The sequence below is a fragment of the Lontra canadensis genome, unplaced genomic scaffold (assembly GCF_010015895.1).
Source record: "Lontra canadensis isolate GAN:19392208 unplaced genomic scaffold, GSC_riverotter_1.0 scaffold291, whole genome shotgun sequence".
NCBI lineage: Eukaryota > Metazoa > Chordata > Mammalia > Carnivora > Mustelidae > Lontra > Lontra canadensis.
This window is the reverse complement of record NW_022631285.1, coordinates 1-203,708: the sequence shown is the minus strand read 5'-3', so window position 1 is coordinate 203,708 and position 203,708 is coordinate 1. Positions and strand designations below refer to the sequence as shown.

The 203,708-nt window shown below is 42.2% G+C and overlaps 3 protein-coding genes and 1 non-coding gene across 9 annotated transcripts; 2 read left to right on the top strand and 2 right to left on the bottom strand.

Moving 5' to 3' along the window:
• The first annotated feature begins 17,124 nt into the window (after positions 1-17,124).
• Positions 17,125-39,613, top strand: LOC116862659 (feline leukemia virus subgroup C receptor-related protein 2). Its single transcript, XM_032850013.1, has 9 exons — positions 17,125-17,260; positions 19,972-20,112; positions 28,706-28,773; positions 30,342-30,445; positions 33,483-33,593; positions 34,697-34,802; positions 34,953-35,064; positions 35,649-35,704; positions 39,432-39,613. The coding sequence occupies exons 1-9, from the start codon at positions 17,206-17,208 to the stop codon at positions 39,516-39,518; spliced, it is 840 nt and encodes a 279-aa protein (XP_032705904.1). The 5' UTR covers positions 17,125-17,205; the 3' UTR covers positions 39,519-39,613.
• Positions 39,614-42,133: 2,520 nt separating this feature from the next.
• On the bottom strand, positions 42,134-51,305 carry LOC116862658 (probable ergosterol biosynthetic protein 28). Its single transcript, XM_032850012.1, has 5 exons — positions 51,197-51,305; positions 48,453-48,616; positions 45,731-45,821; positions 43,008-43,126; positions 42,134-42,879 (listed from the first exon to the last, which is right to left on the bottom strand). Exons 2-5 carry the CDS (start codon positions 48,583-48,585, stop codon positions 42,800-42,802), a joined length of 423 nt encoding a protein of 140 aa, XP_032705903.1. The 5' UTR covers positions 48,586-48,616; positions 51,197-51,305; the 3' UTR covers positions 42,134-42,799.
• A 364-nt stretch (positions 51,306-51,669) lies between these two features.
• LOC116862657 (tubulin polyglutamylase TTLL5-like) lies at positions 51,670-196,887 on the top strand. 6 transcript variants are annotated; one of them, XM_032850007.1, is made up of 30 exons: positions 51,670-51,842; positions 53,158-53,326; positions 58,849-58,955; positions 70,612-70,694; positions 72,046-72,152; positions 79,194-79,324; positions 83,859-83,941; positions 91,059-91,128; positions 91,527-91,611; positions 102,670-102,771; positions 104,523-104,614; positions 105,394-105,501; positions 115,829-115,910; positions 117,475-117,536; positions 118,917-119,011; positions 121,217-121,258; positions 129,661-129,774; positions 130,056-130,147; positions 136,790-136,852; positions 142,135-142,173; positions 149,181-149,338; positions 150,343-150,649; positions 154,909-155,029; positions 157,712-157,858; positions 158,971-159,074; positions 161,904-162,031; positions 165,361-165,444; positions 166,051-166,452; positions 174,938-175,122; positions 196,409-196,885. In XM_032850007.1, the coding sequence occupies exons 2-30, from the start codon at positions 53,253-53,255 to the stop codon at positions 196,616-196,618; spliced, it is 3,477 nt and encodes a 1,158-aa protein (XP_032705898.1). In that variant the 5' UTR covers positions 51,670-51,842; positions 53,158-53,252; the 3' UTR covers positions 196,619-196,885. The 6 variants fall into 6 exon arrangements, with proteins under 6 accessions (XP_032705898.1, XP_032705897.1, XP_032705902.1 ...); XM_032850006.1 differs by having other exon boundaries at positions 174,935-175,122; positions 196,409-196,884; XM_032850011.1 differs by lacking the exon at positions 105,394-105,501 and having other exon boundaries at positions 196,409-196,887.
• On the bottom strand, positions 60,593-60,782 carry LOC116862661. Its single transcript, XR_004381674.1, has one exon. It is a non-coding gene; the product is annotated as a U2 spliceosomal RNA (small nuclear RNA).
• Positions 196,888-203,708: the final 6,821 nt, after the last annotated feature.

Below are 203,708 nucleotides of genomic sequence, written 5' to 3'. Positions count from 1 at the left end.
TATACATTGAGGGTTCCCATGACCCCTACTCAGGTTCTATGATTGGCGAGAATGGCTCACAGAACGCAGGTAAACATTTTGTTTACTAGTAAGGTAACTCTACTCGTTATTATAAAGGATACAACTCAGGAACGGCCAAGTGGAAGAGATGTGGGGGTCTCTCTGGGCCTGTCACCCTGTCTCCCCACCCTGATGTCATGTGTTTTGACCAGAAAGCTCACCGAATTTTCTTGCTTATGTGTTTTTATAGAGCTCAATTTCTAGCTCCCCTTCCCTCTTCAGAGGTCAGGGGAGGATGAGGCTGAAAGTTCCCAAACTTGAATCACGTAATTTTCTGGAGATTAGCCTATCCTAAGGCCATCGACAGGCCGTGCTCTGAGTCACTTCAGCAGCATAAAATCAGGTGTGATGGAAAAGGGATTCTTATGAGTAACAAAAGACACTCCTACACTCACGAGATGCCAACAGCTTTCAGAACTCTGTATCAGGAACCGGGGACAAAGAGCAAATATGTTTTGATGATACCACAGGTACAAAGAGTACTCAAATTCAGAGAGACAGAAAGTAGGATGGCAGTTGCCAGGGACTAGGGGAGGAAAGAACGGGGAGTTACTGTTTGATGAGTATAGAGTTTCAGTTTGGGAAGATGAAGAATGTTCTGGAGATGGGTAGAAGTGACAGTTGCATAGCAATATACTTCATGCCACTAAACCATATAGTTAAAAATGGTTAAAATGGTAAGTTTCATACTATGTGTATTTTACAAAAAAAAAAAATCCATTGCTTGTGAGGTGTTTCCTTCTGGCTGGGTGCCTGCTCACCTCCTGTCTTCAACTCATTAGTGTCTGTGCTTGGAGGAGAGCATTCTGGGCCCTCTGTGTGCTTGCTGAGTTCACTGGGACACTGGGATACTTTGTTTCCTGATGGTTTGTGTTTTCCCCTCTTCCTTATCTTTTCTCCTGTCCTTCCCTCCCTCTCCCCGCCCCTCTCCCCCTTTTTCAGCTACACGGGAAACTTATCAGAGGGCTGGAAATTTGACTAATAAACCTCTCCCATATCTCAGAGCAGGGCTCTGGGTGTAACAGGTGCTGACAGATGGACAGACAGATTAATACACAGGAATTAAGGTGACTACCTAGTTGAGAGCTCAGGTCATTGGAGGAAGGAACTGTCATACCTGGATTTGTCTTTCTGATGTGATTCAGTCTTGTTCCTTCAGTGGAAAGAGCTATGCAGTCCTTACTGTGTGCCTTGAACCATGCCAGACCCAGGGTGGTTGAGAACACCATCGTTAGCTCTGCTGTGTTTGTTCAGACAAGTCCATTAGGTTTTCTACGTTTTGATTTCTTCTTTTGTAAGCGGGAGAAAATAGTGGCTATTGCAGTAGGTAAAGGAGAGGATTAAGTGAGACATAATGGAAGGCTCTCAGCTGGCAGAATTTGTCTGATAAAAAGGTGCTAAATGAAGAACAGATGTTATCAGTACTACCATCAATAAACACAATTGCTCCTTTGCACAGGGGGCTCCTGATCTAGAAGGAGAGGCCAACACTGAAAGGCTCATAATACCACCATGTATGTTCATGGGACCTTACAGGTCACAGCACATGGGAGGACATTATCCCAGTATGAGCATAATGGGGAGCAACCAGGACAGCTTCCCTGAGGAGGTGATCTTATTAGCTGATTTTTCATAGTGGAGTGACCAGGGGTTGGGTGATTAGGGAGGGCGGGCCATTCTGGGAAGTGTCCAGGCAGTATCACAATGGGGACTTGTCCCACTTGAAAGCCACTCAACTGGACAGCTATATGTAGGGGCTCGGAGGTGGTGTTTCTTTCCCAGCATGTGGTGATGACACCTGTTGTCTGTGATGAAGACTTTCGAGTCTCTGGGATAACACAGATGCTGTGTTATCATCAGTCCTTCATCTCACAAACCTAAGGTTAGGTGGACACAGCTGGTTTCTACTGCCTGGTTCTTGATCTTTTTCCAGCAATGCTGTTAACAGGATATCCTTTCCTTGACTTAGACTACACCCCCCATCCCCAACATCAAACAGCCCCGAGTGGATCTCAGGATAAGGGCTGGAACCCCATCAAGCGTGATAAAAAACTGTGTGGTTCACGTGACAGCCAGTGTCTCCTCTTCTTTCTTTGTTCTCTGTCTCCTGACTTCTACCCAGTACCATTCCTGAAGTGAACCCAATGGAGCATCTTTCTTCTCTTGGTTCTGAAGGACTTTTTTCTTTACTGAGTGGTTCCGAGGGGGGAAGCCTTCCTGCAGGCTCCAGTTGTCCACCTTGATTCTTCTGCTTTCTGACCTCATTGCAGGCATCTTTCCTTTTCTATGCTGTGCAAAAACATGAGCTCAGCTTCTCAGCACCATGCGGTTCAAGACGAGGCCTTGCTCGGGCATGCGGGCAGATGATAGAAGTGCCATCGGGGTGCTGCAGGGGAGATGGGAGGTGCACTGGGCTCTCATTGCCTGCCATCTTCTTGCAATCTGTGTGTCTCAGAACCTCATAATGGAGCAGTGTTGCTTTGGAGCCTGATTCCTTCTCTAGAGCGGAGGTGAACACAAGTCCCTTTCTTTTGATTGGACAGCTTTTGATTGGACAGCTCTGCTGGCTCCCGAGAGGCTTGTGTGGGGGGTGAGAGGACACAATGATGGATCCAATTTAGGAGTTGGGTTTTTTTCCCCTCCTTTTTCCCCTCTCCTCTTCCTTGGAAATACGTGCTTTCTGCCCCAAATTACTGTGTTGGCATGGCTGGGTCTCCTCTGATGGCTCTGGCGACCGCTCTCTGTACACGAGGCCAACTGTGGTGTCCATCTATTCCGAGAAGTGGGAGGGGCCCATTCCAATGGGCTGTTTGTTCGGGGTGGTGGCTGCCCCGTGAAGCAATCTGTGCCTCCTCAGACCTTTGCCCTGGGCTTCTAGTTCAAGTGCTGGGCATGTCTGTGGAACCACTCAGTGAGCTCACTCGGAGGACCGTTTCCTTTCTCCCGAGGAGCTTGGCAGGCATACAGATCCCTCTCTCTCCCCCCACCCCTATCTAGGACGCACAGGGAAGATAGCCCTGGAGAACAGTCTCTTGACTTCTTGCACTGAGGGCAGCCGAGAGCCACTGCGAAGGGAGGGCCCTGCGTCTCCAGCACCAGAAGCACCTGAGGGGGTGGGGGGGGTGTGTTAAAATGCAGATTCCTAGGCACCAAGCAGACCCAGGGAATCAGTGTCTCGGGGTGGGGCTTGGGAATCTGTGTTTTTGATCCTCTGTTAGGGATTCTGACACTCTCTGAAGTTTGAGAACTCCTGGGATGAAAGAGCCGTGGAGCCCGGACCCGGCGCTGCTTGCCGCTGTGTTTGGGGCATCCCGCAGGACACCAGCCCTCCTCGGGCATCAGCCTTGTGATCTGTAGCAGGAAAGTCTGCCTCCCAGGGTTGTTACCAGAATTAGGTGAGGGAGCGGGTGAAGGCTCTCGGAATCAAAGAAGCCCTCCGTAAATGGTTCCTGATCCCACACCCGCCTGCTCCCTCCGTACCACACTCTGCAGCGTCTTTCGATTTCAGTCACTTTCCTTCATCTCTGCTGCCATCCCTGAAGTTTAGGCTGTCAGATGCCCCTCCCCAGGTCCATACGTGGGGGAACTGAAGCAGCCCACACCCCATGTCCACTCTCTCAGCCTCTCAGCGGTGAGCTGGTTGGGGCCAGCCATCATCACCCTCCTGCAGAGAGGTCACCCTCCCCCCCCAACTGCTTGCTTGTAACACACCGACCAGAAGAGGCCACGCCTGGCACATAGCAGCGACTGAGGCTTTCTGGATGGAAAGGGGGATGTCTGGTGCTCTGGCTTTTTTACGCTTTAGCCATGGGACCTTATCTTCTCATCACCGAGGGAAGATTTCCAGAGCATTTTCTGTGATTATTGTCTCATACCCTGTCAGCTGTAGCCTCAGGAGGAGAGGAGTGGGGGTGAGGGAAGAATGTGGCTTGACTCAATTCTCTGACTAATCTTTTCCACCTTTTCTCTGTAACTAGGCCCCAGGAGAAAATCCCCTCCACTTAGAGCCTCAGTTCCCGAAGCCTTGGAAGCAGGTGGTCAGGAAAGGCAGCAGGTGGTGATAAAGCCTCCCTTCCGGGCTGCCTGAGGGGGGCAAGGCGGGGAAAGATCAAGGCTCTCCGGTTTCTGGAGCAGCTTCCTGGAAACCCTCCCCACCCCTATGTCCTGAGTGTCATTGGAGTATCACTGTCCCTGTCCCAAGGGATAGTCTCAGCCCCTGGCCTGCCGTGTGGCCTTGAGGCAGGCATCTCAACAGCCCTCCCTGTTGGTGGAGCAAAACCGTCCTTGCCAGTGTTTGCTTCTCAGGCTGTTGTGGGGGGTGGGGGGGGAGATGAAGTCGTGTTCCCAGAGCCCAGATCACTGGCCAGAGGTTTGTTTCGAGGGACCGAAGGAAACATTGACGTTCTCTCCTCCCATCGGACTGCTTTCTGATTCCCTATCCAGAAAGAACTTTGATAAGAGGTGCTGGGTAAATGTGTTTGCCATTTTATGATGACCCAAACACGTTCCTCAGTTCTACCACAAACGCCCTGCAAAGGAGTCCATCAGGCCCTGGGTCATCTGGAGTCTCAGACCACGTCTCCCAGGCACATGTGGCTGGTTGGTGCCTTGTCGCGGCTCAGCGAGGTTCTGTGGGAAGACAGCAGGGCCGGGAACGGGACCATCAGAAGTCCCAATATTTACTTCACTGCTCTGAACTCTGCAAGTTGCTTAAATTCAGTTAGGGAATGAGGAACACAGCATGTGCCTCCCAGGGCAGTGTCATTTCACCTGGACTTTGGGCATCCTGCTGTTGACCTTGACCTCACCGGGTTGCCTTGCTGCTCAGGTTATATGTTGTGCAAACCTAGGCTCTTAAGTGCCTTTAAGGAAAAAATGACTCTGGACTTGCTCAGTGACACTCAAGGAATAAAACGTTGGACATGCGTGAAGCGCATGTCCCGTTGCCTTTGTGAAGTGCGGTGTTGGAATGCACTTGGCTCGAGGATGGCAGCCTCTGTCTGCAGAGCTTGGCGTTCTTGCCCTTTAGAATCTCCTCTTCGTTTCCGAAAGCTCTCTGGTCATTCTGGCTGTAGGAGCCTATCCCAGAGCTTCTGGGTTCTGGAGACTTCCTGCTAATTTGAGCCTCTTGGCCTGACCCATTCTGCAGCTCCAGGAATCCTGCAGAACATTCTGATTCTTTTTGGTGGCCAGAAGGGGCTTTTGCCAAGCACAAAGCAGCTTTTCAATCTATATGTGCCCTGGACGGCTCCTTTCTTCAGTGAAGGTGGGTATCCATCGTGGCACAGCACAGAGCCAATTTGGTCTTCACGGAGGACATGGGGCCCAGAGTGAGGAGCTTTCTTTTGAGGGCATGGTGATGTTGGCCTTACCCTATTTCCACCCAGGCCCTTTACAGTTAGTGGCAGTGATAAGTGCTAACAGACAGGGACTGGTGGGGCTTGGGCTGTCCTTGTGAGGATATTGTCTTTTTTCTTTCCAGAGTTCCTTCCTTCTCAGAGAAGAGGCTACCCCATTATCTGCCCCAGGAATGGCTAGTCCTGCATTCTCATGCTGCTCCCCCAAAACCCATGGCCTTTCGAAGGGTGCTCCTGCCCTGGGCCACATCTCTGTCCCATGCAAATAACCCACACAGTCCCCTGGCCATCCTCTTTGTCTTCTTGAATCCTGCTTGTTCCAGATTTCATTCCCTCCAGCCAGCCTCCCCACATCCCCCCGGTTGATAGCAGGTAATGTGACTAATGGGAGCCAGGGAATGAAGGCTCTCATCCTCTTGGCCAGTCCATCTCAGGAAGGACAGCCTCGGGTTAGAGGTCACACACTGTGCTTCTAGAACTCAGTGCTCTCAGGAGCTATGGTTTGTTTCTTTTTTGTTTTTGTTTTGTTTTGTTGTTTTGAGACCGTGCAGCCCAACTGTCATTTTTGTATTGCACAAATGTTTAGTGAGCATGTACTTTGTTCTGAGCAGCAGTCTGAGTGCTAAGCATGAAGCAATGAATGGGAAAGAAAAGGTCCCTGAGTTCACATTTAAGAGAGGAGAGATGAAACTGTAAGGCAGCGAGTAATGGAATGATGAATGGTGGAAATATCAGGTCAAGGAGGAGGGGAGGTATCTTCAGAGCAGGATTTTGGGAGATGTTCTTGTGTAAGTAGGTCCCTGAGTATCTCCCTAGATCACAGAGCCAGATCGGATGATGCTGCTTCCTTGGGGCAGGGTTAGCTATGGGTGGCAGATTTCTCCTCGGGATCACGAGGCAGGGTTAGTTAACTTGTGCAGTTGACTTCACAAGCTGGAAAAAGCAGCTTTGGAACCACCCTGTCTGTTTCTGGTGGCACACCCTGCAGGAAGAGGAACTGGGTCTTTCCATGGCAACCCACAAAACAATAATTCTTCCAGGGCTTGCCCCGTGAGTAATCACCTGGGTCCGAACTTCACCCTTGAAATCAGAAGGGGAGGATGGTCACTCAGAAAGTCCAATCAGACTTTTGAAGAAATGTGGGAGGGATAGAAACATTTATTGTCACATGAACTCCTTTTAGGGATAACAGCATGTGACACTGCATGTGTCTGGGCTGTTTCCGCCATTTGTACCCAGGACAGCAGGACTGATCCATTGGCTACTATGTACGGGCTTCTGGGGCAGAGTTGGTGCAAAGTCCCAAAGTCTTTGAATAGAGCTAAGCACGTTGCCTACTTCCAGGGCGGAAAACTGGGAGTTAGTGAGGTCTGTGCTCCGCTGCTTTGGCCGGCCTGGTGGTTCGAAAGATGCCCCCTCGTTTTTCCTCTTTTGCAACAGAGTCATGGGGAAGTTCTGTGAGCCTGTGGTCATCGGCCCTCAGCAGTGTCAGCAGAGGGACCTTTGAGTAGTGAAGCCAGCAGCGCCACGGGCTCTTAGTGAAAAGGGAGGCAGAGGAGGCTTCACATCTGTGTTCATATAGACCTAGACTGACCCCTTTGCAGATGTCACCAGGAGGACAATTTCAAGAGGAACCCCAACCCTGAAAAGGAGGAGAGCCTCCTGAGTGGATGACTTAAGCAGGAACAGATAGGAGGTTCAGCTAAAAAAGAAAAAGAAAGAAAGAAAGAAAGAAAGCCCTTTGTAAAAAAAAAAAAAAAAAATTCCCTGTAGAACTCAGACCCCTCCCCTAAACCTAGCCTCTTCTCTGTTTACAGCCTAGGGCACCTCTGCTCTTCAGCTACCTTGCACCCCCCCCCCCAAAGATGAGAAGGAAACCCAGCTCCAAGGCTGTAGGTCAAGATCAAGGTATATTCGATAGCTTATAAGCTTGGTGATACAAGCGCTTGGTCTCCTCCCTTTCTTTTTAGTATACCATTTTGTGCTCAATCAGTACTGAATGTAGGTTTGACGGTGGGAAGTCCCATATCCCAGTGGCTTCCATCTCGGATCTTCAGAGCCCAAATCTGAGGTCTTCTCTAGGTCATTCCTCCTCACTTCTGCTTTCTTGTGGTGGTAAGCTCTCGGAATGGACCTAATTGCTGCTATACCCAACCTGTCAGCTGTAGATACTTGAGTTAGGTCTGAGCTGCACAATTCTGAGTTATCTCTTTACTTAGAAGCTGTTTCCCAAGCACCTTCTCTCCCCTTGGCATTATGCCTGGTGCCATGTGGGGAAGAGTCACAGAAGGCAATGTAAATCAGTGACCCTGAACTCAAGGTGCTAACCATCTATCTGGGGAGACAACACCACCCTACGTGGAGAAAAATCCAAAAAGCATCCCATAAGAATAAGAAATTGCGTAAGGTCTAACTAAGTAGTAAACAAAACAGACAATGGCTGGAGGTACCTCTCATCTCCAACAGCTAGACCTAGAGGGAGGGGCTTGATTTACGGAATGGAGCCTACAAGACTGGGGGCGTTTGAAGACACTCACTTCTGTGACAATCACCCTGCATATTGGATTTGGAGTCAGTCTTGCTGTTAGAAGCTGAGTGGCCTTGGGCAAGTCAGAGATGTTTTGTCATCTATAAAAACCGAGTTCGACACAACGATGTCAACTTCAGGTGGTTGCCATGGGGATTAAATGAAATAACGTGAAAAAATCACTTAGCGCACGGCCTAGCACGTAGTAGGTGCTCGTTATGCATCAAAGCTCTTCCTTTCAATTTCGCTAACAGCCAAGACCTGATCATTTAACCCAAGTCTTAGGGTACAGACTCTAGTCCAGATGGCCTGAGCTTGAAGTCTGGCCTTATCACATTATTATATGACCTTGGCTAAACTACTCAAATGTCATTTCCTCAAATTTTTTCCTCCTGAATGCTCAATTTTTAAATTATTTTTTAAAAGATTTTATTTATTTTATTTGACAGAAAGAGAAAAAAAAGAGAGAGAGCGCACAAGTAGTCAGAGGGGCAGGCGGAGGGGGAGGGAGAAGTAGGCTCTCTGCTGAGCAGGGAGCCCAACACGGGGCTTGATCCTAGCACCCTCGGATCATGACCTGAGCCAAGACAGGTGCTTAACTGACTGAGCCACCCAGGTGCCCCTGAACGCTCAATTTTAAAATAGGGATTAAAAGATTGTGCTTGTATGTGTGTATGTGGCTTAGTAGGGCCACGGTGACTCGGGCATGTGAGCTCCACGTATCAGCTGCTATTAGTTCTTTCCCTGAGAAGCAGGCCGTCCTAATTTCTCTAGCTGCTGCTTCCTGCATTTCCCTAACCTCTTTTCCCCTAAAGGACTGAAGAAGCCCAACAGTGTCCAGGTGGTAGAAGCCCCCAGCACAGTTGTAGATTTGAGGACAGACGCTGTGAATGGGGCGGGAGCCCTAAGGAAGTCTTGGGTTGACTAGCTGTGACCACTGTGACCTTGCTTCCTCAGTTCTTAGAGACCTCTGCTTAGCCTTCTAAATCCATAAACCCCCTTGGTGAGTGATTTCCTCCTAAATCAATGGGATTGTTTTTGTTCCTGAAGGTCTGCTCCCTCCTTAATCCTGAGTTGGTCTTTTCAAAAGAAGCCAAAGGCTTGGATTTGGGAATTTCAAAAATACAGTCATATGAGTGGGCTTTGCAGGCACATTATTGCTTACCATGGCATTTCCTAGGAGCTGCCTGGCATTCCTAGGTGGCCTGAGGCTCACTTCTATAATTCAGCTGGTGTTCAGCTTTCGTGTTTCAATGTCCCGGCACCCACCCCATTCTCCTTGTTTTTTTCTGGGGCATCCGCAGACTCAGTGCCAGGATGCCCCTTCTGCGCCTCCCCCATAGATCCAAAGATGGCTTTCCTGCCCAGTGCCTTTCCTCTGGCCTAGTACCTTACATTTGGGACCCTGGAGCCCCTGTTTGCATCATTTTACCCAGACGTAGGTGTAAAAACAGATGTTTAAGTGACATACTGGAATGTGCTAATGTGTGTTTCCATAGAAGCATTTTTGCCGTGTTTAAATGCCCACACCAGCACATACCAGGGATGGCCAATGAGTGTTGAAGTCACTCCTGAGTTGCACCTAATTCCCCACGTGTATGTGGTCCCAGGAGACAAAGCGTGAGTGGCGCCGTGCTGTTCATGCCGAAGACACCGTGTCAAGCCACGCAGCCCCAGAAGTGTGTGGGCATAATTAGGTATGGGATGGAAATCAGGCTTACTGCATTTTTAGCACGTTTTGGTGTCCATAAATTCTGCATGGACTCAAATGACCTTTTGTGTAGTAACATTTCCTAACATTGGTCTGTGTAGTTGAATTTTTTTTTGAAGATTTTATTTATTTATTTGACAGAGAGAGAGACAGAGACAGAGAACAAGCAGGGGGAGCAGCAGAGGGAGAGGGAGAAATGGGTTCTCTGCTGAGCAGGGAACCCAACACAGGGCTCGATCCCAGGACGCCAGGATCATGTCCTGAGCCGAAGGCAGGTGCTTAACCGACTGAACCACTCAGGCACCCCTGTGTAATTTAACTTTTCCTCAACTGTGGTACTCTGTGAACCTTAGCTTTGGGTTAATTTTTAGGGTGTAAGACCATTGCCAGTGTACATAGAGACGTGTAGGTTCGCACGTGTATCTCGTCACTCATGATATAAAAATACCCTCCTGGGGGTGGTGTTGGGCCGTGTGCTTTAAGATTGTTCACGTGGGTTGATGGGCTTTAAGCATGTGAAAATCTAGATTGAACCCCAATGTATCTTTCACGTGGCTCTGATTTTAAAAGGGCCTTCAATCACATTTTTGTTTTGTTTGGCTTGGCTTGGCTTGGTTTGGTTTTAAATAGCAAACTTTCTCTGAGAACTTGGTCTGCATTTCAATTTCCGGCAATGTCTTTCCCCAGGTCTAGGCTCGTGGCTAATCTGGAAGGGGAGTGAGGTGTTCCTGACATGCCAATGAACTGAAGCCTCTTCATTCAACACCCGTTTATTGAGCGAGCCCCTGCTCTGTTTGCCAGGCACCAGACTAGAGTCAGAAAAATGGCAGAAGACCAAGGGATTAGAGGAGTTCAGGGCAAGGAGATCTCTCCTCGCTAGGATAATCAAAGAAAACCCAGTAAAGGAGCTGATGTTGAGATGGGCTCTGAAACATTGAAAGAGGGAGCCCTTTCCAAGCAGGGAAGCTGCTTGCATAAAGGTAGAAACTAGACCACGAAGAGACTGGAATCGTGACTCGTCCAAGTCCAATCTGGCTGGAGTACCAGGGACACAGCAGGAAGTGGGTGGAGAAGGGCCTGGAAAGACAGTTGAAAGTAGGTGAAGAAAGCCAAGAACAGCAGTCTGAGGGGTTTGGACTTCCTTCCTCCCTCTGAGAGGCCTGATTCCTTGGAGGGGACCCCCCCCAGGGGCTTGGTGGCCAGCCCTGCACTGAGGAACGTGTGCCTGAGTGTGTGGCATAGGGCGGTAGAGGAGAGCCCATGGTTACCCGCTCAGATCGGGCTCCAGGGAGGGCTTGGGAGGCTCGAGGACAGAGTGAGTGTGAGAGGGCAGGGTCAGGGGTGACTGAGAGAACAGAGAAAGAGCCGCAAGAAGGAAGGAGTTGGAGAGGGAAGACGAGGAGAACCGGGGAGGACAGTTTGACTGCCCTAAACAGACCATGCCTTCAAGGCCTGGTAGCTTCTCATGGTCGCCATTACTGTGAGAGGGCATAAGGGGAGAGCCGTGGCTGTAGCCTTCCCTTGGTGTGAAGCTTCCTGCTGCACAGTCCACTGAAAGGAGCTCATGTAGACCCCAGAACAACCGCGAGAGCTAGACAGTGTAACTAGATAATGGTATCTTCCTTTTGTGCATTACAAAACAGGCACAAGGAGGTAAATCCACTTCCCACAGTCAGACATGTAATAGCAGATAGAGCTGGGATTTGAACTCTGATCTCTCTGATCCAGAGCCTGAGTCCCTAACCACTATATTAGAGTGATGATGTCTTCCAGGACTGTTGAGATTGAAAGGAGGAAAGGTGGGGGTTTGTTTGTTTGTTTGTTTAAAGATCTTATTTATTTGAGAGAGAGAGAGAGAGCATGAGAGGGGGAAGGTCAGAGGGAGAAGTAGACCCTGCGCGGAGCAGGAATCCCAATGCGGGACTCGATCCTGGGACTCTGGGATCATGACCTGAGCTGAAGGCAGTTGCTCAACCAACGAGCCACCCAGGCAACCCGAGGGGTTTGTTTTTAAATATATGCAACATAGGTGTGAATTCTTTGGGAGTAAGTGAGCCCATTAGGTCAAAAGCAGACCATGTTTGAAGTAAGACAAAGACTTATCTTTGTTTTAAAGGGCTCTGTGGCAGGGAAAGCTGTCCACCAAGTTAGGGGACATTTTGTACCCATGACACCAGGGTGTCAGCTCCTGGGAGCCCAGAAATCCCAGAGACTGCCTGGTCCTGACCTGGTGACTGGGCCCAGGGGAAAAGAATGAGGCAATGTCTCAGAAATGGCCCAACCCTGGCGCGGAGTGGGCTCATCTCTGTCTGGATGGCAGGTATGCCCCAGGGAGGAGTGGGCAGAAGAGGGAGTTGGGCAAGTGAGAACTTGTTTGCTGAGGTGGTAGCCTTCTATCAAGAAGAGCAGTGTCCACCTTACCAATGGCCCAAGGACAGGAGGATGAGGTGCCTAGGAGCCTAGCAAAGGATTCAGATGGGGACCAGTGGTCTGTCCCTGGGATATTAGGACCAAAGACCTGACCATGGTGTTGGCACAGAGCTCCGTGCCTTTCTTGGAAGGCTCAGGGTCCTCGTTTGATGGCTTGGGTATCTTCATGGCCACACGACATTTAGGAGGACAGCTCTGTGCCACGATTCTGACTCAGTGGTGACTCCAGGGCTTTGCTAAATGCCCCATTATGGTCAGCGATGGGGATAGTGGTTCTGTGGATCTTAGAGCCAACATAACACATGCTTGGTCCCATGCAAAGGGATTAAATTTGGAAATCTTACCCTCTTAGAGGCAGCCTGGTGGTTTTCCAGGTTTCTTTTTGCTCTGCCAAATGCAGAGTAAGCAAGAACGACAAGGAGTGCCTTACACACAGTATGGCTTTTTCCTGTTCCCCAATCCCCTCAGGCGGCGCTGGTGTGGTTTTGACTGTGACACTTGCTCTGGAAGTACTCATGACTACTGATGCTGCAAGAGCATTTAGACATCACCCTTGGGTTTGCAGAAAGGGCAAAAAGAAAACAGGGTGTGAGCACTGAGTACCCCAGCCTGCCTGTTTTTCATGCTTGTGCTCATCACGTTTTTGTTAAATGCCTTCTTTGGGGTGAAGTGAACCAGAGTGATGAGACTGAACAGCTGTGTGTTCCAACTTAAGGTCTCCCGCTTCCAGCTGTGTGACCTGGGGCAAGTCACTTTTCTGTACCTCCCTTTCATTGACTATAAAACTGGGACAGCGGGACACCCACACCTCTCTTTCTGGGGTTGTTTCGAGGATTGAGATCCTCCACTCCGTGCATTTTACTGATCAGTATCACGTGCTAGGCTCTAGAGACCAATGGGAGCCCTGCCCTCCTGGTACTTACAGTCTGGTTGGGGAGACAGATGGTAATTGAATAATCATGCAAGTATAAAACTACCTGGGTGGGGCCTGACTTCAAATGAGACACTAGAGAAAGCTTCCCTGACCAAGTGTGGCTTGACCTCAGGCCTGAAGGATGTCTGCATTGACTTGGTGAACCGGAGGAGGGAGGGCATTCTAGTATGGTCAGAGGCAGCTGGTGCAAAATCCCTGTGGGTTCTTGGACATGAAGGTGCTTTGGACATTTTTTTAAAGAAGATTTTATGTATTTATTAGAGAAAGCATGCATATGAGCGGGAGCTGACTCCCTCTTGAGCAGGACGTGGCACCCAGACACCCGACTTTGGATGTTTGAAAGATGGAAAGGAGGCCAGTGGGGCAGGGTTTCAGGGAGCAAATAGTTGGCCTGGGCAGATGACCCCCAGTGCAGAACTTTGTGGGTGTGCTTAGGTTTTTGCCTAATTTAAAAGCAAGGGGAAGTCACTGCAAGGTTTTAGGTAGAGGAAAGACATAATCCAATCATATTTTGCCAGTATCACGGGCTGCAGAGTGGAAAATGTCTGCGAGCAGAGCCACGCGGAAGCTGTTAGGACACCATGACCAAACTGTCACCCAAGTTCCCTGGATGGGTGACAAGGATTGCCTACATATGAACATACAGGTACTCAGGATGAATCCCAGACCTGCGGGATCACAGTGGGGTCAAGGCTGGTGGCCTTTTCAGGCAACGTGGGCAATCTTGCTATTGGTACTGTAGAAATGACGAGAACCTAATTCCACTTGAAAAGCAATTTTTTTAAAAGATTTTATTTATTTATTTGACAGAGATCACAAGGAGAGAGGCAGGCAGAGAGAGAGGGAAGCAGGCTCCCCACAGAGCAGAGAGCCCGACGCGGGGCTCAATTCCAGGACCCTGAGATCATGACCTGAGCCGAAGGCAGAGGCTTAACCCACTGAGCCATCCGGGCGCACCTGAAAAGCAAATTTTAAAGCTTAAGTTCCTGTAGAGCCAAGACTGGATGGTTTGACTGTGTATTGTGTTTTTTGCCCATGACTAATAATTTGTTGAGGATGATAAAACTAGGACAAACGCTAGGACATAAACCAATCAAACCAGTTAGCAATTATTTTTAATCATTTTCATTCACGGCCCGGGTCTTGTTTTTGTAATGCAGGAAAGGAGCCGGCACACCCTCTTGGGGTGGCATTCTCCCATCTCTTTGAGTTAATCTTGTACTGACTTGGGCTGCAGGTCTCTGATTTTTACCCTTGAGGTGTCCTAGAAAATTCATGACAGAACTTGAATGGGTGAGAACCTAGTTGGTGGCATGACTAGTGTCATGCCAACTTGTCACAGGAGATGGGAGGTGAGCCCAGGTTCTGGAGTCAGAACTGGTATAGGAGGGCCAGCTCTTCTGCTAGCTGCCCATGTGACCTTAGGCAGGGTGTGGACCATCAGTGTTTCTCATTTTTGTCTTTATTGTAAAATTTCTTGGGTTAAATGAAAAAGATAAATGCTGTTAGATACACAGTACATAGTAGATGCTCAAGAAATGGCCAGCCATCCTACCTTCTCCCTACCTCCTCCCCTGTAAACCTTTTTATATTCCCCTTACCCCTCTGAATCCAATGTGGTTTGTAGAAAGAACAGGGACCCTCATGGGCAGACCTGTGCGATACCACCAGCTTTGCGTAGAGAAGATTTTTCCACCAGTGTTCATCCATCCATCTGTCCAGCTAGCCAACATGACTGAACACCTGCCAGGGGACAGACTGAGGAATTGGGAGCAGAGCAGAGCCTGTAAACTCTCACTGAACACAGATCTCAAGAAGAAGGAACAGATACATCTTGAAAAAAAAACAGAAGAGGCAGCAGCAGTTAACTGTCCAATCTGGATGTTTTTGTTTTCCACGCTGACCACGGAAGTACCTCCAAAGTCAACTTCCTTCTGAAGAAAGGGTACCTTGTGGCAGTGTTGCTCTCTGGCTGGATCACCACAGGCCCCTACAGCTGACTGCCTCAGCCTGCTGTCTGGAGAAGGCTTCCATGTGGAATAGCACTCATTCAGGCCTCGTGTGTAGACAGAATGGAGTGTGGTCTCTGAGGAATCAGAGTCTGGTCTGGTGTAGAACCAGCTGGGAGGACTTCTTTCTCAAAGCAGAAGATTACTGAGTATTAGGTTTTCCTGTATCAAGGTCCTTTGGGGAATGAAAGAATCCTAGACCCTTGGATAATATCCCATATCTGCCCTCATTCTTTTTTTTTAATTTAATTTAATTTTTTCAGTGTTCCAAGATTCATTGTTTATGCACCACACCCAGTGCTCCATGCATTACGTGTCCTCCTTAATACCTAGGGATGTTTTGGGGTTCGGTTGAACGCCTAGATCTCCAACACCGAAGTAGTGGGAGACCAGATAGAACCTGCAGGGGGCCCTGTTTTCCAACTGTGCCCGTTGTATTTGTCCCTTTGTCTTTGGCTGGTTTTAACCCCTTAAATTCTTGGAGATCAACCCTTAAGCTAGACTTAACTCTGGCAAATCGTCGTGACCAAGGATCAGAGAAGACTCCAAGGACATGAAATATCTTCTCTTCTGGAGAAGTCTGCTCACTTGGCCCTTTCTCAGGACTCTTAGCGCTGGAGAGACTTGTCAGGCCCAGTGGGGGAGGCCCTGGCCAGAGAAGCTAGGAGATCTGTTTTCTTATCTCAAATCTGCTAGAACTCTTATGACCCTGTGTGACTCACCTCCTGGAGCTTACCTTCAATTAACTTCCACTTGACCCTCTATTAATCAGGCTGTACTAGACTATGACAAAGGAACTTTCAAAACAATAACATCCTATGATTTCAACCCACAATAACCCCATTTGTGTTATTCTTTTGTATCTTTGTTTTAAAGTCCCTGCCCCCCCCTAGATTATAAAGTTACTTGAAAGCGAGAATTGTGCCATATCCATCGTGGTACCTTGGTAAAATATCTAGCAGAGTACTTTTCACACAACAGATGGTTTAAAGATCTGTTTGATTTATTGATTATATATTGGCAAATTTGGAAGAACCCTATACTGTGCCTATCGATGATGACTTTTGCCACTGTTCCAGAGCTGAGAATCACCATCCCGAGTGGTTGTAACCGACAGGCTGGAAAAGCAATCAAGGTGGTCAACAGACAGGTGTAATAGACATTGTTATAGTGTGGCATGAAACTAACTCGCCCTCTATCCCGCAGTTCCTTTCAAGTGCAGTAAAGAAAAGTGGGACCTTAAAAGATTAACTCATCTTCCTTCACTTTGGGAATTTGAGGCTTGCCTGAGTTCTTAGGCTGTTTTCCGATTTCTGCCTTGGTATGTATGTGTGGCGGAAGGGCTTTCGGGAGTTACGTCACAGTAAGCCATTACTGAATTGAGGCATTTTGGAACTTGGTAATGCCCAAGTCATGTTATCTGTCAGGTCCTGGGAATTTGAACTGTGAGGCAGGTATGAGATGTTTTAATTCGCTGGTGTGTGTGCGTGCATGTTTATAACCAGTTTTCATGTCCCCGTGTCCTGTGTGCGTACCTTTACGTGGTGACATGTGACTTCACACTGTAGATGCTTTGTAAATTATGAGTTATTTACACAATGAACTTATTTTTTCACATGTGTGAGTAGGATAACAATTTTAGGCTTTCATTTCCTACTGAATGCAAGGGGTTGTAAGGTATAGAATTTTTCTGTCAGCCAGTCTCAAAGCTCCAGGTTAATGGATTCAGTGAGATGAAAAATTCAGTGGAAAAAAAAATCAACATTGTTTTACTCTACTATAGAGCACATTGTTCATTAGTCTGCAGCTAGAGAAGAGCCAGCCTGCCTTGAGAACCCCAACTCTAATGTTTTCCAATAGGTATCAATAGTTAGGGTGATCAGGGGTGAGTTTCAATCAATAAAAAGAGTTGAGCTGTCAATGAAATGAAAGATCTCTCTGGTGTTTTGAGAGGGGGGAACCAATCCCTGTTGGGGTTTTAAGGAGGCCTGGAAGTTAGGGTTTATGTTTCTTATCAGGAGTCTCTTTAAGTTTATGCTATCATCTCTTGGCTGTTGGAAACTGTGATTGATTGTCTCTGTCTTCTATAGCTTGGAATTGCAATTGGATTCTTGGTCCCTCCTGTTTTGGTACCCAACATCGAAGACCGGGACAAGCTTGCCTACCACATCAGCATCATGTTTTACATAATAGCAGGCGTGGCTACTCTGCTTTTCATCCTTGTCATCATCGGTAAGGTCATTGGTAGAATGATGGGGGGCCATGAGGCAGGGAGGTTCTGCTGACTTGGGTGGGGACCTTGTGAACATGACCTTAGAATACCACGGACATTTACAGAAAGTAGATGCCAGGCTGCTAGTCGAGGTCTTCAAATGTCTTAGCCAATAGAGTGCTAGCTGATCTTGTGTACTTTGTTAGCTGCTCAGTAAGGATTTAATTGTAATCAACCGGTTCCCCAATAAAACCTCACCAGAATTAACGGGCAGACTGTTGATCCCTGTGATGAAACCCCACTGAGTGCTTACGATATATATCCAGGCACTGTGCTAAGCATGCCTGATCTCCTTGAATCTTGAGGGAAATTCCCATCATCAATCCCATCAACCCCTCTTTCCAACAAAGAGGAAAATGAGACTTAAGGGGAGTTAAGTAAATTATTCAAGATTAGATGGGTAGTAAGTGGCAGAGATCGTCTAATCCTGTGTAACTCCATACTCTAAATTTCTGGAACAAAACTAAAACAGAAATGACCCACAAACACTAATATTCTTGTAGATTCATCTGAGTATACGTGGGGACCACATTTTTTGAGGCTTTTTGTTTTTTAAACCATAAGAGGAATACATGTTGGTAATGGAACAATCTGGACAATATGAAAAAGCATAAAGAAAAGAATAGCCAGGGTGCCTGGCTGGCTCAATTGGTAGAGCATGCGACTCTTGATTGAGCTCAGGGTCGTGAGTTCGAGCCCCATGTTGGCGGTAGAGGTTACTTCAATAAATAAATAAAATAAATAATTAAAATAAAAAGAAATAACCATTAACTTAGACTGTACCAGTTAATCCCCACCACCAACCTCAGACAACCACTATTAATTTTATGTGCATGTACATTTGATCGTTGAGATATTGGTTAATATATTTATATATTCTCTTCTATCATCTGAATGTGTTGTGATAAATTCAGAAATAGCATAGTAGAGGCTTTTTAATTTTCAGTTAGTCATTCGCCTTTGAAGGTTAACCAGCTTTCTTCCTAACATTCCATCTCACGTGGTAAAGGTCTCATTCTTCCCTGCCATCCCCACCTCCTGTTTTATGATCGTGCACCCCGTTCCACTGTTCTCACTGAGTCACTCTCTCCCCCTGGGCTCCAAGATGAGAAAGTCTGATGGCTTTTCGAAGCTGGCAGGATATGTTGGGTGGAGGACTTGCTGATTCTGGGAAGGGGAGAAGCTACGGGAGTGTGGATGGCAGCAGGAAAGAACAGTCCACCCAGGGTCCCTCTTACTCAACCAGACCTTAAGTTTCAGCTTGTAACGTGCCCAGCTTCAAATGCCTGTGCTCATAGCGGATGAGCGCGTGGTTCTTTGCTTTTGAAATCCTGAAGGTAAGACATTTCTACGTTTTGACATTTTATTATCAAGCCAGAGAGTGGCTAATTGAGTAAAGAACTGAAAAATCTGATCTGAATTCTGGTTTGTAGTTTCTCCAGGCCCTTGGAGAAATGGAATAGAGATAGCCTCTTGACTTGCTTTCTTTCTCCTCATGCAAAGGGAGGTGAATGGACAAGACAGTGGATGAATGGTTTCCAACACCAGGAAGTAATCCAGGAGTATTTCTGGAGAAGGAAGAAGCAGGGCTCTGAAGTTAGGGCTCTGAAGGTTTTCTGCGGCGGAGGGGGTGGTTGATCTTCGAGAGTAAACCTCACGTCCAGAGCTTCCTCTAACTAGAGACAGTCTACTGACCTTTCAGGAGCGTTCTCATGGCATGTGGAGAAGCTACATGGAGCTTGCCTGGACCCAACTTGGGGTGGGGAAGCAATTTAACCAAACAAATGGTTACACTTGTTTGCCCCCAGAACCTGAACAGCGATCAGTGCCATCAAATGGATTGTACCAGCTGTGCTGGAAATCAAATACAAAATGAATGGTTTTCGTGCTATCTCTCCCCAGTCCTTCCTACCCCTCCTGCAGGGGTATGTGTTAATTCTCTTGTCTCTTCACGAGGCAGACATTAGAGTCAGAATTTGACAAACTAGGAATTGACTTGAGGTTTTTTCCAACAGAAGATCTTTCCACTTATTCAGGGAATATTCCTTGGCCGCCATGTGCCAGGCTCTCTGCTAAGCAGGGGCGACACAGTTCCTTCCCCCTTGGGAGGAGCTCTGGTGCTAAGCCATTCACTGGGCTCACTAACCCCAAACTTTCTCACTTTCTCTCTCTCCATGTGTTACTACTATGTTATTTTCAGTGTGCTGTGATATGTTATTTGCTGATTGATTATGGGACTCCTTGACCCTCGAACGCTGCCTGGGAGGCCCAGGGAGTGCAGCCATCTGGAGGCCATGAAGAAAAAGCCACAGGTGGTGAGAAACAGCTTCAGGAAAGAGGGACTGATGGATTTAATTGAAGAATTAATATTTCCTTTTTGAGTCTTTTTTTTTAAAGATTTTATTTATTTATTTGACAGACAGTGAGAGAGAGCGTGAGAGAGGAGAAGGTCAGAGGAAGAAGCAGACTCCCCATGGAGCAGAGAGCCCGATGCAGGACTCGATCCCAAGACTCTGGGATCATGACCCGAGCCGAAGGCAGTCGCTTAACTAACTGAGCCACCCAGGCGCCCTCCTTTTTGAGTCTTAACCTTTTCTCTTGTCCGTGTGTTAGCTCTGCAGGGGTGGGGCCATGGGGATTTGCAGTGATATCTCTGTTTCTTTCCTTTCAGTATTCAAGGAGAAGCCTAAACATCCCCCGAGCAGGGCACAATCTCTGAGCTATGCCTTGGCGTCCTCTGATGCATCGTACTTAAGTTCCATTGTCCGGCTCTTCAAAAACCTCAACTTTGTCCTGCTTGTCATCACCTATGGTAAGGTGCATGTGTGTCCAGGAGTGTGTTTAAATTGGTTACGTAAGACCTCATGTGTCTGTGTGTCTTACTCTTTCCAAATCCCTAGTGTGTATATAAAGCTATTGCTCAGGACCAACCCAGAAGAGTCAGTTGTGCCTCAGGGCCTTTGCATGTTCTGTGAAGTTCACTTAGAAAAGCATTCCCTCCCAAATCAAGTTGTCTTGACAAATGCCTGCTGATCCTTCAGGTCTTACCTGAGTATCACTGCTATAAAGGTGACCTTTACCTGTTTTATTACGCTGTTCCTGGTGCATCTTAACACTTACCATTTAAAAAGAAAATTCCAGGTCTCTTTTCCCCCTAGACTACGAATGTCCCAAGGGTAGGGATTTATGGCTTTTCATCTTTATAGTTCCTTAGGAGTGGCCAGCCTGGATTGGACACTCTAACAGTTATTTAGTGAATGAATGAATGAATGAATGAATGCATTCATGAGTCTTGTCACATAAACCGGTCCCCAACCAATCCTCTGTCATTTTGTAACACTGACTCTTTTTTTACCTGAATACAAGACAGTATCCCTCTTTTAGTTCCCTTTTTGGCTTTTGGAAGATACAGTTGAATATGCATTAAAATTCTTTAAAAGATTTTATTTTATTTATTTTAGAGAGGGAGAGAGAGAGAGAGAGAAAGAGAGAGAAAGTACATGAGTGGGGAGAAGAGCAGAGGGAGAGGGAGAGGGGAGAAAACTCCCTGCTGCACAGCAAGCCCAACATGGTGCTTGATCCCATGACCCCCAGATCATGACCTAAGCTGAAACTAAGAGTCAGACACAACCAGCTGAGACACCCAGGTACCCTTACTAGTTAGTTTGTTAAAAATCAAGAGTCAACAGTTGTGTAACATGCTTAGTAACCATTAGAAGAAAAGAAACAAGGTTGGTTTGACATAATTTATGCTTAGTGAAACCCCAGTTGGCTTTAACCTTGTTTTTTTTATAACAATAGCATTTGCTATGTGCCAAGACTTCCAATGTATGATTTTATTTATTTAACTCTCATCATGCCCATGTGAGGTCGGTACCATAGTTTTCCCTATTTAACAGAGGAAAAAACTTAAACTCAAGACAGGCTAAGTAACTAGCTCGAGAAGACACAGCTTTGCATTGGCAGAGGCAGAATTCAAATACAGGTTTATCTAACTCCAAAGCCTACACAATTAATGCCTATACCCCTTTTTGAATTATGCCAGAGTTTCATGTTAATTATTAGAGTGTTTATCTGCGGAGGCATGAGAGAAGAGGTAGTATCACACACAGGAGAGTGGCACGCCTATTTTTCAGGCACTCACAAAAATAAGTGATCTCTCACCTGGAAAAGTGTTGGATGAACAGATTAGTCTTCAAGGTCTCAAGTCTCCATTTCTCATTTCTCCAGCTTTTCCGTTCTGAGAATGTCTCTGCCTTCACCCACAACATGCAGACAGACTTTCCAATACTTAAGATGTCCAATTAAACAAGTTACGTGAGTTGTCCATAAGTAGGAGGCACTCAAGTGTAGATGGGACCAATCACTTAGTGGGGATATTTAGAGAATATCAGGCTATATAGATGGATAGTAAAGCCACATGACCTTTGGGATCCCTTTCAGATTTAGGATTGCATGGTTCCAAGAACTTTCACTTTTCCATGAGTTAAATATCTCAAGTGCATTGACTTTTGAACACCATAAATCTTATTGCATCTGACATTAGGGTATTTTAGGCCTACCTTGGCATTCTAGGGCAGATGAGTGCTTAATAAAGTTTTTTTTTTTTTTTATGGGTGAGAATGATGATAGTGGTGATAAGTGGGCAATGATCCCAGTGTATAGGCAGGGAAGCAAAGCAACTCTTCCCTTCAGCTCTTGCATGGCTGGTTGCTTATATGGTCTTTCATTTGGCAGTGTGGTTTTAACACTGTACTTCTGCACATTCATCTATTTGGTTAAATGATAACACAGGAAATAGGGAAGCACTTCTGGAATGGTGGAGTGAGGACCTTGGATAATCTATTTTTCCATAAAGCAACAAGTACACTGACAAACATTGTCAAAATCAAATTTCCAGAACTCTTAAACAAAGGTTTGCAACAATCCAAGGGGCATTTATTCAAGGAAAAAAAAATGACTGAATACCGGCAAGAACAGTGAGCTTTGTGTTTTAACTTGCCCTATTCCAATCCGCCTCTCCCAGTCTCTGTGGTAACCTTGACAACCAGCAGCCTAGCAGCCATGGTAGTTGTGAGAATCAGCAGCCTCACAGCCACTTGATGGGGCAAAAACAATTCTGGAGCTCCCCCCAAAACCCCATTCCTAGGTCATTATTTGATATCTGACAGTTCCCTAGAAGAGCCCCATTCAGAGGACTTGCTTTTATTTAACCTGACTCAGAGCTTGCTCTGTGGGAAAAGCACTATTTCTAGGGCATTTATTGAAAATCATCACTGTTTAGCATCATAACTGCCTAAGGTAGTAATAACCAGTTTAGGTAAACAGGAAGCTGGCCAAAAATCTTGAAACAAAAATCTAGAGAATGAGATGGTCATAGGAGCTTTGAAAAGCTCTGACATATTCTTAGGAATCTAGATAGAAGTCCACATGCATATGAGCCCTAAACTCTCACCTCTGGCTGACCTTGAGGCTCTGGGCAAGGAGGAAGTGAAGGCTAAGGCAGGGTTGACACCTGCCTGCTGGAGCATTGAAGGAGAGCCTCAGACCCCATACAGAGGAGGTCCTTGGCAAAGGTGGGGACTTACTGGTTTAAGGTGTTTAAAGAAATATCTGTCTAATCATTACCTCACCACTAAACTGGTGTAGAAGAAACCAGCAGCTGCACATGACAAAGAATACAAACTTTACAAAATTAGTCCAGGAAAGTCACCAAGCAAACAGCAACAATAGCAACAAATCCCAGGGAGGGAGGAGAATCTCATTTCCAGAGCTGACATGGTATTTAAAATGTCCAGCTTTACCAAAAGATTATGAGACATGCAAAGAAATAGGAAAGAATGACTCATACACAAGAGGAAAAAAGCACTTAATAGAAACTGTTCCTAAGGAACATATGGACATAATAAACCTATGGACATAATAAAGATTATAAATCAACAATATAAATAATGTTCAAAGAACTAAAGAAACCATGCCTAAAAAATGAAAAAAAAAAGGTGGAGAATAATGTCTTACCAAATAGAGAATATCAGTAAAGACAGGAATAAAAAAGAACCAAATAGAAATTCTGGAATTGAAAGTACACTAACTAAAATGAAAAACTCACTGGAGGGCTCAAAATCGGATATGAACTGGCAGCAGAAAGAATCATTGAACTTGAAGATAGATCACATAAAATTATCCTGTCTGAGGAACAGAAAAAATAAAGAAGAAAAATGAGCAGAGCCCTAAGACCTGTGGGAAACCATCATGCAAACCAACATACGCATAATGGGAGTCCTAGAAGGTGAGGAGAGAAAGGGTGAAAGTAAATTGTCATTTAAATTGGGATACTGCTACCCAGAAAAACAATTTGCTTCTGAGTCTCTAGGAGCATTTGACTCCATTGCAGAGATAGAATTTATTAATTTTTTTTTTCTGTCAAAGACCTGGGGTTATTCCAGTGAGAGAGAGTTAAACTAATCTGGATGTTTGCATATATTTAATTATAGTTAGAAAACTGCAAGCCTTTTTCCATGATAGAAAATTGGACTTGGTGACTAAACTTTGTACCAACAAGGATACGATTATTAGGCTTAATAACAGATTTGGATAGAATTTTATTGAGCTATTAATGTATGTCAGGCCCTCTGTTAAGTGCTTTACATAGATTATCACATTTAATCTTCAGAACAATCCCATGACATCGGTTCTCAACTCCATTCCATTTTATATATGAAGACGCTGAGGCTCCGTTTAGTTCCTTGCCCACAACTGGACAGCTAGCAAGCAACAGAGCTTGGATTTAAACTTCTGTCTGACTGATGCCGAAGCCTATCTTCCTCACCACCATGCCATTTTTGTGTCCTTATGGAGAAAGGAACATCTAGAGACAAAGCCAGAGCTCTTTTAGCCCCACTTGTCTCAGTGGTCCTTGGGTTTACTTAGGGGAGGTATTTCCTTCTTCAGGTTCAATCCTCTAAACTAGCTGCCTAGGAGTTGCCTTCTCCTAAGATGCAGATCAGTTCTGGGGTTTTCAAAGCAGGATCAACTTATATTGACCAGCCATCTTTGGGATTTGGAAACGATGGGGTCTTGACTTTAGCGTCTTTCTAAGGCTTAGAGGTCATGTAAAGGCAGTGTTTGGGACTCAGTCCACCTAAGAATCACTGCTCTCCTACAAATGGAATCTTTGCTCCAAATTACAAACAAAACAAAACCCTCTATAAATTCACCTAGGTGGTTTGAAGCTCTCCCGAGTGTCCCACCACTCATCCTGTAGTTTCAGGTTGGGCTTTGAAAAATGAAATGGTTCATACTTTTTATATTGTACGTATGATGTTCATATTTTCCTCTGCATTACATGCACTTAAGAGCATGTGGCTTGAATCAAGCTGATGACAGCATTTCATGGGCACATTTGCTGGATGTGGGTGAACATGTCTTGGAGTAAGAGCCTTGAATGCTGGAGTGGTGAATTCAGAGTTGGCACGTAAGGAACAAGGAGTCTGGGTTTTAATGTCTGCTCTGCCAAATTACTGAATGTACCTCCTTTACCCATCCTGTGCCTATGAAATAAAAATCTCTGAAAATAAGAATCAAATTTGGTTCCCACTGGAGTGCTCTGAATGGCGATGAAAGCTTCTAACGCAGTCGCAGAGAGATACTGCGTGAATGCCCATTGCTGTTGTGTTGGCGAACTTGATTTCCCACGTTCTTTCATTGGTCTGAACTGCATTTCACCAGATAGGGAGTAGCTCCCATGTTGCTGGTGGGATGTCCAGTACTGTCTTTCTCATGGCTTTCCAAGTCTTCCCCAAGCTGCTGAGTCTGCTACCCAGAGTAGAGCCTGGTGAGGGCTTTGGAGGAATTTCAGGGGGCTTTTTCTTGTAGGCCTCTGGTCATACCGTTAGAGATAGGTTTGAGAGATATAATAAAGACTCTCCAACTAAATTGAATGTCAGTAAACAGCACATTCTTTTCAGCATAAACATGTCCCATGGAGTATTGGGGACATATTTATGCTGAAAAAGTATTACCTGGGGACGCCTGGGTGGCTCAGTTGGTTAAGCAGCTGCCTTCGGCTCGGGTCATGATCCCAGCGTCCTGGGATTGAGTCCCGCATCAGGCTCCTTGCTCTGCGGGGAGCCTGCTTCTCCCTCTGCCTCTGCCTGCCATTCTGTCTGCCTGTGCTCGCTCTCTCTCCCTCTCTCTGACAAATAAATAAAATCTTAAAAAAAAAAAAGTATTACCTGAAATTCAAATTATAACTGGATAGGTTGTTTTTGTTTTTTTTTTTCCTAAATCTGGCAGCCCAGCTTAGAGAGGAGGGGGCCGAGATGGGTTTTGTGTTTGATATTGCTGAAATCACAGGAATAAAAAAACTGCCTTTTCCTCTAGTAAAATATACCCCCCATCCCCTTCTCCAGGTTTGGCAATGCAGGAAGACCCAGGGCTGGAACCATATTCTCTATAGGTATGCCAGAGTCTGGGGGCCCAGTGGGTCTTAGGATTTGTATAAGCAGAGTTGGGCAGTGGTGTGGCATCAGAGAATAACCTTTCCTTGGCTACCTTCTCCTTGAGTCCCTAGGCCCTGCTTTCACATGGCCCCCTCTTCTGTCCTATCATCAATGGCACAACAATTGCCACATTGAAAAAAATCACTGAAAAGGCTTCTCTTCTAAAGAATGTCCTCAAAGGGAACACTTTTCCATGTTGTCCCCCAGCCTTGCCTTCAGCTACCCTTCTGAATAATCTTCCAGTGCTGGACATCCAAACTCACATCCAAACACGGGAAGATTATCACCTTCCCTTGGGGCTTTCAAGGGCTTTACTACTGCCCACAACCCTATGGGTTTCGGGAGGGTGATTGCGCTTCCTCTCAGATCCTGCTTGAGAGTAGGCATAATATCCTTCTTGTGATTCCCTGCAGCTTTGCTGAGGTGAGGCTGGACCTTTAAAACGAGGGTTTACTACAAGTCCAGGAAGGAGCCAAGGGAAAGGAACACAGAGTATCCAGAACCCAGAGATAGAATCTGGGATCAGTGTTTCCCAAGCTTGCCTGATGACAGAATCGCCTGGGGTGCTTGGCTGAGTGTGTGCCTGAATTTCCCTGCCTTTCTTCTAGAAATTCAGTTTCAGAAAGTCTGGGTGAGGGCCTGGGAATCTGCTCTTAAAAGGCATTCCAGGTGATTCTGGTTTGCAGCAGCATTGAGCAGCTCTAACGTAGGGTCATTCTCATGGTCTTGAAAACCCTTCTCATACCATTTGCCGCCATGTTAACCTGGGAGCCTGGGCCTAGTCTTGGATCTTCCAGATTCCCAAGGTCATTTATTTATGAACTCTACTGAGTCTAAGAAATGGCTAGGGTTGTTGTTGTTGTTGTTAAGTGGGCTCTATACCCAGCATGGAGCCCAGTGCATGGCTTGAACTCAAGACCCTCAGATCAAGACCTGAGCTGAGATCAAGTCAGACACTTCATCGACTTAGCTACCCAGGCACCCCTGTTGTTATTATTATTATTATTATTATTTTAGATTTTACTTATTTATTTAATTTTTTAAAATATTTTATTTATTTATTTGATAGAGAGATCACAAGCAGGCAGAGAGGGAGGGGGGAAGCAGGCTCCCTGCTGAGCAGAGAGCCCGATGCAGGACTCGATCCCAGGACCCTGGGATCAGGACTTGAGCTGAAGGCAGAGGCTTAACCCACTGAGCCACCCAGGTGCCCCTTGCTTATTTATTTAAGATAGAGACAGAGAGAGAGTATGTGAGTGAGCAATGGGGGAGGGGTGAGAGGGGGAGGGACAGGGGCAAGGGGACTTCCCACTGAGCACGGAGCCCAACACAGGGCTCGATCTCGTGACCCAGAGATAGTGACCTGAGCCAGAATCATGATTCTGATGCTCAACTGACTGAGCCACCCAGGTGCCTGTTGTTATTTTTAAATTACAGATTCCTAGCTCTATTTCAGGAAAATCAGATTTAGTAGATCCAGGGTGGGGCCCAGGAATCTGCATTTTAAAACTCTTTTGCACTTAACTTTGTGTCTCATTTCTCTGGGAACCTGATAAAGGGAGTAAGTGAACTGCATTTAGGCAACATCGCATATGATAAAAATGACCTCAGTTTTAAAAATGACTGTCTGGATTGGGGGACCTTTTCATATCTGCTAGGAGGCCATTCTTTGTGCTTCTCTGAGTGTGCTGACTCTTTTCACTGGCCTGTCCTCTCTGGGGCCCTGAAGCTATGCCTCTGGAGATGCCACCAGCAATAGTGGCTCCTGCGAGGTGTTAAACCAGGGTGGCTGCCATGCCCACATTTCCCTGCACCTGTGCTATCACTGTGAGGCCAAAGAGGATGGGTTCTGGATGGCTCCATGGTCTAGGCTTCATGGAAGAGGAACCCCTGAGGCTGCCCTGCTCGTGAGCTGTGTCCTGTTACTTAGAGTCTTCCAGGGCATCTAATGTCAAGTGTACCAGTGATGGTCTTGTGAGCCTCAAAATTAGTTAAAATTAAGACCCCTGGTGAGCATTAAAAAGTGACTTTCTGTATTTGTTTTAAAACTGGGTGCATTTTCCTCATCTATAAAATGGGGATGATAATATTAGCTACCTTGCTATAAGGATTGTAAGATACCTAAATGGTATCTAGTACATAAAAATGTGCTACTGCCACCTTCCTCCCCACCTGCTTCCCCACTCTCCTCCTCACCCTCCTCCTCTCCATCCTCCTCCTCACCATTATCTTCCTCACTACCATCATCATCATTATCTTCATCGCCATTGGGTCAGTTTCAGTCTCATCAAAGCTACTATAGCTTTGCACAAATGGCCTCGTGGATTCTTACGGTATATTCTAGGTGTTCCTTTTATCCGTTGGATGAATTGATGAGTTAGGAGAGTCAGCTCAGTGCTCTTTAGGGTGCTTTCTGGTTTCAAATATGAGATTTTGTGTGACATTGGGCCAAAAAGAAAGCTGAAGGAAAAATGGGGACAGAAAAGAGAGAAATGACCCACAGAAGGAGTGATGTCAAGGGTCAGAGGCCTGGAGCAGTCTGGGGCGGGGACAGGTCATCAGGAGGAGATGGAAGGTGTCCAGTGGTTCTGCTGACCCTGTAGGTCAATAGGTCAATGCTTGAGAGGAATGTAGATGGTTCTGACCTGGGAGTAATGTTTCTAGCGCCTGTGTTTCCAGGGCAGGGTTAAAGGGATCCGCAGGCAGTGGTGTGGGCTAAGAAATGGTTAAAATAGTTACTTTGGGTTGTTTTGGAGTCTTGAGTAGCCTCCTACTTTCTGGGGACACCACTCATAATGGCAGTGAAGCTGAGGACTTCTGACCTCCCTACCTGCCAGGGGGAGACGTTAGCAGTGGTCCAGCAGAGGCTGCCCCTAATGCTGTGTGTCTCCCTCCTTCTTTCAGGTCTCAATGCTGGTGCTTTTTATGCCTTGTCCACACTGCTGAATCGCATGGTGATCTTGCACTACCCGGTAAGGTAGTCCCCTGAGCACGCTGAAGAGAGCTCTCAAGCTCTGTCCATCCCGGCAGGAGCTGGGGCAGTGGTTAACTCTAGTACCCCTAGCACCCTGCCCTCGCCATTCCAGACAGTGTCGTATGGTGCTGTGCTTACGGGATTTGGAGGGAGACGGCCCTGGTTCTCAGCCCCAGCTCTGGTGGCTCTAAATTGTGTGGCAGGCTGGTTAGCCTCTCTGAACTCTCATTCTCCTTTCTGCAAAAGAAACACAATTACTTATTGAAAGATTATTTTTTAGCATTAGAAACTAATACTATGTATGTGTGCCCATATGTATATATTCATATGTTCTATGTATGTAAAGTACATGGCATGGCGACAAGCTGTACAGTAGGTAAACCTACAGACATACAGATCATGTATGAAAGATTTAATTTGTAAAATAGGGGCAGAGTTTAATTTTGAACTCTTGGTTGCCCAACTGAAAGCATTTCTCCTTCTTTTTTTTTTTTTTAAGATTTTATTTATTTGTCAAAGAGAGAAGAGGAAGAGTGCACATGAGCAGGGAGAGGGGCAGAGGCAGAGAGAGAAGCAGGCTCCCCGCTGAGCAAGGAGCCAGACTATGGGACTCGATCCCAGGACCTTGGAAACACGCTCTGAGCCAAAGGCAGACACTTAACTGACTGAGCCACCCAGGCATCCCTGAAAGCATTTCTTAAATGTTTGTGGAACCAGCAAGGGCTGGATCCTAGGAGTGGGATAGTGTGTGTCCTGGAGTCCGGAATCCTAGGTCCAACCCCCTTTTGAAAGGAGAGGGGTCTCGGGGCACCTGGGTGGCTCAGTGGGTTAAGCCTCTGCCTTCGGGTCAGGTCATGATCTCAGGGTCCTGGGATCAAGCCCCTCATCAGGCTCTCTGCTCAGCAGGGAGCCTGCTTCCCCCTCTCTCTCTGCTTACTTGTGATCTCTCTCTGTCAAATAAATAAATAAAATCTTTAAAAAAAGGACAGGGGTTTCACACTTGCAGAGCTGGTAGGCCACTGTGGCTAACGTGTTCCCATTTTGGAGTTTGACAGGTCTGAGTTCAGATCCTAGCTCTGTTCTTAATAAATGCCTCATGACCTTCCCGCTAGCAGGTTCATCTCACTGTGCCTTGCTTTTTTTTTTTTTTTTCCATCTATAAAGCACAGACTATTGATTTCTAACCTCACAGTGGGGAATTTTGAGAAGCAAACGAGATTATATAACTGTCATATTCCTATTCTTTTTGGCACTAATAGTTCAAAAATTAAAAGAAAAACAACTAAGCACAGAATATTTGGATATATGTATTTCAGTCTCCCTGTTTGTGAAATGGGGATAATGACAAATAAGATAAAAGGGCTGCCGTAAAGATTAAATTTAAAAAGATCTACTTCAGAGTGGCTCTGGGACAGTTCGGTCACCTTGTCCTGGTACGTTCAGAGAATCAGCTCAAATGGAGCCTGAGTTACTTGCCTTTCTTTCCCCTGTCACCTCCTGCTGACTGTGCTCTGTCTGGTGTCTTGTCCCATGCCTGGGTGATCACGGGGGCTGTGGTTTTCCCAGGGGGAAGAAGTGAATGCTGGAAGAATCGGCCTGACCATCGTCATTGCAGGAATGCTTGGGGCAGTGATCTCAGGCATCTGGCTGGATAGGTCCAAAACCTACAAGTAAGTGTCCTCCTCTTGGACTGACAGTTGGGGACCCTTGTTTTGAAATGACACATCCCTCAGCAATTTGGCTCCAGAGGGTTGGGTGTGAGAGCTGGGGGTCTCAGTGGTCGAGCGGTTCACATTTATCTTCTCTAAGCCTCAGTTTCTCCATTTATTAAATGAGGGAAATAGTACCCATTCCATGGGGGATCTGATAAGATCAGAGACGGAGGACATGAGGCCTAGCCCAGTACTCTTTCCCCATCCTCCCATGTAGTTTGCGAAAGGGGCAGATGAGGGAGAAATGAAAACAAAGGTAGAAAAATGCCAGCAGTTGCAAAGTTAATGGAAATCCCAAAGAATGGCGATGAGGAAGTGATGCCCTGCCCTGTTCCCCTGGCTCCCAGGGGTTAAGCAAGGTGGCTGGGCTTCCTCTGGATTACATCGTATCATCTTGCTACTGCTTATACCTCCTTCGTAAATACCGTGATGGGCTTGGGGCCTGAATGCCCAGTGTGTTTCCAGGAGCCCCGAGCAGCCTTTCTAAGATTTTAGTGTATGCCAGGCTCATCCAGGATGCTTATTAAAAATAGATTCCTGGGCCCCATCCTCATGGCTGCCAGGTCAGTGGGGGAAACCGCCTTTGTAAAAAGCAGCCCACCCAGTGCCTCAAGCCAATAGCCAGGCTTAGAGGAAAGGCTCTGGAGAATGGAGACCTGACACCCTTCCCTTCTTGTTGCTCCTTTCCAGTGCTGTGTATACACTAGGTGCTCCATTAATGCGGGTCAGCTGGGGAGCTGCCAGGGTTGTCCTACCCTGGGGCAGGGTGGCTGCTTTGTCGAGGCCTCCAAAGCGCCCCGTGTCTGGAGGCGACAGACAGTGGCAGACCTGTTCTCTGTCACACAAACCCGCTTCTGTGAGGCTCTGGTCAGACCAGGTCTGACTCTGGCTGCCCCAGACAAAGGGCAGTTGAGGTCATCCCTGGGGATGTGGCCGCCTGGCTGAATGCGACGTGAAGCCTGGCTTGGCTTAATGACTGCTGGGGGAGCTTGGTTGCCGCCTCGTCTCTGCCATCTGTCAGTGGCTTGCTTCAGCCCGGCCCGAGGGCAGTGAGGACTGGCCACTCCCCAAAACCAGTGAACAGCAGTGTCCCTCTTCCCAGGGCTCGATCTGTAGCAGGAGAAGGAAGGGATTGGAATGGTGGTGGGGCTGGGATGTGCAGCCAGATGACTGAGAAGAACTAGAAAATACAGGGAAAGGGCTGAGGGCACACTTGAGGATGTAGACACCACTGTTTGTTAGTGTCCCTAATGTCCAGCTCCTGCCATCAGTGTGAGATCCTCTTCACCCTGTGCTATGACCCAGGCAGAGAAAGATGCTCTGTGATCGGGGCATTTTGGTGCCCCATTCTCTTCCCTCTGAGGTTCCCAGATTTGACCCATTTGACATGGTGGCTCGAAATTGGGTGGGTCACATCCCGTTATTTGAGGCTGGGACTACTTATAGTTTTTCTAAATGGGTCAGTGGTTTAAAATGAAGCTGTAGTTAAGCAAACTCAGCAAGAGGGGAGCTTGTATGGCCGGCAGAAGAAATGGGTATCCATGAAGTTGTTGTGGCGTGGGTGGGACCAGACACAGGTGCAGGGTGGAGAATGTGGAGCCCGTCTGCCCTCCACAGCTGCTGTGAAGCCCTGAGTGGGAGGGGCATCCTTTGCAGGCTCTGGCCTTGAGCGTTTCCAAAGAGGCAACCACGTAGTGTGTCTAAGTGTGTTAACGTATCAGGTCCTGTGTCCAGCAGTAGAAAGAGCAGCATAGGTTTCAGATCCCAGGGCTGGGTCCAAATCCCAGCTCTGCATTTACTCAATGGGTGACTCTGAATTAACCTAAGGGGTCTGTGCCTCAGTTTCCTCATTTGCAAAATTAGGGGTAGTCGTACGTTTCTTGTGGGGCTTTTGTCAGGCTCGAGTGAGAAAATAAATGCACGTGAAGCACTTAACAGAATTCCTGGCATCCAATAAATGCGGGGTTAGTTTGATAGAACCAAAGTATACATCTACTGGTGCCCCCACCTTGTTTCTGGTTTCAGGGGGGATGAGTGAGGGTTTTTGGCTTTCAGTGTCTGAGTGCTCATTTCGTGGGAAGGTGGGCAGGGGAATGGCGGAGCCCGCAGCCTGCCATCACTAGGGCAGGGGGAGGAACATAGGTCCGGTGGCAGGGGTGGGGCTGCGGCAGAGTCACGAGTGGGCAACGTGGGAGGAGAAATGTAGGGAGGGGCGCATGCAGGGCGAACCCCAGACGGGAAGCAGCAGACGGCTGATGGTCCTTCTGAGAGGACTGGCAAAGGGGAATGTCATGGGGAGTGGGCAAAGCTTTTGCACTTGGGCTTTGGACTCAAGCACTTAGTTCAGGGCTGGAGAATGTTCTTGCTTAGCTTCAGGCTGTCTGGAGCGGAGCAGTTCGGGTTTGACGAAAAATCTGCGCTGCCCCTGCGCTATTGGCAAGAGGAAGCTCCAGATGACAGAGAATCTAAAAACTCAGCTCACTGCCCGCCACGGCCATGGGGTCTTAGGGCAAAGCAGACCAGAAGGAGGAGGTGGCTTCTGAGCTAGTCCTGCATGCCACTGCTGCCTGACTGGAGCTGATGTTTGTTCTGTAGTTTTTTTGGTTTTTTGTTTGTTTGTTTTTTGGTGGAGGACGAGGAAAGGAGAGGGTTGTGTCCTTCTTGCTTGGGGTGCAGCGTGATATTGTTGAGAGGGTTCTGTGGGAGTCAAACACACACATGTAACAAGAGGGCCTCATCCTCTCCTGGGCTTCCCCTTTGTAGCACTGGCCACAGTGTATTTAAATAACTATTTGTGTGATCATTGGTTCAGTGTCCATCAACTTTATGGACAGAATGTTCTGTGAGAACTGATGTCCCAGCACACAGCAGAGGGCTTGACACATAGCAAGTGCCCAAATGATACTTGTATAATGAATGAATGAATGAATGAATGAATGAATGGTCCTGTTATAGTCAGAAGCCAATGAGTCAACTTCTTTGTCTCTGCTTTTAGAGAGACAACCCTGGTGGTCTACATCATGACGGTAGTGGGCATGGTGGTGTACACACTGACCTTGAACCTGGGATACCTGTGGGTAGTGTTCATCACCGCTGGCACAATGGGGTAAGTCTGACCTCTGACTTGTCTAGCAGGAAAGTGGCATCCTGTGGCTCCTAGTGCTGCCAGCATCCTTGGAAGCAACACTCGTCCCTTTGTTGCCTTCTCATTGATCTCTGGAGATGTGGAAATCGTGGTCAGAGGTCTTGTTTACTTGCAACACTTCAAAAGGCTGCCTGGGGCTTCCATACTATTGGGATGGAGTCTGTCTTTCACAGAACTCAGGGAGGCTAGGAAATGTTTCGAGTCTCTTATAGCTCTGCCTGGGACAGTGGGGTGGGCAGAAAAAGTGCACAGGGCTAGGAATCAGGAAGTCAGGTCTTGGTCCCAGTTCCGCTGCTGACCTTTAGATGATAGGTGTATCACCTAACTGCCCTGAGCCTCAGTTTCCACATCTGTAAATGAAGATGAGAGTGGCCTGTCTTGTAGGGTTGTTGCAAGGAGTGAGAGAGAAATAAGTGTGAAAGTAGCCCAAAGTGTGCTACAGATGTAAGAAATTAGAGTTGGAACTTTCTGGACCTGTTGTATGAGAAAACACAGGAAACAGCACACCTTCTGTGGGGGCCTCTTCTTAGCTGCACATCCCCGTTATTTTCCTGTGGGTGCTACATGAGTATGTGTATGAGAACGGGGAAGACCGAAACAGAGATACACAGATAGTCAGTCCTTCTCAGCTGGTGAACCTCTAGAGGGAAAAAGGAGGACACTGAGATCCTCCTTCCAGGTCCCAGAGAGCAGGGAGATGCTGTTTAGTGTCCAGGGAGTTCCCACTGCCAGCACAGGGCCTGTGGACCGATGATGCAGAATTTCTCAGCTGAGGGCTGAACACCGCAGGCATCCCCATCCCTTCTCCCAATGCTGACAGTAACTGATGGTTGGGCATAGAAGAAGCAGCGGACACCCAGGGGGCTCCTGAACATGAAGCCTCCATAGGAACTTCTTCCTGACCTGCAGGGGTATCTCTTTCCTTGGTCACCAGAGGGATGGCCTGGAATATCTTGGTACTAGAAACAAAGCAGGAAAAGGAGTTCTAAGTGGGTGAGGTGGGCTCCCTATCCTCCTTGTTCTTGAAGTTCTCCACCATCTTGTTTCTATGATCTGGCCTTCAGCTTCTTCATGACGGGCTACCTCCCGCTGGGATTTGAGTTTGCTGTGGAGTTGACATACCCAGAATCGGAAGGCATATCGTCTGGCCTCCTGAATGTATCTGCCCAGGTAGGACTCTTATTTGGTGGTGGCCCCAAAACAGTGGCTCTTTTTTCCCTACTTGACTGGGCTGCCGCTGGCATTGTATCATGACAGCTCGGTGCTCCCATGGGCTGGTTGGCCAGGCCCTTGTTTCCAGTCTTCTTTGTGCCTTTCCAGGTGTTCGGGATCATCTTCACCATCTCCCAGGGCCAAATTATTGACAACTACGGAACCATGCCTGGGAACATCTTTCTCTGTGTGTTCCTCACCCTTGGAGCAGCCCTCACTGGTGAGTTGGGGCCTTAAGACAAGATGGTGCTTAGGCCGCTCCTGAGCTTAGGCTGTTGATGATTTGAGACCTCAGTGTTTTGATTGATCATCCAGATTGTGGGTACACTTGCAGAGGGGCAGAGGGGAAGGCTTATTAAGAAATGTGTTTGGGGGGCAGTAGCATGTGTTGGTGGAATGAGCCTAGAATTTGGTGCCAAAAGACCCTTGTTTGCATCCAAGACCATGACACTGACCTCCATAGCTTTTTGACCTTGGACAAGTGGACCAACTTCTAGAAGGCTCACTTTCTTAAACTATAAAATGGGAGTTGTTGTAAGGACTAGCGCAACATGTGCAAACTCCCTGGCAAATATCACGGGTATATAAATGAAGGCCTAGGTCATCATTGGCTTCTGCCTGTCAGGCATATCGGTGATCCCCAGGCTCTGTCAAGTTGGTGGGGGGAACTCCATCTCCCTGGGATATCTATAGGTCTGAGATACCTGTGACCCTTCGGAAAGTGAGGACTCCCTCTCGGGTGAACTTCATCATTGGTCTGTTGTTAATTCTGTGTTTTGGTGTTTCTCAATCTCTTGACCTCAGCGTTCATTAAGGCAGATCTCCGGAGGCAGAAAGCAAACAAAGAAACTCCTGAGAATGTGAGTATGTGGAAGCTTGCTGGGCTGAGAGCGGGGTCCCAGGTTTTGTTTGAGGCTGTGGCAGCATGGGTGAGCCCGGGGGGCTCCCATTGTGGGAGGCTCCCACTCTGGAGGCCATGAGATCAGCTCAACTCACATAAACATGGCACCCAAGAGCTTCCTGGGTGAGTGTTTGGCCTGGCTGTTGTGCTGCTGTTTCCTGGCCTCTTCTGCTTTCTTCCCTTCTTCTGGCCTCCCTGCTGTGGTCCCCAGAGTATGTCACTGTTGTCACAGTCTGCTGAGCAGCAACCCCTCCTTGGATCCTGAGACAAGTCCCGAGACCCCGGCTCCACTGTTTTCGCCCAGGGTTCAGTGGCTGGAGAGGAAAGGTGGGAGCCTACCTTGAATGTGGTGGTGGTGGCCCCAAGTCAGTGGTTCTCCTTGCATGTTCCAGCCCCTTAGACAGTGCAGTAGAGCTAGAGGGGCTGGTGCCAGTGCATTTCCAACAGGGCTCACAAAGGGCAAGTCAGGGAGTAGGCAATGATGGTGGTAGATGGGGGAGGACCAGGAGTATGATTTAGAACACAAGAGGGTATCCCACCTGCTTTAATCAGCTAGGGACTATTTCAACCAAAATGTTGGGTTGAATCAAATCAGCCAGGATGAAAACAATTTCAAATGTGAGGAGGAAAAGTGGGATATTAAAAACAAACAAACCACCCAAAACCCATTACAGAGGTAATACATGTTCTTTGTAGGAAAATTTAAAAAATACAGAAAGGTATACAAAATTTAAAATCATCTGTAATATTATCACCTAGAGATGAAATGCTGGTTTTTTTTTGCAATACTTACATGTCTATATCTACATATAATATGTATGTATATCTATATCTATATTTGTTGTATATATGGATATGTAAATTTTTTTAAACAAAGATGGAATCTTCTGCTTTTTTACTTGTGAACACCTTATCAGGTCATTATAACATGCTTCTCATTTCTACACAGTGTTTTAATGAGTGCATATGGATAAACCATGATTTAACAGTCTTGCTGTCTGTGGACATTAAGGTTGTTCTCAATCATTGTTATAAACAATATCATGACTAAAGTCCTGGAAGCTGAACCTTTGTGCATGTTCCCAAGCACACTATTTCCTTGAGAAATGGATCAGTGCTCATGCACATTTTTAAGATCTTGGTACATATTGCTGAACTGTTGTCGAAAAAGGTCCTATCAACACTATCAGAGTATATTGCTCTAGAAGTGTAGGAGTGCCAACACGGAGGCCTTATCATTTTGGAAAAGCTTGCCAGTTGGTGAGGCAAAAATGGTATCCGAAAGAGTATATTTAGTATTGTAAGGACATATGTGGGCAGATGGATGACAAGCTTTCATTGATTATTTGTCTTCTGATATCACACTCTGGAGTTGGTGGGCCAGTGGGTAGCATGTGGAGGGCAGAGCCTAGCGCAGGAAACTCAGTGGGGAGGCAGGGAAGGCCTTGGAGCCGAAATGCTGCTCTCTAGACTGGCGCGAGGACCCTGGCATTACCTCCATGAGGATGGGCTTTCACCTGGCCCCACTACAAGGAGGCATCAGGGTTTGAAATATAGAGTGAGCCTGGGAACAAGATGCCCTATAATAAAACAGGAGAGATTTCTTGTGAGAAGGTTTCAATTTGGAATGTGACATCTTGTGTCAGGGGATAGGAGGTTTTGCTGTTTACTTTGTAATCTGTGTTTGCGTTGGCAGATGTAGGCAAACAGGAAGAAAGAAAAGGTCACCTATAACCCTAATACCTGGAGATTAACATTGCGGCCCATCATTCAGGGTTGTTTTGTGGGAGTCTTCGGGAGCAGATTGGGGTCCTAGCCTGCTTTTTGCTTAACAGTAGTTTGGCAAACTTTCCGTATCTGCGTAGATATATTTCCATTTCCTCTTGTTTAATATTTAGGTTATTGCGATATTTCACCATTCTCGCAGCCGTATCTTGGTGCACAGGGACCGGGTTTGTTAGTCAAGGTTGGAGCTGTTGGCTTGGTCATCTTCTGTATGGAGTATAGGAAATAGCACTGAGTAGGAGTAAGGAGACAAATCCGGGGACGGTACTCCAAAGTCTGTGTCCCTGGATAACTCACCATGTGCCTTTGAACCTCCCTTACACCTGGGGAAGACTATTGTTCAGGGAAGGTCAGAATCATGGTGTGCTGACACCCTGGGAAGGCAGGGCTGTCACAGAGCCTCCCCCCTCTGGATCCCACCATTATGCACGCCATGGCAGTCCGCATAAGAGAGACCCGGCCACCGGCACACAAATTCATGATCAGTGCCAGCTGAAGACAGGGCACCCAACATTTGTGGCCAGAGCTGCTCTTTCTAATCAGTGAGATACACAGTTTTGGTTAAAAGAAAGAAAGAAAGAAAGAAAGAGAGAGAGAGAGAGAGAGAAAGAAAGAAAGAAAGAAAAAGAGAAAGAAAGAAAAGAAAAGAAAAGAAAAGGAAAGAAAAGAAAAAAGAAAAAGTACGAACGAACGTCTAGCTTGGGGCTAATGGCTATTTGAGATGATGAGAATCTTGGTTTGGGTTTCCGTTTTTCTTCCAGTTGGTAGTTCTCCTCTAGAGACAGCGGCTGTACTTCTGCCCCCACTAATCTCTGTTTCTGGTTGTGATTTCAAAGTGCTGGCTTTGGAGGGGGCAGGCATGCGTGGGCGTGCACGTGTGCGTGAGCGAGAGGCGAGAGGCTGCTTGATTGACGTAAGCAGGCGGCTGGTGGCCTGAGTGGAAGCTACTCATGGCTGAGGCTGAGCTGCTGGCAAGGAACCGGCAAGAGAATGAGTAGGTTGGGTTTCTACAGCTGTTGTCCCAGCTGCGGACTAGGCCTGAGACAGTCCCTGGGGGAGAAGCACCATGTGTCCAGTTGGCACTGGGCCTGTAGATGTCCCTTGAGCTCTCGAGTGGTGATGGTGCAGTGCTGTGCCCGTGCCAGGGCTTTCCCGCCGACGGATGAGTGCTTGAGGTAAGAAGCAGGGCACAACATACACCTAGGGACCCCAGAGGATCATTTCCAGGCCATACTTAATTCCAGACCCACCTGAACAAGTGTGAGCCACAGGACTCTGCTAATCCTGGGCCATCTTTCCCCAACAAAGTCAAAGCCAGACTGATCCAAAGTCTTCTTCTCTAGGTATAAGGTATATATACATAATTTTAGCCACTGAGTTTATATCCTGCCTTTACAAAAATTCTCTCTTGCCTCCATTCCCTGCACACTATAATAACATTCCTCATGCTGGCGGCCGCCTCCAAAGGAAGGTAGTCAGAATTTCTGTGGGGGTTGTAGAGCTGACACTTTGGAGAACTACTCAGTGGTCAGTCCAGGTGAGTTTTAGTCAGTCAGAATGGGGAGGGAGGGTGGGCTCTGCTTCTCTCGCAGGCCCCAGAGGGAGCCTGAACCATGGTACCCGGAGCGGGACCATTTGTGGTGGCCGTGGTGTCACAGAGAGCTGGCCTTTCTGGCTTTTCTTTGATGACACAGTGAGGGTGTGTGTGTGTGTTTAGAGAGCACACTGACAGAGGCTGGGTGCTGCTTTTCTACTTCCCTTTGTTTGCTCCTGGGGCTGCTGAGGGGCCTCTGGCTCTTGGTTTTCCCACTGATGACATCCCTGACAGGCCGCTGTTGCAGCCAAGGGTGCAGTCCTTTTCCTCTTCACCCAAAGGGCTGCCTCCTTCTTGTGCCTTGCAGAAGCTCCCGGAGGAGGAGGAGGAGGAGGAGGAGGAGGAGAGTAACACCAGCAAAGCGCCCACCACTATGTCTGAGGAGCAGCTCTGAGAGGAAAAGGTGGTGGCGACTCAGGGAACCAGACAGCACTCCCCACCTCTTCCATCAGCACCTACCGCCGACACATAGGCCTTTGCCGCAGCAGCTTTTGGCGGGAACCGGCTGGAATACTGGGGGCTTGGACGGCAGGACCTCTGCCATCTGGAACCCACTCAAGAGCTTGCATGGTCTAGCTGGGGAAGATGGCACCTTCTACTGGGTGCCCGCTCCATCCCCGCCCCCCTCGCAGGCTGTGGGAGCTGGTGCTGGGAGAGACTGCTGGAGAGCCGTGGTGCCTCGTCTTCCCCCTTCCCCTCCAGCCCGCCAGGAGAGGGCCTGCAAAATTATCACGGAAAGAAAGCTTATTCAGGATATTAACTTTTTTTTTAGAATCATAAGACCCTTAGAAGCCCAGTTCTAAGGAGAGGCGGCTGCTCCAGAGAGGGGGTAATTTTGGGGTCATCACATTGTGGCTAATGTTCTGTGGGAGAGAAAGCACCATCAGAAAAACATCAGAATGAACCCATCAGGACTCGGCCTAGCTTCTCCTGCCCTAAGGCTGGGGTCTGTTTCCAGACCCTCTCCTAAGAGCTGATCAAACCCAACATCAATAAACTTGACAGAAACTTTGCTGTGGCCGTGAAGGAGAAGCCTGTCTGGGAGGGTGACCTGCCTAGCAGCGTGAGGCCGCTTGTGAAAGTCCAGCCTTTGGGAACTGTGGTAGCTAGATTTGGGGACAGGATGGTTCTTTTCTACAAGATCTGTGCCCAGGGACTTCTTTGTGTGTGTGTTGTCGTCACCGCTGATGCCTTGAGAAACTGTCATCAGCCTTAGTGCTTCCTTTCTCTGAAGGGAGGGAAACCCCAGCCACCTTCCTGTAATCTTTCCTGAAAACTTTGTTTCATTCCACCCTGAGAAATCCACAGCTTCTGAGAGAGGAGAGGAAAGGGGCAGAAGGAAAAGGAATTGAGTTGGCTTGAATTAAGTGCCTTCTGCCTCTGGAGGGGATCGTATTCGCACATCCAACCCCTCTCACCGTCCCCTTCCAGCAATCACCTTTTAATAGATGTTGTGAATGTAGAGGGATTCCCCCTTTTTTTTCTTTCTCAAGGGATTCCCTCTAAACCAACCCAGGGAGACCTCCTCGCCTGCCCAGCCTGCTATCTGGCTCTCCTCATGGGCTGGGGTAGTGTCCCCCCAAAATAAGACATTTGAATCATTTCTCCTGCGCTGAGCAGCTGTGATCATGTCCATGGTGCTGCTGGGCTGTGGCCACTGCCTGGTCTGGGCATCTGGGGGCAGCCTGGGTTGGCAGGGGGGCTGCTGCCTGAGGGGAGCCGTGTGTGTGTGTGTGTGTGTGTGTGTACAAACATTCCAGATGTGCTGTAAGAGAAATTCACACTTCTGCTAGGGGAGTGTTGGGGGGTGGAAGAGAGGTGGAGAGGAAGCATGTCTTGCTTTTTAATAAGGAGAAATGTGTTTACTCTCCAGCTCCTTAAAACTTTTTAACAAAACGTTTACCAGATTGGTCATTCCTTTAAAAGCGTAATTTGTATTTTCTACTTATAATGCCAGATATTTTAAGACAATAAAAGATTCTCCAAGTGGCCTGCCATGTCATTAGATGGAGCAGAGGTGTCTTGTGGTAGCCGAGATTCCAGCTCATTTGTGGGGCCTGGGCCCACGGGACGGGATGGGAGGGGCCTGGGGCTAGAGCAGCAGTTCCCAGGGCCCACTGCAGAGGTGGATCCTCTGTTCACACAGATGTGACCCTCCCCACGGCGCCTACTGTTTCAAGACAAGGCTGGAAGACTGAATGTGGGCCTATGTGGTACCTTGTACCTCACCGGCCTGCGCGTGACCCTGCCTGCCTTCTGGGCTGTGTACACATGTGAACGGTCCACACACGGGGGCGCCGCTCAGAGCCCGCGGTTGTTTCTGGCTCTTCCTCAAAGTGTGGCTGAAGTGTTTGCTATACGACTGCACCATCTGGCCCTGGCCAGAGTCCATGCTTTTGGCCTCTGCAGTTGTGTCACCATTTTTCCTTCTGAACTATCCGACCTACTGCCACTTCTCCCTTCCCGGGCGGGTGGGCCTTACGCTGTGGCTAGGACATGCTGCTCTCAGTTTTCTGTACGTTTCTTAGTGAATGCACGGTGCCTGTGGCATTCTGGCACCATTATCTGTTAGCAGTTCTCAGCTGGAGAGAGACTCGACGAATTTTACTTTAAATCATCTTGAAAGGGAGCCAAGATGGCTGTTAAAGAATGATAAAATTCATGATGCATTCTATTCTAAATCATCTCTTCAGATCCTTTGGGTCTTGTCTTGGCTTATCTGGAATTATGTTTCTATGACGTATGCTTAAAGCATCCAAATCCAGACCATGCATGCTTTCATTCACTTTCTAAGGTGAGCAACACGTCATCTACACTCACATGCTAACACCGTAAGATCACTGCTTTTCTTCCTACCTCTTGACAATAGTTGGTGGGTCCCTGGGTCCTTGAACTGTCCTACCAGTTAGGGTGTATTTGATCAGCAAAAAGCTTTGATTCTCCTACACTCTGGCTCGGAGAGGGGCAGGAGTGCTCCTGGCTTAGGGGAGATCAAAGTACAAGGACTGATCCAAGCAGAGGATTTTTCTATTTATTACAAAATTTGTTACACAAATAGAGCTGACCAGAAGGTCTAAAAACAGCCCAGACTCTTCCAACCCTGATCCACTTGTAGACACAAGTATACGAGCCATGCTTACTCACAGGGGAGCCCTTCTTAGAAGAACTGCCTGTTCCTCGGATGGTTCAGAGTCTTGGGGCCAGCAGCAGAGAGGAGCCCAACCTCGGGGGGCGACCTCCTGAAGCAGCCCTTGGTGGCAGCTGCTCTGGGTAGCGCAGCAGCTGTAAGTTTCATAGTTCACGTGTTCCCACCACACAAGTCAGAGGAAGGGATGAAAATAAAGGGAAAAAGCAGAAGGCTGGAAAAGGGATCCTGGAAGAGACTGTAGGTAGGGGAAGGGCACATAGTGGGTTTCTGAGGTGCTGGACATCTCTTGATCTGGGTGAAGGGACAGAGTATGCAATCATTTAAAAGGATTCTTTCAATTGTATGTACACATTATATTTTCTGTGTGAAGGTTGTAGCTTAAAAATTTTGAAGTGTAAGAAAAACCCCAAACCTAAAAGGCTAGGAGTGGTAAGAGGGCTCAGGATGGAGCAGAAAGAAGAGGATGGAGGATGAAGGAAGGGGACGCAAGGTGGAAGACGAAGTCTCAGAGGTGGTTAACGCCGGCCTCAGTTTCTCTTCTTCTGTCTGGATACTGGTTCGACTTCTAGGTACCGGAGGCCAACTAGCATACCCAGGATTGAGAAACCTTAAGTAAGAGAAAAGAAAGGTGGCGGACATCAGCACAGCACTTTCTTATCCTCTTGTATGTCTGCTCTCCCACCCCAGGCCCTAGGGTACAGTTCCCATAGGAGGTCTGGGGGGGCAGGTGCTTACTTGCCACCATCAGGGGGGCCAAGACGCCAATCGTGGGAGCTGCGGTCCCAAAGACAAACAACTCGGACAGGAAGTGCCCCAGGGCGAGGAGGAAGGTCCAGAGTGTGATGTGGTACAGCCTACAAAGGAGCAGACAGAAATGGGAACAGGAGGCCTGCTTGTTCCGTGCACGGGACAAGCAATGGTCCGATTCCCACTCCCCCCAACGTCAATCCAGACTTGGGCCCAAGAAAGACCCATCTGCTCCACTACACTAATTTACCCTCTACTAGGGCAAAAGTGAAGGCTTCAAGGGCGAGACTGAGAGGAGAATGGTCCTGGCATCCAGAGTGGGTTTCTAAGTCACAGCAAGGTGGTGAAGCCAGCCAGAGCAACGCAGAGTCTGGGTTACGGCACTCCTAGCAGTAGAGACAGCTGGGGAGCAATCACGCTTACACATTCTACTTAATCAGACTGGCTTGGCTCTGTAGTCCAAGCCTACTTGGTAGGTGTTGGACCAGGAGCTGGTCAGTGCTCAGAGGATGGACGCCACAGAATGAAGGGCCTGAGTGCAGCATGAGCCGTGAGGACCTCTCTGGGGCTTTTAGATGCTCTTGCCATGCGGGCTGTTGTTATTTTGGGTCTTAGCCTGGGAACATGATCAGGTGGAGGACACAGTGATAACTCATGGGAAGAGAATGTGTTTCTCAGTTTTGACAAAGAGGTGGAGGGGAGAAAGGCTATAGGATGACTGACCACTTCGATTGGAGATCTCTTTTTTTTTGACAATGACATTTTTAAGATTATGAAATATTGCAAAGGTACAAAAAAGCGTTGATGACAGAATACGATAATTAACCCATTTGCAACCAGTACCCAGCTCCATCCAATCAGGATGTTTTGGCATTTTTGCTCCAGATACTTTTTTCTAAGAAATGAAATGTCACAGATATCAGTTAAAGCATTCTGTGTATCCTTATCCCACCCAGACCCCATTCCCCTGCCTTCCCCTCCCCAGAAGGAACGGATATGTTAAATTTCAATTTTATCATTCCTGTGCATGTTTTTATACATTTAGTAAATATGTGTATATGGGTGTTGATTTTGAATTTCTGTTTAGGGAGGAAATAGAATCAGAATGTATTATCAGAAAGAGCATGTACTAAAGTCCCAGGTTACAAAAGGCTAGAAACAGAAGTCCGCATTGATGGCTATCCTGTGTCAGGACAAGGGGAAATGAATGGGATTATTTAATTCTTTCGCCCTCCTAGTCACCCTGCCCTCAGATCTACTAGTCTCATTGTATACATAAAGAGACCAAGAGGCAGAGGTCAACAGCTGATCCCCTGAACAACATGGGTCCACTTATATGTGGATTTTTAAAAAAACACATCGTAGTACAGTACGGTAAATGCATTTTCTGTTCCTTATGATTTTCTGAGTAACATTTCCTTTGCTCTAGCTTACTTGATTTTAAGGATACAGTACCTAACACATAAGACACACAAAATATGTCTTAATCAACTTTCTTATCAGTAAGGCTTCTGGTGGGTAGCAGGCTGTTAGTAGCTAAGTTTGGGGGGAGTCAAATCTATACAGTGGATTTTCGCTGTAATGAACTTTTACAGCTCCAAAAGGAGTTACTAACACAATGGAGACAAGGGCCCATTTTCTTGTTTTCATGCCTGGGCCCCAGGCTGTTTCCACTGCTACTTTCACTGGGAACCATAATGCTTCCCAAAACACATGTCAGTCTAGAATGAGTCAAACCATAGTTTCAAGTTCAAAAAAAATTTAAAAAACTTGGAGAGATCAGAGAATTAACAGCCCTGCTTCAAATCCCACTTGAGTCAGTCTTCCTTAGTTCAAATTAATTGCATCTCTAACATGTAGATCTGCAGACTCAGGAATGAAAATCATTACCCCCCAGGGCTGCTGGGAGACTTAATCAAGGTTATGCAGGTGAAAGCTCCAGGCATCATCAGGAGTGCTCAGTAAATATCATTACCCTCTTTTCCCAAATGCTGAGAACTTAGATATGGCAAAAAAATATTTTGGTGTGAAGTTGACATTTTGGTGGCCTCGGCCAGGGATCTGAGCAAACTTCCCCCTTTTGACTGTGGTGAGGATGGTTGGAAAGGAAGTTCAAGCCCCCTCCAGTGGTCAGCACCGGTTATAGCGTGATTCAGACGAGAGGCTGTGGTTGTCTGCAAAATGTTTCAGCCTGGTCTGAGTACCCTAGAGAGGCAGAATATAGGAATCCTGGGTTCACTTTCACCCTCACCTATGGACGGGGCACAAGCATGCAGCAGTCTCCTCGTGGGTTCCTTTTTTCGGGGACTGGAGTTTCTGTTCATTCCTATTTCTTAAGGAGGAATGTGAGAATAAGGTCTATGTGGGTGGCTGTTCTAAAAAGAGTGCACTACTCTCCTTCTTTAGTAGAAGAAAGGCTGATTCTTTAGCGAAGAAGTAGAGGGGTGTGATGCAGGCCACTGGATCATGACACGGCCTGTTGCTGTCCACTTCCAAAGAATTTTCAAACTGTAAAGACCTGTGAGGTCTATTATGGTTTCTTTTTTTTTTTTTTTAAGGCCTGGAAAGAATAGAACCATTAACTTTTCATTATCCACTTTCTCGGCTAATGTATGAAAATTAACAGGTCTCCAAGGGGAGGCCCACACTGGGTATGCCTAGCACCTGATTTCCAACGACAGGATGCTAAAACTCTTCCTTCCCTTACGTACGTCTTGTTGTGGATGTCGATGGCACAGAGGCAGCGAATCACTGATGACAGCAGTGTCCAGATCCCAAAAGTCCGAGCCTGGAGGCCATTCACTGTAGAGCAGAGAAAACCAAGAGTGTCGAGAGGGGAGTGTCAGGGTTCCCTCCAAACTCCTCTTACTTAACTGGTGATTCATGGGAGGCAGGCTGCTGAGCCTGAACTCCCTTCAGCCGGACAGAGGGGAGGCTCTGGGGCTGCACATGGTAACGAGAAGGAATGGAAGGAATTCCACAGTGAGAACTGTGCAGCTCCTCTTCAGATGTCTACAGTTGGGCGGGGGCATTCCAAGAGTAAGAACCCAACAAAGAGCCCACACTTAGGCTGTAACTCCTGACTGTAGCAGTTTCCACCTCTGTCCTGAAAACCACTCTGGTGCAGGTGACGTCCAGCCCGACTGGATCAGGATAGGTCTGAGGGAATGTTGCACACAGTGGGGCATCAGGACAAGATGCCTAGGAGGTCAGTAAGCCTTCAAGGCTGATGCAAGAGGGAGCTCAGAAATCCTGCAACATATTTAGATGCTCAATCTGGCCTTGAAGAGACCTAAGTCTTCTCCTGAAGCCAGATCTATATTATTTGAACAAAGCCCACACTGGGCAGGTTTCCTGTGCACTTGGTACTGGAACAAAGTGCTGCTTCCTTGGTGTTTGCTGAGGCCACCCTACTCTGGGTGACTTTATTCTGGTATTGCTGTATGAAATATCTTGTCCTGAAAGTAGGGATCACAGTCTACCACAGCAGGTTCTTAACTCTGGGCGTTTCTGAGAGTCAACTAAAGAAGTTTTATGAAATTACCAAGACCTGGGTAGCAGACCAATTAAATCATACTCTTTGGAGGTAGGCCCTGGGAGTAAGTATTTTCTAAAAAGACTTTCTTTCTGGGTGACTGTAGAATTCTTTATCTAATATATTCTGTGGCAGGGGATGCCATGAAAGTAAAGATACTTCCTTTGCTGGTCTATTGAGCAAGAGAAATTTCAAGGGACAAGACTGATAACCAAAGGTCTACTTCTTTTCTTTTCTTTTTTTTTTTAAACACATTTATTTATTTTTGAGAGAGTGCGTGCATGTACAAGTGGGGGGAGGGGCAGAGGGAGAAGCAGGCTCTGAGCCTGATGTGGGACTCCATCCCAGGTCCCTGGGATCGTGACCTGGGCTGAAGGCAGATGCTTAACTGACTGAGCCACTCAGGCACCCTGAAAGGTTTATTAATGTTTACTTGGGCCTTCAGGATTTTCCATCCTTTGGAAAACCACACAGTGATACCAATTCCTACAACACTGAAGACCTTCAGATGGTAGTAAGGTGAGAAAAAAAATTCCACATGCCAACCAAATATCTAGTGGTTGGCCCTGGAAGGCTACATTCTTTATAAACCAATTTGATAGCTCTTCTGATGAAAACACTGAGGAAAGAGTTCTAACTAGACCCAGAGCCCGAATCTGGGTCTAGTTAGTGAGATACAAAAGTGGAGTATTTCACCAACCCCAGGCAGGTTAGGCATCAGGCAAAATTCTGTGGGATGCTCCAGAACACTGTTTGCATCAGCTGAGTATTATGAGAGCCCCCTGATTGGGGGGGGGGGTGGCAGTCTCTACTTCTGGGCTGGAGGCAGACAACTCCTCCCAGCCCACCATGCTCCCTACCTCCCAATAGTTCTTCAACTCGACTATACACCCTTGAGTGAATCGCATAACCCCTGGGTTTTTCTGTCAACTTTAAACTTAAAGGACTAGACCGGATAATCCCTAAAATCCTGTGGATCTACAAAGGGTTCCTGGACATCAGAGAGCAGCATTTGAGGGGGACACGGTGGAAATGTCCTACCTACGTTCCCAGGTACTTTACTCCAATTGAGCTTTGTTCAAAGGGAGGCTTAGCCTACTTTGATCTATTCTGTATGGAGATCTTGCAGAAACATGAGCTAGGTCACAGCCCGAATCTGGGTTAGCTATAAATGTGACACAGAGTTGTCAGCTGCGTGAAATGGTGCTGCAGCTCAAACACCATTATCCCACACATCAGTGCAAGGAAGCACAAGCTGAAATGTGAAAATACGCTCAGCAGGGAGGTTCAAGAAACTGGGAAAGGCCACCAGAGGCCTTCTAAGTTCCACTCTGGGAGACCAGCTCAGTGGAATTTTGGATAGCTTCTTGGGGCCTCTTCACAGTTTAAGAAGTCCTTAGGTCAGTAACTCCCCATCTGGAACACAGAATAAACTATATGTGGCACAACCTAGCTTCTGAAGAGGAATGAAATAATATGAAAAGGTTTTTTATAGCTTTCTAGTGGGGCACCCCAGTGTCACCAAATAACTCTCTTCTCACTGCCCTTGTAATACTTTTTGTATTGCCTGTAATATGCAAAGGACAGTATAAAATAGATGAAAAGATATTCAGACAAGCTTGGGAGGAAAAAGGGCCAAGTGCTATCCACGAAGGCCATTATTCTAATGGCCACCAAAGGTTAGATTAGCCAGCATCGGAATCACCTGGGAAGTTATGAAAAATTAGGGCCCGACTCGGGGTGGAAGTTTCAGGAGCTAAGTCTAGACAAGAAAATGGACACCTGTGCTGTGTGTGTGTTTGTTTTTGAACGTCCTAGCTTGTTCTTAGGCACAGACCAGCCTGGAAACCACAGTTTGGGACCACTCCCATGAAGAATTCCATTCTCCAATTTCTTACCGAGATCCGGCTTGCCTGTGTAGAGCTTTTCATAGAGAAAGGTGTGGTCTCGGAAACTTTGCAGGGTGTTTCCTACAGCTATGATGGACACCATAACCAGCCAGCTTCGTAACACGTTCAAGAAACGGCTCATGACTTCCCTCCAACCCTACAGGGCTTTTTGCCTTGGGAACAAAGGCAAAAAAACAGGAGACAGCAGTTAGCTTACTCAACCATAAGCTCCCTGGCTTGGGTAGTTAACTTGTGCCCCACTCCCGGAGGCTACACGAAGCTTATCTTGGGAATCACTTCGTTAGTTCCTTTCCCAGTCCCTGAAGTTGCCCACACCCTGTTATCTTCCTGTACTATTCTTACTTCACAAGGTTCGCAAGCTGCCTGGACATCTACCCTAAACCCAAGGGTGCTAACCTTTACCAAGAGTGACAAAGGCTAAATGCAGGGCCTAGAAATGGTAAGCCAAGCAAAAATAACGGAGAAAAAAGGGAACAAAGAGAAGGTGTACAGATATGACTATCAGGTAATAAAATGGCCTTCTGTGTAAGAGTCATAGAAACCGGTCTTGTTATTTATTTACTCTCACTGCTCGTGGTGAATGAACAGGATACTTTGCAGTAAATGGCACAGTACTTACTTTTGTCTAAGCAACTTCTCCACAGTGTTAGCCTAAATCAGAACCCTTTTCTCTTGGCTGGAATCAGTCTTTTAATATCTTTACTTCTAGCCCAGTTTTTTTGTTTGTTTGTTTGTTTGTTTTATGTAATTCCCTTGTAATCCAAGTGGCTCACTTAGATCTACCAACAGATACCTGCCTGGCTATTGATGACAGAACCTTCGAAGCTCACAAAAGCCACACACATTTGAGTGGTATCTATGGAGTGAAGGCAATATGTACACTCTTGGGTATTCTCTACTCTGGTTCTCAGGTAATTCGTGCTCCATAAGCTAGAATGATATAAAAGTTAAATGAACTGCTGTGACTTGAGAACTAGCATGAAAATTATGTGGAGGAGGACCAACAATGTTGGTGTTGCGTTGCAAGAGAAATTAAGATAGCTAACAGGTAGTGGGCACTTGTATGTGTCACGCACTGTGCAAGCACCTAACATAAAGTATCTCATTTAATCTCTAAACAAGGTGGATAGGCACTATCACTATTTCCATTTCACAGATGAGGGCTGGCACAGAGAAATAAGTGATTTGCTTGAGGTTACACAGCTAACAACATGGCAGAGCTAAGAATCCTGCTCTGCAATACTGCCTGAGAATATTTTGATGAAGTTTCTATTTTTAAGGAAGGCAAGCACACTGTATCCACTTCTGTCTTGAAGTTGTATACAAAATATAATTACATTATTTACTTTTTGTTTAATAAAAAAAGCTTAGATAAACCCTTGAAGAGCAATGATTTCAATCAACTTGATTTATTTTTTAAAAGATTTTACTTATTCATTTGAGAGGGAGAGGGAGAAGCAGGTTCCCCACCGAGCAGAGAGCCCGATGTGGGGCTCAATCCCAGGACTCTGAGATCATGACCTGAGCCAAAGGCAGGCATTTAACCAACTGAGCCATTCAGGGGCCCCTTAATCAACTTGATTTAAATAAAACTCATGTAGATAAAGAATCCAATAATACAACTACTTCTTCTCATCTTCACTGTAGTGTTGTAGTCTGTGTTTTTTGGGTTTTGAGGTTTTTGTTTGTTTGTTTGTTTGTTTGTTTCTTTTTTTGGCTGTCTTTTGTTTTTTCCAAAGTTTATCTGTTGTCAGGTTGACTTCTTGGGCCTGAAGTGGTGATAAACCATCAGGCTTCCTTTGACACTCTGAAAGAAGTTTCAGTATGGTCTTATGCTACCCAGCTGAAATAAATGTGAAAGTCAGCCATGACCTAAGACAATGTGAAGCACTAAAAAGAAAGAACAAACAAAAAAGAGCTCTAGAGGAGGAAGCAAAATCCCTCAGGGAATGGTAGATTGCAGCAATGGATGTTATTGAAGTCCAGGGAGAATAGAGTTTTACTGGCAATCAGAAGCGGTCAGGGCATGGGCCAAGATCCCCTGATCCTCCTTATTTTTCCCCATTTCTCAACAGGTGACTCAGGCTTTGTCCTCCCAGGGTCAGAAAAGCCATGTGGATGGCTCCCCTCTTTGAGAGAACTTACGCCCATTTCACGGAAGCTCTTAGAAATCCCAACAGATAGCTGATGAGGGCAAAGCCAGAGCACTCTTCGGAACTGCTCTACCAAATCCCTCAACCCCATTTCCCTAAAGCTTTAGGGCCTCCTAAAGTATCTAACATCTGTTCTCAAATTTTGTCCTGGCCTGGTCCAGCAAAGATGTGGTGTTAAAACTAGTCAGGAGGAGGTTCCCATCGTTCCACAATCATTTTGTAGCTGTACGACCCTAGGTGAGAAATCTGCAAAACGGAGCTTTAAAAATACCTATCACAAGGGTTACTGTGGGAATTACAAGAGAAAGTGGAAAGGTTCCTTGCTTGCCCTGCGCTAGGCTCCGAGTGGCTGGTCATTCGTTCATTCATTCTTTGGTTCCCCGAACCTACCAAGCCTTCTTCATCTTCATAGTCCCAGCTCCCCCTTGTCAAGGTCTCTTGAACTCCTTGGTCCCCCCAAAAAGGTTGCTATCAGCGATCTTCCATCCATCTCACCTCCATTTTTCCAGACTCTCCCTATGCGCTCAATTAGATGCCGCAAAAACGCCTCCCTCCCTCTTCTCCCAACACTCTCGGTACCTGGTGACCGGACCCCCAGCACAGCAGCGGCAGCACCAGCAGGAGCAGCGGCAGCAGCAGCAGTGAGAACAGCAGCAGCAAAGCCCTGAAGCACATCTAGCGAGGAGTCCACCTGAGCCATTTGTCCTCGCCCCCGCCCACAGCCCGGCTCCAGGATTGGGTTGTTTCCGTCAGTCCTCGCTCTGATTGGCTGCTCCGGTTTTGCTCGAGCAGGAGATGGGGCGTGAATCCCTTTACTGCCAATCAGTGGTTGCCGCTGCCCAAGCTTCACCCAGGTACCGCCGCTCACGCAGCGAACCCTCCTGCTGAGCGTGGCGGAAGAACTCCGGGGCTGGAGTCTACCCATTAGGAGTGGAGGGAAAGAGAGCAGAAAAAAAGAAGTCTAGACTTCTACCGAGAGCAAAGCTCTGCGCCCGCGCAGCGCGGCGGTGACGACATTCCTTCGCGCCCGAAGCCGAGCGTTGTCAGCGCGGGGAGGCGGGCGCCTGCGCAGTGGCTCCGAGCGGGCGGTTGCTTGTTGGTTGTTGTAGTAACGGGGGAAGCAGCCGTCGGCGGCTGCAGTGAGCCGGGCTGGGGAAGGAGGAGGGTGGTAGGCGCAGAGCGCGGTCCCCGCCGGCCCTCCCGGAGCCATGGGAAGATGAGACAGGTAAACGCCTGCGCCTGCGCGCTCCCCTACGCGAGGGAGGTGAGCTCCCGAGCCTGGGCGGGCGCCGGCGGCTACACTTCCCTCTCGGAGCCCGGGAGTAGCTGTTGGCTTCCGGGCGCACTGGGCTGAATCGCTGCGGTGGAGTCATCCCTGTCCTTCCCTTGGGGAGCATCTGAGGATCTACCCGGGATTGGGGTGAGCCGGGGGTGGGGCCGAGGGGCTGATCCTTTAGGACGAAGACGATTCTTGGGCGAGTGTCCTTAATCTTCTTCCGATCTCCGTGTCTCTACTCTGCTGGCAGCCTGGGACAGGTTTGTCATCTCTTCCTCGCTTGGAGGTTTTGCTTGTTTTGTTTTAATTTAAAGGACTTTCCAACATTTTGGGAAAGATCTAGAAATCCCGTCGGGAGTCCTCGGAAGAACGCGTTTGAAGTTATTAGATACTGCCCATTCCGCTGAAGATCTGTAGGGATCGTCATCGGGATCGGCGGTTTTTTGGTCCCGATTACGGTCTTACCATATTTTGAATGTATAACAAAATAAGATTTGCAGAGATAGACATCAGATCGTTATCTCTGAGTAACAGGATTATGGTCATTTAAACTTGTTCATTTTCTTTATCTGTAACTTCGATTTCATCCTTAAACACACAACACACTTGTACTTTTTACATATGCAAAAATATTTTAAGTTAGAAATATCCTATTCTAATGTCTATTTGAGATTCAAATCAGAGTTTGTGATTTTTAGTAAGGGAGAATAATTTTTGAGAGTGGAAGGACGAGTTTTTGTTTGTTTTTTGTTTTTTTCCCCAGCTACTTAATCACTTTGATTGAGGAGAATATATTAATCTTTTAGTTTAGTGGTTGAATTTATTTTAGTGAAATATGAAGGCATTTCAGCTGTGTGCTTGTCCTAGTGTCTAAAGAAATATTCAAGGGTAGTAAATCTTGAGTTTTTATTTTTAACCCAAGTCAAGCTTTTCTAGCAAGGAGTCTATGTTTTAGTCAGTCAGCCACCTATCTCAGACTTTCCTAGGAGCTAATTCTTGTTACGTTTAGTATATAAAAGAAAAATGAGAAACTTAATAACAGCTCTCAAACTTAACAAAAGCTCTTTAAATACATAGAGGACAGACAGTATGTTTGAAACAATCTTGATTTTTGTGGCATAAGTGAGGCATTGTGATAGAAGGTAAGCTTCTTACCTAAATGGACGCCATTTAGGTAAACATTCGTATTTATTACTTGGAAGATCAATAGCAATAATCAAATAGAAAATGCCATTGTTTTTCAAATCATTTGGCTTTCTTGCAGGAATCAGTGCCACCTAAATTGTTTGATCCGGTGAATCTGCAAGAAAAGGTCTCTGAGGCCCCCATCTGCTGACTGCATGACAAACCCTAAAGGAAATGCCAGTCGTGATGGCCCGGGACCTGGAGGAAACAGCATCATCCTCAGAGGATGAGGAGGTGGTAAGCCAAGAGTAAGTAAGAGCGAGCCTGCGTTTGACCCTTTGCCTTTAGGGTAGAAAATAATTCTCTTTTACTTATACCTTCTTTCACGCGGTCTCCTTCCTTTGGTGTAGTCAGACTCTGGTTTTAGTTTCTATCCACAGTCTAATCCAGGATTTTATGAGTTGGTCTCCATTAGTTATCTGAAATGAGAGAAGGCTCTGTTTCTGGGCTCATGAATGAACATTGGCCCTAGGTACTGCTCTTCGCGAACTCTTGATTGGAGCTCCTAACGTAGGAGATTTAAATTTTGTAGATATGAAGGCAAAGGAGGTCTCCAAACCCTGTGAGACAGGTTACGTTATTTTCTCAGAAACCTTTACAATGATAGAATGATAGTCTATAGAGAGGTCAAGTAACTTATCAGAGGAACTGTGGGACAGTACATTAGAATTCTGTAACCTCTGCTGTGCCGTTGAACCACATTGCTTTCCCGAGTTGTTAGGAAAGAGTCAGGTTTCTTGACTGCTGGCTTCTTGTAACAATAAAAATGAATGATGGGAATAAGTGTAGCTTATCATTTGGCATAGATGATGGTGAGGGCCTTAACTGATGTGTCTCATTTAATCTGAAGATGTTATTATTTCCACTTTAGTAAACTCAGCCTTAAAGATCAAAGAACTTTTTCAAGGATGCAGAGTGTGTGATGAATTGAGAATCAGACCCAGTTTTCGTGGATTTTGAGGCACTTTACTCTTTTGCCTCTGTTAGCATTATTCCTTGACACAGAGGAAAAAGAGAGAGTCTGACTTAAGTTTAAGATTAGTTTTTCAGTTTCTCTGTGAGTCCTCTTGGATATGTGTGTGCTATGTAACTTGAAAAGTCGGGGTAATATCTCTCAGGCTGTTTTGTAGGAGTATGGTTAGGATCAGATAGAATGATATGTATGAAATGACTTTTTAAATGAAGATGTGCCATACAAATGTTAAGGGATTATTCCTACTGGCTTTAATTTTGAATTTAAAGTGCATTTCTTTCTATAAAGTAGAAGATAACATTTAATGTAACTAGAAGAAATTATTGAAGCATTCATAAAGCTTTAGGAAAGGTTTCTCATCACTGTGAGGTCATAGAAAATAAAAGAGATTTAGCATTATATTTGGGTCATTCTTATTCAGGATAATTAAATAGATAATTCCCTGTGGTCGCTTTATCTTCTTGTGACTTTTTGCTTTCTGTGTGCTGCGTCTTACCTATTTCACAAAATTTTTAACTTCTACAAGCATCAGTCTAATTTCAAGATCATTCTTTTACTTCATGGCTGTTTCTTTTATTAGTGGGCTAATGAGTTGGGTCTGATGAGTATTAGGTTGAACTCCATGAAACTGGTGTTTTGGTAGGTTAAAAATAGTCAAATATTGACAATTCCAGACGACAGTGTCAGATTTTCAACCTAATATTGCAGTGTGTACTCGGTAAATAGTTCAACTGAGTAACCCACCGACTGAATGAATAAATGGAGACTTTCTGCTTTAGATCATCCTAGAGCATGGGGTTCTAAAGGTTTTTGGTGTCATGTAGTCCTTATCAGAATAATATTTTTAGGTGCTTAACATAAAATACACATCATTGCAAGTAGTACCAATTACCTTGAAATGCAGTTATTAAAATTAAAAAAAACTTCAAACTTGTGATATTGTAATATGTGCTCTTTGCATTAAACAAGATTACTCATTTAAAACCTGGGAAAGTTAGATTTTATTTTGTAAAGACAGCAGCCTTAAGATTGTTTTGCTCAGTTTGCATAAGCTCATCACCCTGTGGGTAGTTGGGGTAGTCTTTTTTTTTTTTTTTTTTTTTTCCCCAATTTATCTATCCATTTTAGAATTGGGGTGGGGGAGAGAGTCTCAAGCAGTTTCTGTGTTAAGTGCAGAGCCTGGCTCAGGGCTTGAGCTCACCACCCTGAGACCGTGTCTTAAAACTGAAACCAGGAGTGGGATGCTCAACCAACTGTGCCATCCAGGTGCCCCGACCCTGTGGGGGTAGTTGTAAGTGGGGAATATTGGGAAGCATCATAGGTGTCTGGACCGCCACTGTGATGTGTCACCATTTAGCAGCTGAATGGTTGCTTGGGAGGAGAGCTGCCAAATTGTTGTCCAGCCTCATCATGCCAGATGAGGAAGATCGTGACCACAGGGGATCTGGTGGCAAGTGTAATAACTACCATAACTTAGAGGTAGTGGTAAATGTAAATGATATTTTGAGATATCTGCAACAGCTGTAATATGGTATAAAAAATGTATAATTTCAGATAGACTCAAAGACACAAATAATGCTTTGTGGCCTATATTCATAATTGAGAAATGGCTAAATTTCTAGTACAAGTAAGTGAACCTACAGGTGTAATTCCCTACCCCTTCCAAATTCATGGATTTTTTTTTTTTTGCTCTTCCTTTCAGACTCCTGGTGACTTTTGCCAGTTAACGTTCCATTGGCTCATGTCTTGTCTATCAGACACTTATTATATATATTAGGAATCTTAAGTTAATGTGATTTACACTTGGGATAATATGCTTACATTTTTAAAGTTTCAGAAGTTATAAGTCCTTAAATCATCTAAGGGTGTTGATGTGATCCAAAGATGTCTATCCGTGGGCATCTGCTAGATCTCCTCAGATCCCAAGGCTATGTTAAAGTGTTAATGGACTTTAGGGCTAGGATCTGTCCAGGAAATCCTTGTTTTGCACGACATTATTTCAAATACTAAGTTTAAAGGGGCCCTTTTTCTATATTTAGCTAACAGATCCCAAATACAAATTTATATATAGATGTGGAAGGATGTGATATAAGGTTTCTTCGGGCACTAAAAAAATAATTTCAATTCCTATCATAAAAGCCAGCTTTAATAGTAGTTCATGAACATATACATGGGGGATAAAAATATCTTCAACAAATATACAAAGTATATTTGTATACAAAGTATACAGTGAACACTACAGGAGTTCAGAGACAGAAGGCATCATCACTGTGGGCTGGAGGAGCTGGGGGAAGGCCCCACATGGATAGTGAGATGTCTTGGGCGTAAATGTGGGATCAGATGGACAGAAGCAGGGAAGGCATTTCCAGTGAGGGCATTGGTATGAATTAGGCCTCGAAGCTTCGAGTAATGTAGGCTAGGCCCCAGGAGTGAATAATATATATGCCTCATGAAATTCCTTCTTAAGAACCAAAATGTTAAGCATTCAATAAAGTGAACCTTACAACTGTTCTACTTTGGTAATTAAGCATCCAAGTTTGGTGTTCATTCATGCCTGTACGAGCATATTTTCTTAATATATACCAGTTTCTGGTGTGAACGAAAATTGGAAGTCCCAATTTTCAGTTTCCTCACCATTTTGAATCTTTTGCCTTTAGCACCACCTGGTGGGAGCGTGCTTTTAAGGATAACAGCATCTGCTCAGAGTGTGTTTTGGTTGACTGTACTGAATTCATAATGTGTCTACCACATCTTTTATCTTTTCATAGGTTGCAAGTGCAAGGATTTCTCTGACAGGGATTTGGCTTTCCACAAATAGCATAGCTGGGGCCTTGGCTCCTCTCAGCCGTATATCTGTTTATTGTGTTCCTGACCCTTGTCAGGCGTTTTAACTTGAAGCAGTAATCCATTGTTTGTAAATGGGAGGGCACAGTGGTGCCAGTTTGTAGCTAATGCTAGATTGACAGGAACTTTGGATAATTTCCAGAGTTTCTGTCCAAGACTTTGCAGTTTAGGCTGCCTATTTTTTCTCTATCCTCTGACTTAGAAATAGAGCGGAAAAATTATAGTTGGAAGAGATCCTAGGAATCATCTGGCCCCCTGCCCACATTTTACAGGTGTTTAAGATTAAAAAGCAAGCAAACCATGAAAAAAAAATCCTTCTTTCTAAAAAAAGTGCCTGTGATAAATACCTTTTCTCACAAATGGGCGCTATTACTCAAGTCAAAAAGCAGGAACAGAGAAAACAGGCAGTGAACTAGGTATGGTGTTCTTTGCTTTTCCTCACTAAAACACTTTGGCAGCTCATCCCAAGTCCCAAGGCCGCCTCACTTCTCAGACTGGTAGGTAGCCTGGCAGCCTGTGCATTCAAAATGGGGAACTTTTTAAACTTGGGTTGGGAAGGTCTGACTTGACCCTGAGATTTGTAGTATGACCTTTTTTAAAGGATGTGGTCATGTGAGTGTTTGAGAGCAGCCCAAATTTTGGCTAAGTGGATCTTATTCTGCCTTAAGGAACTGATTAGTGTACGTTCCCAAAAGGGTAGGTTTTGAGGTGTTGTGTGTATAAAACATCACTTAAATGTGATCAGGGAGATGGGAGGGTGTTAGAGCGCAGTCAGGCACTTGGGTTCAGATATCTGTTCCCTTACTTATCCAGCTCTCTGATCCTGAGCAAATCACTTATCCTCCCCGAGACACCTTTTTTTTCAGTTCATAGTGTGGACAAGAGGATTAAGTAAGACAACATGTGAAAGCTCTTACTTTAATTCCTGGCGCACAGTAGTGGCTCAGGTCATTTCTTTCCCTTCTGGCTCCCTAGCACTAAGGAGGTTGAAGATTTTCCCAATCTGTGAGTAAATACCTATCTAAGATTGATTAAACAGATTTCCTGAGGCTACAGTAAGAGCATAAAGTCGGAGGTCCTTTTCTGGAGAGTATTTTCTGGAAAAATATTGTTCTATTTAGTATAGGCCTGCTTTAAAATAATGTGGTTTTAATTGGAGCGCTTGTATTAATTTTGGGTTCCTAGCTCAGAATCATAGGATGGGTTATCAAATTGTCCTAAAAAGGGACTATAGGGCATAAAAAGGTATATAAATTATTGTAGATGCTACATATTAGAATTCTTTATATATGCTAGGGATTAAAATAAAAATTGTCCTAAATAATAAAAGGAATTTAAAAATTTCATTTTAAAGATTTTTTTTCCCACGGTCTCCCATAAAAGGGAATTTATTAACTCATATTTAGGAAAGACTTGATTCTGTAATGCCACATTTGCCTCTCAGGATCTCATTTTTCTCATTCTTCCAGTGGGGTTCCCAGTGACTTCCTCCTTTACCTGTAGCTCCAGGCTTTCCTCTCAAGGTCATAAGATGACAATTGCACTTACATACCTCATTCTCTTATACCATCCAGGGGAAGAGGCCATCTCTCCTGTCACTGCTACAGAAGAGAAAAAAGATCTCTTTATCAGAGGGTCTCACAGTGTACCTTCTGGCACTCACTGGCTGCATTTGGTTTATGTGCTCATTCCGGATCCACTAACTAGAACTGAGGGGTGGAAGGCCCTGATCGGCTGAGGCCAATCGAAGGCCATCCCCGGAGCAAGGATGGAGTTAATCATAACTAGACCCCATGGCTAAGAATGGGAGCTGAATGGTTTCCCATAGGACATTTGGGATTCTTGTTCCAAGAGGAGGGAAAGTTGTTAAGCGGCAAACCATGGTGATTTGCTTCAGTCATTAATTCAGATTTTGAGCTGTCACTTAATAAAAGCCTTTCGTTATGGCTGTAGGGATCATCCGTGTATCATGTGGACCGGAGGCTGCAGGAGAATTCCAGTTTTGGTGTTCCACGCTGAGGCTATTTTGACAAAGGACAACAATATTCGAGTAATTGGAGGTAGGTATGGCCTCCCCAATGGCGGGCAGGGCTGGGCCTGGCCCTGGTAACCTCGTCTTAAAGAAGTTGGTATCATATGTAAATAGGAAAAGGGCCTAGGTCATGAGAAAAAAAACAAATCTCGTGATTTTTTTTTTTTTTATATACTTTGGGATTATTTGGAATTTCTTAAATTTTCTGCATCTGAAATTGCTTTCCTTCTTTGAACTTTTTCTTCAGAATTGTGTGCCTGTGTTACTGTTATTTTTCGTGGTAACAGACACAGAACAAAATGTGCCCTTTTAAGCATTTTAGAGTGTACACTTCACTGGCGTTTAGTACAGTCTCTGTGTTGTACAACCCACACCACTGTCTAGTTCCAGAACATTTTCATCATCCTAAAGTCAACCCCATTTCCATTAAGCAGTCACTCCCTATGGTTCCTTACCCCAGCTCGTAGTAAACTGCTCATCTCCTTTCTGTCTCTTTCGATTTGCCTATTCTGGATATTTCTTACAAATGTACTCCTACAATATGTAGTCTTTTGTGTCTGGCTTTTTTCACTTAACAGAATGTTTGCAAGGTTCATCTGTGTTGTAGCATGTATCAGTACCTCGTTACTCTCATGGAGGGCCATGTTTTGTTTATCCATTCTTCAGTTGATCGGTTGGTGGTTGTTTCCACCTTTTGGCTATTGTGAATAGTGCTGCTCTGAAGATGCACGTATGTGTTTTTGTTTGAACTGTTTTCAATTCTTTTGGGTCTATGCCTAGGAATGGAATTGCTAGGTCTTATGGTAATTCTATGTTTAACTTATTAAAGGGCTGCCAAAGGATATTCTGTAGTGACTGCACAATCCTACATTCCCACCAACAATGTAGGAGAGTTCCATTTTCTCCACATCCTCACGGACATTTGTTATTTTCTGTTTTTTAGATTATAGCTTGACTAGTGGGTGTGAAGTGGTATCTTACTGTGGTTTTGATGTTCATTTCCCTGATGACTAATGACACCGAGCATCTTTTCATGTACTTCTTGGTCCTTTGCATATCTTATTTAGAGAAATGTCTGTTCAAGGCCTTTGCCTTTTTTTTTTTTTTTTAAGTTGGCTCCATACCCAGTGTGGATCCCAATGTGGGTTTGAACTCATGATCCTGAGATCAAAACCTGAGTGAACCGAGATCAAGAGTAAATGAAGCAAGATGGGATTGGGAGGGAGATAAACCATAAGTGACTCTTAATCTCACAAAACAAACTGAGGGTTGCTGGGGGGAGGGGGTTGGGGGGGTTTATTATGGACATTGGGGAGGGTATGTGCTATGGTGAGTGCGGTGAAGTGTGTAAACCTGGCGATTCACAGACTTGTACCCCTGGGGGAAAAATATATGTTTATAAAAAATAAAAATAAAGTACTCATCTAAAAAAAAAAAAAAAGAGTTGGATGCTTAAGCAGCTGAGCCACCCCCCCCCCCCCCCCCCCCCCCGCCTTTGCCTCTTTTTGAATTGGGTTGCTTCACTTCTTGTTGTTGAGTTAGAAGAGTTCTTTATATATTCTAGATACTAGACCCTTATCAGATATTTGATTTCCAAATTCTTTTTCCTATTCTCTGGTTTGTCTTTTTATCTCTCTTTTTCTTTTTTTTTTTTTTCCAATTTGGTGGGGATGCACCATTCCTGAAGTACTGCAATACCAGGTTGTTGCGTGGAGTAGACCCAGCAAGCTCCTATTCCATCTCTTGGCTCCAAAAATCCATTTAATATATTGTCCTTGGATAGAGGACTTATCAGATATTAAACTGATAAGAACAGATACTACATATGATCTTAGCCAAAAGGCCAAGAAGCGATATGTCTTTTTATATCTTGATAGTGTTCTCTCATGAGCAAAAGTTTTTCATTTTGATGACGTGCAGTTTATCTATTTTTTCTTTTGTTGCTTATGCTTTTGGTGTCACATCTAAGGGAACCATTGCCTAATCCAAGGTCATAATCCCTATGCTTTCTGCTAAGAGCTTTATAGTTTAAGTGCTTACATTTGGAGCTAAATGGTCTTTGATCCATTTTGAGTTAATTTTCCTATATAGTATGAAACAAGGGTCCACCTTCATCTTTTGCATGTGAATATCCATTTGTCCCACTGTGATTAGTTGCAGAGACTGTTCTTTCCCTATTGAATAGTCTCGGCACTGTCATTGGAAATCAGCTGACTATGGATGTATGGGTTTATTTCTAGACTCTTAATATTCCATTTATCTTAACTTTATGCCAGTGCCACATTGTTTTGATTACTTTGTCTTTGTACTAAATTTTAAAATTGGGTTGTGTGAGTACTTTAACTTTATTCTCCTTTTTCAAGATTTTTTGGGTTATTCAGGATCCCTTGCAATTCCGTATTAATTTTAAGATCAGCTTTTCCATTTGTGCAAAAAGGCTGTTGGGATTGTGATGGGGAGCATATTGCCATCTTCGTATGAAGTCTTCTAGTCTGTAAACATGGGATGTCTTGTCATTTATTTAGGTCATCTTTAATTTCTTTAGCAATGTTTTCAGTGTACAAATTTTAGAGTTCCTTGGTTAACTTTATTCCTAAATATTTTATTCTCTTTGATGCTATCATAAATGGAATTATTTTTTCAGTTCCATTTTGGATTGTTCATTGCCAGTGTGCATAAGTACAACCGATTTTTATAAGTTGATCTTGGATTCTGAAACCTCGCTGAACTCATTTATTAGCTCTGTGTGTGTGTGTGTGTATTCTTTAGCATTGTCTGTATATAAGATCATGTCATCTGCACATAGAGATTTTACTTCTTCCTTTCCAACCTGGATGTCTTTTGTTTCTTTTTCTTGCCTAATTGCTCTGGCTAGAATTTCAAGTACAATGTCAAATAGACATTATAAAAGTGGGTATCTTTCTCTTTCTTGTTTTTGATCTGAGGGGGAAAGCTTTCAGTCTTTCACCATTCAATATATTAGCTGTGGATTTTCATGAATGCCCTTTATCATGTTCAGGAATTTTCCTTCTATTCCTTTATTTGGTGGTGGTGTTTTTTTTTTGTTTTTTTTTGTTTTTTTTTTTTTATCATGCAGGGGTATTGGATTTTGTTAAATGCTTTCTCTGCATTAATTTAGATTTTTTTTTTCTTCGTTCTATTAAGGTGGCGTATTACATTGATTGACTTTTGTATGTTGAACCATACATACATTCCTGAGATAAATCCCACTTGGTCATGGTATAATCCTTTAAATATGCTGCTTGATTTGGTTTGCTGTTATTTTGTTGAGGATATTTGCATCTGTACTCATAAGGGATTTTGATCTGTAGTTTTCTTGTGATAGCTATCTGGATTTGGTATCAGAGTAATGCTGGCCATATAATGTGTTCCCTCCTCTTCTTTGGAAGAACTTGAGAAGGATTGGTGTTGATTTTTTAACTGTTTGATAGAATTCACCAGTGAATCCATATAGTCTGGGCTTTTCTTTATTGGGAGGTTTTTGATTACTGATTCAAGCTCTACTTGCTACGTGTCTATTCATATTTTATATTTTGTATTGATGCAGTTTTGGTAGTTTGTGTGTTTTTAGTTTTTGTGTTTATCTAATTTGTTGGCATACAGTTATTCTTAGTATCTTTTTATTTGTTTTTTTTCATAGTATTCTTTTTTTTTTTTAAAGATTTTATTTATTTATTTGACAAACAGAAATCACAAGTAGGCAGAGAGGCAGGCAGAGAGAGAGGAGGAAGCAGGCTTCCTGCTGAGCAGAGAGCCCAATGCGGGGCTTGATCCCAGGACCCTGAGATCATGACCTGAGCCGAAGGCAGAGGCTTTAACCCACTGAGCCACCCAGGCACCCCTTCATAGTATTCTTTTGTAATCCTTTTTATTTCTGTAAGATCAGTTGTAATGTCCCCATTCACTTCTGATTTTAGTAATTTGAATCTTTCCCCTTTTTTTCTTAGTCTAAAGGTTTGTCAATTTTGATAATTTTAAAGAGACAACGTTTACTTTTGCTTATTTTCTCTATTGTTCTATTCTCAATTTCATTTATCTCTACTCCTCTTTGATATTAAGCAGTGCTCTGAATTCTGGGGTTAGCCTGTAGCTGTCTTCAGAGGTTATAGAACTCTGAACACTGTCAGAACTGGATCAGAACTGTTGTGTGATACAGTGGAAAGAGTCTTACATGGGTTGTCAGTCACTGGTTCAAATCCCGCTTTGGCATTTACTAGCTGTAAGTCTGGGGCAAATCACTTAAACTCTCTCAACCTGTTTTAGTATTAGTTAGGTGGAGATAATAGCTACCTTATAGGCATTGTTTATGAAGAATTAATGAGATCATTCAATATTTGGCACATAGTAGGCGCTCACAATTTGTGCTATTTACTTGTTGAATAGGATCTGTTCTACTTTGATATGACTTTAAAGTCTGTTCTTGCCCCACAATAAGCCAGGAGTTCAGAGGACAGTGAACACCTGCTTCTGGGATTTGAGCCCTCCCTCCCCAAAGGGTCCTGTTCTAATCCCTTTAGCAAGTTGCTAGGTTACCACTTAAAGGGATAGGTTCACTCATATTTTCTGAATTTGGAGGAACTGATGATTTTGCTAACATTTGCAAAGAAACTCCCTCTCAATATGATTGGAGTCAAACATCAAAGGTAGGTAAAACAACAGAAGTAAATAATCTCCCCCAAACATACATGTTTTAGTCTGCTTTTCACATAAATGAATCTCTGTATTCTGTGGCAATAAACAGGCCCTTTTTTTTTTAGAATAGCTAGCATTTATTGGAAATCAGTATTCATCAGTGTTGTCATCTAGTTTTTCAAGCAATTCCTGTGTTTTTAGAACTTAAATGTCTTTTTCTTTCCCTTGACACAATCTTGTGATTAAAGAAAAAGCCACTGTACTTTTTTTTCAAACTTTGTTTTCAGATTTTCTGTATCTTTCCCATTCTTTGTGGTTTCATGATTTTCTAAACCTCCTTTATGAAAAGAACAATTTTTAAAAAAGATTTATTTACTTTAGAGAGAGAAGAAGAGAGAGTGAAAACAAGAGGCAGGGGCAGAGGGAAAGAGAGAGAGAGAATCTTCAGCAGACTCCCCACTGAGCACAGAGCCTGACGTGGGGCTGTGTCCTAGGAACCAGAGATCATGACCTGAGCTGGAATCAGACACTTCACCAACTGAGCCACACAAGCACCCCTGAAAAGAACGACTTAGAATGAGTATTTCTAGTTACTGCCTCAGATTTCTGAATTGTTAAATACTCTGGGTCTTTTTTTTTTCCCCCTCCTCTCTTAAATAGCTGACATAGATCTGCTCAGATCATAATCCTGTGTTTAAATCCCCTTGAGAAGTGTTTCTGGGGCATTAGGTACCTTCTGCTGATCTTAGAGTGTTAGATGCCAGCCTTGTTTTTTCTGTTATCTGCTAAATGTTCCATTGAATTTACTTTTAATATTTTTGGTACAGTATGATTTCGTATACTTTATTTGGGAAATATTCCAGAAATAGATTTTTTTCCTTACTTAGCTCCATGGTTTTTTTCAAAATTGCGTATACTTTGAACATGTAAACGAGATTGCATTTTAGAGGCAAGAGAGATATTTTCAGTTTAAGGTAATCTGTTCCTAGAAAGAAACATCTTTTTATAATTTGCTTCTGAATGTGTCAATTGCATAAGTTTGCATTTGTGTAGGCTAGCACTGCCCAATAGAAATATGATATAAGCTAGGTATATACAAGTTTTCCAGTGGCCTTATTAAAAAATGTAAAGAGAAATAGGGGCGCCTGGGTGGCTCAGTTGGTTAAGCGTCTGCCTTCAGCTCAGGTCATGATCCTGGGATCAAGTTCTACATCGGGCTCCTTGCTCAGCAGGAAGCCTGCTTCTCCCTCTGCCTGCCGCTCCCCTTGCTTGTGCTCTGACAAATATATAAAGTCTTAAAAAAGAAAAAAAGAGCAATAAGTAAAATTAGTATTAATAATATATTTTATTTAATCCAAAGTGTCACTTCCACATTTACTCAGTATAGAAAATTTCATTAAGATGTTTGACATTTAGGGGCTCCTGGTTGGTTCAGTCAGTTAAGTATCTGCCTTTGGCTCAGGTCATGATTCCGGAATCCTGAATTGAGCCCCACACAGAGCTCCCTGCTCAGTGGGGAGCCTGCTTGTCTTCTCCCTCTGCCCTTTTCCCCCAATGCTCTCATTCTTGCTGTCTCTCTCACATAAATAAATAAAATCTTTAAAAAAAAGATACTTGACTTCTAGTGTATATTTTACACTGTAAGTATACAATCTCAATGTGGTACAAAATTTTCATCAGAAGTTTTTATCAGTATTTAGACTTTATAAACATTATAGATGAAAAAGTAAATTCTTATGTTCAGGTTGTTCCAAACAAGTTTTCCAATAACTGAATTAAGTGTCCGTTTTCACATTTAAATTTAAATTAACAAAGTTAAATAAAATTTAAAATTCAGTTCCTTGGTTACACTAGTTACATTTCTTCTTCTACTTTTTTCTTTTTCTTTTTTTTTTTTTTAGAGAAAGAGAGAAAGGGAGGCAGCGAGGGAGGGACAGAGGGAAAATCTCAGGGAGGCTCCACACCTAGCACTGAGCCCCATGTGAGGCTGATCTGACAACCTTGAGATTATGATCTGAGCCAAAGTCAAGAGTCGGACTCTGAACTGACTGAGCCACTCAGGTGCCCCACACTACTTACCTTCCAGGTGCTCAGTAATTATATGTGGCTCTCAACTACCATCTTCAACAGTGCAGGTCTAGACCTCATTTTCTGACACAGGCAAAGCTATACTCTCTTGTCATTAGAAGGGTTATTCTTATATTCTAAAAGTTAAAAAAAAAAAAAAAGAAAAGAAAATTCTGTTTTATCTTCATTCTAGTTTCCCAGGCTATTTTTGTCCAGACCTCTTAGGGCATTCATCACTCCCTAGGTGCTTCTGTGCTGACAGATTATTGGTTCCTTGTTTTAGTTCACCCTGCTGCTGCTGGTCCTGGAATTTGCCAGGAGTCCTGGTGCTTTAGGTCGCCTTCTGATGCACATGGGAGTGGTTGGAGAGGAGGAAATTCTGTAATCTCCTGGAATCGATGCAGTGTGTGTCCGGAGGCTCAGATAGCAGATGTTTGGCAGTTTGCTAGCAAGACCGTTCCATGCCCTGCTTCTTGTTTTTATATGGAAGGAGATATGGATAAGGTGGTTATTTCTTGGGCAGTGGGACCACTCAGTTTATAGTCGCAAAGCCTCCATTTAACTCTTGCCGTGGGAGCAGAGCCCAGGGTTGCCAGGTCTTTCAAGTGAAGCCCAGAAATCGAGATTTTTATATGAATTCTTTCAATTTTAAAAGATTAGTGACTAATTCGGTTTTAAATTTAAAACACCACAAAGAATGAACAAACCATGTCTGCAGGCTAGATTTGGGCCTTGGGTCACTAGTTTATAACTGGTTATCAGCATTGCTGGACACAGAACATGAATGTGCATTAAAATCCCCAGCAATCACACTTGCCTTATGTCATTCCACCCTGGTTTTCTTGCACTCCCCTTTTGAAACATGCACAGGGTATCAGAGTTGGGTTATAGCTAGTTGGTATGGATTAGAAGTAGTTGATCACTGCTTGCTTGGGTCATTGAGTGCAGTGATAATTGCATTTTTCTTCTATGTTAGGAAAAGCAGGAGAAAAAGTATTAATAGCATTTTTATTTTTAAAATTGCTATGTAAAATGCATAATTTATGCATGACACTATATATTATGGCTCTTTTACCACATATTTACTTTTTTAAGATGATTTTTACTGTTTAAAAAAAATTTTTACTATGAGCGCTGGGTGTTACATGCAACTAACTGATGAATCGTTGAACACTATACCTGAGACTAATGATGTACGATATGTTGGCTAATTTAAATTAAAAAAAAAAATTTTTACTACACAGCAACAAATGTTCTAAAAGTTTTACGCATGGTTATTGATGCAGTGCTTACTCCTACCCCATGAGGTAAGTACCTTTATTATCAACCCCATTTGAGAAGGGGGGAAATTGACCATAGAGAAATAACTTATTCACAATTACAGGCAGGAAGTGGTAGAGCCAGGATTTGAGCTCTTGGCAGTTCCACTCCAGAGATATATTGTTTCTCTTATCATCTCCCTTTCCTCCCCAGTCCCCGGATAATCATTCTCTGATTTTCTGCTTGCCTTAGTGACTCCCTTCCCTATGGCCTGGCACTGCGAGGTGAGCATTGCTGAGCAGGCGTGGAATCAGGTACACTTCTGGTCTCCAGCACGGATGATGCTTTTGGCTTTTGCATGTGCAGAAATGGAGATGTCAGTGGTCGTGGTTATCATGATGAAGAGTCCTGATTTCCTTTCACTTTCTAAACATTCACTCTAAAAAGATTAAAAACCCTTAGACAAGCTGTAAGGATAGTACATTCATTGAATGTGTGTATACTGTTGCCATGCGCTCACCACCTGGTAATGTTCTGTCATATTTCTTGTCTCTCTCTGAACCATTTGAGAATTAGTTCAGATACTTCATAATTTAACACCTTATTCAGCAGTGTGTCCCTAAGCTCAGGTGCACCCTGCGCATAACCACAGTACCACGGTGACGCTCAGGAAATCCGCCATTGGTGAGATACTCTGGCATACAGTGCTTATGCGCATTACCCCGTTTGTCCCCCTTTTGATCTTTATAGCTGTTATTATTTTTCCAGAATCCAGGACTAAATCAAAGATTATATTTAGTTTTCATATTTCTCTTCTAATCCCCCAGACTTGGGGCGTGTGTGTGTGTGTGCGTGCCTTTCATGGCATTGACATGTTTAGAGATTTCCCAACTAGCTGCTTTGCAGATGTCCTTAAGTTTGAGAATGTCTGATTGTTTCTGTGTGTTTAGACTCAGGTTTAAAAATTTTGTAAGACTATCACTTAGTGCAGTTGTGTCCTCCTCAGTGTATCACATTAGGAAGGATGTGATGTCATTGTACTGTATTACTGGTGATGGCAGATTTCATCATTTGGTTGAGATATTGTTCACCAGGTTGGCTCATTGGAAGGGTGCCTTTCTTCTTTGTTACAAGCATTCTCTGGAGTGATGTTTTGAGATGCATGGATATCCTCTTTCCCAATAGTCTCTCACCCATGGGTATCCATTGGTTTTGGTCTGAACTACTTCCTCTTATGGTTTTTGTAAAATGCTGATTTTCTCTTTCTTTCCTTTTGTATTTATTAGCTGGATTTTCTGTAAAGAAGAGCTTTCCCTTCCATGGGAGGCAGAATAATGGTCCTTCCAAAGATCTCTACCTTCTAGTCCCCAGAACCCGACATGGCAATGGAAAATTGAGGTTGTAGGTGGAATTAAGGTTGCTAATCAGCTGACCTTAATTACAAGGGCCCTTTAAGTAAGAGGAGGCAGGGCACCTCAGTGGGTGGCTCATCAGTTAAGCGCCTGCCTTTGGCTCAGGTCATGATCCCAGGATTCTGGGATCAAGTCCTGCTTCGGGCTCCCTGCTCAGTGGGGAGTCTGCTTCTCCCTCTGCTGGCCGCTAGTGCGCAAGTGCTCTCTCTCTCTCTGTCAAATAAATAAAATCTTAAAAAAAAAAAAAGTAGGAGGAGGCTAGATGCTATATGAGAAGGACTAGACCTGCCATTGCTGGCTTTGAAAATAGAGGAAGTAAACTATAAGCCGTGGATCGGGGGCAGCCTCTAAAAGCTGAAAAAGGAGTAGAAATGGACCCATCCAGAGCCTATAGAAAAGAATGCAGCCCCAGTCTTGCCTTGTTGACAGTCGTATCAGACATATTGGTTAAGCTGCCAAGTGTGGTAGTTTATTTTAGCAGTGATAGAAAACCAGGAAACTTTACCTTCTTATCAGTGTGGACTCATTGGTAAGGGAATTGTAGTCTATCTCTGTCATATTCATATCTGTGTTGAAATTGTCTTAAATTTGGCCACTGGCATCCTTGTAACATATCCATTTTTGAGTACTTTTCCTCTTTCTTGGCAGAACAAGATATCTCAGGCCTGTCTTGTGCTTTCCCTCCCCACCTTGGAGTCACAAGACAAACTCTTAAGCAGGGCACTGTTTCTTACCTTCTACTCTGCGCCGGAACCAACACCGAGGACTCTAAACTGTTTTTCTTATGATAGTATTGCAAAGGCAACGTAATAGTGATTAATCACTGGGGAAACCCTGTAACTGGGCTTTAGAAGTTTGCCACAAGAATGAGAAGTATGGAGTGTCTGGCCTTTTCATTCTATTTTCTTCCTGTGTCTGCTTTGCATGGTGTTCCTGCCAGGGCTGGGCAAGTAGCAGCAGGGATTTATGGAGATTTTCACATAAATTCATGAAAAGGTGTGTGTCTCTTTCTAGAGGCTGAATTTTGTTCTAAGGCCTGTTCATAAGTTTCTGTATTATTCTCATTCAGAAAGTGTTCAATATGTAGTCCTTTAAAAAAGTTGTTCTGCACATGGGGTACCTGGCCAGTGGAGCCTGTGACTCTCAGGGTCATGAGTTTGAGCCCCACACTGGGCATAGAGATTACTTCATTAAAAAAAAAAAATTTGTTCAGTAGAATTTTTGGCTAATTTTCTCAATTTGAAGGGATGCATAGAAAGATTGCCTTTAAGGGGCCAGAATAAATGTTAGTCTTTGGGGATATGTAGAAATCTCACATGATTACAGACTTTTGTCTTAGGGAGCAGTGACTATGCTTGTAGAGCCTGGCAGGAAACTGTGGTGGGGACTGTGCTGAACTAGAGTGCCGGAGTCTGTGCTGAAGAGAGCACTGGTGTTTCCCTGTTGACTCTTGTCCTGGCAAAGAGAGCTACCCCAGGAATGCCGGGGTTTTCAAGACGGGCCCAGAAATCTAGATTTTTACACAAATCCCTCTAGTTTCAAAAGGTTGGTAATTCAGTTTTATTGAGAAGTTAACACACAGGGAGAAATTAACAAACTCTATCTGTAGATTGGATCACCAGTTTGCAATCTCTGGCCTAAGATACACTGGTAAGCAGCATCACAGCACACAGAGGGCTGTCCAGAGCAGGGGTTCTTAGCCTTCTTCTGCAGTGGACCAAATGTGTAAGGGGTGGGGAAGCCGGTAGGTCTGTTGTCAGAATAATGTGTTTTAAGTGTATAAAGAAATCTATAGGATTATAAACAGAATCAATTGTATTGACATGGAATTACCAAAATATTTCTTAGAAGCTAAATTTGTGACATATATGCATTTTTATTTGTGCATTAAATAACATGATCTTGTGGAAGGTCTGTTCATTAACGGTAACTTCTAAATACTGTGAGAAGTGATATTGTGAGATAACCGTAACAACTGTAAAATAATATTAAAACACCTAGTATATGTAGGAGGCAGGGTCACAGGAGTTTGCTACCACTGCTCTCTTTTATGCCTACATTCATAACTGTAGGTCATGTAAAATGTAGACTAGCAGTGGAAACGAAGATGTTATAACCCCCAGTGAACCTCACGTTAAGAACCCTTAGTCCAAAATGATCTGCAGCCCACTCATCATAGCATGAGGGGAGCAGTATATATTCTTGAGTATAATTAAGAATTAAGTCACACAGTTTAGTTTTGTCTCTACAATTAACTTTCTGGTTACCGAATTTGACTCTGTTTTTCTTTAGAACGTTATCATTTGTCTTACAAAATTGTGCGAACAGATAGTCGCCTGGTACGCAGCATTCTGACAGCCCATGGATTTCATGAGGTAAGTTCATTTTTACTATCTCACCTGATCTGCTCCAAAGCTGAAAATCCTAGCCCCCTGACTACCGGTTAAGAGGGCAGCTCTAGAAGGTTCATGGGACCTATGCTTAGTGATAATGCAGAGCCTGCACTGGATTTCCGAGTGGCTTTGTCAGTTTTTCTTGACATACATGGAAAACATTTTCACAAGATTTCTCTCTCTCTCTCTCTTCTTTCTCTTTTTTAAACAAACAAAAGCCCAAACATTTTGCTATGATTTTTTGGGTTGGGGTGGAGACAGACTTGCCCCTAAGGGATCCTCTGATACCTAATTAAGGTGCTTTGATTGCAAGCAACAGAAACAGAGTTTGCCTAACTTAAACCAAAAAGGATTTGTGGGTAAGGTATATACAGCATAGGTAGCAGAATCAGAGGAAGGGTTGAGAAGGTGGGCCTTTGGAAGGAGAGAGCCTAGGACAAATCCTGGGGATCTGGAAATAGGAATCAGGACTGTCTCCTCAAGGCACTGCTACAGAAGTGACTCAACTCCTTTCACTGTCCTTGTGCTCTTCTTCCCTGAAGAATCACATTCTGGAGATAATATGGCTGGTCCAGCTTGGGTCATGGATCTACACCTTGTAAGGGGGGAGGGTAGTGTGACTGGCAGTCTTTTGAAACTAAGTAGTATGTTATTCCCCCCCCAAAATTGGGAAAATTGGGATATTGATATCAAAGGGACAGACAAAAATGTTGGATAGTCTTACCCTGTAGATATTTCGATAAATTGATAAAAGTCTAGTTGCTAGCCCCTTACCTTAGGTTGAGGTTTGAAATAGAGTATTTGAGGAAGTTCTGTTACTAGTTCATATCCTGTCCTGTTGTTTTATCTCCAGGGCCTAACATGGTACATATCCCATCATAGGCGTCAAGTACATAATTGACAAATGAATTCTTAGGAATTAATGAATGGATGGCTGATAGTCTAAGTTGGTTTGTCACCACAAGGTTTTAGTTCTGATCAGTACTTTATATCCATCATCTGCAGGGATATGAGGACACCCTGAGAAGGGAGTTGTGGGGTTGAGCCCTCTTCTCATACTTTGATATGCAAGAATGTTAAGAGACGTAACAGACTTCTTTAGAAGGATTCATTTTTTCTACTTTCTGCATTTGAGATTTGCCCAACTATCCCATTCTTTAAACTTGATCGTCCCCGTGTTCTTTATACTCAGCTTTTATTTTATTAGGCTTATATACTAACTGGGTACCCACTGTGCTCTGTAGGTGAGAAATCTCTATGGCCTTTCTTGCCGTCTCTCTTTCTGGAGAGAGGCTATCTCTGATGTTTCCTTTATCTTTTTATCTGCCCTCAGGTTCACCCAAGCAGCACTGACTATAACCTAATGTGGACGGGATCTCACCTGAAGCCCTTCTTACTTCGCACACTCTCTGAAGCACAAAAGGTTAATCACTTTCCCAGGTAATGCTCTTGTAGCTACTTTGCTCCATTTAAAGGCGCCTGACATTGGGCATGTAGCCAGCAGAGATAATTAGTGTCCTTAAAAAAAGAAGTCTGTGATACAGGGCAGCAGTCTGCAGATCAAACTGAGGTGTTCACATCCATAAGCATGTATTGGACTATGTAGACATGGATGTTTCTGAAGGAAACTGTTTCTGGATTATAAATTCCATAGGTTCTCTTTCCTAAAATTACGCAGCTTGAGAGCCCTTCATATGGATGGGTTCTCCCTTCTCACCTCGTTTTTCCAGTGTTATTGTTTTCCCCTTTATTAACAGTGGCCCCGTTAGAATCTTCATATGGTGCAAACATTGTCCTTGGGTGCAGACAGTTTTCAGGATTCTAAACAAAAGTACAAAAAAACATGATGTTGAATTGAATTCTGACAAGGACAAATGACCAAGCAACAGAAACCATCACGATGGTGATTTCCATTTCCTTACTTTTAATGGAACTAAAGGAGGACATAGGTTGTTAGCTGGTAGACCATTAATTTGAATTTTTAATGATAGATCATCTTGTGACTTTCTGACACAGAACTAGGGAGGAGTTCAGAGAATTGAATGTCATTGCTGTAGAAAACTCCTTCCAATCACATTGTTAATGGCAGCCTAGGGAGGCAATGCTGCCTGGTGGCCAGAAGCATGAGCTCTGTAATCAGTTACCTGGGCCTAGATCCCAGCTCTGCTGAGTGATCACCAAACATGACCTCTCTGAACATCAGTTTCCTCATTGGTAAAAAGATGTTGCTAAAGACAGACTTTGTATAACTGTCATTAGGATTTAACCTATTAGGATCTAAGACGTTTAAAACAGTGCATGCCTGTCACATAGTAAACACTGTAGAAGTCTTAGCTACTGTTTTCGTGACCAGAGTTTCTTAGTGTTTTCATCCGCGAAAAAGAAAATAGGAATAAAACGGATGCTAAAGGGGAGCCTGGGTGGCTCAGTGGGTGAAAGCCTCTGCCTTCAGCTCAGGTCATGATTCCAAGGTCCTGGGATCGAGCCCCGCATCGGGCTCTCTGCTCAGTGGGGAGCCTGCTTCCCTTCCTTTCTCTCTGCCTGCCTTTCTGCCTACTTGTGATCTCTGTCTGTCAAATAAATAAATAAAATCTTTAAAAAAATAAATAAATAAACAAACGGATGCTGAAACCCTACCTTATTCTGGCAGTCATACTCAACCATGGAGAGATAGATAGATGACCTTATAGAGAAGAAGGAAACAAATCTCATTTAATGAAGAGACGGAAATCCAGTACAAAATTTTTTAATTTGGTCAGTAATTATGTTTTATATTATTTCCAGGACTTATGTCCTACAAAATATTCTTATGTACTTAGGCTAACAGGTCTCATTTTCAGTTATGTTCATAGGCTTTTCTCATTTTTATCTCATGAAATTTCTTTCTTGATTTTTCAGTTCTGTTGTCTTATATCTCGTCACTGTGTCTAAGTACCGGGCCAGTGTCAAATAGTTTCTTCATCGGGGATAAATGTGTGTTTTGAGTCTTCATAACAAGTTCCAGTTTTATTTGATGTCTCAGCTTCATTCGCAGAGAGTAATTTAAACTTTATTTTCTTCCTCACTGTCTGGAAGATGTGGATTTGGTATTCTAAATGTGTGACTGGATGATTGAAGTCAATCAGATGCATCTGTTTTAAATAGGCATTGAAAGAGTCCTTGAAATAGCCCACATTAGAGTCTGCATTCCAAATTCATGTGAGCAGTGTATTATTTATTTTAATAGTTTCTGAAATACTCCCGTTGGTATATAAGAATTCTATCTTAGTTTAGGCTCAGTCAGTATTCATAAATTCAATCCTATCTTCTCTTGAGTACTTCTTGAATGTATTATTCTTGCATGTTCGAGCACATTAATAATCCATTATCTGGGGGCACCTGGGTAGCTCAGTGGGTTAAAGCCTCTGCCTTCAGCTCGGGTCATGATCACGGGGTCCTGTGATCAAGCCCCGCATCGGGCTCTCTGCTCAGCGGGGAGCCTGCTTCCCCATCTCTCTCTGCCTGCTTCTCTGCCTACTGGTGATCTCTCTCTCTCTGTCAAATAAATAAACAAAATCTTTAATAATAAAAAATATATAATCCATTATCTAAATGCAATGTCCTTTGTGGCTTCTGCTGCTCTGTTTCTCATGTTTTCAATCCAAAGGCTTGAACTCATATGCAAGAGGAATTCGAGCACTAAAATGTTTCTAATGTTATTGTCAACTCTTTCTTAATACAGTTTTTTAACTTTTTAAGTAATTTTAGACTTCTAGAGAAGTTGCAAAAATATAGTTACTCAGTATGCTTTACCTTGTTCTTCCAACATTAACATCAGTTACAACTGTGGTATAATTATCAAAATGGAGACCCAAACATTGGTATAATATGCATTTTAATCAAAATTTATAATATTTATGGTGTTTTGATGAATCGTGTACTACAGTAGTTGCAGGGAGAGTCAATTTAGTGTAAGTGGTTTGTAGCCGAATGATTACAGGGAATTTGAAAATAATGCATATTAATTCACATGCATATTTTATTGTAGAGAAGGTATGCTATGATATAAAAGATCTGCAAGCATTAATATGTTCTGTGAGGCTAAGCCATTCTCTGGGGGAAATGGCATAGGAGAATTAAAAGCAAGAGTGATTGGGGGATAATTCCTGGGTGGGAGGATGAAGGAGGCTTCTGGGGGTGCTCACACAGGTGACCAAAATTCATCATGCTTTGCATTTGTGATTTGTAGACTTTTCTGCATATATATTACCTCCAGTAAGAAGTGTATTTTAAAAAGTGAAAAATGTACTGACAGAAAAGAGCTTTCTCTTTGATAATATTTTTAAAAGGTATGGTAGCTGTTGAATCCTGATGTTATTTAGGTTCCCTTGAATATACTGAAAAGGGTAGTATTAGGGTTTTATTTTAAAATAATATTTATCATTCATTGGCTCATTTGGGACAATTTAAGTTGTTTTTTTTTTTGGTTTTTTTTTTTTTTTTAAGATTTTACTTATTTGAAAGAGAGAGTGAGCAAGAGAGTGCACAAGCTGGGGAAGTATCAGAGGGAGAGGGAGGAGCTCAGTGTGGGACTTGGTCCCAGGACCCTGGAATCATGACCTGAGCTGAAGGCAGATGCTTAACTGACTGAGCTTCCCAGATACCCCTATTTAAGTTTTTGATGAAGAATCTTAGATGTCAACTAAAGGATACATAGTTTCCCAAAATTTTTATAGGGGGCATTAAGCAGAAGGATTTGGAGACCACTAGGATTGGGCATCTATAGGAAATGTATTCCTTTTTCTTGTCCTCTCCTCATTATTTCTAACTGATGATAAACATCACTAAGGATCCTTTTTAAAAATAGACAATCACACACACACAAAAATACATAATCATAGATCCCATTGCAGATTCGGGGACTCACCATATCCAGGGAAGGTGTATATTTAAAAAGTACCTTCTTCTGGGTGATGAATATCAAGGAGGCCACATGTTGTGACTAGCATTGGGTGTTATACACAGTGAATGAATCATTGATCTCTACATCAAAGGCTAATGATGTACTATATGTTGGCTAACTGAACAGAATAAAATAAATAAATAAATAAATAAATAAATAAATGCCTTCTAGGTGCTTAATCTTCCCAGGTAAATATATACCTAGAAAGCTATATATTTAAAAAGCACTAGGGTGATCTATATCTGGGAAGTTTTAGGAATTACTATTCCAGACTAAATCAGCATTATAGTGTGGACCATCTGTACCAAAATCACCTGGGACACTTGTATAAAATGCAGAATCCTTGGCTTTATTCCAGAATTGTGAGAGCTGGGGGCCAGGAATGGTAATTTTAGTAATTCACTAGTTACAGAATTTAGTAATTCACTTTCTAGGTGATTCTTACCTGAAATTTAAGGACCTCTTCTCTGCATTTATGAAGAGGACAGTGGGTTTGTGATACCTAGACTTGTCAAAGCTACCTTTGAATTTTAGAAATCATAGTGAAAAATTAGAATGGAGGAAGAGGCACAGTAAGTTTTTAGTGGTTACAGCAAAGATTCTTAGATGGTTTTTAATTAGTAGAAGAAACCGTGACTGGAAGCCGGTAGTGGAGCTCATGAGTCCAGCTGAGGCCAACTGAAGTAGCTGCTGTAGAACTCCAGAACGTACTCACTGATAGGTGGCATTTGCTGCTTGAAGTTTATAGGGGTCATTTTCTGCTTTTCTTTAACATTTTATCTTTTACATATCCATCTTCTAAGGATGTAAATTTGGTTGTCAGTGGGATCCTTTTTTTTTTTTTTTTTTTAAAGATTTTATTTATGTGAGAGAGAGACCGTGAGAGAGAACATGAGAAGGGAGAAGGTCAGAGGGAGAAGCAGACTCCCTGAGGAGCTGGGAGCCCGACACAGGACCCGATCCCAGGACTCCAGGATCATGACCTGAGCCGAAGGCAGCTGCCCAGCCAACTGAGCCACCCAGGCACCTGTCAGTGGGATTCTTAAAGTAGTGATCTAAGACTTTACTCCAGTAGGCCCACTGTAGTTTAAAATTAAGGTCTATCTTGGACGCTATGTAGGAGAAACATATCAGACCCTTGATTCTTGTTTTACTAATGATGATGCAAGTTCCGTGTAGTTATAGCAAAGGTTGGACAATTATTGCTGTTAAATATGGGTAAGGTAGCCATATCTTTTATTTTCCTGAATGGTACTATTTTCAAGTATGCCAACCTTTGCCCAGGCCATGTTTCTCAGAAGGTCAAATCCTCTAGATATCTTTGTAAAAATTTCCAGAATGCTTTGGGTTTAGAACTTGTTAGTTGGGGTACTAGTATTTTTTCATTATTTGGGTAATCTAGATTTTTTTTTTCTACTACTAAAGAATTGTGATTCAGTGAACATACAACATGTAGTGTTCCTAAATGTTTCATAATTATTTTTAGTAGTGAATAGTCACAGGCTGCTAATGAAGCTAGAATTTATTTGATGTATTTGGTTTGTGGACCTTGAAAATTTGAATATATTTATCAAAAGTCAAACTTAGAAACAGTCTTTTTTGCTTAAAACAGTCTTTTTTGCTTCTTTATATTTGAATTCTGTTTTAGAACAGATTTTATACTCATAAGACCCACTTGGCAAAAAGAATCGGATTTAAATCTGATTCTAAAACTAAAAAAATTCTAGAAGAAAACAGGAGAAAATCTTCATGTGCTTGGATTTAAATCATAAAGATTTCTTAGACATAACAGTAAATGCACAGTCCATAGGAGAAAGACATGGATAAATTGGATTTCCTCCAGATTTAAAATGTCTGCTCTTTGAAAGACATTGTTAAGAAAATGAAAAGATAAGCCACAGACTGGGAGAAGATATTTGCAGAACACGTATCTGATAAGGAATTTGTATCCATAGTGTATAGTGAACTCTCAAAACTCAATAATAAACAGCCCTCCTTTTTGCAAAATGGGCTAAAGATATTTGAACAGATGCTTCACTGAAGAAGATAGATGTGAAAGGACGTTCCACATCAGTAGTCACTAGTGGAATTAAAACCACTTGAGGTACTTCTGCCTACCTGTTGGAACGGCTGAAAACAAAACAGTAAAAACAGACAACACCAAGTGCCGATCAGGACTCAGTGCAATGGAAGGCGGAAACTTTGCCAGTGGGAAATGCAAAACGGTACAGCCGCTTTGGGTCATAGTTGCTTAGAAAGTTAAATGTATACTCATACATGTGTTAGTTCTAAAACATGTCCACAAATTCCTTGACATGGCCTTCAAAAAGTTGAGCTTAATTTCTCTGTTCTTGGGTGTAAGCCAGCCTTTGTGCCTTCTAATGGATAGAATATGGCAGAAGTGACAGCCTATTGCTTCTGAGGCTGTCATTAAAGACATTGCAGCTTCTTCCTTGTTCCCTTTCCCTCTTGAATCACCTGATCTGGGAGAAACCAGCTGTCATGTTACAAAGACAAGCCTTACAGAAGAATTCACATGGGAAGGGACTGAGGCTTCTTGTCAATGACCAGCCCCAGGTGAGAGAGCTATTTGTCACGTGGGTCCTTCAGTCCCAGTCAAGCCTCATGACCGCAGCTCTGGTCAGTGTCTTGACTGTAGCCTCATGAGAGACCCTTGGATATAACTACCCAGGCCTGCTACCCCAACACTCCTAACCCACAGAAACCAATAGAAAATGTTTATCATTGTTTTGAGCTATAATGTTGTGGCAATAATTTATAATGCAACAATAGATAACTAATAGAATTTACTAAACAATTTTACTGAACTTGGCAGTCTCATTCCTGGAGAGATTGGAATTTATGTCCATACAAAAACTTACATTCTTACAAAAGTCTGTGCGTAATGCTTTTAGTGATTTTATTCATAATCTTCAAAAACTGAAAAGAGCTTATATGTCCATCTACTGGCAAATGAATAAGCAAACTGCAGTCTTTCTGAGCAATGAATTACTCCTGAGCCCTAAAAAGGAGTGAGATCCTTATGCAGGCAACAGCGGGGATGAATCTCAGTCGTTGTCAGTCTCGGGGAAAGGAGCCAGTCTCAAAAGGACACATACATATGATTCCATGAACTTGACCTTCTGGAAGAGGCAAAACTAAGGGACAGGAAACAGATGACTATTTAATAGTGGCAGAAGGATTGGCTCCTAAGGGACCGGAGGTAACTTCTTGGGATGCTAGAACCATTCATAGTAGCGATTAAATAATTGTATATGTTTGTTCAAACTCATAGAATTATATACTAAAAAGGGCAAATCTTACTGTAGGTCAGTTATACCTCAGTGAAAAATCTGAACAAAAAAATCCAGTTCATGAAAATGATTACTAAACTTTGGGGTTGACGGAGTGGTCGATCTCATGTAATACTGTCCTCGGTACCCGTTCCAGCTCTGAACTACGAACTCTGTAGTATGTGGTAACACAGGAAGGCCTCGGAGTCAGACTTTACTGAAATGGAAAACTTTTATGATTTTTAGGTCCTATGAACTAACCCGGAAAGACCGACTCTACAAAAACATCATTCGAATGCAGCACACACACGGATTCAAGGCTTTTCACATCCTCCCTCAGACCTTCCTTCTGCCAGCCGAGTATGCGGAATTCTGTAGTAAGTGCTTGTCTGTGAATGCCCCCTTCCTCCCCCACCACCTCACCCCCGCAACTGAGCTCGGGGCAGACTTACCCCAAGGGCCACCTTGAGTTAGTAACTACTTAGGGCTTTTCAAATCCTTAAAACAGTGTGTCTCTTTAGTAAAACAGCTGGAGGGATGACTTTAAAACCGTTTTCGTTGTGGTTGTGTCCCTGTATGTTTATTTTTAGGAAGCCTGTTGCTCTCATTTCTAGAAGGATACATGGGTGTCACACCTGTGCCCCTGTCTGGTACAGAGCATTTCTTCACCAGCAAGAGTCAGTGCCTATGGAAGGGTGTATATACTTCTGCCTTTGAACTATATATGCTTCCTTTTTGTTGTCTGCTTTTTCTTGCCACTTAAGGAATATTCCTATCCCCTTGATTTCTCGACTTGTATGACTTATGAGGTACAAGTATCACGCATTGTTTAGTGTGAGGGTTTAGAGGTACCCTTTAGTCACACTCTGGTTGGAGTACCCTGACAGGTGTTAGCCCAATAGGGATCTAAATGTCCACTTTCTTGCCTGTAAAGCTCGCTAGGAGCATGTGGCTTGCTTCCCAGTCTCAATGGGGCCTTCCAATTCCTTTTGCCTTGAAGTCAGCTATCTTCCTCAGGTCCAAGTAGACGAAATGGGCTATTTCAGACTTTCCTCTCTGGGGGCAGAGCCCGAGTCAGGAGGCCTGGTGCATGGAAGAGGTGTGAGCACAGAGAAGGTGGGAGGCAGGTCTATTGTGAGAGTCTGAAAAGTAACAATAATAGAAGCTAACGTGGAACGAACATCTTGTTTCTATTAGGCCCTCTTCTGAGCGGCATTTCTACTCTGAGGTAGGTACCATTGTTTTTCGCAGTTTTACAGATGAAGAGACAAATGTACTGAGAGGTCAGGAGCTTTCCGTAAGTTGTGTAGTTTGCCAACGGTGGTTCAGACTCTGGTTCGGCTTCAGAGACCGTGTTCTTCACCACCAGGCCTTATTGCTTGAGGACCCAGGGCTGTGTGTACACATGTCAATTTCCCAGTACCACCAGTGAGAGAGGCCTCTTCCGTGAGAAGGGTCTAAGGACAGACACATAGATCCCTTTCTTCTCAGTACGTCCAGGAGAGAGACTAGGCCTGTCTTAGGAAGCACAGAGAGAGGAAGAGAAAGTTCTCTCTAGACTTCCTGACTTGTGATTTTCTTAACTTGTCGGACATAACAGTCTGATCTGGTTGCCCAGTGGGGGTGTTCGTCCTCTGGGATTTCCGTCATTGGGATCTCCCGCTTCACGTCGGTGAGGCCATTTCTCTGATAGCACTCCCTGTTCAAGCGGGGACCATTAACATTAGATATGTTCAGTGTTTGCCCGCAGAAGGCTCTGAAATGGCTCAGAAGAGACTAGTAATTAAATGAATCAAGTTCAAAATGACAGTGGATGCAAAGCTGAAAACTTACAGTTAAGAATTTTTGTTATGTGACTTTAGCCACATTACTTAAAACACTGTGTCTTAGCTGCCTCCTCTGCAAAATGGGATTATTACTAGTACTGACCTCATAGTATTGTTGCGATGTTTAAGTAGGTTAATACATGGAAGGCACTTGGAATGGTACCCAATAGGTGCTTAATAAATGTTCAGTATTACTCCTTATTTCGAGTTATGTTGAGATATATCGTTATGTAGTAAAGGTAAAAAATTATGCAATAAGCCCAACACGATAGCATAAAAATACTTCAGTTAATGTGTTAGCAGCATGTCCCAGATGTGAACTCCTCCTGTTAACTTCTACAGTAATTCCCTGTTGAAGTCTACAGGAATCTGAGATGAAAATTCCCTTTGTCCTCTCTCTGCTATTTCTTATTTTTCTGTTTACCCTTTGGAGGCAGGTTGGGGGGGTGGGGGTGTTCCTTCAGATGACTGGATAGACTTAGGGTTCCTCCATCAGTTCAAGCATGACCTGTCTTTTAGTAGGATTGCTTCTTTAGTGTATTATTCAAACTTGTGTGCATGCTACTTTTTAACAAAAATGAATTTAAAAGGTCAGCAGAACACATGGAATTAATATAGCCATAACTCAAAGCCACCACGCTTAGCCCCAGGGCAGTTACTGTAGGCAAATGGTGTTCCTCAGTCCCCCAAACAAATCACTTACTGACGTTATCACCAAACACCACAGCAGGGACTCACTGTGTTTGTGGGAAAGGGGAACAGGGACAACGTGATAGTAGAAGGGTCTTCTTGGTTTCAGTCTTGCCAGGATGCCAGTGATTCTTTACCAGTTGTCTAGAATCTATGACCTCTATGCTAAAATTCATTTGGCGGTGGGGAAAGGATCCAACACTGTAAGGTTAGTTGTGTTGCTAAGGTTACGTCTTAGGGGAGAAACCCACCTACTGGTACCACTTCCTCTTTCAAAGAGACGTTCCTCTTCTTCACGAAGTCTGTCTTAAGTTCTTCTCTTCCTTTGATGTCGTGTCCCCTTAGCATATTGTAACCCAGAAATTTCCATTTTCTCCATGATTTTTGTGTTCCTGTCCCTCTGCAGCTCACTTGAGTGTGGGCACTAGGAGAGTTTCGAGAAGGAAAGAGGCACAAACAGATTAGCCTTTAGAAAAATAACTGTGAAATGAATCGGAGGGCGCGAGGGGAAGAACATGGTGATGACTTGGAGGTTACGAAGGTAATCCAGACAAGAAGCGTAGTTGGATTGAGCTAGGTAGCTGGAGTAGAAGAGAGGGAGCAGAAAGAGTGGTAGAGTAAAGTGAACCAACTGTCTGTGAGTAGTGAGGCAAGGGCCAAAGATGGCTGCAGAGGGGTGACTGTGAGAAGCCAGGAGCCTCAGCACGTCTTTCACCAGGGAGCGTAACCAGGGCTGTAAAGGAAGAGCTATTAAAAGGGATGAAGAGTGTGAAATTTGGGTCCGGGTACGGATTTGAGAGGCCTACAGGTTTCCCTGGGGTGATTTGCTGGCAGCTGTAAAGCCAGAGTTGAGTTCTGGCCAAAGGTAATAGATCCTGGAAGTTGCAGGGATGGAAGAGGAGGTGATTATTAGAGAAAAAGAGAAGAAGCACCCCAGAGAGGAGAGTGAGCTTGAAGATATGAACAAGGGAATGGGTCCCAGAGGAGACAGGAGAGGGTTAAATCAAGAACAGACATGTGGAAGGAGGCTCCGCGTCACTCATCAGGGAAACGCAAACGCGAACCCCAATGAGGTGTCGCCTCACACCTGGCAGAATGTCTAGTATCAAAAAGACAGGAAATGACAAGTATTGGCGAGGTTGTAGAGAAAAGGGAGCCCCTTGTGTACTGTTGGTAGGAAAGTAAATTGGTGCAGCCACTATGGAAAACAGTGTGGAGGTTCTTGAAAAAATAAAAATAGGAATAGCATATGACCCAGCAATTCCAGCTCTCGGTATTTACAGGAAAAAGATGAAAACACTAATTCAAAAAGTTCTGTGCTTATTGCTGCATTATTTACAACAGCCAAATTCTGGAAGCAACCTCACTGTCCATTGATAGACGATGGATAAAGGTGTGATATATATACACGATAGAATATGACTCAGCCATGAAAAGAATGAAATCTTGCCATTCATGACAACATGGGTGGACCTAGACGGTATTACACTGAATGAAATACGTCAGAGAAAGACAAACACTGTATGATTTCACTTATATGTGGAATATTAAAAAACAAGACAAATAGATAAACAAAAATGAGAAGACTCCTCAATACAGAGAACACGCTGGTGGTTGTCAGAGGGGAGGCTGTGGGCGGGGGGGGAAGGGTGAAACGGGTGAAGGGGATTAAGAGGTACAAGCTTCCGGTTATGAAATAAATGAGTCACGGACATGAAAAGTACTGCGTAGGGAAGGCAGTCAGTATCGTAGTAACTGTCTGTGGGGACAGATGGTAACCATGCTCATTGTGCTGTTTCATTATGTATATAGATGTTGAATCACTGTATTGTACAAAAAAAAGTAAAGGGCACCTTTCGATCACTTGTAAATTATTGTCCTCTTGCACCACTTGCACACAGTTTGACTGACAGCGATTTTTTTCATCCAAGCCAAGAGAAATCACTTAAGGAATGCTATCATTTCAGGTGATCTAGTGTTTGACCCCCAGTGGCACTGTCTGCAGTGGGAGCCTCCGGAGGTCCTTGGGTTGACGGAGGCGAGAACCTCAGATTCCCGTAGGCCATTCGTGATAGTCATAGACCAGTATGAGAGAGCTGCCTTACTTTGTTTTCATCCTCTCATTCAAGAAGGAGGGGGAATGGTGGAAGTGATGTGTAGTTTTGCTGCCTCCTCCTTCTTCCTTTCCTTCCCCTCTCTGTTTTTGTGTTGATGTTTGAAGCCAGTTCAAAAATATAGGTATTTTAGCCTGGCCGCCCTCCACTTAGAAATATGGAAACTTCTTTGGGTGTCTGAGTGGATAAACCATTGTTGAAATTTAAAATAATAAACTCTTGTCCTTTCTTTCTCTCTGTTTCTCTCTGTCCCTCTTTTGATCTCCCAATATTTTGAGCAGATTCATATTCAAAGGACCGGGGACCTTGGATAGTAAAACCAGTGGCCTCTTCTAGGGGGCGGGGCGTCTACCTGATCAACAATGTAAGTATGCAGCAGGTGGCACCCTCTCTTCTTCCTCTTCTATTTCTTTCTTCTTCTTCTTCTTCTTTTTTTTTTTTTAAGTAAGTTTTATACCCCATGTGGGGCTTGAACTCATGATCCCAAGATCAGGAGTCACATGCTTCACCGGCCGAGCCAGCCAGGCTCCCCCTTACCCTATCTTCTTACTAGTTTTTTCTTGTTTCACCCTTTGTCTTAGCTACTAATATGATTTTCTTTTTTTTTCAATTAAGAGTAGGTGCTCCCTTCTGAAATCTGCATTCAGACGTGTGAGTCGAGGGTGGGTATGAGTTGGCTACTAGTCCCCTTACCTAAGCAGTAACCTCTTCCTGTTCCAGCAGTTACTCCGTGGCTAAAAAGTCAGTTGATCAAATGTTAGGGAAGAGAAGCCTTTGGTGTCCGCAGAAAAGAGGTTCCTTTTCTACCTGAAGCATATTGTCATATTAATTCCTCAGTACCAAGCATTAATTGGTAGCATATACATTTAGTTTCTTAGTGTGAGAATTGTGGGTTCCTGCCCTCGAGATCATTGAGGAAATTAACCTCAGTTTGGTATGGCATCCTTGATGCTGTTTCTGCATCTCCCTCCCTCCTCCTCATCCTCTTCTTTTTTTCAAAACTTGTCAGTATCTTGATTCTTTGCAAAATCCTTATTAAAAGTGGTTTGTAAGTTGAACAAATACAGAATAAATAAAGTAAAATCTCAACCCCAGGCTCACTTCCTAGAAGACTTTTAACAGTAGTTTATAACCTAATGGAGTTGATTTTATGTTTCTTTTCTTGGCTTTACGTTGTGTTTGTTAAGTCCCAGTTTGATGTGTATTGTATTCACATAACCTCCTGCCCTCCCTTCCACACTCCTGTTCTTTATTGTTTTTATATTTTGAAAGTTTATACAATTATACTATCTTCAGTAACTGTGATTCCATTTCTCTGCTTTATCTATAAGTTGAGTAAAAAGAATTAAACTCAATAGTAACCTCACAGCATTGGAATTATGAAAAAAATTTTCTAAGTTTTATTTGTTTAAGTAATCTCTACACCCAACGTGGGGCTTGAACTCACAATCCCAAGACCGGGAGTCATATGCTTCTCCCACTGAGCCAGCCAGACACCCCTGGAATCCTGAAATTGAATCAGTATTTCACTCTGGGTCTTTCCTCATTTTTACTCCTGGACATTTGGTCAGCCCTTTTAGTCTGGAAACTAGTGTTTTTCTTTGGTTTAGGGAAAATTATCCTTTTTTCTTTTGCCTTTGTTTCTGCTTCTAGACCTCATTTTTGAGGCATCCTGGGTCTTTCCTTTATGTCAACTTTCCTCTGGTATTAAATTCTGTTTTTCCCCATATTGATCTTTCTGGATCACCAGTTTGGACTTTATCCATTTTAGTATTCATTTTATCTACTATATTTCTCTGTTGGCTATCATATTTTATAGAAATCCTTACTTTCTGTTTGCCTTTTTTTTTTTTTTTAATTAAAAAAAGCCTGTTGTTGCTTAATGGATTAATGGGTGCGGTTTGCCTACTGGCCTTAGTGAGGATATCAGTTGAAAGTTTTTTGAAAGTTCTCTTTTGTTTCATGATTTTTCTTGGGATTGTCTTTTTTTACCCCCTGCTGTTGGGTTTTCTCAGTGTCAGTGACCTTGGGTGTATTTATGAACTTAAAGACTAGACTGACTGAAACTGACAGCTGGCCCCAGTTTTGGGTACTCTTGTTTAGGACTGATTCCCTGCAAAGTTTCTCCCTGGACAGAAGGCGAACTCAGTTTGGTGCAAGGACAAACGGTGTTGACTGACAGGCCGTGCCTCAGGTGGGTGTGAGTGAGGAGCATGCTTCTTCCTGCCGCCCCCTACCAAAACAGAACAGGCCTAACTGTGAATTACAGAGGAAGATTCTGGTGATTTCCCTTCTGGGCAGCACTATCTTTCCTGTCTTTTCCTCTCTGTGTCTGTTGTAGGGATAGAGCGGCCTCAAATTCCACTCTTCTGTCAAATCCCTCTGCCTACACAAGATGTCCTCCTCAGAGTATTATCATTAGGTTTTATCCTGAGGGCAAAGCTCTGGGTGTTGGAGGAAGCCCCCTGAATGAATTAAGAATTAATTATCTGATTTTCGTTCCTTGGCCCATTCCTGCTCCTCATGTTTGTTTCCTGCCAGCTTGGAGCTTCTCAGAGGCTCCTTGAGAAGATCATTCTCACCTCTGGTATTTTGCTTCCTTTGCTCTGTTTTCTCAACCTGATCCCATCTGCTTTCTGTCTCTGAGGGTTTCCTTCAACTTTTGGTCTCTTACTGGCTCCTTTAAATGTTTTCTAACTTTGTTATCATTTCGTTCTTTTAAAAATATCTTCTCTGTCCTTCCAGTGGGACTCTGGAAGGGAAGAAGGGGAGGTAGATATGTGTGTGTGTGTGGTCAAGTACTCTGTTTTCAAATTCCCCAATTTTCTTTTTATGTAGTCCGAGCTACTTCCTACATGTGCACAAACTAACTTTCTGAGAGGTCTTTCACATCGAAAAATCCTTACATTCAGTCTGGACTGAAAACTATTTGGTGACTACTGATGGCCGGACCTTACTGGGCCTCGTTCTGGTACAGGAGCTACTCCAGCCTGAGGCCTAGGCTATAAGTCCTGTTACCTGGCCCTGGGTCAGTCCCTCTGGAGGCCTTTTGCCCCTGAGTCTCTTGTGACAGGAGGCCCTGGCCATATGGCTTGGAGCTCTCTTTTCTTGTTTCTGTTCTGACCTTGGCATGAAGGCTCCTGTCTGACAGCTTTTCCTTCAGCTCCGTGCCAGGAGCTCCAGTGTTGTTTGAATCTCATAGACGGCACTCGTTTGGGTTTGGGTTTTAGCTGCCAAATGGAATTGCTATTGAAAGTCAACTGTGGTACAAGTTTGCTTTTTATTTTCTTAGACATGAGTCAAAAGGAATAGGATCTATTTCCAGCTCATCTGGGACGTTTTTCTTTTGGAATGCACTTTTGCTCTAGTGATTTGTTATTTTGAAACCAACATTATAAAGAATAGAAAAGTTAAACTTTACTTGGTGGGGCTGAGAACCCGGTGCCCTAACTCTTCCCTGGATGGAGTCTCATAGAGGGTGACAAGTCTTTAGAGAATGTGTTTGGCAGGCTTTCCTTCTCCCTCCCACTTCTCCCTGGGCTGAATCCCTAGAGACCCCCTGCATAGATCAAAGTACTTGGCAGGACCCTTTGCCTCCCTCCTCCCCCTCAGTGAAGCTTTGGAATGAGTCTGATTCTTTGAGGTATTTGGTGAAGGTGCCAGACAGAAGCCTGGGAAGATGCCAGCAGGCACCAGGGGAGCTGGCAACATGTGGACATAATGGGAAAATATTCCCGTTTCACTCCAAAAACTGGAATTTTATCACCTTTTACTCAGACCTACAAACCATGTAGTTAATACTCTTCTCTCTCTCCTTATACACAAGGCCTCACCATCCTGTCTTTTCCATACCTGGATCCTTTCCCATGGAATATGTGACCCATTAGCCAACTGGATGAAGTAACTCTTTCCAAGGCTGCTGCCTGCTTTCCTTTTAGATTTGGTGGGGGGGGGTGGGAGTGCTCAGGCGGAGGGTCTGTGAACAGAACTAACGGGAGTGGGTGAGGGACTTGGGGGGGGGGGGTGGAGTTAGGTGTGAAGGCCAAATGAAAACATCTTTCCTTGTCTTTACCACTGGAGAGGGCCTCTTATTGAAAATTCCCAATTATAGTCATAACCTCCTGGAAAATGTCTACAAATAGCAACTTTTACCATTACAAGAACAGGATAAAGGATAGAAAAGGCGTTACTTTTATGAAAGACCAAAGGGAGAAGCGTGAGCTCTTACAGACGGAAGTACCTTGGCCTCTCAGCTAACATGCATGGCTTCTTAAGATGTGCTCTTTACCTCTAGAAATACAGCACAGAGGAGCACAGTTGCGTTTGCCCCAGCTCCCTCAGTAACCATGACTAAATGCCATATTTTCCCAATTTAGTATATTCAAGTTAAGGAGGGAAAGATCTGGCATTTTCTGATTAAGGTACAAATTTGATTATGGAGGTCAAATTTCGTCATCCTCTTCTCACACATTAGCCACAGTAAATACAACATTAATGTTTTCTTTGAGATTTTGAAGTAGCAGGAGAATAGGTCACTCTATTTGCTTCCTATATTTGTGAATATAATTCTTTATAGTGCTCTTTCCATTTGTTTCTATTTGTTTATATGTTGTTATCTAAAGTGCTCTCTATTTTTTATCATGGTTCAAGAACTATTTAGGGAGTCCTGTGCCAGGTGCTGCCACTCCTTAAAACCTTTTGAGGAATAGGGATTATCTCTTAATACTAACACTGATACTAAGCTAATGTGTCTTCATTATGACTTAGTGCGCAGCTCTGAGTGGAATGGCACGTTGTGCGCCGTGATGAAGGCTGTTGAGTTACAGAACTTAGTGGAACCATAGAGTTACTATTGACTTTACACTGGTAGGTCTTGAGCATTTAATGTGTGCCTGTCATGGTACCTTCCAAATATAAACTCAGTTAGTCTTTAGAAGAACCCTAGGTAGTTACTGTTATTTCCTTAGTAAGTGGTAGAGTCAAGATTATAACTCAGGTCTAGCTGATTCCAGAGCATAACACTCTTAACCACTGTACCATTCTGCCTTACAATAACTTAACAGATACCATGAGCTTTAATCTCAAAGTCCAGTTAGAAAAATGGATATGTTTCCAGCTTTCCCAACAATTTAGATCTTGCTTTAGCATGCTTTAGAGGGCAATTTGAGCTTGGAATTGAAATCATTTGAAATGAGTTAGTTAGTTGGGGAATGATGAAAAGGAAACAGGCTTGAAAATACCAAAAAGCTTTCATTAGTTGCTTCTTAGTATGTAACATTATACAAAGAAACTATACCCAAACTATTTTTTTCTTTGATGAACTACAATTTAACTCCTGATGTAGGTAGAAATGAGAGGCTCAGACCACTGAACAAATATTAAAGTTAAATAATGTACGAGATAATGCATAACTCAAGGGATACATGTGTGTGATGAGGGAGGGGAGGGAGGAAGTGGGCAAGGACATTAGATGTGTCATGGAGTGATGGCCATCGCCAGTGTAGTCTCTGGTTCCGAGGAAAGTTGGATGGTCACGTATCTGCCGAAGCCTATAGGTGTTACTCAGTGGGAAGAGGTCTGCATTTGTTTAATTTTAGGTTTGGAACACAGCCTGAGGCTTGCTCCTTTGTACTATGATTCATCACTTCTTACATACTAAGCTGACTTAAAATGGAGATAGTGCTTGTGAGAAAGTGATCAAGAAATGTAAGGGAGTCCGGAAATGGTGTGGGCGATCAGGTCCATGAGTCTGAATCAGCACTGACCGTCGCCGGGTCCGTGTGATGCAACAGTGGGAGATGAGTGGGGAATCTCTTTATCTTAACTCTGGGGTTGCTCATCGTGGTTGTGTATGATGTTACAGGCCACAAAATTATCCTTATTTCATGGTAACTGTAGTATTTGGGGGTAGCAAATGCATTATTATAAAGAACGTCTTTTGAATTTGGGGGTTAGTATGTCAGGTCAGAACTTTGGGGAAAGATGTGAATCGTACTCTAAGAGTTAAGTCTCTGAGGCAGACTGGCTGGGTTCCAGTGCTCCTCTGTCACCATGTGACTTTGTCACCCTCTCTGACTCTTTCCTCATCTGTAATATTCGAATGGTGATATACCTACCTCAGAGGGTTGGGTGAGGACTGTAGGAAATAATATTTGTGAAGATTTAGAACAGAGCTGGACGTGTAGCAAATGTTCTGTGCATTTATTACATTTCTTTTCGTGCAAATGTTAATAGTTACTTCTGTTGCTTCTACTGCAGCCATTATCATTACAATTATGAATACAGCCACTTCCCTTTTCCAGTCCTTTTGTCCTGTATAGATTGTGGTGGCTTCCAGCTGACTTTTCTCTCTTCATCTAATCTCACTAAGAGTTGTGCTATTCCATGTATTTTAATCTTACTATTAAGAATCCACAATCATTTCCTCCTTCCCACCATGTTCAGGCTAAACTTCCTTTGTTGGGGGTTCAAATCCCTTTGCTGGTGGTGTCCCCTCACTCCTGATATGCTAACCAGACCTTTCATTATTCCTCAGGTCGGTCTTTTAGCCCCAGGTCAGTGGTCTGCGTCCTGTCTTTTCTACTAAACTTTGTTCCTGCCACCTTTCCATGGCAGCTTCCTTTCCTTTCCACCATGTGCTAGTAGCTTTCAACACTCGCTTCTGCACCTACTCTTCCAGAATAGACCTTCCTTCACTGATTCACGAAACTGGGCAGTGCTTGTACTGTGCAGTCCCATGTCTTGCGCTTGTAACTATGCTGCTTTGTGTTCTTTTAACTTGTACATTTTACTGTCCCCTTACCTAAATATTAAACCCTTTGGAAGGATGGATTAGGGTCTCTGAGGGCAGGGAGTCTCTCTGTCTTCACTGGATCCTCAGTGCCTTATGAGTATCAATCAGTCCTCATGATTCTTTATCGTATAACAACTCTTTTTTCATTGAAAAACTCTTTAAGATCTAGTTCAGGCTTTATAAAGTAGCATAGGAAATACAACTGAATGAATCAATGAAACATCTGTCCTGTTTCTCGAGGAAAATGCCAGGATCCATTGGGAAAAGATCTGTAAGTTCTCTAAACAACTTGATGAAAGCCTTTGCTTAAGAATAATGGTAATATTTTAAAATTTCCATCACACCTTACATTTTGGAGAAAGCACGTTTTTATTTATTTTTTAAGTAGCTTTTGTTTTCTTGGCATGTAACTTTTTAATACCATGTATATAAATCTTTAAAGCTGTTATTGCTCTCTTTATTATGTGAGAAGTGGTATGTAAATTTATTTTTCCCTCACTGTAATTGGATACCCATAGTGTTTATAAGTCTTGTGTTACCTGACCAGTTGAATGTAGGGGTAGGTTGGAAGAAAACTTTTCTTAAGAATTGTAGTTTTCTGCTTTATTGTTTCTGAAAGGTCAAGAACTCTGCTCCCTCATTGTGAGTTAGGATTTCTGTCCTTTTATTCTTTCTCTTTACTCAATAGCCGAACCAGATTTCCCTGGAGGAGAACATCCTGGTCTCCCGTTACATTAACAACCCCCTGCTCATAGACGGTGAGTTGAGATTGGGCCCTTGACGGGCTTGATCTTGCTAATTTTAAAGAATATTTTCACAGTCTTCTCTAGTAAGTCTTTATGAAGCTGGTATAATTCTTGGCAGCTGTGGCTCCAGAGATGAGGCTGGTGCCCTACCTACCTCATAGGATTATTTTGAAGGTGAAATGAGAGAATAGAAAAGAAAAAGTGCTTTGTAGTACATCTACTTGAGAGCTGCACAGTCTGTATATGTAAGCTCTCTTTCTCAATGGATGTGTATGATATATATATATATTTGTAGGAAATGAATAATGATTTATTCTTAAAGGGCAAGGTATGAAGGCAGTATGTGTTTTGTGGGGAGAGGAAGACTATTCTTTCTTTCATATTCCTTTATGAACCCCAATTTTTTCTAGATTTCAAGTTTGACGTGCGCCTCTACGTGCTTGTGACTTCCTATGATCCTCTTGTCATCTATCTCTATGAAGAGGGATTGGCTAGGTAAGAGACTTTTGGGGGGAAGGGGTGTTTATCAAAATGGCTCCATTTAACAAGTGTGTTAAGATCAGGCTGTTTCTGTCACATTCAACTCAGAAGATGAGAGTGTACCCAGATGGGCTTCAGATGGCAGAACATCAATCATGTTACTTTGCAGTCTCCCTTGCATCTCTGCACATAGGAACGTGCCTCTCTATAAAAACCCACACCTTTCCCAGCAGGGATCCAGGATCACTTTGTGTTTTCAGGCCACGGTGGTAGTTATGATGACCCTAGGGTCATACCTGAGATACCCTGAGATAATTTGTCACTTTTCTTCACAACCGATCTAGGAAGGAAAAAATCCAATATTGATATACCTGTTCTATAACAGACATTTATTTCAGTGCTCCCAACAACCTTGTAGTTGATGCAGTTTTGCAGTTGGGGAAACAGGCTTCTGGGAGTGAGGAGAGAACTTGGTCACTTTTCAGAGCTCTCCCAGCTGGATGGTAGTGGAGTGGGGCTTTGTACTGGTGGATATCACTCCAGAGCTCATAGCCTGAGCTGTTTCATGGCCTCTTGTTGCCCTTTTGTATTTTGGAGACATTAGCTGCTTTTTTTTCCCCCTACCTGTAAATAATATTCCTTACAGTGGTTGTATATACGTTTTAAGATAACAAAAGTGACTTACTTAAAAAATTAAACTCAAGTTATAATAATTTGAAGTTTTTTTTCCACAGCCAGAAAATTTTACCGGTGACATAGGCCTTTTAAATTGTTTAGAATAAGTATGTAATTTTGCTGTGCTTGTATTCTTTTCCCCTACAAAACTAATATATAAATCTCTTTACTAACTAGCTTGCCCTGAAGTTCCTTTTCTGCTTGGTGGCCTTTTAGGACCCAGCAGTTGAGGACTTACTTTGCGTCTGCAGTCAGCCATGGCAGGCTAAAAAGTATGGTCTGTATTTGTGTATTTTAGAAAATGCACTTGGAAGATGGGAAATATCACGGTTAAAAGAAGGCTACCTATCTAAGTTTAGGTGCTTTGACACAAATTATTGTCCTCTGAAAGCTGTTATTTTTTTTCTTTTTTCTTTTTTTTTTAAGAATTTATTTATTTATTTGACAGAGAGAGATCATAAGTAGGCAGAGAGGCAGGCAAAGAGAGAGAGAGAGGAGGAAGCAGGCTCCCCACTGAGCAGAGAGCCCGATGTGGGACTCGATCCCAGAACCCTGAGATCATGACCCGAGCCGAAGGCAGAGGCTTAACCCACTGAGCCACCCAGGTGCCCTGGAAGCTGTTATTTTAGAATGTTATTTTAATTCTGTCATGGACTCACGTTTTTGATGCATCCTGTGACTATAATCAGGGTGAGCGCCTTTAACCGGCTTGTAGCAGTTTAAGGTGAGCCTCCCCTTCCCCTCTAGGTGGCAGCGACAGCATTCAGAAACACGGTCATGGAAGATTCCTGAGTCTGAGTGTGAGGAACACTGGAGGCTACTGAAGCTCCGTGGTTCTAAACTCTTGTTCCTTGGAAAGGAGGGGGAAGCTAAAGTCTTTCTCAGTTCTTAGGGAAAGGGCTGATCCAGGCATCTGAGCACACCAGGCCTCCTAGCTCTAATCAGCTTTTCATAGGCAGACAGTTTTCTGTCCTGTTTGTAGACACACTTGCTCTCAGACTTTGAAGTAAAGGCTTAAAAGCTGAATCCCCATACTATGTAGATCAAAAAGAAGGGAAAAGATACCCTTTCCTCCTGCTCAGAAGTATAAGATGCTGAGGGGTTTCCATTTTCTAAGTCGAGGTACATGAGCTGACCCTCTTGTCCAGCGTGAGCTTCTCCACCTCCTTTCCTCCCTGCCTCCTCACCCCATCTTGCCTCCTGTGCCTTTTGCAGGAACTGATTATGTCCTGCCACAAAGTGAACTTCTTGAATAGGGAAAAGACCTCAAGGTTACACCCACTGTTTCTCAAGGATGCCGTACCAGCATCTTCTGCATATTATTCCGAAGACCTTGCACTCACGCTATCAGTAGCCCTCTCTCTTGATAAAATTGAGTGTAGCTTTCAGGCCTCACTGGTTCAGATATGAAATGAGAGTACTACAACATTGGTTATAGAACTTCCTACAGATATGCGAGTGCTGTGTCTACCGGGTGTGTGTGGGAAATCAGATCCTCTGAATTGAGTAACTGTCTTCCCTCACCCCCAGCAGGGACTGAGTGTGTGTATGTGTGGGTGCGTGTGTGTACTTTTTTTCCCCCACCAGAATTATTTGGAAGAGAGTTTTTTTTTTTTTTTTAAGATTTTATTTATTTATTTGACAGAGATCACAAGTAGGCAGAGAGGCAGGCAGAGAGAGAGGGGGAAGCAGGCTCCCTGCTGAGCCGAAGGCAGAGGCTTTAACCCACTGAGCCACCCAGGCGCCCCTGAAGACAGTTTTTAAAAAAAAAACTCAGACCAAATTGAACCAAATAATAATAGGACTGTTCAGGGCTTGGGCTCAGTTAATGTAAAAGTACAGGTACATCTCCAGGCTTCACACAAGCATGGTGAAGTATGGCCTGTGCCTGGCATTGGTGAGGCCTGCGAGGCTCCGCTGCCGTTCACAGCCACTTCCATGTGCCCGAGTTCCTGTGTCTTAACTCACTGTGTATCTTGGCATTCATCTGCTTCTTTTTAATCCTCAGAATCTGCTCAACTGTGTCATTACATTCAACAATAGTCCGTAGCGTCTCCAGATCTGCAGCCTCTGGTAATTTGGGGTCACGTGTGTTTTCTGTAGACATTGCTGAAGATAATCAGTTCGGGATGAGATTACTAGGCTGTTTTACTTTGAGGCTCAACAAGGAAAACCATAATTTTTCCTGAAGAGAAAGCATTGGCAGCAAATTTAATTGGCTTCCTCTTTAGAAAAGAAGGGCCTTCTCCTGTGTCACTCCTGTTTTGGGCCCCGAATTAATGCTTAGGAGACATAGAGATTAAGTGCATTTCCCAAGACTGTTTTGTAAACTAGATATTTTGTGTCAATTCTTGACCTTTTTAAACTTATTAAGAAAAAGACCAGAAATAGTTTCTTTTTAGATTAATAATTTCCAGTTGTCTTTGTTGTTTTATTAACACAGAAAAACTGTCATTGTTTTCCTATACATGGGCAAACTATGGAGATGTTTAGAAAAAAAACTGGGTTCCTCGTTATTTGGGCCCAGCATTTTTGCCCCAAAGGTTCACCCTGTTTTTGAGTTTGACAAGTGTGTTCCTGCTTTGCCCCAGCAGGGGACACTCAGTTTCCAGAAAGGGATACCATTCTCTACCAAAATGGTGTAGATTCTTTTTCTTGTCAGAGGTGGGATCCAAAAAGACTTTGTCCTGGATTTTACAGTTTTAAGTGGATCCAGTATGTGGTCTAAACGATTTGATGAGGCCTTTTTTGAGACAGAGCTAATAGGCACATTTTCACTACAATGGGAAAAATAAAAAGTCAAAATTGACTTGAAAACCAAGTGTGTTGTCAGACACCCAAAGGTAGGTCGCACTGGCAACTCGGGGGCAGCAAAGGTGCCCATCCACAGAACTGGATACTCCCATCCACACTGGAAGGTGGGAGGCGAGGGCAGTGAGAAGGTCCGTCAGGCCCTGCCTCTCTTCTGCCTTAGCCGCATTATTCAACAGGAATTCAGAAAAGACCCCAAAGCATTTGTAATGCCTTTCCCTTCTTCCCCATCCCCCAGTTCCTTCTTCAGTAGCCTTCCTTGCTAATTAACACTGGCTCCGCAGGGATATTTACCTTTTCTCTGCTGGATTCCTGTGGTTTTGAAAGAATTCAGGTACTCGTTGGTTGCCAAGGAATTCACATTACCTCACAGGCTGCACACTGTCCAGAATCTGCCACAGCATTGAGGGGGGTGGGGGGCTGTGGAGACAGCATCGAGGGCAAGAAAACCCTCTCCGGTGCTCATTGTCACCCTCGCTGGCAGGCCTCTGCTGTTTGTGAAGTTTGAGTCATTTCTGGCTCCGAAGACCAGGGATCAGGCTGGTAATCCCCTCCCAGACGGCTCCGTGGGGCGCTGCCTAGTCAGTGCAGCGCGCTGGCAGTCTCCCGCCTGCAGCTGGTTGACAGCAGATCAGAGAGCCCTTGGGCCTCTTGTTCTCGTCCATAAGATTTGTCTGGGTCAGGCCAGGATGAAACCCAGTGGCTCCTGGCATGGCCGCCGGAGGTGCTGTCTCTTCATTCTCCGGGCCTTTCTGGCTCGGAATGGCTACACCTGCCGCAAGATAATTCAGGTGCCCCAGCCAGGGGCTCCACGGGGCTGGCTTCCTCTTTCTTTTGTACTTTTGGACTGAAGGTTTGTTAGACGATGTGGACTCTCAAAGGGGAGGGGCTCACTGCCCTACTTCCAGATTATCTCTGACTCCTGCTATTCTGCTGTATCTGTGAAGAACAACATAGGTTTTGAATGGAGGAAGAGAGTTAAAAGGATTCCACTAAGTCTGTGCTTTCCTTCCTGTTTTGGTTCCACACTGGTGACGTTCCTGGGACAAGCAGCTCGTGTGCAGTTTCAGTTCATGCTTGTCCAGTAGCTTCTATGTGCCTAACACAGGATCCCTTCCCATGGACACTCAAGAGTTTTAGGCAGATCGTTACTGTTGTCCCCATTCTCATGGAGAAACATTAAGAAGCAAAAAGGAAATGTAGCTTTTGACTTCAGAATTCATTATCAGGGGGCACCTGGGTGGATCAGTGGGTTAAGCCTCTGCCTTCCGCTCAGGTCATGATCCCAGGGTCCTGGGATCGAGCCCCACATCAGGCTCTCTGCTCAGCCGGGAGCCTGCTTCCTCCCCTCTCTCTCTGCCTGCTTGTGATCTCTTTCTCTGTCAAATAAATAAATAAAATAGTAAAAAAAAAAAAATTCATTATCAGAACAAAGATTATGTATTTCAGTGTGGTTTATAAAAAGGCGTATACTTCTCCATCGGTGGGCTGTAAAATAGTAAACAGAGTTTCAGATTTGGCAAAGAAGTCCAGGCTACCCCCCTCTTGTATTTTTTATTTTTTTGGTTTAAAGGTCAAGGCTGTGAAATGCTGTCGTCAGAGCTTTTTCTAAATTTTGATTTCATTAAGAGGGAGGTTCAAGACTCAATTCATCACTTTGATTTCAGTATGTGCCAGCATAAGTATTTGCAAATGTGGTCCTGGAGTGGCTGGTGAATTACGTTTTTTAGGTTGTGGCTAATGAAGAGCTCGCGTTGAAGCTTGCAGACCTAGATGGGTTGAAATTTGATATGTGAAGTTCTAAATCAGGGGTCACAAACCTACAGACTCCCAAGGACATTCACTGAGAGGGAGCATGAGTGTGAGTAGGGGGAGGGGCAGAGGGAGAGAGAATCCCAAGCAGACTCTGCCTTGAGCAGAACTCGAGGCTCCATCTCATGTCCCTGAGATCACAACCTGAGCCAAAATCAAGAGTTGGACACTTAACTGATTGAGCCACCCAGGCACCCTGAGAATATCTAGATTTTTATTGAGAAGCTTACTTCTGTTTTTAGACTTTGAATTTTGAAACCATTTCAGACTTCTAGAAAAGCTGTAAAAGTAGCGCAAAGTTATGTTTTACCCTGCATGTAGAGATCCCATTCAGATTTTGCCATTTGTCCTAATAATGTTCTCTGTAACAAAAGCCTCTGAGCCCGGATCACGTGGTTTATTTAGTTGTCATGTCTCTTTGGTCCCCTTTGGTCTGGAACGGTCCCCTCCGTCTTCCCATGACTTTTATGACCTTAGCATTTGTGAAGATGACAGGCCAGTCATTTTTTAGGATGTTCTTCCATTGGAATTATCTGATATTTTTTCATGAGTAGACCCAGCTTATGTATTTTTGGCCAGAATACCACAGAAGCGATGCCATGTTGTTATTGCATTAAAACTGATGGCACGCAATAATGATTTATTGGTGTTTGGCCACTTGGTTAAGGTTATGTCTACTAGATCTGCCTGCTGTAAGATTACTTTGTTTTCCGCTCTCTCATTAATAAGTGTCTTCTGAGGAGATTTTGAGACTACGTAAAATCTCATCCCTCCTCTCACTTTAATTCAGTGATTTTACTATCCATTGATGTTTCTTGCCCGAGTTATTACTAGGACAGTTGCCGAATGACGACTTTCTGATTCCATTATTCCTTTTCCTTTTAGTATTTGGCATTTTATTCCAAGGAAGAGCTGTCTCTTCTTCCCGTTTATTTATTCATTTATTTATTTATACCAGTGGATACTCAAGGACTCCTCTATTTTATTTGATGGGTTATAATCCTTTATCATCAGGATTTATTTTGACATCATATTGTCTCAGATTTGGCCAGTGGGAGCCCCTGTAAACTGGCTTTTGTGTCCTCTCGTTTCTTTGAGCACAAGATGTTTCAGGCTTCTCTCATTCTTTCTGCAGCCCAGCTCTGGAATCAACCATTTTCTCAAAGGGGCACTAGTTGCTTATAATGGAGAACAGTATTTAGAAATCAAGATCCAAGAGCTAGATAATCTTATTGCTCTGGGATATCTCTGCTTTCAGGTCCTTGAAATGGGTAGACCAAGGAAATCTATGTTTGTGTATATATATATGTATATATATATACATGGACAGAGACACACATTGCCATTTATATTTATTTTTGTATCTGTTTCCATACGTTGAAAAACAGGAATTTATATGAATACCTCCAGTTCTTCAAAACTACAGAGTTCATTTGAGACTTTCTCTGTCCTTGTTTTTTATCTCTCTTCTCCAACAGTGAGAAATCTGACTCTCTTTATCTTCAACATATTTATTTACCCAATTCCCTTGTGTGTAGCCAATCTCTGGACCTCGTTGTCCACGGTCTCCCACAGATGCCCTTCTTGTGTGGACTCTGACCCTGTAGGGCCGCCATCCTGCACAGATAACCTCTGTGTACTGCATGTGGGCTGCCTTCCTATGCTGTCCTCCATCTTCCTCCGTATCAGTCATGGCTGCAGGAAGGAAGGTCTAGTTTTTAAACACTGGCCAAATCATCCAGGTTTTTTGTTTTGTTTTGTTTTTTTAAAAACAGTTTGTTTTAAATCAGAACTTGATTGGTAGGCTGGTAGAACCTCTAGTCTAGATAATACGAAGGAGATGTTGGGAACTGGTGACCAGAGATGAACATGGTCTTTTAATAGGGGCTTTAGTGAGAACCTTATCATTTTAGGAGGGAAGAGATGAGCATGCATACACCTATGTGGCCTTCTACATTCCCCATCAGGCTAAGCAAAATAGAGTATGGCTTTTGGCCCTTTTGGTAACTTTCCACCGAGCCTAAGTTTGTTTTTGTTTTTGTTTTCTCTAATTCTCACTTCTTACTGCTTTTTATGCTCTTTAGAAGCCACTCTATGACACCAATAATCTTGTCCTTGCTGGAGTTCAGAATATAAATTCCTCAGGGAAAAGGAAGATTAGGACGAAGAAACATTGTTAGAGATGCAGTCCGATTGAAAAAAGAAGTGTGGAAATGACAGATGAGTGGAGTACCAGGTTACTCAACTGGCAGGCTTTTGCCAATCTTTTCATGTTGTCGATCAAGTTAGATCAGATCATCATATCAAGGAGAGATGAAAAGCCTCTTTCTCTGAAGCAGAACCTTTTCCCTCCCTCTCCATTCTTTTGGGGGGAGAGGATGGCAGGAGGTATGTCACTGTGAGGTAATGTCTGGGTGAGGCAGGCAGGCCCCATGGGTCCTCTTTGCATTTCTTAAGAATTCAGAGAATGACTGTCTCCCATTTGATTGGGGAATGGCTATAGAAGGAAGATTGGGATGCATAGGTAGGGTTTACTTACCATGGAGTGACATGGTTAGAAGTTAGGTGATAACTACTGGAAGTTTCTGAAAAATCAGAGGTCCTTCTCACGCACAGACATAATGGACATCAGACCCTTGTCCCTTAGCCATACTTGCCTGGTCAGCATTTTCTCTTCGTCCACATCCTTCTTCCTGTCCTCATGTTTGTTTATTTTAATTTCGGGGTTTTTGGAGGTTGTTTTTCACTTTTCTTTCTTTGGCTTTCATATATATCCAGTACAGGGAATTAGGAAGCGGAGATAGTGGGTGGGTGAGAAGAAATAGAGAAGAGGAACATTTTTAAATGCTGCCCTTTAATGTGGTGGAAATTCATGTTGACTTCATAGTCTGAATAAGCATATGTAAATAATTTGTAAATCATATGAAAATAAACTTGTGGCCTTCCAGGATTTTTTTTCACACACTTGGATGTGCCTCTTGGGAAAACCACTTTAGCGAAGGGTGATATGGTTATGGCGGTATGTAAACAGGGGTTGATACTTACCATAACCATTCGACTCAAGTGTCCTTTTGTTGATGTTGCGCATCACTGGAAAGTTTTCTCTTTCCCTGGTTACTTCCTTCAGAGGCACGTATATTTTATACTTCGGTCTTCTTTTGGCAGTAGTCCAGGGTATCAAATTGCTGCTCTGTTTTCAGTGGGCTCCATGTTTAATCCCTCCGTCTTTTGCCTTCATTCCAAATTCAGGAATTAGTCTCCTACACGATGCTCATATTTAAGCTGTTCTTGCAGACCTAGGCTTTGTGTGCTGTTAACGCTGCCATTGTTATTTCTTAACATGAAATTTAAAGATCAGCTCTGGTATTTCTGCAGATGAGTTTTAAATCTATATAACCTTATGCTGACAGTTTTTTCTTTTTGCTTAATGTTGTCCATAGAATCCTATGGTGCCACGCACTGTATCCACACCCACGGGGTGTTTCTTGACCAGCTCATGCCCTGTCATCCACAGCATCCCACACACAATTTCCCAGGCATGGGTAACTCTGTTTTCATTTTTCACCCTTCCTATTGGTCTAAGGTTCTGTAAAAGTAGCAGCAACATGTGTTGCAGAGTCAGTGTAGGGGGTGGGGAATATTGATGAATTTATTCAAGTTCCATTCTTTGAACTTAATGTTACTTATGGAAATTCAGTGTGTTATTACAACAGCCAGATCTGCAGACAGCAATATGGAGGGTGAGAAAATAATTCAATTTAGGGAGAAATGATTATTTCAACACTGAACCAGATATATATGGGACAACAACATTGTGACTAAGAACATGAGTTTTAGAGTTGGGACAGCCTTGGTTTCAATTCTGGGGTGTGCTATTTATTTTTTTTTAAGTTTTTATTTAAATTCCAGTTAGTTAACATACAGTGTAATATGTGTTTCAGGTGTTACAGTATACGGATTCGACACTTCCAAGCAACACCTGTGCTCATCACAACTAGTACCCTCCTTAATCCCTCCCCATCCTTCACTGTGTAGAAGTTTTTTATTTTGATGTAGTCCCAATAATTCATTTTTGCTTTTGTTTCCCTTGCCTCAGGAGACATACCTAGAAAGAAGTTGCTATGGCCGATGTCAAAGAAGTTACTGCCTGTGTTCTCTTCCAGGATGATTTTTATGGTTTCAGGTCTCACGTTTAGGTCTTTAATCCATTTTGAATTTATTTTCATGTCTGATGGAAGAAAGTCTAGTTTCATTCTTTCACATGTGGCTGTCCAGTTTTCTCAGTACCATTTGTTAAAGAGGCTGTCTTTTTCCATTGGATATCCTTTCCTGCTTTGTCCAAGATAAGTTGCCCATAGAATTGTGGGTGCATTTCTGGGCTTTCTGTTCTGTCCTACTCATCTGTGTTTCTATTTTTTGTGCCAATACCAGTACCACCCTGTTTTGATGACTACAGCTTTGTCATGTAACTTTGAAGCTGGGAATTGTGATGCCTCCAGCTTTGCTGTGCTTTTTCAAGGTTGCTTTGGCTATTCTGGGTCTTTTGTGGTTCAGTACAAATTTTAGAATTATTTATTCTAGCTCTGCAAAAATGCTGTTGGGATTTTGATAGGGATTGTATTAAATGTGTAGATGGCTTTGGGTAATATAGACATTTTAACAATATTTGTTCTTCCAGTCTATGAGCATGGAATGTCTTTCCATTTCTTTGTGTCCTCTTCAATTTCTATCATAAGTGCTCTATAGTTTTCAGAGTACGGATCTTTTAGCTCTTTGATTAGGCTTATTCCTGGGTATCTTACTCTTTTTGTTGTAATTGTAAATGGGATTGGTTCCTTAGTTTCTCTTTATGCTGTTTCATTTTTGGTGTATAAAAATGCAATGCATTTCTGTATGTTGATTTTGTCCTGAGACTTTACTGAATTTATCAATTCTAGCAGGTTTTTGGTGGAGTCTTTTGTGTTTTCTATGTATAGTATCATGTCATTTGCAAATAGGAAAGTTTTACTTCTTCCTTGCCAATTTGGATGCATTTTATTTCTTTCTGTTGTGTGACTGCTGTGGCTAGGACTTCCATTACTGTGTTGAATAAAAGTGGTGAAAGTGGACATCCTTGTCTTGTTCCTGATCTTAGGAGAAAAGCTCTCCGTTTTTTTTCCCTTTGAAAATGATGTTAGTTGTGGGTTTTTTCATATATGACCTTTATTATGTTGAGGTGTATTCCCCCACTAAGCCTACTTTGTTGAGGGTTTTTATCAAGAGTGGATGTTGTAGGGGCGCCTGGGTGGCTCAGTTGTTAAGTGTCTGCCTTCGGCTTAGGTCATGATCCCAGGGTCCTAGGATTGGGCTCCACATCTGGCTCCCTGCTCAGCGGGATACCTGCTTCTTTTCCATCTCCTACTCCCCCTGCTTGTGTTACCTCTCTCACTGTGTCTCTCTGTCAAATACATAAAATCTTTTAAAAAAAAAGGAAGTGGATGTTGTACTTTGTTAGTGTAATTTTGGACAAGTTACTCAATTTTTCTAGGTTACCCTTTAGTTTTTATATCTACTCTAAAAATGAGATATAATATTATCTACTTCAGGACTTGCTTTAAGGAATGAATTAAATACTATATATGAAACACTTACACCATGGGAGTGGGCACTTACCAAGCACTCATTATTTGTTAATGATGTTAGCCTCCTTTTATGAATATCACATTGATCCTGAGTTCTAGACTGCATTTCCTTGAACCCCTGTTCCTGACATTTAACTTACGTCCTTTCTGTCAGGTTTGCAACTGTGAGATATGATCAAGGAGCCAAGAACATTCGGAACCAGTTTATGCACCTGACAAACTACAGTGTGAATAAGAAGAGTGGAGACTATGTCAGGTACCAGCTCCGTCTGAGCCAACATCCGCCTGCGGGTGTGGTGCTTGTGGAAAGTCAGCTCGCTGTCCTACATTTATCTTCATGGAACCTACGGGAAGCTGTCGTCATCTGGCACATTTAGCTCCCGCTTCTCCGTCGCTTGCCCTCCCTGTTAGAGTGTCGCCTTTCTGTACCAAAATATGCCTTCCCACATTTCGTCTTCACTGTCTTTCCTCACTTCACTTAACGGGTGGGAATTTAATAGGCATATGGAACTTTTTAGAAGTCAAGAAATGAGGTTATTTCAGCACTTGGCAAAATGTATCAAAAGCTTTAAAAATATTGGTACCCTTTGACCCAGCATTTCCATTTCTAGGAACTTAAGCTTAAGAAATAACAAGAGATGTGCACACAGTTTCAGAGAGAAGAACGTTCACGACTATACATTGTCAGGTGGAAAAAAACAGATTGCCTGACGCTACTTGCAGTTTAATTTCTTTTTTGAATATATAAGATAACTAAAGCTGTTTATGTTTGCCGAGGGGGAGAAGATAGAAACTAGAAGGATATATACTAAAATGTTAGCAGTGCTTAACTGTGGTGGACGGGATTATGGGCGGGTGACTTCTGTTTTCTTCACTGTGCTTTTATGTATTTGCTACATTTTTCTGAAGTAAATACTTGTATGATTGGGGGGAAAAAAGTTAGGAATAAATTAAATGAAGAAAGAAATGAGGCCATCTCAGAAAAAGATTCGGTGGAAGGGAGTGCCAGCGCAGCTGTGTGGAAATATTCCTTCTGCTCTGTTTTCTTTCATCCTGATAATTTTGCCAGAAAGTGGAAAAATAAAAAAGAAACCCAAACAGTTACTTTCTCCTCAGACTAAAAATAGGTGTCTAGAAGGTCCAAGGAAAGAAAGAAAAGAATCTGGAAGTGATGGCACAGTTGCCAGAGCTCTATAGATTTCATGGAGTGTCCTGTGACCAGTGTTGGGAATGGCTGAAGATACTGTATCCTTCACTCTGGAAGATGAGCAGACGCGCAGCTGGTGGGTGGTGGGGTGGTGGTAGAGAATGAGGGGGCAGCTGTGAGACATGGTCACACATTGCAAGACCCTTCCGGTGGTCATGGCAGTGTACTCCATTTGCTAGTCTGCTGCTCTGGCCGTGGGGTACTTCATCGCTTTCTTGTTGCCTCAGTGCCTTCTCCCTTCAGTGTTACCTCAGAAAGTACCAAAAAAAGACCTGTGTCTACCGCTAAAGAGGAGGGAGCTTGCTTCAGATGCTAATGCGGTTCTGTGCTGGATTAGCTCATTAAAATGCTACATGCTACACTACCGTAAGCTCATTAGCCCACAGACTCAATTCTGGTCTGAAAATGGCATTAGAAGTTGTTCTGTGGGCTCGTGGGACATTTACCTCAAAGACTAGGTTAGTATCCCTGAACGTTTCACTTTATTAATGTATCCACTCTTCCGTTGTTAACATTCTTCCAATACATTTCTTCCACCTTTTCATGATACATTATTGTTTGCTTAAAGAGGAATTTGCTGCCTTCTCCCCACCACCCCAATCAGGGAAGCCATATGCATTTTCATTTCAATGGTAGATAGGGCGTATATATGACAAAAAGGACCAAGAAAACTTGCTGAGTGGAGGCCAGCAAAGGGAATGTTTTCCTAATGATTAAAAGGACAAGTATTTGTAAAAAAGTCTGATCTCTACTGCCAGGCCTATTTGCGTGTGTGATCTTGATCTATTCCTTTGTTTCAGCTGTGATGATCCAGAGGTGGAGGATTATGGGAACAAATGGAGCATGAGTGCCATGCTTAGGTATCTGAAACAGGAAGGCAGAGATACAACTGGTGAGTACCAGGCCTTTTTCCTTGTTGACCTCTCTTCTCTATCTAGCCTGCCCTGGCCTCTCAGCATGAATCACGCTCTTTTAGTTCTGACTGTGTTGCTGAGACATCTGATGGGGTCACTCGTGGTGCTGTCAAGTTTTCCTATCCTGTCCAAGATGGAGAACAGGCTTTCCATGAGCCCTGAAATTCCTTTTCTTATTTCTAGTTTGGAAGGCACACTAAACCCTTAGCCTTTAGTGAGTTAATCCTTCTTGAGTGTTGAAGTGCAAACTGAAATACTTTCTCCATATTGGCCCGGGGTGCAAATTCGTCCATGTTAATCTCTCTCATTCATGTTGCTGAGTTGGAGAATGAGCAGTGTCAATATGAGCTCAGGGCTTGGCGTCAAAATGGACACTATTGCTGAGCCTCGAGCAGGGTGGGAAGTGCGCAAAAGGCTAACGCTCAGTCCACAAAGGGGAGAGTGATAGGAGAAGGCCGAGAAGGGGGGAGTAAGGCTTCTTTCCCATTCCATGTCTATCTTTTGTTGTAGCAGGCCACTCGAGCACAGTCCCCAGCACCTATTTTCTGGCCTGTGTCAACTTATTCATAGATAATGCCTTCTCCAAGAGAAGCACAACCACCACCTAGAGACTTTTTGGAACGAGCACACATGCTTTTATAAATCACATTGTGTTCTGGAATCCAGTCTTTCTACTCCATGCCTTATAGTGTTTCTTCCTACTTCTTCTTCTACTGCTCCTACTGCTGCTTTTTCTTCTTCTTCTTTTTTTTTGTAGCATTGATGGCCCATGTGGAAGACCTGATTATTAAGACTATCATCTCTGCTGAACTAGCTATTGCTACAGCCTGTAAAACCTTTGTTCCTCACCGCAGCAGTTGTTTTGGTAAGGAGATTCAAGAAGCTTAATATGTTTTATGAAAAGGGGCTTGGGAAGTTGGGATGGGATCCTGGGGTAGAGAGGCTTAGTGATTCTGTAGGAGTAAGAGGTGTGTGGTGGACTTTTCTTTCTAGGCTCACATAGCACATGAAGGTCCCACTGAGAGGCCAGTGGTGAGCTTACTTGGAGGTCCCCTGAGGACTCACTAGCTTTCTGTATGGGAGGCAGGGGTTGGAACCAAAGTATGGGTCTCTTTGTCAGAGAGCAATCAGAAAAAGCCAGCAATGGGCTGTACAGGAATCCAGCTCTAACAAATATATTCCAGAGCTCTTTGGCAGCCAGACTGGGAACCGTTCCAAGAAGCTCTGGCTGGTACCAGTATGTGCTTTCTCCCAGTTTCCAATGACTCCTCCTTTTTGTTTTAGTCTTCTTTCTAGTGGGTTTCTCCCCCTGGCTCCCTTTCTTCTCCTCCTCATCCTCCTTCCGTCTCCTTTTGTTCCACCCATGACTCCCCAATTGCACAGAGAAGGAGTAAGAAATAGTTCACAACTCCTAGATCAGGAAGCCTGTTGCCTACTGACCCACTGGCTGTGACTGGCACCAAGGGTGCCTGCGCATATTTGCTTTCTGTGTGGATATGAGCTCTTCAGTGATGGCCAGAGCCAGTGTCTGTAAAGTCCACGAGGCTTTCAGCAGGTGGTAGGCTTTGTTAGTAAAACACGCCGGGATCATTGCTGGGGGGGTATTTAAAGTAGTGCAGTAATGAGGATATACAGCATGGCTTGCTTGGGAGGCAGGGTAACAGGAAAGTAAAGAACATGGGCGTTAGAGCCTGAGGGAGTTAATTTAAAAGCCATTCGTTTAAAAGCCATTCTCTTACTAGTTTTCTCATTTTCAGCATGTTACTCCAGTCCTGTTTCCTCAGCTTTAAAATGGCAGTAATGATGGTACCTACCTCCCAAGGGTACTGTGGAGATGAGATGAGATTAGATATGCAAAGCAACTGGCCTAATGTCTGCTTCTCAATTTGTACTCAATAGAAATTATTTCTTTGTTATTTTTATAACTAGAATTAATAATTCTTGACCTCTTTCATGGATTATCATAATAGTCTGTACTTGAGGGACACTAAACAAAGGGAGTTGTTGAGACTCTGAAAAGAACATAGATTAACCAGGACCTGAAATTATATAGGAAAAGAAGAGGTTGTGACATCTTTTCTAGATGTAATTATGTTCATATCTTGTAAAACCCTCACATGGCTCCTTAGGCTTAACTAGTAAATAGAAACTTGACATGACTTCAAGGCTTCTAAGGACCTGACCCCAGCTGCATATTCTAGAAACTTCTAGAATTTTCTAGAAGTTTCTAGAATCTCCTCTTATATTTCATAATCCAACTACACCACTGAGCACTCCATGCCACTGTGCCTTGGTATAAATTCTGCTATCCTGTCTGCCTGGCACACTTCTGTTCATATTCTAAGACTCAGGTTCACCATTGCCTTTTCTAGGAACCCTTGCTTAACACAGTGCCCTGTTGTGTCTCCTTTCTCGCACTGTTTGATCCTTTGTTCTGTTGTGTTCTTTTCCTATCATATTGTGATGGTTTGCTTACACATGCACTTCCTTGGTAGTCTCTGAGCTTACTCTCTCAATTCTCAGTAACCACTGTGTGTCTCCTTCCCCTCTTACCATCTTTTTGTCAAACAGACCTTTCACTGTCTGCCTAGGCCTGCCAGGTCCTTCCCTTCCCTGTGTCTTTGCACCTGCTTTATCCTGTGTCTGATAAATTTTTCTCATGTTAACTTTACTTATTGATTACCAACATCTTTTCAAGATGAAGTCAAGTGTCAATTCTTTGGTGAATTTTTCCCTAAAATTTCCAGTCACAGTTAGCCCTCCCAGCCCCCAGCTTTCCATTCATAATCTGCAGTGGTACCTGATTGTCATCTGGTACCCATTTATGTGTCTCACTCCCCTCCTGGACTAGAGGCTCCTTGCAGAGAGGAGTGGTGTCTCCCTGGTTTCTGTTCCTGTTGTGCACAATAGCATTGTTTTTGCTCTTAGAGGATGTTCAAGAAGTGTTTGTTGAGTGAATCATTGGTACTTGCTTTTTTGCCCTTTGGTGGCCTGATAGTGGGCTTCTCAGTAGATCTGGTTTGGTAAGGGCCTAGAGCTCTTAGCATTATTCTAAACTGTTTGAGCAAGGGGTGATAGAACATATTTTCAACTTCAGAAACCTCACTAGATTAAAAACTTTTCCACATCTACTTGACTCTTATATGAGGGTAAATTTCCTGCCGTAAAAATCTTTGTTGTAGAAATAATCATAAGCTGTTCTGAAGGTTTCCTCTTCTATTTGTTTTATTACCTGATTGCCTTTTGGAAGCTTGAGAATTTCTGGAACTTAGTGGCAGTAGAGATTCCGATATGAAATAAGTAGTGACTTTCTCTGACTCAGTGAAATACCCCTAAGTCCATTTCATCATCCCTGGGTCCCCCTTCCCCCTCCCTCCTCTTCTTCAGCTTTAATAAAGTGAGTGCATCTGGAGTTTTTTAAGTTGTTGACTGTCTTGGCTTTTGTGGTTCTAATTCCACTTCCTGTCAGCCCTGGGATTTTGTGTGCTTCGTTAACCTCCCTCATCAGATATGATTCTGCATACGTGTGTATATTTATGTGAGTCTCTCTGGCTCCCACTGACTCCTGCAAACTTCCCCTGGGGTTTAAGTTACAAGGAATAAACTGGGTTTGTTTTTTTTTTTTTCTTCCTTTCTTTCTTACTTGTTTTAGAGTAAACAGGAATTGAGAGCTTCCCAGAATAATTTGGCTCACACAGAGCATTGGTGCTTTTAGTGGAAGCCAGTAGTCCAGTGATAGGGTCCACTACATTCTTTCAAGTCGTGGTTTCACACGTACACATTAAGGATCTTGACCAGGAGCAGCCCATTTCTATCTAAGCGTTTCTGTCCTTATGATTTCTTTCCCACTCTACCACCTGTAATGCCTGACGATTGCTTTTGGTACTGCCAGTATTCTGTTCATCTGTTTATCTATGCATTTAACTTATTTTCAGTCCCTGCTGAAAGGCATAGATTGTAAGTGTTGTTCTTCTCAAGCTGGATTTTACATGGATGATATCTACATACACCTGCATTGTATTATTGGTATTTAAATGTAGACCTAGGAACCTTTGCAAACAATCTAAGACTTAGCCGTGTAATGCCTTCTCATAGATTATACATCTGGAAAGGACCCCAGAGAATAATTAGTCCATAAAAAGAAGTTGAGACCTGAGAAACTGGAGCCCTTCCTGAGGTCCCAGAGCTCATGAATGGAAGAGCCCACATGAAGGAGACCCAGCCTGGAGGGCAGGGGCCCACAGGATGGTTGGCTGTCAGGTCATCTTAATCATTGGACTCTTGACTTACAGACTTTTTGATGCCTCTCCCAATAAAATAGATTTTTTGGCACTCTAATTTTTATTGCCTTCAAGGTTGTAAAAATATGGTACCATGTGAAATGTATGTGTAAACAGCAACCCTTTAAGTATGCTTAGGAAATTGGCACTGTGACATAACTGGCAACGAGAATGGCTTTTTTGACCAGTTGGAGAAAACCAGCCAAGAGCAACAGGATGTTAGCTGTCCTTTACAGATGCTGCTGCTGACAGCAGTTTTATCTCTGTGTGAGGACAGCTAAAGTAACAGGCTAGGAGCCTGGTCCTCTCCTGCTTGGGACTCCTCTGAGCCAGCTGCCATGCCACTTGTAGAGGCGATGTGGCTGGCTTTGTTTAGGTTAGAGGTCAATGACCTCTTTGCTCGGGATGATCCACGCTCAGTACACCTCTGTCTGTTGAATGAATGCTACTTCGGCCTTCCATTGCTCTTATCCTAGACCATTTCATAGGGTAAGCTGACATTCTCAGAGGGTGGGTGTCCATAAATATTTGTGGAAGGCACGAAAGTGGGCAGCATACATTCCCCAATTATGTAAACTGCTTGACCATCACCAATAGAAGTCAGCAAACAGTTCATTTTTCTTTCTTTCTTCTTTTCTAACAGTTCACTTTTCGAGAGAGTCTCCTTTCTGCTTTATTCTATGCTCCTCTTCAGGTGGGAAGGGAAGGAAAGTTCACTGTGGAAGGTTCGGGGGAGGAAGTACCTACTGTTGTCAAACACTTTTCATTGGTTATTCCCTTTCGCCCTCTTTTGAGAGTTTTGTTGGTATTTGTTACCGTTGGTTTTATAACAAAGACAAGGGATTCGGAAAGGTTAAATAATCTGTTCCTAGGTCATGCAGTTAACAAATGGCCAAGCCAAGTTTGGGAGCCAGGTCTCTCTGGCTCTTTCTCCACTCACATAAAGACAAGTTCTGATGAGTCTGACCACTTTGGGCACATCCCATATCCTGGATTCTTCTCCTGCCCTCCTGTAACTAGATCTCAGGAAAAATGATATCACTCTCTCTAGCCGATCAGGCCTGAAAAAGGCACTCTTTTGGCTCTCATCAACAGTACTGAGTCCTAGAAACGGCTTTCAAATCTACCTTTACATATGGTAGCCAGATACCATGTCGATGTATTGGACTAGTTAACAAATTGGCTCTGGGCTTTCTCTTTTATTTAGCTCATTTTCCTGTGGGATCTTGATTTGCTTTTTTCCAACTTCTCCTTCTGGACCCCAGATAAAGACTTCCTCCTTAGGTTTTCAACTCAAATCCAAAGCCAAGGTAAAAAGAATTTCTTTATACAATAGCATTTGACTGACAGTGCAGACTGGCTAATGTCAGCACTTTCCAATGACTCAGGATTGCAGCTGCAGCCAGGGCTTTGTTTCTGGAGAGGGTGAGTGGATTGATTCCACAATTAGTGGTGTGACATGTTTAGTAATCTTTTAGGCGTTGGATGTGTTATTATTTGCCCTATCAAATCTTTTTTTCCCTCCCTTCCTAGACCACCCTTTATCAAGTTTTTTAAAAAATATGTCTTAATATGTAAAAATCTTAATAAAAATGCCTCTTATTGTCTTTATGGTTACTAGCTTTATTATGAATATTTCGAGTCTTGTCCTAGGGTTACTTTGTGGGAGTAGCTACTTATTACTTGGTCTTTTTCAAAAATCATACAGTATTTTTTACTTAATTGGTTTTCTTTTAGCCTTTTCTTTTTCTTTCTTTTAGCATTTCTTGATTGCTTCCTCTTCCACCTTTTTATGGTGTAGGCTGCTTGTAGTATACAATGAATGAGGCATGGCTCTATCCTCCGGTGGTGGGGAGGAGCAGACATGAAATGATAAACGACAGTATAGAGAGTAGAGGGACTCGGGTACTCTTGGAATACACCAGAGCTACCGGCTATGCCTAGGGGAAGCCGGGGAAAGCCATTTATAACAGAGGGAATAGGATGTGTCCAGCACAGTGTTCAGACACAGTGTGACATTTTTTGAAGTAGGAAGCTCACTATGATGAGATAGAGCCTGCATGGGAAGGGGTGACAGGAGAGGAGATATGGAAGTAGATTGGATCCTGATTGTAGAGGACTGACATGTTTAAATTTATCCTGTAGATAACAGACAGCCACTGGAGTTTTTTGAGCCCGGAGAGCAGTAAGATTATTATTATTTGCTTTCATTTTTATCATGATATGACCCAAACTGGTAAGACGGAATTACAATAAAAGGAATACTGTACAACGTGACCAGAAGTAACTAAAATCCTGCAGGAGCCAACCTGACATCAAGTGTCTGTTGTTGGGGCAGTTCACAGTTTGTCTCTATCTGACAGATTGACATCTTAGAAATTCTGATAGCCATATGGAGCACGGACTGCAGCAGGGAGAGACTAGTCCTAGGGAAATGGATGGGGAGGTAAGAAGTATGTAGTGATAATATAGACTTAGCAATCCCACTTGTAGCTGTTTACCCAAGAAAAGTAATACACGTTCACACAAATACCTATACGTGAAGGTTTAGAGCAGCTTTATTCATAATCATCCAAAATCGGAAGCAACCCAGTTGTCCATGAACTGTTGAATGAACGAATAGGTTGTGGTATATCCATAACATGGAATAAAAGGAGTGGACTATACTGTTGAAACACAGTAACGTCAATAAATCTCAGAAGCACAATGCTGAATGAAAGCAGCTACTCTCAAAGGCTAATACCATATGATTTCCTTTATTTGACTTTCTGGAAAAGGCAGAGATCAGATCAATGATTGCTGGTGGGATGGGGAGTGAGAATTGACTATAAGGGGGCATGGGGAGTGTCTGATAGAATTGTCCTTTATCTTAATTGTGGTGATGGTTAAGTAACCATATACATTTGTGTAAACTCATCAGACTACAATTGAAAAGGGTTTTGTTGTATGTAAATTATACAATCATTTTATTGTCTCACTTTAAAACAAGAAACAATAACAGGTGGATGAATCTCAGAAAGGCTAAATGAAAGAGCCAGACTCAAGAGAGTACACACGGGATGCTCCCGTTTATAGGGCTTTCTGGAATGGACAAAATGAATCTATGGTGAAAGAAAGAAGAATAGTGATTATCTGGGGGTGTGATGAGGGGAAGCAAGGTATTTACCAGGAAGGGGCATGAGGGATCTTTCTGGAATATGGAAATGTTCTCTATGGGTTGAGATGAGTGTGGATTACATGGATGTATCCAATTATCATGCATGATCATATTGTACACTTAAGATCTGTCCCTTTCATTATATATGAATTATATGTCAAAAAGGAATTTATATGACTGGATTAAAGAGAAGTAGAGAAGAGATCTGGTGACATGTAGGATTTGGGACGTGGTGAAGAGAGTGTTTCTAGCTTTGGCGACTGGCAGATGGGGTTACCATTTTCCAAGGTGAAGAATAATGAGAATTCAAACAGGTTTGGGGGAAAGATTACAAGTTATGTTCTGTTGAGGTTGAGTACTCATGGGATATCCTAGTGAAGTTATCTAGAAGGCGATTGGAGTTATGGATTTGGTGTCCCAGAGACACTTGACTAAAGATAGAGATTTGATTGTCATCATCATCATATTAATTGCAGCCATGAGAATATATGAGATCACCCCAGAAGAGAAGTAGAATTGAGAAGGAAAGAGCCCCGAGGATGCCGCCCTGAGCAAACCTACCAGTGAATAGCTGGGCAGAAGAGAAGGTGTGAAAGGGGGAGGAGAATCAGAAGAGGGCAGTGGCCTGGAACCAAGGGAGAACAAAGTTCCAATAAGTAAGGGGTGGTCAACAGTTTCAGATGTTTGGGCTTCGCAGTAAGGTGGTCTTTGGTGATCCCAGTGAGAACAGTCAGTGACTGTTCTCTGACACTGACTTAGAGAATGGGAGCAAATCCCTACGGGCTGGGGAATGGAATAGGCTGTAAGAAGGTTAAAGCAGCTAAGTGTAGATCGCTTTTACAGGAAGCTGCATTCAAGAAGTAGGGAGAAAAGGGCACCGGTGTGAAGTAGAGGTGGTGCCAGGCTTCCCCTCACTTAGTCACGAGAATATTTTCAAGTTTGTTTTGATTTGGCTGGGGGCTGAAGGAAAACATCTCATGAAAGAAAATTTTCCTAAGGGAACATTGTTGAACAAGGTGGGAGCAACAGTTCTTTGAAAATACTTGCTCTTCTGTTGTGGTGAGGACAAGAGAGAGGAACAAAGAAAGTAGCTCTCAGAGCGGGAAAAACCTAGTTTGCCTGCACCCTTTAATGACAGGAACACTGCTATATCTCATCCTGGATTACCAAGTTTTCAAAATTCTAGACACTGGCAAAACACACAATATTGAAGGTGAAGTTTAATATTCTCAGTGCAACCTCCTTTTTACCTTTTAAAATCTTAAATGTCCATGAAAAAGACCAGTCATAAGTTAAAAGGGTCCTTATAAGGACTTTGTAGCCTGTCTAGGGCCCAAATTATTTTTCTTAAGCTGAGTTGATTATTTTAAGAGATAAACCTGATACAAATGCTACTTTTTCATACCATTTACCATTTCCCACCCCCCAGACCCCCTTCCAGTCCCAGCCTCTAAGGGGAGCTGGGCTTGGCTCTGGGTTGTAATGCTGTCCCAAACTTAGCCCAAACTTAGCTCTTAGATGGTAGTAGATCTAAGCCTTGTGCGCATACAGGTGCAGTCAGAGTCAAAACTGATTTGAGATTGTTAAGCCCTGACGGGTTTCATTCACCTGAGTAAACATGCAGTTGGTACTATAAAGGGCATTTTCTCTCTTTGGTTATTTTATTTTATTTTTTTCTTCCTAGAATGTTAGTTCTCAGACTTTCAACTGAGATACTTGGAATTTGCCTCTTAATTTGGGAAATAGTCCATGTGTTGGCTGTTTAATGCAAGGTGTTTAAATGATGGGGCTCATGGGTTGTCATTCTGATTTTAGCTTGTCTCCGTTTCTGGTTGTTTCCGCAAGTCTGGTCACTCTGTGCATCAGGCAGTATTCTTACCCTGTTCCTCATACTGTTATTATTAATAATATTACCACTTTATGAAACAGTTGAAGCCTGTATAATCCCACTTGTGTAAGGTTAACATGAGCTTGTAGATTTAGCAATTTAAGTTTTTCTTTTTAAATGCCTTATTGAGCACCATATCACAAAAGATTCTTCTTTCAGATTAAAAGGGGAATATTCTGTAGGATGACTGAAGATTAGGTAAAATATTTAAGAAGAATGTACTGGCCATAAAAATTATGAATTTGTTACCTACAAGAGATAGGAGCTTTCTTTTCTTTACATTTTGAAGTACCAATAATTGGTTCTTGTGTAGTTACATGAAGGAAAATCCCACCTCACACTCTCTTTTGGTTTGAGATTCATTTTGCAAGTTAAATTGAATCCTGAATAAGTACCATGGAAGCAGATTCATTCATGGCAACTTTTCCTGTGAGAAAAACTTGAATATGATTGTGTAATCAGTGTTGCATAAATAGGAATTTTGGGTTTAGCGTTACTGAGCATACAGGTACTGACAGGTGGTGATTAATAGAGAAAAATGAAAGGAGAAGAGAAATGATGTCCCCACGTGCCACAGTGAATAAATGGTAGAGTCATGAGAAGGAGCCAGGTTTCTAGATTTCCCTTCTAGGATTCTTGGTCCCATATCAGACTTCCTGTTCAAAAGACAGTCTTGGGCACCATCTTTCTAGAAACTGACACTTACTTTTCTGTGTTCTTGAGAGGATTAAGAAATGGGGAGAATCCTTCTTGAAGTAAAGACATTTGTTTCAAAATGAGTTTCCAGAAGATCCATGGTTGTGTTCTATAGGTGTGAGCTGTGGCCTGTGACCTCTGTTTGAACTGTGAGGAAGCTCATCTTTTCTCTTGGAAAGAAGATGTAGACAGTTTATTTGAGGGACATGGAGTGGGAAGTTTGAGAATGAGTGGGACTTCTGAAAGTCAGATGTATTTGATGTGTGTATCCCAAAGAGGACTGTGGAGAGGGTCTCGTTAATGATAAGAGTGAAGGTTGCCGGCTGAGGTTCCAAAGTTAGCGTCCTATTATCCCTGCATCCTGGGTGAAAAGCCAGCTCATGTTCTTGCTTTACTTTTTACAACAGTTGAGGAATTGGGGAAGAGAATCGGTAAAGAAACTGTGAAAAGGAAACCAGAAACCATGGAAATTTGGTCTCTGGCTCCTTCCCTTTTTCAGTGATATTAGTGGTGCAGGATGGCTTATCACAGTCCTGCTCTGTCTGGCATGGGTTCCCTCCTTTCTCTTCTTTCTATATTGGGCCATTGTACTTTATTTTCTGTCTCCAAAGGGAAATTGAAACCATAGGAGAGGGGAAGAATAAATATATTTTACACTTAAATATCTTCTTGACCTAGGCTGCAAAAACAAGATACTGGTTTAGGAAAATGTAGTGGAAGGGCCCAGGGAGATTCCTTCAGGAGATTTTTCTGTTTCGGAATATGGGGGGACAATCCAGAACAAACTCAAAGCAGCTTTGAAGCTTTGATGTTGGATGCCTTTGTGGCATTCCCATTCCCAACTTTTTTCTTTTTTCTTTTTTTCTTTACCCATATGCACAGCAAAATCGTGCTTGCCAACTTTTACAGGTCAGGTCACTTTCTGTGTAGAACTCAGGAATGTCAATAGAGTGGATGATAAAAGCAGTGGAATTTTATAACATTATCTCATGATCTCTAGAACCTGATTAATTTATTTTGAACTGGAAAGATTCTCTGCTTCTACTTCCACTCATTACTTATACTCCCCAAATTTCTATGCCTCTGGTGGGAGTTGATTGGCTTCAGTCTTTCAGATTTTTGTTCAGTTGTAACATCGAAAATGATCTTGTATGTTATATTGTATTTCTAGAACTCTATGGCTTTGATGTGCTCATAGATTCTACTCTGAAGCCATGGTTGTTGGAAGTAAATCTCTCCCCTTCTTTGGCCTGGTAAGTAGTCTGTTCCATCAACTGGAAAAGGACAAACCTTCAATGAATAGCACTAAAAAAACTTTTTAAAAAAAGTTGTTTCTCTTGGCGCTAGATTTTTTTTACCCTAGTTATTAGATAGAAATGACTAGAATTTCTAAATTTGAGGGATTTGCGACATATGGTTAACCTCCAGATGGTAACCGTGTATCCCTATCTTACTAGTCAATTTGTGATCTGATAACTGTCTTCTTGAGCGTCTAAGGGATGCTTCTTGTGTTCATTTTTATTTCCAGTTCTCTCTCTTTCTGTCTTTTAACTTTGTAGCTGTTCTGCCAAGGCTAAAGAAATACATGAGATATTATATTTCCTTTATTACTAAAGGTTTGTACAGGTTCAAATCCACATATACTGTAAGGTATAGAGCTGGGCCTAGGGTATTATATATATAATGTTTGGTCCTTTTACCCTTTCTGTATTCTGGTATGCATCTAAGATTAGAGTCTAAAAACTTCAAAACAATCTTAAAATTTTTAAACCCATCATTTAGAAGAAGGAAAGAAACATATTTTTTCAATACCAGAGAAGATTGTGCTTATATCTGCAGCTGTAGCCAGAGTTTCTATTAGCCATACACTTCTCTAAACAGCTAGAGAACCCTAGAGATTTATGCTACAGACCACCCAGCAGCTGCATGTTTAAGGATGAAAAATGTTGGCAAAATGCCAAGTCATCAAATAAAGACAGATTAACTACTTCGTGGGGTGGGAGTTCAGCTTCAACCCAGCAGTAAGGTATAGAACTAGATCTCACAGAGATGCTTCCGATGTTGGGCTACTCTTTTGTTAAGTCAGCTCTTAGCAAATTGCCCAGCCACGTACGTCCTCTGATGTTAGAGATCCCCGGAATGATGCACTGATCCAGCAGCCAAAGTAATCTGGTTCATGGAAGAACACCTCAACACCAAAGCCAACATGGCAGCCACTGGCACAGCGAGCGTCCAGCTTTCAGTTCATGTTTGTGTTTCCATGTGGGTTCCTGCTGCATCATCTGGTGATATTTTGGTATAAGTTGTATTTTTTTGCCTTCATTCGCAAGCCTAAAAGCTTAAAAGGATTGATTTAGAACAGAAAATGAAGCCTTAAAAAATGTACAAAGATGACCAGAGTTTCTTCTCTTGCATGTGAATGTGATTTGACTCTTGTAGCAGTAAAAAATAATTTGAAGGATGGACACACTCATAAAAGAGCATATTAAAGGTCTAAACCTCTAAAGTCTGCAGTGCTAATGATGCAGTGTTCTTGTACACAGTTTGAATTGCACAAGACCTTCTGGAATAAAAAGATTGCATGTCAGGGAATCAACTTTGGTGCTGGACCTGCCCTACAGAGGATGAGTTTAGCAGTGGGCTTTTATTTCAAGTATTTTTGCCCAGATTTCTTTTTCTTTTTCCATGGGTTTGGTATGCTTGATGTGTTGCCTTTCATCGACATTTGGAAGCTCTGCTATATTGAGGCCCATTAGGGGTACCTCTTCTGTTAATTTCTAACATTATCGATTGGCCTTTCTTTCTCTCTTCTATTAGCGATGCACCTCTGGACCTAAAGATTAAAGCCAGTATGATTTCAGATATGTTCACTGTTGTAGGTGAGTAGTGGTGTTTTCTGAAGACTCACATAAAAGTTAACCAGAGCATCCATTTTGTCGGGCTTTCTAGGTGTTGCCAATTGGCAGTTCTAAGCCATGCTGAGTGTTTTGTACTGAGAAATTATATTTTCAGGCAAGTGTTTATATGTTTTTACTCCCCCTGGCTCCATCCTGTCCTGAGGCTGAACCACAACTAGGGCTGAGAACTAATTCCTGGGGCACAGGAATTACAAGCCGAGAAAGAGCCTTAACCAAAGGTCTGGAGACAGTCTATTTTTTTCAGAGCTGGGAGAGTGTGACTGACTGAAGAAGCTTTGTTACAAAGGAGAGTGGCTCTGTTTCCACTAGGCAGTCTCCTCTCCGCTGGTGTCAACATGGTGCCACCACCCCCCCCCCCCAGTAGTTATAACTGAAGGAAGTCCAAGGAAGAAATCCCTTTTTTAGCAGATAAGCCAAAAACTTTGAAATGGAGATGGGCAATCGGATGGGTTTATTGTGGGTTTGTTGTCGTTTCCTAAGTACTCTACTAAGGCATGACAAAACACATTTGAAATGAACTAGTACTTGGTGGACCAGCAAATGCTGTAAAACTTAGCCACTCTAGTCTCCCTGGATGGGAGTCTGCTTCTTTTTAGGAAGCAGGTGAAGTGAGCACACACCTAACTGCTTAAGCCGTAAATAATCTAAGAAGCCCACTTTGCCAGGAGACCATCTTCAGCTGTTCTAGGAGTAGATTTTTTTTTTTTTAAGATTTTATTTATTTATTTGACAGAGATCACAAGTAGGCAGAGAGGCAGGCGGCGTGGCGGGGGTGGGATGGGGAGAAGCAAGCTCCCTGCTGAGCAGGGAGCCTGATGCCGGCTGCATCCCAGGACCTTGGGATCATGACCTGAGCCGAAGGCAGAGGCTTTCACCCACTGAGCCACCCAGGTGCCCCAGGAGTAGATCTTGTAACAGGACAGGACCCCTCACCTGCTCTTGGATTCTCCCAGTAAAAACAACATTATTTTCCAGTCACCCTCTAGGAGGCCACTTTAAAATAATTTGTTTTTATAAACAACTGTGTATTTTTAAATGGTGATTTACACTTTTTACTCTGAAATTCATCAAAAATCCACATCTCTTTTTGAATCAGAATCAGCTCCCTAGCAAGGAAGGTTGATTTATCTGCATATTTTCCATTCTCGTGCTGTCCAGTTTTGGTGGTTTGAAGTTCAAGTGGAGTGTGTGTCTGAGAGAGCCATGCCTCATCCTTCTGAGGATAGATCTCTAATATTTATGACTATGAAACTGACTTTGTATCTCTAAAGAAAAGGTACAGCTAAACCTGCTAATTTCTTAGAAAATGGTAGGTTTTAATGTTTGCCATTCCCCATTCAGGATTTGTGTGCCAGGATCCTGCCCAGAGGGCATCAACCCGGCCAATTTATCCCACCTTTGAGTCTTCCAGGCGAAACCCTTTCCAGAAACCTCAGGTAAGCAAATTCAGCAGCAGGGAGCCCAAAGAGGCTTACTGGAAAGTGGTAGCTGATGTAAATGAGTGAGCTGAAGCGCTACAGATATGACGTCACTGAGAGCAGGAGAATTTGGGGATCATTCCAGACAGGAGGCAGTTACATTCCGCTGTGGCTGATAGCATATGCTTTCATTGCTTTCAAGCTAACTTACTGTCTGCTTTTTGTTTTTCTTTTCTTTTGCCTTTTTTCATTATCTGTCCTTTTTTCTTTTTCTCTTTAAGAATCACCTGCTCTTTTCCCCAAATCGATATGCTCATAAACAAGGCACAGAGAGGGAGCCGACAAATTCCTAGTCGTTACTCTGCTACATTCTTTCTGATCTTCAGGCTAGCTTTGTGAAAAGATGCTTGTTGAAAGAACATCTTTTCTACAGGTGCTCAGTGATCATGAGGTGTTAACTGAGGTTCAGTGAGATCAACGCCTACAGAATCCTGTGTGTGTCTGAAACGTCACTTGATCAAGCGTCGCTCCCATCTTTGTGTCCTCTGCATCTGTGTTCCAGTTAAACCAATCAGCTCATTGTTGTGCCTGCTCGGTCCATCATCTAATCCATCCCTGCCTGTCTAGACCGGGCTAGTTTCTACTATGTTCTTTGCCTTTAACATTTCTTCTTAGCTAAAAGATCCACCTTCCTCCTCTCTTCCCATCTAGATTGATGACCTTGCCTGCTCAGAAGTCTTGAAATCATTTCCTATTAAATCCATCCCATTCTGGCATGACTCCAGTGCATGGTTTTGGCATTCATTGATTTGTTGCTTTGACATTGTCCAGTGTTCCTCTGCTAGACTGTAAGCTCTTTGAAGGCAGAAATAGCTGCTTCTTCCCCCTGCCTCCCCTTTCCCTTTCTTCTCCCATCCATTGATTCCTCCTCCACTTCTCCCTTCTCCTGTCACCACTCGTTCTGCGTTTTTTCCTTTAGCTTGCTGGTGTCATTTTGAGTAGCGCTATTTCTGTCTGCCAAGCTTGTCACTCTTACTTACACAGCTGTATTTCTAAGTTTTCATTAGAACAGGGTGTCCAAGCTCTACTGCCTAGAGGGGTTGCGGGCAGACAATGGGAATGGGTAAGAGGGCCGGGTACAGGACAGCTGGGAGGAAGGGATGCAGCTGTGCTGGACTGGAGCCTGTGCCCCATATTAAAAAGGGGCAGCTGTTTTCTGATGTGCTGTAACTGATCATTGCCGTGCATGAGTGTGGAACACATGTTGTCAGAACCTTCCTCCTATCAAGAGAAATGAGAAGTCTTATTTTAAAATATTGCCAACTGGTCCCGTTAAAGAAAAAATACTTTGCAGACCAAATGCAACGTGTCTTTGAGCTAGACGCACTCTGTGACCACCTGCTCTAGGATCGTCCCCTGTTAGCACTAGAGTTGCGACGTGGGACAGGGTGTACTGGATTTTAAGGGGTATTGTTATCTTGGATTAGAAAGAAAACCGGGCAGCAGCATTGTTCTTGATCAGTACATTATCACAGGTCAAAAGATTTTCTTTAATTTTTTAATAAGAAAAAGTAGAAGATTGCCCTAGGTGTACTAGCAAAACTGAATTTAGGCCATCACATTCCTCTGCAGGTAGTTTCCTGCAGTATCTGTGGCAGAGCCACAGGATTGTGTGTAAAGGATTGCAAATGTTTCTGTGCAGCTTTCACAAGAGTTCCTGCCAAATTTTACTCTAGGGGTTAGCTGTATGTCAATCTTGGATGAATTGGCTACTTTTCTTAGCCTGCCTCTCAGCGTTTATTGGCCGCTCTTTGCAAATCATAGAGAATCCGTCCACCATTTGATTTGCTAATTGGTAGGTCATGGCATGACTTCATCCATAAGGCACCTATAGGACACTTTTTTTTAAAGGGTTAAAAAACTGTAGATTAGTTCTATGTACTCTGGAACAAATTTATCAGGTGGAATAGTTGGCTTCAGGATGTATAGTAGGATTTTGCTTTCCTGCTTAGAAGACGAAACTGGGATAAATACACTGTAGGAGAAAGTGGTGTGAAGCATAATAATGTTCTGGTCTTACAAGCACAAAGTGTAGGGCTCTTGCTTTTGCTTTCTGCTTGGAGATCATCTTCTCCCTTGTGAGATCACAGACATCATAGAGTTGGAAAACCTCACTGTGGTAGGGGAAGATAAGGCTTTATTCCATTTTTCTATCTCTTGTAGCGTCCAGTGTCTGCACGGTGTCAGTCCTCAGATGCCAAACTGGTAAGTTCTGGATCACTTGGAGACTTCATTCAGATTCTTATTTCTAGTCCCCAAATGGAAGGCCTTTTAGCTTTGCTCTTTCACAGTCTGTGTTTGATGTACCTGCTTTTTGAACTTTAATAACATAGAGTTTAAGTGAAAATGAATGCACAGAGGTCTTTCCAGATATAGAACACAATAGGAGAGGTTGCAGGAATTTATGAATCCTCTTTTCCTGATAGTGATCGTGCTGTGAAGGAGGCAGTTGGATTTAAATGACGAACAGGATTTAGAGGCATATCTATCGCTTTGACCAGAATATTCCAGGAAGGAAATATAGTTCACAGACACCCTTTCTTTTCTTCAGATGTCTTATGAAAGGTACTATTGTCAGTAGCTTCATACTGAAAACATTTTCACATTGGGTATTGGGCTGCATTTGATTTTACATATTTCTTATACATCGTGATTTGCAGTTTTATGAATCGTGGAACCTTTGCCATAATAAGTGTCTGAGATGCTACCTTTAAAAATAAACTCAAGGGGCGTCTGGCTGGCTCAGTCGTTAAGCATCTGCCCTCGGCTCAGGTCATGATCCCAGGGTTCTGGGATCAAGCCCTGCATTGGGCTCCCTGCTCAGCAGGAGGCCTGCTTCTCCCTCTTCCACTCCCCCTGCTTGTGTTCCCTCTCTCTGTTTCTCTCTCTCTGTGTCAAATAAATAAAATCTTCAAAAACAATAAATGAAAAGAAAAAAACTAAAAATATATTTTTTAAGATTTTATTTATTTATTTGAGAGAGAATAAGAGAGTGAGCATGAGAGAGGAGAGGTCAGAGGGAGAAGCAGACTCCCCAAGGAGCTGGGAGCCCGATGCGGGACTTGATCTCGGAAGTCTGGGATCATGACCTGAGCCGAAGGCAGTTGCTCAACCAACTGAGCCACCCAGGCGCCCCAGAAACTAAAAATATTTTATCCCCAACTCCTAATGAACAGTATTTGTCCTCCTTCTGTCCTTGTTAGCATATTTGAGATTAACTGTCATTTTCTTCTATGAACATCTTTATTTTCTTTTAAACATCTCGTCGAAGTGACAGGGTAGCAGTGACGGTGCTGCTCCTGCTAGCTGATACTCCGAAATGAGGGCTGTAGATGTGTCAGACATAAGTGAGCCCCTGCAACTAGTAGTTCTTCAGCAAGAAGCTCCAGGATATTTATTTTGGCCTTGGTACTCTCTTGGTACTCTCTGATACAGTGACCGGACAGCTTGGGAGCTTGAGTCGTAACTCCTGCAGCTACTGTTTTTGACGAAGTGCTTTATGTGGTTTATATGAGTCCAAGAAGTGAAAAAAAGGCTTATTGGTTGTCTTGTCTAGCGTTTGGTCACTGGCTGATGTGGTTCCGTAGGTGTTTCGTTGGTAGAATTCAAAACGCTGTAATGTTTAGTGTTTTATGTTTAGCGAAAACCTAGGTGTGCTAGCTACTCTCTGTGCCAAACAGAAAACAAAACAAAAAAACAACCACAAAAAAGCCCCAGAGCTGTTGACTTCCAAGGGCTTACATTCTGAATACCTTTTAGGGATATCTACTCTTCAGGAGAACTTGAAAAAATCCTTAATTCATAGCCTTCTGAATTTGATTCCAAAGAAGTGTCTTTGCTGTGTAATTCTAATCTTAACTTCCCTTCACCCATTTTAATTTTCTCATGTCTGTCTAGCTCTGCTTGCCAGAATGGCCATAGACTGTGATAGCCTGTGGCCGAGCAAGGCCTCTCCCTCATGGCTGTGTAATTGAACACTGCTCCAGTGACACAAAGTCTTTCTAGCTTTATTTGGCCAACTTGATACGTGTGGAATTCTCTGACTCTTGTTCTTTGCAGTGTTCAAAGTCACCGACTTTGTGTGAATGAAGCGTTCTCAACCCCATGGGGGTTTTGTCCGAGCTAAGTTAGAAACGAAAACAAGTTCTCTGCTCTGGCCATGGACACTTTGTCAAGCTTTCTTCTTCTGTTGCTGTCAGATTGTGCAGTCATAGTTCTTTTCCCGTTGTCTATTCCTTTTTAGTCCATCGTCTCTTTCTACATTTCTTCCTTCCCTTGAATTCTTCTAGTTCAGATTTCCCACTCATCAGAAGTCACTTTTCAGGGTCGCCAGGCAGATGACATAGTTTCGTGGAAAACACACAGTCAGTCAGATAGCTCCCGGTTCAAATTTGTTCTGCCACTACCTAACTAGCTGTTAGACTTCGGTCAAGGTCCCTTGTGTCTCTGAGGCTCACTGTCCACATCTGTCCAATGAAGATAATACATACATGGAGATAGGGTGTGAAAGAAACAATAAAGCATAAGTAAAAATTTGGGCTAGTTCTGGACACATAGTTTACCTTGGACACATAGCTCCCTTTACACTTTTGGGTCCTGTTAATTTTCCTTTTACGCATTTGTTAGAGGCATTGGGAGTTATTTCGATATTCATATCTGTAGCCATTCTTTTCACATTTGCTTTCATCTACAAATGCAGATTAATTACTCTATTATCTTTTTATTTATCCATCCTCCCAGACATCAGTGAAGATTCTAAGTAATGCTCAATCAGTACCCATTCTGAAAATCGCTTCCTAATTTGATTCACTGCTGTTTATCCTACATAACATCTTTCAACTCTTTTCAGTCTTTGTTGGTGTGTTTTATTCATTATATTATGACACTAAGCCCCAATCAGAAATATAATTTAGAATGGAAATTTTATGAAATTTGTATAAATGCTTTTGTAAAACCCAAAGACATTAAATGTATTTGCTCTATTTCCCCTTTTTTGTAATTTTTGTCCTAAACATAAACATTTTAAGCGTGTTTTAAAATAAATAAAGCAGTCTCCATACTTACTCTTTATGAGCTCATTAAACTCTAAATGTTTACGGATTTTTTTTCTTTTATTATTTGTTCCATTATTTTACTAGGGATTCAAGTTAGACTTACCAGGCAGTAGTCACCAGAAACACATTTCTTACATTTTTGAAGATTGGTACCTCATTTGTTTTTTTATAATCCTCTGCTACCTCCTCAGTTCTTCATGATTTTTCAAACATAATTGTAAGTGGTTCTGTAAGTTTTTGTTTTTTTTTTTTTAAAGATTTTATTTATTTATTTGACAGAGATCACAAGTAGGCAGAGAGGCAGGCAGAGAGAGGAGGAAGCAGGCTCCCTGCCGAGCAGAGAGCCCCATGCGGGGCTCGATCCCAGAACCCTGGGATCATGACCCGAGCCGAAAGCAGAGGCTTTAACCCACTGAGCCACCCAGGTGCCCCTGTTTTGTTTTTTAAAGCCAGTTCCCTTAATAACAAGATGCATGTCTTTTAGACCTGCTGACTTGTATTTACGCCAAATTTCCAGATGTTGCCTGTCTCTTTTTGACTGTAACACAAGTCTACTTACTTTCCTTTTTTTTTTCCTTCCCTGGTTTCAGAGTATATTTCTGGTTGTCAATTACATTTAGACCTTCTCTATTAGCTATTTTTTGTTTATTTCCCACTTAGATTTAATCATTTGTGGTCCTCTTTGTTGCTTTTGTTTGATAGCATTAGTTCATTTTGCTTTTTAAACTAGATTTTACCTTTTATTTTCTAGGTGGCAAGATGTATCATACACAAATTGAGCTATTTCTAGCTCATTTGTTTCTAACACAGAATTCCACACTTTGTAAAACTGCATTAGGACATTTTTATTCCTCGTGTATGTTCTCTGTCAAAGAGGTTTTATTCTTGCCCCTCAATTATGGTATCTTTTATGATGCCTCACCTTTTTCATATTCTGAGTTTTGTTCGGTTCTTCTCATTGCTGGTACCTGCCAGCTTTCTCTAGGCAGAGAATCATTTTTCTGATTCAGCATTTGCTTTTTTTCTACTTTTAGTGGAGACAAGGGGTTCCTCATCTCAATGATTCTCAGTCAATTCTTCCATAGTGATAAAGGTTAGATGTGTAAAGGTTTCTTTTCTGCATATATTTCTAAATCGTAAGTTGCACTAATGATAATTTTACATCTTTGGTGCATGCTGCATGGCAGAATTCTGGCTTAGGCAGTAATTTGGCGGTTTAAAATCTATCTGAACACCCAGTAGTTAAAATCCTGTGTCACCTAGACAGAGGCAATGGTTCTGAGTTCAGAAGAACTTTATTTCCTCAGTGCATGTTTACTCAGTTCCTGTGCTGATAGGCACAAGATCAGTACCACAGAATGGCTTGCATTTGGAGTGTTTTGTTCTTGTTTTTGGCAGTCCTGATGGCCTTCCAAATCCGATCCCCCCCCCTTTTTTTTTGCTTTGTTTTTAATCTCCAGGTATGTCTTTCTTGGCACTCATAAGCATTTCTCTATCCTTTCTTTTTTCTTTGCTATCCTTTTTCTCAGTGTTTTCTCTCACCTGTGTCTATAATTCACGTTACATTTCTTTTTTTTATTTTTTTCCTGAAATCTCTAAAATTTAGTTTATTAAGCCATTTGGTTTTAAAAACATAACAAATATAATTCAAAGTTGGCCCTTCTTGGTTTGCGTAAAGAATGCAGGCTGTCCATAAAATTCCACCGTGCTGGAAGTAGTAAACAGTAGGAGAACACATATTTAATCTACAGTTCATTTCATTAACAGATGTTGGTAAGGATTCAACCAATTGTCTATGACAGTAGTGCTTTGTAGTACGTATGTAGCCACACATCTCTATAGATCAGTACAGCCGATATTATGCTGATACAGAAAATTCTCTCTAATCTCAAATTTATTGAAAAGCTGAGATTGGCAAAATACTTCTGACTTTCTAGTCTTATATTTTTTAGCAGCCTCCCCGAAGACACAGGAGACCTGGGTGGATTTTAGAGAGGCATTTGAGATACACAGACATTGGTAGTTACAACTTTCCGTATCTCCCTCTCAGCCTTTTTAGTAGTTTAGTTTGACGCAAATAGGTGAAGAGGTAAAAGGCGTTTCTAGCCATCTTTTTTCCACTAGGCATAGCATTGACCTTTTTCTTTGCAACCTCGTGATATTTGTGGCAATAAAAGAGTAAAGCCATCAGCCAATGGGAGTTCACAGCTAGAGCGCTCACCTAACAAACACCATTATCTTTCAGCCACTTCCATTTTCAAACCTCCTGAAGGCCCCAGCTGGTAGGACCTCCTGAATTCCCCCATGCCTCACCCGGACAGCTCATGTACATACACAAGTGGCCGGAGTTAGAACCGTGGGCCATGCATAATGAAGGAGTGTTTGTGAACCTGTGTTGGAGACAGCTCTTTGAAAGTGACTTGGGAGAGAAGACTGAGAATTTTGGGGGGTGTCAGTTCATTGTTTCTAGGAGCAGGTTTAGATGAGTAGAAGAAGGTGGCAACATCATTGTAATCTCAGTCACTGGAAGCCAGGAATGTTGTTCCACCTCAGAGCAATTCCACAAGATGAAAATTAGGTCCTAAAAAAGAGAGAAAGAAAAAAAAAATGATACAAAGATCAACAAGTAAAATACAATTACAAAACCAGTCATAAAAAAAACAGACAAGAAAATGAACAACAAAAACAAAAGAAAGACAAAAAGCAAAAAAATTTAAAAAAATGAAAAACAAATTGGAGGTGCCAGTTAGATGTTTTTCAATAGTGGTTTGATCCATGTTCTTGTAAATATGATGATGCATTTCTTTTTTTTTTTTTTAATTTTTTAGAGATTTATTTATTTTATTTTAGAGAAAGAGAGAGTGAGCCCCAGTGGAAGGGGGAAAGAGAATCTGAAGAGGCTCCATGTTGAGTGCGGAGCCTGACAGGGGCTTAATCTCAAAACCCTGAGATCGTGACCTGCGCCAAAACCAAGAGTCAGTCGTTTCACTCACTGTGCCACCCAGGCTCCCCAACCGTGTATTTCTTAAAATAGCTAATAACTACTTCCTAAAATATTTTTATTACTAACCTTTAATACAGATTTTAGCTTACCAACATTTTAAAATCCGTTTTTCCATTCTAAAATGCTTAATTTGTATTTTTATTATACATTTAAATGTATAGTTTATTATACATTTAAATGTAAAATTTATAATTTATATTCTCTCTTACATAATTTCAGAGGACTTTAAGGTACTTGTAAATAGTGTGAGTGATGAGGCAACTTGACCTTGGATAAGGCACTTGACTGACTGCCAGTAGCTTTCTGATCAGAGCCGTGTCATCACATGTGAAATAAAGTATTTTTAGCCAACGATAAGTAGTGTGTGAAATGAGAAAAGTCCTTAAAGCATCCAGTTAATATTTTGGCTTTACTGAATTGTCACTATATAAGTGTTCGCACTTTAAAATCTTTTCGAAAAGATCATATTACTTACATGATTCCCTTCCTAAATCTTTGAAGTTGCCCTTTGATTCCCCTCTCATCCCAACATGTGCTGTTTAATGCATACCCAGAAACTGGAAAGGAGTTAAAATTTTCCCCTAAATCCTCTGCAAAGCGTAGTTCTAACCATGATTAATCTGCATTTCAGTACATTCATTCATTTATTTATTTCTTCACCAAATATTTATTGATCTCTTACCCCATGCCAAGTACTGTTCTGGGTGCTGAAGATACCATAGGAAAAGCTAAACAAGTGAAAGTCCCTGCCTTTACGTGTTGCTTATATCTGCTGATTTCATGGCTTTTTGCGCTAAAGGTATCTATCTCATCATGCAGTCTCCTATCAGGAAATCTGTCTTTTATAACTCCCATGCTAGCTTTGAAGGTTGGTATGTATTCGTCTCCTGTGTGTCAAAGGTAAAAGCATTCGTGATGTGTATAGGTGTGTGCTATTAGTTTTTCTTGGGCTACTGTAACCAAGTACCACAGAAACTTATTCCTCACAGTTCTGGAAGCTGGGAAGTCCCAAGATCAAGGTTCCAGCAAGGCAGGTTTCATTCTGAGGTCTCTGTTCGTGGTTTGTAGACAACTACCATCTTGCTCTGTGCTCACATGACCTCTTTGTACATGGTCGGGCAGAGAAAGAGAGTGTACAAGCTCTCTGATACCTCTTCTTTTAAGGGCATTAATTGCATCAGGCAAGAGTCTCACCCTGATGACCTCCTTTAATCCTGATTACGTCCCCAAAGCCCCATGTCCAAATACCATCAAATTTGGAGGTTAGGGCTTCAACATAGTGGAGGGACATAAACCTTCGGTCTGTAACAATGAACATTGCTGAGAAGGTTGAAAGCTTTTCCATAGAGAGTGTACGCAGAGAGGAAAATAAACGTAGTTCCTGACAGTAGGACTGCTTTTCTCTCATCATGTTCTAGGAATTTAGGAAGACAATTTGCATGCACATTTCCCAAGTTACTGCTTCTTCTTCTTATTGGCAGACGTATTTGTCTTATCACTTTATCTCTTTCAATAATAGTGTGTTCACAAGCCTCATACCATCTGACTTCCTCTGTTTATCTTTATATTTCTTTGCTCACGTAACATAAGAATTACTTGAAACTTTTTTTTTTAATTTATTTTTATTTCTTTTCAGCGTAACAGTATTCATTGTTTTTGCACCACACCCAGTGCTCCATGCAATCCGTGCCCTCTCTAATACCCACCACCTGGTTCCCCCAACCTCCCACCCCCCCGCCCCATCAAAACCCTCAGATTGTTTTTCAGAGTCCATAGTCTCTCATGGTTCACCTCCCCTTCCAAGTTCCCTCAACTTCCTTCTCCTCTCCATCTCCCCTTGTTTCATTCCAGATGACCTTTGTGATGGGCATTCAGAAGACTGAATGAGCATGGCCCATTTGGCTGCCACCTTGGAGTGCCCAGGCAGTTGTCCTTGGTCATGTTGCTTGAAGTCCAGCGGCTACAGTGTTTCTTTTGGTCACATCTCTTGTCTGTGTCACTGATGACTCTTACCTCAGTTTCCACCCCCCTACCCCATGCCCGAGTTCTAAAACATCTCATGGCCCCATTTTCACCTGTGACATAATAGATTGTTCCTTGGCTTTCTGTCTTATGTCTCATTTCTCCTAACCCATACTTCCCCACTGCTGAAAAGAATATACTTACTGAAATAAATACTCGTTTAATCTTATGTGGCAGTTATCTTCAGATTTCTTCTATATCTTTGAAAATGTCAGATGTGCTCTAAAACCAGGATTAGGACTAAGAACTGGATTAGAAAGTCATGGGGACATCTTTCTTGTTTTTCTCCTTGTTTTCTTCTCAATCCATAGTATTTTTCTTCTATTCTGTTTTCTCTTCTTGCCTTTGAGTCTACTAGCTTTCATTTATTTCCCAGGGTTTAAGGCTAAGAGTAATGACAGAAAATGGGCTTTGGATTTGAGCCTATCCATATTAGGGAAGATAATGATGTTGAGGGACTGAATAAAGAGAAATGAAGAAATGATGATGAAAACATTTTGTTTGTTTCTGTTTTTCCTTCTCCTTAGCGTTCCCGTCCACTGTCTGCCTGTGATGCGGAAATGAAAAACCTTGTGGGCTCAGCCCGAGAGAAGGTGCCGGGGAAGTTAGGTGGTTCTGTGCTTGGTCTGTCAATGGAGGAGGTAAAGATAACTCAGGCCTTTGTGGGCTAATATAGGGTTCAGTGAAAATTACTGAGTGATTTATAACATTGATGACCAACTTGTATCTTATATTGAACATTGAACAAAGATTCAAGATGGGAGAAACTTGTTCTTAGAAAACAGAATCTTAGATGGAATTAACTTCTCCCTTCATGCTTCTTTCATATTTGTGGGTCGTAACTCTCTTCCTCTGCCCTGTAAACACATTGATTGCAGTTTTCAAAATGAGTGCTTACCCGATTTTCTCTTTCTGTATATAGATCAAAGTTTTACGGAGAGTGAAGGAAGAAAATGATCGGAGAGGTGGATTTATTCGCATATTCCCTACATCGGAGACATGGGAAATATATGGGTGAGGTGACTACCTTTTTTTTTTTTGATCTGTGCCTCAGGTCCACAGAATTGGGTTAATTATGACACAGGTGTTGGCATTGCTTTCCATGTGTGTCTGTCTTACTTTGTGTATTTACCAATCCAATACCTAGAGCATTAACAGAAATTTAATCTACCTGTGCATTATTCCTTTAAAAAAAAAATTCCCCTGCCTCCTTTGTAATAGCCCCTTAACCCTAGGTTAGACACTTTTAAAAATTTTAATGGTCATCATTACCTTTGAAGTAAAGTAAGTTATAGTAACATTTTACATTTTACCAAGAGTGTATGAGAGTCCTAGTTGCACCTCCTCTTTGTCAACAGTTGTTAGGCTTTTTAATTTTGGGCATTCTGGTGGGCATTTGTCTCTGTAAATAATGATATTGAGCCTTCATGTGCTATTGGCCATTTGTGTATCTTCTTTTTTTCCATTTTAAATTTAGGGTTTTTATTTTTTTTTGATGTTTGTGTTATAAAGGACTCTTGATACAGATCCTTTCTCAGACAGTCACATTGAGAATATTAATATTTTCTCCAAGTCTGTGGCTAGCTTTTTCTTTTTTTTAAGATTTTATTTATTTATTTGAGAGAGTGCACAAGTCAGAGGAGGGGCAGAAGGAAAAGAAGAGGGAGAAGCAGACTCCCTGCTGAGTGCAGAGCCCTATGCAGGGCAGGGCTCAATCTTAGCACCCCAAGGTCATGACCTGAGCCAAAATCAGATGCTTAACCAACTGAGCCACCCAGATGCCCCAAGTTTTTTCATTTCTATAATGGTGATTTTCAAAGAACAGGAGTTTTTAAGTTTCGGTGAAGTCCAATTGACCCAAATTTTTAAAAGATGCATTTTGTGTTTCCTGTCTAAGAAATTTTTGACAACCCCAACATCATAAAGCTTTTTCTCTTAATGATTTCAACTTTGACTTCTTATATTTTGGTCTGGAACAGTATTCACTTAATTTTTGTGTATGGTGTGAGGTAAGGATTGAGGTTCATTTCTCTTCATATGATGTAATATGTTTATTTCAGCACCATTTGTTGAAATTATTCTATTTAATTACCTTGGCATCTTTGTTGAAAATTAGTTCAAATATATGTGTGGGTCTATTTCTGGACTTTATTCAATTTCACTAATTAATCTGTCTCAATTACTGTAACTTTATATTGTCTTAAAATCAAATAGTGTAAGTCTTCCAACTTCTTTTAAGTATTTTGACTAAAAATAAATAAATAAAGTATTTTGACTATTATGTCCTTTGTATTTCTCAGGGCATTTTAGAATTCCCTCATCAGTTTCTACACAAAAACCTGCTGGCTTTTGATTGGGATTGCATTGAGTGTATAGATTAATTTTGGGGCAGTTGGCATTTTAACAATATTGAATTTTCCAATCCATGAACATGATAAATTTCTCTGTTTATTTAGGTCTTCTTTTTTTTATTTTTACCTTTTAAGTTTTTATTTCAATTCCAGTTAGTTAGCATACAGTGTCATATTGGTTTCAGGTGTACAGTGTAGTGATTCAACAGTTCCATACACCATCCAGTGTTAATCATGACAAGTGCACTTGTTTATGTCTTGTCTTTTTCTTAGCAGTGTTTTATAGTTTTCAGTGTAAAGGTCTTGAATGTTGTTTTTTTTAAAATTCGTCACTTAGTATTTCATGCTTTTGAACAGTATTAAAAATGTTATTTTTGGGGGGCACCTGGGTGGCTCAGTGGTTAAGTCGTTGCCTTTGGCTCAGGTCATGATCCCAGGGTCCTGGGATCAAGCCCCGCATCTGGCTCCCTGCTCTGCGGGAAGTCTGCTCTCCCTCTCCGACTCCCCCTGCTTGGGTTTCCTCTCTTGCTATGTCTCTCTCTGTCAAATAAATGAATAAAACCTTTAAAAAAAAAACACGTTATTTTTTAAATAGCTTTATTGAGTTAGAAACTTTATGTCTTTAAAGAGTATAATATGTTACGTTCGTTTTAACATAGGTATATACCTGTGAAACTACCACAGAAATCAACATAATAAACTTATTTGTAACCTCCAAAAGTCTTCTTGTGCCTCTTTGTAATTCCTCTCACCTGCCCCTCCTGGCCCTTCCCTGCCTATCCCTGTCCCCAGGCAGCGATGGTCTGCTTTCTGTCAAAGATTAATCTGCATTTCCTAGAATTTAATTTAATAGAATTCTACAGATTGTTCTCTTATTTGTTGGGTCTTTCTTTTTACTTTATTATTATTAAAATTATTTTTAGATTCATACATGTATCATGTATCAGTAGTTTAATTCCTTTTTATTGTTGAGTAGTATTCTGTTACAGGCGTATGCCAGAATTTGCTTATTGTTCATCTGTTGATGCGCAATTTGGTTGTTTTCAGGTTTTTATTACAAATGAAGCTTCTTTGAATGTTTATATACAAATTTTTGTATGACATGTACTTTTACTTCTCTTGGGTAAATACCTATTTGTGGAATGACTAGATCATATTATTGTATATGTTTAACTTTTTAAGAAACTGCCACACAGTTTTCTGGAGTGGTTGTACCATTTTACGTTTCCATATTAAGTGTATGAGAGTTCCAGTTCCTCCACATTCTCACCAACAGTTGGTATGGTCGATTTAATTTTAACTCCTTAGGAGGTGTGTAGTGATAGCACATAGGTTTAACAGCCTTTCTGTAATGACTAATGTTGAATGTCTTTTCATGTGCTTATTTGCTGTTTGTATGTCTCTGTCAATCAAATATTTTACCCATTTTTAAATGAGGTTATTTGTTTTCTTATAATTAAGTTGTGAGAACTCTTCATATATTCTGGATATTCCTTTATTCCTAGCACTTGAAAAACGTTCCATTATCTTTTGTTTGCATTTTTCTGGCAAGAAGCATGTGGTAATTCTTATTTTATTTTATTTTATTTTCTGTGCAGAATGTGTCTTTTTTTCCCTATAGCCTGACTTTAAGATTATTTCTTTATGACTCATTTTCAACAGTTTGATTATGATATATATGCCTTGGTGTCATTTTCTTCATGTTTCTTCTACTTGGATTTGTTGAGCTTCTTGGTCTGTGGAGTTATCATTTTCATCAAATTTGGAAAATTTTTAGCCATTATATCTTCAAATAGATATTTTTTTTCTGTTTTCTTCTGCTCTCCTTTTGGGACTCGGATTTCATGATTGGCTGATTCTGATTTCAATTGGCTGATACTACACTACAAGTCTGGCCCTCCTCATTTTTTTAAGATTCTTTTTCTTTACTTTGGATGGTTTTCTGTTTCTCTGTTTCTAAATTCATTCATCTTTTTGTCTGCAGTCTCAAATCTCCTATTAATTCCATCCAATGAAATGTTCATTTCAGTTACTTTATTTTTCAACTTTAGAATCCACTGTTTCTCTTTATATCTTCTTTTTGTTTTTTCCCATTATTTTCATGATTTTTTAGATTTTTGTGCATATATTATAATATTTATGGTAGCTGTTTTTAAATCTTTGTTATTCTCTGTCATTTCTGCATCTGTTTCTATTGACTGATTTTCCTCATGTTCCCATTTTTTCTTCACATGTACAATGATTTTTAAACATTGGATGTTGCACATTATAAATGTATTGTTGAATTGGTTTTATTGCCTTCTTTAAATGCTTTTGAAGGTTTTTTGGCCCGATAGGTTACTTTTAGATCAGTTTAATCTTTTCCAGGCTCATTTAAAAACACACCAAAATTTTGGCATAATTAACATACAGTGTAATATAGTTTCAGGTGTATAATGTAGTGATTCAGCAATTCTGTACATTAGTTCATTTAAAACTATTCCTGTGGTTTGCTTAGGGTAGCTTTTTGTTTAGATCTAGGGAAGTTTTACTATTAAAGACTCTTTGGAGATGTCTGTTAAATGAGCCCATTTAACCCAATTCAATGAAATTTCTCCATTCTGGCTGATGGATGAATTCTGGAAAGTACTCAGCTTATACTTTCTCTTTAATATTCTTTACCTTGTCACTTGCTCGTTGCCCAGCCTGTGGACAAAATTACTCTATGACTAAGCAGATTTGTGTTCACTCAAAGACTCAGAGTCCCTTGTGATGCTTTTTCTTTTATTACTATAATGTTGAGAATCTCTGTACTAATTTATAGTTAACATATTTCTCTTCCTCTGGTGATTGGCTTTTGATCTAGTTGGGATATTAGTGGTTCTAAGTATAGAGCTAGAACTTAGAAGAATTTTTAAAAAGTACCCATTTTGTGTTTGGTTTGTTTTGAAAACCCAGCTGTTCATAGAGAAATCTTCCTTTCATCTTACAAAATATTCTATGAATGTAATTATGCCTTAGAAAGACCTAGGAGGGGCGCCTGGGTGGCTCAGTGGGTTAAAGCCTCTGCCTTCAGCTCGGATCGTGATCCCAGGGTCCTGGGATCAAGCCCCGCATCGGGCTCTCCGCTCGGTGGGGAGCCTGCTTCCCTTCCTCTCTCTCCGCCTACCTGTGATCTCGGTCTGTCAGGTGAATGAATAAAATATTAAAAAAAAAGAAAAGAAAAGAAAGACCTAGGAACACAACAGAAAGATATTGCTTGGGTTTTCTTTTGATATGTTTTTGAAGAATTTAGATATTTACAGTTCCTAGAAAACATCTTTTAATTAATGAAAGTGGAAACCTCTACTCTTGAGTATTTCAAGAGGCAGGATCTTAACTTGCATCCCTTTTCTCAGGAACCAATTACAGGTAATGTTGTGGTCTCTTAACAGAGTCCAGTAATGATTAGTTTGATTATACTGATTTGATTCTGAGCCAGTGGAAATAGGACAAAGACTAAGAGAGGTGGAGACCAAATTATCTCCTTCTTTACTGATAAAGTCTAGGCTGGGAGATTTGATTATTATCTGTCTACAAGCAAACACACTTTTTGTGCTCAACAAAAAGTTGAACTTCTGATATGGGCAGATTTGCATGCCCATTTGTAGGCAAAGTTAGACTGGGCTATGTGGGAGGAGCACCTGACCTTGTAGGACCAGCAGAGGATATATACTTCTTAAGGGGAAATTGTCTCCCAAGAGAAAAATGGGACTTGCTCATTCATGCATTTCTGTTTATTCTTCTTTTTTTTTTTTTTTTAAAGATTTTATTTATTTATTTGACAGAGAGAGATCACAAGTAGACAGAGAGGCAGGCAGAGAGAGAGAGGGAAGCAGGCTCCCTGCTGAGCAGAGAGCCCGATGCGGGACTCGATCCCAGGACCCTGAGATCATGACCTGAGCCGAAGGCAGCGGCTTAACCCACTGAGCCACCCAGGCGCCCCTGTTTATTCTTCTTAAATTACCAGTCCAGTTAAGTCATTCCACCTCTTCTGGGTCTCTGAGGAAAGAGGCAGAGTTGGGCCAAGAATATTAAACTAATTGAGCTGCCGTCATGTAGGGTAGGGACCTACCCTACATGTATTTATCTATTAGCAAATATGCCTTTTTACTAATATATATTTATTGAGCATCAGCTAGCTGTCTAGCACTGTGCTTGCTGCTTTGGAGTATAAAACCAGTATTAGATGGGACCCCTGCCCTTTGAGAGTTAACAGTGGGATAATGGAGAAATTACTTATACATATAATAAAAAGAGCTCATTTGTATGGCTTTTCGTCATTATAATGTACTTCATGCACATCACTGTTATTCCAATTTAATGATACGGAAAGTAAGGCTCTGTAAGGTTACATGACTTGTCCATGATCACCCAGGGGACTTGATTCAGGTATTCTGACTCTGAATCTGACTTTTTTCCCGCTATATCAGGCTGCTTTCTGAGAAGAAAACTTTTCCTCTATGAGACAGTGTATGACAGGTCCCTCCTTGGGCATTCAGGAAAAGCTAAGGTAGTTCAGACAAGGTCACTCCTCTAGTCTCAGAGCAGTCCAGTCAGGGGAGGCTTTGTGCAGCAGACTGGACTTGAGGTGCTTTTTGAAGGGTAGATCATAGATTATTGGAGAGGGTGTGAGGAGGTGTCCAGACCAAGGCGAAAGGATCACTGGGAAGTGTGGTGCGAGAGGAGTTTAAGGGAGCTTGTGTGGCCGTACGGCAGGATCAGTGTTGAGGAAACGTCTGGAGAAAGCATGAAGATACTGGTTGTGTAGCTTACCCAACTTTTGAAAGCTTGGAAGAGAAAGAGTATGCCACCTACAGTAAGCGTCAAGGAGCCACTGAAAGCTCTTGAGAAATAATGAGTGAAACCATGTTCTGTCACATTTTCACACCCTTTATGCATCTCCCCATTCCCAGCTTCATTTGCCCTCTCTCTTAGTTTTATATGATTTTTGGTGGTGGCTTTGTTTTGGCCTTACAGTTTTATTTTCTGAATGTAGGATGTCACTTTTTATTAATCCAAGAAATCCCATTATTTTTTCTTTTTACTTCTAAATCAGCTCCTCCATTTATCCTTTTCATTTTATTGTATCTTCTGCTCCTCTGGTATTTTATAATTTTAATTTAAGCAACTTTCTCTTCCTTTGCCACTGTAGAGAACTGTACATTTATTTAGAAACCATATTTAAGTAACCTGTCCCTTCTGTGCTTGATTCATGGCTTTATTTCCATGTTTTTTTCCTTCAGCCAAACTTAAGAAATAGCCATTTTCATTCTTTGTCTTTCAGGTCCTACCTGGAACACAAGACCTCCATGAACTATATGCTGGCAACGCGTCTCTTCCAGGACAGGTAGGGATTTGCTGATCTCGTAAATTCGCTAATCTTATAAGATCACTAGATCATGTGATAAGGAGAAGGCACATACAAAAGAAGGAAAGAGGCTTTATTAAAAAAAAAAAAAAAAAAGGCTTTCGTAAAATCTCTGCTACAAAGGGCCTTAGAGAAAACACAGTATCATACCTATTGTTCCAGAATTCATTAACTCTTAGCACTGAATGTAGAGGCCACAAATTAAACCATAACTATCTTTAAACAATCTTAACAAATGCCCTAAACTTTATTCTTCTTAAAGGAAGACCTGTACTCTGTGCCTTTTTACATCAGACACATGTCGCGTTAGACACAATTTTTTTAACGATTTTATTTATTTATTTGACAGACAGAGATCACAGTAGGCAGAGAGAGAGGAGGAAGCAGGCTCCCCGCTAAGCAGAGAGCCCAATGTAGGGCTTGATCCCAGGACCCCGGGATCATGCCCTGAGCCGAAGGCAGAGGCTTTAACCCACTGAGCCACCCAGGCGCCCCTAGACACAATTTTAACAGACATGATCATGTGTTTTTCTAGACCAGAAGAGATTAGAATAATCAGATTAAGAAAGATAGAGCAGGGCAGTAATTCACAAAATAAATACACCAGGGGTTGTAAAAAATGACAATTTATAATCTCAATACAAGGGATATTAAGGTAGAATGATGAAAAATGGACATTGGAATTCAAATAGCACAACAATCAGGCACTCCTTAGTCCCACATACTTTTATTATCCCTAAGACATAATTGTCTTGCAGTACAGTTTAGTAATTGACTACCAAAATAAGGAACCTCAGTTATTTAGAGAAATTTACATTATATTCAGGGTATGTGTACTTTTTCGCAGGATACTTAAGACAGATACCCAGATTTCAGTATTTCTTAAAATTTCATGATCTATTATCAGGAAATATGTGCAATTTGCCATTTCTCCCCTTAAATTTGTGGTTATTACCATTGATAGAATAATTACACTGCTTCGCTTCTAATGAAACAAACCTTCAGATTCACTTAGAAGACTAGAAACTCCGTTCTCTCTAAAGTTTCTCTCTCCTCCCCCACTATCGTAGAAACTTTTATAAGGCTCCTTTATATTTAAGAGTTCAGGTGTCTTACCAAGATATGTTTTATCTAGTGTGTTACTTTTCATTAGTTTGGTTTTGCAGTGGGTGAGTCGCTGGAGTCTGAAGATTTAAGTCTTCCATCTATGGAAATATTCCCCTTGACCTCTCTTTTTCCTCTCTTTGAGAACTTCTGTTAGATGAATTTTGAATCTTTTGCTATATGCTTCATGTTTTGTTTTGTTTTAGCTTTTTTTTTTCATTCTTTTGATCTCATTGTTTCTTAGCTTTAAATTCTGGAAAGTTTCTTGAACGTTTTCTTCTAAAATTTTAAATTGATCTGCAGCCTGATCTATTTTGTTATTCAGTACCAGACAGGCGAAGGTTGCTCAGTTTACCTTTTTAACTTTGGCAAGTGCCATTTTATTTTATTTATTTATTTTTTTGGAAGGTTTTATTTATTTATTTATTTGTCAGAGAGAGAGAGAGAGAGAGAGAGATATCATAAGTAGGCAGAGAGGCAGGCAGAGAGAGAAAGGGAAGCAGGCTCCCTGCCGAGCAGAGAGCCCGATGGGGGCCTCGATTCCAGGACCCTGAGATCATGACCTGAGCCGAAGGCAGAGGCTTAACCCACTGAGCCACCCAGGCACGCCAGCAAGTGTCATTTTAATATCCAAGAACTACTTTTTGATTTCTGGCTAGATTTTAGAGTTCATGGCTATAATATTAAAATGGTTCTGGTACCATTTCAGTGTGAGCGGGTTCCCCCACAGCACCAATCACTTGCCTGCCTGTTTGGATCTGAGAATTCAACTCAGTTCTGGCACCATCTGCCCAGAGATTAGCATCAGATTGTGCAGTTTAAGAGTTCAGGCCTACAAGACTGTGTCATTCCCCATTCCTCCGCCTTTGCCTGACTTTGGATGCCTGTTAGCAAGGCCAGGTTGTCACCTGTGCTGCCAACTGACTGGCCACAGTTTGGGGTTTCGAACAACCTGGTCCTGGGCCTTTAATTCAGGCACGAGTTGCAAGTTGAGGTTGTTACTTGTACTTCTGACCTACCAGCTAAAAATTGGAGGTTCCTACCAGTCTCTCCTTCCTTCCATTTGATTAATTTGCTAGAACGGCTCACAAAACTCCAAGGAACATTTTGCTTACTAGATCACTGGTTTGTTATAAAAGGATATAATTCAGGAATGGCCAGATGGAAGAGACACTGAGGGCGAGGTATGGGGAAAGGGTACAGAGCTTCCATGCCCTCTCCAGGTGTGGTAGGTTTCCCCAGATCTCCATGTGTGCCCCAGCCTGGATGCTGTCCTTTTGCATTTTTATGAAAGCATCATTACATAGGCACAACTGATTAAATCATTGGCCGTTGGTGATTGAACTCCCCATTTCCAGGCCCTCTCCCCTTCCTAGAGGTCAGCCGGAAGTTCCACCCCTTTGATCACATGGTTGGTTCCTCTGGTGACCAGCCCACATCCTGATGGTGATCCGGGGCATTCCCAAAGTCACCTCATTGGCATAACCAAAGGCACCTTTACGGTGCTTACTGCTTAGGAAGTTACAGAGGTTTTAGGTACTCTGTGCCAGAGATGGGAATGAAGACCAAATACATATATCTTTAATTTCTTTATTTTTTAAATGTACTCATTTATTTTAGACACAGTGTTGTATCAGTCTGGACTGACATGGACTCTGTGTTTGAGGCTCAGTCTTTCCAGCCTTGGGCTTCCCATTAAGGGAGAGGGAAGTAAACCTTTCCATTTGGGAACCATCACCAAAATGAGATAGAATTCTCCTAGGGGGAGCATAACAATGAAGAGATTTCAGAGGTAGTAATATATGTTGTTTCTTTATTAATGATTCAATAAACAAGATCACCAGTGGGTCTGATAATCACCATAATTTCAAAAGTATGATACATGTTGCAATATTTTGAGATACCAACAACATCTCTAAAGTAATGTAAAAAAAGATGTGTTGGTTTTGTCGGGGGTGGTTTGGTAATAAAATCACATGAACACTGCTGCAGATGGTTTCCCACATGTATATGAAAGAAATGCTAAATTTCAGTTGGAGGATTAATTTTAGCCTGATGTCTACTTTTTCACATCCACCGATGGCTGATCTCTCCATGTCAGCTTACTCTTTCATGCCTCCTCCTCACACACTGCTGTCCCATGGAATAGCCTTCAGTCCATCCCTAAGTTCTCCTGGCTGCCTCTTTCATCCTCTCATCCAGGCTAGGAGGAGGTTCTGCAGCCCTTCCGATCCCTCAGTGTGATCAGATTGCCACACTGCCTTATAATTGCTTGTTTACTTACTAGCCTGTCTACTTTACAAGTTGGCTTTGGAGAGTAGTACTTTGTTACCTTCATCTTTGTCCTTGTCAGTTTCTAGACCGTACCACCTGGTAGGCACCTTCACACAAACATGCACTGGAGAAATGAAATGCTATTTGTTGCAAGCCCTAACATCTTCCAGAAAGTTTGTTTCTCTTCAGTCTGAACTGATACTTTTCTTCGAAAATCCCCTTGTATCATTGTCAGAATTACTTTCAAACTAATTCCCTAATTACTTCTTAGGGAAATCATTTTCCTAATTGTTTGTCTTTCTTACCTCCCTCTCATCCCGCACCTGCCACCCTGCCTGGCAAACAGTATCTTACCTGCGGTCTTACAGTATGATGGCAGTTTTACCCTGGCTGCGTATTAGTAACACCTGCAGATTTTGTAAACCCTGTTGATGTTCTGGCCCCACCTCCAGGCTGAAGTATTGGTATTTCTAAAAGCGGCCGAGGTGATTGTAAAGTGAAACCATTACTGCATATTACTGGAACAAACCATTATCTGATGAGAAAGTTAAAATCATCTTGAGGCTTTCTGATGATAAGGAGACATTGCCATGAAAAGAAGACATGGGAAGGGAAAGACTAAACATTTTAAAGATCTACTTTTCACTTGATTTTCTGTAAATAGAAAATCTTGACATTGATTGCATTGGTCTCCTTCCATAACTTCTTTTTTTTTTTTTTAAGATTTTATTTATTTATTTATTTGACAGAGAGAGACAGAGATCACAAGCAGGCAGAGAGGCAGGCAGAGGCAGAGAGAGAAGCAGGCTCCCCACTTGCAAGGAGCCCGATGCAGGGCTTGATCCCAGGACCCTGAGATCATGACCTGAGCTGAAGGCAGCGGCTTAACCCACTGAGCCACCCAGGCGCCCCCTTCCATAACATTTTTGAAAATTTTAAATGATAAATTTGAAATGATAAAGTTTTAAGATGAAGAACAGATTAAAAGGACCCAGGGGTTAGGTAAGAGGTGTGTGGTTTTAAAAGGATAACTGACACAAGGGATCCTATGGCCATGGGATTGTTCAGTGTCTTGCTGGGGTGACGTCTCCATGAATCTACACAGTGATAAAATTGTACTGAGCTAAATATACACATTCACAAATGGATACAAGTAAAACTGAGGAACTTAAAAAAGAGAGAGTGTGTATGTTAAATGAAAGGAAATTAAATGAGGAGAGAATGTTTTAAAAATAAAAGCTAATTTAAACATAAATGGCATTCACATCCTGTAGTGAGAGCCCAATTCTAGTTCAGACACTATGGAGAGCATCTCTTTTTTAAAAGGGATTTTTTTTTTTTTAATTGTGAAAAATCGATTTCTCCTGAGCACCCTTTTTGAACCCTGTGAGGATTGAGATTGTTTTCCTTTACTAATACATAAAACAATTCGGTGAAACAATTCGGTGAAAGCCTAAAGAAGAGCACTGGAGTCTGAGACCTAACCTCTGGGTTCCCATTTGAACCATTTGGGTATGTCACTAAATAATCTTATCTACCCCCCCCTGCCTTTTTTTAAATAAATGAAACTAATAGTAACCTTTTTCACATGGTGGTTGTGAAGAATAAGTTCAATTTGATTTGTAACTAAAGGTACAAATGCATGTAATTGTTATGCTTCTTTTCTAGAATCCATTTGTCCTTTCCCTTTTGTTTTTTATTGCTCTTCCCCCATGCGTATGGGACTCTCTTTTTTTCTCGACACATCTCTCTGCTTCTCCCCAAAGAGGCCTACCCTGGCATAATTCCATGTTATCCAGGAGTATGAGTGTGTGTGCACGTGTGAAGTCAGGAGAGAATATCTGACCACTCCTCTAACCCAGTTGTCCTTTCTACTTCTGTAGGGGAAACCCAAGAAGAAGCTTATTGACAGGAAGAACACGGTAACTGATTTTTAAAAGTTGAGAGATTCTTTCCATGTGCACAACGTGTGACCATGCAGGGGCTAAGCGTGATATTTTATGTAACCGTTTTTGGTTTGGCTCAGCTAGAATAGTAACATAAAAAAACGTTTCTATTCAAACACTATTCCAAGGCAACTTTTTACAAACCAAGTTTGGGATTTATTTTTATTTTTTTTATAACTACGGGTGTATCATTTGGCGGTGTGAAAGACACCAAAGTATAACTGAGATTTCAAAACTGTGTTAGAGTCATGTTAGAGTCAGATAAGTGGTTATGGTTGGCCTTGATATACTTGGGACATGTAATTCGGTGCCCTGTGGAACTGAGCAGAACTGCTCCCAGTTTGCCACAGAACTGAAACTACGCAGAACACCTGTGACTCTTTACTCTGGTGGGGGAGAGAAGGGTCTCAGAGAAGGGCTGGGGTGGCCTTGACCAACCAAAGACCAGACCCCCAACAACTCTTAAACCTAAGCATATAACCGCCCTAGCTTGAGACCTTACATACATCCCCTTTGTGCTGTGCCTCTTTAGAAATCAAAATGGCAACAAGGAGAAAGAGACATCCTGTATCTAGCATTTATTTTTACATTTAAGGATTAATGAAAATAAACCTGGGTTCTCATCGAAACCCCTTGAAGCATAAATCTAATTTTTGTTTAAAGAAGGATAACATGTTTTGTTTAAAGAAGGGAAAACTGGGGAAAGTCAAGTTTGTAACTTCCAAATGAAAGCCACAGTAAATTTATAAGTTTCCTCCAGTTTTTGTCAAAGAAAATGCTTCCTGGAGTATATTGCTATGAATTTGGCAATTAGATAAAAACGAAACAAAAGAAAAAGATCTTTTTTTTTTTTTTTAAAGATTTTATTTATTTATTTGACAGACAGAGATCACAAATAGGCAGAGAGGCAGGCAGAGAGAGAGAGAGGAGGAAGCAGGCTCCCCGCAGAGCAGAGAGCCTGATGTGGGGCTCGATCCCAGGACACTGGGATCATGACCTGAGCCGAAGGCAGAGGCTTTAACCCACTGAGCCACCCAGGTGCCCCAAAGAAAAAGATCTTAATAAGACTATTTAAAAGTCAGTGGGTTCTGGCCTTTCTTTGTTTTTGACACTCATTTTATATTACCTTCAGGAGTTTTTTGGTGGCATAGAGATAGAAGCAGAGGAAAGCTGGCATATGGCTGACGTATGGCAGACCATGTACTGTTGCATGAAATACATCTTAATACATTTAAAAAATAAAATCATAAACTGCATGGTCTTTGACCATAGTGGAATTAGAAAAGCAGTAACAACAGAAAAATCTCCAAATATTTGGAAATTCACACATTTCAAAATAATCCATGGATCAAGGAAGAAATGAGGGAAATTGGAAAGTATTTTAAATTGATTAATAATAAAAATATAACATTAAAATGTGTAGGATGCACTAAAGGAGTGTTTTGGGAGAACTTTATAGCTTTTTAAATGCTTATATTAGAAAACCGAGGCCTACATAACTGATCTAATGTTTCATTTTATGAAACCAGATGAAGAAGGGTAGCCCAGCGTAAGTAGAAGAAAGGAAATAATAAAGGGTTGGAATCAATTAAATAAAAGACAGACAATAAATAATACCAGTAAAATCTAAAATTGCTCACTGATAAGATAGCAGAATTGACGAACTCTTACATAGATTGATCCAATGAAAAGAGAGAACACTAATTACCAGTATCAGATAGGAAAGAGGAAAATAATTTACAGACCCTACAGACATAAAAAGGATGTTAAGGGAATATTATTAACAACCTTATTCTACAACTTTGATGACCCAGATGAAATGGCTGAATTCCTTGGGAGGGAACACTTAGCAAAACTGACACAAGATGAAATAGAAATTTTGAATAGCCCAATATCTATTCAGAATATTGATTTCATAATAAAAAAACCTTGCGACAAAGAAAATCCCAGGCCCAGTAGTTTCACTGGTAATTTCTTTCAAGCATTTGAGGAAGAACAGCAGCAATCTTACATGAACTCTTTCAAAAATACAGAAAGGTACACTTCGCAATTCATTTATGATGTCTGCATTAACTATGACATCAAAACCTTGTCTTTGTTAAGACATTTTTAAAAAGAAGAAAATTACAGGCGTGACATAGACATGACATAGATACAAAGATTCTTCAAAGATTTTTAGCAAATTGAATCCACCAGTATAAAATGGGGTAATACACATGACCAAGTGAGGTTTTTCCTACTAGTACAAAGTTAGTTTAGCATTTGAAAATTAGTATTATTCACCATGTATGAAGGAGAAGAGTTAGTTGATCATTTTATTAGATGCAAAAAAAGCATCCAATATAATTCACATTTATGAGAAAAACTCTTAGCAAGTCAGGAGTAGAAGGGAATTTCTTAAAGTCCTTGTGTGAAAAATCTATTGCTAATATCATACTTAATGGCAAAATATTGAAGGCTTCCTTCTATATTAGTAGTATCGCAAGATGTCCACTTCTGGTATTTGTAAGCACTTTATACTGGAAGTTGTCCCAAGCCTGTACAATAAAGCAAGGGATGGAGAGTGGAGTAGAAAAGGCATACAGATTGGAAAGGAAGAAATCAAATGTCTTTAGTCTTAGATGACATGATCTGGTTAATAAGAAATCCTAAAGCCTCCACAGAATAACTACAAGAACAGCTAAGTGCACTTAGCGAAGATACATGGCCAATATACTAAAATCGATGGCATTTTAACATAATAGCAGTAAATAAAAATTTAAAATTTTGTTTATGATACATTTGAAAATATGAAATTCTTAGGGATAAATTTTATAAACTATGTTCAATACTTATACAGTAAAAGCTTACTAAATATTACTGAAAGAAATGAAAGAAGCCCTCAATAAGTGGGGAGATAAGTGATGTGCATGGATTAGAAGACTCAATATTGCCAAAAAAAAGGTTCATTCTCTCCAAATTGATCTAAAGATCTGGTGCAATCCCAGTCTATTCTATTCTATTCTAATCTATTGCAGTAGATTTTTTTTTTGTAGAAATTGACTATATTTTTTTTATCACCAGCAGAAAATGACTTAAAGAATTTTTTTTTAATGTGGAAATACAAGGATATCCAAAGTAATATCCAAAAGTAATCTTGAATATCCAAAGTAATCTTGAAAAAGACTTAGGGTAACTGACTGAAAGAAATACTATAATGCTATAGTAAGCAAAACTGTGGCAAGTCAATCAGTGGAACAGAATCAAGAGTCCAGAAATAGTCCTATATTTATATAGTCGTTTGAGTTCATCAAAGGGCCCAAAGTCCAATGGGAAAAGGAAACTTTCTTATATTAACATATAATGCATTGTTTCAGGGGTACAGGTCCGTGATTCATCAGTCTCACACAATTCACAGCACTCACCATTGGAAACTTTTTTTTAAGAGATGATTTTATTCAGGCTATCATAATAGGAGAAATGTCATTGTTTTCTTTGTTTTTTTTTGCTTTTTGGGTGTTTTTTGTTGTTGTTATTGTTTATTTATTTATTTTTAGAGAGAGAGAGAGAGAGTGGGGGCAGGGGAGGAGCAGAGGGAGAGAGAGAAAATATTAACCAGGCTCGACCCCTCAGCATGGAGCCCAACACGGGGCTCAATCTCACGACCCTGAGATCGTGACCTGAGCCAGAATCAAGAGTTGGAGGATTAGCTGACTGAGCCACCAAGGCGCCCCAAAAGGAAACTCTTTTTAACAAATAGAGCTGGAACTGGATATTGTGCTCTTAAAATTGAACCTCAACCCCTACCTCCCAGAAAAATCAGAGATGATTCATGGTCATAAACATAAAAGCTGTTACTATAAAACTTCTTGAGAAAAATATCTTTGTGATTTTGGGCTTGGCCAAAGTTTTTAGACATGACACAGAAAGCAATACCCAAAAAGGAAAAAATGATAAGCTAGATTTCCTCAAAATAAAAAACTTTTGCTTATCATCACATACTGTGAAGAAAGTGACTAGGCAAGCCCTAGACTGAGAGCAGATACTCATCAAACAAAGGACCGGAATCTAGGAAACATAATGAGCTCCTCCTGCTGAAGAATTAGAAGACAATTAATCAACCCTTTTACAAATGGATGAAATATTTGAACAGACACTACCAAAAGAAGGTGTGTGAGTAGCCAATACAGTCGTGAACACGTGCTTAACATTAGATACCAGAGAGTTGCAAATTAAAATCGTGAAATACCACTAAACATCCAGCAGAGTGGCTAAAATCTGTCATCATGTTGCACACTTTAAATGCCTTACAATTTTGTCAGTTACAGCTCAGGAAAGCTGGGGGTGGGGTGCAGAGCCCAAGTGAACGACAGCATCAGATGGTGAGGGCGGGGAGCTGATGGGAGTCTGATAAGTTGTCGTTGACAGCATAACCTTGTACAAGCACTTGAGAAGGAGCCTGCCAGTTTGTTAGCCTAGAAAGCGCCATGCTGAGATCTTTACCCAGAAGGAATGAAAAAAATAACCACAGAATGACTTGGTACAGAATTCTTCCTAGCACCTTTATTCATAATATTCCCAAACTGGAAACAACCTAGGGGGTCCAACAACCAGAAGGTGGGTAAACTGTGGATTATTCACAGTGGACTAATCCTCCACAATAAAAAGGCATAAATATGGATACGCACAACACAGATGAACCTCAAAAATATGCAGAATGAAAGGAGACCTACACACAAGAGTCCTCACTGAATAATTCCATTTGTATGAAGTTCTAGAACAGGCAAACCCAATGAAAATGTGATGAAAAAATTTAAGACAGTGGTCTCCTTTAAGAGTGGGACGGGGAGGGATTGACTAGGAAGAGGCCTGAGAACTTTCTGAGGGGGTAGTACCATCAGAGTTCAGGTTATATAGTTCTAGGCATTTGTCAAAACTCATCAATGGGCATTTAATTGGGAATTTCACTGTATGTAGTGTTTAGCTCACCAAAAAAACAAAACAAAAGCAAAAAACAAAAACACTAAACCACCAAAAGCCCTGTAAAACAAATACTGAACTCTAGTGACTTAATGATGTGCGTGTTAAAGCATTTAGGAGTAAATTGCACTGACTTCTGTGTATAACTTTGAAATGCTTTAAAAAATTAGATGGATTGATGGTTGAATAGAAGAAGGGACGGTTGGATATATGTGCTGAAAGAAATATAGCAATATATTCATGGCAGAAACAAGGCTGTTGGTACATGGATGTCTGCTGTCCTATTCTTAAAACTTTTGTTTGTGTAAATATTTTCATAATAAAAAGTTGGAAAAATAAAATGAGGTAGATGTAGCTAAAAGATGCAGCTTATTTATACAGAATCCATTTATACAGAATTCAATTGTTTATTCAAAAATATTAATGAGATGTCATCTGTGTGCTGGGTTGTCTCATGGGCATCTGTAACCCAGTGGTTGACAAGACAAGCATGGTCCTTACCCTCATAGAACCTTAATTGTGTTTATCAGAAATGTTTATCACACTTTCTCCATCATTCCCTACCTCCAGCCCTTGTACTATTTGAATTTATTGCTCTGCTCATGGTTTCTTCGAAGCTCACAATTGTTACTTTAAAATGTTAGATTTGTTTCATTTTCTTTATTATTTAATTGGCTAAATATTTTCACAACCATGTGGGTGTGGTGGGGGGGAGTGCAGTGTTCATTTTTTGGGATGATGGTAAGCTAGGTTTGGGGTATTTTTATTAATTTGCTTCTGGTTTCTGCCCCAATGTGTCAGGACCATCCCTATTCCTGGCCCAGTTTCCTGCTCTAGAGAGAAAGTTTCTAAAAGACTCACTGTCCAGTTTATCCACTCAGAAATCCCTAAAACTCCTACATAGATGAAAAGACACAGCCTTTCCATCATTATCAGAGATTGAAAACTCCCAGAGAAAAGATGATGATTCCTTGACCTCAAAGGGAATACACTTCGAATTCTAGGGAGTTCAGTTCTCTGAGGGAATTCATAGCCAACCAGTTAGATCTTGAGTTCTGAGTATACACAGTCAGCTGCCTGCTTTCAGACACTGAGACGGATACTTCTTTCCTGACCCAGTGACCAAGACCCCCTCTCTCCGCTGACCTTGTTACCTCTGCCTGCATGGTACTTTTCCCGGTCCTTGTTTGAACTGGGCCTGATACCAGTTACTTCCCTAACTTACGATTTATCTTAACTTTAATGCCTAATGTAGCTGCTGCCCTCCCCTTCCCAGCCCACCTCCCATTCACAGCGTGATTGAACTTGGCTTTGTCCAACATCTGCTACCTTTCCTTGTTTGTGCCTCTGACTCTTAACTCCTGACCTGTACTCAATATCTGGAGATGCCCTATCACCTCCCCCACCCCATCCCTCTTAACTAAGTAGACCCTAAGAGAGGAGTTCCTCTTGTTGGAATGCTAGAGACTTGGTGTGTCTCTGGGCCTTGGTAACTTTCCTAGGACACTTCCCCCGTAAGTCTTAGCTCTGTTCTACCATATTCACAGGTATCAGCTGTCCCTCCCCTTGTCTCAACCTCTGCTAAATCTGTATTTATTAAGTACTATATACATTCAAAGAATATTTGTGTAAGTCTGAGTAAATTATAATGAATAACAATAAAACAAACACCTCTAGCCACCACCCAGCTTAAGAATTAAAGTGTTACCAGTGTTGCCCAGTCCTCCGTGTAAGGTTTTGGGTAGCACTCGTATGGGTCCTGACATAAATAGCCAGTATGACCGAATATTTAAAAACACTTAAACACTGTCTTCAGGTATATTTTTGTTTGACAAATTCATACAGGCCATTAGTGGAGTTTTCACGTAGATTCCAATTTTCCCATTTATCTGCCAAACCTTGTACAATTCACTAGAGGTACCATATCCATCCTGTCGTCATTACAGAATTCTGTCAAGAGTAGCCTTGGAATAAAGGAGAAAACTCTCTGAAGACTGTAGCTACCATCTGGTTTTTTCCCATAGACTAGCTGCTGACGGAACCCTGGAACTGAAGGTAGAGAGTATGAATTCAAAGGCCAAACTGCACGCTGCCCTCTATGAACGGAAGCTCCTGTCTTTGGAGGTGCGAAAACGTCGACGACGGAGTGGCAGATTGAGGGCAATGAGGCCAAAATACCCAGGTACCTGCTGGTGAGCTTACGCCAAACTCCACTGACCGGGTCTTGCCATTCTGAATTAATCGCCTTCTTAAGTAATACTCAACGAATAAGAACCTTCCTGATCACATCCGCTTAAGGTTTTTGTATAGTCTTTTTCTCCAAAACTTAATTTCAGGAGGATTGTAAGTTTTTAAACCTTCCATTCTGTGATATTTGTACTGAAGAATAACTAAAACACACATGTTTTTGGCTTTTGCTCTTACTTCAGCATCGTATAACTAGCTGGTACTCTAGAAATACTTGAGCTATAAAAATATAAAGAAATGCTTTACCTTAAGTTTAATGGAATCCTGATCATCATTATTCAGCTTTTTTATGATGAGGTATTAAATCTAGTTCACCCCTTGACATTGCTGAATGGTATAAATATTTTAACCATGAACAGACAAGGAGGAATTTCTTTCCCAGATAATCTCATTTTTAGGTCTATTTATCACTGACCCTTTCTCTCCTCTCCCCCCGCCCTCCTTTGTTGAGCACCTGTATCCGGCACGTTAGTCACTAGGGCTTCATCAATAATAAAAAAGATAGGTACCTTGTGTATCCGGCACGTTAGTCACTAGGGCTTCATCAATGATAAAAAAGATAGGTACCTTGTCCTCACAGACCTGCCAAGTCGGTGAAAGAGAAAGATAACAAATAAACGTAGGATAGAAAGATATTCCCCTGCTCTGTGTACCTCCATAAAAGGTGCCCTTCTAGAAACCTCTAACACACTGTCAAGATTACGTAGATATTTGCCTGAAGTTGTGAGAGAGCCATTGCTATTCTCCTGAGAAACATGAGCTCTAATGCAGTTGGGTTTTTAGAGTGCGAAAGGCTGGAGAGGGACGTGTATGCTGTTCATTTTGTGTCTCTTTTGTGGTCTTAGAGATGGGTTTTTACTAAAAAGATGGAAGGAAGGTATTGGGAGAGAGGAAAATTTAATCCTTTTTTCAGCAACATTAGTGATTCTCCGCATTTAGTGATCACTCAGCCGGCCGAAATGAATGTTAAAACTGAGACAGAGAGTGACGAGGAGGAAGAAGTCGCGTTAGACAATGAAGATGAAGAGCAGGAGGCTTCCCAGGAGGAATCCGCAGGGTCTCTTGGAGAAAATCAAGCCAAATACACCCCCTCATTGACTGTTATGGTAGAAAATCCGCCCAAAGAAAATGCCATGAAAGTTTCTGAATGGAATAATAAAGGTGAACAGTGCTGCAAAATGGAGACTCAGGAGCCAGAGCCTAAATTTAACCTGATGCAGATTCTACAAGATAATGGCAATCTTAGGTATGTACCTTTGGTAATTGGGATAATAAAACCGATAACCTGCATTGTGTTCCAGGTACCATGCTGGTGGCTTTGCAGCTGTTTTCCTTTTCTTACAGCATCCCTGGGAGGTAATGACCGTGATTTTATTGTTATTGTTACTGTTAAGGAAACTGAGCCTTAGAGAAGTTGCCTGTCCAAGGTATAGAGCTATGATCCAAAACCCATGTCTCACGGGCCCAACGAATGTTTGTTGGTTTGAGTGTCAGTCACTGTAAGTGCAGAGTTCAAGTGGCTCATGGTTTAATGTAGGGATACTCAATGGGCAGGGGCCCCAATATGGACAAAGTGCTCTTAGGACACAGAGAAAGGAATGACTAGTCCTTCCTGGGAAGGCAAGAGGGACGTTAGGGAGGTGCAATATTTGAACCAAGCTACAGCTGATGAGCAGGGATGCCAGGAGGGCTGGGAGGTGGCAGCTGTGTGTTGGAGTACCCGTAGGGGAAAGAAAGGCAGAGAGATGCGATGGTTTGGTCAAGTCATTCAGCCCCTCAACAGTGGTTTATTGAGCACCTGCTTTGTGCAGGAATTGTGCTAGGCTATATAGTTATGTGGAGAGAAGGGTGCAGTGAGAGATAAGACCAAAAAAATGGATGCCATTTAATTATAAAGTTCTCTAAGAGAAGCTGGGACTATATTTTCTAGATGGGTAATTTTTAAGCCGGTGAATGATATGGTCAGATCTTGATTTAGAAGGTAAATTCTGGGTGCATTATGGGTCAGTGATTGATAAGAGGAGAATGAAAAGTAGGAAGGTGAGTTAGCAGCTGTCACAGTAGTCCAGAGCCAGAAGATGAGGCCTTGGCCAGAGCCATGGCTACTGGAATGGAGAGAATGGGATGGACCGAGTGAAATTTGCAGTCAGTCAATATAAGGAGCATAGGAGTTGGTTTCAGGACAGAAGTATGTTTCATTTGGGACACAGTGAGGCGGAAGGGCTCTGGGATGAAGTTGTTCAGTGGATAGGTGAAGATACAGCTTTGAAGGTCAGAGTTGAACAGAACTTGGCAGTTGGGAATGTTAGAGTGGGTGAGCTTGTCCGATTCACTTTAGTCCAGCAAGCCCAGACAGGAGAAAAGGAGGAGCGTTGAGGCCTGGGGAAGACCAGTGTTGAATAGTAAGAAGATAGGAACCAGCAGTTAAGAGAGGTAGGCACCAGGCCTAGGAGGAGGGAGTATGGTAGAAGCTCCAGAATGAGAGTTCCAAGCTGTAGTGTGCCTCAGACAGCCCGAGAGAGCACGCAGAGTGAGAAGAGACTCCTGCATTTCTGACCCAGGGCCAACTTGTGAGTTGTGAGAAATTGTGAGTTGTAGAAATAAGAAAGCAGGTGCAAGCCAACTTTTTCAGAGGATTTGGCAGTGAAAGGGAGTTGAGAATGCATCAGCGAGAGCAAGCGAAGAGAAAAGGATTTTTTTTTTTTTTTTTTTAAAGATGGGGATTCTGGAGTGTATTTATAGACTAGGGGAAGAAGGGTTTGAGGGAAAGAGCATTAGGGGCACCTGGGTGGCTCAGTCAATTAAGCATCTGACTTTTGATTTTGGCTCAGGTCATGATCTCAAGGTCGTGAGATCAAGCCCTCCATCGGGCTCCCCACTCAGAGCACACTCTACTTGAGGTTCTCTCTCCCCCTCCACCTTCCCCCGGCTCATGCTCTCTCAATAAATAAATAAATAAATAATAAATAAATAAATAAAGTTGTTTTTAAAAAAAAAGAAAACAAGGATTAGAGATGCAGAAATGTATATATTGCTAAGAAGGGCCCTAAAGGAAGGTAGAAAGAGGCCACTGGAGGGGTGTCTCTTACTGTAAGTCGGAAAGAAAGCACTGGGATGAATGCAGTAGTTAGAAGTTAAGCAGGAAGGAAGGTTAAGTATTTATGCATTTTGGCCTTTATAAGTTAGAGGTCAGTTCTTATATTGCAAGGCTGGTGGGTAACATTGGGTTTCGGGGAAGTGGGGAGATGAAGTTAAGGTTTGGAACAGTGTCCATGGAGAATAGCATAGTTTTGTTCAGTGGAGACCACACCAAACTGTCCGAAGACCTGGATGCTCACTTTTTAGGGCTCACCGACAGACTGTGTGATCATGGGCTGCTTAGAGAGCTTCTCCACGCCTCAGTTTCCTTTTCCTTTAGGCCAAGGTATGGGGTTAAACAAATGTTTTTCAAACTGTGCTTTCTGGAGGGGAAAAAAGATTCCACTGAATTGAAATAGAACATTTGAAAACCACTGGACTATATTCTAAGGCCCTTTCCAGCAATAACATTCTACTTAGCTGTTGTAGAAATAAATTATTTCTTCATAAATCTCAGGGATCTGACTTTCAGTGAGTAAACTGTTGCAGTTGCCTGGTGTGTTAATGCAAATCAGTGGTTTTCAGACTCTGTTGCCTCGAGCTACCCATCATCCCGTGGGGCATCTCCATGGCTACTGAGAGGTCTCAGGGAGGTCATGGCAAGGATTCGAGACTCTCAGCCCTAGCCTTTAGTTGTGTAGTTTTTATACTAAGGATCCATATAAGCTTAATTTAAAAAAAAATAGGGGTTTCTTTGGTATAATCATTCTAGTTTTCATTCTTTCATCTTTTTGGGTTTGTTGCATATGACTAGCTGACCAATGTGTACAGTACCTTAAGGCCAGTCCCAGAATGAACAAACCCAGGTTGTTTCAAGAAGGTTTATAGAAATGAAAAACACAGTACTTGTTCATTTGATCTGTGGCAATGATTTGCAACAAAATAATGGTTGAAATCTCAACCTCCAAGGGATAATTCCCTATCCAAAAGACCTTTATGTTTTAGCGTTAGAGGAATAGTTAAATCAGATATTCTGCACTTTGGAGGTGTCTGAAACATGCCATTTCTACCTCATTCGATAGCAAGTGAATTTGTGAACCAAAATTAAGAATCTTTTTCACTTGTTTTGTCATGAAAAGAATCTCTTGTGGAGAGAAGTCTTATGGGAATGGTTGAGGGGAAAGTGGGATGTGGTCTCCAGGTGAACAAGAGTGTAAGTGTTGCCCTTGTTGAGAAACATTCGAAAATTTAAATTTGTTTCTTCAAAATCATATTGTACTCCCATAAACTCTCCCCATTAGTAAAAAAGATGTAGCCTGCCTTATATTTTATGCTCTGAAGATCTTCTGTATTAAACTCTCAAGAGCAAATCTACTTCTCAACCTGATTCCCCTCCCTTTCAGTCCCTCCACCACAAACATAGAAGTTAGACCTAGATCTTCTTACGCTGTCCACTTCCCTCTGGAGAAGTCCTTCATCCTAACTGTGGAGGAGCAGTGAGTAGAAAGCATTCAGTGATTGCATGTGTGAGGGCTGTAAACAGAGTTTGTGTTGGGCCCTAATCTTCGCTGATGTAATTTTGGCTGTAGTGTCAGAAGGCCGATCAGCTGAAGTAACCAAAATCTGTCCTGAAGGAAAACAGATCTGCTACAATTAGCAGCTGAAGTGAAAATCATCAGTGCGTCTCTGGTATTTCTGCCTTCTAAGCCATAGCTTGAACAGATTTCCTTATTTCCAACCTAGACCACCAAGCAGAAATGTGCTGGGTTTTTCAGCGATGTCGCTGAGGTGCTCATTACTATATGTAAAGATTTCTTTTTCCCACTGAACATCTGGGCCTGTCCTAGCCTGTCAGTTCATCTATGCCAAACTCTGTTGGACCTCACTCATTTGTTCTGGGCTCCAGCCATTCCTGTCTTGTAGTTGAGAAAAGCATGACCTTAAAAATTTGGTCTCAAAAGTTCCTTTGTAGGATTTATCTATTTCCTGCATTGGAGGCCTTTGCACACCAGAAATATTAGTTGCCATATCAAAAGCATACTTTTGTCCCAAATGATAAGTATATAAGGGCCTCCATGTTCTTGTGAAGGTTTAGTACTTTTCCTGTCCCATTTCCCCCAAGGAAGTTGTTAAAAAGTTCAGAGATAAGGTAAAAGAGTAGGAAACCTGATTTCCTATTCTTGTTTGATTTTTTCCCTCCCACATTAGTAATAGAGAAACTAAATAGGATTCTTTAATAGAAAAAAAAATCTCATATACTCTGTAGAAGGAATCTTTATAGTCATATGATTGCATAATGGGCTTCATTTGTCTCTGCCATCCTAACGGGATGATTGTCACAGTCCACTTCGAGTGAAGCAAGTACGCATTTGGTAGGCTTACCATTCTGTCTCATAACAAACACTATGTTGTTTTGGATTTCTATAGCAAAGTGCAGGCCCGGATAGCATTCTCTGCCTATCTCCAGCATGTTCAAATTCGCCTGATGAAAGACAGTGGAGGTCAAACGTTCAGTGCCAGTTGGGCCGCCAAAGAGGATGAACAGATGGTGAGACTCTTCTTGCTGGAACCTTTTTACTTGCCCTCTTTCTTTTCTTCTTTTTCTTCTTCCTCTTCCTCCCCCCGACCCCAATTAGGGTAAAGAGCAATATAGTCTTGTGGTGAAAGAGTTGTTCCACACTGTAGATTACAGATTTCCCTTACTTTAACGTGATGTAAATCTTTGATCTGGGGCCATGCTTATCACACCATGTTGAGGGCATCGGTTTATTTTATGCTAAAAATGGAAATTGGTTGCTCATTAGATGTCAGGCCCTGTCCAAAGCCCTCAGAAAGAACAGTAATTTAGAACCCTTTAACTCTGCAATTTTCCCATTGCATTAACTCTTTGACGTGGGCACCGTCATCCCATTTTGTAGCTGAGGTAACAAAGACCGAGAGCAGGGATGTAATTTGCCTCTTGTCCCACAGCTTGTGTGGGGTGAGACTGAAACTCGCACTCACAGGTTACGATTGTACAGTGTTTGCTCTTCCCTTGTTTCCATGCATCACAAGGCATTTGTTTTCTGTCCTGAGGGGGTCCGGTTAGCCCCGTGAAAGTCAACACTTTGTCGTAGGCTCCCTGAGAATGTACCGTCCTCCATTTTAACATTAATTCTCTAGTAGTTGAAGTTTTATAAAGTTGTGGAAACAAACCGTGTAGTAATGTTTGCTGCCTATCAGTCATTTGAACATGCCTAGGATTTAGTATTCTAGCAAGGTGTTTCTTTTTGAATTAGAAGGACCGGGAACTTCATGTTCTTCGTAAGGTCAACACTTGTAGAAGAATCCACAGCCCTTCCATAGCCTTTGACCACAGGGATCAGTTCCCCACAAGAGAGAGACCTTTAAAGCTTGAGAAAGCTGCATCCTTTGTCCAACTCAGTGGTCACCCTCCCATAATTTTCAGTTCTCCACATACAAGAAGCATACTATGTGCCAGGCTTATTGTAAAAACACCATGGAAATCGCAGAAAACAACCTGTGAATTTAAAGTAGTCCGTACAACCCAGAGATAAAACCTTGTGTGTTGTGAATAATCCTTCAACCATCAGTGGAAAATGTTAGCTCTGCTCTTTCCAAGTGGAAAATTGAAACTGCCTTTTTGAGAGTCAGTTTGTCTGCTCCACGGTGAAAAAATAATGTTTTAGTGTAATAGCTTAAACCACCCGATAGTAAAGACAGCAGAGTAGAACCGTGAAATCCAACCTGTGGTTATGAGGCTGTTCCTTCATGCTGGAGTAAATTGGCACCAAAGAACAATGAACCAAAATCACATTCAGGAATTAAAAAAAAAAAAAAAGCTCAGAATAGAATAACTCCTGCAAGCGCTGGCTTGGAACCCACATAGGATTTGGGGGCAGCGGGGGGTTACGAGAATACTTAGGATCATCACTGCAAAACTTAATACCAGTTCTGTGCATTCCTGTTTGAAAATCTAGCTGGAGAGCCACCCTAAGCCCTCCCTTCCCTGATAACTGCAGCGGGGGGCGGTCTTGACAGGGAAGGTAAGGGTTAGGATTGTCTTCTCTGCCCCAGGTTAGGGTTAGACATTCTTTATCACAGAACTCACAGGGGGCACGTCCATAGAAGGTCCTCAAACCTATCATCTTAAGGCAATTTTAACATGTTGTGGGGGCGTGAGGAGGGAAGGAACAATTCTCTTTAAGGCCCTTGGTCTCACAAAATCTCTCTTGGAAGCATTTGTTGTGCTGTGAATGATCTGATTGGTATCTGTTGAGATTTCAAAATCCTTGGCCCCATGTCAAGGGAGATGTACTCTTTGGACCCCTTAATGACTTTCCTCTGTGCCCCTCCCAACCCCCTTTCCCGTGGGGAAGGGAAAAAGAAGCCACCACCTCTCACGTATATACAGTATTGGTTCGTTCTTTTTCTTTATCACTACACTTTCTAAACGAGCGGTTTCTGTTCTTGATTACCTGTGCTCTCCTTGGCCTCTTCTTCCTATTCCTTTTCCTTCCTTCAAGTGTTCTCTTGAAGTTATCTCACAATGGCCAGATCCACAGCCTTGTCTTGGTCCTGGGTCTTCTCAGCTCTGGTCTCTTGGAAGCTTTTGACATGGGGCTGTTAAGTCCCTTGGCTTCCATGACACTCTTTTCTCCTAAGGCTTTGTTTTTGTTTTTGTTTTGTTATTTTGTTTGGTTTGGTTTGGTAAATTTCTGGTGTTTCTGCCATGGGTTTTTTGTTTTTGTTTTTCTGATTCTTCCTCCTCTTTCCTATCTCTAAGTATGAATATTTCTGTTTCTTTCTCTGCCTTCTCACCTTTGATGATTTCATCTGCTCCCATGGTTTTAATTTCCACTGTCTATCCTTGAAAGCTACTTCCCCTAAGTAGCTCTCTCTGATCAACCTACTAGCAGTGGTATCCGCACATTGAATTATTATGGCACTATTGGCATGTGAGTTGTGGTACTTTTACAGTTACTTCTCTAATATATAATTATTTGCGTACATAATTCTTTTGATTTTCTGATTGTCAGCTTATTGAGGGAAGAGTAAGTTTCTTTTGTCTTTCTGTCTCCTTCTTATACCTAATGCTTTTCCTCTGGGTCTTATTTGTTGAAATGTTCAGTGTACCTTTTCTCATATCTCCATTGGGTAAACCCTTCCTAGCCTGTCTTCTGGTGCTTAGTACAATCGCTGTTTTCTTTTCCCCGACAACTCTTAATAGGAGCTAGTGGTTCGCTTCCTTAAACGAGCATCCAGTAACCTCCAACACTCACTGAGGATGGTACTACCCAGTCGACGATTGGCACTTCTGGAACGCAGAAGAATCTTGGCACACCAACTGGGTGATTTTATTATTGTGTACAACAAGGTGGGTGGTTTTTCTTTCACTCGTGTGTTTTAGATTGCTATACCCTGTTAGCAGCAGGCTAGAAGCCTGTGTCCTGCTGGGTGGAGAGGTCCTTCTTTCTTCTAGTGTTGTCAGTCCTTGTGTGTAACTATTACAGGCAGCTGGACCTCACCCCTTAACCTAGCTGGTCTGTAAAGCTACTTACTACTTCTAAAAGCCCAGTGGCCATAGTTAATGCTTATCAAAAAGCATATTCCCTTTGAATGCTGTTGAGGCTGAGATGAACTATGGATTATGTGAGTTTGCATTATCATTATTATGCCTATAGACAGTGGTGAATTGACTATTTGAGAGCAAATTAACTGTGGATTTAATAGAATGACATAATCTTCTTTCCTGAGAGAGTTACACTTTCTATCCGAGAACATCTTAGACGGTGACATCATTTTACAACCAAGACTAGGAAATATACTACTTGGTTAGAATATTTTGCAAAGTATCTGCTGTCCAGAGGGTCTTAGAATGCTTTGGAAGTATCAGTATTTGGGAGAAAAAAGTATGGTCATTTAGCAGAAGGGAGAACTGAGGCCTGGAAATTTAAATGGCATTTGTAAGAATGTGTGGAATGATTAGTAGAATATCAGTATCCAAATCGATAGCTGCTATTTACTCCAGATCTGTTGAGAATTTTGAGATGTCTTTTATAAGTGAAGAATTTACTCAGTTTGGATGCTGGTATAGGAGTAACTTCCAAAACCTCTCTTTCCTCTCCCTAATTGTAACAAAATACAGTATATCTGTTGTCATATTGGTAAAGCTGCAAGTGTGAGCACAGATGTTACTAAGCTACTATAAAGTTCTTTTTGAATGGGTTATGTGGGCAGAAGGCAAAAACACGATACAAATTTATATTTATTCTGCAACTTTTATTTGGAAATTCCAAAATGTTTTATGAAATAATGGCAGAGAGTAATATATCAAATTTATAGGTGGCAAAAGTACATAGGGAAGTAAATGTCTTTACTCTAGAGACAAATGAACCCAATGGTCATGAAACCAGCTGATGAAGTGTGCATTTATCAGGAGTCAGTTTTATCTTAATTGTTTTCTTGTGTGGGTTGGGGACTGGGTAGGAAACAGAACAGATGGCTGAAAAGAAATCGAAGAAGAAACTCGAAGAAGAAGAGGAAGATGGGGTGAATACAGAAAATTTTCAGGAGTTCATCAGACAAGCAAGGTAGAAGATATTCTTGATTAATAAAAATTATCCTACTTTATCTGCCATACTGCCTCGTTCAGTTCTTAATACTTCCTTGTTTCTAACATATGGATGTGAGTAAAATCTCTCTCAGAATGAGAAAAAGAGTTCCATAGGCTTGGCCTCTCCGTATCTCAGTCAATTATGTTGTTGTTGTCATGGTTTCAGTTATCAAAACACTGCTGCTGGGTATTTGGGCTGTATTTCTAGACAGCCTTTAAAGTACACACCACTTGGAGTACTGAGAGAGCCCTTTGGAAAGTTGAAGTTAGAGGCTCCCAGTGTTTACTGGATCTGAATTTATCCCTGACCTACTGATGCAGTGGCGATGACCAAATTTTGCCTATGTTGAGTGGGTTGAGGAATTGGCAGTTTCTCAGCACTGTGAGGGTTACGCCTAATTTATATAAAATAGAACAAGTCCTTCATGAGTAGAGTTAGCCTTTAAGGATTGAAAATCTTAGCAGTCAGCTCTATCTTGATATAAATCAGTCAGGCCATTTTGTCCTTTTACAATATGTTTCCAAAGGAAGAGGTAACAAAGGCATTTCATTTAAAATTTTGTAAGACTCATACTGGAAGGCCTTTTTCTAAAACAGAGAGTCATACAAAACTACTCAAATAAAGTGTAAAACATCTATACAATCCCATTAATTAGTCTTCAACCATCGAGGTCACTGTGGCAAGAAAAGCAGAAGAAAATTCTCTGTTGGTTTATGAAGTTAAATCAGGTGGCGAGTTATCAGTGACCAAGATAGCATGATCTGTGTTTAAGACCTTGTGTAGACCTAAGTCTACACTTACAGCCTCACTATCGTGTGCTTAAAAACACACAGCAAACAAATACATCATTTTGTAGGAGTTTATAATAGTGTATTGTTATTTTGATGACATTCTTGGGTCTTGAATTGTATGACTGATAATTCAGGTACAGAAACAAAGCAAGAAATGGTTTCTCATATCAACATTATACAAATAGGAAAGACAAACTAGAGTATGTTCAGAAAATGACTCTACTTTAAAAGATTAATTTTCAGTTCCTCCTAGGGGTCTTCAAGATCCTTACAATATAAACAAAGAAAAGGAAAGCCAACTTTTTTTGAAAAGTGGTGTATATTCCCTTACCAGGCCTAACTGGAGGCTAAAAGTGACTGACATGTACTAAAACAAGTGATACAGAGTTAGTGATCGAATATGCTGGAAGCTGTTTATTACTGTTGTACATTAAGTGTTGATTGTCGGAAATTTCTTCTAGCATTGGCTTATTATGTTTGAGGGGGTATATGGATACCTCCATCGAGGCCGGTAAATCCAGATACTTGCAGGAGTCAGACAAGGAAACACAGATTATGAAATGAGCAAAGGTAAAAGGAGGCAGCGAGCAGTTTGTATTTTGACCAGCCTGAACCTTTTCTTTTCCCTTTCTGTGAATGACACACAGAGTCATTCACACGTTTGTGACCTCAGCTGCGTATGGACCTCTAGTAGTTCCTTGAGGTCCTTACTATATGACACTTCGCTACTCTAGAGATGGTGAGGTTTACTCTGAGATTCGTAGAAGCAGTTTCCTAGGTTGTCATTACAACATATTCTCAAGATGGGATATAGGTCCTTTGTGATAATGCAGGACTATTTTTACCTATTCAAAGGCTGTGAATCTGGGATATAACTTGGCTCCAGCAAAAAGATGCAGAAAGCCATTGAGAACCTCCCACAGGTGTTAAAAAACAACAACAACAACAAAAAAAAACAAACAAAAAACCATGCATATGGGAGCATCTGGGTGGCTCAGTGGCTTAAAGCCTCTGCCTTCAGCTCAGGTCATGATCCCAGGGTCGTGGGATCGATCCCCACATTGGGTTCTCTGCTTATCAAGGGGCCTGCTTACCCCTCTCTCTCTGCTTGCTGCTCTACCTACTTGTGATCTCTCTCTCTCTCTGTCAAATAAATAAAAATCTTTAAAATTAAAAAATTTTTTAAAAATCCATGCATAATATGTTTACCGGAAGAGTCCTGTGGGCCCTCATCAAACTCCTTGTACTTTCCATTTTGTGGATTTCATAAAGTGCGTACAATTTCAATATCTGAAGTGACCTAGAACCATCTAGTTCCATCTCCATCATTGTAGCAATGGTTAGGGAACTGTTCTGTGGCCTTCCTGGTAGGTCTCCTTATTTCGGACAGAAGGAATTAAAATGACGAGAGGCTCCTTTAGTGAACATACTTCAGTTATCTGAAAGTGGAGGGCAAACTGTGAAGGGCCAGATCATAAATATTTCACACTTTGTAGGATACCTATGATCTTCATAGCATGTTCTTCTCTAAAAAGATAAACACCGTTTGTAGCAGGAAGCCATACAAGAACATGTGTTGCTCATCAGTTTGCCAGTTTTGAGCTCGTAAAGTCTGTAGTTTATTGACTTCTGATATAGAACTTGGCTGCCCAATAGAACTTTCTGTGTTGTGGCTACCGAGTACATGAAATGTGACTAGTCTAACTGAGAAGAATCTTTAAATGTGCTTAATTTTAATTCACTTAAACTGAAATCATCATATATGCCTCCTGGCTACCATATCGGACAGTGCATCTCGAAAATTCACTTTGGGTTGAAGAAAGCCTTATCGTGTTGAAATTTTTCAGACTGCTTTGTTTGTATTCCTATGTAACCATCTACTAATAGGGAGTTTTCAGCTTGTACTCTTCATTTTCCCCTTCTCCAGCTGACTCCATTTCCAGAATAAAATCTAGTGGAAAGATTTTTCCAGAACAGCTTCCTGTTCTGACCATACTCTCTCTCCTTGTTTCAGTGAGGCTGAGCTGGAGGAGGTGTTGACTTTTTATACCCAAAAAAACAAGTCTGCAAGCGTCTTCCTGGGTACTCACTCAAAAAGTTCTAAAAACAGCAACAGTTATTCTGATAGCGGGGCAAAGGGTGGTAAGTATGACGGTTTATTAATGAAAAATAAGAAGAACAAGTGAAAAAATGAGACATGCCAAAGAGAGACAAGAATCCTGTGCCGCATGAGCACTAACAGACTCCAAGATGGTGAACTTCTGTAGCGTGGGGGTTGGGGCTGAGGGGGCATTCCATTTTTGTCCTCAAAACAAGAGGAACATGGTCCTTTTTTAAAATTTTTTCATGAAAATTAACAGCAGAGAGCTTTCAAAACAAGCTAATAATAGCTAACATTTGAGTGCTCATATTACTATAATCTGCTGGATGTCATCTAATTTTTTTACTTTTAAAAACTATATGGAGTGGGTGGAATTACTCAGTTTCTTTTCAGATGAGAAAACAAAAGCCGAAAGTGACGGAGTAACTTGCCCAGGAGTCCCCTTCATAGTGCAGTGGGATGGGAATTTGAACCTTCTTTGGCCCCACTCAAGGCTTATGCTCTTCATCTGTGCTCTTCTGCCTTTCCTAATGGTTATTTCCCATTCTTTTATTTAAGTTTTTTGCTTCCTCTGGCTTAGCTGCATTGGCATTTGGGGCAGAGGAATTATTTGTTGCGTGGGACTATTCAATACCTGGTGGGATGTCTAATATCCTGAATCTCACATCCTAAATGCCTTTAGCTTTCTTCAGTCACTGTGATAGCCCAGGATGTTCCCACGCATTTCTTTTTCTTTTTTTTTTTTAAATATTAACGCACACTTTTTTAAAAATTATATTAAAATCAGGCAATGGTCTGACAATAAAAAGGCTGCTTATGGAATACTGTTATGTTCAACTTTAATTACAGGATGTTAAATCCTTAGAACTAAGATATCCCCCAGAAAAAGATTAATGGAAACATCGATTGCTTTTTCAGACTTGATAGTTGCTGCTTCAAAAGGTGGTTTTATATAAACACTAAATAAAAAAAAAAACCCTTTAGAACACAATGAATCGCTTTTATTTCGGTATGAATCCACATCTCAGCATTTAGTGTTCCTGAACAAAAAAGTAGAAAAATGCAGCAATTTGCCAGGAAGTCAAGCCCGCCAATTTCGGGGATCTGCTTTGCACACCGAGTTCTTAATCCCTGCTGAGGACCGAGAGAAAAGAGCTCCCTGCGGGGGAACTCGGTGATTGGGGATTTGGGATTAATGTGGACCGAACTCTGTAGCTCATGTCATCTGATCTAAAAAATAGCAGTGATGTTCTGTTATAAACAAAGCTCTGTGCCTTAAAGTAAGATTCATTTAAAATCTAGATGGGAAGCATAAGACAGGAAATCTACACCAATTCTGTCGGTATGCTAAGCACTAAATTCAAAGACAGAGACTCGTTCCCTGCTGTTAAGACTACCATAGTCTGATGTGGGAATAGTGAGGATAATTGGTCATTTAAAACATGGAGTGAGGGGTTCCTGGGTGGCTCAGTGGCTTAAAGCCTCTGCCTTCGGCTCAGGTCATGATCCCAGGGTCCTGGGATGGAGCCCCGCATCGGGCTCTCTGCTCAGCAGGGAGCCTGCTTCCTCCCTCTCTCCCTGCCTGCTTCTCTGCCTACTTGTGATCTCTGTCTCTCTGTCAAATAAATCAATAAAATCTTAAAAAAAATAATAAAAAGTGGAGTGAGTTTTCCCAAACAAATAGGGTAAAAGCCTATTTATATTGAGGTCACTGTATAATCGAATATTTCTAGAAGTCCCAGCCCAGCCCTCTTTGAACAGTCCTAGCTTATCTAAGTTCTGAAGTTGATTCATCTGTTTTTTCATTCCTTCTACACATTTCTTCCGAGCACCTGTTGTGTGTCAGACATTGTGATGGATGCTGGGTATAAAGTGACCAAGGCTGTCGTGGTACCTTGACTCATAACGTTTCTTGTCTAGTAGATAGAATTGGGTGCGTAAATGTAGGAAGAAGGTTGGTGGAAGCTCTGAAAAGCTCCTCTAACAGTTCTTACAATGAGGTTGGGGTAAAGAAAAGCTCGTTAACCTAAGGAGATGAGGGCCTACATTGGCGTCCAGATAGTGATTTTTCCCTGGGGAAGCCCTGTGGGGAAGCCCTGACAGCATCTGTTTGTACATATGGGTCCCTGGAAATTCTGGAGTTCATGTATTAAGGATGACCTCTACATAAGAATATCTAGACCTATCTAGACCTATCAAGAATAACTAGAAAGGCAGTAGGAAGGCCTCAATCCAGGAAACCACACTATGACATCTGGTAGCATCTGGACTGATTTCAAACATGAGCAAACACGTGTGACAGTATCACTATGGCTGGTGGTGACACACAGAAAATAATCCCTACGTCCTTATTCTTTCATTCTGAAAGATGGTGTGTAAATTGGCCTTTCTTGAGTTTTTATATGAACTAGCCCTGACAAAAGATTTTGGAATATTTCTGCAAATATGTGATTAGCCCTGGCTGTCTTGTTTCACAATTCTGTGGTAGAAAAGAAAAAAAAAAAAAAACAAAAACAAAAAAACAAAAACTAGTTTATTAGAGTGGAATTTATTTTATTAGAGTGATTTTGTCATGAATGTACTGATCACCCTATCTCAAATAAACTCACTCGGCTTGCTCCGGTAAAACTTAGACGTTCACTTGCAGATCCAGAGCTATTGTGGGAGCCTGGGTCGCTCAATCAGGGAAGCGTCCCACTCTTGATTTTGGCTCAGTTGTGATCTCAGGGTGATGAGATAGGGCCCCGGGCCTTGCTCTGTACTGGGTGTGCAGCCTGCTTCAGATTCTCTCTCCCTCTCCCCCTGCCCTTATCCCCCCACCACTCTCTCTCAAATAAATAAATAAAAAGACACAAAGTTCTGGTAGTATTCAGGTATCGTGCCAACAAATATTGGGGCTGTTCTATCTTGGTCATTGCACTACTCCATACGATTTCTTTATTCCAGTGGGTACCACCGACAACCTGGGTTTCTTAGTTTCCCTAGTTTGAATTCCTGGTAGAGGCATCTGACTGCCTTTACTCTTACTCTTACTGTTACTCTTACTCTTACTCTTACTCTTATTCTTACTATTATTTTTTTTCTTTTCCAGGCATGTCCTAGCTTGTTGCCATCCATGGATGGCTGCCCTGGGTTTAAGTACTTTTCCCTGGTTCAGTTAGCTGGAATTGGGGTTGTGGATAGTTGGGAATCTTCTGACTGGTTGCCCACTCAGCAGGGCTGTAGATGTGGCCAGCCTTGGGAAAGTGTGGTGGGGTAGGCAGTGTTCCTGCGATCAATTAGGAGTTGTGTTATATTTTGGGAATAAAATTATATGTGGAGCATTTGATTAGTAGGAGAGCCTAAGCTCAGTATTTATCTTCTGTTTCAGATCACCCTGAGACGACAGAGGAAGTGAAAATAAAGCAGCCCAAACAGCAGCAGGCAACAGAAATTCACTCCGACAAATTATCTCGTGAGTGACTTCAAACCTTCCTAGATTTGCCGCTCTCTTATAAATCACTAAAAGGGGAGGAAAAAAGTCGTCAGATAGTAAATTATTCTAAAGCGCAAGGCATTACCCCAAAGAAGCTCCTTTTCTTTGTTCTTTCTCTTGACTTAGAATTTCCTTCTGTTTACTGATAACCTGTTTTCCTTCTGAGGAATTTTTCATTTTCTTAATATTTAGAAATTCTGAGCACTTTTTTTTTTTTTTTTCCCCCTAGAAGGGTGAAAAGCAGAGGGAGAGGAATTAGCTGTCATCACCAGAAACTTTTGTCTTAATGTGCTCACATTTGTAAAATGCCTGCTCTGGTTGATGGAGGTAGCCTCAACTCCAGCTTTTAGAAATTCTAGGACTAAAAGTAAACTGTTTCTGTTGCCAGGTTGTCTTGGTAGGCATAATTCATTAAGTTCATGATGCCCAGTCATTAAAGTCTCTATCTTTGATGATTTCTGTTTCATGCCATGATTATTTTGATGTTTAAAAATGTTTACTTCATGTTTTATAGAGATTATATGTCAGTTTTTCCTAAAATGATCTGTTTTGTTTTGTTTTATTTGTTTGTTTTTGTTTTAATAGGATTTACTACTTCAGCAGACAAAGAGGCTAAATTAGTCTATACAAATTCTTCCTCTGCTTCTTTCTCTGGTCCTGCTGCTACTCTTCTGCAGAAAATTCCCAATACCCACTTGTCATCTATTATTACAACCTCTGACCTCTCAGCAGGGTCTGGCCACCATTCTTCTTTATCTCAGATTCCTCCAGCTATCCCCAGCATGTCTCACCAGCCAACAATTTTACTGAGCCCAGTCCCTGACAGTGCCTCTCCCTCCATACATCCTGGGACACAGAACGCACCAAGCCCTGCTGGCCTGCCACGCTGTCGATCAGGCAGTTACACCATTGGCCCCTTTTCCTCTTTCCAAAGTGCTGCACACATCTATAGCCAGAAACTGTCTCGTCCCTCTTCAGCAAAGGCAGGTGAGTGTGAGAAAATGAAAGGCAGCCTGTGATGTCAGCTTCTCCCCAGCCCTGATTAAAAAAAAAAAAAGAAAAGAATGCCATCTCTTCCCTTTGCCTTTTCTTTTGAAAGATAAAGGGACACATGCATTGTTTTAAGGAAGAGTCTTGCATTTGGTCCAGTAGGATTCATCCATTAATACAAAATGAATCAGGATTTCTTTGAGATGCTGGATAAAGAGATGAATGACAAGGACCTTACAGTCTAGTCAGGAGATTTTCCATCACAGACCATCATAGACCTACAAGTGTGTTATATACATTCTTTCAGAGTAAATTGTTATTTTTCAAAGTATTTAAAGTCAAGTATGACCTGAATAAATAACCAAGGAACTCTTAAGGTATCTAACTTTAAATGAAGTAGGTAGACCCATATTATCAGTGAAGTTTTTCCCTCCATTTTTGATAACCGTTTTATTGAGATACAATCCATATACTGTGAAATTCACCACTTTAAAATGTGCAATTCAATGGTTTTTAGTATATTCACATCGTTGTGCAAGCAACACCACTGTCTCTTATTTTAGAACATTTTCTGTTTTAGAACATGTTTCTGTTCTGAAGAAACCCCATACCCTTTTGTAGTCAGTATCTGTTTTCTCCTTCCCCCAGCCCTGACAACCACTAAACTACTTTCTATCTCTGTAGATTTGCCTATTCTGGACATTCTATGTAAGTGGAATTGTATAATTAGTGGTGTATTGTGAATGACTTATTTCACTTAGCACAGCGTCTTCAAGGTTCATTCGTGTTGTAGCATGTATCAGTGCTTCATTCCTTTGTATGGCTGAATAGTCTTCCATTGGATGGATATACCATACTTTGTTTATCCATTTATCAATTGAGGGATATATGGGTTGTTTTCACTTAAGTGCTATTATGAATACTGCTGCTATTAACGTTTGTGTATGAGTTTTTGTGTGGACCTATGTTCTCATTTCTCTTGGGTATATACATAGCAGTGGAATCACTGGGTCATATGGTAGCTTCATGCCTTTTTTTTTTTTTTTAACTTCCAAACTGTTTTCTTTCAAAGTGACTACATCATTTTGGTTCCAGCAATGCATGAAGGTTCCTCCACATCCTTGCCAGCCAATACTTACTATTGTCTGTTTTTCTGATTTTATCTATTCTAGTGGCTTGGAAGTAGTGTCTCATTTTTGTGGTTATCATTTCCATTTCCCTAATGACTAATGATGTGGAACACTTTTCATGTGTTTTTTGGCCATCAGTAGACCTTCCTTGGAAATGTTTATTCAAATCCTTTGCCTGTTTTTAAATTGAGATACTTGGTTTTTTTATTGTTGAGTTATGTTCTTTATGTAGTCTGGATACAAGTCCCTTGTCAGATACATGATTTTGAAGTATTTTCTCCCCTTCTGTTGCTTATCATTTCATGTTTTTGAAGCACAAAAGCTTTTAATTTTTGATGACATCCAATTTATCTGTTTTTCTTTATGCTTATGTTTTTGGTATCATATTTGAAAAATTATTGCCTAACCCACAGTAACAAAGATTCATATGCATGTTTTTTTCTAAGAATTTTATAGTTTGAGTTCTTTCATTTAGGACTTTTATCCATTTTGAATTTAACTTCTGTGTAGGATGTGGCATAAGAGTCTAACTTCGCTCTTTTTCATGTATATATTCAGTTGTCCCAGTGTCCCAGTGTCCCAGTTCAACCATTTGTTGAAACAGTATTATTTCCCTATTGAATTGTTTTGGCATTCTTATCAAAAATCATTTAATCATGAATGTAAGGGTTTATTCTGGAGTCTCATTTCTGTTCCACTGATCAATATGTCTAGCCTTATGTCAGTACCACATTATCTTGATTGTTGTAGAATTATAGTAAGTTTTGAAGTCACCAAGAGTGATTCTTCCAATTTCATTCCTTTTTTCCATAGTGTTTAGAATATTCTGGATCCCTTGCATTTTCATACGAACTTTAGGATCAACTTGTCAGTTTCTGCAGAAATAGGCAGATGGGATTTGGATAGGATTGTGTTGAATCTGCAGATTAATTTGGCAAATGCCTTACCATTGGCCAAATTTAAACAGTTTAGTAATATCCATGTTAAGATGAGTTACAGCTAAGCTGTTTTGTAAATAGTCAATTTATATTTCTTAGTATCTGATTTCAAATGAAATGAATATTACGCAGCTTGAATCAGATATTGAATGTCTAATAAGTCATAACTATGAATATGGACATGTATGTGTGTGCTAATTTTGAGTGGTTATTCTTGAGACTTAATCTAAGATCAAGAGTAATAATAATCAATGATGTTCTGGTTTGAACTATTTTCTCCCATTTGAGAGAGATTAAGTAAGATCGTTGTCTCCAATACCTTGTGTTAATCAAAATTTTCTTTAAAAAACCTTCCTTTTTCACATTTTTCCCAGAGAGGGATAGGGAACAGCTAGTCAGTTCAAAATATTTTTAAATTTCTGTTGTAATTTATCCGTTGACCCACGGATTGTTTATAAGTGTACTGGTTAATTTTCAGGTAATCGGCGTTCTCTGCTTCCTGTAATTGTCTATTACGCTTATTTCCGTGGCGGTCAGAGAACACACCCTGAATGGCTTAAACAGTAGTAGACAACAACGTAATAAATGACGATAGTAGCTTCCGAGTGATTTGAGTTCAATTTGTCTGTGGTTATTGAATAGTTTGAGAGTGAGAGTAGGATATGATTTAACTTCTCACATTTTAAAGATAAATACACAGTATAAAATTTCAACGGTTCCCACCAAAAGAGTAAAAATATGGAAATTCTAAACCTTTTGGAAGAAGAAAAATGAAATGAGAAGGAAGCTTAGAAAAAGCAGGAGAAATGAAACTGAAAAGATAGCAAACCAAGTCCCAATGTCAAGAATCAAATAAATGTAAATGGGTTGAACTTGTTAGAAGAGTGTCGGGTTGAATTTTTAAAAAATCCAGATATGTGCTGTTTACCGGAGAGAGATACACCTAAAGAGAAGAAGAAGGAGTGGTTGAAATAAAAGGATAAAGAAAGAGGGGCACCTGGGTGGCTCACTGGATTAAGTCTCTGTCTTCGGCTCAGGTCATGATCTAAGGGTCCTGGGATCAAGCCCCGAATGGGGCTCTCTGCTCAGTGGGGAGCCTGCTTCCCCCTCCCCTCCCTGCCTGCTGCCCTGCCTACTTGTGATCTCTCTCCCTCTGTCTGTCAAATAAATAGATAAAATCTTAAAAAAAAAAAAATAGAAAAAGAAAAAAAGAAAAATGACTCGCTTTTTAAAAAAAGGATAAAGAAAGAAATGCCATGTAAATACCAACCAGAAGAAACATGGTATAGCTATATTAACATATGCTTAAATAGACTTTGAGGTAGAAAATTTTCTTACAGGTACAGACAGTAATTACATAAGACAAAAGGTAAAAGTTTTTTAGTTCAGCAGAAAGATAAAGCAGTTCTAAGTTCACCTAATAAAAGTAACTTCCAAATATAATATTTGTTCCAAAACAAAGACTGATACAAGTACATGAGTACATGTCTTAGTGGGAGATTTCTACATACTCCTGTCAGTACTGATAGACTAAACAGATTGTTTTAAATCAGCAAAGATAAAGAGGATTTAAACAAGTTGATCAGCTTTATCAGTTGATCATACATAGAACTGTGGATCCAATAATTAGAGAAGACACCTTTGTAAGCACTCATAATATATTCATAAAACCAATCATCCTACATCATTTAAGACAAATATCACAGAATTGGTATCATACAGGCACATTCTCTGTCACACTGCAGTTAAATTGAATGGCAATAACAAGTTATAGTGTATAACAAATCCTCATGAATTTCCGGATTAAAAAGAGTCAAACACTGGGTGTTGTACGGAGGTTTGAATCACTATTTTTATATCTGAAACTATCATTACAATCTATATTAACTAAGTGGAATTTAAATTAAAACCTGAAAAAAAAAAAAACATAAAAAGCGTCAAGGAAGAAATCATAATGGAAATAAATGTAAAAGTATTAGAACTGAATGATAATGAGAAAACTGTGCATCTGAGTGTATGGAGCACAATGAAAGCATTATGAGGAGGGAAATTGACTGCCTTAAAAACTTTATTTGAAAGTAAAAGAGGCTGAAGATTAATTTCTAAGTATTTCAGACATTATAAAAACAAAACATCATAAATCTAAATAAAGAAAAAAATAATAAAGATAGGGCAAAAAAAATCAGAGAATTCAGAAATAAAGTACACTAGAGAATATCAAAGCCGGAAGTTCTTTGAAAACCCTAATAAGAATGACAAACCTCTGTTGAGACTGATCAAGAAAAGAGAGCAGACCCGGAGAAATAGTACAAGGGATGGAAAAGCTATAAAACATGCAAATATTGTGTAGGTGACAAAAGAATTCTTAACTGTTTTATTCCAATAAAACTGAAAACTTATAAAATGGACAAATAGAAAAGTATAACTTACATAAAAATGACTCAAGAAGATGAAAGCCAAGAAACTGAATGTGTTGTTAATACAGCATTCTTTATGCTCACTAAATGAGGTATTTTAGTAAGAAGTGAAATCCAGGGGTGTCTGGGTGGCTCAGTTGGTTAAGCATCTGCCTTTGGCTCAGGTCATGATCCCTGGGTCCTGGGATCAAGCCCTGCATTGGGCACCCTGCTCAGTGGGAATCTGCTTCTCTCTTTCTCCCTCTGCTACTCCCCCTGCTTGTGTTCTCTCTCTCTGTGTCAAGTAAATAAATAAAATCTTAAAAAAAAAAAAAAAAAGATGAAAGCCTCAACAGTCCTGTAAATATTAAGATAATTGAAACAGTAGTTGAAAATCTCACAGAATTTGAGGCCCAGATAATTTTATAAGAAAGTTCTAACAGTCTTTCAAGGGGCAGATAATTCCAATCTTAAACTCTTCTCGAAAATGGGAAGAGAAAACAATATTCATCTCTTTTTGAATGCCTAGTTTTATCTTAATAACAAAACCAGTTGAGTATAGTATTAGGGAAATTACAGACCAGCTACATTTATGCACACAAATGCAAAAATTCTAATCAAACTATAAGCCAGCCAAATCTAGCAACGTATGAAAGAGGACACCGTAAACAAGTTTATCCAAGGAACACAGGAGGGGCTTAACATTAGAAAATGTATAACTGACATTTGTCACATCAGCAAACTAAAGGAGAAGAACCATATTCATCTTAGTAGATGCAGAAAAGAATTTGATAAAATTCCACACTCATTCATGATAAAGCTCTCCGCATACTAGGAAGAGAAGGAAGCCCTCTTGAGCTGAAAAAAGCTATCTGCCAAAATCCTACAAGAGGTATCAGTGTAAGTGGGGAATGTTAAAAGAATTCTTTTTAACATTAAGAGCCATAAAAAGATGCCCACTAATATTGCTTCTATTTAATGTTTTACCAGACCCAGCATAGTAAAACCAAAGAAATTAAAAACATAAGGATCAAAAAAGAGGGAATAAAATTTGCTTATTTGCAGAAAATACATTATCTGCATAGAAAACTGAAAGCAATCTACAGATACATTTTAGAAATAGTTATCTTAGCAGTATAGATGGCCACAAGATCAATATTAAAAATCAGTAGCTTTTTCTGTATATTAACAAAAAAGAGTTAGAAAGCAATTTTTTTGTAGTGTGGTTAAATTTATATAAAATTTACCATTTTAACTACTTTTAAGTTTTTGTATATTTCTTTTAAGTCTACTTAATTTTTTTTGTTATGTTTATAAGTTTACAGCTCAGTGGCATTAAGTACATTACATTGTTGTGTAAGAGTCACCACCAAGGAAACAATAAATTTAGGAATATAATTTAGGGATAAATTTAGGAAAGGAAGGAAATTTTACAAGGCTTTTTGAGGGACATTAGAGAACACCTAAATAAAATAGAATAAATAGCCTAATGTGCATGGATGGAAAGAGACAGTGTCCTAAATGTTTCAGTTCTCATCAGATTGATCCTTAGGTTCAATACAATTCCAACCAGAACCTCAACAGGTCTGTTGTTACAGTTGACAAGCCCATTCTAAATGTCCAGTAGTGAGAACCTACGAAAGAACAAAATAAGGTGGAGGAACACCTTATTATGACTTATATGAAGATATAATAACTAATGGGCCGCCTGGGTGGCTCATATGGTTAAGCGTCTGCCTTCAGCTCAGGTCACAATCTCCAGGTCCTACAATGGAGCCTCGCATCTGGCTCCCAGCTCAGCAGGGAGTCTGCTTCTCCTTCTCCCTATGCCTCTCCCCCTGCTTGAGGTCTCTCTCTGTCTCTGTCTCTGTATCTCTTTCAAATGAATAAATGAAAAAAAAAGCTAAAAAGAAAGATATAACTAAGAGAGTGTAGTTATAGACAAATGGACTAATAGAAAAGAGCAGGAAGTTAGAGACACACAGATACATATTCTGTGTTTGATACATATCCAAGATGGCATTGTGTATAGTGGAAAAGGAGGGGTTTCTCAATGCATGGTACTGGGATGATTAGTTAATAACAAAGAGGGAAAAAAAAAATCAGGTCACTGACTTACACTCTGTGTAAAATTAATTTCAGATGCAAAACTTAAAATTTCTGTAATAAAATAGGAGCACCTGGTTGGCTCAGTTGGTTAAGCATCTGACTCTTGATTTAGGCTCAGGTCATGTTCTCAGGGTCATGAGATTGAGCCCTATATCAGGCTCTTGAGTTCAGCAGGGAGTCTCTGGGAGATTCTCTCCCTACCCCACTCCCCGCACTTGGGCGCATGCGTACATGCATGCACTCACTCTCCTTCTCTCTAAAATAAATAAATCTTTAATAAAATCTTCTAGGATAAAGTAAGATTATCTTTAAGATTACAGGGTATGGAGCAAGTGAAAACATAAGGAAAACTTCCATAAATCAGTAAGAAAAAGATAACCCAATAGAAAAATGATCAGTGGTATCAGAAAAGAGATAACACACACTTAGCATCATGGTCAATCTGTGAATGTAAATGGAGACTACAAGGAGATTTTTACCCCCTTAGAAGTGGGAAGAATTAAGATACTTGACAACACTAAGTGTTAGAGGGGACGTGGATCAGCAGGAACTCTCATATTTTACTTATGGGAGTGTAAAAAAATGCCACTTTGGTCTTAACACATAAATTTAAAGATTTATGTACTCTGTGATTCAACAATCCAATTCTTCGGCATACATACAAGAGACGTTCTTTCACACATTCACCAAGAGATGTATTCAAGAGTGTTCACCGCTGCACTGTTTATAATAGCAGTAAGCTTGAAGTAACCAACACACCCACTGATGGGGCAAGAGAAGAATAAGTGGTAGTGTACTTGCAAAATGGAACACCAAGCCGCAGGTAAATTAATGCATTTTAGGCTATGCTTAGCAAGGATGAATCTTGAAAGTATGGTATTGAATGACAAGAGCGTATCTCAGGAAACTGCTACAATAAGATACCACTTTTGTAGAGCTTAACACCAACCAAAATTACCTAGTATTTTGTTTATGCATACACACACACATGCACACAAATACATTACTGAAGATATTTTTTAAAAGGAAGGGAATGAATGAATGACGATAAGGGATGTCTCAAGAGAATCATACAGTTGATGTATATTCAATGGTAATATGGTTTTTGAGTTGGGTAGTAAGTTCACGGGTTCATTATAGTATTCTCTATAATTTACACATCTGTTAAACGAAATTTTCTATGTATCACACAATAAAGTAAACATGAAACAGTTAACAGATTTTTATAAAGCAGTGTCACCAAATTGTATATACCTATGATCACAGTTATATAAGCATTAAGCCAGAAAGAAAACATGTTACAGTGTTTTCTAGGTTAAATTTTTTTTTCCAGTGAGATGTGTGACTTTAATCATAGAAAAAATATGAACCTTGATTTTATATTAAATAATTTCTTTTTGCCAGAATTTCAGTGCTCAAAAATAATAGAACTCTGATACTATAGTTGGAAGAAGAGCATTTAAGTCTGAAAGGAAAATGAGTCATTTCATCAATAACAGATTATTGCTGCTTTTCTAATTACACTGTTTTGCTTTCATCTGTTGTCCCTTTTGAGCTTGGTAAGAAGGTGGGTTATTTGACCGTGGATGACATAGACGACTGACAAGTAAAGTCCCATTACAAGAAATATTAAGAATTATACTGGGTTTTAAAACTACGCTTTTTTATTCATCAAAATTAGTGAATTCTAGGAGTGGTTTTTTCCCACTGCATATGATGAAATCTGGTGTGCGTGAAGCTTTCCCGGTAAACGAAAACATGTTGATAAATGCTTGCGACAAGTTGTCAGAGATCCCTGGGCTTCCGTAAAGTATCTGTTGGCTGAGATTTCTCTGTCCTCACCCTAAGTTTTTCAGGGCTTATTTCCTAAGAGGGTAAAAACTTTTCTCTTTTTTTTTTTTTTTAGCAGGCTCATGCCATCCAAACAAGCCGCACTCAGGAATGGCTAAAACACAAAGAGAGGGAGAAGATGGGTCTCTGTACAGCAGACGGTATAACCCAAGCATGGTCACGGCCGAGCTGCAGCGGCTGGCTGAGAAGCAGGCAGCCCGCCAGTATTCCCCATCCACCCACATCAGCCTCCTCACCCAGCAGGTATGGACAGTTGGGGAGCCAAAGAGCTCTTTGGTTCCAAGGATCGCATTAAGGACAGGGGACTCTGTCTTTTCCTGCCTTTGCTCATTTCCTGTATGCTGCTGCTTGTTGAAGGAGTATTAGTTGGGGTGAGCTAAAGAGTGTTCCTCTTCATCTTTAAAGAAAATGAGCTTCTGTTACAGGTACTCCAAAGTTAAGTCTGCTCCTAACTCTGATGTACTCATTTCATGGATAAACTGACTTGAATGTTCAGCTGTCAAAGAGACTTTTAAAGGATCTTTAAAAATAACCTCTCTCTTTAGTAAAATTTTCCAGTGAATTCTCATTTTAGAAATCTTTTTACCAGAATGCCATAACATTACCTTTTTTTTTTTTTTAAACTATACCACCTTTCATCTCTTGCTCTCAGGATGTGTTATGGCTACTGACTGGTAAAATATTTCAGTACACCTTTAGTCAACACATGTCATTCTCCTCATTTTACAGATGGGGGAAACTGAGGCTGAAAGAAGTGATACAATCAGGGTCATTTGGGAAGCTGGGTGGATGGAAATAGATACCACATTGTTGACCTTAAGTATAGATACAATAACAAGCCTACAACACAATGAAGTTAGATGAAACTTCTACAAGAACTTTGGGATTGTTTTTGCCCTCCTTGCTGATCGTCTTCATGGTATTTAACCAGAAGTCGAAGCCGTATCTTCTCCCTTTCCTTAATGCAAAATGGCATCAAAGTCCTCCTAAGAAATTACTATAATTTAACTCCACAGTTACATTTTGCTATCTCTCTGCCGCAGAGTCTTAATTAGTGGCAACTCTGTAAAGGTGATCAAGTCTAGGAAAAAGCGAAGCTGAAAATGACTATGAGCACATGTTAAAAGTAGGCAACACACTGCTCCCTGGTGGTGCCCTGCTTCTCAGTATGAAATTTAGAACCAAAATTAAAGGTAAGCTTAAGCTTTACTTCAGCCTCATCCCAGTGTGTGAGGCTGTAATGAATATTCTTTTTCAAATCCCTGATCATTTGAAGGGAGTAGATGAGGAGGCCTGATTTGAAATAGGAAGCAAAGAATCTTATGAGAGCAGCTTTGAGACTTGAGCGGGTGGACGAGGTAGATTTTACAGATAGAGTGATAGGAGGAAGGTACTAGAATGTTATGACGATGATAGAAGAAGAAGGAATTTTGAAATGTGAAGTGGGTGTGAAGAAGGGAGAGGGCCAGTGGTCTGCTACCCGTTTTTCGCTGGGTCACTGACAAGAGTCTGTGTTCCCAGTTTATAAATGAGCAGCTAGAAGCAACAAGACATTAGGAAATTTTCTTTGCAGTCATAGTAAAAAACATAGCCAATATTAGTGTTTACATATTTTCAGCTTCTGTCATTTGGTAAGCTGCAAAGCTTGCAAAATGACATGATTCTGATCCTCTGGAACACCAGGGAGATTGTATTCTAATTCAAAGTCATTTCCTTCAGTCCATCTTTCTTGTCGAAGGAGAGCTTCGGAGCCAGAGAATTAAAAGTCCATCAGACTCCTGTACGTAGGAATCTGAACTTACCATTAGATGTCAGTCTTAACTTTTAGAGTCTGGTAAGAGGGTGGTTGGTGCTCCGGACAGTACTGAGGGAGGGGCTGGAGCCTGGAATAAGCAGGGTTGGCTGGGGAAAGCAAGCTAGACCAGCCGTCTGCAGATCTGTCTTCCACCACCACGGACCAGCTGTTGATCTCGGACAGTTCACTCAACTTCCAACCTAAGGGTCTTCTCTTGTTGTTGGAGTGAATACATTAGGCTCCTGAGGATACTATGCAAAAACTACTTTGTAAAGTCTAAATATCAGATATTTGGAAAATATTGGTATTTCTGCCATAAAAGGCTTTCAATAATAACTTATTTCTAATGTGATTCAAAAAAGTAGTTTTTAGATAAAATATAGTGTTACCCAAATGAACCTGGTTATTGAAAAGCTCAATTACATGTTTTCTGGGTCCTTCCCCTCAGAGCAAGTAATTCCTTAATTTGGAATTTGGAAAATTCTTTTATCCTTCTTCTAGCAAATAATAACCTGTTACAATGGCTTCATAGGGGCTCTGGCCCATGTGTTTACTAGTGGGCGTGCAGACCCAAAGTGGGGGCTGTTCTGCCTTCTCTCTCAGCTTGGGCCATGAAACCTTCATGGCAGATTCATCAGAAGCAGCTTTGTGTTCAGTAATTACTTCGAATGCATTTTTACTTCCTCATACCTGTGAGTATTTCCTTATTTCCAATTCCTATTTCAAGTTTGTGTTTTCTTTCCTTCCTCCTTCCTCCTTTCCTATCCCTTTTCCCTTCCTTCCTTCCTTTCAAATCCAATAGGGTTAATGTTTTCTTCCCCTGCTTCCCTTTTTTTGATAAGATCATTCTGGTTAAATTTATTCATTCTATTGTTTTAATGTTTTCTAATTGGTTGTTTTGTTTTGTCTTTACTAATTCCCTTCCTTCTGCTTTTGCTAGCTTTTGTTTTCTCCCAGTCTCTTAAATTTTCTCCCAGTCTCTTAAGTTCATTCACTCCTGTTTGTCACTGTATTTAAAGCTATGAATTTTCCTCTGAGTATCACTTTCATCATATCCCATCAACTCTGATGTATCTTTACATTGCTTTTCTGGGTAAGGTGTTACGAAACGTACCACTACACAAGGAACACAGATTTTTAATTACTTGTGTCTTGGAAGATGAGTATAAAAAATTGAAATCCTTGGGTCTGTTTTTGAAAAATCATTTTCTTTTGTCTATAATTTTAGCTGCTTACCCCATTAAACCTTTTAGTGGCATTGTTCATAAAACTTTTAATTCAAGTGTGGTTTTTTAATTTATTCATTCAAAAACATTTTATTAAGCTCTTAGGAATGTTCCAGGCTTTGGTACTAAGCCATGGGGATGATATAAGACATAGTCCTTGGCGTGAAATAACTCACAATCTGGTAAGGGTGACAGCCACATAAACACATCAGAGTGCTAGCATGGAATATGCAAGCAAGAGACATTTCTAGGGATCAGCAGAAGTATCAAAGGGCATACTACCTATCTCAGCCTGTGTATGGGAGTGAGAAGGCCAGAATAGCCTTCTTGGAAGAGATTATATCGAAACTGAATCTTGAAGGTAGGCAAGTGGGTGGCAGGAGAAGGGTGAGGGCAGGTTCCAGAATAAAAGCTAGCCTGTATGTGTATAGAGAAACAATAGGCTGATCAGTGGAGGGTAGGGAGTCAGCAGAGAGCAGCTAGGATGGAAGCTGGAAGAGAAGACAAAAGCTGATTTAGGGAAAGCTTTCTCTGTGAAGGAACTCATCTTCTTCTCATAGATGACGGGGCTGGAGAAAGGGGTCCCAGAGACACGGTTGGCTTTGCCTTTTAGCTTGATCACTCAGGTAGCTGGAGAGGAGGGTGGGTTGGAGGGTGAGGCAACGTCACCACATTTCCTTCCTGCTCACTGGCGAAGACGCTGAGGAACAGTGAGCTAGCCAGAAGTAAAGAAGCAAACTACCCTGACAGCCCCAAAATTTTATAATAAAACTTGGAGGTACCCAGAATTTACATGAGAGGCTAAATTGTTATGGATTTGCGTGGCCAAGAACTGAGCCTTATTTAGCTTGTGATTACTTTCACTACTTCTGTTATGATGTAACTTTATAGCCTCCAGCACAGGCGAACATCAAACGTTCCTTGCCCCACGAAGTAGCCACAACAGCCACTTCAGAAATGTTTGTGCCGGCATGCGTGCGCCTGAAATAATGCTCGGAAGACGTACGTGTTCTTAGTGGAGGTTACTCAGCAAGTACCCTACAGACCCGAACGGAGAGCAGGCCAAATTTAGTTCTTCCCCCTGGCACATGAGAGGCGGGCTGTCCTTTGGGGCTGGGGTTCTTGGGAAGTGAGTGTGTCCGTCTCTGAAAGCAGGGTGTTCTAGAAGCATCTTTCTCCTGTGGTAGGGAGCGCTGTGGTCGCTGACAGGAGTAGAGCTTCGGTCTCCCTATCTCTGCCTCACCCAGTGTTGGGAGAGGTGTGCGTTCCCACTGCCGCACTCTGCCCGGACGGCGCCCTTTGTGGTCACCGCCGTGAGTGAGCGGAAGAATGTGGCCAAGGAGCCCAGCTCTGTGGTGAGGAGTGGGAGGCAGCCACTCGCAGGGAGCACCGGCCCTCGCTGTGCGGGCGAGTGTGAGGTTTCAGGACCCGGCTATCATTAGGAGCAGCTCCAGCCCTTCCAGCCTGGGAGTTTAATCAAAGGAATAACAGCAGACCACCCAGGCGAGGGCTCCAAGGCGAACGAATGTGCTGCGTCAGTCTCTGTTCCTCAGCCAGCCAGTGCCCGGGATGTGGCCAGGCCTCCTGGAAATGTGCTGACAGATACATAAGAGGGAGGAGACACTTTCTGCTTCTCACATTTTTCATGTAGATGGAGAGTGGGGAAAGAAAACCATTCAATTTCTCTCATTTTTTGCTCCTCACCGTGGTACTTTTCTAGAGCAGTTCTAGAGAAGGGTGTATGCTGAGGTGGAGAATGTTTGGTTTCCTCCAGCTACTCGTTTCTCTCACGCATTCACGTATGAAGGAATTTCTCATTTTTTCTGCTTCAAGCTGGACCTTGAGTGAATCGTACTTTCAGAATTTCCAGTTTGAAGGTGAAATTGGCAGAGAGGGAGCTGAATTTCCGAAATGATGATGAATGTTCTCCAGACCTGAGGCAGATGGCCCCCAGTTTATCACAGGCTTGGGTGTTTGGGAGCGCTCCTCCTGCCTCTTCAGCATGCCTGGACGCATTTGAGCTGCTGTGTGTTTATGTTCTGATTTGGTGGTAGTTTTCCAAGTCTAGCTCCTTTGGTCCTATGTTCTTTCCGGGTAGAAATAGTGACACTTCTTTATATCATATATATTACTTTTTCCCATTTCTAGAAACAGAAAAGAATAAATGGAAAAAACAGGAGCTCTTGAGTCAATGAGACCTTAGAGAAGTTACTTAACCTCCTTGGGCCTTGATTTCCTTCTCTGTAAAATGGGGTAATTTTAATATCGAGACTAATTCTCCTCCCGGATCCCTGGATCAGCTGGAGTGATCCTGTCTAATTCGCTAGCTCTTCTCTCTCTCTCTAGGCTTTCAGCCTGCAGTGTTCCTTAGTTCCTTAGCCTTATTCTAAAATAAAATAAATCCTTATTCTAAAATAACCTTTCTTTCACCCTGCCACCCCTTCAAGTTCTTGTCTTCCCTGTACCGCCAAATGTTAAAGTAGCATGCCCTTGCTGCCCCAGTGCCCCTGACCGCGTCCCCTCCACAGTTACCCTTGCAGTCTGGCCTTATCTCTTACCATGTTGTCCAGCTCTCCCTCAGAGGTTGCCAGTGACCTTGGAATTGCCAACTTCGGTCACCTGTTTTTAATCCTCCTCCTGCCTCAGTATTCGGCCCTATTATTAACCACCTCCTACCTGAAAACTTTTCTTAGCTTCTCCAGCCCTTTAGCGATTCCCCTGGGAGCTCATCCTCCTCTTACCCCTGAAGGCTAGATTCCATTTGCAACATTTTTTAAAAGCCACTGGCATAGAGACCTCAAATGTGTAAAACCGGCAGTGGTAGGCTCCCCGTTAAAGACAGTGGGATGATGCCTGGGCATCTGCTTCTTCCCGTTCTTCGGAGCCCTCCTCCAGCGTACCTCTGAAGTCAGGGCACAACACAGTGGTTTTTTTCAACACACAGTTTCCCCTTGGGTACATGTTCTCCTCCCATAGCTCCATCTGGCACTGTTCTGTGGATTTCTTCCATGCAGGCATCTTTAGTGTGAACCTCTTTGCTGAGTGCCAAGCCCAGACTTCCAGCTGTCAGACATCGCCCCCTAACTATATTATCAGCATCCATAATACGCAATGCATTTTAAAATTTTTTTATATAAACCAAATTTTATTTATTTATTTTATTATGTTCAATTAGCCACTGTATAGTACACAATTAGTTTTTGATGTAGTATTCAGTGATTCATTAGTTAAGTATAACACCCAGTGTTCATCACAACACGTGCAATGCATTTTTTAAATTTTTTTTATTAACATATAATGTATTGTTTGCCCCAGGGGTACAGGTCTGTGAATCGTCAGGCTTACACACTTCACAGCACTCACCATAGCACATACCCTCCCCAGTGTCCATAACCCCACCACCCTCTCCCTACCCCCCTACCCCCAGCAACCCTCAGTTTGTTTCATGAGATTGAGAGTCTCTTATGGTTTGTCTCCCTCTCAATCCCATCTTATTTCATTTTTTCCCTCCCTACCCCCCACAGCCCCCCACCCAGCCTCTCAAATTCCTCATATCAGGGAGATCATATATGATAATTATCTTTCTCTGATTGACTTATTTCGCTCAGCATAATACCCTCTAGTTCCATCCACATCGTTGCAAATGGCAAGATTTTGTTTCTTTTGATAGCTGCATGGTATTCCTTTGTATATGTATACCGCATCTTCTTTATCCATTCATCTGTCAGTGGACATCTGGGCTCTTTCCATAGTTCGGCTCTTACGGACATTGCTGCTATAAACATTGGGGTGCATGTGCCCCTTTGGCTCACTATATTTGTATCTTTAGGGTAAATACCCAGTAGTGTGATTGCTGGGTCATAGGGTAGCTCTGTTTTCAACTCTGTTTCAGCTCTGTTTTTGAGGAGCCTCCATGCTGTTTTCCAGAGTGGCTGCACCAGCTTGCATTCCCACCAGCAGTGTAGAAGGGTTCCCCTTTCTCCTCATCCTCGCCAACATCTGTCGTTTCCTGACTTGTTAATTTTACCCATTCTGACTGGTGTGAGGTGGTATCTCACTGTGGTTTTGGTTTGTATTTCCCTGATCATGCACTGCATTTTAAACATATTTTGAAAATATTCAAAAAAACGTTCAAGACAGGGTGCCTGGGTGGTTCAGTTGTTAGGCGTCTGCCTTCAGCTTGGAGCGTGATTCCAGGGTCCTAGGATCGAGTCCCACATCGGGCTCCCTGCTCAGCGGGAAGCCTGCTTCTCCCTCTCCCGCTCCCACTGCTTGTGTCCCCTCTCTCACTGTCTCTCTGTCAAATAAATAAATAAAATCTTTTTTTAAAAAATGTTGAAGACATCTAAAACCTATTTGTTCATCTCTCTTTTCTCTCTCTGTATTGGTGACACGGCAGTCCTCCTCGGAACTTAGGTATGGCACGTTTGATTTATCATTGTCTCCATTTGCTTCTTCATTCTCTCTGCATCCAGGCAGTTGCCAAGTCTGGTTGATGCTGAGTCCAGAATGTTTCAAATCTATCTTCCCTGTTTCATTTTCACATCGACTGTCCTGCTTAAGGCCTTAATGATCTCACCCGGACAGCTGCAGTTACCTCCGAAACGGTCTCCTGTCCACCTTAGTCTTTGCTATAAAGGAATCTTTTTGAATCACAAGTCTGGTGATAAGAACTCCTTTGCTCAAGAATCCCAAGGGGGCTTTCTGTTATACACAATGTGAAGCCTGAGCTATTAAATGTTATTCAAAGCCTTTATGTAGAATCTGGCTCCTGGCTACTTCTCCAGTCTGTCCTCTCCCATCACACGTGTTTTTGTGCAACTCGCTCAGAATTTGTTCGTTTCCATGCCTTAGTTTTTGCTACCTTCTCATGGGAAATGTTCCCCTGTCACCATGTCTGACTTTATGCGTCCATCCAGGCTCAACATAGATGCTATTTGGTTCACGACCATCTCGGGAGCTTTCCTGGTATAATCTGAAAGTGGCCTCTGTACTCAGAAAGCAGGCAGACACCAGGGAAAGAGGCAGGCCACTCAGTGTTGGTAGGCAGCTTCAGTGCCAGCAAAGGGAACTTGCATACGAGGTTCGTCTTGGGCAGCAGCAAGATGAATGGATCCCCACACCTGCCGCCAAATCTTAAAAGTTTGTAAAGAGGCCCTGACTGGGGCCCCTGGGTGGCTCAGTGGGTTAAAGCCTCTGCCTTCCGCTCAGGTCATGATCTCAGGGTTCTGGGATCGAGCCCCGCATCGGGCTCTCCACTCAGCGGGGAGCCTGCTTCCCCCTTTCTCTCTGCCTGCCTCTCTGCCTACTGTGATCTCTGGCCGTCAAATAAATAAAATCTTAAAAAAAAATAAAAAATAAATTTAAAAAAGAGGCCCTAACTGGGCTCAGTCATGTGTACTGTGCACGTGTTTTCAACACATCACCATCTCAAAGCCGTGTCCTTAGGCATCTGGGAGCAGGAAAGGCAAGTGGCACCCACATTCCAAGAATGGAAGGAGGGGCTGAGGAGCTTCTCAGTGCCCTGGGCTAGCTCGTGGGTCTGTCGGCAGCCGTGTCTTTCTCACGGCGCTCCCCAGCAGGTGCTCCTTCGCTTGGATGCATGTCACTTCATAGCTCACTCTGTGTCCGGAGAGCTATCTCCTGCCTCGGGAAGCTCTGGGGGCAGTGTCCTACGCCACCTCAGAACCTGACTTGTGGGTAATACTCAGTAAATGTGCTCATTCTACTGGATTGTAAGTTACTTGGTTGAGGATGGGGACCCATTTTTCACCATTTTTTTTCAGCTTTGGTATAGGGCATGCCCTGAATACGTTTTTGAATAAAAAAATGAAGAACCCGCTGCTGCCCCAGCCAGAAGTCATCTTTCCACGCTCCCTGCTCCTACAGCCCCTCATTAGTTTCTCTGTGTAGTAAACCTGTCGTAGTGATTTTGCACCTCTTTCCTTTTGAGTTAGATCTGTGTGATGACACTTCTTTCTAATCTGTCACCTAGCACAGCACCCTTGCACTAGGCAGAAACTTGTCACAGCCTCGCTAAGTTGGAAAGAATTTCACTTCTGCATTTTGTTGGTTTTTATATCCTTTTTTAAAACTCTTCTTCGTCCTTGTTTTCTCATTGATATGACCACACCTGCCCTTCATCATAAAGCAGCCAATGTTAACTGAATGTCTGCTCTGCACCAGGCACTGTGCTGGGCTCTTTATGGCCATGATTTCTTTAATCCTGGGATGTAAATACTTATTTATAACAGGTGAAGCTGGAAAGATAAGTGACAATTCTAAGGTCACACAAATGGCAAGTGACTGAACTCATGATTCAAACCCAAGTCTGCCTGGTGCCACGCTCTTCCCCTCAGAGTTTTCCTGCTGCCTCCTGTGGGAATCAGGGATCTAACCTCTCATCAGCTGCACATGGCTATAGAGTGCCAGCCGAGATGGTGCTTGAGCCTGCAAGAGAGAGCCGAGGACTTGAACTTGCTGTTTTCATGATTAGAAGTGCTTCTCACTCCAAACAGGTTGAGAGGTGTGTGGCTTTGTCTAGATTATCAGTTATTTGTTGAGAGAACAAGTATTTGTTGAGTGAACTCTGCATCAGATTATTTTATGGTGAAAGCCGTTGATCCTTTGAGCAGGCAAAACTCAGCCTTCTTAATCTGCAGAGATGTAGAAAGAGTGGATCGATTTACTGTGGTGGTGGCAGTTCTCATTGACTTCTAAAAACCAAATGTATACATTGGAAACACTCTCAAGCAATTTGGCTGTTTTGTGAGGTTTCCCAAGAATGTCTCAAATCCTAATCTGGAACTCTTTCTGGATTTTGGAGCGCTGAATGTTGATATGCCTATCTGTGTCATGTAAATGACAATGTTCAACAGAAAGGGGATACATGACAGAACTTGGTGTTGATGTACTAGAACTACAGAGATTCCCAGCTTTTCCTAACCCCTTTTAAAATTTAGTTAACATTACAACTCACATCTCTTGGTGATCAGAGTGTAGATTTCTTGAGGTTCATTTTATTGGCATCCAGGAACTGATACAGGAGTTGAAACTGTCTTAAAACATGTTGGTTGGTGTGGCTGATGATATATACATTCTCAGGAGATGCCCTTGAAGCAATGGTTAAGAAGGTAGCTGTTTAAGGATGATTTTTTTTTTCATGTTCTTGATTGAATATATTCTCTACTATTTCTCTAGTGATAAAAATGATGTAGTAAGTGCAAATCAGGCACTTTTGGTTTTCCTTTTCTTTTATCTTGAGGAAAGTGGATCTTGGTCCACTGGTGTTTCCTATTTAAAGACTGCCTTCGGTTCTAGCTCATACACTAGGACTTGCTGCTGCATTTCCCTATTCCAGATCACTCAAAGCCCCAAGGCCAGGGGGAATGAAAGTTTCCAGGGCAGGTTCTGTTGATCTAGCCATATTCTGATCAGTCTTTGCATATGAATGGCACGAAGACATTTATTCTCAAGGTGATATTGGTGTAGTTCTGAGGACATTATGAATGCAGATTTAGACAAATTGATCTTCATATCATCCCGAGTGATTCTTAACCTTTTCGGAGTCAGAGATCCCTTTGAGCATTGCATGAAAGCTCTCTTCTGGGAAAAAAAAAGTGCATTCAGACTTAGAAATTTGCATTCATTTCAAAAGGTCCATAGACACCCCTCAACCTAGACTTCCTCTTGATGCTCTTTGGACCCCTGGTCTCCAAGTTAAGAACCTCTGAAAATTTTAAGATAGCATATGGCCAATAATACCAGGAATTTGGCCAAAAGTGATCACCTTTATTCACACATTCTGTATATATTTCAGTGATATCCCCCAAGTAGGGTGTCATGTCACTGAAAGCAAGGATTTTTGTTTTGTGTGTTTTTTTCATTCTGTGCTTGGTGCTGAAAAGAATGCCACAGAGTAGCTGATAAATATTCATTGGATTAATGAAATAATCTGTTGATGCTGCATCTCTTGGCCTCACTTGAGCTGAGCCGAGATCCCGAAAGCTGCACTGGGAGCGCTGTGTCACCAGTTGGCTCACGTGTTAAGCTGTTATTTGGTCTTTCATGTTGAATTCCCAATCTCCATTTTGATAAATAAGATACATGACATTTACAAAGAGCCTGGTGAAACTGACGCTCAAGATCTGTTTCACTCAAGATAAAAGGAACACCCCAAGTGCCAGATCCATCCTTCGTAGACAATTTTCATCACTGGAGAAGTACTAGAGTATGTATGCAACCCAATTTCAGATGGAGTTTTCAGTGCCAAGGAGAACATTGTGCAGTCAAGGAACGAAAAATGTATGCAAAACTCTTATTTCCCGCATTTGAGAACCTTGCCCAAGGCTTCAAGACCAGGTAAAACTCATCTCTAAAATTATGCAGGGCACTAGCAAGAGCAACACTTACCCCCCTCTAATCACTGATTATTTTATTTCCCATTATTGCAACGCAGTCCCTCCCTTGTGGTATTTGCAGAAAGAGGTAATTTGGAACCTTTAATTTCCTCTCTGGCCTTCCAGTGACATTAATCACTTTTCCACTCACTAGTGAAACTAGCTGCTAGCTAGAGGCAGTGGTGTGTGTGTGTGTGTGTGCGTGTAGGTATGTATTTAGGACTAGATGAGACCCACTTCATTTAGTATATAAATACTTTTGTGCCTGCTGAGCTAAATTCTGAGGATACAACAATGAATGAGATACAGTAATTTGTGGGTCAAGATAGGCAAATAAACGTGCAGTTATAATATAGTACAAATCATGGCATGAAGCTCTTTTAGCTCTACCACTATGCTCTTTTTTTTTTTTTTTTTTTAAGATTTTATTGAATGAGAGAGGAAGGGGGAAGGTGGGGGTGGGGGGTAAGGAGAGGCAGACTCAATGCTGAGTAGGGCGCTCAATCCCAGGACCCTGAGATCATGACCTGAGCCGAAAGCAGACTCTTAGCCGACCGAGCCACCCAGTTGCCCCACAACCACTATATTTTTGAAACAGTTTAATGACAAGGCTTCTTTACAGCTAAGGGAGATTGTTTATAAAAAATAAATTTGACATTGGGAAGTAAAATGCAAGGTAGTAGCAGCAGGATTTCAGGATCTTACTGTGCTGAAGGGGTTTGAAGGACCTTCTTAGAGCCAATGATAAAATACCAAATTAAGCTTCTGATCTTTCCACTTCTTGGTTGTTTTTTAATGACCACTGTTTCTCAAGGCAGCATCACAAGTAGACTTGGGATTTTCTGAACCTTGTTCTAAACTGTTTTATCCACGTTTGCATCCTTGGCAAACTAAATTATCACTTGGGGATAATCCCTGCCTCCTGGCGTAGTTACTTGCTGGTTGGATTTTCCCCAGCAGCAATGATAATCCTTGGTACTATGTTAAGAAAGGTAAAGGTCACGTGATAACCCACAAGCCCCAGTCAGCGGAGGGCTGCATTTGTAGAAATGGAGAATTCGTGGTCTGCTATACGTGGAGAGTGTCTCGTCCTTAAGGGGCTAATAGCACAGGCATACACGGAGGCAAATGCTGCTTTCTGATCAATCTGGTAGCAGACTCGAGGGCTCACACGGATGCCGGCATCTTATATTTCAGTAAGCTGTGTCGTCTTGTCAACATCTACTAAAGCTTCACCATCCTTAAATATCTGTTTGATTTTGTGGTTCCATGGTAGCACTGGAAGTGACCGCACATGTGGTCATTAAACACTGATTTAGGGAGAACAGTGCCTAGAATCCAGGATTCCATAGTCACTGCCTTGAGGTTCAGGAGAAGATGCCCCCGGAGAGGGTCCTTCAGGCCATAGCCTCCTCTTATTACTGTTTTTGGTTCCAAACTCCTGAGTGGAGTTTCTAATTGGTGACTTGGGCTAGAGAGTGTATGATCCAGTGTCTTCTTTTGCCCACCAGGCTTCAGACCTCAGGCCTCAGGCCTAGACCAAAGCCATCTAGTCAGACCTCTCCCCACCCAAGCCCACCCCCTAATCTTGATCCTCAGGTGGTTCTGTTGAAGAGAGGCATGGAAAGATAAATCTAAGAAAAGGTGTATTTGCCCTAAGGCCCACTCTCTGACCTTCCCTTCTTAAAATGCCGGGCAGCGCCATCTTGGCTTACCAGCTGCATGGGAACATAAATCCCAAAGAGGGCTGATAGAAGAAGAGACTATGAACAATGAACACATAAACTCAGGAACTTTTATCCTCTGATTACAAAGCAGGTCTCCAGCTACAAGGCCCAGCATTCTTCCTGAGCTTTAGGTGGAAAGTGAGAGGAGCCCAGCAATGGTACATCCTGCATCCCAGACTTGGTACCTTTTGCCTGACTGCCGTGGCTCTCCACAAGTCTTGGTTTTCCTTAATAGCCCCTTTCACCCCAGCCCATGAAAATAGCACTAGATTTCTCTACCTACACCACAATTCTGACAGAGCACTACTCTTACCGGAACCCTTGAGCAAACTTCCTGTTATATCTTAGGTCAAGAGCAGAATCTTTTAGTCTGGCATTCAAGGATCTCCCCAGCCATTTTTCTTTCTTTTCCTATCTTTTATTGTTCTGAGCTTTAGCCAAATTAGATTGCTTCCTGTTTTTCAGACATTCTTCCTGCTTATCTGTCTGCATTTTTACTTAGGCTTTTTTGCTCTAGGAAACCACGACCACCCTGCCCTCCCCCCTCCCCCCCAGTAATCCTCTTACCTGTCCTTTTAGGCACAGCTCAGAGGTGGTCTTGGAATTTCCTTTGCCTTTTTATTGGGCCAGTTACCACTTTCTAGCGGCCTTAAATATTAACTGTCTAGGTGTCTTGTCTCACTATATTACCAGTTCCTTCATGGCTTGAGGGCAGGGGCCACATTTTAATCTGTGTATCCCCTTAGGATTTTAAAATTTATTTTAATTCAGTTAATAACATCATAGTGTATTATTAGTTTTAGAGGTAGAGGTCAGTGATTCATCAGTCTTATATAGCACCCAGTGCTCATGACATCCTGTGCTCTCCTTAAGGCCCATTTCCCAGTTACCCCATTCCCCCCACCCTCCTTCCTATTCCCTTAGGATTTTACCTGAGGCCTTGCTTATGCTAGGCCATGCAGTGGATCTTTATTGGATTCTCTCTGAGGTTTGAACTTCTTTTGCACATTCAGGTGTGCAGCATTTCTAGAGCATTCCAACTATAGCTACAGTGATCTAGTTAGGCCTGGCCCTGGATCTTCTTTAGATGCCAAAAGGTTATGTATCTGGGTGGGTGGTGGGTATATTCTGGGAAGCCATCAGGGCAATGCCATCATATTTTAATTATAGCACTGGCAGCAGCCCTCCTTTTAGCAACAGCAGTAACAAGCAGTAACACTTGGGCGGGCCAGCCTCCGGAAATTGGCCTCCCTCTCTGTGTTTCTCCTACCCCCTTTTCAATCCATCACCTGTATTTATTCCTGCTGTAATTTAAACACCTGTCTAGATGGAATGCGGGCAATGTGTCCTTACCCCACACATTCAGATATTTGCTCACCTGCCTTATTCGGAAGGCTGGCTCTAAGATAAACAGCGTTTTGGTATTAAAAGGAAAAACTGCACCGAGGTCACCGTGGCAATGGACATGAAGAAGGGAACAGGAGTGGAACCTCTGGATAAGCTGCTCCAGGAGAGTGGGAGCAGAGGAGGAGGAGGAGGACAGCAAGGGGTGAAGCATCTGCCTAAGATTTAGGCAGCGGTGGGATCCTGTGACTCGATTTTCCCGCAGGCAATCATTCACTTAGCTGACTAACCTGAAAAAGGCCGGGGTGGAAGAATATTGAACAAGCTGATTTTTTTTTTTTTTAGGATTTTTTATTTTATTTATTTGACAGACAGAGACGACAAATAGGCAGAGAGGCAGGCAGAGAGAAAGTGGGGGAAGCAGGCTTCCCGGCGAGCAGAGAGCCCGATGCAGGGCTCGATCCCAGGACCCCGGGATCACGACCCGAACCTAAGACAGAGGCCTTAACCCACTGAGCCACCCAGGCGCCCAAGCTGATTGTTTTTATGCATCAATTCTTGGTTGTTTTTTAATGACCACTGTTTCTCAAGGCAGCATCACAAGTAGACTTGGGATTTTCTGAACCTTGTTCTAAACTGTTTTATCCACGTTTGCATCCTTGGCAAACTGAATGATTATTCATGTCATCATTTGAACATCCAGACAACATTGAGAAATAGTAACATTTTAAATTTCCTGATGGAATTATCCTCTCTACTCCTTTCCCTTGCTTACTCTTCACCCCATCAAGGCATTTCTTCTGGTTTTTGGAAGATCCCTTGACCTTTTTGCAGGGGAACCCTTGAATTCTCTTTCCTTTGTCACCATCTCCCATGACAAGTCCTTCCTTGACATTAACTTGCACGTGAATTACTTGTGGATCTTGTCAAATGCAGATTTCCTTCCCTGGGGCTGAGACTGGCTAAGAGCTTGCTTGTCCATCAAGCTCCCAGGGATTGCAGTTGCTGCTGGTCCATGGATGGAATTGTAAGCTCCAGGCTCAGTGGGGCAAGGCAGTGGGAGTACCACAATGCCTAGAAACTACAAGGTTGGGAGATTTTGAATCAGGGTGACCAGGAATTGAAACTAGGGGCCAACATGGAACGATTATTTGTGCTTGGGCAAGTTATTTTGCCTCTCAACCCCAATTTCCCCATCTGTAAATGAGGGCAATAATTCTACCTACAGAGTTATCTTGAATATCAAATGAGTTTATACACACACGTGTGTGTGCGCACGCGCCCACACACGCACAGAGAACAATGCCTGGCAAAAATTAAGTGCTCATTGAATTAAGCTATCATTAGTGCTAATAATATGACTTTGTTTTTACAATTACTGTTACTGTAGTGAATCTAAGAGGTTTTGTATTTTCTTAAAAATTTAAAATGTTTTGGAGGTCCAAACAGACTTAAACAGTTCTTATAGATGTGTACTCTTTCTCACACATAAAGATGTTGATATCCATTATCAGCAAGACGTGTTATTTGTGTCATAGTTTCAGTAATTAAAAGCGTTTTAAACTATCCCACCTGTCTCCCGACTGTTGTGACCAGGGGCTTGAATTCCCGAGTTGGCTAGCCTAGACTTAGTAGCATAGAGTCTGGTTATTGACCCAGAGAAACCACCTGGCCCAATGGCTACACCCTCCACCTTAATAGCCTAAAATTCCTAATAAAAAATGATGAGCTATCTCTTTCATTACTGATGCTATGTCTTTATGTGCTGTAATTCTGTCCTTTAAAATTCTTTAGCATGAAATGTTCATCGTTAATGAAAATCAGATACATATATGCCATTTTCCACTTTCTCTTCATCTAATGAAACTTTGTTTACCTGGAAGAATATAGGTGGACAGAGAAGCGGATGCAACCTGGTGACAACCATATTCGTCATCGTCCTGTCCTGTTAAGGAGGACCTTCAGATGTGAAGCCTAACTGGCTTGTAGAGTTTAAGGCCTGGCCCAATGCTGGGAGACCTGCCCTGCTCTTAGATCTTCCCTAGTCAATGCCAGGTACTTCTAGGGCCACAGTTGATCCTTGGGTCCATTCTTGTTCAGTGACTCCTTCTGCCCATCCTAGGAAAAATCTGGGAAACTGAAAGGAAGAACCAGAGGCTTTCTTAAGTCATTTAATCTAGAAATGATTCACTTGGACCAAACTCTTAACAAGGCATCAGTCTGTACAAATAAGATTCAGCCAGATCTGGTGGAGGCTTCAAAGCCTTTATACCGTGTGGCTATCACTACTGTATTAGGTGATACAGACTGTAGAACATTTTCATCATCACAATATATTCTACTGGATTGTCCTGTTCTAGAAACAGGGGTTGAAAAATAGGTTTATCTCCTTTGTCACTTCTGATTGATTGGCATTGGCTGTCTGGAGGATTGTGTAAAGAAGGTTCTGAGGCCATATCTAAGTGAGCCCCAAATGGTTTGATTATTTACTAGCAACGTATGTCCTAGGAAGACTGAGCTGGGTGGGTGGAGGTAGTCGTGGCATAGGTCCTGGATGTCTCATAGACAAAACCACAGAAGTAAGAATAGAATATTTAAAATAGAGGGTCAGTTGTTATTATTTAAAGAGACAGGTTATATTTTTAGCAGGAATCCTTTGGAAAGAAAGATGAGAAGCTTTAATAGTTTTGTTATTCTTTATAATGATCTCTCATTAAGTAGTGGTCCCTTTTGCTATTTTCAAAATAAATTAACAATGATGTTTTGCTTTTGTGTAGAAGGAAATCACAATAGCTACCCTTTTTTGGTTTATCCATGAAATAAGGAATTGATCTTACATGTAAAAACAAAACCCACCAGGAATCTAAAATTAGTTTCATGTTCATGCCACCTTTTTACTATACCTGCTAAGAAACAGAACTGATTGAGGATGGGTGTGGGGTTTTTTCCCACTCTTCATGCGCTCTGTTGAAGGATATTAACAACACGCATGTTGTTAACAAATGGGGAATAAAATTTAAGGCAAAGAAGGAAAAACTGGTATAGTTTGGTAAAGTCAATTCTTGTATAATCACTGTTGTCAGAATTTGAGGTATCTAATTATATTTTGAAAAATTTCTAATAATTAAGGATAATTTAGGATAACTGGGCTGTTTCCTACTAGTTTTAAAATGGGAAAATGGATTTTATTTTTTTTAACTATTTTTTTAAGATTTTATTTATTTATTTGTCAGAGAGAGAGAAAGAGTGAATGATCACAAGCAAGGAGAGCAGCAGAGGGAGAAGCAGACTCCCCACTAAGCAGGGAGCCTGATATGGGACTTGATCCCAGGACCCTGGGATCTTGGCCAGAGCTGAAGACAGCCACTTAACTGAGCCACCCAGGAGTCCCGGATTTTATTTTTTTTTAAAGATTTTATTTATTGTTAGAGAAAGAGATAGAATGAGAGCACAAGCAAGGGAAACAGCAGGCAGAAGCAAGCTCCCCACTGAGCAAGGAACCTAATGCGGGGCTCGATCCCAGGAACTCGGGATCGTGACCTGAGCCAAAGGCAGACACTTAAACTGACTGAGTTACCCAGACATCCCTAGAAAGTGGGATTTTAAAACAAGAGTACCACTTCTGCAACTATTATGTAACCTTGAGCAAATTAGTTACTATAAACTCTCTGAGCCTTAGTTTCTCCATCTCCGAAAGGGAGTATAGCAGTGTCTGCTTCCATGAGTAATGGGTAAGGAGTGAGATATAAAACCTCACTTTTAAGTACTGGCCATTGCTACTGCAAGGGCTCAAACATTAAACTATGTTATTTGGGAAAAGTATACCACATGCACTTGGAGGAAACCATTCCCTGTTCTCATCTTGGCCCTGCACTTAGTAGGTGTTTTTAGTGCAGTTGTGATTTTTGTGCCCTTGTTTACCCTTAGAGTTATGTGATTTTAGTTTCCTCTTTTGTAAAATGGAGGTAACAGGAGAACCTGCTTCAGGGGGCTTGCTCAGGATTACATGAGATAACGCACATCGAGACAATGCAAGGACATCTGATGCATGGCACACGGTGAACATTCAATAACTTAGCTATTATGATGAAAATGATGATGTTTGAATTAGGGGTGGCCTTGCCAAAAGAGAGAAGATTCAACAAATCTGATACTTCTTTTCCTTCCCATTCACTAATCTCTAAACCATAGTTGATACTAAACATGGTGAAGTGTGTACATTTTGTTTATTTTATTGCTGTTCCACTATAAATTATTAATACGCCTCTGTTATTAGGGTTTTGGCACACGAACGGAGGCAGTAATTGGAGAAGCTGTTAGTTATCACAAAGACCTTTCTCACTTACTGTTTTTATAAGCTGCAAGCTCGTGTCTAATTTGGAAGGCCAGGGAGCAGAGCAGCAAGGAAGAAGGCTCAGTGTGGGGCAGGAGTGAAGTCAGTCCTACAGGGAGCGGTTTGATCGTCTGACAGTCTGACTGCTTTTGCCACTGAGGTGCAGGAAGAAGGCAAGGCTCTTCCAAGATTCCATGGGCCAGAGAATCCTGCAATAACCTGCCCCGGGATCTTCCCTCCCCACTTTTCTTTAGTCCCTGTGTGTCTTCTCGCCTGATAGCAGAAGAAGGGGCTCCGAAATGATGATAAGGCAAGGTTGGCTTCTGAGGCTGCTTCTAAAGACAGGCCCACATTGGAGGGCACAGCTCTGGTGTCCTGGACCTCAGCCTCCACAAGCACCAGGAATCACTCCTGAACTATGGAAAACGCGTTCTTCCCCAGAAAAATATTTGAGTCCTTTGATGTGAAGACCTAGTCCTAGGCCGTTTTCATGTACTGAGTTCTCTAATTAGGGATGAGGCACTGTACTGTTGCCAAAAAAATAAATGATCTATGTTTCTTTCACAATTTTCAGATGAGGGGTGCCCGGGTGGCTCAGTTGTTTAAATGTCTACCTTTGGCTCAGGTCATGATCTTAGGGCCCTGGGATGGAGCCCGAGTTAGGCTCCCTGCTCGGCAGAGGGCCTGCTTCTCCTTCTCCCTCTGCTGTCCCTCCCCGCTCATGCTTGCTCTCTCATTCTCTCAAACAAATAAATAAATAAACTAAAAAATAATAATGCTAATTTTCAGATGAAAAAGACGTGACAATGCTCCAGAATTCTCCTATCTGTAAATGTCAAAATTACTAGGTTCTTAGGACAGTTTCCCAGGAGAACAGTTTTCCTGGAATGTCCATCTCCTGTGCCTCTCCTCTCTGGTGTCTCACACCCAGCACGTGCATTCACACTGTGCCCTCCCTCTTTTCAGCATCCTCTCCCTGTGCAACTGATTTTAAAATGTTTTTCCAACCGTCCTTTCTTTTCTGACTTCATTCTCATTGCGCAGGCTTTAAGCTCACCTCGTGTCTGTATTTCTCATCATACCTGACATTTTCTCGTTTGAATTATAAGGGTAATCCATGCAGTTCATGAGTATGTATCCGTGTGCGTGTGTTGAAGGAAATTGGGTCTGCTTTCTGTAGTTTTATAGTGTGATTTTTTTGTTGTTGTTCTTGAGATATCAGCATGGTTCTTTATCAATAAGAATTCCTCGAAAAATTGTGGTGATACTTAATATTCCCTCATATGCACAGAGCAAAATTTACTTAACAACACTGTTAGCCATTTTGATCTTCCCATTTTCCAATATTAAAAATATAAAATATTTCCAATATTCCAATGCTTCTTTTCAAAATCTGTTCACTATATAGGGTCATGAGTAAGAAGATGAGTTTTGGAGTTCCAAAGACCATGTTCCAGATTCTAGTTCGGCCATTTGTTCCCAGGCCTCAGTTTCCTTCTTTGTAAATGGCGATTATAATGGTACTTACCAATAAAATTATGACAGTTTAAAACAGGTTGTATATAATGTACTCATTTATATTTTTTATATTTATACAGAGCTTCACATATTGCAAGTTCTCCTAAATAGTAACTGCAGTTATAATAATCACCATTGTTAATCATGGGCAGTTAGTTTTTTGGGTTTTTTTGTTTTCTTTTTTTTTTTTTTAAGATTTTATTTATTTATTTGACAGAGAGAGAGATCACAAGTAGGCAGAGAGGCAGGCAGAGAGAGAGGAGGAAGCAGGCTCCCCACCAAGCAGAGAGCCTGATGTGTGGCTCGATCCCAGGACCCTGAGATCATGACCCGAGCCAAAGGTAGAGGCTTTAACCCACTGAGCCACCCAGGCGCCCCATCATGGGCAATGTTTTTAGCACAGGTGCTGAAAGTTAGATGGTAGTACAAATACTATGATACCTTTAATAATATTGCCAAATTCTAGAACGATTCTACCAATTTATAGACACATAAATAGTATAAGTATGTATCTAATATCACCCCTTGCCTAAATTAGGTAGTATATTTTTATTATTGTATATCCATGTATACACAAAAATGTTATCTTGTAATTTGCATTTCTTTGATTGTCAGTAGAAATGTCTAGTTTTAAATGTTTAGTTGGCTAATTATATTCCTTTTTTGTAAATTGTTTATTGGGGTCAGTGCCCATTTTTCTTTTGCCTGTGCATCTTTTTTCTAAATCAGCAAGTAATTTGTGTGTCATAAGAATCATTCTTATTATGTATAACTAAAATTTATTGTGATTTCTAACTTGCAGATGAGGAAACATGGGCCAGAGAAGCTAAGTAGTTTGCCTAGTGTGTCAGACGGACCCTTGCCTGGCACAGAGTTAATACACAGTAAACTCTTGCTGTCTTTGTTACTAATCTTTGTATTTCACAGCACCTGGCACAATCCAGCACTTTGCACACAGTAGGGGCAGAATCCATGCGTGGTTAACTTCTGTTGACACCAGCCACCCTCACTTCTCCTCTTTGGTGTACGCAGAAGCCAGCCTTTAATGACCGCCTTGGTCACAGCCACCGTTTCAGCTCAGATGATCAGCATTCCTGAACTTGACTTGATTTTCTCCGTCTGTTTTTTAATGAGACTTTTTGAAAATGCTGTAAAATCAGGTTATTTCCCCCTCACTTCATTTCTAGGTAACAAACCTGAATTTGGCAAGTGGCGTCATAAACAGAAGCAGTGCTTCAACCCCCCCCACCCTTCGGCCTGTCATCAGTCCTAGTGGCCCGACATGGTCAATACAGTCAGACCCCCAAGCTCCTGAGAGCCACTCCACCCCTCCTGGAAGCAGGTATGTGAAGGGTCTTAGAGCCAGTGTTTGGGGCGCAGAGACAGCCTGGGTCTGAGGAGGGCCATTCTCACCTTGAGCTCCCTGCACTGACACCTGGGAGACACGTGCCTTTCCGCCTGTCCCAGTCCTCTGGCACTTGAATGGAGGGCCTTGGTTTACTCTTAAGACAGTTTGCAGGCAAACCAAAGGCAAAGGAAATTTCTGATGCAATTCAGACAGGTTAAAAGAGGAAGAATTCCTACTGTGTTCAATCCTTGCCTGTAGTCCACATTTTCTTGTTTTGACTTTTGACATTCTCCCCTGTCTCCTCATTCTTGTTTATACCTTGTTCTGTGTGTGTCTCATTAACTTTGGACTCTTTTTGTTGAAGGTCATATTTGTTTTTTATATTTGCATCTGGGTTATATAATTAAACTCAAACAGCCTCCCTGGACAATGCTCATTTGGGAAGTGGGAAGGAAATTTCCTTTATGTAGTTGAGCAAAGAGGCAGAGGATAAAATCTAAATAGATTCTGGCCATAACATAAGAAACTTCTGAATTAAAAAAGAAGCCACTGTATTGAATTCTAGTTTCAACCCATATTTTAAGTCTCCTATTTTAAAAAAAATGTAAGAAATGGATTCCCAGGAATCTTGCATTAGTGGCTATTAAAAATGGCTCTGATTGCATCTGTCTCTGAGTTAAGTGAGCTAGAGAGGAATGCGACTGTTACGATGAAGTATTCTGTTCCCTCCAAGTAAAGATAATTGCTCCCTCCAAGTAAAGAAGCTCTGCCACAGATGTCCCAGCGAGTCCCCACCCTGCACCAGCACTTCCAGCCTCCACCAGCCGGCCAGCTCTTAGCATGCTGCCTTGCCTCGTGGTTGCAAGGGGTGACCAAAGACTTAAGGATGAAGGAAATACCTATTTGCCATTGAAGTATCTGTTAGTGTCAGAATTATTACTGAAGGAACTAATTTGGGAAGCAGAGACTCTGCCCAGGAAGCAACATAAACATAAGCACATTACATCATGCTTGAGTACAGTGTCTTTCATACCAGTAATCGTTGTGGTCAGGGGTGAAAAGAATCATCTTAACTGAGAGTTATAAAGAGTTGAAGACTGAGAGGCAGGACTGTTTCAGACAGGACATCCTCCCACGAAGTTCTCTTTGCAGAAGTCTGTCGTTTGGTGATTTACAGTCTACAGAATAACCACATTCCTAAAACATAAGTCGTAAAAAAGAATTCTGTTTATACCGTAGAGCTTTATTTTCCATATAAAATATTTCCAAATATTCCATTTTCATTTTACAGTCAGAGCCTTGTTTCTATGGCAGACACGTTCCCTGCAATCTTAGAGTATATTATCTGCCTGTAGGACAAGGCTGGAACCATTTTCCATACTATAAACAAAATGTCAAAACTCCACATCATGGCTGGGTTCAGAACCTTCTTTGGGTAGCACCTGTTTGGCAGTGCTGGGACCCAGAAAGATGTGGGAATCCGTCCAGGTCAGAGCCCAGACCTAGAGTCCAGCACTGTGAAAGGCCTTCTCCTAGCCAGACTGTGCTTTCCTGAGCAGCAGGAAAATAGCACATTATACCATTGACTTCAGAGCCCCAGCACCAGAAAGTGGCCCACGCAGAGTCCTCGGGCTTTTCCCCTTTCGGGTTAGTTGTACCCAAAGCAGCCCTCTTGTCACCTGCTCTTCAAGCCAAAGGGTCGGTTGTCAGGTCCCACTTCAGTTGAGAGTAGCCCTGAAAACCTTCCTCTGAGCCCAGGTAACCTCTGGTTGCCAGAGCAGCCTGGAGGCACCTTGTGGAATTCCCAGAGGTGTCTACCCAAAAGCAGCGCTAAGTGAATTCTCCAAGGTTCTACCAGAGCTGGCTGTGATGTGGGCCACAGCCAGACCTCCAACAGGCATTCTACACAGTACCGTACCCCAATTTCCATTTTTACCTGGTAAGTCACTGTTTTGTGGATGGGCTCTTGTCCCTCGCTTAGTAGTAAGGGTGACTAAGCCCAGTGAATAGAGGATTAACAGCTTAGAGATCTGAGTTTTATTACTGGTTTTGACACTAAGTGACCCTAAATTATTCATTGAATCTTTTTATGGGGTAAGCATACTTACGTATAAACCGACCTGTTTTGAGAGCTTTTAAATCGCCCCTATGGCACTTTGATCTCCCTGGAAGTGGCCGCTACGTAAATAAGAGGTGCTCTTACTAGTTCATCTGTCATAGCAACAGTGGATTGCGGCGCTGATAAGCTCTGATAATTCACTAAACGAGGGGCTGCCCCGTCAACGGAGACAAGATGTAAAGAGAATCCTTTGCTGGCTGTGCTTTTCATCTGCATGTTGGAGGATTCAGTGACTTGGTAGCCACAGGAATGAAAACTGGTGACTCACAAGAACTCGGCAAATCGTGTTATTTTTCATTTCCCTGTGGTGTTGCTATTGTTCTCGATTTTATGGATCACACACGTTTTCACCAGACAATCTTGTTCTTCCCCCGCTGTTTTGAAACCACCCCAAACGCAGCCTCAGGGCTGTCGTCTCCCATTGGGTCAGTGTGAGCTCAGCCCGGCTCCTCAAATCCCTTGGTTCCTCTGGTCTGTCTGGAGTCCGTATTCAAGCTTTGTTGTGGGAGAGGAAAGCAGAGAGCCCACGACTTGCCCAGACAGTCTGAGGCCTGGCCATGTAGCTTGCAGTTCCCTAGACGCTCTGGAGCTGGACTTGGCCAGCCATTCCTCTGTTGTTACTTTTCAGAGGTAATAAGTGAGATTAATTGCAGGCCATTCTCCAGAAGAGAAAGTAGTCAGGGCCAAAATCAGTCACATGTTGAGAAGCCTGAGGTGTACCTCTAAGCGAGGCCGATTCAGAATTCTACAATAGGGCCTCCGGGATGCAGGTACTAAGTGTTCCTGACCTCCTTCTTAAAGGGGTCAGTTTCGCTTCCCAGATGCAGATACCTGGGTATCTAAGCTTTTCTTCAGCCAATGAGATGGCGGGTATTTTTCAGGTAGCCTTTTGAGTGTACGTTTTCTGGGCCCAGGGGGTGTTGTTAGAGGCTCGAAGCCATAAGCAGAGGCATCTCCCCAGGACTGCCAGCCTTGCCTGGAGTTGGGCAGAGTGTTTTCTAGGTGAGGAGCACTCAGTGGGCTCACAGTGCATCTTTCTTTCTATTTTTTTTTTTTTTAAGATTTTATTTATTAGACAGAGGTCACAAGTAGACAGAGAGGCAGACAGTGCGGGGTGGCGGGGGGAAGCAGACTCCCTGCTGAGCAGAGAGCCCGATGCGGGGCTCGATCCCAGGACCCTGGGATCATGACCTGAGCCGAAGGTGGAGGCTTTAACCCACTGAGCCACCCAGGCGCCCCACAGTGCATCTTTCTTTGTGAGACCTGGAAGGGTTACTGTAAAGTCTTGGCTGCTGCTTGGAATGATTTGGGAAGGACAGGGCCTCAGACGGCTTGGCAGGAACCTGAGGCCCTGTTTTTTTTCCAGTCCAACCCTTCCTTGTGGATCGAGCTGTCAGGGAATCCCACGAATGTCTGGCTTCTGCCCCTTTGTATGTTTTTCCAGTATTTGTCATTGAATTATTTTTATCCATCTCTGGCTTTTTCACACATGCAACCTGGGGATTTGTCTGTTCCTCGATATTAAAGGTGGGGGAGGTTGAAAGCAAAGCCATGAGTTTGTGCCTCCTTTTTGCGACTGGGCAAGACCTCATGGGCTTAGGGTGCTCGGCCTGGCTAGCCCCCACTGTAGAGAATGGCACAGGGGAATGGGGTACAATGAAGTGCCCAATCTTGGAAATTGGGGTATATGTCACATTGCTCTGTCCCTCTGTCCTCTCACTCTCTGGAGCTAAATTAGAGAGTCTGATACCCTACTTTACATAATTTTTAAGAACAAGTTTTTCAGAGATTTTGATTCTAGTTTAGCTAATACTTTTCTCCCTTCTTTATCTCTTATAAATGTTGCTGGAGAGTCAAGTCTCTTTTCCATTTTTCATTCTTAATCCTCAGAAATACCAAGTTTGTTGTTGTTGTTTTTAAAGTCCCATTCATGTTCTCCATGTCAGGCATTCGATTAGATGCTGGGGAGTCACGATAAATAAAACATGATAATGCCTGATCTCACAGAGCTTACAGTCTGTGATGTATCTTTCACATTCTCCGCGAGGGTAGTTCTGGGCGCTGGGTTGGTCTAAAAGATTTGGAAGACGTGTTTGTTTGTTTGTTTGTTTGTTTGTTTGTTTGTTTTTATCACTAAGAGGTTACTACCTAGCAGAGAAGAGGAGCCATAGACACATGAAACAATTACAGAGTAGTGTCCAGTGGCATAGAGCAAAGATTTAAATTTTACAGCACAGGCAATTAGAAGAAAAGATATCAAAAAGAGTGTATGAGGTTTTAATCTGTCACCTGCTACAACATAAGTGAACCTCGAGAACATTGTGATAAGTGAAATAAGCTGATCACAAAAGGACAAATACTGTATCATTCCATTCATATGAAGTGTCTAGGTAAGTTAGAAATGTAGGTTGCCAGGGGCTGCAGGGAGAGGGGGAAGGAATTAGCATTTAATACCTACAGTTTCAGTTTTGCAAGATAAAAAAGTTTCAGAGATCTGTTGCACAACCATGTATATATATTGAATTGTATACACAGAAGTCGTTAGATGGTACATTTAAACATAGGGGTTTTTTACTTCAATGAAAAAGAGTATTGTAAGGGCTTAAAAGAGAGCACGACAATTCCACAAAAGTTGTACTTAGTGACTAAAATGGCAAAGTTTTGCTCCTGTCCTCTGCCTCTCTGTAGGGGGTATTATCTTGAGCCTAGTCCTTGAAATGCTTCTGTTTCTTTAAGAGTGTGTTAACTTTATAGGAGAGGGTGCCGTTGTCCCCTATGAAGAAGGTGGCATGGTGTAATAGAAAGAGAAGGAGCCGTTGAGTTGGAGGGGCCTGGATGCGCCTCACTAAGTATGTAACCACCGGCAAGTTACGTTGCTTCTCTGGGCCACAATTTTCCCATCTGCTTAGATATGCAAGTAATACCTACCTCCTTAAGTTGTTTTAAGATTTAATTGAGTACTGTATATGAAAGGAGCCTGTGTACTGTCTGGTTTTGGTGTAGGTTGTCGATAACGTTTCGTTTTCTTCCCCCAAAGGAGTAAAGTTAAAATTGGATTTGCTTGGGATATGGTGTTGCTACACACTTGGGTTAGTATCTTGTACAGAGGGGACTGGCCGTCACCTACAGGTGGTGTGCTCCTCGGGCTGGAGTACAGAGCTGTGCCCTTTGCAGCTGAGGAAGGGAAAGCACAGAGTGGGGCCCACAGGAGATTCTTCCTTTTTCTCTGACCTCTTTGTTGAAGGGAGACTTCGTTCTACTCACCAGGCCCTTCCTTTCTGCTATCATCTTCTGAATGTTGAAATTTCCACTGAAGCTCGATGTTCCAGCCAGTAAACACTCATATTTTCCATCTATCCTGGGGGTCGAGCTTTGGGAGAGCTTTTCTCTGGAGGAGTTTGGAGCTTATAATTTTGTACTTTATACTGTTATGTAAACAACACTCTCTAGCCAAAGAGCACAATCACAAAAGAAACCAATTTTGGGGGGGGTGCCTTAAAAAAAAAAAAAAGAAACTCTTTCATGTTCAGAGTTCTGTAGAAGTGATATTTCACTTCTTATTCTCCTTCCTTCTTTCCCATAAAATAAAGTTAACCTGACCTTCCTTCTCCTGAGTCTTAGCTCTCACCATTCCTTCCCCTTGAGTAAAATGTTTCTTCAGCACAGGAGTGATAAAGGCCTGTACTTCTATCTAAAATTTCTCTGCTTCTTTTCTCACTTGCCCGGGCATATAACCTCTCAGGGGTTATGCTCTGTGTCAGTTCAAGCTCTGTGACAGATTCCACAGTTCCTTCTTACCCGAGAGAGCTGAGGGCCATAGGTGCTTGTGCCAAGGGCCGAAGGGTTGGGCTTCTGCCTATTGAAGGAATGTGGGTAAACCCAGGAAATGTGTCAAAAGATCGCTGGCTGGACATCATAGCGGAGCCTGGGCAAAGTATGTGTGGGAATGTTGGGGCCTAGTATCAGGAGTGAAAGAAGTAGATCTTTTATCTGCAAGCCAAAATGCAGGTTGCTTTGTGGTGTGCCAGTGTTGTGTTTTTTCGTTCAGCAAGCCGCCCCCCCCAACCTCCCCAGAGTACCAAAGAGAAACCACCTCACCTTTCCTTGGGATTAACACATAGGCACACGTGTACACTTGCACGCGCACAATCTTGGAGGCAGACCCTATCTTATTTGACTGTTCACTTTATGATTTTATATTCAGCCACAGTTGGTGATTATTTTGGCTTTAAGAGGCCTGAATGCCAAAAGTCTACATATTAAGCTGAATGAGACTCCTTTTCTAAAATGAAGAAATTATATTAGAGTTACTTTATTCATAATTCAGTTTAATTCTCACATGGTTTTTCTCTCTTCTTTCATCTTTCCAAGTTAACTCCATTTACCAGCCTTAAAAGAGCTTAGAAAGAGTCAGAGTGGCAAAGAACCTATCTTTCTTTCTGACTCCTGTAGAGAGACATGCTGATTGAGTTTTAAAGCTTACTGTTGACTCCATGAATTTTTAGATGGAAGACCAGCTAGCTTTCCCGAATCTGTAGCTGAAGATCCCATCCTCCCTCCCACTTCTTTCTATTTTATTTTATTTTATTTTATTTTATTTTATTTTATTTGGAAGGGAGAGGGAGAAAGTGAATCCCAAGCAGGCCCCACGCCCAACATGGGTCTCGATGTCACAACTCTGAGACCATGACCTGAGCCGAGATCATGAGTCAGATGCTTAACCGACTGAGCCACCCAAGTGCCTCGCCCACTCTTCTTTTTGTTAAGATTTTCAGCATGTTCCCAATTAAGTACAACTAAGAAATCATTGCTTTTTCTGTTTTTTAAGATTTTATTTATTTGAAAAAGAGAGGCAGCGCAGGGGAGCACAATGCGGGGCTTGATCCCAAGACCCCCAAGATCATGACCTGAGCCAAAAGCAGATGCTTACCCGACTGAGCCACCAGGCACCCTTCCTTTTTTTTCTTTCTTTCTTTTTTTTTTTTTTTTAATTCCTAGGATTTAAGAGGCTAACAGGAAA

Bases quoted from the DNA above. Each gene is read 5' to 3' on its own strand.
- LOC116862659 (XM_032850013.1), top strand. From the start codon at position 17,206: ATGTTTTACATAATAGCAGGCGTGGCTACTCTGCTTTTCATCCTTGTC. The intron at 20,113-28,705 runs GTAAGGTGCATG...TCCTTCTTTCAG, and splicing joins CCTGCTTGTCATCACCTATG to GTCTCAATGCTGGTGCTTTT. The intron at 35,705-39,431 runs GTGAGTATGTGG...TGTGCCTTGCAG, and splicing joins ACAAAGAAACTCCTGAGAAT to AAGCTCCCGGAGGAGGAGGA.
- LOC116862658 (XM_032850012.1), bottom strand. From the start codon at position 48,585: ATGAGCCGTTTCTTGAACGTGTTACGAAGCTGGCTGGTTATGGTGTCC. The intron at 45,822-48,452 runs GTAAGAAATTGG...TCTGCTCTACAG, and splicing joins CACAGGCAAGCCGGATCTCG to TGAATGGCCTCCAGGCTCGG. The intron at 43,127-45,730 runs GTACGTAAGGGA...GCTCCTTTGTAG, and splicing joins ATCGACATCCACAACAAGAC to GCTGTACCACATCACACTCT.
- LOC116862657 (XM_032850006.1), top strand. From the start codon at position 53,253: ATGCCAGTCGTGATGGCCCGGGACCTGGAGGAAACAGCATCATCCTCA. The intron at 115,911-117,474 runs GTAAGTAGTCTG...CTCTTCTATTAG, and splicing joins CTCTCCCCTTCTTTGGCCTG to CGATGCACCTCTGGACCTAA. The intron at 130,148-136,789 runs GTGAGGTGACTA...TTTGTCTTTCAG, and splicing joins GAGACATGGGAAATATATGG to GTCCTACCTGGAACACAAGA.